Genomic DNA, 288,358 nt, shown 5'->3' on the forward strand with positions numbered 1-288,358 from the left:
ACAAAATAGCCCAACAACCCACTCTTATGAACTAGACCTGTGACTAGGCGCAGTGCTGTAGTTCATTGCCGTGCAATAGTTGGAGAAGAACTGCACGTACGGAATTGTGTAATCGAAGAATGCGGGGACAGAGGGCAAGAAACACACCGTGTTATTCACTGTGTGATTTAAAAATGTACTCATGGAACATGTGTAACCTTTGCAAGGATGCGAGTGCTAGCTTTCCGTTTTCCTACAGCGATATTATAAAGCCTCCCTTTGTGTTTCAGTCGGTGACGATCTTACAGAAGCTTCGACTGAAGCCGTGGTGGCCCCAGCCAACCCACATTTACTTTTCATATGTTGATCACAGCGTGTAAGGCTCGAGGCTTTCTTAGTGCTCATTGAATGTGATTTGCACACTGTCGCGTGTATGCTTCTGCATATTCTCGTAGCACCGGTTTCGTACATTCAAATGGAGATGAGATAATTTTGGAGGTAATGGAAGTGCCTTGGGTTGACCACAAAGTTGAGTTCGAGCCGCGGTTGTCGTGTTTCGATGACCGCCATACGCAACAAAAAGCTTTCTTTTTAATTTTACCTTGGGTACAAACTAATGAACTCCCTATATGTGGTCAAAACTAGTCCGATGTCCTCCACTATGATGTTTCTAAGAGGCACATTATTGCTTTGGGGCTTTAAGCCTTCTAAATCCATCGAATTCTACATGAAGAACTTCCTCTCAAGATACGCTCTGGTAAAAATGGGCAGCTGGGCTAGTCACGAATAAATGCGCTGCCTTCCGAGATTTAGATTGATGCATCAGATGATGGCGGCACACAAACTATCTTTATTTTACCTGTCCGTTATTTGCTCTTCGTGATTGCAGTGGCTAAAATATATGCGTGGCGTAGATACGGCGGTCATTGGAAGTGAAGAATAGCGCCGACTTGCGCGCCTGAACGTTTAGCTTATGTGCTAAATTACATCCTGTGTGAGAGTTATATGCGTTTCACTTGAAAAATGTTTCCCTGGAGGCGGCAGTAAATATAGACGAAACCTAGTTAGGAGCCGCGTCATATATGCAGTCAGAAACTGGAACTTGCCACCTGTGCAAACAAGTTGGGGAATACAATACGCAATATGAAAGGCTATTTGTATTTTTGCACGCGCTTATTGCGGGCGCCATGTGAGGTATTCTCAGTGTCTTGTTTGCGACGTGGTGCTTTCTTGATGCACCATTATATTCAGTTTTCCTGTCTAGTCGGAACGGCGGCATCATTTGACTGTGCAGGCGGAGCTAATATGCTATAAGCCAGCGTTCTCGGTGCAACTTGCACTGAGGCGTTGAGGTGACCGCCCGCGCAGTTCGATTTGCAATCATGGGACTCTCTCAAGTCGAGGCCGGCGACGCCTTTTTATACGTGTGCGTGCAGACGATAACGAACGTCTGAAGAAGAGTGCATGTGCGATAGAAAACATTTGTGTTGTTGTAGAGTTCTAACATCAAAGTCAGTGAGTTCTGCATTGCTAGAAGTTCAGTCGAGCGATGCGCGAAGTGGAATGAAGTACGTTCTGGTCGAATGCGGCAAGACCTCCCTTGTTGCGAAAGTGTCTCTCCCAACATTTGTCCTCCGCTGATGGCGTGCTATTTAGGCTTGAGTAAACAATGACTTAGCCCAGGATAGATATCCTCATTTTATCGTTGAAGATATTTTTGAAGATAGCAGAGCATTGACATGTGTCTGTCTTCAATGACTAGTCCAGGGTTACGTGCCTATTAGATATAACCAGTAAATGACCTCTCAAAGTGGCCATTAGTGACAGCGTAAATTCACTTAAGCACATGCTTTCGGAGCAAGGGAGGTTTAACCGTGTATATCAATGCAATGTAGAAGTGATGGGGATAACGCCTCCGTCATTTTCCTGCGGACATATGCACTGAAGCGAATGCTGTGATGTTAACCGCGCGCCGTGGAAAAAGCTAGATGGCTTCCCGGTGCAGCGGAGTTTGGTTTATGCACGAAGTTCCTTCTTGACTTTATCCGTGAAGGAAGCTGACCAAGAGTAGTGCCCCCCATTTTTTTTTTTTTTTTTTGTTTTGGACGGACGTGACAGCATGGTGACATTACTGAGGGGATCCGTTGAAAAGCCTTCGCAAGTTTGTTCGTGCCTGCATAGTCTAGTTGAGACGTTGGCCAACGTCGAAGTGTTAAATTCTGAGAATAATTTTCTGGATTTCGAAACAGTAGCCTTCTGTTGTCTCAGCGTGATCCGTTGAGCTTGCTTTAATTGAGGTGTCGTTGCTTTTGTGTTTCTTTTTTCTGTGTTCACCACGCATGTAGCTTTATGAATCTTCTCGGATGTGTTGTTCGTCATTTACTTGATTGGATCCCACCAGACTTAATGATCCCACCGCGCGGCTTTTCTTTGCGTACGTAAAAGTGAAGTGTTCTATGTTAAGCTCGGTGCATATGAAGTGTCACCAATGAACCACAAGTTACGTTTGTTTGTTTCGGCAAATGTTTTGAAGCAGGAAGAATAACGTGTACGCTTATTTCAAGAGAAAAAGAACAACCACCTTGGTTAAGTAGTGTCGAACAGCTGCGAAGGCGTCTTAAAGCCTTGGGAACTTCGGTTCGTCTGTCGGGGGCGCCAGAAGTGTGATATGATGAGTTGTGATATTGGCACATGCCTAGTTGGTCAGAGTCTGTTTAGCGCGGTATACTTACTGTGGACCCGGCTTGTGCCGAGACACCGGACCATGCCGCTCAAGTCTTTTTTTGTTACGAGCCACGCGTTGTCACGCGCGCACTTTTTGCAGGTGGTGAACGAATGTGGCTAGAGTTTACAGATTTGGAAGAATGTTTGGATAAAAACACACAAAATGTATTGAGGAGTTTGTAAAAGGATATTTTGTACATGGATGTCGTTGCCAAATAAAAATCTGTGAGTCTAGAAACGTCACTGATATGTGTAATCTTGTCTCAGTCCTGAGGGTTCTAGGTGTTGATGAATACTTGAAAACGTGTTCACAACCGCCTGAGCCAACAGGCTGAAAGGTGTAGCAGGAAGGATGTCCGTGGAAATCGCACGGGTGCTTCGCCATCCTTCATTTTTAACATGTGCCTTCATTATAATGGATAAACAGTGTATTTAAGGAGAAATCTGCGTTATGAGACTGCGCCTTCTATTCGTGAGTAGCACGAACTAGTTGCAGAATTACAAACACCATAACGTGAACCATAAAAATTATTTACTGGATAATATTTAACTGGCTACTTGAACGTTGTCATGTATCGCGCATTCTGACTTATTGTGACAAACTTAGAGGACCGAGTAGTGCAACTAAAGAAGAAACACCAGTGGCTTCGGTTGTACTCGCCTTTTAGAGAGAACCCGTGATTACCACCGCAGAGCATACTACTTCAGGTTATGCCAGGAACTCGGGAGCAGGCCTGCCCGAATAAAAAAGGTTTAAAACCAAGACTTTATATAGCTATAGTCGGTGGCAACCTTAGAATTAAAAGCAAGCTCCTCTCAGAAAAGCACAGGGTGACTGCCTTCGCCTCCAAACGATAGTCGAGCCTGTTCGTGTCCGCTTACACGTTAATCACTTTATTCTGCTAATGCAAGTACTAGGCTAACTAAAAAAAAAATAAAAGTTCGTTTCAAGCTAAGATATTGAATATGGCTTAAGAGTGATATCAAGAGCAGCCATAAATTTTGTCCTCGATGTTCCGGTTTCACCTTGTAGCTAGTGACACAAAGTCCGATCTGTAAGGGAAAAGCAGTTGTCGTAAACACGCGTTACCGCATAACGTCAGGTACATAAGCGTACCTAATTGGCTGGCGCATATTTTAGTACGTGTCATCAGCGTGGGCACGATGCATTGGATCGTGGTTGTTTTTGCGAAGCAACCATGGACAAACTAAATTCCCCAGATTTTCGGCTTTTCTGATTTTCTGCAGAAAATCTAGAGACTTTAGACTCTAAAAACAAAGAGAGTTCCACTAACTCCCTTTGAGGGAGTATGTGCTTGTCCCATATTTACCTCTCCTTTCCAGAGTAGATCGACCTCCTTTGAGAGAGAGCAGATTAGCTCCGCCCCCCCCCCCGACATAATTTATTGCTCCACCACAAGTGAGTGCTAGTACTCATCCGCAGAGTGCTAAAACCCTCACTCCACAAGAGTAATATACTCCCCCAAAGGGTTTGTACTCCATCAGACCGAGTGCTTCTACTCCTCCAAGCCGAGTAGTACTTCTACTTTTCCACACGTAGTGTTTCTATCCCCCCAAACAGAGTGATTCTACTCCTCCTAACAGAGAGATTGTAGACCTTCAGAACAGAGTGCTAGTACTCTTCCCGATAGTCTGAAAGAAATCACGATGTTTAGCCATGGTCACGTTAGAAGGGATTCTCAATAGTTACATTTCGGGAATATTTGATTCCTTCATGAGACGTTCCCGCACTTATGCTTTGTGAATTGGATTCAATCTGTAGTCGCCGAGTTAGTCAAATGAAACATTTTCTTTTCTCTTAAAAGGTTAAAATCTTTATTGATCAGTTGCAAGACAAACTGAATAATATTTCAAGTAATATACTCAGAGACACACAAAACCACATTACAATGATGTCCATGAACTTAACAACACACCTTGTAATAAAGGGAGGACACAGGACGAGCGCTGTCCTGTGTCCTCTCTTGTCCGTGTGTTGGGCACTGTGACTGTGTGACTGCACCGTGTGTTTTAAATATGAATGATCTGTACCAACTAGCTCGGAAAACAAACCCTTCTTACTATAACGCTGCTCAACACAGACTGTAAGATAATGAGAACCCTCCCTGTAAATCGCATGAAGCTATTATTGCCGAAAACAGTCAGTGTAAATCAAACACGTTCCGTGCCTGGTCGGAGTGTATTTTCATCTCTCAACTTAGCACGTCGTATCACACAATACACAACAGCCCGTGTATCTTATATGTGTCATACCACAAGAAGCCAACAAAGACTGACACCAAGGACAACATAAGGGGAATTGCTTGTGCTTAACAGATAAAATAAAGAAACGATAAATTAATCGAAATGAAAGTGGATGAAAAACAACTTGCCGCAGGTGGGGAACGATCCCACAGCCTTCGCATTACGCGTGCCATGCTTTACGAATTGAGCTACCGCGGCGCCGTATCCCCGTCCACTTTCATGGGTATTTATATGTTCCCTAGTAGAACTCTGGGAGTGTTGGCCAGCGCCGCCACACATAAACCTTGGCGACGGATGTGGAACATCCTTTCTGCCGCAGGCGTCACTAGAACGTGATCTTTTTGGGTGAAGGCAACCGGTCAATAAACCCACAATTGCTGTCCTTGGTGTCAGTGTTTGTTGGCTCCTTATGATATGACTAATAAAAATCGGGCCCCTCGGTTAACTCCCTTTCTTCTCGTTTAAAGGGGTTGAGACACCAAATTTTGAGGCTATAAAAATCGTGTTGTAGGCTGCTTCCGTATGCAAGGACACCCAGAACGAGGTATTGGACGCTGCAAACATTTCAAAATAATTTTAATTGAGCTCCAAAGAGTCATTAAAAACTCCTTCTCGTAGTCGAGACCCATCGCTAGCGCGGCAGTTACTACGTCACAGAGAAGGAACGAAAATATTGACGTCATAGCACACCAGCACAAAAACGTGACGTATGATGAGTAGCCATGAAATGCCGATTACGGAGCCTGCTGAGCCGAGCAACCGAGCATAGCCTCCACTACGACCGAGCTACAGGCATATAGAAATCCTTTCTTAATGCAAAGAAGGGGTAAGGCGTGCAGACACGGACACAAGAGGAGAGAAGTGGACAACACGAACGCCGCACGCCGGCCCGCGAACGGCAAACTGCGAGCGGCGAGTTGCCCTGCGGACGGGCCTTACACGTTTGAGTGTAACACTAGCCGGCCGACTCCGAAAGAGACCAGGATATGCGGCGTTCGTGTTGTCTGCTTCTCTCCTCGCATAGTCGCGTAGTTCGGCAGCTCGGAGCGGACTCTCCTTCGCTTGGCCTTTCCACGTTACCGGCCCGTCCACGTTACCGGCACGGAAACTCGCCGCACGCCGTTTGCAGTTCGCGGGCCCCCGTGTGACGGCGGTTTTGCTCGCGAACGGCGATATTTCCTTGCCGTAGAGAGGACGGGCCCGGGACCCATTTGTGCGGCAGCCGTACGGCGAAGTGGCCAATCAGCGACCGAGGAGTGGTCGCTCTGGCATCGACGGCAGCTTCACCGCCTCTGATCGTTCGGCGCCGCCGATATCGTCGCTAGGCCTTTTCCGGTTCACTTCAAAGCTAAAGCTTACGGCGCTTCGGAATGAATCACCGACTCTCACAAGCCGCAATATTTTCTTACCGTTGTTGTCGCTCTTCGCAATAACTATAATAATCACGACATGCACTTCGAATCGCCAGTGGTTGACCTCTGCTGGCAGAGCACGCGTATTCGCGAGCAGACGACGCAGCATAGTTTTACGTCACTATTTTTTGTGGCTCACGTGACCAAGCCATGTTGCGTTTCCTCCTCTGTGACGTCATAGCATCCCCCGGAGCCCAGAAACCGAAACCGAAATCGCTCGGTATAATAATGCTATTATTAAATTATTTATCGGATATATATGAATCCCGCTGTGTGTATCGTGCTCCCTGAAGCATGACGCAACGTTTGAATCAACAAACGCATGAACGAAAATTTTGATGTCTCCACCCCTTTAATACTTATTTGGGGTGTTACGGGGCTACAACTTCCCCGAAGAGCTTGTAGGTGTCTTGCAGATGTTCTATTCGGGAACAACTGCTGAACTACTACTAGACAAAACTTTGACACCTAGGTTTGGCGTGACAACGGGAGTGAGACAGGGCTGTCCTTTGTCACCTATACAGTTTGTGCTTGCGATTGAGACGTTGTTAAAGCGTTTTAGCGAGAGCCCGCTTGTAAGACGTCTTCCTATCCAAGGAACCGGGTGCATAAAGGTACCAACGTATCCGTACGACCTTACTTTGTTCTTACGGGATGGGCACAGTCTTGTAGAGTTATTTCGTATTGATAATCAGTATGCATCAATGTAAGAGGACAAAATTAGTATGACGAAATGCGAGGAAATAAATTCAGGATGTGCTGGTTGTTACAACGGAGACAGATATGCCGAAAGGCCGTTTATTCTATCTCACAGCAGTACAACACATGACAGGGCTCGGCTTCGTCGCAGAACTTTTAAAGGCAACAGCGCTAACAAAAGGATGAGCGCATATAGTCTGCGCACTGAACAGCAAAGCAACAGAAACTATATTAGCAAAGAACAGCAACAGAAAATTATAATAGGCACTTTTCATGCGATTACACAACATTGCCATAACAATGCCAAGATGCATTAAACAGACGGAGCATATGCAAATACTAGGCATAAAAATTTGTACACGGGGTGTTTCACCTCACACGGGGTGAGACATTGTCAACTCCATTAAAGAACAGACAGAAGCAGTGATTGCGTCGTCATACCGCTACCAGAAAGGGTTTTTTCTATTAAAAAGGTATTGTGCAGTAAATTGTTCTTTGCTGCAAGGGTAGCTCTCCCGCCGTCACCAGCAGTAGGCGTAGTAAACACACTTATTTTCTCATGGTTCTGGCTAAACAAGTCGCAATATGTAGCGCGGCAATTTTGTAATCTGCCCAAATATAGCGGAAGACAGAGCTTCCCGTGTATAGTTACATTTGGTAGGCTACTGGGCACTAATATTACATGTGGCCTACTTGATGATGGTGAGTACCCAGGTACTCATCCTTTATTTTCTCGGTCATTACGGTAGAACGCTTATGCCGCGAAGTAGAGGCAACTTGCTTCCGACACGGTAAAGCCAGCACCGCAGTATGCGACGGCTGCGCGCTTACAGAGACAGCTTGTAAAGATAATAAATACAAAGTTGCATGCGACACCAACTTCAAGGATTTATGAAATGTGTGAGACAGCTGTGCCTCCATGGACAGCTTCTACACAAACATGGACAGCCGTGCTTTCACCTGAATTGCCCTCTCAAGTAACGTATATCAGTGGGTCATTGTACCTACAAGAGACAGGCTTGAACGCTGGGATATGGTAGCGAATGATAAACGCATACGTTGCGTACAAACAGAGACCAACACGCATGTAGTAAAGTAGTGCGTTGTAGCACGCACCTTCTGGAAGCTGCGTGCAAGAATGTTTGGAATATCCATCGACCGGGCACCATGGCGGCGAGATCGGTTTGCGTGTCTCGTCTACTACAGCGCTAGGTATACGCCTTGTGGTACTTCCGCAGCACTGCAGAACGATCTTAGCAGTCAAATAGAGCACCGTACCCCACAGTGCGCAAACTACGGGTGATGGTATGGCCTCATCTTGAAGAGCAGCTGTTCAAACCGGGTGAAGTCGAGTTTCTTCACCGCTGGTCTACGCAGTAAGTAACCGTCTCTCGAGGCGAAGTCTTTCTACAGCCAGAATGATGCCCACATTCTCTTTGCCTGAGTAGAGGCTCTGTACTTGTGCGTGCCCCGAGTGTCATTCATGAATTCAATGCTGACAGTGATGCTTTTGAATTTACACTGTAGGAGTGTTCTTTTGACACTGCCACAGCCAGTGTCAAAAAGACGCCATTTACTATTTGTTTGCTCATCTGTTGTGTTTATATCTATTTTTTTATATCAACGAGACGATTCTTGCATGCGCGATACATTATATTGACCCTACGTTAATACCAGAGTTGTATGCGTGCCTACGGGTGAATAAATTTTCTTGTCGTCTATGCAAATTGTGTTCGAGTTGGAAATGCATAACGCCTTGTAATTGTTATGTTTGCGCCGGCTATAGAGCATCAGAAATTTTTTCACGTTAAAAATAAGCTGCCTAAGAACCTTGTGCGCAGCTACTCCTTCTAAGAAAGACCCTCAAAGAGCCTCCGCGGTTTACATAGAGGTCTAGACGGTGAATTAATCAGGTGTTCTGAAAGGCAGTTATTATGGTGCTCTGGGAGATACTCGTAAGAGAGAGAGATAGTGCCATAGTCAACCTCACTGCACATCATCCAAGTAGGTGTGACTATAAAATCCATAAGCAAGGAACACAAAGCGAGAGAAGGCAAGCTACGATATCGGGCAAGCCGGATCATCTCGTCTGCGTTGTCTGCAATGTTGACACACTTCATGGTGATCGCAACTTTTTCTAACTAAAGCACGTGTCGGAGCCTTAAACACGGAATGTTCGCCAATTGAGGAGCAACACTTGCGCTATAGGTGTAGCGCTAATACACGAATTTGCCGACGTTATTTGCAGAGAATGTGTTGCATATCCGACAATTGGAGCTCGTAGACCGCTATGCTAAAGAGAGAACTGCAGGTTGGGTCATTTATCCCCGTTAAGTTCCCATGCATGACACCTCGGCCCAGCTGCGCGTAATGCGGGTCCTCATGGTGATCTGACACGTACAAACGATATTCTTGTCAGGCGCAGATGGGACTTCTGTCATCGGTGCATGATAACATGCAGAGCTCCACCCTTCCTCGACACCGGCCGCCCTCTGCGGCACTTAGGGATCATAAATCTACGCTGAGGAACAGCGGGGGGAAGGTGTTATGCCTGCCAGGCCTGCCCTGTCGTAGATGACACATATGAATTGCTACGGAAACAAACTCAGAGAAAGAAAAAATAATAAAGCTAAACACGAAAGTGCGAAACCTAAGCATCAGAGAACTTGGTTTTCTGTATATTCTAGTAAAGGGGGGAGGGGGCAAGCAGAAGGAGGGGCAAGTTAGAAAAAAGACAACACAGATGAGGAGATTTACTCAGGGAAGGAACGCTGTCGTCCAGTCAGAGAACAAAGGCATAGTAACGCTTTCAAGGCTCGGACAGCGAGGTCCCTATTCCAGTATCATCTGAATAGAGAGTTACTCCCTGAGTTAGTTTGTTACTGAAATTAAAATCTGGATAGCCCCATGCATGAATGCATGAGGCTGCACTTTTTTACCATGCTAGCTTCGAAAAGGCTGTCATTGCACCTCGAAGCGAGTGCAGTGGTTCAGGAGGTACTTTTAATGCGCTTTTTCTTCCCTGTATATGCGGCCCTCTGCCTTGCGCTACTTGAAACGCTTTGGAAGGGTGCCGAGGTTTTCACTCACTCATTTAAGTGCATGCGCCAATATTGAGTCTGCGTCGGTTGTGCATTTCCTGGATTGAAATTAATTCTTAGTGCGCGCGCACTACTGGTTGAGAAGCCCTGAGCGCGCTCTTGGGCTAACAGAGCGGGGACAAAGACCATCCCTCCAAGTCCCGTATTGACGCGGCTGCCGCGGTATTTAGCTGTCGCCAGGGTTGCCAGGTTTGGCGACTTTGGTCAAGATTGGCTAGTTTTGGAGGCTCGTGCCGGAAAAATTTTCGGGTTGGCTACTTGTCTACTTTCTGGCTACCTTTAAAAGCAACGTTTTCCGACAAGAATTGCAGACAAATCAGACAAAATATTACCAATAAACAGTACAATTCACCGTGCTATGCCTCTTGTGACGAACACAATGTGTATACGACCATCTTCACCACGTGTATTTGGAAGGGAGGACGGAACCTCCACCTTGCAACCGACGTATTTCATTCAACAGGAACAACTTCTGGATCATTCCATGGGATGTCTCCTTTTACAGTCGATTGCTGAGAGAACTATGCAGTAGAAAGTAGAGGTTTATCACGGTATTATGATGAATTTCGATAAAAGCACGTGAGAACACGACAATATATGGCTATAAAAACTACTGCAAAACATTTTTCTTTATGAATTAGAAATCCTAACTAGCATATATTTCCTTGCAAAGTTGAGATTTAGCATATGGATACATTGATGAATGACTAAAGAGCGATAATTGTGCTCACGACATATTCGCTGGTACTAGAGTCCAATAACAACTACTTGCGCTTACTTAATAATACATACAGGGATAACAATTCCCGAATACGAATACGGGGTCACCAGTTCTAACTTGATCCGCAGACACGTTTTAACTACGTCGAAGTGCATAAGCGGAACAGCCCCGAAAGGAGCAGTTCAATATCACCGACAGCAATGTTTTCTTCTTAATTGATTGGCCATGGCAGCAGGCTGGCGACACTTTTGGCTACTTTTCGCGATTTCCTGGCTATTTGTCACTTTTCGTACCTTGCAATCCTGGCTTTCGCGGGTTTCTGCAGGTGCTGCTAGTTTATATTAGAGTGGAGCTCTTATGCGCCTGCTAATGCGCATAGCGCCGGCATCCTTCGACGTCGTCCCTCGGCGTAACCGAGCGAACGATCACAGCGAAGGATGAAAGAGCGAACGCAGAACGCGACGAGGGATGAAAGACGATGATAGCGAAGAGAACAAGTAAAAGAAAGCGGAAGAAAGCGGTAGAGGAGGCTATGATGAAAGCGTGACAAGAAAAGCGTAAAGTCGCACAAGACGGGCTTTGCAGCGACTACCTCTATGAGATGGCATAAAGATAGCAGGCCGTCGTCTGTTCGCCAATGCCATGAGGTGAGTGCGTCCACACAGACCATATATGGAAACAAAGCGCCGCATGAGCGGAGGTATGTCTGCGGTGGCTTCGGTGAATCCTTCCCACTCGCCACCCACGTGCTGCCTCTTGCAGTCTCCGTATTAGCGAGGCAGTCGCGCCACACTTCGCCCCGTTTGAAATTGGCCGCACGAGACAGATTGTCCATGTCAGCCAATAACTCGCGAAATGATAAAACGTATGGAGAGAACTGCGCTCAAATTTCGCATCAGGGACTGTCGTAATCGTAGGTGTATTCTTTTTCATTTTGCTGATTCTATAGAACTTTGGTATATGCGCTTCAATAAATTTTAGCTTTCCCCGCGTGATTACCCACTTACAATAGCGGTCGATTTATTTACCTCGACATGTACGGTCATCGTTCCTGCTTATTTCATTCAGATATAGTGGAAACGGCACAACGTGTCTATAAGGTAAGGTCAAAACTTTGCAAAACACACATATTGTTACGTATTTGTGCATATTAGCCGCGTGGTTTTGCTTGAGATAAATCGTCGTGAGCGGCTGGGCACGCTGAGTACACATGGGCGCATGACATCTACAGTGCGGGAGGTTGCTGATTTTGATAGCTGTTTCTCTATTTTCTTTAACTTTATCGTACTTACAATTTGCGCGTTCTATAAAGTAGGGTAAGAGGAAACTGCGTGATTACGCGCAAATTCATATCGCATGCAGGTTCCTCACGGAAGACGCGTATGGCAAGTGCGGACATCTTTGGCAACGGAGCGAGGTGGCTGCTGACGTTGGCATGCTGAAGGCTTGGTCACTTGCTTCCCGCTTGACATAAGCCGTATCGGTATTTGAAAAATGTGTGAGCGCAACAGAAATATGTATAGGTACGCCAATCTAGGCAGTCGCACGTCATTCAGCACATGCACCGGCGAGTCGCGAGCGCCTCGAAGCCTTCAGGAATTTTTACATGCCCATATTGGCACCGCCGCTGTGTGGCCGCTTCGCGCTTATTGAGTACGCACTGTACTAAGCGGGGCTTAATTCAAATTGCTTTGGCCAGAACTGAACTATAAATGCAGTTTTATGCGTGCTAATACATGCACGGGTTTACAATCGGAACGCTCGCGTCTCCTACTGGAAGCCGGCCTCCGCTACAGTGTGACAACCAGCTATGACCGCTGGATACATGACAACAGATTTCACAAAACAATGCTCCAATTCATACACAACACAGGCCTCACAGCACACATATAATACACATATACAGTCCAAGAATTATGCCTTAAGGGCAAGCCTTATCGCAATAAAAAAAAAAAAACTGCTTACTTTCTAATTTCATATATCCACCTTCGTACAGGACGCTCGTCGACTCCTCTAGGCCCAGTCCTGGCAGAACGGAATTAACATCGGCTTTAACATCGGCATGGCTTGCGATGGCTGAAGTTTGCGCATTTCAACTTCCAAAGCATGTTTCGAGTAGGTTTGAGGGCGAGTAAATATATATACACGCAAAAGTACTGTGTCCATCTCGTTGTCGGATTCGCTGAGTGGCCTATAGCAACGGGACACGTCGAACGATAGCCAGCAGGTTGATTTTGCTGACGTCGCCAGGCCGAAAGCCCTTCACACTACGACGACTACGGGTCGGCTGCAACGTCGCTGTCGGCCTAGTGTGGTGGAATGGTCTATTACCAGCCTGGTGTGCTGATGAGTCAGTCGATCGTTGTTGTAGGCGCCTTGTCGGTGTCGTGTCGACCTAGTGTTACCGCTTCCTTGTACTAGTACGCGAAGTCAGCCATGCGATGCCGCCCCGGTAAAAGACGGCCGGCGGTTCAAGAACGGTTCGTGAGCAACATGTTTAGCGAAATGTCGGCTCGAAGTAGCGTAGGAATTTTCCTACATTTTCTCTTTTCGTCAATCAAAGGCCGCTGCGATAAACGTGATTCCTCAAGTAGTTCGGACGACTCCATGCGTCTTCCCGTTTTAAGCCATTAAGTTGCAGCCGTACGCGGCGTACGTATTTTCTGTGTTTTTTTCTTCTTTTTCATCGCACCAACGTACAGATATGGGTGGAGTTTCAAGGCAGTATCCGGCAGGATACTTTGCAGCAGTACGCGAGTGTGCCGCATCCCGACTCATTTGAGCCATTGGCCTCCGAAATTGAACAGCCAGACCCTTCAAAAACCTCTTGTGCCTTTACCCCTAGGGTAGGAAGCATGCGCCGAAGCGCCATGAAAACGCGGATTGCAGTGGGCTCAGGTGGAAGAATCAAAAATTTGAATAAGAAAAGAAAAGCTTAAATTCAGGTGTTTCACGTGCCAAAACCCCGACCTCATCATGGATCACCGTAGTCGGGAACTCCGGATTAATTTGATCACCTGGGGTTCTTTTACGTGCCTTTAATGCACCGTACACGAGCGTTTTCACATTTCGCCCCCACTGAGATGCAACCGCCTCGGCCAGAGATTTCACGCGGCACCATCGGGCTTAGTTGCGCAACGCCAAAGCCACTAGGCCACCACGACGAGTACAATACAATATGGAGGGAGTACTTGCGAAGTTGCGAAGGTCACCCCGCAGTCTTTGGTCGACACAGCAGTGTAGTGTTGCTCTCTGAGAGGGCTGATACCCGCCGTGGTGGCTTAGTGGCTGTGGCATGGCGCTTTTAAGCATGAGGTGGCGCGATGTAATTCCGGTCGTGGAGGGCGTTTTTCGATGGGTGCGCCCATTTGCTGTGCTTTGGATGTACGTTAAAGATCCCCATGTGGTCCAAATCAATCCGGAATCTCCCAGTATACAGCACGCCTCATAATCAGATAGTTAACTAAACGAGAACATGGTAAAAGCAGTCCGCTCTTACTTTGTTCTCGCCTTACTCATCGTTTTTAATTTCCGTTTCCCGCCTTCCCCTTGTTTTCCCTCATAATGAGATAATGGTTTAGGCAAGTAAAACCACAACAAACAAGTAAGAAGAAGAAGAAGAAGAGAACGGTGCTGGTAATCCCATCCGCACTGAACGAACAAGCATGAAGAAACGATGCCCGATATCCTTCGCATTCATCATATCCCACATTCTACGGATCTTTCCATTGCACGTTATGCCATTCCAAGGGAAAATAAAAGAAAACTGATTCTCTGTCATTTCACTCAAGTTTAGGCGTTCCTTCACTCTACAAAGGAGATATTTTCAGAGATATCACAGAGAAAACTTGAGCAACAGTCATATTCTAGGCATTCGAATATCTGGCTCCGAAAGCGACACAGTGGAACGAAACTGAAGAACTGGGTCATAGAGACACAAATTCTACAAGAGCGGAGGCTCCTAGAGCCCAGCGGCCGAATTTCCGGACTGTTGCTCACCAAGCGACTGATGTGAACACCTGAACCACAGTTCGTGTTTCGTTTTTGGGCTCGCGCAATTGGAACGCAAGCTAGCACGTGTTAGGCCGCCTGCACTAATTGGCTTTGTTGCATTGTTTTTGCTTCTAGTGCTCAAGTGTATGCACTCTTGGCACGAAATCTTTCTTTTTCCTATTTAGTAAAATAAATACGGCTGCGAGCGATATTTACAAGTCTCCATCGAACGTGACACGCGTAATGTTATGAAGCAGACGCAAGACTCCTTTTGAAATGATGAAATGTTTATTTTAACGCTATGGTGTTAAGGGCTTCGTCTCGCAGGAAATCCGCTGTCGGCGTCGACGGAGTTGTCTCTGAATGAAAAATGCCCTATATAGATCAAAAGTGAGAAATGGGCGAGTTCATATGGAAGCCTGGCTAAATTCAGGGCGCGAAGTAGTGGGACACAAGCTAAGACACAATTTCTTGTGTCTTAGCTTGTGTCCCACTACTTCGCGAGAACACTACTTCCGACACTACTTCGGACAGGAGACCGCGCTACTTGCAACTGAATGTTTGTTCGAAAGGTTATAGACTTTATGCCTGCTCTCTTTATGACGTTTGATGACGTAGGTCATGTCCGGTTTATAAAGTTTGTAAAACCTTTCGAATACGCTTTCAGTTGCAAGTAGCGACGTGTCCTTTCCTTTCCCGTGCCTTAGCTTGTGTCCCAGCGGTTCGCGCTATGAATTTAGCCTAGATATATGTATGTGCCTCGACTTGCTATATGACATGCGGTATATGCGGGTTATATTGCCGCACCATTCTATCGCAAAAGTTGCTCATATCTTGTCTTACATTCTTGAGAAGGTTATTGCTCCGAATCGTGAGAATGACACCCCACAAACAAATGTCATGAAACAAAACACCGAGAGCGCATGCCTTTTGCGGTTAACCTTCTCAGACTTAAATATTAAAAGCGCGAAACAACAAGAGAAACCTGAAAATATTGTAATTTTTTTTTTACGCCCATGTGCACTACCTCCGTAATCGGCTCACACCATAGTATAAAGTTCGCCTTCGTGCATACCGTTCAGCGCCAGCGTCTCCCGGTAAACATTACAGTTACATAAGCTTCAGTTGCCGAGAACTGTGAGAAGCAGACAGGGATCTTTCAACACTGCCACTTTCTACTCTTAAAGGCGAAGTTTAAGCGTCTTCCAATGTTGCTCTAAAAGTGCTCGTTCTGGACTACTGTACGTTCATCCAATGTTGTGGCAACAGATAAGCAGCAGTACTTCCCTTACAAAGCTCCAGCGGACGGCATCAGCTAGAAAAAGTAAATTACAAGCATGTGTCATATTGGTATTCAGACCTTATAGGAAAACTGCGCGTAGTGGCTAAACGTGCAAAAGTGTTGAATAGGCAACATTACAAAGACAATTCTATTTTACTGTCATGGCGTGGAAAACATCCGACTACCCGCCGTGGTTGCTCAGTGGCTATGGTGTTGGGCTGCTGAGCACGAGGTCGCGGGATCGAATCCCGGCCACGGCGGCCGCATTTCGATGGGGGTGAAATGCGAAAACACCCGTGTGCTTAGATTTAGGTGCACGTTAAAGAACCCCAGGTGGTCAAAATTTCCGGAGTCCTCCACTACGGCGTGCCTCATAATCAGAAAGTGGTTTTGGCACGTAAAACCCCAAATATTATTAAAACATCCGACTAATCCGAAAAATACACTACATGCAATATGACAAAAACATCTGATTTCCAAGCAGTCCGCCATTCTCGGGCCTTATTTCCTACTCTTTAAGAGCACAAATACACGGGCTACTGCGCGTTTTCAACAAAATTTGGCATCAGCCGACGTGGTGGTACGCCACGTACATAGAGGTGGCCACAACGGAGTCTCTTAGCCAGACCATGCTGGACGCTCGCAGAATGCCTTCCATTCACACTTAACACAAATGCGTAGGCGCAAAGCCTATTTTCATTTGTTCAGATAACGAGATTTTCGAATTACAAGTTCCTCGTTTTGAGTTCCTCGGTGTTATCTTTTGCGCATTCTGCCGTTGCAAGCAACACACTCCTGTGTCAAAACTCTTGGCAGTCGCTCATCGCATTTTTACAAACCTGTGTAACCAAAGTAGGTAGTTGTTGTGGGGTGAGAAGCGGATAGGGCATAAGGTCTGACAAACTTGGCCCCGTAAGATTTAGTCATCTTGGAACTAAGCTACGTTAAATTGCGCCACAGCGGCCGACCTGTCTTTCGCTAACTGCTTCACAATACCATGTGCGGCCAGCTTGCCCAAAAAGTAACTCAAAATGTGCAGGAATAAGTCACACTAATGTTGGGTCCCATAGAAAGCGCTACAAACATGTCCCAGTAAGAATCAGTACGTGTCAACCTAACTCGAGCCACCACGACCGAGATGTTTTTCGCTAACTTCGTCACAACGCCCGGTGCCCTTACCCTAAGCATAAATTGATTGAAATGCAGCTCAGACTGTCAAACAAAATCTATCACGTTGCCGAGATCCAATAGCGCAAAAGTGCCGTGTAGAAGTGCAACAGGAATGTAAAAATGTGGCGAGAGCCCAAGAGACCAGAGCTACACAAAAAAAAATTATGCAGATCCCACGCACTGTGGGAATAGATGTAAGCGACGTTTTTTGTACTGCTTGCTTTAATTGACAGTAATTAGCGGTGATGTAGACGGCGAATGTTTAGTTTCTTCGATGTTACCTTGCTGTATGTCTGCATAGTACACAGAACACACAAGTACAGGTGTTTGCTTGAGGGGTTGCTGTGCGCTTTATTTATTAACATCTGAGATGGTTGAGCACTGTCATTGCCTCACACGGCACATCACATCGCAGCAGAAGTGTTGACAGAATTATGGGGTTGTAAGTGCCAAAGCCACAATCTGATTATGGGGCACGCCGTGGTGGCAGCCTCCGGATTATTTGAGGCCGGGGCGTTCTTTAACGTGTCGCTAACTGGAAGTGCATGAACATTTTTATTTCGCCCCTGTCGAAATGCGGCTGCCGTAGTCAGGATCAAATCTGTGACCTCGAGCAATGCCATAGACGCAAAGCTACGATGGTAGGCACAGAAGTGATGATTTGACGTGCGACCGCTTCCATAGTGTCGCCTAGACCCTGCGCTGCGCTTTAATTATTGCGGCTCTGCTTCTGGACGCCCTGCGTAAGTTGTCCGCTTCACATATTTGCATGACGTTTATTTTGCGGAAATTGCAGAAACGTACCCCACCGTACCTCGAACTTAAGTTTATCCAGTTCCACCGCAACCGCTGTCGTGTAGTAGTAGTGTCCCCTTGCCTTGACACGTCACCTTTTCCCTAAGCAACCTCCCCTCAACCCACCCGTAGGCGAACTGCTAGCGAAGAGTGGCAAGGCTGTTATTCACTCGTTTTGTCAACTGCGTCGGTTCTACTCATTCTCTGCCTCCTCTTCCCCCCTCCTCTCTACCATTATATCTAGATTCCCTTTTGGAGTTGCAAGTTGGAAATAAGTTTAGCACTGCAATTACTGCAACGCTGTTGCGAGGGTCACGAATAATTACAGCTGTCAGGAGGCTAATGCGGCGGCGGCCAGGGAGCTCCAGAGGATATTGTGCACGTTCGTCGCGGTGCAAAGGTCCAAACGAGTTTCTCGCGTTGCCTTTCGGCTCTACCGCGCTCCTCTCATGTATGTGCACATACTGAACCACGCAACGACGTGGCGTGCCAGACAGCAGCAGCAGCAGCAGTAGGAAAGTCGAAGGAAGCCGCAATAAGAGCTTCATTTAAAGGACAAAGGGGACGTCGAACAGGCGAACGCTCATTTGCGCAGCCGGCCTAGCTCGCTTCGGTTGGCGTGTCTGGTGCATGGCTCATGGTGCATGCATCTCGCGCCTCTGGCGTGTCATTGGCATGACGCTAGGTAGCAAAGTATCATTTCATTCATACGAGACTTTCTTTAGTTAGCATTATCCTGCGCTCCGATAGCATTAACCTGTACTCAATAGCATTAGCCTGCACTCCCAACACCGCGGTCGTCATCTTTCCTTCCGATATACATGCGCTATTTTGTAAGGTTGTGTGGTGCGGCGTCGTTACGCTGTTGAGACGCGCCTGTTGGGTTCTCGCCGGTCTGCTGAGAGGCCGAATACTTTGAGCAGAGCGACAGTGTCGACTGGGACCGTCTACCTTAAAAATGGCGGTCGCGACCTTGAATATGTTCGGAGCCTCCGGCTCGCCAGCCCGTCCTTGGGCACAAGAAAGCACGCATTTTTTTCCTACGGGAAAGCATTCTCTGCGGACCGTGGACGCTCGCCTGATCGCCTGCACATGTTTCTGGCGGCGAAAGGCGTCAGTGTTTCCCAGAAGTCGTCTCTAAATGGGGATCGTCACCGTCGGAAGGGTAGCTTGGTTGCCCGCAGACGCTTGCAGGACGAAAGGTTCCCTTTTTTACCTGAAAGCGCCCTTAAATGTGACCAGTCGACCTTGGAGCGCGGTTTGTTGGGCACAATGGCGGTTACCCGACGCCTTCGTTCGCTACAGCTTTGGCGTCTGTCTGTGCAGAGCTGCGTCAACGTGATGTGTGGTGGTTCGGTGCGTTACCTGACTGACATAACACAAACTCGACTTCTTCACGCGCCTGAATTCCTTCGCTATTCTCGGCGTGCGTTTGCCACGCCTACTATGTGCGCATATTCCGAAACCCCCGCAGCAGAAGCAACCAAAGCGATGCAACTAATACCCTATTTACACGGGCAGCTTAACCGCGGTTAAACTTAACCGTGGTTAACTCGCTCAACCGTGGTTAATGCGAACCACAGTCCGCCAGAGTTACACGGGCTATACCGATCACGGTTAATGGTCTGATGACGCGTCACGTGATATCTTGCGTACTTCCTTCGTTTTGAATAATTTTTCTTAGGCATTTGATTACAGTGGTATAAAGATGCTATTTTTCATCAAAAAAGCTGTCATATTTCAGAGTTTTAACGTGTAAGACTGCGTTTTGCACGTGTAGGTTATTCATTTTCGATACTCCTGCTCTCAGTTGTGAGCATGCCTGGTGGGCATACAACTGCATAAAAAGTCAGAATTAAGGGCCACAAATGGGTAAATATAAAATAAAATTAAGTCCACTGAACGAAAACATTAAAAAAATATTCCTAATGAACAAATGAGTGTTTCAACTAACAACCATTGGTTAGATAACTAAAGGAGTACAACTTTGCGCGAATGTACTTTGGAACCATACGCTTGCATTTACAAAATAGAAGAATAAGAAAGGAAGAAAAGGCATTGCTTTCAGGTGTTAATGTGTGTGCACTGTGATTCCACATAGCACAAATTCTCACAGAAAAGTACATGTTAAAAATACTAAAGTTATAACTTTAAGAGCAACGCCATCAAACTGGACAAGAAAGTGAGACGCACACAAACACACAGCGTTTGTGTGTGTCTCACTGGTCCAGTTTGATTGTGCTTTGCTTAAATTTTGAAATTTGTGCGTAGCCGTCATCTCTGTGCAGAGGCGTGCGTTTCGACTACTTGAGCGCAGAGCGGCCAGATTATCTTTCCAAATGCGTATCAGCGCCTCATTTGTCGCGTCAGGCCAAATGATACGCTTTTTGGAAGATATCTGGGAAGCGCTAGCGCTACACTCGGGAGAAGTACCGTCCGCCATTTTGCCCGTTTCCGAAACGTCGGTTACACTAAATCGAGGTTGCCAAGCTCGATTGGCGGTCAACCACGGTTAGCGGCCTAACCTCAATTTCGCCTGCCAAGTAACCGCGCTAACCGCGCTTAGCGATAACCGCGGTTACGTTTACCGCGGTTAAGGTCGACCGTGTAGCAGGAGTATAAATCTACCTGTTGTCTATCACGTGAGGGCCTATTTCCCGTCATCCCACTGGTCTAATATTTTTTGATGACTACGCTTCAAGATTGTCACGTGGCACTTTCTCCTAGTATTTTCCTTCCTCCATGGAGCGAAATACAGGCTATGGCGCCATCTCGATGCGACCACAGCAAACACGAGGCAACTATCTCATTAGGCCTGCTGCGCCTACAATTGAGAAGGTATCTCGAAGACAACACCCATTTGTCACCGGTACGCCGCTGTCGAAGCATCAGCACACAAATCTAAAGCAAATAGGAGCATTAGTGGGAAACTAATGAGGCGAGAAGGGCTGGATCACAGCTCGACAGATCCGCAGCGGGCGCCTCGAAGTGACGCCATGCTGCCCTACGTAAGGCACCTAGGGCAACATTATAGTTCCCCTCGCGTGAGTTAGCCTTGAACGCCAAATCCCCAAAAAGAGCGCGCGTACTTAAGATCTCCAGCACCATGTACGTACAGCGCATGCGCAATGTGGAGCACGCAATGCCGAAGCTAGCTATTTGCGCTTGCTGCTGTACGCTGTGCTAAAGCTGTTTATTTATTTGATGACCAAAAGCTGTCTGTTTATAGGGCGATGACTAACGCCGACGGTTTCCCGTCCGTTGTGTGATGCCTGCAAAGGCTATGGTGATGGAATGGCAGCAGTCCCGCCAACCTTGTGGGACACCTGATAGCTACGAGGGCTTTGTTACTCCTGTCCAGCACCAGTTGTTCGCGCGCTTTGTTGCGCCGACAAATGTCGCACCCACGTAAAGTTAGAACATCGTTCGAGAAGTTCACGCGATGATAGTGATATATAGGACGACGCGACGTAACCCATCAGGGAGCGTGGCGAAGCCTCGTCAGGGGAGAGGAAAGTTAAATTGGATAGAGAAAGAGAAAGGATGATGGACAACAAAATTTGTTGCTCGGCTAGTTGGTTCACGCTAATAAATTAATACTGGCAAGCACAGTTTCAAGACGGGACAATAGAAAGACACCGACGCACAGGACAAGCGCTACTCGTAACTAAAGAAAGAAAAACTGCGCTTACCAGTATTTATTAATTGGTAGTGCATGGGAGTTCCCTACAGTGATTAGCAGGAACAACTCTTGTGCTGCAGTGGTTCAGCCGCGATGGGAATGACGGGTAGTGCATGGATTTGCCTGATCATCGTTCTTGTGGACTCAGACATTCTTGCGACTTTGTTTATTACGCTTGATCTGTCGTCATTGCTTTATATTTCAGGGCACTCTCTACTTTTCAAAGTGCAGAATACTCTGTGAATACGCAGGATCGCTGCTAATTGCAGTGGTTCAGCCTGTCGAGGTGGCCAAATCGAAACGCTCCAAGCGCCTCGACGCTCTAGCTTTACCCGCGAGAAATTCATGGGTGTTCTAAGCCCTTTATGGATGCATCCATCCGTGGCGTAACGCTTTCAGTATCGGGTCGTGCGCTCGAATCCTGCCGTTAAACAGTTTTACTATTGTTTAAGAAATGCTCCATTGCACAGTACTTTGTTGAAAATTACGAGTTTACAAAGCTGCGATGCTCTTCGAAGCCAGAATAACGAAGTTTAGGCAAATTCATGCACTAACCATCATGCTGGCTGAACCACCTCGCTTGCAGCTGCCGTGCATGCGAGGGTCATATAGTCTCTCCGGTGATTATCGCATGAAATTCTATGGGGTAGTAGGCTCGACCATGTGCAGCCCTCAGCTTTACTGTCGCAGTCAATGCTACACCGCGATGGCGAAACTGACTAATACGTCAAACGAATGGCTTCCTGGGGCCTTTTCGTCCGTATTATGGTCGGTGGGGATCCACTTTCAGCGCCGGTGCAAAGGGCGCGTCCTTACGTGTGTGATGCAAGGTTCGTGCACTCAAAGGTTTTGACGGTTCTCTTAGGCGACGCCTCCGAGAACCTAATTGAGGACAAAGCCGTTGGTTTCGAAAACACACACAGACTTTTAATGGAACTAGAAAGAGGCTTAAAATAAATAGAAGGGAATAGAAAGCATAAAATAAACACTCAAATAGACATCACGGCAATATGAAACACACTTGGGGCTAGTATGACGTTAAATAGTGCGCGTGTCCGGGCTTGCCACGACGGCAGGTACACATAACAATCTCGACGTGGAGACGCGGCGACAAGTTGATGAAAGGAGTTGCGCCGGTCTCACCAAAGGTCGGGGTATAGGATGGTTGACCGGGCGACCGGAGCGCGCCAGCTCTGGCTTGAAGAGGTAAGGCAGGCGGCTTGGTGGAACGAGCAGACGGCGGCGGCGTTCTGGCCGGGCAGCTGGGCGTAAAGCTCGGGGCCCGTAGCCCGACTGCTCTCGTCCTGCCAACGGGCACAGAAGCTTGATCGCCGGCCTCGGGCAGCAGGCGGCACGCTCGGGTATACTGGCGACGCGCAGGAAAGGGTTGGCAGGAGGCCCGGGCGGGTGAAGTCCTGGTGGCTCGGGTCCGGAACCCGACGGGCCGTCTTCAACTCCCGGTCCGGTGGCCGACCTTCTCCTGGCGTCGCTTCCTGGAACTCTCCCGGCGTCTCCCCGCGTCTCCCTGTGAAGAATGAAGAACCCGGTGAAGAAATGTAGACTCAGCACCATGGTGTCCCTCGGAAAAGTACTGTCATTGTTGGGCTAAGTGGTGTCACGTCGTATTGAATAGTGGCGTCATGGAGACCGAGCACTGAACGTAATGTGCGTGAAACACTAGTACGATGAGAATTCCTCAAACAAAACTCAGTTGAGAGATCACATTATGGCCGGTTTGTCGTCTTGCGTCGTTGCGACCTCATAAGCAGGAAAATTACACTGGGAAATGTAACACAGCAGCGCTAAGCTCAGTGGCACACTCAGGGACAAGTAATGCTCTCGCTGCAGCACAGAAGTAATTTCGTGGCAGTACAAAACTCAGCGACACGCTCAGCGACAAGTGAGTGAGTGAGTGAGTGAGTGAGTGAGTGAGTGAGTGAGTGAGTGAGTGAGTGAGTGAGTGAGTGAGTGAGTGAGTGAGTGAGTGAGTGAGTGAGTGAGTGAGTGAGTGAGTGAGTGAGTGAGTGAGTGATATAGTGTCGAGCCGATTCGTTTGCCTTCATTCGTGTCGCACAGAGCCCAGTAATTCCCTTCGTCCGCGGCTTTTTACGTCATTTCTGACCCGTACCATCTTTTACAGGAAGTGAATGGGACATAGCCGTCCGCTACGCTTACTTTCATCTCCACAATAAAGTTTGGGCTCTCGAACGTCTTGGTCCGAATGAAGCCCTAGACTATGCATGGTAAAACACAGGCGGTTCACCATTTCACTGGCTCAGATTGGCGTGGCTTTTGGCATCACATGTGAGTAGGCGCTGTCTTTCGTTTGCAGCAGCTCTCGCGCTTTGACACATTGTCGTACACAAACACGTGAACGTACGCGTGAAGACGCCTAATTGTAATGGAGCCTAAACCGAAAAAAACGAACCCGGACAAAGCAAATCATTCTCTTTATCATACGCGCGCAGCTCACCGACAGACACTCATGTGATATAACTCGCTCACAGCGAAGTGGACATTGTACAGAGGGAACTCTGGACGTACGCTGACTTCGAATTCCGCTGGCATGCCGCAAATTATTATGGTCTTTCTTTCCTTATTTCTCTTTTCTTTTTAGTCTCTTGTTTTAGCATGCGTACTGCCCTCTGAACCCTCTGAAGCGCGTCAAAAGTGCATTAGAAGCGTGCTACATGAAAGGGCCATTTTTGGTGACGCAGAGACACTGTTCATAGTCGAAGCACAGGCAGAAGTTACTGCCGACTCCCGTGTAGATTTGCGTTAAAAAAATTCATTGCTCGCTTGCGTCTCGTCTCCCCTGCCAATACGAATCTGTACATAACTAACAAATAGCAAATGTTCGTTTTAATTCGCTACGGACGAGTTTGCATACTTTTATGATCGGCCTATCAAGCGTGGGGAACATTGCAGCGTACTTTCTCATGTTGAGATAATTTCCCTGATGCCCAAAAAGGCTGTCTTGATCGGCCTGGACTTCGACCTCCGCAGGGTGAGGAACATTCCCGCGGGCTTTCCCATGCCGAGATAATTGCCCTCGTCCCCGAAAAGACTCACCGATCTATGCCCTGAGCAGACACAAAGGGGACGGCCCAAAGGAGAAGACACGAAGGGAAAAAGTCGCTGACTTCACAACATGACAAAGGCATTGACACTTCCACAAGTTCCCCAAGTTTCCAAAGGATAGATTGACAACCGGAGGACTGGGAGGGGTTATTTAAAGCCCTCCTTGGCCTCGTGTTAGGCCGAACCGCTTGAGACTCGGCCAGAGTCACAGTCATGTACGGCTCGAGCAACAATTCTTCACTCGCTTCTGTTTTCCTTCCTCATGTACGTGGCGTGCTTGTCTCCTGTTCCAACCCGAACCAAGCTTACCTTGCAGAGGGTCCTCTTTCGTTTCCTCTGGAAAGGGACAATTGGTTGTGTAACTCGGCAGGTGCTTAAGTTGCCCAAGGATAAGGGAGGACTCGGAATTCCTACCTCGGCATCGTGGCTACTGCACTACACGTCAGGTGAACCCAGATCGCGCTTAACTCGGATATGCTCCTGACTCGAAGCTTTGCTTCCTTTTTTCATAGTTTCAGACTCCATTTGTTTTCGCAAAGCATATTTTGCCACTGTGTACTTCGCTCAGGTTCCCCGTCCACCATTTATGTGGCGGCTGCCAACTCTCTGGTATGCCTCCGGAAGGTTCACCCCGGTATCAATATAGTTTCAACTCCAATCCAAGAACTAGTCAATATCCTCACCCCAGGTCTACCCCCTCTTTGCCAAAAGTACAATCTGTCCATCCATAGGCCAAGCTGGGAGGTAATTACGGCTAGTTTTCTCGACGCTAGGCGACCTACCTTCATGTACCGCCTGGCGCGAGGGTGTCTGCGGTTGAGTTACAGGCCCTTCACAGCCATCCCAGCTCGTGGAGTGTGCCCTTTTTGTGGCGGACGTGAGGATTCGGTCCATATCTTTAGGCCCTGTTTGCTTCCTGCAGCTCTTCTCCAACGGATTGCTAGTCTTTTGAGTCTCCCAGGTGTCCCACATCAGACTGTTCGATTTTTGCACCCTTTGCATAAGCATGTGATCAACCAGTTTATGCTTCTTCTTGTCGAGTGTTCATACCAAATTTGGTTGGCACGCTGTGCTGCGGTCTTCGGGGGGTGGGCGCCGGGCCTTCACCAAGAGCTCGCGAAAGCACGGAAGGAGATCTAGTTTCATCTCACTCAGGAGCGGCATCACCTGGGCGACAAGAAATTTCTCAAAAATGTGGGCTCGTGATGCCCTCATTTTTGATGAGTCAGGTGGAAAGCTCTCCATTAAGTTATGGTGCATGCTCCTAAGGTAACTCGACTTGGCCATGTGTGCCAGTCGAGCCACATGGTTTTGTTTGGCTCAGTGGAACCCAGAGCCGGAACCAGTCGTGGCGCACCCCGTGTGGTCGCGCTTCCCGCGGATGGCTTTGGTGGCCTCCATCGTTGTATGCCTTGACCTCTTTTGTGCTAAGGCAATCCGAGGGTCCGTCAGGTTCGCGTCCTGTAAGATCGACATGGCTGTTTGTGTGCAGTACCTGTGTAGCGCTGCACCACAGCAGGCCCCTTGTCTGGGAAGGACCGTTGGTCCGAAGCAAAGTCCCCCGCCCAGTCAATCCGATTAGAGGGGGAGTGCCGGGGTCAATGTAGCGAATGATGTTGGGTTGATGAGTACATGTAAGCTCCAGGATGCGGCGCCACCGGGTCCCAAGTCCTCTTCCCACCCATTTGACAACGGCACCATTGAAGTGAGTACAATGTTTTGTACTTTTATCATCACGACTGTGCCCGCATTCGTCGTCATCTCCTCATCCTTGCGGTGAAGATCCACCTCGCCCGATCTGTTCGTATCAGTAGGTCGAGCCTTGCGACAAATCCAACGACGTCTTTTTCGCGCATCAGTTTCCTTTAAACAGGGTTCGACATTAGATGCATTTGCGTAAACTATTCGCGGAAATAAAGACACATCTTTCTTGTACACCCTTTCATCGAAACGAATAGAAAGTGTACTAAAATAACCACATACGCCAGCAGTGTAAATTCTATGTGCATCCTTACTCTGTCTCTGCTTTTATATTATTCTACTTGCCCATTCCTCTATGTAGGGCAGAGCATTGGATTTCTTATTATTTTAAAGATTCCTCACTTTCTGAATTCACTTCCTTTCTCTTTTTTTCGTTCACAATGTATCCTTACGACTTCGTGTATATTGCGTCCCCGAATTTGGTTTGTTAGATAACATTGCCTTCCCACGCGGGATTTTCGCCAGCCGTAGTGAAAGCTGCTACACTGGAAACCTCTTTAAAAGACTCTGCTGCCATAATCGGGCATACAAGCGCACCATTTCGCGTTTGCGATGCTGTAAAACAAAAAGACGTGATTCGTGGTCACGATTGCCTTCCGGCGTCCTCTGGTTAATCCCCTTAAATCTCGTTCAGTGGCTCGCACCCAGGACTCGATGGCGACGTGACGCGTCACTATACCGGTGCATTTCAGGTTACGGGCCGAGCGTATACCGAGAGCGCAGGCGGAACCAAACGGAGAGGCACTGCTTGAGAGCGAGGGTCATTTGCATCGTGCCTGTCGCGCAACCATGGCGACACCCAAGGGTAAATAAGTGCTCGACGCATAACGCCACGCGTCGTCGGCTCCCACCGGGGCAGGCCTTGGAGAAGGATGCCAGCCACAGCTTGCGTTGCCCGCTACACATGTTTGCGCGAGTTCGCCGCTGCCTTTAAAGCATATGCAGCGGCTTTGATCGCCGTATGCGTGTATATCGCCAGGAGGCTGAACACATGTTTGGCCTAAAGACCGCCTTAATCTTGGAATGTGTCGCTGGCTTGCGGCGTGTCGCCACTTCTGCAGGCACACGAAACAGCCGCAGGTGCAGGCGCCATTTTCTGGCATCGTTCTCCATTTGCGTCTTCGTTTCTAAACCTTTTGCGCATGAGATACTCGCTCTTGCGTCGCTCTAAATCACCAGCTGGCCTCGAGGGTGGATGGCGAAAGAGCGGAAAGAAGCGTAAACGCGTTTCAACGTGGGGGTCGCTTGGTGCGATGGGTTTGGGCGAGCAAACTCGACAGGGCACTTTTATAACGGCACCATTCCACGACCGACACATACGGAGGACACAGCCTAAAAAAAACTGAAAAAAAAGAAAACGTGCGACGTCATAAAGTCAGCATTCCTTTAATTCAGAAGCTAACTACTACTTTTGATTGATGGCGAGAGGGTTCAGCATAGAGGAGAGTGGGTACAGCAATGCTGCTCAAAAAATAACACGTCAGCATGTACTGTATGGTCTGCCGTATACTAGCTTCGAAAGTGAAGGAGAACATCGCACTGCGAAAATGCGTCTTCACTCACTTCAAAGGACGATAAGAATGCTTGTACATAATATTTTCTTGGTGTAAAAATGCCTTCTGATATTTACGCCAGACACCAAATTGACAGCTATCGAAATGATCGATATTGTGAAAAGTTCGCCACGTACGCAGCTGTTCGGAACGACGAGTCTTAATCGCACATGTATGATGCTGCATTTTTTCCGGAGGAAGTACTTTATGGGTATGTATTGAAGTTTATTTCACTGACTGAATAAACTTTATTGAAACCAGCAAGAGGTGGTGGCTGGGCCTAGGCCTCCAACGTGGGGACATCGAGGTGTTGCTCTTCGCCGCCTCGCAGGCTTGTTGGGTCGCCCAGAGTTGGTCGTCAAGGTTGGAGCTACGTAGAGCAGCGTGCCATCTCGACGAGAGGGTCGTGGGGTTAATGCCGGGGTCTTGTTGTGTGCAGTCCCAAAGCATGTGTGGAAGTGTGGCTGGATGTGTCTTGCAGATATGGCACGTGGGATTGGGGTAAATGTCTGTGTAGATCTTGTTGTAAAGTTGTAACGAGGGGTAAGTATTGGTTTGTAGCAGGCGGAGAGTTGTAGCCTGCACTCGCGATAGTTTGTTGTGTGGTCGGGGAAGGTTCTACGCTCTAAGTAGAAGGACTTCACAAGATCATTGTAGCGTGTCAGGCGATCCCCACCGGCGGGGGCAGCCTCCCCGTCTCCCGCGCAGTTAACTAGGCCTCGCGCTAGGGAAGGGGTAACCTCGTTGAGGTTGGGTAGGTGCGGGTGCCTACATGAGCTGGTAACCAGACGTGTGTAACCTGATGGTTACAAGATGCGCAAGGCTTGGTGTGAAATGCGGCCGTTTATATAGTTTATAACGGCGGAGCGGGAGTCAGAGACGATGGTATGGCATGCTGGGTCTAGTGTGGCTAGCGTAATGGCCACTTCTTCAGCTTCCTCAGCGTGTGGGGTTACTAGGTTGATAGCATGTTGGAGAGAGCCCTCACGCGTCGTGACAGCTGCAAAGCGGGTACCGTGGGGGTATTCGGAGTCGTCGACGAAACTTACACCGTCGTGGCGACAAAGGGATTTGGTGAGAGCCGTGGCACGCGCTGTGCAGCGTTCGCGGTTCTATTCGGGGCGCATATTTCTGGCGATAGGGTCGGCGAGAATCCGGGCTCGTATCGTGGAGGGTATCTGGTGTTTATGGCGGTGTTGATGGTTGTAGGTGATACCGAGCGAGGTGAGGATATGGCGGCCCGTCGCTGTGAGAGTGAGTCTCTTCACCTGAGAGTGGCGGTGGGCGTCAGCACTGGTGCATCCGGGGAGTCCGAGACCTTGTTTTTAGACACCGCGTAGGAGGATGTTGAGCTTGGTTTGTTCAGCCTTGTATCAGTGGCAAATTACGAATGACTGGATTAATCGGAGGAGATCCTCCTCTTTCATACCCCTACGGCGGTTGGAGACCTGCTTCAAAAGTCTCATGATGCTGGCTGTATTCATCTTGATTTTGGCGAGGGCCATGCCATTCGCTCCGTTCGCCTCTTTGAGCATGCCGAGCACACGGATATCGGGGACGAGGGCTATGGGGCTGCCATCCGTGAGATGAAGCGCAATGTCTTCGTAATGCCGTTTAGCGGTGGAGTATTTTGGACGGCGGCCACGGAGAGTAGGCCTGTAGAGAAGGAGTTCGGACTTCGCAGGGGAGCAGCGAAGCCCTGTGCCTTGGAGATAGGTCTCGACTGTTTCATAGGCGGATTGTAGTGTCGTTTCTATTTGGCCGTCACTGCCTTGGTGGGCTCAGATGGTTATATCGCCAGCGTAGATGGTGTAGGTGACACCGTCCACTTGCTGCAACTCCTAGGCAAGACCCATCATAACGAGATTAAAAAGCGTTGGAGAGATAACGGAGCCCTGGGAGGTTCCCGTGCTGCCCAGAGTCTGGGCGTTGGAGCAGAGATCCCCCACCGAAAGGGAGGCCGTGCGATTAGAGAGAAAGTCTCTGACGTAAGTATAAGTGCGCGCACAGAGATTAAGGCGTGAGATGCGGTTAAGAATGGTGAAATGGGCTATGCTGTCAAAGGCTTTTTCGAGGTTGAGGCCGAGTATAGCTTTAGTAGCATGTGTTCTACCTTCTAGTATATGGTGCTTAAGTTGTAGCATAACGTCTTGGGTCGACAGGTGGGCCCGGAAGCCAATGACCGAGTGAAGATACGCGGCAGTGTCTTCCAGATGGGTGTTAATTCGCGTGAGGAAGGCATACTCCATAACCTTTCCTACACATAGGTTAGTGATATGGGGCGAAGATGATCGAGGCTGGAAGGCTTGCCAGGTTTCGGAATAAGGATGACCTATGCTGTTTGACTGGCTGGCGGAATGGCACCATTCCACCAGCAGTCATTGATATAATCTGTGAGGTGGGTGACGGAGGCATCATCCAGGTTACGGAAGGCTTTATTAATGACCCCATCGGGGCGAGGGCCAGAGCGGCTATTTAATTTTTGTGAAAAAAATATTTTCGCCTCTCTTCTCTACTCCATGTAATTTGTTATTCTAGCATTCATCGTTACCAGTAAGCTAAATCATGCAATCTGAAACGACGATCCGAGTAGTGCGGATAGAAATGCTCGGATTTTGGTCCGATAGGAAAGCTTCCGTGGAACAAAACACGTAGAGCTTTCAGGGCGAAGCTGTATATCGCTAGCCAGTTCGTCCGTCCGTCCGTCTGTCGGTCGCCTGTACGCCGAAAGCACATCCGGCTCAACCCCATGCGCATGCGTGAAAAAAAAAGAGAGAAAGACAGGCGCGCGATTAGCCAGCACCACCTAGATAGCACAAGGTCTGCTTACTCCGATACGAGACGTCACGCTACCTAGCCCGAAATTTCATTGACAAGGATGGTGTGCTGAAAGCTGTGACGTCAAAATCAGTGTTGCTTACTCGGGAGCATTCCCATTAGATTCTATGGAAGTCAGGCTAGGTAACATGACGTCATGAATAGAAGTGAAAATGCCTTGTGCAATCTACGTGGTGCGGGATTAGCTGCACCAGTAGTGACGTCGTTGCTCTCTGTCGCAGCCGAGCGCGCACGCCGCATGCAGTTTCTCTCCAGCTTCGGAATGAGTAAGCGACGCGTCATACGTACTCCTTAGGAGCAGGCAGTTTTCGATCAGCAACGCCGCGAGCAGTACCGGGAACGAGCTCGTCTACGCAGTGCCGATGCTGCAGCCCTGACACAAGAACAGGCTCGTGCAGCCGAGTGAAAGCAGCAACTGCGTACCAAGGGTCCAGCAGCCTACCAAGTCGTCGTTTAATGAACCGTCAGGCTTAACCAAGTGATAAATAACGGGGCCGCACGCTTCAGCTTCGTTGGTAACTAGCTGTACGGAATGCTTGGGTGTGATTTTTCTTTCTACCAACTTAAAGGTAAACGCTGAGATGCACGGTGCGCTTTCGGAATGCAGATGGAAGATAATGATAATACACTAAAAGCGTCCGGTGCAGACCACTCTTAAATTGCAGAGCTAAGCAGAACTGAACAGAACATATACAGTTCTTCAGACTTTTTTGGGATAAAAGTGACTGATGCAAAGTGGTAGATAACAATCAAATAATAAATATTACTTTTGCAGGATTCCCTTCAAAATGTCATGCCTTGACAGCGCTGCAGTAATGGAAAGGCGCACCTTTAAAGTGAACAAAACTGCCCTTATGCGTTTATATACGGTCAATTGATTCGCCAGAATAATTTCTGACTACAAGTATTTCTCGTCCAGATTTGTGGGTTCACTCGTGCAAAATTTGCGTACGACGTACGGTAACATAATCACCACTTTAAGTTCATTTTGCCCGCTGTCCTTAACTACAACGCCGTTTATTCAATGAGCAGGGCGGTCTAATCCACTGTAGCCTAGGAACCATTATAGAAAAACGTGAAGACTCTGTATCTAGGATAGAAAACCTGATTCGTTTTCTGCCCCATAGAAGCATGCGCCGAACGCTGAGCTCACGCACAATCCCTTCAGCGCATCAAAGTTCCACCTAATTTCGATGATATATTTAGGCTTTCGTGGTCACAAAACGACGCAGAGCGCGCCCATTGTGGTGGCTTATTGCCCACAGAGCGTCGGCTTCAATGCTAGCCTTGCCTTTTTTTATATGAACACCGTACATGGAAAGCTGTAAGGCCATCGAAATAAGCGCCCTTGAGAGTTCTTTATGCTTTTCTGCAACGGTTGTGCTATGTAATCGCCTTTACAGAAACTTATTCAACACTAATAGGAATGACTGATAATAATAATAATAATATTTTGGGGTTTTACGTGCCAAAACCACTTTCTGATTATGAGGCACGCCGTAGTGGAGGACTCCGGAAATTTTGACTACCTGGGGTTCTTTAACGTGCACCTAAATCTAAGCACACGGGTGTTTTCGCATTTCGCCCCCATCGAAATGCGGCCGCCGTGGCCGGGATTCGATCCCGCGACCTCGTGCTCAGCAGCCGAACACCATAGCCACTGAGGAATGACTGACAGTCTTGCATGTTATTTCGGCGGCTGCTATAGGAGAACATCGACCACCTATATGATCCCACTGTTCTCATTTTTAAATACAAACCAATCGCTGTTCAGTGCATTCAGGCCACTAGGTGAACGTCCACTGAGTGAACAGATGGTACTGGAACACCGTCTCCATTGATCATCAGCCCGAAGGCAGTGATGGCGCTGCTGCCCCTTATGAAAACGACTGGCTTGTGCGAGCGCCTTTGACTGCGTAATGCTGTCCGAGCACGTACCTGCACACGTAACTGAATTCTTCTCTCTCTCTCTCCTCCTGCTTTTCATTCTCGTTTTCCCTTACCCATAGTCTAGGATAGCCAACCAGACAATCTTCAAGTTAAGATCCCTGATTTTTTTGTAATTACTTTTCTCTCTTAAGCCATTGCAGAGCATGCATTGTTAGAAGCATGCTGTTGCTGCCTAATAAAAGGTGGTGGGGCCGATTCAGGACCACAGAAGCTTCATTACATCCGGAGCGCAGTGCGAAATATTATGTTTTGTTTTTATAATTTGGCACTTTAAAATGATATGACGTGCTTACGCAATTACCCCATAATTTACCCCCCCCCTCAAATTAAATTAGGGGGTTTTACGTGCCAAAACCACTTTCTGATTATGAGGCACGCCGTAGTGGAGGACTACGGAAATTTAGACCACCTGGGGTTCTTTAACGTGCACCTAAATCTAAGTACACGGGTGTTTTCGCATTTCGCCCCCATCGAAATGCGGCCGCCGTGGCCGGGATTCGATCCCGCGACCTCCGTGCTGAGCAGCCCAACACCACAGCCACTGAGCAAACACGGCGGGTTCCCCCCTCACCCCCCCCCCCCCCCCCATCTTAACAGAGTACAATATAGTGCCACAAATAACCACCTCTCAATGCATGCTCGGCGTATTCTTGAATAGTAAGCGGGGATGGCTCTTCATAACTTTCTTTCGTTATTCATTGTTAGCAAACATTTCAGCAGCGCAATTTCAGGCATATGCGTATTAGACTTTGTGTTCCGCAGTTAGTTTAAAGAGTTTGAAGGACGCTTAACGATTTTTGTCGTCAGTTTTCTGCATCGTCGTTACCCGTAGGGCTAATTGAATGGGAAGACTAAATTGAGAGACAAACGGAAGCGAGCACGAAAGCCCAGGCGCCTTCCTGTTCGCTTCCTTCGAGGATTCAGATAAACACCGCCGATTTCACGAGCCGCCCAGTTACGCTTGCGCGTGAACAAAAGAAAAGATCGCACAAAAATGCGTTGTAATGAGCAAGACGTGTTAATCGTTGCACGTACCCGCGTTAACGCGAGTGGAGACTGGTTGCACACGCGCAGTGTTACAAGGCGATTACGCCACAGCGACACGGAGGGTGACCAGTCCAGCCGCGGCGAACCTGAACCTTGTCGCTCGACGCACGTGACCACGCCTCCTTGTCACCTGCGAGCAGACGATGCTTGTAAGTTTCGTGCGAAACGGTTCTCGCACGAAACCATGCTCCATACATAACGGGAGAGCGCGTGGAGCGTGTCCTGTGAGAACAGCCGGCTGCAAGCGCATCCTTGGCACAGCCTGCGCCGCCCGCAAGGTTGCTCTACCGCCAGACTTCAGGTTGTTCGCGCAACCACTCTTGATGGAAAGATGAAAACCATTAGCGCACTTGGGTAGATGAGCTCCCGACCACGCCCCCTTCCCCCTCCCCCACGCTTTCGCCTACCGCGCGTGGGGCTAATGAAGCGTTAGCGGACAGCGCTACGCTCACAGACGCTCGACGATTAGCTCGCTTGCTATTCGTGGAGGGCACCGCGACATTTAACGCGCGGCTGCGAGCTTCCACGCTCACCGCTCTCGAGCACGTTCACGGCGCCGCGTGTGCGCTTTGTTAGCTGCGGTTTACGCCGCGAGGTTCAGAAACGACGTTTTCGTTAAGCGCGTCACGCCGTGATTGTCCGAAGGCTACGGTTTTTAATAGTTACTAACTGTGCGGAAACAAAGTGTGCGCTGAATAGAAAGGTCGCATACGCTATGGATATTGCGTAGCAGGTGGTGGCCAGCATGTTTTACTGACTATGGAAATTGAACCAGGGGACAGGACGCGAGTCTACCGTGCGAACTAATGCGCGACCGCGTGGAGAATAGCAGCTCGTGCTTAGTTGAGGGGAACTGTGGTTACCGCAGATTCTATATGGTAGGCTTTCGTACTTATGGGTGCAGGCTGGCAGAGAAAACAAGCCAACAATCAACTTGACGGTCCCCAACAATTCTAACCCCCCCCCCCCCCCCCCATATAGAAGGAAAAGAAAGTATCTAGTGTACATAAGACATAAAAAGACAAGACTGAAATTATAGCCTGGATGCGTTTGTGGCCATAAAAAGTATGAAGGCCTTATGTGTGAAAAGTACATTAATATACGAACAGTTGTGGATACAGGAGTGCTGGAAAAGCGAGGCCACAATGTTGAAGGCTGAGTTACAGGTGGCGTGAGTCGTAGCTAGACCTAACTTCGTGATGCTCGCTTTATACAACGTGTGACACATTGTGTCGCACAGTGTGTTTATACCAGGCCGCCATTTTTGTACGTGCATACGCCTCCAGTACTCGGAAGCGGCGAGTGCACTGCGTGTCTGTACAGTGTTGCCTCCGTTACGCACACGCAGAACCTATCTATATACCTCGTGTCCCAGCTAAAGTTAGCCAAGCTGTTCAAAGCAAAAAGAAAGAAAGGATGCTAAAAACGCAGTGCAAGATACAGTTATAAGACCGAACGTGATCAGCCTTCATAGATCTCACCGCAGAACACCGTAGGTTATCATATTGTAGTTTGCACCATGTTTATTTTAAAGCAATCTTCTCCGTTGAACAGCTTGGCTAGCATTAGCTTGGACACCCTATATGCTATACTGCTCCCATTACCGCACAACTTCTGTATGAACATGAGTCAGCCTCATTCGCAGGAACAGCTACCCCCGATCTTAGATGCCTCAACAGGACGAAGGGCGGTTTCACCAGATGCATTTCTTCAACATTAGTTCCTCACTTTCATACTAGGTATACGCTTTATGGTATACTGTGCCTATGTATACTGAGAAGCCATAGGTCAGTGGTGCGGTGCAGGTATTTTAACCAACCAAAATAGGTCACGTAAAGCTCTCACAACAAAGGAGAACGCTTGTGCGGATTAATTACCGGACGCATTGCGTCAGTCGCCAGTAGCGATCAAGAGGTAATGAGACGATGTAGTCAATCAGTTATTCCTCATTGGGAGCCGAGGGGCGTTGCGTTTATTTTCCCAGCGTCTCCGCTGCTGCAAGGCAAGAACTTCTTTGGTTCTCACTCAGACCTACAATGCTGACTACGTCAAAGTTTGAACTTGATAGTTAGATCAGTGCTCTCTGTGTTCTAGGCTCAGATATCAAAGGCTACAGTAATGTTTCTTAAGCCGTTTAGCGCATGCATTAATGACAAACAGATCAAAACTGGATGCCTCCCCAGAGTCTTACTAACCTAAATTAGCTGTAATCGCACAGTTCGGAGTAAACAACATGAATATGAATGCCCGCCAGCACCACGCGTCACTGGCACAACCTGTAGGAGCAGCAAGGTATGAGCTTTCGTATATTGAGTCAGCGAAACCGTAAAAGTTGTAGTTAATTCTTTATTTCTACGCCTTATGCTGACCTTTGGAGCTTTAGTATAGCCGGCTCGTTAGTCGCTTAAGCTTTACATTCCGTAGCAGTTAAGAAGCAACGGAAATTTTCCAGCGAAAGCCTCACATTTCGATGTGCGAATGGCGCGGCAGCTACCGTGGACTATAGCAGACACTTCAATACAGCCGTTGTAGAAGAGACAAAATGGTGTTTAGAAGGATGAAACTGACACTCGGAAAGCAGCAAAGGGAGTGGCTCACAACGCGTACGTCCTAAACGACAGGTGATGTTGAGGTTCGTTGCTTTTATCTTGCTTTTGGCCCCGTGCTGCTATTTTTCGCGAGCAGGCGGCTAAGTACGCTACGAGAGCGGAATGTCATAACAGCGTGCGAATATTGTATTTTTTGGATGAAATCGAATGGAGAAAGGAAATCAGCATGTGATAGAATAAGATAAAGGGAATATTTTTTAGAGCATTTAGCGACTCGCTGTAGAACACGTTTCTTATTAGTTTTTGGATGTTATGTTCGTGGCGTTCCCGAAAGAACTCACTGAGCCATCCTGCTCATTAATGGTATGTATTCCCCACGTTCTAAAACAGCCTTCCCAGTGCTTAATTGCGCGCGTGGGCGTCCACGCACGCTCTAGACGCATTCCTTTCGTATTTCAGTCGCCTTTCCCTTTCCCCGATGCAGGGTAGCTGTTGGGACATGTTTGCACTCACTGGTGTTCTTTTGTTGTGCTTGTCTGGTTCTTTTTGTTTGTATCGTGAATTGGGGGGTGTGGGGGAATACTCCACATACTCTGCCGTAAGAACGGGACGGCGCTTCCCTCAACCGACGGCTTCCCCGTACCCCGATACTCTCCTCGAATTTACGACTTTGTTTGGTTGCCCTTGCCGTGGGGGGGGGGACGTCTCGGCGGGGGAGGCGGGGGGCGGTGCGAAGTTGGCAGAGCGGACGGAGGCAGAACGACCCGGAGGAGCCCGTGCGCAAGCACCTTGTAATGGCCGCTCTGACGAGATCCTAAGGCGTTAAAAGAACGTGCTCTCATTTGTATAACCATAACTCGAAGAATAAACGACAGCATACGCGTCAAACGGCAGTGGCTTCGTGAACGATCACCAACAACAAGTATTACAACAGTAGCCAATAAGGCTCGGCCTGGTTAACCTCTCTTTGCCTTTCTTTGATCCTCTCTCTCTCTCTCTCTCTCTCTCTCTCTCTCTCTCTCTCTCTCTCTCTCTCTCTCTCTTTCCTGCTGCTCTTAAAAGAGATGGCTCAACGGCGAAATTGCTTTCTTTATACGTAAGTCACGCAGCTGCACGTCTCCCGAATGCTTCTGTGGCAACGAAATATCGAGGACGCCCACCGCCATGGCTATGGAGTTCTGTCTGCGGAGCCCGAGATCACGCGTTAGATTGCCAGCTGTGGCATCCGAATTTATATGAGGGCGAAATGCGAAAAAAAAATAAAAATAAAGAACACGTTAACGAACCTCAGGGGGTTAACATCATTCCGGAGCCCTCCGCTTAACGGCAACTCTCATAGCCTAAGCGTTTATTTGGGATGTTAAGCACAATCAATCAATCAATCAATCGATCAATCAATCAATCAATCAATCAATCAAATTAAGATCGTTTATCAAGTTGTTCTCCGGTGACCAAAATACTGCGCAGAAATAACGACATTAGAGAGTAGAATGGGAATTCTGAATGAGCATCCCCCCCCCCCCCTTTGTTACACACAAGATACTTAGGCCGTGTTCAAGAAACCACCTTAGAAAAAAGGTATAGCTTCTTCCTAAAGTAAAACTTGAATGGCCAGATGGCTACAGAGATGGTTGTGATATAGGTATATATAGAGATTGCGATAGCAGGTATTGTATAACGAAGTATGTCGTCTTCTGTTGTGAGAAATGAGTTTGAAGTTTGCGCTGTGTTTGAACTTTCCGTTCCTGTTGACAAATGTACGCCGCCATTGAAGGTTTAAATACTGTATTATGTATCTCGCATTTGAGGAGCGGCCTGAACAGCCGTTAGATTTGAATATAACGCTCAGCCACGGCAGGTTTATATTTATTACTATAATATCATAGTTCTCTTTTTTTTCATTTGTGCTGCAGGAGGACATAACGAAGTGCCCCAGTATCGCTGTCAATTCCTATCTCAATCTCTATACCGCAACCCATTTATAATAAAGCCCAACAGATATGTTAAGTAAATGTAATATACAGTATATACGACCACTAACTGTCTTTACCATGCCGTCTGAGTCTCGTACCCGCTGAAGAAGAACAGCAGTTGAATAAAACAAGCATACGAAGATAAACCAACGGTTCTGCTCCATGACCATTGCCTAGGGCAAGGCAAACATTCAGGGGTGCCAATTTCTGTTATGCAACTGCAGCTACAATATGCATTTTACAGCAGAAGCAGACGGGCGGCTTTGTGAGGGGACGTGATTGTTACCAGAACTTAAGAGCGAAAAAAATACCGCAGTTATTCGCAAACGCTTTGGAAACTCCGCATTTCAGGCAGCGAATAGCTCCTTGTCGCATTGCAACTATTGTGCCCTGGCTTCTTCTCAAGTCTTTATTAGGGCGAAAGCGCTAGATGGCTCATTGATCGAAAAATCAGATGTCCGGCGTTATGGCATCAAAATTCAAGCGAGCCAGCTTGTAGACATGAGCGAACCGGCCATCTCTTCAAGTTGGATTCCAACTAACATCGGGAAAATTGAGGTTCCAACCCACTACGTTTAGTGTTAAATAAGGCACTCGAACCCACGGCCTTTGGTAAAAGTCCAACCCCCGGCCTTAGGTGTTAATTAGGGCGAAGTTAATTCAAGCGATCGAACCACACGACCTTTGGTGAAAGAAAACAAGTAATAGGAATTAACAACGCATTCAGATGAAAATTACAAGTAATTTAATTAATGTCTCGCGAGCGCGCAGGCTTTCCCCTCCATCCTCCTTAGCATATGCTAAAGCATGCATATTTTTTTTTCTGAAGAGCCAACATGAAAATGACGGCAGCCTTGACGAGATGTGGTTTGAGCTTCTTTAGGCTCGGCCACCCCACGAGCAGGGTCACTGTTACATATACCGTTAAAGTGGAGCTACGTTTCTTGAACGATTTTTCTTTTTCATCAGGAATCTTAGGCCTTTTCGAAAATGGTACTACAGGTGGTTACGAAAGGGGAGGGAGGGCGCACAAGAACGCCAACTTTGACGCCTCTGCTTAACAAGATGACTTATGGAGGGATCGACCTTGACCCTAATGTCAACTGTAATCTTAAGACCGCGTAGTTCAACATGCAATTTGCATGTTCCATGCACATTTCAGCCACGAGCCGTAAAAACAAAGAGTAGAGCAACTAACTGGACCAGAATATCGGAGGTGACACCCTGCCTTGACTGCCAAGCGCCCAGCTTCACCAATGACATCAGCCCAACAGACAATGACGCCCATAAAAGCGCAGTGGAAATAACTGTCTTTACTTGGAAGTTGGAAATCATAACTTGAATTAAATGAAGGAAGCAACCTTCCGCCGGTAACATCTGAATCGAAATCTTCAGGAGCATTGCGCGTGGTTCTGCTCCCACCGGCGGCCAGTTGTGTTTTCGTCCACTTTTGCTTTTCTTTTCCTTACTACGTCTGCATTTTAATTAAATGTAAAGGTAATTTGCTTTCTGCATTCCTGGCCTTCAATGTCTATCAGCTTCATTTGGTTGTAACTGAAAAGACAACGAGTCCATCTGTTACCATTATGCTTATTCCTCAACGCATTCCTATAGAAGTTGGCCATCACGATAGCACTCGCGAGTCCCGATGCAAGAACGAACCCCGTTGCACGTGGAGGTTTTAATTTCGGAAAGCTTTCGCGTTTGCCTACCACAACTACGTCTCTACAAAGGGTGAACGCGACAATTGTTTGCCTTATAGGAGCTCTACGGCACTGGGGGTTTTCAAAAGATGCGGAATAAGGGTCTGTACCAAATAACTTCGGGCTTGCCGAGACCAATTGTCAACGTCTGGAGTTAGCTCTCTCGGCAAAGTAAAGATATATATCACTATAAAAGCTCCCTATCTTAGCCAACAAGTTCCCCCGCGCTCTCTTCAGTCTTGTATCTCTACATCTATATTTCTGTCTCACGGTCCGAGAATTCGGCGCCGTGCGCCTTTCTTCGAGGATGCCCGGAAAAATCTGGCAGCAAAATCTGGAAGCTATAGCGCAACCGCCACTTTCTGAAAATCGCGCGGGCGCCAGGCCGCCGCGTGTCTGCACAATTATAGCGCAGGCACGGTCGCGCTCTCCGCGAAGTTCGCGGCAATTGTCTGCGGCCTCGAGCATGCTCTCGCATTAGCAGGGAATTAGAACTCCCCGACATTCGTAGCTGTTCTATACGCAGGCCCACTCGGTGCATAGCGCTTATACAACATCTCTATTCCACGGTCGCAGGATACCGCGCCGCGCTCCAGAACGACTCCGAAGTCCGCGGGGACGCTGTATCACCCCCTCCTCCCCCTCCGGCGGCTGCACACGCCTGTGTACGAACCGCACAGCTTCGCGCCGGCAAACAATTCGCGTTGCTCGTCGCCTCCTAAAGCCGCATCGGGCACAGTTGCAAGCCGCTCGAAAGTTTTAGCGGGATTGCGCGCCCTCGCGAATTCGGTTGTATACGAGTGCGCACGGGTAAGGCGATATGGCGTCGCGGAGTGAAACTGCCGCCCCGCCGAAGCCGCGCGGCCACTCTTCTCGCTGTTTCTGTTGGCAGGCTGTTGATAGCAACTTGTCGTTTGTGCCGCCGCCTGCCTCCTTTTTTTTTTTTTTCTCACCGTTACTCGGTTCGTTCGCTTGCTTGTTTGCTTAGCTTTGAAATCGTCGTACTCCTTGGTCACCAGGCGCTCCGCTCCTTCTCGGACGAGAAACGGCGTCTGGTTTCCAGGCGGTCGCATCCATCCGCTGACACAGTAGTCTCCAAGTGCTTCTCCTGTATGCGCGCACTTTAAATCTTGCCGTTCTCTTCCTTGCCCCTCCCGAAAATACAAGCGATTCTCGTGTTATTTCCTTGCTCCTCTCTTTCCAATACCGTCTACGTTGCTTTCGGGCATCTAGCAAGCTTTGAAAATGCGATCTCACTGTGCCCTACAATCTCGTACATTCCCCCTTTTCCCCGCACTTCCGTTTTTTTTTCTCTCTCTCTCGTACGAAGATCGAATCGTCGTCTCCTCTGGCGAGGATGAATCTGGACTGCTATATCCTGTTCTTTGCAGAGTGTGAAACGTACCGCGGGAACACGGGCGATGTCCTCGTTTCCCCACGCGGAGACCTTGTGCCGCTCGCAGCAATGGCACGCCAACTTAGAGCAGGTGCAGCGAGAAATGTTGGGCACTGGATAGCGCTCAGGGATTTCCTGCGAACGCCGCGGTTGCCCCTCTCGAGGTACGCGTTCGGTGTGCGATGACTTTTCTGTTTCAGCGAGTTTTGCTCATTGGCTAGTACAAAGTTTTCTACGTGCATGCGGAATATGTATGAGACAATAGCATCCTGCGCTTCTTTCATTCCACTTTTTTTTACAATCTCAGTTTCTTGCCAGAAATCCAAGGATTACGAAGTTTTATGCGAGCTATTTCATTGTTGTTCGCGTCGCCGACAGCGAGAGTGCGGTGTGATCGCAATGTGCCAAGCTCTGCGCCATCAGCACCTGCGCCCTTCTTTCGAGACTCATTGTTGTTTTAAGGCATGACTGAAGCAAGGAAATGATTTTGAGGAAGAAGGCGGTGTTCAATCACAAATTTCATAAATACAAATAGCACTTTCAGACGAAAAGCAAGGTTTTTTTAATGATAGTTAGTGCGTGTGCGCTTCTTAGTTCGTTAAGTTATAATTAGATCTCTCTCGTTTTTTTCGATAAGATTATTCGTGATAATTATTTTCTGTGATAGTGCCTTTTATAGGGGGTGTATCTATAGAGTGGACTTGTTTTTATGCGCGAAGTAGAAGAGACCGGATATCAAGATGTCAACGAATAGACGAAAGGGCCTTCTATATAATTGAATACAGAAGTAAATGGATTTCAAATCATGCAGGATATGGTAGACGCCGCTATGAAGTAGATGTGACGCTGCTTACCACTTACGACAGGTTGAACTTGTTGATGGTAAGGGGGGGGGGGCGCAATTAGTTCCGGCCATTAACGCCGCCTCATGCACTTGGTAAACTGTCCCAGAAGCACCTGAAAAACGTACGTTTCTGTTACCGCAGGTTGCGTGCCGCATCACAAATCTTTATGGCAGAATATTTTTGGTTCCTTGTGTTTACTGGTACGCATCGTGCACAGTAGCCAGACAAAGACGGCTATTGTTCCTTCATCGATAGCCCGGCATTAAATATTGCTATTTGGTTTTAAGAAGAGATATCAACCACGCCATACTAAATTCAGCGAACACACTTTATGCGGACAACCATCACACAGACACACACCTGAGAGTATCACAAAATTGGCTGGATGGCAGGCAGTGTGGCTATACAAGCCTACACCAGTCTATACAACAATATACAGTCTACATCGGTCTACTGCACTAGACCGCTGCGGTACACGAGGTCGCGGGTGCGAGTCGCGGCAGGGGCAGACGCATTCTCCTCTGCCCCGGAGTGCAAGAACATTAGCGTATACTGAGATTTCGAGCGCAGTATTCATTGAGGAATCTAGGGAGACGTCTTCTGACTGGCAGTTGATCATAAGTATGATGATGGGGATGGTGGAAACACCCATGTGGTCGAAAATATCTCGCACACCCACGCCACAACATCTTCATAACAAAATTCTTGCTCGTAGAGACGAGCTGACATAATTACTCTTTTTATTTTTGTCTGAAAGTTTGTATGCGTTTGCATGAGAAGATATATTTTCTTGCACTTTCATTTCGTTTACTGTATTATCTTCATATTTCAATTAAAAGGCACTGTTGTGTCCGCTATGATTTTACGCTTCAAAGCGGCGACTGTACAGTCACACACGCCTTAGTGCGCATCTATTTTTCCCACTGCGGCATAGTGAAATGAGATCGCCTAGGCTCGAAGTCGAACCAGCCCCACTTTGCTCAGCGGGTGAAAGGCATGGCTGATGACAAACCACGACGAGCGCAATAGATACCGTGGGGCTAGGTACTGAAATCAGTCGATTGATCGTCTGCTGTCACTCGGTCAGTCTGTATGTCTATGTAATATATATATATTCATTTATTAAATAAATTACTGAGACATACACCTCAAAGTCATACACACTTGAAGCGTAACGTGCATTTCGCTCCTAATAACACCCCTATAAGACGTTCTATTCGCTGATGAACAAAGCCTGCCTTCGAGAAATTTAAGCAGCCGCAGTGAAATATATAGAAAGATATTTGTATTTCCGTAGCCTACTCAAAATGGAGGCCTCGCAGGCAATTTGAATTCTTTACTCGCAGGCGCACGTTACACTCTCTAGCACGTCGAATAAAGACACGCTGTCACGACACTGCCTCACATTCGGTAGCCAATCTAATCTCGCAGATGGTATGTGTGAGGGGCACAGTGAGCACGGATGACGGCTTGCTTCCTGAAGCCAAGGTGAATCGAACACTCAGCTCGTGCGAGTGGAAAGTAACAGCACGGCTACTAACACAGCAATGTGTGGGTGTCCCATCACGAAACATTCGCTAAGCTCGTCAGCGTAGCAACTGCGGTTTTTCCTTCGCGCGCTGAGAGCGCAGGAACCGTCGCTGAATCCCCTACGAGCCGCAGCCGACGCAAGCTGCATTGAACGCACCTCATTTTGTATACTGGTAGAAGTAGTCTCTGATGGAAAGCTTTCGCTGCTTATCTTCAAGGTCGAAAGTAGGCAGCGCTAATTATCGCGACGTTTCCGCTGCATCGCACTACCTCGTGGCAAGATTTTCGTGATCATGTGCAAAGGGCGTAGGGTGACATTAAGCACAATTTCAAGCTGACTCTCCTACAGGGAAACCAGGTGGTTATATCGGTATGATTTACTGGTGGTCGAACATGCATGGTAATTACTTATGCTGGCCATTATTGAGGCGGCGTCAAAATGTCTTGCAGTCTTCGTAATAGCCTTGTGGAACCGCCTTTCTCGAGAAAACCACGTCACATTTGAGCGGCTGGCCTAACCTCTCAATTCAAAGTTTTCCTAACAGGTCCTGAAGAAAAAATTGCTAAGTACATCACAAAAGAATTTTCAATAGTAATGCACTGTGTCAAAGTTCCCAAGATATATCAACTCCCTAGCAACATGCAAACATGTATTTTCAGAGTGCGCAGAAAATGCTCCGGGATATCTAATTACTTCTAAGTTGTCGGTATTGATTTTTCGAAAAAGAATCTTAACTGAGGCTAGAAGAGTTCAGAGTTTCCAGGACAGGGTAATAAAGAGTGCCACGTACATTTTTCAGGCTACAGTAAACTCTCAGTTGTACGGACGTCGGTTTGTCGAATATTTTAGAATAACAAACTTCTTAAAAATCCCCGGTAGTTTTCTTATAGATTCTATGCAAAAATGTTTCACTTAAACGAATTTCGGAATAGTCAATATTTCGGTTTAACGAACTCGCTCAGAGGACCAAGGCTTATTTTTACGTTATTTTTATGATCGGCGATGTAACGTCGCTGGCACTACAGCGCCCCTGGGGCAAAGCGGCGGCGTGAAAAACGAACGGCAACGAAGCATGGCATCCGAGATTGCCCGCACAAAACGAGCAAGCATGTAATCTCGGAGGCCATGAACAAAGCAGCATCGCCGAGCCAGTTTCAAGCCCTATAACTCTAGCTGAGGTCGTAGGGTACATTGGAAAGTTGAGAGAGTTTGTGTCTCAACAGCAAGCTATGCCAGAAGAAGTGTACAAAAACATTGACTCTTTGGACAGTTTTGTTACTTCCTGTGCTTTAAAAGTACAAGAGCAGAAGAAGATTACAGATTGTTTTTCTAAGCGAGAAAGGCAGCATTATAACTCTTATGAACCTTGTACTTGTTGATATCTACAAATTCCATTTCACACATTTCTAACACTATGGATACCATGTCTTTTGCTCCATGAATTGCACTTCAAACTTTTGACTCTGTATGCCATTTGTTATGTTGGTCTAGTGAATATTCAGTTTAGTGAACTTTCAGTTAAGTGAACTATTTCCTTCGGTTCCTTGAAGTTCATTCAAGTGAGAGTTCAGTGTATAACCTAGCGATTCTCGTGTCGACTTCTCACGAGTAACAAATGTGATATAACGTTGCCTTCAGTGAACCAGTGTCACCTGGACTATAAGAGAACCACTTCTTCTGCCTTCCAGTTAAAAGATAGAGAAGGAAAAAACAACAACGAAGGTATCAAGCTGAAGCCAACCCCCTTGTACATCATTATATTCCAGGCAGGTCAAGAATTTAAAAAACTGAAATAAGAAAGCTAGGAAAGGGTATATAGAGTCTATAGACAGTTGTTGCAGTAACTCTGTTTCAGGAGTGCAATAACTCTCACGCTCTAACTTTTGCACGTTGAAACATATGAAGAATCCAGGACAGAGTAATAAAGAGTGCCACGTACAATTTTCAGGCTATAACCTACTGTAGCATATTAGCGATTCTCGTTTCGATTTCTCACGAGTAACAAATGTGATATAACGTTGCCTGCAGTAAACCAGTGTCACCTGGATTATAAGAGAACCACTTCTTCTGCCTTCCAGTTAAAAGATAGAGAAGGAAAAAACAACAACGAAGGTATCAAGCTGAAGCCGACCCCCTTGTACATCATTATATTCCAGGCAGGTCAAGAATTTAAAAAAACTGAAATAAGGAAGCTAGGAAAGGGTATATATAGTCTATAGACAGTTGTTGCGGTAACTCTGTTTCAGGAGTGCAATAATTCTCACGTTCTAACTTTTGCACGTTGAAAGATAAAATGAATCCACGACATTGTCGCTGTTTCCCAAATAAAGTTTTTTTTTTATTCAGGGCTTCTGAATAATGTGAGCATAGACGTTAAAATCTCTATAAACACAATAAACAACACACAGCGCAGGCAACATTGTGGGAAAAGACACAATTGAAAGCGGCACACGCAATGCTTTGCTAAATATCAATACAGGCACAAGATATACTCTCGCAAGATAGAATATATATGACGCGTGTTTGATTGCGCCCCGCACCGGCAAAGCTTTAAATATTTCTTTTTGTCATTACAAAGCGGCACATCTACCCAGTGGAAAGTGCCCCGTGAGCATAGTTTGTGTGAAAGAGGTTCTTTGAAGGGCGACACATAACCATGTGTCGCATATCGCGTTGTACAAGTTGGCCCGATTGTTGGTTTCGAACCCAGTTACTTCAGCAAAGCAGGGCCATGCTCTGTCCAGTAAATATAGCTGTCGATGGTGATGTACATGGGAACTTTACCAAACGGTTTTCTTTCTTTTTCACTGTTTTTTTAACATTGGTTAAATATTTACTATGAATATTTAGCAAACTATGTAGGTTGTAGCATAGAGATGTAGCACGTTTTGTAATGTTGCATTTCGCAATACTGAATTTGTGTTTGCCGTTTACATATATTATACCTATGCAAACTAAAAACATGAAGTGTGTAAGTGCATCTAGGAAATGAATGTTTTCGTTGAATAAGCTTCGGTTTCTTAGAAGGCAAAAGGGTTAGACAGACAGACGCACAGACAGGCAGACGGGCGGGCGGACGGACGGACGGACAGACAGACAGACAGACAGACACCGGAAAGGGTGCAAAGTATGTGATTGTGTGCGTGGTGGCGAGTGTGCATATTTGCGCTATTTTATTTATCTAAGATGTGTTACGGGAACTTAGCACAACAGCAAGTTCTTTGGTCGTGCCGGCCATGTAAGCTCCAACCAAATTTTATTTTTCAGCAAATTTCCTACTTATAATAAGGGTCTCCTGTGAGTAATTGGCCAAGATAAGTGTAAGGCCGCACATATTCTAGGGACTGAATTGTCCTTCTTTTGCTAGGCTATTGGACATTACATTCATCATCTTCTTATAACTATTCAACCCTACTCTTGCACTTTGTCGCATTAATAATTTCTTGCAGGTTATGTCCAGCGTTGCTGAACATGAAAATGCCATCTTCAAGGCACACGTTGCGGATTTATTGGCTGTTGATGCACATTCCTAATTCGTCCCACTCTATTAGCTTGAATACCTTTCCTATGTATGCAATAAACAGCATCGGAGAGAGTGTATTCCTTGCCCTTTTTTTATCACTATGTTTTTGCCTTTTCTTGTGGAGGATTACGGTTGGCGCAAACCTTTATAGCTGTTTGCTAAGCTTTTGACGTATGCTTCCTGTTTTTCTTGACTACGCAATGCCTCCACGACTGACGATATATCTACGGAATCAGGTGCCATTTCGTAATGTAGCAAAGTCATGTAGAGAGATTTCTCAATAACCTGGCTGATTACGTGTATAGAATACATTGTAAGATACCCCTTCCTGAAGCCAGCCTGGTTGATTTTAATGAAGGGGTCACCTGGTGCTGTTTGAAATTACCTTGGTGAAGATTTTGCGCAATACTGAGTGCAAGCAAATGGGCCTATAATTTAACTCTTGAACGTCTCACTTCCTGAAGGTTAGTACGATTGGCATTCTTACAGCTCCTTTGAAATTTTCAGGCATGGCGAATAAAATGTCACAAGCATTTCGAGTATCGTATTCGCTCCTGGTGGCCTGACGTTCAGATAGAAGATTTGGCCTTCTATACTCAAGGTCCTTATTTCTATTTCTCGTCAAGGCCATTACAAGTTACGGCTTGGAGTTGTACCTCAAAGTGGCAAATAAATAAATATATAAATAGCCGGGACCTCGTCAGGCTATATTAGGCCAGTTTCAACCAAATTAGGAAGGCCCGCTGAGCATACACAAGACACTTCTACCCCAGAGCAGGAATTGGCCTCCATGGTGTAGTATTTGGCGACTACCTTCGTTACGGTTCTTGCAATTGATTTTTGTAGTAGCGAAATAATTACTCATGTGGAAACCCAGGTGGTCGTAAACGGTTTATCTGGCAGTAAAGATTCTATTACACATGATGCGCGCACGATTTCTTTTAGCGAAGACGTAAGGCGCCACAAGGCGATACCACTGTCTGCGATTGTTAAATGGCCTAAATTGAACAAACGGTTTAATTTCTCGGATTCATGTTTGTCGCGAAACTACAGATGAATAATTGGATACGGATCCTACCAATTACGGGAATTTTATGTATTTGAACGGTAGTCTGTTTTTTCCTGCCCTAAATCTGTCTTAAATTATTGTCTCTCATTTAGGAAACCCACATCACTAATGGCTAACAATTACTCTACATATCTGATAATCCGTTGCTCCAGAACACTTAGTCTGTCTGCCAGCCAGTCAGTTTAGATTCGTACATTCAGAACCAAGCCGGCATCGAGTTAAGTGGTGTTTGTGCTTTTGCAGTTTCCGTAATAAGCATAAATACCGTTGTGTACAATAGCGACGTTGGCAAGATAGGGTGGTCTGCAATGCCACCACCCTATCTTTCTGGAGGCACTAGGTACACTTTCGTACCTAGTGCCTCGAGAACGTTGCTTGCAGCAGGTTAGGGCAATTACCACTGCGCGTCATTTGCATCATTGTTCTTGAGGATCTCAAGCTAGCAATCCTCACTCATAAGTTGCACGTCTATCGCAAGCTTCTCGCTCGTCTCCTGAATACATGCGCATGGCATTTCCTAAACACTTGTGGCTACAACGAAGAGAAAGCATGCGGTGTGAAGCAGAGTACACAGGCGGCAGTATACTGCCGACTTGTGCTTGTGCGCGATTGTGTCATGCTTCAGGTGAGCGCTACCTCTGTCTCACACTGCCCTTTTTGACGTTGAGCTGAACCTGCGGTTGCGTCGTATCAAATGTGGATTTAAATAGATTTTTTCGTTACGCTTATTATTTCACTTATTTTTGTTCTTAACGTTATGGCTACTGCAACAGCGTATATGCGATTATTATTTGCACGTTTCATGCATATTTAGTAAGAAGTCCCACTTCAGTTTTAATTCAGTATTAAGGTCTTCATTGTCGCACGCCCTTTGACATCCCCGATTATAGCGAGCTGCTGCGGTTTTGTCTAAGCAACACGTACTTTTCTTATGGTGGCAGCCTTTATCAGCAAACGCATGGCACGACTATGGGAGCGTCGATATTGGTTACCACGGCCAATCTCGTAATGGAAGCCTCGTAAGAAAAGGTACTGGCTGCATTCAACCCGACACCTAAAGTTATTTATCGCTACGTGGATGACTGCTTCTTTATTTTGAAGAACCAGCACATCCCATGCTTCCTGGACTGCCGGAACGCGCAAAATGCGCACATACAGTTCACCGTTGAGCACGAGAGGGACAACTTGCTGCGTTTCTTGGATAAACTGGTTCTCCGGGATGGAGGGCACTCTCGCCTTCTCGGTTTACACGATGCCTACGCACACGGGTCGTTACCTCAAGTTTAGTTCCTGTCATCCTGTCTGCCACAAGACGTCCGTAGAAACGTCCTTGATAACGCGCGCAGTGCGCTTCTGCGCCAGGGGTGAGGCACTGAAAAAGGAATTACGGACGTTCCACCGTGAGCTAACCCGCGACGGCTACCCTAGCCGTTTCATATGCAGGACCGAGAAGCGGATATTACAGCCAAGCCACAGAGAAATACAATTTGTGCACGTGTAGCCATCTCTTACGTCCAAGATATCAGCAAGGCACTGTAGCGCGTGTTTTCGACTTGCGCATTGCCCACATCCCGACCAGAAAGCTCCGGAACCAGCTAATGAATGTCAAAGGCAAGTTGCCGATCGAATCATTCCCAGGAGTCCTGTATAAGATGCCGTGCGCTGATTGCGATCAAGTATATAACGGCGAAACAGGGAAGTTTTCCTGACGGTTTAAGGACAACAAACGTGACGTAAGAATGACAGCAGAGACTATAGCTACCGTTTACGCAGGCTCGTTACGTCACGTGCTGGCTACATAAGTGACGACAATTTCCTGTCCATTTCAGTGTACAAGGAAACCGTACGCGGTTCCGAGACGTAACATAATTCGTCAGATTTGGTCAGTGGCCCTGATTCTCCTCATTCCATGCCTGACCAGACGAACTCTCATCGATCTCTTGGTTAAATATACAACCTACGGCCTCTTTCAGATACAGTTGTGCTATGTTAACATGTGTAACAGACCAAGTAAATAATGCTACTACTACTAGTACAACTACTAGTACTCATTCTACTACAATTACTACTGTTCTACAACCTCTACAACTACTGACTATTTCTACCACTGCTACTACTACGGCTATTAATGGAATTGAAATGTCCCGAGAGCATTTATTTTACGCCTGGATAAGCTATCGACGAATCGTAGTGTTGGTACTGTCGATAGTGCTAATAGCCCATAGTTCCATGTAAAAGACCCACGAAAAATCGCAAGAACTTAGCTATCCAACTATACTGGTAGCTTCTTAATTTAAGTTTAAAATAGTATAAATAAATAAATAAATAAGTATGGCAAATGGGCCAAGCCTTACGCCATCTTATTTTTTCTGATGTTTTGACAGTGATGAGATCTGTTTTGTTTCTTTTTCTCGATGGTAAGGCACTTTCGACGTGCCAGAGCAACATCTACGCAGGACGTGACCAAGCAGATTCACTGGGAGCCTGTAGGCGTACTCGCGGGCATCGGGTATTACAGCTACAAACTCGGACGCTGGCACGCTGCCACAGGCCACTTCCTCGTGATATACGACCGCGCTACCCAAAATACCCAGCCAGCCTCCAGGTTTTTACTTTTTTTTCCTAGGAGGCTCTATGCACCGAGGTGATGCTTTTAGTAATCCTATTTGCCTTTGTGAATTCGTCACGAAAGACTAGCTCCATCTCGGATTTCATACAACTTTCATATATAATATCACCGATGATAGGCGTAAGTATTCGCAGGCGACATGGAATGATCAGAAAAGTAGATCACCAACGACTAAGGTCATGTATAACGTGATGTTTCTTTTCATTACACAGAAGAAAAATAGATTTACCATCTGACTGGCAATCAACAACGGCTAAATAGATTCAAAAGCACAGCTGCACCTCTTACATTTACACTCTAAAAAGTAAGGGAGTGCCGGGCACTCTCTTTGAGGGAGTAGCTGCTTGTCCCATATTTCACTCTCTTTTCGAGAGTAGATCGACCCTCTTTGAGAGAGAGTAGGTCAACTCCTCCTGACAGAGTTTTGTTACTCCACCGCAAGGGATTGCTAGTACTCTTCCGCAGAGTGATAATACTCTTCCCACAGGGAGTGCTAGTACTCTTCCGCAGAGTGCTAATACTCTCCCCGCAGGGTTGATAGTACACCGCCAGACCGAGTACTTCTACTCCCCCAAACAGAGTGCTTGTACTCCTTCAGAACAGAGTGCTAGTACTCTTCCCAATACCCTCTTAGCCAAGCCCTGGTCACGCATGCAGGCAGGAAATCAGATCAAATTAGGGCCGCTGATATACTGTTCCGTAGGCGGCTCCTCAGAGAAACTGGCCCGATTCCAAGCGGCCTTCAGAATAGGCGTGAGCAAAGTTATGCAGGATTTTAAAGTCATTTTTTCCTGGCTATTTGCAGCCTACCGTGAGGCGTGACTGCTCTGAAGCGGCCTATGCGTATGCGTCACGAACGCCACTGAGGAGAAAAAAAAGCGAATTAACACTTAATCTGCAAATATCTTCGCAAATTTCTCAATCAGGAGTCACACAATCTAATTAGAATACAATTGTCAAGGGAATCACACACTTATCAAGAATCACAATGCTCTATACATCATGTGAATTCGAACCCGCGTACACTCGCATTTGTACAATTCAAAACACACATCATAACCATTACACCACAGCGCCGCTACGCCCAGTCGTGTTCCTTTAGAGGTTATATATATACCAAACGTATTTTATGAATCGGCTGCGGTGGGTGGGGTTTCTCTGCAGTGTGCTGTGCTGTTGTGTACTGGAATACGTGTGCGTTTGCATCATTTCCATTCCTTGCTACGACTAACGAAGGAAGACAACGTAGACGACAACGTGAGAACTATTCACGGCTTGTCGTCACCGCAGGAAAATAACAAATGTGCCGTTCAGCTCATGATCGAGTGCTTCTCCAGTCCATGTTCTCCAAAATACGCGGATACAAAGTATTGCGCCAACCATCCACGTATGTGAATTTAATTCGCGCGTATACTGGTGAGCAACTGCGACGCCAGTACCAGGCATTTCGACGTGCCTCACGCTGCCGTGTAGGCGTTCTTTTCAAGTGCATTAGTTTGGAGTTTGGTTCAGTCCGCTGTGAGCTGTTGTCCTGCATTAGCAGCGGATCGTTAGCGTTTTGAAGCGCATGCATTCCAGCATTTGGAGACTGCTTATGCCAATAGCCGCGTCAAATGCATTGGCACGCATGTTTAAATGACTAATGTGTCCACTTGTTACGCGTGCACTGCTCGTATCCTGTGGCAGTGCTCGTTCTAAAAGCTTCGAAGACCATCTACACTCATGCGTGTGTTCAATTTATATATGCACAGGATGGACTTGCCGGCTAGTTGGTTGAGCATTTTAGAAGAAACAGCGCAACACAAGGACGACGCAAAAACATGCCACACCACGAAGCGCTGGTGTGGTTGATGCTTTTTTTCGTCCTTGTGTTTGCGCTGTTTCTTCTTCCACGATACACGCACACCACAGGTACGCGAAAGTTTAGGAGCATAAGTGGTTAACTCTGTTTTCCCCGCTTTCTCTCAGTGTCAATGTCACAGTGCGTTGCCCGGAATTGTGCACGCTTACCCCCATATGCAGAAAGGCATCATAACTTGAAGCCCATGCTTGACTTGATCTAAACGACGCAAGTCGTGAACGCACCAAAAGAAAGGCAGTGAGCGTCTTCGGGAACGTTCGCACCAGGCGTCGTTTATATCAAGTCAAGCATGAGCTTTGTATTAAGATACATTTCTGAATACGGGGGCTAGACATCTGCTTCTTCCAGAAAATGTCGAAGAAACGCCCGCCAAAACCAGGCACATTCGTAAACTTAACTAGGCATTACGAAGCTCCATAGAAAAAAAGGAGTGGTATTAAAAGCTTTCAGTATTTTTCTTTACTCCAATATAGTTGCGCTCTCGTGGCTTCACTGTACAGAGATAGTGCAGCGTTAGCTAGAAAGCATGAATTTCCTAACTCCATGCCAAAATAAGCTTGTAAAATTATTTAGGTGCTAGAATCCAGAGTTTGTAGCGATCCTTGAAAATCCTTTATTTCTAAAATGCCATTTTTCAAGGCATTGAAAACCCTTGAATTTTTAGAAGTATTGGAAAGTCCTTAAACTTGTACACTTGGGTAGACTTAGCAGACATTGCCAAGCGCTTTTTTTGCCTTCTGTGACACTCTTTCGCATGTCACAGAAAATTGTCTCTGGAGGTAATAGAAGGAAAGCGACATCCTTAAAGTTGAAATTACAAAGGAGCTGCAGATACCAGTTTTAAGCACATGGAACCGGCGACAAATGTGCTTGGAGGAGCAGAAGCAGGAAGCTCAACAGTTGAGGCATTCGAAGAGAAGCCGTGAAGAGTAAATTGAGAGCGACAGACACAATAAAAAGAAATTAGAAATGACTATTGCTTATTTGATGGTGAAAAAAGCTGAGGCAACAGATGACATCACATACACTGTCAAACCAAACAGTATTCAAAAACTGCAAATGTTGCAGGTCCAAGTAGTTAATTGTGCTATTGCAGAAAAACTTTGAGCGCTTTCTTGAAATGCTTCCTTGTGTGCGTTTAGTGGTGGGCGGTGAAAGGCAAATTAGCAGTCTTTCAAATGTTTGAAATCACTGAAATGCGATTTGGTTTGTTTTCTTTTGTTTGCATTAAAGTTAACGGTGTTCTTGAACAAGTTATTGCCTGTCCAAACTACTACACACATTGCACGAGGTCCTTGAAGTTACTGTGTCGGGGCCTCGAAAGTCCTTGAAAACCATTGAATTTTTTTCTTCAATATTGCTACGAACCCAGTAGAACAACTGTCATGGAGTAAAAACCTTGGCTGAACAGGGGCTTATACGCAGAGCACAGGAAGACTAGAAATGCAGTAGTAGGCATGGAGGGCCCTGAAAAAAATGTGCCACATCCGCTCGTCTGCCTTATGTTTCTGCACCGACTGTCGCATTTTTAATAGAAGTGCACTTTCTGTTCTACTCCAATAAACGCAACATTACGAACTCCAGTGTGGGGCAGTCCTTCAGCCAGTGCATAACTTTTTCTGTACATCCGAGTCAGCTCTGTCATTTTTCCAGCATTGTAGTACAAGATTTGTTGAACTGGTTTAGCAGAATATGAGCAGTATACTCTTAAATTAGCTGTTTATTTGTATGCACAAGTTCAGGTCCTCAGTTTGGTTTCATGACAAATTGCCATACCTCAATAGATACAAGAAACAATTTTATTACAGTTTAATAAAATCCAAACAGTAATAATCACAACAATATAACGACATACATTTCTTTTGGTACGTATACAGCCCATGTCTTGGCAGTGTATAAATTCAACTATACACCGCAAGTACTGTGTCCTGACCACTATTATTCACATGTGTAAAACCATCACAGCAATTCAACAAGTATCACAGTAATTAGTGACATACACTTTGTAACTGCTTTACGTGAGCATAATGTATACAAATGGTCCCTGTGTACCTACACATGACTAGTGCCACCCGAGTACTATTACTCACAGGTGTAAAACCAACAAAGCAGTTCTTTAAAAAATATCACAGCGCTTAGTGACGTACATGCTGTAACTCCCTTGTAGAAACTTAATACAAACACGTGAGGACACAGAAAGCTAGCAGTGGGCATACATGGGAATACCACCGCCTCAATACTAATTCACAAGTATAAAACCAACCAAGCAGTTCTTTAAAGAATATCAAAATGCTTAGTGACATACATTTTCTAACTAGCTTATATAAGCTTTATACAAACATGAGAACATACACAAAGCTAGCGGTGCACCCGCATAGAAGTGCGGCCATCTGAACACGATTATTTGCAAGTGTAAGCTCAACAGAACAGTTCGTTATAGTGACGCACATTTTGCAACTGCCTTATACAAGCTTAGTGCAAGCACAAGAATGCAGAAAAATATAAATTAAAAACTTGCTCTATGCATACACAAACAGATCAGCACAAATGGTAAAAACCGCTTTGAACACAAATGTGACTGTGGCAAAGCGCAGTGCTGTGCCGGTTGAAATTGCCACCCACAAAAGTATTGAGCAATGCTTAAACCACAGGCAATAAAGTGCTGAAAGACTGCGTCTCTAACGTAACTATTTTAATTCAAATTTCTTGAATATAGGGCTCGCTTGCAGATAAGGCATCTGATCCAACTGACCTGATTTTACACCTGCTACATGCATACAATGCACTCAGATATAACTGGTAATAATAATTATAAAAGGCATTTAAAAACTTGATAGTATGATGAAGATGCATGACTAGAAAAGTTCTGTCCCCTTCGTACTTGTTAAAAAGGTGCAAGTACGACATGTTCTTTCTTTCCTCAATTTTTGCATTAATGGACAGCCGGGAACCTCGAACCGACACAAAATAAACATACTGCTATGTTAATAGTGTTATGAATAATTTTTTGTGAAAGCTTTTTTACAGACAAGTTGCAGTCTCGTTTCTGGAGGTTGAGCTGTATCTTGCAAAATAACTTGAAAAGTGGTCACATGGGATCATGACACTATATCATAATGTTAGTTTCAGTTGACTCTTGCCCTACAAGTCGCTGCTCACTGTGGCCAGTGATGCAACAGCAGTGGCTGTGTGATTTTCGTCACACTTCTGTCCTATGCCATTCTTACCAGAGTTGGCGGCACATAGATACCCAAATTTCGAGTGTTGCTTTCTCAGGCGGTTGCTTTTGATTTGCTCAATATCAGTTGGCACTTCAGCTCCCATCAAACTTCTTTTTTACCTCTTCAACAACAACATCAGCAACAATCTTATGACACCTGTGTTGTCCTTCTAGTTGCCTACAAAGACCAGTCAATCTAGCAACACTGACAGTCTCTACTATCTTGTAATGGGGGAGAGGTGTGTCCCACCATGTGTTCCACATTGTTGTCACTATGTGGGCTGGCTGGGGACGCAACAACTGTAATATGTTTGCATTTGCATATATTAAAGTGATGCTTGTACTGTGTTATAACACCTAACTTAGTCTTGTACTTGCTCCACAATAACACTGGCTCACAGTCGTGGTGAAAAGCTTTTGTATGTTGAGCAAATGAGTTGTATCCACTACAAGAAAAGTCAGTGATAGCACACATGTTGCTCTACCAGGCCTGGTGTAGTTCCTTCTGACACTGCTGCTGATGCTGACGCGCTGCTGCTTGCCTCGTACACTGTTGCAGCTGCAGTAGACATGGCAGTCTCTGTATCTATTGCTGCCGTGTCATCTGTCATGGTAACTTCCAAGTGGTATCGGGCTCACTTCTGCAACAGAGATGTTGTTTGCCCCTTGAGGGCTCTCATGATCAGGGCCAATAATTTCGTAGGCATTGTCTCCTGCATCGAAGAACCAATAAGAACAGCATGAATTAATAAACATAGCTCTAAAAAGTACGGACATCAAGACTTAACCACAAGCTTTGCACATAAGTGACCGGGCTTAATGAATAATACTTGCAGGAGGAGTTACACAATTGTTTGTGTATATTACAGGAAAGCCTCATCAGAAGATATTCAAGAGGCACGGGAAACATGTCTCTCGAAACCAAAAATTTTGAGACACTGAGGAGCCAGACTAGATCACTTTATTATGCATCATCACTAAAGTATGTTTTGATATATCTGAAGGAATAAATGCTCAGGGTGGCTTAAAGGGCCCCTAAACCACTTCTCGACATTTTTTTAACATTTCAAGTAAACACGCGTATCGAAATCAGAATGCCGTCACGATCGACGAAGCCAAATGCCAGAGTGCGTAGCACTGCCGGAGCACCACAATATGAAGAAAATGACCCCGTGCGCCTCTCTGGACCTATCCTGCACCCCCCAGTTTGTCCTGACGTCACCAGGCTGTCTCTGATGACGTCACCAGTTTCCGGTGCTGTCGATTGGTCGAACGAAAGTGTACGACTGCCGGCAAGGCCTGCAAGCAAATACACACACTCCTTCTTCCTCGTCGCGTTGCGCGCGATGCTATTGTGGGCAGCCAATGGGGGCAAAGAACAGAAACGCCAACAGAAGGGTCTCCCTATGAGGCTCTTCAACACGAGTCACCATACAGTTCCGTTGTATTAGCGCCACCCCTCGCAGGACGACGGGCCAGCGCGGCAGCAACAGAGCTCGTTGGTGTTGGCCTGTCCCGTAACATTTGGAGGTGTACTAGGCAAGGAAAAGACGATACTGTCCATATGGCGTGTACCAGATGAAAGAGTAAAATGAGTGGGGACTACTTTTCGATAATCAAACACACGTAGCTCCACTATTACTGCACCGTTTCGAAAAATTCTCGTGGCTACCTGTTCATTGCCTTATTGTGTAGAACTGCAACACCGCAACTAAATTTCAACCTCGGTGGTTTAGGGGCCCTTTAAAGAAGACATTCACAGCTTTTTAGTGACCGTAGATTGTGTTAGCTTCCTTCCCAACTTCTGGAATTTAAACGCTTCACTTTGCAAGCCTTGTTGCTCGCAGTACCTTTGAGGTGCTCTTAGACGCTCGTCAGCTTCAACTGCCGACACTTTCTGCCCTGCACTGTCCTCGTTGCCCTCCTTTTCTGGTTCATGCTAAAAGAGACATGCGCGATTGACTTGTGTAAGGATTGCGTGATCTTTACGCCCTTCGGAGCACACAAGGTGCACAAAGTGAATGTGTCTGGGTTGTGTCCCTTCGAAGTAGTGAATACTTAAAAAGTCATCCTTAGTAACAAAGGTGTCTCTTGTATACAGTATTGTTAACGTGGCAAACATCGGAAAACCAACCAAACCATTTTCAGATGTCTCTTACAACCAAGTGCATCTTGTAATGAGATTCTTCTGTACTGAATATTTTTCAACTATGGATCATCTGCATGTACATATAGTCACAAAGACATGTGTGGAATGGCGAATCGGGAAACAGTTCGTACTCTTACTTTTTGTCCCTAACATAAGCAGCTGATAACAATATGATAAAAAAGCAGGCAATGAGGGTAGAACGGAACATAATCCTTCAGCTCTAAACAGTTTTTTGGGCCCACATCATTCCCCCATATGACATAAGGAAACAACATGATTGCAGTAATGGCTGCATGTGATCTGAGTTGATTGAAACAAACTATACGTAAGGTTGTCCTGTATGTAATTTTATCAGAGTGCTTTTTAGATGTCCTGCTGGTGATCCTGGCTGCGCGATGCTTCTCATGCTTTTTGGCACGATTCCTTTTTTTCCACTCCACTTTTTTTTCAGATTATCTCCCCTTTCCCTTCCCCCTTGTGTAAAATAGCACACTTGAAGTATCAAATCTGTTGAACTAACGTGTGTATCAAACCTGTTAACATGTGTGCTTCTCTGTGGTCTGTGTTGTATTTTTGCGCTGCACAATTCAATTCAAGATGAAAGATGGAACGTCCCTGCCTTTAGTTTAATTGTGTGTGTGTGTGTGTGTGTGTATATATATGTCTCTCTCATGTTTTGAAATATATGTACATTCAGGAGTGCCTGCATGCCCTTCTCTCCTGCTCCAGTGACGAAAAGGAGAGCCTGTTTATGTACCATAGTAAAAAATTCAAAGGCTTTCACTGTGCCCATTACATCCCTTATCATATGGATCTGTCACAATACAGAGTAGCAGTGGTCCATAATACTAGCCCATCCCAACATAATTATAAATTAACACGTACCGACATGCTGCGAAACAGCTGTTGCAAAGCCGCTGGTGAAGGCAATTTCCGCAGCACTGCAGTGGTACAGCCGAGTTCCACCTGTATAGTGACAAATCCATATGCGTGTTAGCAACTCAGTAGTTGCTGATGGTTTCATAAGCTTTACACTACACAATAAAGTAATCTAGACAACTTTGTTGGAACAAATGCACATAATTAGGTCACCACTTAAACACTAACACGATTAATTGCCCCCAATCTCTCACTCACTAAGGGATAATACTACTGAAACATCGGTGGAGAGCTCAGATTAACACAGCCCATAAAGGACAAGCGTTCTTTGAGGAAAACAGCTATAACAGCGGTTAGTTTTCTTGATCATTTTATGTGGTAGCTTTGATTTAAATGTCATGCAGTACTATAAAATACGAAGTGCCGCATTTCTACCAGCAGAAGGCGTCGTCAGGCTCATGGTACAACAGATTTTTGCACCGTTTGTCAGTGAGCCGACACATACAAAGAAAACCGAATTCACACATACACATACAGTGTCAAGTACACTTCTCCTTCTGAAAACGCAGCCACCAGTTCCAATGTTGCTGAAAGGAAAGGTTATATAAAATGCGAGACTGCATGGAACTGCCACTTATGACTGTAAATGTATGGTCTGCTGATTGCAGAGGTAGTCACATGCTATTTCTAGTCTCTTTTAGAAGCATTACTAAATAAATTAAAATCTATTCATAAGTCACGAATGTCATGCATCCACAGTTTGGCTAAATAACCTGTGAGAAAAAGACATGTTTACCTGGAATAGCAACCTTTTTTCCTGCTGCAAAGCTTTCCTTCGAATTAATGAAATAACTTTACAGCGTCATAATGCGTTTCTCGCAACTACTTGCCGGCAGTGGCGAGTTAGCGTTTATATCCGACTCATTGGGCGACAATACTGCCAAACACAAATGCTTCACAAACACGAGAACACGTCCCTCGCAGAGAATAGCAACCATGTATGCCTCTGTGAGACATGATCGCACCTTTGTGGTCAAAATGTACATTAGAACGACATCACCATCTCATTAAAAAAAAAAGCCTCCGTACAAGGCAGCCGCCAACTGCATAATGTGAAATTGCAACTGATGTCGACTTACTGGTGGCCTGTGTTTGAGTCACTTTTGGCAGTTGACTGGGTGCTGAGAAATGCACATCCTGGGTTGTCCCTGCAAAACATACAGGGTTATGTCAAATGTTGAAAATATATATATGCCGGCATTTCATCAGTCGCAAAACAAACGAGTAAACTAATAAAGAACTGTAATGTAAACAGAGTACACATCATAAGATAGGCTGTCAAGTGTTAATGCATTACGCAAAAAACCTAATGCATAGGAAAGACTATATGTATACACACGAAGCTGACACAATTTAATTCGCTCTAGGTTTTTCCGTGCAGTATATTCAAATTATTATGTCTTCTGGTTAGAGCAAAATTAGTGTAAATTACGAACTAAATTATCTACCCTGGAAACTTTTCTTCAATATGCACCTGTGCGCGCTTCGAACGAGTAGCGTTGTAAAATTTACGTACATGGCATTTAACATAGTTGCTGAACACGGATTTCCTTTGCCCTGTGTCGTGTACAGTGAGTTACATATATCTGCCCCCCCCCTTTTTGTACTAGCCATACTGCGTGCCACTGCACCTATACGCACGTCAATAAACCTCACGACACAGAAATAAAAAAAAGCACCAATCACTCATGCCTGCATGTTGTAGTGGGCCTAACCTAACCAAGCATGGGCTGTTGCTTTTTATAGTAAACACAGGCATCGTGCTCATTGCAAGTATGTATAATGTCGCTAAGCAAATATGCAATTTCATTGTATCACAATTTTTTTATCACATGGATATATTTGTTGAGAGGCAAGACAAAAAGCAGTCACTTCTCAGAACTAATCAGCTTTCTTAAAACACATTTTTAACTTTTCAATGACACTTGCTGCTATGTGTTTGTCTCCAGAGAGCATACTTTATTTGACTTTCCAATCAGAGACATTACATAAATATACCATGTTAAGATGACTGCCTGGAGCACGTGAGAATTTTCATCTTTGTGTAACATACTGTATCTTGATTTTGTTGACATTTGGTCAAATGGTACACCCGATATGCCCACATACTAGTTTTCTTGTCCAAATAACATGCCAATGTATTTTGATTTTTTGGCATTGGCTCCTCTGCACTACGTGAAGTCGCGCTGCACTGGCTCTTTCACATCCTCGTGTCCTTGCAGCTGCCTTCTTGCGTTATATAAAGCGGGTGCCTGAAAAATATCGTATGCAAAAGTCAACACAAGGGCATGGTGCAAAACAACATCAAGACAGTCAAGGCCATGGCCATAAAAAGTCTTAGCTCTTAGTCTTCCTAGTGAAATGCATGCAAAACATCCAAATGACTGCAACAGTCAACTGCTAAACTAACTTCAATTTTTAGATTTAAGCAAAAAAACAAAAAACCACAGTTCATCCTTGTTTTTCATGAATATTAGAATACTCCTGCTAATGAATAGAATATTGGTCATTTTCAGACGTCATAGGTCTGTCATGAGTCTGGTGTATCGCAAACACCACTTGTGACACATCCTAAGCAAGTGCCCAGTGTGCCCCCCCTCCCCCGCACCATCCCTGGTTGTGCCACTGCTGAAGCCATAATTTGAGGATCATAGCTGCAAACATGATGCTCAGTAGGGATGAAAATATTGTCCTTCAGCTCAATGGATATATGGATGTGCCTATAAAAAAGGGCAACAAGGCTTGTTATGGCGAGCTTACCCACATTTCAATACTAAGAAGTTCACTGCGGCCTGCATCTAAGCTTACTAAAAGGCATGAACTTATTTTCATGCATGAGGTGCGCAGTGGAGTTCACTTTTGACAGATCCGACTACTGCTGCAGTTTGAAATCTAGCATTTTAGATTCTTGTAGGCATGTAAAAGTTGCAGTTAAACCGCAGTTATTAGTTTATTACACCAACCTATTGTTCTGTGTACGACAGACTGGTAACACGGAATTAAAGCAACATTTTATTTTGATATTTTATTTCTCTACTAAAAATATTCAAGCGATAAACACATCTTGATCTGCCATGCTATAGCAAAATGCACACATTACGCTTGTAACCCCCAGAGGAAGGCTGATTTAGCTGTTCATATGACATAACTCTGACACGCCAACTCATATTAGCAAATGCACAGGCATGTCCAAAACAATAAGCGTATGCAAAGCGCCCCTGCAATTGTAATTCCACACAGCAGCCGTTATATTCGATGCCGATGGGTAACTAGCTGCTTGACAATTCACCGAGTTCGTAGACATAAGCATCCTTTCAGTTTCGCACCGTGCACGAAAACCGCAACAGGAGACAAAACCAGACCTATAATCACACCATTTCAACATGAGCAAAAGCAGTTCAGTCTTAGGGATAAACACTGTGAGAGCGATTTAGTGCGCGACGGCGACGAGCGACGGCTTCGAGCGACAAAACGGGCCGTCGCTTGAACAGATGGCTCGGTTCTGGAAATCTAGAAATCGTAGCTCGTCGCCCAGAAGTGCTATGAGCGACTAGCCAATAGCGCGAAGCCGGAACTGGATGTACATACATCGCTCAAATACTACCGATTGTCGCGGGGAACGAGCAAATGATTCAATTTTTATACGTGCAAGGATAAGAACGTACTGCAAGACCTCCGGAAATATTTTATGCTACTTTTTATAGTAAAATACGTCAACGTAAATTACTAAAGCACGCGTCACGCGTGACTGCAGCCCTCATGGCGGTAACACCGGGGAGGCGTCGCTCAAAATCGTCGCTCGCACGGAGTACGACTTGTAGGCGACGAGCGAACGCGACAGCCATCTCCGTCGCGTCGCTTGTAGCTGCCGCGCGCAAGATCGCTTATATGGGGTTTATACTTTTTTCAGCATAAAACATGGATTCCTCATGCGTTTTCAGTAAGTTCAAGATAACGCGCCCAACTGACCTCTTGCAGCATGCAGCTGAATGCCTGCGGCAAAGTTTCTAACTAGCACTGGTGCTGCACGTAACTTCAGTGGTCGCAGATTCCCCCTGCGCGAGACACCGTCAAGCGCGCGGTTTATTTATAAAAAAAAAGCATGCTGCCAGCAAAATGACGCCTTCTGTTATGTGATTCCTTAGTTCAACAGCGTTCCGTACACAGTAGACTGCCAAACTGAATAAATTCAAACACACAAAACGCACGCTAATCACGCTCCGCATAGGCTCGGAATCACGGGCTGGTGAACCAACCATTTTAAGCGTCCTCTCGCCTGGCGTCTTATTGAACATACCATAGTTCTGGCAGCGTTTGCGATTTTTAAAGCTCTTACGGACAACGGCAAAGTGATAAAATCACATGCAGTTATCGCGACGACTGGCTTTTTAGATTGACATCGAGAGACAGCGCGTACGCCTAGTCCTTTGTCAATCGGGTCGGCTAAGCGCAGCGACGACTTCCTGGCGATAGCATGACATATACGGAGAATGTGCACCTAAGTTAGAATTCACTTACCGTGGAGGATTTGTTGTTATATCCAAGGCATGACGAACGACTGTCGTGTTTTCGTGGCGACGCGAGATGGCTAACACACGATCTCCCTCGGCTGGCCTTTGCTCGCTGGACGGGTCACCTTTCTCCGGTGCTGTGTTGTTCCGCGATCTTGAGCGCGCGCGCGCGCGGTGGAGCCACTCCGAGTGAAAAAGTAGAGCGCTCGCTACGCGTTTCTTTGAACTGCGGCGGCCTGTTCTCTTAGAAGCAAAACGATGTGTTCTTTGCTCAGCGTGCATGAATGATACATTGCCATGTTCGGGGCCAGCCACCTACAGTTGAAGCAGAAGATTACGCTACGTTTTGTTTTCTATTGCCGCAAGAGTCTCTCTTTTCTATTGTCGCAAGAGTCTTTTCACTCTCTAGCTCTGAAGGGGAGAATGAAAAGCACATTTCACTCTCTCCTTGGTGACAGAGTGAACAATGCATTTCACTCTCCTCGACATTTTGCGAGAGTAAAACGACGCTTTGAAGAGTGAACCGGCAGCTTCACTCCTGCGATACCCTTCCTAGTTTTTAGAGTGTATAGTCAGTGCGAAAACGTTCCGTGGAATAAAAAGTTATGTGATTAAGCCTAGTGCGAAGGTCTGTAAAATTCTTAACGATTGTATATGCATGTTTGCATGTGTACTTCACATCGACAGTCGGGCATCCTCACTATGCGCAAGTGGTTACCAATTCACATCACTTCGCGCCGAACAATTTTGACGGCTTAGTTTCAATTGCGCAGTTACTGGGCAGCGGCTGAAATATAATATGATTGCCATTATCAAAACATTCGCAGTGATCACACCTAGTTTTCATACACTAGTTGCTCACTAAAGCCATGACGAAAGGATTTGGTAGCTTTGGAATCGCAAAAGAAAGAAAAAGAAAAGCACGTCCGATATATATATAGGCTGCTGTCGAAGCACCTAGTCAAGGGCGCCTTGAAGAGCCGCAAGTTCAGCTGCTGTCAATGTCATAACATGTGGAAGTCGAACTGTTGGTACTCACCGATCTTGAGCTTTGTCAACGGCAGGGTAAATGAACCTGCGCGTTCGGCTCACCAACAAAATCATTGCGTGCCTACATAACCGTCGGGAACCGACGTAGCGCGGCAACTATGCTGACTTGCGCATTGCATCGCACATCGGCAGTTGAATTCGCCAGAATTCGTCAAGTACCGATTGCATTCTTTGATGCCCGACTTTGCCAGCCAGCCTACTCACCCACCGCGAAACATCTTTAACGTGCCGCCTGTGCTTGGGCGTAGCGTTCACGAGCGCTTATTCGTTCGCCCCCCTCGGAATGGACGGCAGCGCCGTAGGCCACTCTTAGCGATACGATTAAACTATAGACCACATTCTGCTTCACAGTCCATCCTTCGACTCTCAGCGATAGTCTCTGCGCACTAGTCTCAGACACTTAGATGATAGATCGTTCTCCGAAACAAATATCCTGGGACCTTGGCCGACTGAAGAACATTAGTATGCTCAAGGCCACAAGAGCGCTAACGCTCTTGTCGATGGCAATAGGGTTGTACGGGCGCTTGTTACTACATATACGTGACCGAACATTCATCAGCGGGTATGCACACAGGGAATTTACTTCTGCATCTTATCTTTCCTTTCCCATTTACCCTTCCCCAAGTGTAAGGTAGTTAACCGCGGGTGGAACTACGACTAACCTCCCCCCTTCCCCATCTATACGTGTTCTCTCTGTGTCTGCTTACCTTAAAGCCGACACGCCTTGAAGTGGTACAATGATACGGAGTTATCAGGTTTGCTCTGCACTGTTTATGAAGACGACAATGCTCAAATTCCGGCTACTGACATAATGCAAGTACAATGAAATGGATGTCGTTACACGTGATGCCAATTTTATTGCACAGGCCAAGCAGGTAAAAGGTGCACAACATGCTATCAACGAAAACCACAAAAAGTGTATATTAAGGAGAAAAGTCTCAACAACAACGACAAAAAATAATCGGGGCCTTTACGCAAGAAATGTGGGGAGCAAGGGTAGTTCTTCATCCATTATAAATATAGCGAAGCAATGGATGGAAGATGGAGGGCTGCTTCTTCCCTTTGTGTCCGTTCATTCCTTCTTCCTGTCCTCCATCCGCTGCTTCGCTGTATATATAATTTGTGTAAGAACCGGAGAAATAGGGCAATTTTCAAAGAGCCTAGAATCACAGCCAATGCAGTCTACGCTTATTACGGCCATGTCCGGTTCTTGCAGTCTTACATGGAACGCCATATTTCCATTGGACCCGCCGTGGTTGCTCAGTGGCTATGGTGTTGGGCTGCTGAGCACGAGGTCGCGGGATCGAATCCCGGCCATGGCGGCCGCATTTCGATGGGGGCGAAATGCGAAAACACCCGTGTGCTTAGATTTAGGTGCACGTTAAAGAACCCCAGGTGGTCAAAATTTCCTGAGTCCTTCACTACGGGTGCCTCATAATCAGAAAGTGGTTTTGGCACGTAAAACACCAAATATTATTATTATTATATTTCCATTGGATTGCGAAAAGTGACTTCGCGCACTTCCTCAACTCGAGTTGGCGCACACAAGCTGTAGAGAATTATTGCCTGAGGAATAAATAGTCCATCGGGTTGAAATAATCCAATCGTGTCACAGTGTGTCAGACGCGTCTGCATGTTTGGTACAAAACACCTTAATATCTACTTTATCGTCGCAAACTTGTCTTAAGTGACGACAATACATATGCTTCCGTCGAAACACTGTGCCCGCAAGCAAAGACAGGCACAGACGAATACAAGAGACTCGACAGAGAAAATGACTATTGCGTTAAATTCGCTTTGCCGACCTCGCTATCTAAGCACATGATTATTGTTTCCTAATTTCCTTAGGCATCGGCGAAGTTTTTAATCTTCAGCGGCAAAAATAAAGCACAATTTATTATTGTTATGATGTCTATGCATGGTATGCCTTTAACATCATGAAATATATACCATGTGTAACATAAACAAATTACCTAGACTTTAAATGAATAAATACATAATTTAAAATTTTAATAAATAATCACTTGAATAGCTAATTACGTAATTAATTATCTCTCCCACCATCGTTGCAAAATCTTCCGTATTTCTCGTCCTCACTTCAGTGCCCCTGATGCGCTTTCTAAAGACGAGTGGGGCGCGTGGCCCCCTTTACACGTTGTCGCATGTTAAATTTACAGGTGGCCGAGTTGGTGCGTGTTTCTGCTATAAACAAAGGAGCGTAGAAATACATGCACAAGTCGCAAGAAGTGCACCGGACGGGCGCTAACTCGCAACTTTGTCGGTTGTAATTTAGCAGATCTCTAATCTTCCGCTTCTCATTTGTCCACGTTCTTTTGCTAATGCGAGCTTACAATATGAGCACTTGTTGTTCCTCCCCTTCTGCCTTTTGTTGCCGCTTCCGCTGTGTAACGTAACAAACCAGGTCCAATGTGGTTAAGTTCTCAGCTTTTTCTTATGTATATCTAGCCGTCACATGTTGCGCATAGAACAGCGTACCAAACCTTGAGGTTGGCTAGCCTCTTCAGTAATCATTCAGCTTCCAGAAGAAAAAGTTAATAGACTGCGTCACAATATTTTCTCACAAGAACATGCTACGGTCGTCCATATCACTGCCGAAAGGTAGGCCTATCTGTGCTGCGACGTACGCGTGCATAACATTGGGGGTGAAAATAGCACAAACATTGCTAAGCTGCGCCGACTTTACGTTCATGATTGATTCATCAAGAAATCGAGTGACTGAGCGCGGTACAAATTCTGAAACTTACCATTCCTTGGGCCACTTCGTAACCTAATGTGAGAAGCATTTCATGCTTTGTTACTGCGTAGGAGTAAGCAAGCTTATTCTGAAAGCCCCCTTAACCCGCCATCACGAAAGAAACCACTTCGATAGGTAAGGAACATATCTTGTCCTGAACTAAGGAACATATTCCACGCGTATGCGTTCGAGTGTATTCGTCATGAGCCTTACGCGAACGACAATACTCAGCAGGATAAAATGTTGTTCGTCAAATAATGCTTTACATTAAGGAGTTATTATTAAGCTATTTCCTGATTTACGTTCATTGCTAGCGCACAGAAGGATGCTTTGCTCAAAGCAGCATTGCGAGCACGCATTACACGCATTAAAGTGGGGGCCGGCGGCTTCCGTAATAATAAGGCCCGAATTCTGAAATATTGCTTATGTCAGAAAGGAAACCTCCACTGCGTTTCGGCAGGCTTACGTCAAATTCTGAATGCTTTCTTATGGGGCGTCCCTAGTGGACTCTCCCTTTTCTGTTTATTGAAATGAACATGAAAGAAAGAGACGTAGTCTCCTAATAATGGTGACGGCTACTACTTTTCTCATAGCGGAAACAACAATATAAAACATATGTAGGAAAATGAAAAGAAATCACTTCATACGGTCAAAAATCCACAGCACAGTCCTATACGCCCATGAACATAACAATATAAAAGTCACATGCAAGTTGCGCCACAATGAGTTTGCAAAGTCACAAACACACACAAACGGCCATGATGTAGACTTCGATGAGAATATAAACAGATGAGGAATTACACACTGTTAAAATAATGCAAGCACAGAATACAAAAAAGCATAACACGTAATATACAAGCACTAATAATTATACATAATAGAAGAACGTTATAGTAACATCGTGTGATTATTCAATGCAACACCTACTACTTGTTAAGAATGTCTGTTTCTTCGTGAAAATGTTCAAGTGCGTTAAATGCTTTTCGCTGTGCTATTTTCGATGGCCATGGGCCCAGCAATTTTGCGAGTGAGAAACGCCGGTGAGGATCAATGTAGTGTAGCTCTTGTTCTAGCTGCCGTCTTTACATCTCGTATATAGGGCGTTCGAGGAATAGATGGCGAACATCCTCATCGCCGTGTCCACAGGAGTAAGCCGGGGAAGGATCCCGTTTGATGCGATATAGGAAATATTTGGTTTGTGCGCTCTCAAGGCGCAGTCAATGAATTAATGTCTCGCTACTTTTAGAAAGTTTTACATCCAGCTGGGATTTGAGTTGAGGGTCCACTTCGTAAAGGATTGCTGCCTTAGTATTTTCATTATACCATGTTGACATACACAAGTCTTTCTTTAATACTATCAATACCCGCCATGGTTGCTCAGTGGATATGGTGTTGGGCTGCTGAACACGAGGTCGCGGGATCGAATCCCGGCCATGGCGGCCGCATTTCGTTGGAGGCGAAATGCGAAAACACCTGTGTACTTAGATTTAGGTGTACGTGAAAGATCCCCAGGTGGTCGAAATTTCCGGAGTCCTCCACTACGGCGCGCCTCATAATCAGAAAGTGGTTTTGGCACGTAAAACCCCATGCTTTAATTTAATTTTCTGTTGTACTCTCAATATGCGTTTTGTGTCCATTGGTGATAAAGGTCTAATGTCCGCATCTTTTTGTTCCTCTTTTGCGAACGAGTCCGCTAGTTCGTTGCCTGCTAAACCAGCATGGTCCGGGACCCACTGTAATATCACTCCATGTTTCCTTTCATTACCCTGAGTTAAATTGTTTAGTACTGCGTATGTTATTCGTGCGTGTGGTTGGCTGTCATCAATATTTTCAAAACATGCTAAAGCCGACAAGAAGTCCGTGCAAATTACCCACTTTGTTGTTGTCTCATATGTTTTGATAAAATAGGTGACTTGGAGGATTGCCACTAATTCCGCTATTGTTGCTGACTACGTGTGTACTCATGCTCCCTTACCGTAAGGCTGCCTCCAAACTACATTCTCCCTCCTTTACTCGCTTTTTCACTGAACGGGGGCTTCTCGGCAGTGCTTGCCCACGTGATGCTCGCCTGCGCACGTGCAATTACTTCGCTCTGGCCGAGAAGAAAACAGTGGCTGCGAGTTTCGGCAGACGGTAATACCCTCCATACAAAGTGCAAAGTACAAGCAAACTGCTGTCTATGGCCTCTGCGATAGTAGTTAAACGCGCCTTGCCAACGAAATATTTCTAGGAGGTGTTGGCCTTGCTTGCCGCACACATCGCCCTATGTTGAGACCATGCTCAGTAAAGGCAGCCTATTTCGCTAAGCCGTAGAGCAACTAAATCAGGAGAACGGGTCTCAGGAACAGTGCCCGACTGTCAGCAGTACCTTGCTGTCGAATTATCACGGCAGAAATTCGAGCCAAACGCAGCTGCCAGTTCATAACGAAAGGGCGAAACAGTTCAGGACGACGACTCGATATATCCGCAGTGGTCGGCACCCTTTGATGGGTGCCGCCATGTTGCCCTACCTGTCGTGTTTGCTTAGTGGCTTTGCCCTTAGTCTGCGAAGCACGAGGTCGCGGGATAAAGTCCCAGTCGTGGCGGCGCCATTTCGATGGGGGAGAAATGCAAAAACGCCCGTGTACCGTGCATTGGTTGCGTCTGAAAGAGCCACAGGTGGTCGAAATTAATCCCTTGTCCCACACAACGGCATGCTTCACAACCATATCTTTGTTTTGGCACGTAAAATGCCGGAATTCAAATTCATGTTGCCCTTCGTAAGTTAACCTCGAACGCTGGCAGGGGTAATGTATGAAAAAAAAAACATAAAGAACTTGGTTTATCTCTATTTCAAAAGAATCCATCATAACACGAAAGTGAAACGTATATTCTGCGAGGCAGCGTCCGTTTTGGACACACACTCACAAATACAAAGCTACAAATGTGGAGCCCTTTATTAATACAAGTTTCGTTTGAAGGGCGTAGCAATGACAATTGGACATAGCAAGCGTAAGCGGCCTGTGCCGCTGCGCAGAGTTAACAACACCCCGAAGACTGCCAGGCGTCATAGGTATATCCGACGGGGCGGTGAGTGCGTGTAGCGAAACTGCGTCTGTTTGGTGGCTGCTCTTAGTGATGAGTCATCACCGGAGAGTTGATCCGACGCTCACTTCGGGGCTTCTGCGCAAGCGCCTTCGCTGGATTACGCCATCGGACCTCAAGTTCGCAGCCGCACAAATTCCTAGCTGGCCTCCAAAGTGGAGCCGGTAAGGCAAGACGTGAGAATAAAGAATTGTAGATTACTGACTTAAAAACGCAAAGAATGTTTGTCTATCTGTGTAAGGAATGCGACAAGGTAGCTTTTATGTTATGGTCATCAATTATTAGGTTTCAGGACAAGAAGGTGGAGTTTTCCTTTTGCTTGTTGATGATGATTTCGTGAAGTACGTACATGGGACAGATTGTTGCTGGAGATCGACCAAGAGCGCTTCCTGTTAGAAATATTTGTGATTTCAGACCGAGTGTTAACTGGGAATACCTCAGTAACCTGCGGTTCGCAGATTATATTGTCCTGTACAATAATGCTGGAAATGGTTTTCAACATGTGATTGAAGATGTTAACCGGCAACGTGTGACGGTAGGATTGAAGATCCCTACGCAGTACTGGCAAAATGTTCAATAAATTGGCAAAAGTCATAGTTTTAAAGCTATTATCATTCCTTTTAGCTTTCCCCCAGTTTGCAGTATGTCTCTGTCGGTATGCATGTCCTAGCCCAACCTCTGCCTCGCCAACTAGGGCCAACCTGAGTCGATGGACTTGGACCACTGGGTATGTTCGACTCGGTCTGTGGTGGTCTTCAATGAAGCACATTGATGCCAGCTTGGATAATTAGTATGTGCCGCTGTTAACGTGCCGGTCTTCAATGACGAGAAAGATGCCAACCCGCGTCAGACGGGTCGTTCAAGGACAGAAACCCGGCAATTTAGCAGGGTGCACCACAAGTTCACTGGGTATGTGTTTTGGTTCAATGAACCGAGTAAATTTTCTACTCCTTCCTACACACTTGAGCACCGAGTGCTCCATGCTGGCCTAACCAGCTCACTTGGTAGAAAACTTTTTTTCAGCTGTCGTCGTTTCTCCTCTTCCATCAGAGATGGGACGCCATAGACGTTGCACTTGGAGAATAGGCTTTATGTACACAATATTTACATCGACAGCTATTTACAGTGGGTCTGACGTATCAACTCGACGTAGCCGATAGTGCATAGCACCGTTCGTGCGTCAATACCCTTGGGTTACACTGGGACCGGCGCCTTAACTCGGCAGAGCCGAAAGTGCAGAGCACCTTTCCTGCGCCCGGAACCACCGTGAGAGGACGGGAGCCAGGTTTTTACCCTTCAGTTGCTCCTCCCGAATCCCCTCAAGGCAAATCACGACACCCGAATGACCTGATTGGGTCAACTGGGCTGCCATTCATTGGACACTCTCTCTCTCTCACCCTCTCCCTGCGTTCCTCGGAACATTCAGAGAGATAGAGGGAGAGAAACGAACCACCAAACAACAAATAAACAAATAACATCCCAACCGTTTTGTCCCCGCGACATGTATGGAAAAGTCTCCCGACACTATGAAGAACACTTACGGGGGACGACCATCTGCGTCGCCCCGTCCTCGCACCTTAATTAAAACCATCGCGCACTGCGTGCCGCAAAGGGCACGCCTGCCGAAGTGCACCCACCGATGCACCATGCCGTCCTGTGCATGGTTCGTCTCCTCCGGCGGGCCCATAAAGCTAAGTGCACAGATGGATTTGTCTCGGGTGCCGGCCTGCCTTTCAAGACACCGCGCATCGGGTCACCGATCCCTCTGGCTTTAAGTTGCCCCTTTGTACCCCAGGCATGCCCATTGACTCCATAATGACGCTTTGCCCGTGGTCCGTCCCAGGCAGGGCGCCTGGGACGGACCACGCCAAGAGAAGACTCCAAGAGAACGCATCACTTGACCCAAATTCTGGTCGAACGATAATGGACTCTTGAGTTAATACCTGCACCTTTACAATTTCATTGGAAAAAAAAATTAAAAGTCGGTGCTTTCTATAGGGGCTACGTAGTTACCTGTGTGGCGCTGAAACTTTGACGTCAACAAAAAGACTTGAAATGAACCTACTGAACGCACAAAGAGTGATGGAACGCATAAAGAGACCTGTAATGCTAAAAGTAAGAATACAGCTTAAGGATTAGGCGGCCGATAGCTGTACTTGGTATGTGTTTTGAAATTAAGGAGTGCATTTGGGCTGGTCATGTGGAACATATAACAGGGCAACTTTCAGAGTAACATAATGAGCGCCAGTTGAATCTAAATACAGTCGAGGATGACTTAGGATTACGTGTTGTCGTGAGTATACAGACCGGATGTTTAGACACTAAAAAAATGCTGTTTTATGCGCCTATAACGCGGACTAAAGCTGCCATTTAGAGCGTACATAGGCACCAAATGCTGTTCTTTAGCCCCTCTCTCCCGCACCCCTAGACGAGCGCTCTCATCTCTTATAATGGACAGTAATTCCACTTACAGTTACACTGATATGCCCGCATACGTATGGCGCCTCGCAATACGCTAACAAGGGCACTGCTATTTGGCCTTACCATTATTTAACATGCGCATATGAATGCGATCCCGACCGTATTCTCCGATCAGCGCCGCCCTGATGTATACTTAATGTGGCCAAATCCTAAGGGATCACTGTCTTAACTGTTAACGCTGCATTCAATGACTGTCGCCAAACTTATTTAGTGCGCAGGAGACATGCACAGAAAAGAAATACGACCAGCTCAGACGTTAACCTCAAACTATTTTTATTACTGAGAACATCTTACTTGCACACATAAATGCCATACATAAAACCCGTATTACGAATCCACAGAGGGCAGAGAAACAGAATGTGACGACCGAAGCGCACATCGAAGCGCAAGAAATGCAAGGTAATTGCCAGAATATGTGCCTCAGCCATCACGCGCATATGCAATACCTAAGTAACGCAGTTCTTTGCTTGACAAAGCAACGGGTGGCATATTTATTTTGCTTTCATTCAATTCAATCGTTTCAATTTATCTTATTTTATTTTACAGTCAATCCGTAAGTGCAGAAAAAGGCGAGAGAAAAGCTAAAGCTATAAGGCGGACAGAGGCTTTGCAAAAATGAGCAAATGGTATTCAGTAAAAGCATTATGTGGTTTCCTCATGTATGGAGAGTGGGTCTTGATTGATACGCTTGGAAAGAAAATTATTCTCGGCCACAAGATAAGTAAGGCGCGAACCAAAAAGAAGAAGAATAGCGATTCTGCTGAATTAATCATTCTTCTTTTTTTTTTTGCACAATAGACCTACCGATGCCTGTATTCCTGCACAAGAAAGCAAGCATGCCGTGCAGTTGCTTACCCATTGTTTGCGACCGTTGAGCAGGAACATTGTGCGATTGACCGTTAATAAACATATGCAGATTCAACGCACATGTTGAATTCTATAAAGACAAGTAATTATTAACGATGAAAGTTGATGTTATGCTCCGCAGGCTTCGTTTCGGTGCCGCCCATACACCTAGCTCACTTCACGGAAAAGTGGAAGAGAAACAGCAGCAGTGGTGGACTCAGCAAATCCACCAAAAGCTTCCCTCCCCCCTCTGCCATCGAGATGACGCGCCTGCGCACACATCTCACTTGCTGTGGAGTTGCCCAGCAGCAACAAATATCAGACGTCGTCGTGCCGCCCAGCCCCAAGGAAACAAAAAGAGGTTTAAGATGAAGTTCCAGCGGATACATTCGCATGTTCGTGTCTCTGGCAACGAGGGAGCAGACGAAAGAGCCGCTGAAGCACTTTCAAGACAGGCAGCGCTGAGAGCTCCGGTGAATCAGCAGCTTCTCAAAGAGAAAATTCGTTTCCACTTCCTTTGATTTTCGAATCCGCCGCTTTAGCCCGTTCGTGCGGCCAAGGGGCTATACAGAGTAACATATCAGCCTACATTCCTGCATGGGTGTTCAAAATCTGCAGCGCTGTTCCTCCATCTTGCACCGAGTGCAATGACGCGGGTGCTGTAGACCATTTCATCTGGTCCTACATGCGCTTCCGTCCTGAAATGAAGGTCAGCATGGTTAGAAGGCTCTCCTCATCAACGTGAAGAATAGTTATAGCATTCCTGAAAGCACCGCGCATGGTGCGCAAGGAAGGGTTGCGCCTTTTTTCCACATTTACGCGAGATAGGACTGATTGACAAAGGTGACATATTTGGCGAGGAAAGATGTGCTCCGGTGGAGCAATTACCAGACTGATCCTTAAAGTAATAAACAAAAGAAAGTTATTCCGTGAATCTTTTAAATTAGCTATTCGAATATTGCCATTTTCGTGCAAGTAACCGCCACCCCTTCAGGTTATCTATCTCAAAAGTCCAAAATGCGCTATCTGTCCTGTGCAATTATTGAAAAAAAATAGTTCTAACTCAAGAACAACAACAACAACAGAACGCGGTCTATAATATTGTTTCGACTGGACATTGCTCTTATATTTTTGTGTAGTGCACGAAAGTTCTACGGTCAGTGCTTTTAATATTGCTTTTGCTCGGGCCCCACTCCAATACCGCGTATTTAAATAGATGTAAAACGCGGAAATGCTTTTGGTGGGATTGGGCCAATTTCAGTGAAATTTGTTGGATTTGAGGGCGAACGTTAAATTCTATCGACACTTGGAAGCGAAATTTTCATTTAGGCCATGAATGTTTCTTACAAAAATTGCCGAAAGCTGATCGGTTTAGAAAAATAAAAACAAGCACGAAGTTCACACATTTATTTATTTATTTATTTATTTATTTATTTATTTATTTATTAACCAATTATTTATTGATACTTTATTGATATTTATTGATATTTATATGGGTAAGTTCGCACCAAGAACAGGTATCACAGTTCTGTAAACTGATTAATGTGGCGAACTGAGCGCCTTGGTGCACATTAGAAAAGGCGGCAGCGTAATAAAAGACGCGGACGGACACGAGACGACAATTGAAAGCGCTCGTACTTGTCGTCTCCTCTCTGTCCATGTCTTTTATTGCGCTGCCGCCTTTCCAATTCTGTAAACTGCATCCACTAGAACATTAAAAGCTCACAAGTTTCACATATCAATTTGTCTTACATTAATCGGTTACAACGTCTACAATGATTGTGCAAAAGTCCGACTCACATATAAGTGGTTCATTTTAGAGCCGTATATATATATATATATTAGATGCAGTTGACAGAACTGTGATACAATGTTTTCTTGCTGAGTCACAGAGTACTAAACTTTTTAGTTTCGTTTTATGGAAATTTGCAGTTTTCATGTATATATGTTTAACTATCAACAGCCGAAATCAGAATTCCGCTTACATCAAACTCTAGGTTTGAACGTTTTCTCCCTCAAACGGAACAAACTTCATCAAATTCCGTGCAGTGGTTGCTGATAAAAACGATTCCTACTTTCCCACGTATTTAGATAGGAGACGCCGAGCCATAGCTTCCTCTTAAACCATGCGCCGAGACACTGAGTCTACATAACAGATGTATGCTTTAGTTTATGCGGGTACGGGAAGGACGGGTATAGAAATACTACTGCTCAGTTGATTTGGTCTGGGTAAGCCCAAATAGAATATGTTGCTCTTCGAGAACCAGGAATCTTGCCGGATGGGTTTGGATTTATAGAGAAGAAGGCGCTTCATTTTGTTATCTTCCACAAAAAGGACTCACCCTTACAATTACTATTTATCTATTTTGCAGTCATGAGCTTTTATCTTAATGTAACAGTTTATTCATTCTTTTCCTAGCTTTTTGTGGAAGACGGGCTAATGTGAGGTTACAGAGAGCACACAGCAAATGCACTTCGCATTACGATATTAAACAGTAAGTAGTGACAGATCTTACAAACTTAAGTGACCTGAAATGAAGCCAAATATCCTAAAGCCGTGTCATCTACATCTAGTTATAGCACTGGGAAAACGGCCACAACAACTCTCGCAATATGTTTGCGCCTTTTAGCTCATGTAAAGTGTAGTTGTCTGTGATAGTTTTTACCGTAATGCAGGCCGACTGTGCTAATGAACTTAATAAAATATAAGAACATATTGAAAACAACGCTAGTTGTCGAAAAGAAAACTCTTGCATAAGTTAACGAGCCAGGTTTAGTTGAATATATTTTGAAACACTCCTTAGTACTAAGGAGCGTAGAACCTGGCCCGTTTAGAACGAACAATGACTAATTACATATGCAAGACAAGGAAAGTCCGCTTTGGGCATCCTAAGTGTTAGTCCAGGCGTACCCAAGACCAAATGCACAGAAGGCCGAGCTCACACATTGGCATTCTACCCAAGCATCGCGCAAAGGAAACGTCTGGCTTCGGCAACAGGGCGCCGCTACTCTATCGCGGGGTGCATTGTCAATACATCGCTATTTGTTTCGGCAGTGTGCGTGCTCGGAGTTTCTCACTTAAATATGCGAAGGAGACGGAGGCTAGAGAGCGGCGCCGGTTAGCGTGGTTTACATGTTTATCTCGAATCTTCGGCCACGGTCCGATGGTGCTCTGTCCTGGGCCGAGCGACTGCGCTGATGTTATGAGCCTCAAGGATAGAAACCGATTCGACGCCGCATGTGAGGCACAGGCACCGGGGCCACTGCGCCGCCAACACGTACACATACACACACACACACACACACACACACACACACACACACACACACACACACACACACACACACACACACACACACACACATACATACATACATACATACATACATACATACATACATACATACATACATACATACATACATACATACATACATACATACATACATACATACATACATACATACATAGTACTGACAGATTCAAACTAAGAAAAAACAAGAACGCAGTGGGGTCATTTAGAATTTAGAAAACCTACACCGGATGTGAAAGAAAGAGGCGAGGGAAGTTCCGGAAGTGGGAAAGAAGAGGCCTTTGGTCAGCGTAAAATATGCAGTCCGCTGAGCGGATCCTAATGGAGGGTAGTAAAAAGAAAAACGTAGCTCTTCTTTCAGTGTCAAGTTGTGGGGTACTTGATGTCCCCTAGACAGATTTACGACGGCGCGGCAGAGCGGCAGAATCCCTTCCGCTATCCATTCAGAGGCGAAGCCGGTCGCGTAGATGTACATGTTTCTTTTCTTCGTAATGGCGCGCATGAATCAGATGGCGCGCCGGCACTGTACGAGGAGCTTGGCTTTTTGGTGAAACCGCATGTTTGGCTTCTTTTTACGTGTTTTGTTTCTCATGTCTTCTTGATGTCAAGCGCGCCATCCCAAGGCTAGGTTTAGACACAAAATTGATTAGTTGTTTTTCTCAGGTCAGCCAGGAAGCTCGCCACATTCAGAAAGCGGCGGCCAAAGTGTACGTTCGTCACAAAGCTTGTCTGCACATACAGTGCTACGATGTGGCGCCATCGTAAATAAGCACGCATTTCTCCCTGGAAGCCTCGCTCTGGGGCACTCAGGCCAAAGTTTGTGACCATGCCTAGTGTGGAAAATAAGGTACTATGTTCTCGTGCTTACATTAAGCATGAAGAGATGAAAAAGACATTCATTCGCTTCCGGCGCCCTCTTTAAAGCTCTGGAGCGTTAGTAAGGGGTAACAAGAGGCTGGGTGAGGGGATGGGTGAAGGGATGGGGACAAGGTAATACCATCCATCAAAGAGCTCAAGTCACGTAATATAAATAATGTATTATAATATACAAGACAATAAAAATATACGCTGTATCCTAATTCTGAATATCGCCGGGAACTTCAAAATATGGTAGTGGCCCTACGTTATTGGAACGCCTGGTCCCAATTATTCACGGAAATCGAAATTGTGCGTTACTTTAATAAGCGGCACCCGCTGTTTCCGTTCACTACATGTCTAACCTAACCACGCGTAGAGTTCCGACGCTTCACGACACATTCGTCAAGGTTCATGTATTTCGTTCTTTGATTCCACAACTGCATATTCCTCTCTGGGCAACTTAGGCTGTCACCTTTGTGTGAGCAAGTCTTCGCTATATAAGACTGTATTGTCGCAATAAAAGGTTCGCACCATAGGAGAAGCAATATTTTCGTATAAATTGCTACCTGACTTTCACAGTCCTTGTTCGCTTCACTAGCTCTTCCGTCTTTTTCTTAAATGCGAAGCATTTCTTTTCTTTTGTGGGAGCCACGAAAAGAGCAACGGCACGCGTCAGGATGCGCCATTTCCTTCTCCGAAAGATGTGGGCCATCTATGAGACAGTGCAGCTCGCAAAGCCACGGGACATAGTGCGAATTAAGGCGGCCCAACTGGCCGGAACCGGACATAGTGCAAGCAAATACCGGACATAGTACAAATTACGGCGTCTCCCGGCCACAGGTGATGAAAGTGAGCGCAGACGCGAGCTCCAGCATCAACATTGCACAGTTCTCATGCTGTCGTCGTTATTCTGTTTCTTTCATTATATTTTTATTATCCCGTCATTGCCAATGTCATTGCCACCTTCCTGTTGTTTACACTCTGTTGCTGTCACTGCGTTGTCATATCGTCGTCATTACGGCCGCTGTCTTCGAACAGTCGCGCCCAAGCAGTCGTCATGAGTCCTCGTAGTCGAGGAATTGTCGATATCGCGTCGACATCACAACGTCGCCGTCCTGCCGTCGTGGTTGTTCCATTATCGTCATTTTGGTCCTTTTGTCGTAGAAATTTCACTGCTGTCAACCTGTTTTCGTCATACCCTAGTCGTCTTTGTGATCCATCTTTCCATCTTTGTGATCTGCTGTTCGTCATCCCGTCATCATCGTACTATTGTAATCATTTTAATGGCATCAGGTTGTCATCAAGCCGTCATCGTCACACCATCTTCGTCATACTACCGTCGTCATCTCATGGAATCCATGCAATCATCGTCACACCATCGTCGTCATACCATCGTCTTCATGTCATAGACTTCATGCAATCATTCTCATACGATCGTCGTGATACCATCATCGTCACACCATCGTCGTCATACGATCGTCGTCATCTCATGGACTTCATGCAATCATCGTCACACGATCGTCGTGATGCCATCATCGTCACATACCATCGTCGTCATCTCATGGACTTGATGCAATCATTGTCACACGATCGTCGTGATACCACCATCGTCACACCATCGTCGTCATCTCATGGACTTCATGCAATCATCGTCACACAATCGACGTCATACCATCGTTGCCACCATTTGCAGACATTTACATCGCCTATGCTTTCCAGAAATGCTTCGGATGACAGATAACCAAGGATAGTTTCTGCATTAATTTGGTGTCATGATTCACATTATCTCAGATTCTTTCTCTCCTGAACTGATTTGCTACAGGCATGCGTATGAGGCCGGCGCGATTTGCTGCTGGTTTTCTTTCCGGAAGTCGCCCTCGAGGGCTTCGAGTCGTCCCCGCGGCGCTTCCGAAGCGCCGGACGAAGAAAAGAGCAACGTAAAATAGGAGCAACAGAGAAGCGCCACAGCCGCGCATTACAACATAGCACATAGTGGCTCCCGACTGGCGCCCTCCTCCTCCGGTTCTGGCGGCACTTGACTCGCTCTCGTGGGAGAGGAGCACTCTGCCCTCCACCTCTACCTCGCCTCTCCCCTCTTAGGCATGCCGGTTGCTTCTCTGCCAAACTTCACGGAGATTGCAGCGAGAGAGCAGAAATAGAGAGAGACCGGGAAAAAGGAAAGGAGAGAGAGAGAGAAGGGTGTTTCCTGAGTCTCCTTCCCTCCCATCTTCAGAACCAGCAGAATCGTAAACTCCCTAGGCTAGGGACGAGAGCAGGTTGTAGCGCGTTCCTTTCCCCGTCCGGTACTACACCTCGTCCCTAGGGGAGCCCTTGCCCGTACGCCTCTCCCCCCGTCTCTTCTCTCTCCCCTCATGCCTCTCGTTCTTCTGAGCGGCGCTGCTTGATCCGGCCTTGCTTGTCAGTGGCGTGAGTGAAAAGGAAATCAGAGAGAAAACTGCACAAAGTGCTCTGCTTCGGCCAAAGAATAGGGTGGCAACAAGCAGTGCGGAGGTAGCAACACTGTGCGCAAAGATGGAAACGAAGCAAGAAGCAAAAAAGAGAGAAATGCCGTTGTCATTGTTGTTCTTCCTGAAGCGGAGGGCGCATACGCCAGAACCGCGATTGCGCAGGTGTAGTACTTGAACGAGCGACAGAGGTAAAGGTAGGCCGCGCGACTAGGAGTAGCAGAGGGTTGGAATTTGCAAAACTCTTCGGTTTGAAGCACTGTACGTTTCTTTATTCCGTAGTTCGTTTTTGTCTGTCTGTTCTGGAGAAGCAGCTTTCAAGTATTTGTTGTCCTCTTCTTGTCGTGCATTTCTTTTCCACGTCGCAGGTTTGTCCATAATGAGCGCAAAAGGATCACGACTGATTGCTGTAAGGTCTTGCTAATATTACATATAATTATTTGAGTGCATAAACATCTAAGATCCATAATATACGATAACATATAATTTATTATTATCATGATGCAGGAGTACAAATATATGTTTGCGAACGTCTTCAAGGGGACACTTCTCTTTACCAGAAATTTTAATAAAATAAAGGTACGGCACAAGCAAGACGTGAGAGAAACCTGACCAAGACCGGGAAGTGAGGAGGTCGTTCCTATAGCGATGAGAAATAAATCTTTCCTAGCACTACCACAAGAGAATACTTGCGAGGCATTTCCGTCAGACACGATGAGAGTGATAGGAGCGCGCGCAGGAGTGGTGATGATTAGAAGGAGAAGCAACGGCCGCCGCTTCGCCCCCATTCTTTTCCTCATTGCTTAGTGTCAAGCGTCGAATGATTATGCAGAAAGCAGAAAACTATAGATACCTCAGTCGGGTTAGAAGCAGAAAAGCGAGGTTCAGGGGTTATGCTGTTTCCCTTTCGTGCGAAGCTCGGGCGCAACGTCCCCTTTCGCCCACACCCCCCAACCTTTAAGAGATGTGCAAGTACAGCTGGCACGTCAGATTTCTTTTGTTCTTCATCCTGTCTAGCGCGCTTGTGATAACGATTGAACCCTGACTGCTCAGTGTTCAGCTACGTACAGACGTGCTGTTATTGTATTTCGCCTAGCCTTCCCCGTACTTTTTCTTTTTTCCTCGGTGTTTGTGCGTACTCGAGTACGTGCGTCTGCGTATGCTGTGTGTGCGAACATAACCGCTATCAGCGTTTTACTCAAGCGTTCTTTCTGCCCCGAACTTGCGCCCTCGTTCGATTTTCTTAGGAATTACAAGTCGTTCCCACGTCGCCTTATTCGTCTACTGTTAAAGGTGGCGTTCTCTCGCTTCTTGCACCATGCTCTAACCGTCAGAACGGCAAAGCCATTTCTTTTCATAGGTGCAAAAAAATTTATCCCTGCAAAGTCCGCCGAGTTAGTTGTCATATAGTTAAAAAAAAAACCTCATCGTGTCTGTTGAGAACACGCGGTCTGGATATGCTATTGAACAAAACGATGTATGCCCGTCCCAGTGCCGGACTTCATATATTCATGCGCCATGGAAAGCAGAGAAAAACAATTCAAGATGCAAGCGAAGCTGATAGAAGAAAGTGTAGAAAACATGTGAGCCTACGGTGGCAAACAGTTATATCAAAATGACGCAGAATGCGTTGACCACTTTTCATATTTGTGGTTACGTTTTTTTTTTCTCGCAAGACCTTAAAGGAGTTGTTGGCGCCTTTTGTGGCACTGGCTACTCGCCGACGCCCAGAAGGCAAAATAAATTGACAAAATATGGCTTGTGAGCACGCGATATTGGAAGTGTGGCGTTGAAATAAAATCACTTTCAAAAGTTCAATAAGAGGCTTATTATACCCAATTCAATGCATTTCATTCGCGTTATAATACATAACGATACCTGTAAATGGACCTGAACTACAAGCTACGAACGTGGCTTGAAAGGGGTCCAAGGTCCATCCTTTATAACTAACGGCCCAAATATGTTTTTCGTGCAAAGGAAACAAAGGAAGGTGTGGAAAAGGTTGTCAATCATATTTTTTTACTCTCATGCCTTGAGAGAAAGAGTGAAATCTTACCTATTATGAGAATGAAGTGAATTGATGATGTGGCCTCATCAGGAAGTGCTACATTAGAGCTTGTGTAGATGAGCAGCTCATTCAAAAGTCCAACATGAGAGCGAGAGGCGGGAGATGTGCAAAGGCGGCGGAGCGTCGCCTTTTATGTCTGGATGTGCTCATACAAAATTGTCGACAGATGGCTTGGAGTCCAATACAATCCCATGGCAGCAGTGGCACCGTGACAAGGCAATAATAGTGTGACAGAAGAGTGACAATGCAACTGCGGACCGTGACATGGCGTGGCAGGTTTCCGTGGTCCCCGCGTCAGCGTCTGTGAGTCCGCGCACGGCTCTGGCGAGGTAGCATCACTTGTAACGTTTAATCTTTGGGTAGGACCTGAGGTCGATCCGGCAGGCGAAGCGTTTAGTTTGCTCAGTGTCTTGTTGTCCTCGCCCCTCATATCAGAAATGATTCGAAGATCGCTGGTGTCCGAGGAGTGGACGAGTGGGAACTGAGCAGTGTATTCGCCCTATAGGCAGTGAGTACTCTGTGGCTGTGCGGTTATCCGCGTCACTGGTGGATGATCCGAAGTTGAAGACAAAGAGGTCGTGATAGCGTGCTTGCAGCTCGCCAATAATCTTTTTCGATGCGGAGCTGTCCACCGAATGTCGTGGTTTTCGTCCCAGTCCCATGAATCAAGATGTACGGCAGCCCGGTCGACTTGTACGATATCTTGAAAGGATCTTTTTCGGCGCGAAACAAAGATGGTTGAACTGGTGCATGAGATGTCCTCGGTTACTGACACGGCTACCTTTGTAGGCGTCGGAATACCGTTTTAGATTAGTCCACATAACTTACGTACATATACATTACATAGCTGCAAGCATTGAAACAATGCAGAGCTTCGCAGATAATTGGAAACTTGAAGTCATCAACAGTGACCGAAGAAGGGGATGTTTCAGTACGGAGACAACGTTTCCTCAATGGTACTTGTCGCAAGGAGAAGTGCACTTGCTGAAACATCGGCTCCAGCCTTTGACATCCTGTTTTTAACGACTTTATGTTGTAACTATAAGCATAATGACGTTGCTATTTCATAGCTAGATAAGTATTTTTCTCAGGGTGCGCAGTTTGCGGCTCGTGTTATTTTTTTTAATTCACCTGGGTTGCCACGCGCCATAACGTCGGTTTGAATTTATTGGTATGTGCATGGGAGCCAATTTTATGCAGATAGTGCAAAAATGACTTTTGATTGGTGTTGCCGTTCACCCACAGTTTACGGTCTTTGGTCGCTTCTCCAATAGACACCCATAAGTACTCTTTCGAGTGAAGTTTCCTATAATATGGCCGTTCAGATGCAAGGTTATGGACGTTCATTCTCGGGGCTATGTTCACGTGACATTTTAACCGAAGCTTTCTTGGCCAACTGTACCCTACTTGGTCGACAGTGAATGCTGCGGAGTGATTCTGCTCCAAGTTGCTTCAATAGCTGTCTTGCCGAATGCCTCACAGAAGATAGCAATCGCATGATGAATCGGCCTATGTGTAGCCCGATTATTACTATCCCCCAACCCTATTCATGCCCGTTTGCGGTTTGTTCTCTGCAGAATCTAAAAAAACACGAAAACAAATGTTACCGAAATAGTCCGAGTCGGACAAGTACGGTCCTTCAAGTACATAATTTCCTTCACAACCATTGCTAAAGCGAAGCTTTCCACGCCCTCTTTCATAGGTTTTGGCAAGCCTGAACATTCGACTTCTTGCAAAGTCAGGTGGGCCATCCGTGTAGACAGTATAATGATAAAGTGGGCTGGCCGCAGAGAAGGTGCGATGACAAGTCGGCCGATCCCGGAGCCTGTGTAGTCCGCGATCGCGCGTATCACCTGGGTTTCCTGGTAGGGGTTTCCGCTTCTTGCTGATTTGCTGGGCAGGCAGGTAATTGGTACGCTGCAAAAGCCCGCCGCAGAAGTTGAACAGGTTTAGCAAAATTTCATAACCAGTCCAATGCACGTACATTCCAAAATATCCGTTGGATCTGCATTAATTTTGTTAGCGAAGATTAATTATGTGCGTGAGGACAAACTTACTGAGTTTTGATAACGCAAGCATTGTTACTATCCTCAATATAATAAATGAAAATGCGTGAAATTATCGGCAGTAAGTCCGTGGGATGTGCTTTCTTTTTATCGGAGTTCAGGTGGATTAGGTATATCAGCAACGGAACGAGAAAACAAGAGCAACTGAAATATAGTGTTAAAGTTGAGGCGCAATTTTTGCCCCTTTCCTTGAAATGCGGATAGACGCTTTCACATCTCGAATAGTCTTGCCTCGTGATAAGTGAGCGAAGGCGTCATGGCGAACGCTTATCCTCTTACTTTATAGAAAGATTGTGTCTTGTAGTTCTCGCATGTCATGCATTTCCTGAAATATACATGCGTTTTATGTTCTCTACAAACCAATGAACGCGCTGCTATACCCTGAATGACTGCAGATACGATTGTTTGCATTATTCCGTGAAGTTTCAAAAACACAATTAGCGCGACACTGAAAAAAATTAATAAGTCAGAACTTCAAGCACTTGTCAAAGAAAGGGTAAGGCTGAAGTTTGACGCCACTTGTTATTCGCCAACAGGCGCAGATAAAAATATATTACGTCATGATTCTCCATACATTCTACATACATAACTAGGATTCCAACATGTCTGCTGAAGACTGTTTTAATACCGTGGAAGAAGAACCAATTAGTAAGCGTGTTAATGAATAAAGGAAATGTGAAACATTCAGTTTGTAGTCACGCCCTTTCAGTCCAAAAGACTCGGACTATCTAAAGCTAAACACTGCCGGTGATGGCTATGGTGCACGCTCATATATTTACATGCATATTGCGTGCATGCTCATATTTACAGTTTCTTTTTCCAGTGCAGCTTGCTTTACGTCAAACGTGGTCGAGGTACAACCTGGCATGCCCCATTCAGAGAGTCTTGAAGGCTGAGCCAACGAAAAATTCATGAAGTATCGCTAAGCGAAAATAGGCACACCGACTTCAGTTTCTAGTTGCTGGGTTACGTTTTTCAGAACTACTGGCCACGCGGGTGAACAGCAACACAGCATGTCTTTCTTTGCTTGATGATTGCGACTATTTGTGTACGATACAAGGCTCTTTTTCTTCGGTTCCCAACTCTCAAATCATGGGAAAAGTAAGGTAAACAATGTCACTTTTCTTAGCTACAGCAACCAATGTTTCGGGGTTTGTTCTGCGTTCGATTATCCTCCGCCACGGAGCTCCTCATGGGTTGATAAGTGATGGCCGCCGTCGTGGAAGAGTTACTACACCTTTGTGGAATTCAATATCGCCATTCCACGCCTTACGATCCGCAAACCAACGGTCTAACGGAGCACTCCAATCGTGCTCTCGTCAACATGCTTTCAATGTATATCTCAGCTGACTATAAGAACTGGGTTGACGCATTACTGTTTATCGCGTGTGCCTTTAACACGGTGAACATGAGGTCACAGGATACACACGTTTATTTCTCATCTACTCTCACCATCCTCAAAGTTTTCTCGACGCGACGCTTCTTTTTTTGCTTAATGCAGTTGCTTCTGTCGCGCAGGTATTGTGTCGTGCCGAAGAAGCACGTCGACTTGCCCGGCTCAGAACCCTATCGTCACGTGCTCATGCTCAGGCTCGCTACGACGCACAACATTTGCCCGTCGGATTCGCCGCCGTTGACTTCGCGTGGCCTTGGGCACCGGTTCGGAAAAGCGGACTCTGCCAAAACCTCCTATCCAAGTATTCGGGCCCATTCGTCATTCTCAAACGCTTGAGTTAAGTGACCTGTGCCATCGCTAAAGTGACGGCTGATAATCATCGTTCACGCAAGACGCAAGATTGCACATCGCACAATTGAAACGGGACTATCGACGCGCACTGTGACTAGCTTAATGAGCTTTGTCGGCCCCGGAGGAAAATGCAACGCCGCAGCGGAGCAGCGTAGAAGAGGAAGAGGTACCGGAGCAAGATTTTAGAGCGATGCTGTAAACCTCTACCGTCCAAGGAAATTTTCGTCTCGTTGGCGTGGTAAGCAGAAAACTACCCATACGGGGCCCGATCCCGGAGACAGTGCAATGCCGGGCCGACACACGGCGGAGATGAAGCAGGCGTTAAGGACTCCCCATACGTGGGCCGATCCCGAAGATGGTGCAATACCGGCCCGGCCCGAGGCGGAGGTGAAGCAGGCATTACGCACTCTAAATACGTGGGCCGATCCCGAAGATAGTGCAATGCCGGGAGGACCCGAGGCGGAGGTGCAGTTCGCCATTAAGGGGCCCACATACACAGCTTCGCTGGGGATCCTTCACAGAGTGGAAGGGCGCTGAGATTTTCTTGCAGTTTCATTCTTCTTCTTCTTCTTCTTCTTATTATTATTATTATTATTATTATTGTTGTTGTTGTTGTTGTTGTTGTTGTTGTTGTTGTTGTTGTTGTTGTTGTGCTGGTGGTGGTGGTGGTGGTGGTGGTGGTTGGAATTCGTTTGATTTTGGTCGTAGTTTTTAGTGTTGTGTCACCTAGGTATCCCAAGTGTCCTCTGTTGTAATATAAGTTTTCATCGCCTGACTCTGATAATGACTATAGGCGACGTTGATAGTGGCAGTCGCATCTCTGTGATAATATTGCTATAATTGTCGCGCAGTGACTGACCATGAAACTGCAACCATTCCGACATTTCTCATGTAATGAACGGCGCCGCTTTGAGATGAGACAGGCTGTGCAACAAAGATACATTTCATTTGTTTGCCCACAGGACCTTGCGCACTCTGTGCGTGACGCTCTTATTACAGGCGCTGTCCACAGGCCAGATGGCGCTGTATGCGACGTTCTCAATTATCATTCCCAAATCGCCGACACCGGCCTCCAGGTATGCGAAGTCAATCAGTTTGAGACTTCATTCGAAATGCCAACCGCCAACGCTTCATCGCTCGTCCGAGCTCATGTTCAGCAATGTTCGCACTTCTGTACTTCAGCGCAGGTGTGTCCAATCATACGCAGAGCACGCGCCCTTGGACATTTTCGCTTCTCGAGCACTCTTGCCAGCTGATGCGCGATCCGAAGTGTCGTGGCACGTGTTCGCAGCGTCAGTGCTATTTTGCTTCCACCCCACGCTACAGGCTGTGTTTTGTCGCTGCTGTGAACTGTGGAAAGTTTCAGCGCGAGGTGCCTCTAGTACCTGCCTGTCTCGTATTAAAGCCCCTATGTCCCGTGTTTTGCGCGTGCAAGGGCGTCTTTGAAAGGGCGAGGCGTTTATGTCACTAACGAAAAAAAAAAACGAAACTGGCTGATTAGAATGTCCCTAATTTCTTTACTGCAAAATCGGTGCTTCTGAAAAGCGGAAACCTAGCTTCATTGTAGATGAGCGCTATAGCTTTTATAGAATGAGCACTCAATCTTTACCTTCACCTACAATTCTCAAATCTATCATATGTCCTCACCAGAGCGTAGGCGCGTACATGCAGGCTTTGCATGCGCATATGCATATCGGTTCAGCACGTACGACGGGGTACAGCAGAATGTGAGCCGCTACGAATGGCGCGGGTCGCGTTCTTTTCTATCTCAACAGCTGGCGTCAGGGTTAGTTGCTATGCGCATCCTAAACAAATGTATGAGGGGCGCATCACAAATGTCGACCTGTGCGCGGCAAAAGAGAAACTCAGGATAAAAGCAATATAGAGCGCTGGTATCAAGTGGAAGATACATCTAGATGAGGACATCGGGTACATGCATCCGTTTCGGTAGCAGTTACGGAGCTTGCTTTGTCGACAAAAAAAGAAAAAGGGGTCGCGCTGAGACGAGTGATATCTGGTGGCTTATGGGGCATACCGAGGTGGTTTTATAGCTGCACTTTGCCGGATTGCGTTTTGCCGTGGACGGTTGTGGTTGAGTCACGTTAGGCGTCCCGATATTTTTTTTTTTCGTAAAGGTTGAAAGTTCTGTTAGGAAAACACAACAGGTTTGATTTCCCGTACTGACTGATGTGCTGCTTGTTTTATCACAGCAGCGGTGTATCTTTGGCGAGTATGACAGGGACTATTCTAGAAGTTCGGCTTCACGAAAAACAGCGTTTCCACATATAAGTATTCTTGCGTTGAAAAAGCTACAAGGGCACTCTGGCTAGAAAAGCTAACTCTGACCCATCACGTAATGGGATCGATCGAAGGAGAGAGGCTCCTTAACAGATCCACGGAGCGGTTTCCCTGGCAGTATGCCTATAGCTTGCTACTCCAGACGGACAGGATGAAAAAGGAAATGTGCGCAGTTCACAACGAGGATACACAAAGGGATCGTTTACTTTATTCGCTCGGCTGTCAACGACGATAGCGAGTGAAAATATTCGGGCGAAATAATGGACACTCGTAAACCCGAACCTCGGAGCAATAGATGATCAAATACACCTTTGCAGAAACTCACAACTTTATGGTAGCATGACTTGGAGGCGGTCTGACTTCTAGAGCGTATTCCTGCTATAGTCAGGCAGCTGCGGATTCTTAGTTTACCTGAAACTCGTTTCACTTTGAGGACATTCGAATAACTCATCGCTTGCGCTCTTTTACAAAACTGCAACTGTCCTCAACGCTTAGGCTGGCCAACACAATTAATGAACATCGTACTCTGCGACTTCCGAGAGGCGGAGTCCAATATGGCTACGTAGTCTCGCTAAACAAACATTTTCCTTGGCCTGGCATGTGCTGCGGCGTCGCTGCTCTTAAGCATTTCAATTGGAAAACTGGAAAGCGCGTCGTCTGTGACTGAATGCGACCGGCTCATATAAAATTACTGGTTGAGCTTGTAGTGCCGCGCGGAATGTTATATATTATCTATCATAACATTTATTTGCAGCGACTTGACCGCTTAAAAAAAAATATCCTGCTTTTCCGTGGGCGCCACGTGCAAGTGGTCCACCACTGCACACTTTGGGGCGTTTTCCGCGCGACTTGGTGCTTCTGAAAAAGAGAAAAAAGGGGCCATTGGCGATTGTCGGCAAACGTGCGCCCTCCGCATATCTTTTGCATATGATTTTAACTGCGACACGAGTTGTAAGAGTCTACCTGCACTCGGCATTTGCGGCCAGGGTAGCGGGCGGCGCATTCCACTAAGCAAACAGACCGAGTGTAACGGCGACCAGCAACAATAAAAAATAAAAATCGCGGGTACGAGGGGGCGAAAAGAAAAATGACAACTGAGGTTGACAGGCGTTAACCAAGATGCTCAAAAGCACGTTTTTTTTTTGTACGGGAAATTGCACGCTTCAAAACACGAACGAGCTCTGCGGAGCAAGTGGTGTTCCGATAAGTTTCACGTATGGTCGTTGGCATACGTACCCCTATAATTGCAAAGGAAACGGTTGGTGCACGTGTGCAGCGCTTCCCGCAAAGACACCAAACGCCGGCCCTGTAGCACTTGCGGTGGCGAACAATCGGCGCGACACGTCGCGAAGTCGCGAGGAGTAAACGGGAAGATTGGGACAAAAGAAGTACGGTATAGTCGATCGGTCCAATCTGGTATTTCGTAGGCGGCACGTTGTCGGCAGTACTTTGCTACTGCGTGACTCTCTCTGCGTTTTGTTTAGAACAGCAAAAGTCGCACAGTTGTTGTTGCTCGAGGAATATGGAATAATTAAATCCGGCCAAAGCAGTTTACTTGTTCAATAAACGCGAGCAGGAAAGATAACGCGGCCAGCTCTGGTGCTGCCGCGAGCCATGACGACTTCCACGCAAATGTTAGAACAACGTCTTTTTTTGACCGTTCGTTCGCATACTCCCTAGAAAGTTTACAATAACGCCCGCTTGATTTGTTTGTAATAGAGGACGTGTACTTTGCCTTTTGCATAACAGGAAGCACCGCGAAGGCTAGAGGGACTCCTCTAAAAGCTCGCATTCGCGACCGAGGAAGCAGTACGACAGGTATGAAAGAAAGCAATAGGCATGCGTCTTATAATTCCATGTAACATTAGCTCTCAGACCCCCACATCGCAAAATATAGCAGAATGAGAGGACTGTCTATTAAATGAAGGACGTCGCAGATTGGAACATTTGAACACAGAACGGCAGTTTTCTACTACCAGCCGCCAAAGCCCCCCGCGAGTCCTCGTGACCAAAAAATAGTCCATCGAATAGCGGAAGCTTAAACGTGCCCAAATTCGTGATTTGACCCAAACTTATGCCCAGAATTTGTCATAAAGACAGAGCCTACCAGGCAGGGAACACCGCCGGTCAGTGCACAGATAAACGCGCGCAGTGACATATCTACGACTGCACTACTTGCGTATAGCTGACGCAGCGCTACATGCTAACAACTAAGGTTAAAGAGCTGGGAAAGGGGGCAGAATAAAGAAAGAACGAAGACAGATAGAGAGAGAGACGGTGACAAAAAATGAAACTTCGCTTGCCAAGTCGAGAGTCGGCCAAGAGCACGTACGACGAGAGACGGCGTCTTTGCATTCATTCCGCTTCCTTTTCGCAATCGGCCCTTCCGGTAGCTACAGCATTAGCGTACCGCTTCGCTTGTTCCCCGCCGGGTGCGTGCGGCGGCGAAGGGGCGGCCCGAACCAATTAGCCGAAAAACTAACTTGCTTTCACGTCACGTCAGTGCTAAACAATACTAACTAACAAGCGCCCCTGTCGGAAAGCGTGCGTCTCGCGGAGCCCGCGTTGTGGGCTACGAGGGATGTCCTTGGTGCATGACGACGTGCGCGCGCGTACGCAGCGGCATTGGGATGCCTCCGCTAGCGATGCCACTAATTTTGCATAGATAGCTGCTTACTCGAAACAGTACGTTTGACTCGCACCTTGTGAGTGGTTAGGTGGCCGTCCAACTGGTTCCCAGTTGAGCTTAAGGATGGTAGCATTTGCGTGTGGGTTGAAAATGGTCCCAAGAATGAAAGCTTCTTTGTTGGGTCACGTGGCATGTTACGCGACAGTCGCTGCACGCTCCAGCTCGAGCGATACAAAGCCATGCACGTGCCTCATCAAGCCCCGAGACTGCCATCAGCACTGACTATGCTATGAACAACTAAATCGTAGCGGGGAAAAAAACAGGACATACATTTAAGACACAACTTCTGCAGCTTTTGACATTTTGGTTTTAGTGTCAAGAATGCTATATCTCGACGTTCCTTACACGTTGGCTTGTACCGTCAACCGCAAAAGCCGACCCCGGCCGCTGACGGCTCGGCGCGGCCTAGGCCAGCCATATGAGGCGAAACTGAACGCGAACTGAACGCGCGTTTTGAGCGACGATCTCCGATCGCGCCCCTGGCAGGTCGTCGGCATCTCGAGTGCTGAGTCTCCACCTTGATTTCATGCTATACATGAAGCTTTGCCTTCACCTCTTTGTCGGCTGCCTATTTTTTTCGGAAACTCTGTCGCTGCGCACTATTAGGCGAACCGGGATGCCTCGCAATATTCGCCTCAATATCAGGAACACCAGGGATGCGCTCACTGAATACTTTTACGGGTGTGGCTCTTGCTCCGTACGCACGAGCATCCAGGAAATTAACAAAAAGAAACCGCCTCCTTTCTTCCTCCTTCTAGATCCTCCGCCAAACGCAGGGGCATTATTAACTGAAAGGAATGTTTGAAATTTCTCCAAGTTCTTTTCTGTAGGCCCTCCGCCAGCGCATGTGCGCTATTCAACTAACTGAATTTGTCAACGCAAAGTGCGTCAGGAAATTATTAAAACACGACTTACACACGGACTGCAGACATGATAGCTTATGAATATCTTAATTTGCCTATAGGAGAAAACATAATTCTGTTACGCGGAAACTCAAACACAAAGTCTTCTAGCTGCAATTTCTTTTTGTGTGAGCACCGCACGCGCGGACGCGTAATATCCTGAGTAACTAAGCCCAACAGCTTCGCTGTAACATTGAGGAGCCATTCTACTCTGTGAAAGTGGACGACCAGCCAAGCTGCAGCACATCGCACAGGTTGACGATAGCTTTGTGATTACTGTGATATACACCGATTGGTTCAGTTGCAACGTTAGACAGATTTTTGGCCAATGTTAAGTCAATACACGGCAATCATTGAGTAGTTGAGTGACATGGATTGGTGCCAAACTCTTCTAGCATTATATGATTGAATCATTTCATGTCTGGTATCGGAATGTCCACATTGACGTCAGTCTCCAACGACGATCTGTCATCACGGCTAAACCATGCAAAGCGCGTGGTCATGAACTTCTCGATATCACACTTGGGTGTACGTAGGGATATATAAGATTACACAGTGGACATCGCAATTCTGTCTTTTGTTTGTACGGAACGTACATCCCTACAGTCGGTGGCATTGTCCTCTAGCGAGTCAAGATTGTATGGTTGTACGCACATTTTGTCCCTTACGTGCATGGAAACGCCCCCTGCTCGTGAAGGCATGTGCTGTTCACAAACGATTCCAGTATACACATCGACTTGAAACCATGCATATGGCTTTTTTGTATTATTATTATTATTATTATTATTATTATTATTATTATTATTATTATTATTATTATTATTATTATTATAAGAGGTAGAGATCTTTAGGCCTGCTTCACCTCCGCCATGGGTCGGCCCGGTATTGGCCTGTCTCTGGGAACGGCCCACGCTGACTTTTTTGTTGTTGTTGATGACGCACGGATACTTTAAAAAAAAAATACATGGAACCTTAGTCACATACAGCTTCGCTGTAAAATGCACGTAGATAATTACTTGGGACAACAGACAGTGAGACAGAAAACGGCAGTCTGGGCACTTCTGTACTGTGGACACTTTCACTTCTTTGCTTTTGACTTGTTTGCTTTTCAAAGGGCAGGAGACAGGCGCGTTCTTACGCTTCCATCATTAACATTTCGTTCTGTCCCTTCTATTTAGAGCTGCACGTTCTGGCTGGCAGGCACGCGTCCGTTGCTAGCTCAGCGTAGCCCTTGTGTCGACAGCTGCGAATATACACACTAATCTTAAACCGAAAGCCTTGTTTCTTTCCTTCCTTCCCTGCGCCTCGGAGCGCTGAGACCCGGGTTTAAGTATAGCTTGGCTAGTCTGCGTCACGCTGCAACGGCCTTCCCGTGGCGGCACTTGGCATGGCAATAAAGACTTCAAACGCTGTCTTATCTGGTGCCCCGCAGGCAAACGCGCAAGCAAAACGGTACTGGCTTGCGGGAGCAAAATTTTTTTTCCAGCGTACTCGGCGCGCCTGTGCGTCATGTGTGCGCGTTGCCGTCTACGAGTAGAAAACATGATGCACTGCGAGAAACGCACTCGCGCGTTTTTTTAAAATAGTACAGAAAGAACAACTTGGACCCTATTCGGTAAGTAATGTTGTGCAGTACTGAAGAAGCCACGCTTAGCCTGGGCGAATGCCTGATAAACGAGAAAAGAGGAAAGAAGAGAGAGACTGCTGGCAATGTCGCTTTAATGTCCGCGCGGCAGCTATAGATGTGACCTCATGGATTTTGCGGCGGTTTATACGGGCCCAGGTAGTTTTTTTTTTTCTTTTATCGGAAAATAAATAGCTCTGTCTGACTTCCTTTTGCAGTCACTTCTGTCTACAATGCACGGTGTTTATTGTGCCTGTTAAACCTCTTACCGTAAAATTAACGCAAATAGCGGTTTGAAAGAATACGATTATCAGTGGGAACCGTGCTATTGCTTCTTTAATGGGCGATAGCAACAATATGGACCAGCAATGTCGCAGCTGCCGTTGGCGTCGCCGTAATGTTCTGTATAAAGTCGAACTGCAATAAGATCATATCGCGCCCCGCAAGCCGTGTGCTGTGGGTGTGAGGGGAAGCGGGCGAGGGTGAGTCGAGACAGAGGGTGGCTTGATGCGTGCTTAATGTTGGAGGTCACGTGACAGAGCATACGCGATGCGAAGGTAGGGGCTTAAATGCCCGGTGTGATGATAAAGCGAGCGCTAAGAGGGAGAGGAATGCAGGAGCGCGCGCGCCCTAATTTGCTGGTAATCTTGGGCGGGGACAAAGACTGGGTGAGCCGACATGGCCGCCAGATACATGTGCGCTCTCTTTGCTAGAGCCTATAGTTACAGAGGTTGCCTGATCTCAAGCCTGCGAGATTCGCTGAAGGAAGAGGCATCAGAAGCGTGCGCTGCCCTCAGTTTGCGCTCTTCATGTGCGGGTTTCGACAGCGTGTGTTCGCGGTCATGGAGTGACGTCTGTTATGTTTGCCTGTGCGCGCGTGGCACCATGCTTCCAAAGTAAATTAATAAGCCAATGTTTACTTTAAGTATATACGGTTGATAACACTACGATCTTCGCGCACTTATGCAATAGTTTGCTACCGCTATCAATGCTTCGCCTTCAGGGCGTAACTGGGACTCTTTTTGTGATGCAGCGTATACAATATCGCTGTTTACACTTTGCACTCGAGGCAGAGGCACTCGAGGCATTTTCACGGCAAAATTATTTATTATATTATTGCCTTTTGCAAGGCGTTTCTGTGATACTTAATATAGCTGTTTTTAACCTCCTATCGACGATTATCGTCTTGCACGAAAAACTTGCCTAAGACATTGATGTCCGACTATACTCCATCGCACAAGTCGTTTGCAGCACTGTTGGAGGTACGAGGTGTGCACAGGTAACATTCTTGCGCAACGGAATTGAGTTCCTGGCGTAAATGTCTGATTAATGGCGGTATTACAGTTTTATTTCTGCTTGGTACGTCATACGTTAAAGCAATACGTGACATCTTAGGACATTTACAAATGCATTTCATATACGGCGAATTCAGGTACCGCTGAGCAAACGACGCGGCACGGATGAACACACCTCGAGGGACATTCGGCAATCCTATTGGCTAAGCAGTCCTGCAGTATCCACAGGGCTGGGAACGACTTGTGAGATGGAGTATAAGCCGTGTTAGAAACAGCGACAGTTCAGTCTTTGCTTAGGGTTGTCGAAGTTATCAAAACGGCGGTCATCTTTCGTCATAATAGCGACGACGGTAACAGCCTTGCGGATAAATTTTCATTAATTTTGAGGTAATAAGATTCTTTTGACGTCTGCTTCAAAGCACGCCAGTGGGCATTCTTAAGTTGCACAGCCACCGAAATCTGGCTGCGTCAGTCGGGCATCGAACCCAACAGCTCGTTTTTAGCTGGCAGGTCGTCGTAGCCACTAGACCACAGGGGAGGGCGAAAGGCCACTGTGCGGCGCCATGGTCGACTCGGAAGACCTTTTGCTTTCTGGCAGTTCATATCAAATAACATACTGAAAGCATTTATCTGCGCAATCGCCCATCTCTTATGATTCCAAGAAATTGGCATATTCTGTGCGCAAAAGCGCCTGGTCGACAAAAGTGCTCATCTGTGGCAGCACTTACAACAGGCGTACTGCTTGGAACTTGCATGCGTGTATCTCGCCAGGTGTTAACCACGGCGCGACGCGTTAAAAGCGAACGTGTATGTACATGTTTTCCTCTAGCCACCACTCGTGAAGAGACTGTCTTTTTCTTTAAAACTTCTTACGTACTCCAGCTTAATCTCCAGAGGCCTCATCTATCTGGACGGGGCGGTGTCAGTGCAGGCGACAAAATTTATAAATGGGCGAGACTGCTGCATTTGACGGACAAGCTTGCGACACAAAAGGGCTCTGGGCCTAAATAGATTTCTTGGACGGCTAACGATCGAATTTTGTCGCGAAGCGATGCATGCCGCAAGGCGTTCTATGTGCCAGAAATGACACGAGGCGCGATATTGATAGTTTGGAAGTACTTACCCTTTCAGGTGAACGCAGTAATTACGCGTTCCAGAAATTATATATATATATATATATATATATATATATATATATATATATATATATATATATATATATAAACAAACGAATGAAAGTCGATCGAATCAGTGTCATTTTCAGATGCAGGCGGCTCGTTTCCGGTCTTGTTAAACGCATCGATTGTTGCATGTGACAGGTGGTTTGGCAGTCTCAACACTTTCAGCAGTCGTTCGCCAGAGCCACTTACGGCGCTATAGAGTGTCAATATGAAGTGAGTTCGATCAATCATTTTATAACACGTTGGCCTTTCGAACCTCGGACGCGCTCACATATTTCGCGCGCTCTTGTCATCCGGGATACCGAACCGACGCCCCCGTCGGAGCAACACGCACTTAACGAGACGGCATATAGAATCCAGAAAGGGCGTCGGCGCATCGCAGAGACAATCCCTCTAATCCACATGGCAGCGCAGAGACGCCGGGATGTAGCGCTCCCCGCGTGACAACGACTACAACTGCAAGATTTCTTATTTAGCGACTGGCAACGACTATTGTGTGTAGCCCGAGGTGCCTTTATCGTTTCTCTTGCTATACAGCCCCGTATGCCGTGCCGTACAGCGGCGACGTGCGCTTATTGCTTCCATCCGCGCTCTGTACGCCTCTGTTCGCCACACGCGAAGGATGAGCGATGGCGGGCAACGGAGAACGTGTCGCAAGCAGCAAGGCGAGGGAAGGGGCGGTGGTAGAGGGGGTGAGGAGAACACACGCTTCCAGACTGAGGCGAACAGAGTGCGCAGGCATAATTTTTCCAGCGGCGGCGCCACTTCTCATTCGCGCTCAGACGTCGTCGACTAGCCATCGTCAGCGGTCGTCGACAACGCGGCCACGTAATACCTCGTCTCAGAATTAATACCGTGCAGCGTTCAGTGACCGTGCCGCAGCTCATGCCAACCGTAGGGACGATATCATACTGAGATGGTGCGACCCTCCGTACAATGCAGTGCACGTTGCTCTGTCTCATTTTGAAATTTAGCTCTTGCAACTTGTTAAGCGGAATCTTCACCCGAGATACCTTTGTTTGTTGAGTGTTGCGGTGTGTGTGTGTGTGGGGGGGGGGAGGGGGTTGTTTTACATGTTCCGTATCTTAGTCGTGCACTGTGCATATCGTTTCATTCTTAATCGTGCCCATCCGGAGTAGCGTGCTCTAGGCGTGACGACAGGCAAATCTCCCCAGGATCTCTCTCTCTCTCTCTCTTTCTTGATACTTTCTCGGCGTGCGCGAATATCCTGTCTTCAGCATCTCACGGGTGTATTTAAAGAAACAAGAAATTGGATTTTCCCGTTGGTCCGGTACCACTCGATGATCAGAACCGACTTGACAAACAACCGTGACCCTCAGTTGCCTATGGGTCTCGGGAGAACATTCAGCCACATAGGATTTCATTTGCGCGACCTAACTGTTTTCGGTAAACAAAGCCACACTCTCCAATGTGCCTCGACTAGACTGTACGATCGGCATTCCTGCAGAAGCAAACGTCTCGGGAGTCTGGCCTCAAAGCGCATCACTTCAGAAAGCCACTCGAGCTCTTCATCTGCAGTAGCTGAAGGCGAGAGACATGAGTGCTCAACTATAGATACGCTGCAGCTGGTTTAGCGCATGTGAACGTGTCATCAAGAGCCGTGTCCCCTCTGTCTTTCACTCCCCTTCCTCACGTGTAGGGTAGGAAACTGAACAGAGTCAAGGTAACCTCCCTGCCTTTCCTTCCTTCTCTCTCTGTCTTGTAGTACTCTGATTATCATACCTGAAACGCTGATATAATAACAGCAAACTGAAGGTATGGCCCATGGTAGCGCTTTTGACACGCTAAAGCGAAGTTGCAGTTGTGGATAGTGGAACAAAGCAGTTGGAATAATTGTTTACTACAATAATTACCTTTTAACTCGAGTAGCAGCTCATCGTTATGATTTTTTTTTCTTTTCAATTTTTTTTTTGTACGCGCATGTACGCTCCATAGCCCCAAATAATGTTCATCAAGTCGTATTACGTTTATTTTTTTTAGTGTGTAATGGCGGTGCGTTTTTTCAGGGTAAACACGGTAACTTCAATAAAGGTGCCTAATTTTCAACCATTTATGCAGCTAATGAAAGCTTTTTTGCCTTACATCAGACTAATTATTTTGTAGTTATGACTAATCAGACTTCCCGTCACTACCATAGCGTGTTTATCCCTCTCCCCTCCCCTAATCCCTACAGTGCTATGCAACTGTTACAAGATAGACTGTTGTTTTTGTCTAGAGTAACCGTAAAATAGAACGTGTCCCAGATCATATGGCTCGTTTAAATACAATGGATAAATTTTCCCATAACATCGACACTAATAGTTTCTGACCGTTCTCCGTGACCCTTATTTTTCACCTGTAGCGCTTCAGGTAACTGATGTGTTGCTTGTTTTATTAAATTTGAATTATGGGGTTTTACGTGCCAAAACCACTTTCTGATTATGAGGCACGCTTAGTGGAGGATTCCGGAAATTTTGGCCACCTGGGATTCTTTAACATGCACCTAAATCTAACTGCACGGGTGTTTTCGCATTTCGCCCCCATCGAAATGCCGCCGCCGTGGACGGGATTCGATCCCGGGACTTCGTGCTCAGCATCCTTGTTTCATTGAGCGATCTTCTTACTCTCCCAAGAATATTAACTGTATATAAACAACTGTTTCCATACACTCTTGTACTAGCCCGATATATGGCTTACACTAACAATGGTTGAAATTACGTCAACAACCGCGTGGGCTTTGGAGTCAAGTCTGAACGTAGCATCGATGTTACTAAAATTGAAATGAGGACTACGCAGTCAGACCCCGGTGTTACGTGGTACCGCAGTTACATTATTTGCGTTTTGTTGACTCCTGCATAGTTTATTCCGGTTGTATCGTACATCAGGCCTCACTATCGTTCTCTTTTGCCTTACATTACCACTGCTTAGGGCGTGATGTCATGAATAAGTAGGTAGACAGTGCCGGTTACGCACAAAAGTGAAATATACAGTTGAATAGAAAAGTGAAAGGTTCGATAAAATTTTCTCGCAGTTCTGCATGAAATACGGGAAAACTGGTGAAGGATTACGTCTCTCACAGAAAGCGCATTTTCTGTCGTCATCGCATCTGCGGCACTACAGTGAGAAAGTAGAAATGGATTTTTTACCCTTAGCAGTTTCGTTACGTGGAAAATTTTCTTGGCAGAAATCGGCTACAACGTTTGTTTCAGGAACCAGGAAAAACACATGCATGGAAAACATAGCAGACGGGAGACTACCACCTGTGGAGCAGCTTGTTTAACTCAAAATACACCGTGGACTAAATACGGCTACTTCGATACAATGTATAAACGGCTCGTCCTTTCAACTACCAGGTTCACCAATACAGTTACGTACTTAATTCGTACCGATGTACCAGATGGGCTAAACTTGTGTTTCTATGTGTGACTCCTCTTCAGTTTGAAAACCGTTTAGCGCGCTAGAAATAGTCTGCGACTGTCTCGCCTAAGAAGCTATGCCACGAGCAGGTGAATAGCCGGGTTTTAAGTAGAATGACATAGCAAAAAAAGAAAAATAAAGGAGAAGAAGAAACAAGTAAGCCAATTGAAAGTCCGTTACGAATTGGCAGAACGGCCTGAAGGAACTTTCAATCCGCCTATGTGTTACGGCTGTTCTGGCAATCTTGCGTGTTATCCGAAGCTAGATTTTCGGAAATCTTACTGACGGATTGCAGTCGTGAAGCTTTGGACAACCGCTCGTGTTCAACCTGACAGTACCTTCTTTCTTCCCTGTCCTTCCTTTCCTTTCATCCCTTAAACCTCTTCCCCGGTGTAGAGCAGCAAACAGGACGTGCATCTGGTTGACTTCCCTACATTTCCTTCCTTCTTTTCCTCCACCCCCTCCTCCTTCTAGTACCCTAAAAGGCCCCCTAACCAAGCCACATAGAAAACATTTGTTATACGCTGTAAATTGCTCCGTTCCTTTAGGGAGCATTATACGGCAAGAATTTTTCAAATTGGTTCGTTGATAGCCGAGATGGAAAGATTTCAGTGCATTGACCCCATGATTTTAGGAGGTGAGCTTCACCGCCAATACGGACACTTTCTCCACTTTCACCCATCTAGCCTCCGCAGACGAAATTCCTTCTCTGCATTCTCCCATTCTCGAACTCGAGGATCCCGTGGCATGCACGTCACGGACCCCGCCTTGATTTTTTTTCCTCCTTGGTTCTTTGCTGTGCGGCGCACTTCCGCTGACGGTGCCGCGTGCGAGCTGTTGGGTTTGTCTCGATTCGGGCAGCGGACGATTTTGCGCTGTGCACGAGGACACCTGACTAGCGGTATAAGTCAGTGCTACACGAATACTGAGGCAGACGCAAGTGGATCACAGAACATGCTCGCGAATTGGAACACTGTAGAAAATGACATAGTTTCCCTGTCTGCGCACGCGACAGCACAACGTGGAAACAGGCGAAAGCGAAGCACATCTGTCTTGGAACGGTACGACGTAGAACAAACACACGCAGACATTCGGTTTGTAGGTTTTATTATTTATCTAAACCTTAATTCGGTCCACGGAAGCAACAGACTAAACTACTTACTGATGTTTCCTTGAATAATTATCGAAGTCACGTGTCACTATGAGCGACGTCACGGCACTGCCATCTACGTATGCGCACTTGCGCGATATGCGTTGACTCTCCGGCTAGGAGCGCGGCGCCGGCGAGAAGGGCAAATGGTGTTTGGCTTGAAATTTAAGCTATTTCCGCGGCGCATAGGGATGTATTACTTAGCAGACACAATCGTTAACGCACACTGCACTGCGCTCGTCAGCTCAATATGGCCAGACCTGCTGAGGGCCCCTTTATGAGGAGCGTTCGTTTCTTTCTTTCTTTCTTTTTATTTGCGCATAATAATACGGCGCTGCCATATGACAGGGCTCGCGTCTACCGAAACATTGTACTAGGTATACAAATTGAACGGGTAGAGCTTTCGGCTTTCTTATTATTATTCAATCATCTTAAGGAGTGTACAGTGCATATAAATGGCATCGGCTGCTCATCTTCTGTCACATGACAGTTGTGCTCATAATAGTGACAAAAATTAACATAAACAACGACTAAAACACACGCAGGGACATCGCTTCTAAAGTTCGCGCGCACAAAATATAAATGATCTACCCCTAGCAGTTCTTATATCAGGGTCTCTGCTGTCTACCGTGAGCAAATAGGTCTTGTAGAGAGACATTCGCAGTCGCAGACTATGGAAACAAAACGTCCCTTCTTTTCTTTATTCTTTTTATCACATTCGAGTAGTCTTCTGCGCTATCGCTTTGCGTCTGCGCTTTCATTTAAGATCAAAGCGAAGCGCTTTGCATATGCAAACGCTTCGACTTGAGAACCACGTTCTGTTTGCCCTGATCTGTCACTACATTACGCTACTTGCAACTTTGTGTAATATTATTAGAACATGCCATTTTATTGTTAGCGCGGGTCTTCTTTCTTCTTTCTCCTTCATTGGTCGTGGTGGTTCGCATGCTTTCTTTCTTTCTCCGCCAATGTACACCTGCGTTTTTAGTTGCTATTTCGCGATGGCAAGCTTTTCGTAATCCTAACTTTGCATCTGATCGAGATCGATAAACAACAACAGTTGCTATTCGCTTTTTTTTTTTTTCGCGCTTGTAGAATAAGACGCTTCTTTTCCTCGATAAGCCAAACAGGCGGGAAATTGGTTTGTTCTCGATAGCTCTAAAGAAATAGGCGGCACTGAAGAAAGGTTGCATTGGATGCGCGAGAAACACCCAAGGGGAATGAAGCGCGTTGTCGTCGGAGAGCCGGACGCGGGCTTCCGCTTCGAACTGTGCACACTGCGCAATTTATCTTCTCGGCAAACGCTCGCACCTCTGGAGACACTGCACGGATTTCGCGGAAACAGATCGCAGTCAGCAGGAGGTCGGAAAGAGTAAAAGAAGAGGTGGGGGAAAAAGAGTTGGGAGGAAAGGGGAAAAAGAAAAGTTAGAGAAGAAGCGAGGCAATTAATAACCGGCTGCTCAACCACTTCGCGAAGCCCCATTCCCGACGTATGCGCCATCGCCGCTTCTCGCGCCGGGGGATCGCGTATCGCCGCTGCTGCAGCCGCCAAGGCTGCGCGTTGTTGGGGACAGCCATGACTGCACGGTCCGGGCCGCACGCGCGAGATGAAAACCTGAAGCTTGCTTTCTTGCTTGCGTGTTTTGCCAGCATGTATCAATTCGATCCCGGCACGACGACGCCTGTCGTTCTTTTTTTCTTTTCTTTTGCTGCTGATTCCTAACGAGAAAAAAGAACGCTTCACGTCGGGGGGGGGGGGGGGGGGAGGGAGTGCTCAACCGGTGCAGTGACGGAGCATAACGCAGCGTGGAGCGGTCGTGCCACGATTCACGGTAAAGCAGCCTGATCGTTTAGCCGAGTAACACGTGCCTGCTTTAATAAAGGTAACATTTATAAAGGAGAACATTGTCACAATGAGGAGGTAAGCAATACTTTCACCTAAATGATAACGTTCGAGCGTCTCCTATACTAATGTTCGAGCAGTTTAACTTGGTCGAAAGTTAACATCAACAGTAATAAATTTACGAGAGCGAACCATATATACAGGGTGTTTCCCGCAACTTAAGCTAAGCCATCATCATCATCACCATCATCATCGTCGTCGTCGTCGTCGTCGTCGTCGTCATCATCATCATCAGCCTGTTTTATCTCCACTGCAAGACTAAGGCTTCTCCTTGCGATCTTCATATTACCCCTGTCCTGCACGAACCGATTCCAACTAGCGCCTGCGAATTTCCTAAATTCATCGCTCCACCTAGTCTTCTGCCATCCTCGACTGCGTTTCCCTTCTTTTGGTACCGATTCTGTAACCCCCAATGGTCCAACGGTTGTCTAATCGACGCATTACATGACCTGTCCAGATCCATTATTTTTCTCTTGATGCCAATTCGAATATCGTGTATACCCGTTTGGTCTTTAAACCAAACCGCTCTTTTTCTGTCTCTTAGCGTTATGCCTAGCAATCTTCGTTCCATTGCTCTTTGCGCGGTCCTTAACTTGTTCCAAGCTTCATTGTCAGTCTCCAAGTCTCTGCCCCATATGTCAGCACTGGTAAAATTCACTGATTGTACACATTCCTTCTCAATTATAAGGGTAAACTTCCAGTCAGGAGCTGACAATGTGACAAGGAGCCAAACTTGAGAAAGTTTCAAATGCTGCGTAGCGGGACAGGACGAAGGTGATGTTGTTTGCCGTTGCTTGGGGACACTCAGATTATGTTTTGCATTCCGCCTAATTATATAATTGGCCTTTATTATTAAATCGACTTCTCAATTATATATAATTAGTCGAGAAATTTGGAGGTGCTTAAGCTGTGCCTTTAACATTGGATCGCGATGGCATTCAAAGATCCCTGACTGCTTCTCACGCTTCCTGGCAACCGCAGCTTACGTAAGCATAATGTTTACTGGGAAACGCTGGCAGTAAACGCTACGAAGGCAGGCTTTCTGGTAGAAACGCGGCCTCTTGCGTTGGCCGCGATGCGATGGAAGCGAGCGCCATCTGGAGGTGTCGCAAGGAACCGGGCTCGCCGCTCCACGGCCGGTCTATGAATGGTAGAAACGCTGGAAAAGGGGGTTTGTGTTTTAGTTTCTGCGTTACAGAATTATGTTCTCTCGTATATTCAAATTACAATCCGACGCGTTAAAGGTGTCAATGAGCAAACTAAAAGGCCAAATTCAAAACCTCTTCATACAGCTTTCTGTTGCTCCATCCGTGCTACATAAGAGGGTTTTCCGAGAGTGAAAGAGTCCCACGAATACATGCAAGTTGCTTCGAGCGGCCAGTCACGCAGCAATTTTGCGTTTATTCGCGGGCTTCTTTCACGCTCGGAAAAACACTTTTATGCAACACATATTGCGCAACACAAATCTGTATCGGGAGTTCTTCATGCTGCTTTACATTTTCTAATCAACGCTTTTCATCTAATTATAGTAGTTGAGAAGGTGATTACTAATTAGGACTAACTAGCTAATTAGACGGAATTCAGAAAATCACCTGAGTGTCTCCAACCGGCGGCAAACAACATCACCTTGGTTCTGTCCTCCTACGCAGCATTTGCATTTTCTTTAAGTTTGGCTCTAGTTAAGTGAAACACCGTGTAGGTATACTGCGGCGCCAGACGTCATCTGTTAACAAATAATACATCTTACACGGTACTTTGTTTCAGTGTTTCAGTGTTTCAGTGGCTGCCTAGCCCATTGCGGTATCTCCGGCAATGACCTCGCTGACGAAGCTGCTAGTAAAGCACACTAAGGAGCAACCCTTGTTTATATACCTTTGTCGCGGACTGACACAGCCCTAACACTTAATCAAGCTAGCGCACCGTATAACATTGGAGAACTGGCACACACCTGATTTCACTCAACATCGATTGCATTCCCTCGATCCATTTATGCCACTGCGGCTGTTACCAGGGCTTCCGCGTAATGAGGAAACAATGCTGTGCCGCTTACGCTTGGGCGCCGCATTCACGAATGCATATACGCTTTTGATTGGAATGGCTGACAGTGCCGAGTGCAATGCCTGCGGTGTCGAGGAAACTATAGAACATCTACTGCCCATCTTTTGAAAATGAAAGACAAGATCTCTGCACAGCTCTCAACAAGTTAAATAGAAAACCGTTCCCCTTGAAGAAGATCTTGGGACCATGGCCTCGCATATCGCAGCTACAAAAGGACCACAAAAGCGCTGCTGCGATATTTGAAAGCTACAGGATTGAGTCAGCGTCTGTGATCCGGACTGAGTGACTGAACGATATCCCGAGTGGACTTTCTCTTCTTCTTTTAATCTTTCCGTCCCCTTTTCCCTTACCTTAGTGTAGAATAGCCCACCGGGCTCAGTCCTGGTTAAACTCCCTACCTTTCATTCATCATTTGCTCTCTCTTTCTCTCTCTTTACACGGTACTTTAGTATTTACTGCCCCTGTGTATTTCACTGAAGTCGGCGCTCCCTCCAGACGTGGCAAAATATGACAATGATGATGATGATGAAAAACTTTTATTCAATAAATTGAGAGTTTGCAGGCCAAAAATGGGCCCTTTACACAGGTGGACTCCTTAGTCTGGTACCCCACTGGACGAAGCTGCTACCCGCGCCCGTCGGACAGCAGCCCTTTGAGACTCCAGCGCCGAGCAATTGAGTAGGGCTGCCTCCCATGCCCCTATAGTGGGGGAAGGGTTGGGGGAAGGGACGGATTCATCTCTGCCTGCGCGACTGTTACCGTTATTTACGGTAAATAACGCTGGCTGCCTTCAAAGTGTTAAAATGTTCACCTGTTTTCAAATTACCGTGTACAGATTCTAAACGAGTTAGCGGTGGAATCGTGTATTTCTTTTCGATTTATTTCCTTTTTCTGTTGGTGGCGTTGCACGCTCAACTGGTGTTAACTAGGTTGTATTGGTGTTTGCGTATCATAAGAAGCGGCAATTATTTATTGCGCCCACGCGCTCACGATCGCTGGAATTTAATAATGTGCTTTGAAGTCACCGTGCTCTCTGCGAAGCGCGCGTGCATGGTCATATCTAGAGGCGAACAGCATATAATGCCTAGAAATAGAGCAAGTAAACAGTTCAAGTCTCTTTTATGAATGGCTAATAAAGTGCGACGCTAACCCTGGTCTCAAGGGCACCGCTCAGAGTAAAGGCGTTGATCTATCTTCTTGGGTCCACTCTCGATCATCGCAGTCTTCGGGCAAATGATCGATAAATTCACAGTCCAGACCCGGTGGTCCTCACCTTCTATGTCCAGTCCACGCTTATTCGCCTAGCTTGACCTGTTATCTTTAACAAGTTTCAGCGAAACGACACCTGCCAAATCTGAAAGCTGAGCTTGAGTCGGGGGAGATATAAATCTGCTAGATTAGAACTTCAATTACGCCGTGTCGTGATGTATAAAGCGAGTTGTAAGCTTATGTGATAAGAGTAAGCCACTTATTGTGTCCATGGTGGAATTGTCCCGCTTGTATATCATTTGGCCGCCATAGTTACCGACAACACAATGTAGAAAGCCCGGTCAGACTCGTGTTCCATTCGACGGCTATTCTTTTTTTTCTTATGGGGGATTATAAAATCAGCATGACACGTTACGCTACTTCTAAATTCGCTCACCGTAAAGCAGGGCAAGAATCAAACGTTAGCGGCTCCGCTACCTCACGTGGCCAAGTGTTTGTATTTTGGTGTCGTGGTGTTATCTTGTTTTTTCCTTATACTTACTGACTTCCTTCATCGTTCAACATTTCCTTCGTGATGCGTGTACGTTTCCCAGACTGCTTTCATTTTAAGCTCTCCCTCAATGCCGTCGTTAATAGGGAGAGACATTTCCTGCGTAGTGGCACCTGTTCTTTTACCGTTTATCTACTAACTGTAGATGGAAGATGTCAGTGCACAAATGCGGTGCTGGCCACTCCTCGTCTCCTTAGCAGGTGGTACAGTCCACACATATAGTTTTGTAGAGTGACGAAAACAATTTTGTACAATAGCCAGCACAAGTACAACTAATCCACAAACAACTACATTACCACGTAATTCGAAGCAGTTAAGCGAAATTACAAGAAAACTCTCAAAGCATCCGTGCAAACGTGAATAATATCACGAAACATACGCAGCGACTGTGCAAATAAAAGCAGTCTTACCAACAACATGCTTTTTTACATGCAATTTTCTTCTCATTGCTATCAAAGAGCTCTTTTAATAATTTCTTTAAACTTACTGTCTTATATACGATCTACTACATTTAGTAACGACTCTAGAGGGCATCGTCTTGCTCCGCCAATGATTTCCTGTGCCTGAGACACACATTTACGTGCACCCGTTAATAGTGTCGCGCTGGAATGCAAAAAAAAAGGAAAACCTTGAAATGTCTCAAAAAAGTTTACAATAAGAATTCACAGCAAGCACTGCTCGTCGGCCCTATTTTAGCACGACAGCTGCACCTCCCTCCCGCTTCTTCAAATCGGACTGCACCATCGATCCCACAACCCTTCCCAGTTCCTCGTAACCGCGTTTATCCTGCGCCGCAGCGAACAGCCTTGCGCAACCATGGCGGCCGCGACGGCGGCGGCTGCTGACTATGGTGGGTCTGGCCGTCCCTCCGCTACCACCCACCGCACTCTCCCAAAGCCATCTCGGCTCGCTTGCACTCTTGACTTCTTTTCTTCTGCTTTTCGGAGACTCGGGGCAGGGTTCCCGTCAGTCACGAGGAGAACGCGCGCGCAGCTGACAGGCGAAGGACGGCCGGGCGAGGTGACGTGGACGCCTGCTGGCTTGCTACAACGGCCCGGCGACGCCAGCGCCTCTGGTGGTCGCCACATGGCCGCCATGGTGCTGAGCGAGCGTGTGGCGACTTCAGCAAGAGATGCCGATCAAGAAATAGAAATAATAAAAAATAAACTTGGCGTTTAGGCCGTCACACAGGAGCCTTGTTCAGGAACAAGGCTTAATTGTAAACAGCGACCTCCCTGTGTGGGCCGAAGCGCAAACGTTGAAACGTGAAGTTTTTAATACCTGTCTTTGTCTTGGTCGGCATCTCGAGCTTTTTTTCTAATGTTTTCTCCAGACAAGATCAGACATTGTGAGACTGTCCCTTTCTGCGTTGTTATACACGGGCTGCTGCGGACAGATGAAGTATAAGATACCGTTGCGTTGTAATTTCTATTTGTTGTAAAATATATTAAATTTGTAGAATAATTGAGCAGAGAATCATATTGATTGACGTGTAGTTCCATCCACATCTGACTAGGGTCTACGCCTCTTCAAGAATGCAGAATACACTTAACAGTCTTAAACGATTGGTGAAGCAGGGAGGGAGGAAAGTGGGAATGCCGGGAGGCTAACAGCAGGCGTGCCTGCTTGGCTACCCTACACCCGCGGACACCAAAAAAACTAACAGAAATGTAAAGATAAAAAAAATAATAAAAATGCACCCAGTGCTAAAACGAACACGCAAGTCGACGAACGTTCGCCAACATTCACAAGCGTTCGTACAGTCCTGTTGTTTTCAAGAAGCTCAAAAACAAATTTTCGTAGCCTTATGCATGCAAGGGTGCTTAGGCAGAGTTTCCAGGATCTTTTTCCCCCGAGGGCGGTCACTCATCCATGATAGAGCGTATAAGTGGGACTGAACGAGGACGTAGAAAGGAACAGATACACAGAGACACAGTTTCTTTCTATGTCCTAGTTCAGTCGCGCTAATACATTCGATCATGTAGTCTAACCAATCAGCCCGCCAACGTGTTTTAACCAAGGTCACTCATTCAGCCGGGTGGGCGTAGCTAGCAGGGCAGCTCGATGATCGTGGTGCTCAACTGTGTCGTCAAGCGTGCAAAACTTTCACGCCGCACTGTTTTACCTTTCTATTAGGCATGAATAGTCATTCGTAAATGCGATGTCAAGCCAAATGGTGTTGTTCAGCGACGAGAGAGCACGTGTGGCAGGTGAAGTCGCTAAGTATAGTTCGAGTGATCACAATGCAGCGGTAGTTGCTGAATCGCGGTCACTTAGATTGTCCAAGTGTGGTGTGGCGAGCAAGTGGTAGAAGTCGCCGTACAGCAGCCGTTCTCTAGATAGGCGTAGGTACCCGCTGATCTAGTTGATGAACCGAGGGTGCCGCGTCATGTGCACTGTCGTAGCCAACAATTGCGCACTTGCTCGGCAGCCATTGACATAGAGCGCTGTGTCCGTTCTCGAATACAGAACAGAATTTTTTGATAGGAAAGACAGAGAGGTCGACCTGAGCTAGTGCGCTCTACTCTGCGCACTGGGGAAGAGGGGAGTCAAAGTGCTGGGATGGGTTATGATGATAAGAGAAGTGGTGAGTGGTTATGTATATGAGACAGTTGCCTTGCTCGAGTCGCTCGTCAAGCTTGGTGTCCTGCAGAAGCTTCAACAACACTTTAGTTGCACGCAATGAAGTTTCAGTGTCAGGCCATGGGTCGAGGATAGCTTCCTCCGACAGTGGTTGACTGCCAACGGTGGTTAGGAAACTGTGCAACGTCATTTGCTCCAGCATATATGCTGGGCAATCGCACAGTATGTGTTCCAGTGTTTCAGGCATCTGACAGTGTTCACAATTAGGGCTGCTCGATTGGCCAATGAGGTGCGCGTAGCGACGGGTGAAAGCAACGCCCAACTGAATCCTGCGTAGCAGTGACGTTTTGCTCCGCGTAACCTTCGGGGGCAAACAGAATTTACCGTGTGGGTCGTTCATATGCAGGGGTCTGTGGATGTTGTCATCCTGGGCTCTGTATGCCTTTGTAAGGTCCTGCATGAGTACCTTAATCATAGAGTTGGTGTCACGTCGCGAGTAGGAAATCTGTACTTTATCAGAGGAAGATAAAGCCGATCTTGCCTCACTGTCAGCGAGTTCATTGCCAATCACACCACAATGACTAGGCACCCAGTGAAAAGTGACCACGTGGCCACTTAACTCGGCACTGTAATGAAGTTCGGCGATTTCCAGAGCGAGCAGGTAATATGGTCATTTCTTTAAAAATCATTTTAGTGCCTGGAGCGCGCATTTGGCGTCGCAGAAAAATGTCCATTTATGAGGTGTCTGGGTTCTCATGAAACGGACAGCCTACCGTATTCCCGCAAGTTCCACAGCCGTAGATGTCGATTTGTGGTCTAATTGAAATCACCGAGTAATTGCAAGTTGTGGGATGACAAATGCGGCCATTGTGGCAGATGGTGTGACCGAACCATCGGTATATACTTGTACAGTCCCACTATATAATGCAAATATATGGGACAGGGTGAGCTGTTTCAAGCCAGTGGAGGAAACGTGCGATTTCTTCATAATTACAGGTTCTGAAGCTTCACTAGTGGTCTTAACAATGTCCATGGAGGTGTCTCGGGGATGTTGGTGGCCTGCAACCTTGCTGGTATAATGCTTGCGTGACATGCAATTGCTTTAGAAAAAGCACAGTCAAAGTTGGTTCTTGGAAGTGTTGACAGAGGATGGTGTAAGTGTCTGGTCAGCAGGCGAAGATAGGTTCGCACAGGTTCACATGACCTGCATCTGTCGATTGGATTAGCCCGTGCTTCCATTATTGTGCCCTTAGTTGATGTGCAGCGTGTCAAGCCAAGGCATATCCGCATTGCTTGTGCCTGAAGACTCTCGAGCGTGCGCATACTAGATGATCCCATGTTAGCACAGGCATGCTGTAGCGTATGTAGCCCACAAGAAGTGCCTGGTACACTTGGCGCAAACTTCGCTCAGAAGGGCCCCATCTCAGTTCAGATATTACACGAAGAACGTGTAGCCTTAAGCGCAGTAATATGTTTGGTCCAAGAAAGACTGCGGTCTATTATCACGCCAAGAAATCTGTGGTGGGTGACTAAAGGAAGCGTCGTTCCGTCGACAACGATTGGATATTGTGACATTGATTTGCGCGTGAATGCCAACACTGCACACTTAGTTGCTGAGAGTTGGAGGCCTTTACGGCGCAAGTGCTTCGCCGTGATGGTAGCCGCACGTCAAAGCCTTGTACGCATTTGTAGACGTGTGTCCTCAGATGACCAGATAAGATATCATCCGCGCACATGATGAAATGCGTTGTTGCAGGTAGCTTGTCGGCAAGCTCCGTTCTCGAGAGTTTGGTGGTAAGCGTGGTCTGTTTCGTGCAGCAGCTTCTCATGTGAACTGTGATGCAGAGTCAAACTGCAGAATTTGTTGGGCTGCTCTCTAATCGCAGAAAACGGCCGTTCGATTGGAAAGCTGCTGGAGCAAGCAGTTAGCACTTTGAAGAAGCCGGAAATTCCACTGTTATCGACGTCGCAATGTGAGAAAGCTTTAACTGCATAGAGATCGTGCCCTATGGGGGAACCACTGCTCCCGCGGAGCTGTTGGAACCGTCCGTGTGAATGTGTACGCGATACAAATAGGATTTGTTAAGGAGAAGGAGAGACTGCTGCTTTAAGGCTAGAGCTAACAGGTCTGCCTTCTTCATGATTTGAGGAATTGCGAGGCACACATGAAGATGCCGGAACCACCAATTTGCAGATATTGGGGGCATCACAAGCTTGAAGCCAGCTGGTGTTGAGTCACATCGACTCAACACCACCATCTCTGTGCCAGCAAAAAAGCCACTCAGTAGTTGGATGGAGCCGTGAGAAAACTCGATCGTGCGCGCTGTGTGTCCGAAAAGCCATATCAAGACAAGACAGAAATTCAAAGCAAGATGGAAATTTGAAATGATGAGGCGTAGTCGTACAATGAGTGTCGCTTTAAGGCAACGTTTCGACACGGGGACTACATGATTCACGACGTGCGGTTCTTGACAGGCCCAATTTTCAAACAGAAAAACCTTTAAAATGCCCTCCTTTCTGAGCGGAATAGAGCCCACATGACAGGGAATGCTCAAGGACAGCCGCCCGAGGCCTTAGCAACAAGGGCCACAAATGCACTGAGTATGTGCCGCTCTTCAATGAACCTTTCGCCATCTTGGGTAACTTAGTATATGCCACTAGGTGTATGGCCAGCGAGGACTCAATTCTCAGCCGTAGCACGCACGGGCGTGCTACGCGTCTGTTCACGGAGGTCGCACGCGAATTTCTCGGTAGCGCCGCCAGGTGGTGCAGCGTGTCTAGAAAGAACCGTGGGAGAGCATCTTGGCTACCGCAAGACGAGTTTCTCAGCGTTCGCACGTACCGGCACGCGATACATTTCGAAGGACACGCAGAGGCTTGAGCCAACAGCCCAAGTGGAAACCGTACTGAAATTCATAGGTTAAATCACGCACTTTCCTGTAGCTATTTATTATAACGTGCGTCTCTAAAGGTTTTCCTGCCAACGTTTGTCGCTAGGTCTAATGATTAGAGCATCGGCTGCTATGTTGAGGGAACTGGGCTGGAAACAAATTGTCGAGCCAACTTGAGTCACGGGTATAAGACATTGGGTATGTGCCGCTCATCAATCAGCCATTTCACTACAACTGGGTAGGCTCCACTTCTTACGTGCCACTCAATGAACACCTCTGACGCCAACTTGGGCCGCTGGTATGTGTGTATGAATATGTGCCACTCTTCAATGCAGAAAACAACATACTTTAAAATTTCTCCGGTGCTTGACGGACTCGAACCTGCAATATCTATATTCAGAATCAATGAATAACTTTATCTGACAAGGTTAATACCCTGCAGGATCTGCGGCTGCGCTAGAATTCCCTCGAGGGGGGACGAATGAGAGGGGGGTAAAGTGCGTCAAGATGACTTGTAGTGTTGGCAGATGTCGCGGTATGTAATGAGCATATGACGCGAGGCGCCAGCCTCCGTCTGCCCTTCTGTTGTCTGTGTCCGGTTCGTGCAACCTCGGGCACAGGCATGGGCGCGCAGGAGCCCAAACAAGCGCGACTTCTGACTGAACTGGGGATTTGCGTGGGATTCAGAAAACCTGGGTGAATTATGCTTATGTTCACACACACACACACACACACACACACACACACACACACACACACACACACACACACACACACACACACACACACACACACACACACACACACACACACACACACACACACACACACACACACACACACACACACACACACACACACCACGCGTGGACTTTGCGGTGGTGACGCTAGGTGGTGCACCGTGTCAAGTGGAAAGCGCGAGAAAGGAGTCTGGATGCACAGACGCCTGATACATGGCGCGTTTCAGCGTTGGGAACACATTGCGCCGCTACGTGGGTTGAATGCATATCGCAGTAACGTCCAACATTAATCGGGACATCGGTTCTGCTGGAATCTTTTTTTGCCCTCCAAAATGGTTATTTTTGAAGGCTGTTTGCGTTGACATTGTAAAATAATTCTCAGAAGAGGCAGTTGTGAAAATTTATCTCGATGTGGGGGCTGGTGATCTGGACTCCTGAATTCATTCAAGCGTAACGTACTTAGGCTACCCCTCTATGGTGCTGTCTGGTTGTAGCTGATGGGTCGATGAGTATCTCGGTATATATATATATATATATATATATATATATATATATATATATATATATATATATATATATATATATATATATTCCGACAAGGAACTCTCTCTCTCTCTTCATATATATATATATATATATATATATATATATATATATATATATATATATATATATATATATAAAGAGAGAGAGAGAGAGAGTTCCTTCTCGGTGAATTCCTTCATATTCCTGCGAATACGAAGGAATGCCGATATCTACTTCACTACTCATTCCGTTTATGTTAGTTTTTACCTTCAGATACATGCGTGACTGGTATGTTAACCCCCTCTCTCCTCCCCTATTCCCCTTCGTTTTCAAGCTATATATTTGTACAGGCACAATAAAGCAATCGTGGCAATCAGCGCTCGTGCATGTTTCTTCTGTACGTGTTTTCTTTTGTTTCTTTTGGCCCTGTTGTCTGCCACGTGTGTGTAAAATACCCGTACCCGGGAATGGCGTTATATAATCATAACGTAGTGGCGGTTAAAGCAGTGCCCGTAAGCGCACCAATTATGCTCAAAGAAAGTAATAATTCATTACTTAAAACTTCAACACATATTGTCGGATTAAAGGTGTCTCTAGAACACACAGACCTGTTAATGGAATAATGCCTACTAGTTGACGGGTTCTTTGATTTACTCGTTTTTTAAGCCATTTGGTACGTGCAACTTGGCATGTGTGCATTCTTGGCCAATACTCCAGAGTGGCTATGAGCCAATGCGAGATGAGAGGAACGGAATCCATAAATTTAGCTAAATATGTGTCATACTTCTCAACGCACACATCTGACAATGTCACTATTCCCTCGACGAGCGTCATAAATCGACTCTGTCCTCGTGACATCGCTGAAGGAATATTTCACAATGGACGTCCGCTTGATGTGGCGTGTGCACCACACCAGACATTGTAAGCATGGTAGCGCCTAAACATAATCATGACGTGGAAATAAAGCTGTGGATTTTGTGGTGTATAAACATTGCATGACTTTAGAGACGCAGTAAAGGATGAAAGCAAACACATTTGTACGCGAGTTGAAATTCAGGTTGCCGACATGAACTGCTGAAGGTTTCGTATCGGTGTCGGCAAACTTGCGCGTGTGCTCATGCATTTGCTTCTTTGTTAAATAAATTTAAAGAAATATAATTGAAAGAATAGTACAATACTGAACTGTGTACCACTGTGAAGGCATGACGCTGTTTATGGACACAATAGAGAATAAAGCATTTTTCCGAAGCTTCGCTTCACATATATATTCAAACTTGTGTGTTGGATCGGGTTATCTTGGCTTTTTAATCAGATGCCACTTCTAACGTTCCCATCTTGCATGCTGAAGAAATCTTTAGGCTACCGACAGAATGGTGGCCCATTTTGCAGCTGATGTTGCGCCAGAGGCATGTCGGAAACGAAAGGAGACACAGAGGCCAGAACGACTGAAAACGAAGCCTTTTAGTCACGTTTATGCTTCTTTCGAAGTCCCACTCTCGAACCTAATGTTTTTTTCTGGCAGCTAGAAGAGTTGAATGTGTCACTGGATGGACAAAGCATGGCACTGAAAGTTCGAGTACGGTCGCGCCGCATTTCTTACAAGTTTTATAGTCAGACTTTGAATAACCTAGAGGTAGTGCCACGGTTACTTAATCTTGAGCCATCGCACGTGCTAGTTCTGTCCAATGAATTACAATGGTATTGATACACTTTATAACAGGGGGAAAATGACATCTTAAATTTAGAGAGGTCTGTTCCACAGACACGAAGACGGTAAATTTTAAGGGTCACGAACGAGGCGTCTCGGCGCTGATGAATTATTTTACATGTCTGCCGTGCAATATGAGCGACTACGTTCAACACAACCTTCATGTATATAGGATTTTCACGTTGAGCACAGTGACATCTCTTTATCGTAGTTTTTGTTTTATTGTATCGCGTTCATGTCAATGCGAGAGCAATTCTTCAGCTACACTACCCTACTTTGGTCTTTCCATGTGGTCCGGAAATGATGACTACGTAAAAAGAATGGACAAAATGCAACCCTTACGTGGCGTTGCGCGAGGACCTGCAGTATGGTACGCGAGTCTCTGTCCTTCGCGCATGCAGTAAGGCGAAAGTTAGTTAAGTGGGGTTTTGTGGCGCAAAAGCGGCTGAGGCTATGCTGCGCCAAACACGAGGTGTTTTAAAATCCAGCTTATGAAGGAAAAGGCTTTGTTAATCTATATTTTATGTAAAAGGCCAGTTTCATCATGAAATTTACGGACGTCACATAATAGTACTAGTGGATCATCACCTAAAGTTAGAGCAGGGTGTGTAGGTATGTGTAGTTCACATAATTTGTGCAAAAGTGCTCGTCTGTGTGTTTCAATATGCGTACATGTCAGTAATACGTGCATAACTGCTATAGTGGTTCTTGACATTTCTCGCGTGTTGGTGTGTCTAATTTTGTAAGTAAATAATTGTGTGTGAGGTGTGTGTGCCCAATGCGTAGTCGGCATAAAACTACTTTGATGAAGCGCTCCTGGTGATAACATGACTTCCACTCGCCAAATATGGGTTTAGTGAGATGTAGCTTGTTGTCGGCACAACGGTCCCATTCGTGTTGCCATTTTGCCGTCAAGGCTTTTTTAATCGCACGGATGCTATCTTTGTATGGAAGTGTTGTGTTTGTTATCTCTTTGTACACTGCCATCGATGCACATCTATCAGCTGCTTCGTTACGCGGTATCTCAACATGGCTTGGGACCCAGCGGAAACGAATTGACCTCCCGTATTTGTTCAGCGCCAACATGTTTAAAATGTCTCCTATCAGGGGTTCACACTCAGATTTCAGCTGTAGAGCCTTCAGTGTGCTTAAAGAGTCAGTGTACATGAGTGCATGTTTGTGTTTATCAGTGATAATATTTTTAACAACAACCCATATAGCGTAAACTTCGGCCGTGAACACAGAAGCGTGTTGTGGCAACCGAATACTTGTTTCCCAATTTTCCGTTACGCCCCCCCCACCCATGTGATCTTTTGTTTTAGAGCCATCAGTGTAATGTTATTACACTGTTATTTATATGTTATTATATGTTATATGTTATTAATAGCATATGTTATATGCTATTATATGTTATTTTGATATTTGGTCCTGAAGAGCATGAAGTTCTTGTATAATGTGTTCGCGTGGGGTGTCTCTTTTCCTTAAATATGTTAATGTCCGGTCGCACAACTGTGCGAAATTGCACCATGGGGCCAACCGTTGTGGTTTCCTGGCAACCTTAAGGACTTCGTGGGGAATATCATAATCCCGACAGTATCGATCATACCGCAGGACAAGTGGCCTAATCATCATTGGTTTATTTGTGCATTGTAAGCGTGAGTTGAATTGCGTGAGGATGTTGTAACATATGTGTTGCGGTGATGACCGAATTCTGAGTACGTAGGAAAAGGTGAGTAATGCTCTGCGCTGCTGTAAGGAGGCTTCATTACACTCGACGTATAAACTTTGAATAGGTGAAGTTCTGTAGGCACCACTTGCCAGCCGCAGTCCAAGGTTATGTACTAGATCAAGTCGTTGGATGTAAGACTGTCTGGCTGAGCCGTAAACCACGGAGCCGTAGTCTAAAATGCTACGCACAAGAGACCGGTAAACACGCAAATGGCACGTTCGGTCCGAGCCCCAGTGCTTATGAGACAAAATTTTAGGGATATTTAGAGCTTTATTTGCTTCAATCTTTAGTGCTTTATGTGAGTGAGTTAGGAAGTTAAGTTTGGTGTCAAAGGTTACTCCTAAAAACTTATGGTCTGGTTTTACCGGCAGTATGGTATCGTGCAATTTCAGGACTGGATCGCTGTGTAGCCCTCGTTTCTGAGAGAACAAAACAGTAACTGTTTTCTGTGTGGAGAAATGGAAACCACTTTTGTTAGCCCATTGTGTAAGTTTATTTATTGTAAGTTGAAGCTGCCTTTCACAGGTTAGCAAACTTGAGGCGCGGCAAGCCACTTGGAGATCGTCTACGTATAAAGAGTGCATGATAGATGACGGTATGATCTTGTTAACTGAGTTCATTTATACTATAAAGAGTGTCGTGCTGAGAACACAGCCTTGTGGAACACCATTTTCTTGTTTAAATGTATCATATTGTGCTGAGCCCCGACGTACCTGAAATGTTCTATTAGACGTAAAATCAGCCAGGCAGTTTAGCATTTTACCCCGGATGCCGAGGTCAGCCAGGTCTCTTAAAATTCCATATCTCAATGTTGTATCATAGGCTTTTTCTAAATCGAAGAAAAACTGCAAGACAGTGCTGTTTGTGTAAAAATGCATATTGAATTTCATGTTATAGACGGACAACATGGTCAGTAGTTGAACAACCCTTTTTATATCCCCACTGGTGGGGGTCAATAAGGTTTCTTGATTTTAAAATAAATGAGAGTCTTATATTGATAATGCATTCACATGATTTTGCCAAACAGCTTGGGAGGGCAATAGGTCTGTAGCCGCTTGCGGATGTTGGGGATTTACCGGCTTTTAGAAATGGTACTACTATTGCCTTTTTCCACCCTTTCGGCATTATGCCAGATTCGCAGATTAAGTTAAATTTAAGGAGAGCGTCCACAGATGCTTGGGATAGATGAGCCACCATGGCGTAGTGAATACGGTCGCCACCTGGCGCTGTGTTTTTCCCTGCAGAAAGAACTCTTGTTTATTTCTTGTTGTGTGAGGGGGGAATTGTACGGTGCATTTGATGCGCCAGTAGTGGGCAGCTTCTGTTTTTCAGCAGACTGTTTGTACTGTAAAAATTCCTGTGTATAATTCCCTGAAGTGGATACATCCCAGAAATGTTCTCCAAGTATATCTGCCTGTTCTTGTATTGTTGTTTGTGTGCCTGGACTTGTAAGTAACGGCATTGTGTAAGATGTGTAATCTCCCCGAAACTTTCCAACCTGTTCCCACATTCGTTTAGATGTGACTGAACTGTTTATCAAAGATGCGTATTTCTCCCACGATGATTTTGCTGCCTGCCTTCTGATAAATCATGCTTTGGCTTTGGCCTGCTTAAAGCGTAAGAGGTTGGTATAGGTGGGGTGTCTTCGTAACATGCCCCAGGCCCTATTTTGGAGCTTTCTTGCTTCTGTGCACTCAGGAGTCCACCAGGGGTAGTTTTTTTGCGCAGAAGGCTCGATGTTTGTGGTATTGTCTTTTCTGCCGCTGTGATTATAACTTCAGTGATTTTTTTATTAAGTTCATCAATACTGAGCTCTGGCGAAAAGACATTTTGCAGTTTCGCGTTCTCCATAAAAACCAGCCAGTCCACGAGCTGTAATTTCCATCGGCGTGGTCTAGTTACTGGGGTTTGTGATGATGATAGGAGTTTGATGAGTGCGGGTAAGTGATCGCTACCATACGACATGTCGAGAGCTTCCCATTAAAGATCAGTAAAAAGAGAAGGCGAACAAAAAGCTAAATCTAAATAACTAAAAGTGCGGGAAGTCGGTGAGAAATCAGTTGGCGCACTTGAGTTTAAAAGACGGATGTCATTTGACAGAATAAAATCTTCAACGAGTTGCCCTCGTTGGTCAGTTTTGGCACTGCCCCAAAGAGTACAATGAGCATTAAAATCTCCTACTAAAACAAATGGCTCCGGTAACTGATCTGTTAGATTTTCTAAGTCTTTAATAGTAAAATGTGTTTGGGGTGTAATATATAGTGAGCAAATGGTGATGGTTTTGTAGGATAGAATGGTGACAGCTACGGCCTCTAAACATGTATTTAATTGGACGCTTCGGGTAGGAGTGCCGCCCTGCACGACTATAGCCACTCCACCTGACAAACGGCTGGAACATTCGCGGTCCCTTCGGCCAACGGTGAAACCTTTGAGAATTTGGCTATTTTTTGGACCGAGATTTGTTTCCTGGAGACATACTGCAACTGGTGAAAAGCTGTTGATGATGTCTTTGATGTCACCTAGATTGTGTATGAGACCTCTACAATTCCAATGGATGATAAAAGCCATCTTGAAATTGAAAGGTAGAAAATGGCACCACGGAAAGACTAATAGGTGACATGTTAGGTGACATGGAATTAAAAAGGCTAACACAAATGAGCGATAACCTTTAGGTTATCACTTGCTTATTTTGAATGGTTATTGGGATTTGTCACTCTTACCGCGCTCGAGACAGCGCTTGTCCTTCGGTGTCAATGACACCGGGGTTCTTGTGTCAACCTCCATCGCTCTCTCTGAGGCGCTGTAGGACAGTGAATTTGGCGCCGAGACACGTGCCTCGGGCCTTGGAGTTCGCTTGATGTTAGGGCCCTCGGGTCTGGTGTCTGCAGGGGCTCTGAAGAGGATGGAGCAGCGCCGGCTGCTTCCACCACGGGGGTGGGAGGGGTCCCGGCGGGACCACTATGCGTGGTCTCGGAGGACTCCTGAGACCTCTGTGACGCAGCTCCCATCTGCGTCACATCGGCATAACTGCGTCGCGAAAGGTCCGACAGTCACTTTCTGGCTTCGAAGAACGAGATTTTTTCTTTAGCAGTTAGTGCAATTTCATCTTTTTCTTTTTTCCTGCAAGGGCGGGACCGCGAATAAGCTGGATGATCACCCTTGCAGTTAACACGATGTGGCGAAGAGGTGCAGTTGTCTGATTGGAGATCATTGGAGCTGCATGTCGTCCCTGCAAGTTTGCAGGGACGACATGGCCACAATTAGTACATGACCGGGGTTGTTGGGGAAGTATGGGAGAGGCCTTTGCCCTGCAGTGGGCGTAACCAAGATGATGATGATGATGATGATGATGATGATGATGGTGGAGCTGCAGTTAGCACACGTTGCTTGGCCTCGGCACACATGTGAAGCATGTCTGAACCTTTGGCATTTGAAACATCGTCTTGGGTTTGGGATATATGGTCTCACATTGACTTTGACATAACCGGCATCGAGAGAGGTAGGCATTACGCTTGTTCGAAGGTGAGTATAACATGTTTGGTGGGGATTTCTTGATCGCCTCTGCGGATTACTATTCTTTGTACTTTTGGTGATATTTTGTTCCTAGAAATCTTGTAGCAGTTCCTCGTCGCTTAAACCACTGAAGTCTTCTTCAGATATTGCTCCCCTGCTTGTATCAAGTGTTCTGTGAAATGAAACAGTCACTGTCGCCTCGCCAATACTGGTAAGTTCAGACAGCTTATCTGCTTGATATTTATTATTCAGTTCTAGGAGGAGGTCCCCGCTAGACATTCTGGAGGCTTTGTATGTCTGTCCGATTTTATCTTTCAGGCATTTGGCTACCAGGAACGGAGACAGCTCCCTAACAGGTGTGTTGCTTTCACTGTGGACTACATATTATTTGGGGAAAGATGGAGCGTTGCTACGAAAGGAGAATTGGAATGGTACTTCGATGCGGCATCTTTTCAGACGCCGATCATAGACTACAAAGGCTTGCGCTGCCATAGTAAAATGTGTTTGTTCGGCAACAGCGCCGACCACCCACCATGGAGCCAAACGAAGGGGACGTGGCAGAGCTTGCGTACAAGTCTGCACGACGCCAGTCGTACGCCATCACTATAACCAAATATGGTGTACCCAAGGTAGGATAGCCACACAAGGTTAACCGTTGCCGCCAAGGAGAAAGGAAGTAAACAGAAGAGAGAACAAGGTAGGAAAGGTCAGAAAGTGAGAGTTAAAGACGAAGATTCGAGGAGAAAGAGACAGGAAGAGGCGACTACCGATTTCCCCCGGGTGGGTCAGTCCGGGGGTGCCGTCTACGCGAGGCAGAGGCCAAAGAGGTGTGTTGCCTCCGTCGGGGGGCCTTAAAGGTCCAACACCCGGCATCGGCTCAACGCCCAGGATCCCCCTTTCCCCGGACACGGCTAAGCCGCGCACGGCTACACGCGGGAGGGTCCAACCCTCATGTGCTCGGGTACGTGGTGTCACAACACACCAAACGCCTGCTGACGCAGACGCCCCTGCGGGGGTAAGGCGAAAGAGCATCGTCACCGTCCTGCTATTACAATATCTACAGGAATGTCCGGCTCGTGCGTAGTTGTTTCGAAGATCGACAGAGACGCGCCATGCACGTGGCTGCAAAAGCGAATAGGCCAAACAGGCGCACTGTCCCGCTCTGTTCAAGCGGCTACATTGGAAGTTGAATTAGGTATGAGTGGTGGTACGAAAAGAGCGAAGCTCTCGCATAACTCTTTTTACAAAACATAAACGCCATAATGCAGAGACGCTCATTGAAGTACAGCTCGTCGTAATTCTAATCACGAGCCGTGTTTCACTTTTTCCGCTTCAGGTGTGCGAAAGCTCGGAGAATTGCCGAGAGGGATGATCTTGCGCCACTACACACATTTATGCTTTGTAGTTTTCCGAGGAACCTCGGATGCACGATTGAGACTGGTTTGGCGCTGTCCCTTTTCTTATGCTTTTTTGTGTCATTACTTAACGAAGGAATCCGCATTATGCAAAACCGTAAAGGCCAACTTCCTTTCGTTAATTTCGCTTTAATGTCCTATTTCCTCTTGGGCAACGTGCGAGTGAGTCATGCTTTTCTTGATAACGCCATCTATTCTAACGCTCTTTTGTTCCACAGCGAAGTGCCAGTGCATATGCGCGTGAAATGCGTTCAAACGAATGTTTCATTTCTCAACAGCCTAAACTGCCATGGAAACAGCTTTTTCCATGACCGTCCATCGTACGTCGTTGCAGGAAGGAAAGAAATTTGTTATTGGCACGTTTTTCGAACCCAACTTTGCGTTTGTACTCGCTCAATGGCCACAAATATGTCTAGTTTTTTTTTGTGTGTGTGTGGTTATATTAGTATTTCTTTATTGCGAAGGATTGTGCACTGTATTTTGTTTATTATCGTTTGTAAGACTCTACTGTTTTTTTCTTCTAAGTCTAGCTGATATGCATACGCCAAAAAGAGTCTTACATACCGGGTACGTCGCAAGGAGTTTAAAAAGGGGCATCTTAAAATGCTTATTTTTTTAAAAATAACAATAGGGCAGTAAGAATTTTTTTTCTTTTAGACCTATAACACACATGCCACGAACTCTTCTGCATACAAAAATGAATACAATTTAAATAAAAATATAACAACAAACTCACAGTGCACAAGTGTTCAAAGAAAAAATCTAACGCGAGATCTCATTAACTGAAGCACTGATCACTGCAAGCTAAAGACTATGTGGATGCAAATACAGTTGAATCAACAATTGTAGTCATGCTGCTGAATACATTCTGGAATACATTGAGTGTATTCCAATCGCTCTATTTATGGATGTGGAGACAGACGGAAAAATATGGATGAAATAATTTTGCTTAATTGAATAAAGATGAAGACTATGACAGGCATTGTATTACATATCTCTATTCGTGGTGATGGTTGCACACACTGTGATGATATTTCCAGCTCTACAAATGAATCTCATGCCCCGACTACGTGACTGCTTGCATCAGAACATACGATTGAGAAGCTTGAAGATAAGGGAGGAACTACTTTTAATATTGTAGCACGGCATTGCAACAGGACTACAGTTCTAGAAAATACGACTTGATAGTGCGATCTCGAGACTTTCCTCTGTACTGCTAACTAGGTTGCGTAAGTTATGTATGGTTTGTGTCACATGCGTCAACCTTAAAGGAGTGTCATTGTTCCCTGAAAGAATTGAGTCACGGTAGTTTTGATACAAAAGACTGAGCAGCGTAGGAAAGCCTAATATAATATATCTTTTTCGTCTTAGATAGTCTTGCCATTGCATGTACAGTACTTTCACCGCGGTGTTGTGGCAGCGGAAAATTTCAGATAGTGGAGTTTTTTTTCATCGCTTTCTAAGACCGAAAGAGAGCCCGCTGAAACATGGTCACATGCGTTCCATAGTCGCATTTATTTGATGCCGCGTTGAGCGCTAAGCTGCGCAACTAGCAGACTATGTTAGTATGGCACAGTTAGCGCACGCGTTTGCAGTCTTCAGATAACGAAAGTTTCAATATTTTTATCAGGTTCTGTGAGTGAACAATTTTGTAAACAGCAAGTAAAATAATTTAGCCACTAGCACGTTCAGTTTCTGAGTACATCCTATCACCGGCCGTGAGACACTCAATCAGAATGGTCGAGGTGTACCTATAGAACTCCCTTTCTTTCTAAATTTCATTTTAATAACCTTCTTCCATAAAAAGGGATCCGCGGGAAGAAATTGCGAGGTCGCTCTGACGGTGCAGCTACTTCGCGAATAAAGTAGTCAGATATGAGTTCGGGCGGGGATAACGTTCCGCGAAAAAATGTATTCTCTAACACAAAAAAGTAAGGTTATTCATAAACTGACGCTTTCTATGCCACAAATTTGAGCTCAGTAAGTTTGCTGTGAGAAAAGCAAAACTAAAAAAAACGCGAAAATCAAGTTGAACTACAGTCACAAGCGTTCTTTCATAAATTCCTGACAGTTATGACAACCGTACCTCTTCTTCAAACAGAGTGCCACCACGTTGCATGTACTCTAAACGTTGTCCAAGAAGAGACCGGGAAACTCAAATTGAAAGATGCTGTATTTAAGCACTTCCTTGTGTCACAGGCTTCTTTCTTTTTTCGTTAAACTGTGCACGCATATTTTATTCCCGGGTGTCTCATTCCTGACGTTGCAGTTGACTTTGTGCCATTCATCTCACAGAAAAATCTCATAAATCATGATTTCAGCTGTCATGTAGTTTCCTGGGTAATCAGCGGCTTAAGTTTTTTTTTTCATCAGGCTATGTGCCAGAAATTATCAGGAGAAACTAATCCGCTTCTCTGAGGGTATCTGACGAAAACATGTATGACCTGTCAACTTCCATCATGTCGGAACCGTGCGCACAAGCTTTACATATTGCGAAATTTTCAAATCGTGCATTTAACTGCCAGCGTGCAAAGAATAAGAGTGGTATTTTTACATAAGTAATCATGTGCACACACACGTGGGCCTCCAGGCACAACACAGACCCTGTCTTTGATCATCTTAACAATTTCCACATACCAAAATGGATTATTTATTTTTCAGCGAGACGAGAAAGCAAGAAGAAAAACTTGGCTTTCATTCTTTCTCAACGTATCTGGCAGCTTTCGTAAGCAATGAATAAAGTAACAGCAAATCGCAATATTTCGAGTCGTTTTTATTATTGTTCGATGTTTTCCGATGTTTTCAGTATTAAATGGTCATTTTATATATAAGTAGACACTAAAGAAGGGTAATAGGTCGAGGCTGAATCAATGATTACACTTCTGGGAACGAATTGAGCCTTTAGGGGCGAGCGCACAGGTTTCGTGAGCCAGAAAATGAACAATATTGGAGATCCGAGCGGCTGGCGCCACCTTCTTTGGACTATGGTACTTATCATGTGACGTCAACACTGGCTGATTCACATAGTGTCCCATAGAGAGAGATCACTCGGGTATTACAATTCGGTTCATTCAAATTGAGGAGGAGGAGCTCCACTTTCGGTGGCAGTTTCCTCAGATATATGCGCAAATAAAACAAAGGTAGACTTGTAGAACAATAATCAATCTAATTCCGCTTAATCTTTACCTTCAGTGTCCCCATCAAAGCAATGCTCAAAGTCATGAGACTTATTTTTTGCTTTGTCCTTGGTGTCCACAGAACTTGCACGTGAGATTAGTAAGCAACCTTTGTCTGAAAAGAACACTCCTTCAACGAAACCTGGCATTTTGCAAAGGCCGCTCTTACTGCACAGCTTTTCCTTTCTGCCGAGATAATTTACGTTACTTTGCATTTACTTGCCGTCAAATTGTCGGGCATGATTGTCAAATTGTTAGACACGGCTGACACGTACTTCGTTAGCTTTAATTTGCCTTGCACGCAATTTCAAGCAGGTGTCCTGGGTTCTGCGTAGTTCACGGCAATGTCGGATTTGTGACCACTAGTTTTCAGGCTGGCAATTCGTTGCGAAACGACACTTCTTTTTATTATTTCGAATGGAAAGTGTATTTTCAGAGGCTTGCGAAACCACCAACCAGTACGTCTTGACGTTACTGTTTTTCTTTTTCTCCTGCGAAAATTTTATTCCGCATTCAAGTCATATAAAATCTGTAAGAGGAAGCCCACCTATCAGCTTATAATAACACGGTGTCCTTCACTGGCTGTTTCCGCCTAACGTTATGGAAACTGCGAGCAAGAAAATATTCTTTTTTTCATGGAGCAATTTCGCCATCATCCAGTGCCTGCCACGGAAGCGAAAAAAAAAAAGTTAAGCACAGCACTAGGGATGACACTCTACGCGGTTTAAGCACCGCTGCAACCATTATTTTAATTTGCTCGCTTATGAAATCTAGCAGTTGGTTTTAACATTGAGATCAAGATAGTGTACAAGAAAAATGCGCCCATTGAACGCAATGGTCTAACAGTAATAGCGCGAAGCTTGCTCCCCTAATCGAGGTAGCAGCAGGAGCGGATGACTGGGGCACTGGAGTTACTACAGCTCTCTATTCTTTCATTTATCCCTTGACACATAGCCAGTGCGACCAAAGGTGTTGTCTACTCTACGAGGATGGAGCCGCCAGAACCCAGAAAGTGAGGAGAGCAGGAACAGAAAGAAAAGACGAACAGTATGCGTCACAACGAAAATACCCAACAGAAATTCTAGAGGCAAAAAGATAGTAGTAAAAACCCTCGCATAACTAGGCCACAGACGTGTACATATTGTTTTCACGACATACCGGGTAGCAAACCGGACTTGAGTCTAGTTAACCTCCCTGCCTTTCCTGTCTTCTATTTCTCTCTCTCTCTCTCTGTTGACGACATACCTTTGTAAACGTTGCATGCGTAATTCATCTTTCATAAACTACCTCGATGGCTACAGTGGTGTTTCTTGCTTGTGGTCGTTGTTAGCACTGAAGAATAATTGAGTCCCGGGGCTCCCACAAGGCGCTGTCAATGTCAAAAGTGGAATTTAAAGCTCACGTTCCGACTGTATCATCTTCCTTCAGTTCAGCGTCGCACATCTGCGCGTGAAGGCTCTCACAGCCGTGGTAGTCATAACATTCTTGGTCACGAGACCCTTCGGTATATTTCCATTTCGAATTGGTAATGAACCTTTCATTAATTTTAATGTGGCGTTGCTTCCATTTTTACAACGGCAATATCGAAAAACTTATGAAACGTCTTGGACGCCAGAATAGACGAGGCCAATTTAGCAATTTCGTCGCTATAAACCATTTTATTGAGGGTACTGCTATTTTGCGATCACAGCGCCGTCTATGGTCCGGCGCTATGCTGGTATGTGGGATCGTAATGGAAAGTGCACGGCGAACTTGCCGTTGATGACGAGGGGGCAAGTTTTCGCGTTTTCCTGAGAGGTCTCAACAACCTTTTTCCGATTGCTAAAGTTCTTACCGTGTCGTTACTAAGCTTTGAACTTGGATGTAGCCACAATATCGAACGGCGATGGGTCTAGACGCGCTGGCACAGCTCTGCCCGCGATCAAAATAGGAAGTCAGTCGAGTTTGAACCTTACCGATGCGTAACATAAGGTGGAACTTTTCATTATTGTGCATCAATCCTCGAATTCTATTAAGGAGATTGCTATTAAGGAGGTACCAGCAGTCAGAGATGTCTCTGTGTGCCATGCCGGTATGCCGAACCAGCGTACGTTCCAATCCAAGTAACTGCGAAGCTCCGAGCAAGCGCACTAAAAGTTTCCTGGTACGATTTTATACGCGTTCTTTACTTGGCACCTGGGCATTAAAGCTCTACAACATAAAGAACTTCAAAATAATTCGACCGGTAGGGCCGTTAACATGGATAAAACGACCTGACAATTTTTCTAACGCACCGCGTGCGTCTGGTTTACCGAAACATATCAGCTTCGATAAACCTGACGCACGCGGTGCGTTAAGAAAAATATGGGCACTCTTAGGTCTCGAGTGGTGTCTGTGCAAGGGGACCTCTGGGACTCGAGATTGCTTAAAGCGAGCGCCTACGGTTTGTAACACCAACTTTATTTTCTGAAGTAATACAGCGCGCGGTGGTGGTGCGTCGGCCAGACAGCTTCCCAGTGTGATTCGGAAGCACGGGAGAGCCCATCTGAATTAGGGGCGGGTTGTACGCGCTAGGCATGGATTTGGATACAGAACGAAAAAAAAAAACACACACACACACAGCTGCATTTTCTTCGTCGGTACGTTCTGTTTTCATAATACGTCCTCGATAAACGTCTACCAAGACGTTACTTGCCAGGCACGATATCCTTGGGAAACATTTGTACAGAATAAATTTAATGTGCGCGCACGAAGAAATAGTTCATTTCGTCCTTTCGCTATCGTTGAACGACTCGAATATGCACTTGTTTGTATCCCAGTTTGACCATGGGTGTCGAGATGGTCGCCGTGCGCGCTCTGAAAACGATATCTTCTGAACACACATGCGACGGATCCGATGACGTGTAGGCCTTTCTGTTTATGCTGGCAGTCCAAAGTGGACACTCGTCTGCAATCGCAGCAGTGGATTCCACGAAGTCACCGCGGCTTAAAATTCCTTTCACATTCGCTTCCGCAGTTAATTTTGCCACCGAATACAGCCCAGCGGCCGCCCGTTGACCTTGAGTTATCTGAAATCGCAACAATCACAAACGTTCCACTTTAGCATCACACTAATTCGCAATGACACCGCTACCGTTCGAAGCTACCGCTGCGACAAACGGCGATCCGCACGTATGTGGTGCGAAGAGAATAACGGCGCAGCGTGCTTGTTGGAGGCTGTAGAATTACATATAGACTAATATAAAACACATATAGACCAATTATAAAATCAAATATAGACCAATAAAACGGTATATATTTAGCGAGCTCTGGGTCGGTTTGGTGATATAATATTTAATTTAGTGGTTGGTGACTGTTCATAAATATGACATAACAATTGGCGACATTTTAACAACTTCGAAATTATAAAGCTTGATTCGAAAATTACATTCAGGACGCACTTTATTATTAAAAAGAAAACTACACGTACGTGGACCAAACTGACTGTACGGCGCGTGTGCTCCCTGACCATGATGAAGCAACGGCTATCTTCACATCGGTGGTGTTCACATGTGCTTGTGCTTCACAACATGGCGGTCCTCAACAGGCTGCACACTGCGCTCACAAAATGCATTGGCTTTTTCCTTTCTTTTGAGCGCAGCTCTTAGGGACCCGTTCCTGTGGCAAGCCTCGGCGTGCGTCATAAGCGAGTACAGCGAAGGATCAAAGAGGAAACGTGGAGCGTATCGGGGGATGAAGGAGACTGATAGCGAAGAAAGCGCGAGGAGGGAAGCGCAGGAGGAGGGTGCAGCGGAACCATGAGGCGGAAAGCGTAGGGCTGTACAAGACGGTCTCTGCGGCGATGATGGCTACGAGATGGCGCTAGAGTAGTGCAAACAAAGCGCTGCATTAGCGGAGGTCTGTCTGCGGCGGCTGATGTGAATCGTGCCCACGCGTCGCACACGCGCTGCCCCTCGCGATCTGTCGTTTAACGAGGCAGTCGTGCCGCACTTCGCTCCGTAATTGGCGCCAGCCAATGTATCGCGTAAGCGTAATGAAAACACTTATAGAGCTTCGCTCAAATTCGGCATTAAGGAGTATCGTAATCGTCGGTGTATTTTCCTTTTTTTTTTACGTACAAAACCGATTTCAACGAACCTTACCTCTGCACGTCCTGAAGTTTCACTAAATATGTTCTGGTAGTGAACATTTGCAAAGTAGCACTAAAAAATTTACCGAAACTAAGAGTAAAAAGTGCACGGGGATATTTAGAACGCAGTAGATGCACAATCAGACAGATAGACTGCAGAAATACGTACATGTCCGAGCGGCTACGCTCGTTCATGTTAATTTGGGCGCATCGCTTCCATTTCTCACAGCTTCGGGAGAAACCAGTACTGCACTAAACGTTTAGACGGATAAGCGGCAGAAGCGTAGCGTTTTCCTTACATAAATATCACGCAGTTGTCACAACCGTGTTAACAAGAAGAATTTGGTTCCCTTCTTTAAAAAACTCGAGAACTCCAATGGTTTTGCTCGGATAATGTGGATAATCGGAAATGCCTTATACGCATGCTAGGAATCGAAAATATGTTGCCCAAGTATTTTTAGTCCCTTATTTGTAACCTTACAATATCAACTCACAACAATGTAAACGCAAAAGTTATGCATGCTTCCTTCATTCTTATGTAGATATATTGCTGATTCAAGTTTATTTTGCTGATAAATCTAGTGTTTATTGCTCACCTGCTCGCACACTAGACAAATTTAAAACGCTTTCGTTGACGATTCACGCCACGTTAGCTTTCAGCGGCTTAGATGCAAAATTTAGCGAAAATTTGGCGACTTGTCTCAGTTTAGCGACCCAAGGAATAAAATATGGCAACACTGCCCGCAATACTTACTTTTGGTGCATTTCTTTTTTTTCTCATTAGCATATGCCATTTCTACCATGTAAATTCAGCGCGACAGAGGCCTCACATATGCGCAAAAAGTTGAATTACCTCAAAGTAGAGTAGCGCACCTGTGTAACTTAAATAATAATTGCTATTTGTGGTCCACCCAATGACCGTCCTTTCCTGTAATTGAGTTGAAGTTGCGTAATCGCGCCCTGCCAAAGGCTTCTCGCTATAACCTGTATAACACAAAGAAAGGTAGGTAGCATACGCGAACGAGGATTAGCTAAGTGTTCCAACAGCCGGCACTGCAGTAGTATATTTCCTTGTGCATTTATAAGGGAAATGCATGCATGCAATCATTTATCATCTAAACAATTACCTGCAAGCAATCACAGTGAGAAATTTACATTTGCTGCGAGCGGCACGCCGCTCGCGCGCTAGCAAGCATAATTAGGTTGTCAGTTGCGCCACTACGCGAAACAACAAAACAAGCACCGGCTTGTCGTACTATCGTCAGGCACGGATCCAAGCAACAGCAGCAGAATTCTTATTTCTTTGGAATTCGGAACGCGTAGCAACGCAGTGGAGGAAATCAATCCTCAGTTTTTGCAATAGCATGACTGTGGAGCTTCGAGGTGAAAGGGGGTGCGTGAATTCCGTCAGGCGGGGTGTCGATTTTACTTTTACGCGCTCCATCTGTCTTGCACTAGCGGGAGGGAAATGTATGGTAAAAATGAAATAATTTGCGGATCAGTGACACAATCAATTAGCCAAGCAGTTAGGGTGATGGCTCATTAGAGGGCGCCGATACGACGTCTAGTAGAGAGAGAAACAAATTAAATGTGTGTGTGAGAGAGAGAAATAGAAGAGAGGAAAGGCCGGGAGCTTCACCAGACGCACATCTGGTTTGCTAGTCGTGCAGTGGGGAAATTAGATGTGAAAGATGTGAAAGACAGCGTGAACGATCCAGCGGAAGTGTATTGACGCAAACACAATCTAAATAACAAGGACGAGAAAAGACACACATGTGCACACTTCGACAAGAAGCGCACAAAATGCTAGAATTAATCTTAACATATGATGATTATTAAACGAAAATAAACGTATAATTATCAAGAAGAAATAAACAGGGAAAGGCAAAAGGTATTGCGAGAAAATGGAGGCAACGTATTTATTTATTTATTTATTTATTTATTTATTTATTTTTACACCGTACTGCTAGCCACCAGATGAGGCTGTCAGAAGCAGTAGTTGACAAACAGAACGAAGCGTTCATGAATACAAGCAATCAAGATACAACAAAAGAGCGTGTTACACAAACCGAAAGAAAGTTAGGAAATGCCCTCACGAAAAACACCTGCTACAACGTTCTGCGAAAAAAGAAAAAAAGGAAGTAAAGCACACGCGCAGCATTTGAAGCATTGGCTATTGCAAAAATTATTGCAACTGAAGTGCTCGTAAAAATGTATCAGTAGTTGGGGATTCCTCAATGCTGGTTGATAGACGATTCCATTCACGGCTTGTCTTCGGAACGAAAGTATTTGCGAATGTTTCAGCACAGCTGGAATATTCCATCAGTTTCTTATTGTGAAGCGATCTGGTGGTTCACCTGGACACTGGCTCTACGTATGCGTGTTTGTGGATGCCATGCTTATGGTGGAACAGCAAGTGCACGTACATTATTCGGTCACGTTGGCGCCGCTATTTGCAGACAATCTACATCTCCTTTTTTTACCAGCGCCCTCGCAGAAGTACGCCAACTATATGAACGGTACACAGACCTAACTGCTTTCTTTTGGATAGATTCTAGATTGCTTATGTTTGCCTCGCGTGTAAGAATCCCAAACAATTGGGATCTATACATCCAACTATCGAACACTGCCAAGCTTCATCGTGGAGGCGTTGGTTGCGAACGTCGTTGCTTTTAATAGGAGCGTGTCTATGCGATGAGTGACTCGTGTTCTTGACATCGCGTTATGGTCGCTGAACGGAGAGGCATGAAAGCCGCAGTGCTGCGTTGTATACTACTACTACTACTACTACTACTACTACTACTATTAGTACTACTACTACTACTACTACTACTGCTACTACTACTACTACTACTACTACTACTACTACTACTACTACTACTACTACTACTACTACTACTACTACTACTATCTTACCTGCTATGGGTCTCGACGAAGTGTACCTGGTTTCTTTCCTTTTTTGCACTGCTTATGTTTTTCAAGACAAATTGTCTGCCGGTTTCTTTTTTATTTTTTCGCTTTAAGTGGCTTTCACTATGTATGCGTTAACATTTTCTGATTTTATAGTTGTAGCCACCATGGTATCAGCTGTGGTTGTGGTCTTGCAGCAGGCGTTTCAGGCAGTTCAGGCAATACCTGCGGTTGAAAATTGAATGAGTGCTCTGCGTAACTTCATCTTTGCGTAGGACTGCGAATGCAAGTGACAAAACTTCCTTTCAGACTAATGTGTTACTTTCCTATATCTAGGTAGCTGCTGCTACAGTATTGAAACTAGCGGCTACAGAGCTGTTCAGAGCTTTCAATCTCACAAATTGCGAAACTCCTTAACAAGGTGATTGTTTGACAACCCAGACACACTCATTTGCAAATGTGCAAAGGCGCGTCGACTCTTGCGTCATTTGGGGCCGGTAAAGAGAAGGAAAAGCTGCCTACAAACCACAGCAATCGCTAAATTGCCACATTCTATCGAGTAGTGAAAGAGGAAGAATAAATAAATAAAGTTGCAGAGTTACAACAGGGAAAACAGTGAACAATACTGTCGTTTCTATCGCCACCTTTTCTTTCTTTTTCGATCAAATTTGACATAATATCACTTTATTCAACGCACTAATGTGCTGGCGAAACGAGGGCAAGCGCAGCGCTATTGTTGCAAAGATGCAAATTTTTGGCGTCGCAATAATCGCCGTTGTGTGTTCGCCGTCATGACTGTGGCATTATCGATGACACCGTGACGCCGTTTTCGAACAGCTGACAGACTCACGCAGAACATTACCTCACACTGGCAATGGTATTTCCTATTCCTTATTTACTTTTTTTCTCTTATAGGAGATGTGCTCCGCCTGGTCCCATCTAAGCCAAGCTTGATTCGTCGTTCACTGATGTCACTGCATTCACTTCGTCCCCTGTAAGGGAGTCCGATATGGTTGCCATTTAGGAATTGATGTAATTCGAAAATTCTGCTCATCTGAAAGTAAGAGTCATTGTGTTCTCGAGTAGCCGTTCTCCTGGACACAAAAGAATGTCATGGCTAGAAAAAAAAAAAAACGCTGAAGCGAATCGTTAAATCAGACGTCGCAATAAGTACGCGTCGAGAGAACGTTGTACCACTGCTTTGTTGGCTAATGAGGAAGCATAAAATCATTTACTCTAGTTTCGTAGTTTGCCACTTGGGGTTAGGTGGCAATGAAATTACACATAAGCATGGAGGCCCGTTGCGTTTCATTCAGATACTTGCAGAAGAGATGCAGATGACGCGAACGAAATTGCGCCGGAACATAGAACATATCTTTCCGCTGCGGTACCACGTGGGGCTTGCCTGTTCAGCCATCTTTTGCCGCTTAAGCATCTGAATCTGTATTCTCTATTTTATCTAATACAAAAACAAATAAAAAAAGTGCAGCAATACTTTGCTGAGAGCCATATAATTAAGGGTTTTGCTTCTTTTGCTCTTCATCTAAAAACGCCACACACCCTTTATGGCGAATGGGTCAGGAGCAGGACGGAATCAGGAAAAGATATTTGATCTTGTGTCCTTGGCCCAAGAAACGTACGGGAAAAATTGTTCAAGGAAACGGAAACTAACCTGATGAAGCAAGAACTCAGCAAGAAAATGGCATTGAAACAAACCAAATTTTCATCGACGGCATAGCACGAATCTCTACGACAGTGCTCAAGGGAGGAGGCTCTCAGAGTAGGAATGCCAGGTATGATTCAGCCCATGTCGATGCAGCAGCGTTCTCGCATTCTAATCAGTTCTTTTTCACTTGCAAAGCAGGTGTGACTTTCGCTTTCTTTATTATCACTATGCACGTGGAGCACGCCGCAGGCTTTCCCAACGCGAGCTTGCAAGCCGTGCCAGGAACTACGGCGTTTATGTTTTGATTTGTTCTCTAACTTAACTCAGCGAGCCACTTGTCCGCATTGCCGACACTGCGGTCTCTTCCTGCTGCCTTCGCGTGAAGATGCATTGCATGGCAGCGGCCATGCGTTGCGTCTCCTCGCGCCTTCGGCGTAGTTTGTAGCGTGCTGCATACGGTCCGATCCCGTCCTTGCCTCGAGAAACTCGCACTGCTGACGCGTTCCAGCTGATCGACCTGGAGTGTGTTGCGCCATTTTTTCTCTATTGAAGCGTTTTCTATGCACCGGTACAGGTAGTGTAACAGGTAATAGGTAATAAATGTCCACCGCTGGACGGTTGCCTGCCTCCTCCAGCGATTTCCAATTACACCTGTCTTGCGTAGGCGTACCATATCGTACGCCTGCAAACTTTCCCAAGTTCGTCACACCATCTGTCGTTGTCTTTCGTCGTCGACTGCGCTTGTCTTCCTTTGCGACCCATTTTGTAACTCTAACAGAATGCCGGGTAGTTCCCCTACGCATTACATGGCTGGCTCGGCTCCAATTTTGGCTCCGCTCTTCATCTCAACTATAATACCTGCTACCCTCATTTGCTCTCTAATCCACACCACTGCATTCCTGTCTCTTAAGGTTCTCAGCAATTTTCGTGGAATCACTGGTTGCGCTGTCCTTAACTGCGTCTCAAGATCCTCTGTCAAGCTCCAAGTTTCTGCCCCATGTGTTGGTACCGATATAGTGCTATGTCTGTACGCTGATGCTCTTTAAGGATAGCGGTAAGCTAACCGAGATGACTTCGTATGTGTCTGCCGTATGCACACAAACAATTTGGTTTCTTCTAGAAGGAAAACGAAGTGCTTCTCTTGTGGAACTGATCTCGCCCGTCTCTGTGCTTTTCTGAGCTTCTCACTGCACTGCTGGGGTTTACCGCCCCCCTACATCGCGGTGATGGATATACAGCACTCCGAGGACCCTCACGGTTTCCGTTCACACGCGGACATCGGTTCGAGAAAGCGAGGAAATACATCGAGTGATAGCGAGGACACAGAGCTGTACTCCGCATCAGGTGACGAGTCATCGGAAGGCAGCTTTCGACTTGTCCAGTACCGCAAGGTCAAACGAATTATTCTCAACGCATCTTCGGCGTCCACTTTGAACACCGTGAAAACTGCGCCTCAACGATGGCCTCACTCCATCCTGTTTGTGCCACAGAACGCTACTGACAACCTACGTGCCCTCAACAGGCAAGCACTCTCCGTATATCTAGAAAACACCGTGCCGAACGAGATCAAGGATGTCAAGATAAACACTAGGCGAAACATCCTGGCAATTTTGGAATCGCTTACCATCAAACATAAAATCACTCACATCGTTCTATGCCTTGAAAAACATCCCTTAAAGATTTCATTTTGACACATTGACGCACTTATCGTTCCAAATGTTTTATTTATTTATTCTTATCACTGTCTTTCCTATGTTTTGCTATTCACATGCTTGCTGTTGCCTTTAGTTTTGTTTATGAATGCTTCTTTTTATGTATTCTCTTGTTTTTTACGTCTGTTGAAAATTTTTTATGTATATTTTCAGCACACTGATATTTTTACTTTATGTTCATTTGGGTCTGCCGATTACGTATATTTCTATTTCATTCGGTTCCTCCTTTACATAACTTAAAGGTTTTGTTTTACGCCGATTTTGTTTTTATTTTTTGATAGTAATAGTGTACATTGTAGTCCTAATCACGTTTAGTTTGTTGCACTTCACCTCTTTGTTTCTCTCAGTGTACATTTCGTAAATTTGATTTCTGTCCCGCTACGTACGCAATTTTTTTCTCTTATAATTAGCCACCGAGGGTCCCGGTTACAGTGTCGACTTTGGAACCCTCGTCTGTAGAAGGAAAATGAAACCGTTTCCTTTTTTGCAATGAATAAACTTGATTTGATTTGATTTGAAATCGATGTGATGAACCCGAGCGCGCTGAACATACAACATGTAACGCAGCTGGGTAACATCAAGGTCCGTTCCATCGTGCCAGCGAATGGTGCCACAATAACAGGAGTCATCTATGACATTGACAATGAAATACCTAAAGCAGACTTCCCAGTTCTCATAAAACCAGCAAGTGAACACAACGTCATTGTGCATGTTGGTCGCCTCGGTAACACAGGTTGTGTGAGGATAACGTTCAAAGGTGGCTGCCTTCCATTCTACGGGAAGGTTGGCCACATTCGCCACAAGATTCCAAGATCAATGCAGTGTTTCAACTGTCAGAAAATTTGCCATGTGAAGAGTGTTTGCAGAAATTCCACCGTGGGCCCTCGATGCGCCAAAACCCACTCAGAAGACAACCGCAGCGTAACCACGTTGAAGTGTCCTAACTGTCAGGGTGATCACTGCGCCTCTTCCAAAGAATGTCCCCAGATCATGAAAGAGGACACCATTCTTAAACAAATGGTGAGAGAAAACTCTACCCACAAAGAGGCCGCTGTGAAAGTGCGGCGAAGACGACGTCACCGTCGAAGAACTTCACGACTGAAAATATCAACTTTTCAAGACATGGGGAATTTCGACAAGTGCCATGTTACAACTGTAGAGGATGCTTTTTCTAGGCTTTCTGCGATACAGCTTGACAACAATAACCAACACAGGCAAAAATAATCTACGCACAGTACAAGGTGTTCAGGCTCAAGCGCTCCGGATCTCTCTAGGCCTGCCTCAGAGTGCTTCAACAGTGGCTACGATAGCAATCGCTATAGAGACCACCTTGTCAAGACCCACATTGAAATTGAAGTGTTCAGGACCTATATGAGGAATCTTGCCAGAACTCCTCGTTACCACTTAGCCTCTCTACCAGCGGACAGACAACGCACATCTTTCACCCAAACGATAACCGCACATGGTGAATCATTGCGAGCTTGTATCACTTCGGCTGCGAGACCTTCTATTCCTCCATGGGGCCTCGCTGAGCCAAAAATCAACCTCACAATACTTCGCATCACGAAAAAGGCTGATCTGTCATCACCAGCCCTTAAGCAGCTGACGTTACTACTTTTGTACGAGAACTACCAGGATTCTACGCATATCTACACTGATGGGTCTGTCCTGCTAAACAGCTCCACGGTGGCAATCGTGATACCAACGAAAGTTACAACAATGAAATTTAGGACGACTCATGCGACAACATCGACGGCAGCAGAGTTCGCAGCGCTCTTTACTGCCCTTCATTACATTGGTGATGAATTGCCACACATGTGGACGATATTCTGCGATTCAAAGGAGGTACTGCAGTCTCTACTGTCTCCTCTACGACGCGGACCGCACGAACAGCTAATATTACCCATCACAGAGACGTTACACCATATAAGTGATGCAGGCCATGAAATAACTTTCCAATGGCTTGCTCCACTTTCCTCAACTCCACTTTCCAGAACTGACGCGGCACGGAAGCTCAGCCGGCTTGCTCGGCAGTGCACCACGTCGCAATGGAATGCGCCACATTTAAGAAATTATCGACTGTACTCCCTTGATCCCGCATTAAGCCTTCAAGCGTCATCACAGATTCGCCGTAGAGACGCCACGTGTTTGCATCGACTGTGGTTGGGCGTTGCCTTTACCAAAATCTATGCGTTCCGCATATGGATGACCGACACCGCAACCTGTGACCACTGTGCCATGAAGAATCGATTGGCCATATTTTGTGCGTCTGCCCGCAGTACAGTCCACAGAGGGAATGCCTTCGCCACGAACTTGACCAGCTGGACGACCAACCGCTATCGGAAAAAAGAATGCTACCCTATGGAAAGGACCTAACGACACATAAGAAGGCCATGCAAGCGCTATTGCGCTTTTTGCGATCTACCGGCCTTTATGAACGCCTCTAACTGGAACTCCTTTTGTGTGTGGATCTCCATGTGCACGTGTGTTTTTTTTTTTTTTTAACGCTTTCCTCTTTGTCCTCTTTCTAACCCCTATCTACCATCGCCAATGTAGCGTAGCAAACCGGAGACTGATATTTGGTTGACCTCTTTGCCTTTCCTCTCTCTCTCTATGTTTTTCTTTTGCTAATTTTCGTCTCCTGATCAGGGTCCCTTGTGAGTAACTAGCCTAGATAAACGAGAAGAGAGGGGGTTAACCGAGGGTCCGGATTTTTTATTAGTTGTATCATAAGTAGCCAACAAACACTGACACCAAGGACAACATAGGGGGAAGTACTTGTGCTTAATAAATGAAATAAAGAAACGATAAGTTATAGGAAATTACAGTGCATGATAAGACAACTTGCCGCAGGTGGGAACCGAACCCACAACCTTCGCATTTTGCGAAGCCTAGATAAACGTACTCTTGTACAGATTCTAGAGCCTGACTGTCAATCAGAAATTCTCGTTCTCTTGCTCAGCTCTGGAATATTAGGATTGTCTTCTGCATAATAACCTTCAACGGTACTCTTACACTGTGTCGGATAACGTCATCAATAATTTTTTGAAAGCGATCTACAGCGCAACTGGAAAGGACAATGTCATCCGCTAACCGCAGTTTGCTGAAATATTTGCTGTTCATCCGTACTATTATACCTCCCCATATTAACAGATCCAATACTTATACAGTAAATAACTATCATTGGAGAGATTGTGTCCCATTATCTGACGTCTTTCTCGATAATTATTTTTCCAGTTTTACTTTGGAGAATTATGGTAGCGGTGGAGTCTTTATATGTATTTGCTATGGTATGTATGTATGCCAATACAACTCAGTATGAAATACCAACTAGGCCGCTCCAAAACTTCGCTTAATTTCAGGTTGGAATGCGAGATGTGAAAGGGTGCCCGACCGCCGGAAAAAGCCGGAAAAAAACAAACAGACATGGAGACAGACAGGTGTCCAACACCGCTCAAACTGCCCACACGCTCCTCTGCGTTCTTCCACAGCCAACATTTCGTAGTCGACACTGTAATAATAATAATAATAATAATATATGGGGTTTTACGTGCCAAAACCACTTTCTGATTATGAGGCACGCCGTAGTGGGGGACTCCGGAAATTTTGACCACCTGGGGTTCTTTAACGCGCACCTAAATCTAAGTACACGGGTGTTTTCGCATTTCACCCCCATCGAAATGCGGCCGCCGTGGCCGGGATTCGATCCCGCGACCTCGTGCTCAGCAGCCTAACACCATAGCCACTGAGCAACCACGGCGGGTGTAGTCGACACTGTATTCGCACTGTTAACTATTATTTTGAGTGCGATTCCCGATACAGCCGTGGTTAATACCCCGGTTACGCGGGTCACTTTCGATGACGATCAGTACTGATCGAAACATAATTTATCGATCGCAATTTGAATCATTTCAGCAGCTTGCGCAAAGGAGCCAATCGTGATTCAGAGACTCGATCCCGATTGAACTCAGTCGCGATTGAAAGTGGCTGGTGTCATCGGGGCATTAGACATCGAACAATGGTTTATTTTATTCTGTGAGCGCAGTAAGAATGTGATAGGTCAAAGCTTGGAAAGAAGAAAGCGACTGCGACCCATATGCAATGAAAGACGAGCACGCGCGCAGCACGCGGGCGCGCGCGCTCGAAGCGGAGGCGTCCTTTTACGCAATGTTTCAATTTCCGGAGAGCCCTTTTCAAGGTCGCCGATCGCTACATTCAAGGTCGCCCAATTGCTACAAGCGCGCCGAGGAGGGCACCGGGCGGCCTGCCGCACATCTCTACGCCGCGCTACGAGGCTTGGGAAAGGGTTCGGAGAAGCCGGAGGGAGGATCTGTGAGGAAGGGTGAAACAGAGAAAGAACATCCGAAAGGAAGAGGAGGCGAGACAACGTGAGATAGAACTGGAGGAGTATCGGCCGAGGGAGGATCGGCGGGAGGCATAAGCGAAGAAATGAAGGTAGGAGGCGCTGCAGCGCGATACAAATATGTCTGTTTTCACCATTCGGGGCGAGTCCAGCACGAGCCGGAGAGCTCGGGCTAGCGAGCGGCGGCGGAGGCACCATAGCAGGAGGGCGGGCACGCAAACGCGGAAGAAGGAACGAAAAACGGAAGTGCGATGCTTTTATTGGAGCCGCCAAGGACGATTCGCTGCCAAGCAAAATTCCCCGATTCCCCGAGTTCCCCAGCGCGAGCCATTCGCGCCCGAACGGGGTTCGGACCCGTGGTTCGACGGGGCGCTGAAGGTGGCCGTAGCAACAGTCCGAGTGACCTCGAGAGACGCCCTCTCGCGCTAACAGCGCTAAGGGAGCGCGCGGCAAGAGAGAGGGAGAGAGAGAATTGAGGGAGAGAGCGGACCGGAGGTTCTTGCGTTTTTCCTTTTTTTTTTTTTCACATTGCGCGCGAGCCCTGATTCCCCTCTTTCTCTCGACCACGTGGATAGGAAAAGCGAGAGCGGAGAGAGGAAAGCCCGTCGTGACGTAGCGGGCGCGCGCTGACGTAAGCAACGCCTGACTCCTGAACGTCACGCGCGAGGGCCGCCAGCCAGACGGCGCGGATGGCATCCCCCGCTCGCGCTTGGTTACAAGCCTGGCAGGGCCTGTCAGGCAGAAAGTAAAAGAAAGGCGCGCGCTGGAAATGAATGCTAGACCTGCTGTCTGCTGCAGAAGACGCATAGTTCCAGGGCGCAGACCAGAGAGGCGCACTTAGAACGAAACGGGGAAAGTAGAAGAAAGAATGGGCATGAGAAAAAGTGATGGAGTTGAGAGGCACGCTGCTGGCACTCGGATTTTGCTTTATTCTTGTACTTCAGCCCGCTTGCAGTAAAAAAAAACAAAAAAAAAATTGATGAAAGGTAAAAAGCAATGACAAAGAAAAGGGGAGAATTTGTGCCATATACTTTCGGGACGTCTATTTACATTCCTGAAATTTTCTCTTTAGCGAGACTATGTTATCATATCTTTGCGTGTAATTCCTTCGTGAGATGATGTTATGAGGTGCTGAGGCACCGATGAAGTACAGCTTGCGCAGTCGACGAAAAAAATGTGGCATTCTCGGCTATTTTCTGATTTGCACTTCCGCTAGCTTTGCGCTAACGTTACGCAAAGGATTTCTTCCCAGGCCTTCGGTAAATAAAGGTAGTCGATCCTCATTCGCTATTCGATTAGATGAGGACAGAGCCGAGGGCTTTCGCGATCGGAAGTTTCGCCAATTCGATGATGTAATCCAGCACGGGCGCTGAAATTCGAAACTTTATTGATAACTGAATTGAGTTCTGGGGTCCTTACGTGCGCAAAACCCCGATTTGTTTACGAGGCAGGCCGTAGTGGGAGACTCCGGATTCATTTTGACCACCAGGGGACTTTTAACGTGCCCCCAGTGTACGAGACATGGGCGCTTTTGCGTACCGCCCCCATCGAAATACGGCCGCCGCGGACGGGATTGGGACCCCGCAACCTCGTGCTTAGCGGCGCAACACCATAACCGCTAAGCCATCGCGGCGGGTAACATCATTGAGTGGTGGAGCACCGTTTCACTGACGTCAGCAAGGCGCGCTCTGAGTGGTGCGTTAAGCAAGCAGAAAGCGACATGTAAACGTTTAACTAGTTCGTCTTCGTATTTATTTTGCTTAAAACATGGTCCTCGAGTGCACTCAACTTGCGCGCGAAATAGTATTACACGCGTGTTCAAAGGTCGCCCCATTCTGTCTTTTACACTGGAAAATGTTAACTTCGAAACTAATAACGGTGCCGTATTTTGCGCGTCGCAAATTACCTTTAGCTTGCTCCTGCATTGCAAGGAGATTCCTGCGATACTATGAAAAAAATAAAAAAGCTTTTGCTTACTGCGAAAGAATGTGTCTTCTCAATATCACATTGTTTTCCGCTCAAGCTCGAGTGATCTCGACTGCTTGGTCCTTCGGGGACAAATCATATGTGTTTCAGACAAAGCGAAATAGGAGTAGGGATAGGCTGATCGTTTTCTTTCTTGTTCCAGCGCACCTCAAAATTTTGGGTCTGGCGAGTTGTCGATCTATTTGTAGTGTTTTTCATTTCCGTCGAATGCTCTTGTCCATTTGGCATGAATTTCTTTTTTTCGTTCTCTTCAGGAACGTCGTGAAAGAATCCCGCAATTTGTGTGTGCATGCGAGCGTGCCTGCCTGCGTGCCGGTGTACATGCGTGCGTGCGCGTGTGCGTGCGTGCGTGTGTGTGTGTGCGTATGTGTGCGTGTGCGTGTATAAGTGCGGGGGCCTGTTCGCGCGAGCTACCGCCTTTGATTTAAAGTAAGAATATATGTCAGGAACCTCAGAATATTCAACTGTTCAGGGCTCAGCGTGCCTATCCCACTGATGTGGAGCGCATAGCGTTTTGGAATGAGTTTGGCAGACAATTCACTATGTGATGAAGTACACGACTGCCTTGAAAACATCGGCTACGCTGTATGCGGCTACTTGCCGGGAAGAATTAAATTGTTCGTTATGCATTATTTACATTTTTCGGCATCTGGTCACGTCGTGCGAGGGAGCAGACAAAACGCCGCAAAAGTACCGCTTGTCGAAGCTCGGTGTTTCATGCGGTAGATGGAATTGACACTCTTGTTTAAACAATACAGGTTTAGAGGTGGTAGCGTACAGTAGAAAATGTAGCAATGTCTGCATATAACAAGAATAAAAGCATATATACTAACAAATGACAGCTGTGCACCCAAACAGTCTTTCCTGGAGTCGGTGGGTTAGAGAGAGAGAGAGAGACAGAGGATAGTGGAAAGGCTGGGAGGTTAACCAGAGAGGAAGATCTGGTTTTCTACCCTACGCTGGCGAGAGAGGGGAGGGGGAGGTAAAGTGATAACAATATCGAGATAATGAAAGAAAGGAGCATCAATATACAATCACAGTCGGTCATCGTCGCCGCATGCTGTCACCGCACGGCGCCAGTAGCCTTGCAGCACTATAAACATATGTTCAGGCTCTAGCCGCTTGTCCGATTCTGTTGCCTTTAAAAACTGCAACAGTGCCTTCGTCGCACTGTTGCACTGTGCCTTCGTCGCAACAGTGCCTTCGTCGTGATGGCGGCATTTTAAAATAAGTTCCTCTGTGAGAGGTCTTGGGTCATAGCGCGCTATCGCGATTGCGAGCGATCGTGTCTGTAAATTGTAGCGAGGGCAGTCACAAAGAAGGTGTCGAAAAGTCTCCTCGTTACCACAGTCATCACGCGAGGTGCCGTCGGCTCATCCGATTCGGAAAGCAAAAAACTTGGTGAAGGCCACCCCTAGCCATATTCGACAAAGCAGGGTAGCTTCGCGACGGCAGAGTCCAGCTGGAATGCAAAGGCGTAGAGAGCAGTCTAAGTTGTGCTGCCGGTTGTTTTGAAAACTTCCTGCGTTCCACAAGGAGAACGTGATATCACGGCTGAGCATTCGAAGTTTCCTAGAGGCAACTGTCCTTGATAATGGTATCGGTTCCTTTTCGTCGCCTTGAAGAGCCGACCGAGCAGGGTTATCGGCGTGTTCGTTCCTTATGACGCCGCAGTGACTTGGAAGCAACTAAAATGTCACGTGGTGTCCTTTCTCAGTCAAGGCATAGATTAGTTCTCTAATATCGAATACCAGCTGTTCGTGTGGTCCACGCCGCAGGGCTGATAGTAAAGACTGCAGTGCTACATTCGAGTCACTGAATATTGACCATATTCGAGGTTGTTCTTGGCTAACGAGGCGAAGTGCAGCGCGAAGAGCTGCAAGTTCCGCAGCCTTCGGTGTCGTTGGGTGACATTTCTTGAAACTGATGGTGGTGGCCTTCTCTGGAAAAACCACGGCTCCAGAGGAACACTGGAGAGGGGCCGACCCATTAGTATAAGTATGTAAATGGTTCGCGTACCTCTCGTGCAAAAGGAGCACAGTTACTTGTTTAAGAGCAGGTGATGACAGCTCAGACTTTTTCCTGATTCCTGGGGCGGTGAGGTGCACTGCAGGTCGAGCCAAACACCATGGAGGAATCGATAGCTTAGTTGCGGGGGTGAAGCGCGATGGAAGGCAGGTGTAAAAATTCGAAATCGTAGTACAAAATAAGGCCTGCGGCCTTTCTGATGATAGTGTTGCCAGATGGCGGGAACGGGCACGGGCAAAGTGCCTAATGAGCACTAGCAATACTTCCGCCGCAATGTGTGCTTGTATGGGTTGGTCCCGGGTGATCGGAATAGTCGCTACTGTCGATGTGCATTTTGGCAAACCAAGACAAACCCTGAGAGCACGAGCTTGAATAGCCTGTAGAGCACGAAGATTTGTCTGGCAAGTATTGGTCAGTACGGGCAAACTGTATCTCAAGAAGCCCAGAAAATGAACCCTGTACAATTCCAACATTGCATGCACTGGCATTCTCCAAGTCTTCCCTCCCGGAAACTTGAAAAGCTGGGCGATTGCTATCAGACGCTGTTTCAAGTAGGTCACGTGCGGGCTTCACGAGAGATCTCTGTCAACGATTATGCCAAGAAATCTGTGAGTCTTCTGATAAGAAATTGTGGCCATTTATTGAGATGGCGTAGGGTGTCATTGGTTTGCGAGTGAATGCCATCAGTGCACATTTGTCTGGCGAGATTTCAAGACCTTGGTTGCGGAGGTATATAGCTGTCAGAGTAGCAGCTTTATGAAGTCTTGCACGAGTCTGAGGACGTGTCACACCTGAAGTCCATATAGATATGTCGTCTGCGTACATTGATATCTTGATCACTGCTGGTAGATGATCGACGAGACCAATGAGTGTGAGGTTGAATAGGGTAGGGCTTAGTACACCGCCTTGAGGAACATCTCGGTAGGTGTAGTGTCGTGCGGTCTTATCATCGCCGGTACACACAAAGAACGATCTCATAAAAAGGTAATGAGAAATCCATTGGAAAACTCGACCACCTAGGCCAACCATCTCAAGAGCATCGAGGATAGCCTCGTGAGATACGTTTTCGTATGCCCCCTTGACATCCAAGTACAAAGCTGCTGATAATTATTTGCATGACTTTTGATGCTGGAAATACGGCGCGAGATCAACAGCACTGTCTACTGATGAGCGATCTCGACGAAAACTAGATGGGTTCGAGAAATCTTTTGCACTTAGGGCGGAGTTCTCTCTAGACTCCTGGAGGGATGTTTCCCTAGTAAGTTCTTTCGTAAGAGACACTTATACCCCAGACGCCTTGGCGACCATATCTTTCGGCATAGCCTGTCCCTGAACTTTTGACTTACGGTGCCGTAGAAAAAAAAAACTTAATGTTTTCCGACTTTCTTTCGACAGTATGACGAGACCATCAACACTGAGGCAGCCTTAAGAAAGCTTCAGTACTGCAGGGCGCAACGCGTTGTAGTGCTGCCAGACTGCAAGCCTGTTCTGCAATAACTGCATCAATAGGCTCACAAATTTTGTTACGCCTTCCCAAAGAATCGCGCAGCCACGGATATTCTACAAAGTTTCAATGGCTCCCCTCGACTTGAGGCGTGGCGGGAAATGAGGAGGCCGCGATAGACTTTCTTGCGATGCATATCTGACCTGAGAACATGCAGCAAAGAAGGCGCGCAGATTCACTCGATAAACCAAGCCATCGCCAGTCATTTTCACTCTTCACTTGAACCACTTTGTCGGTCCTGTGGGACAAAGGCGGCAAGCCGGCCAAGAGCCCACTTGCTGCATCGTTTCTGCTAGGGTTCAACTCGTGTACTGCTACCAGGATAAAAAAAAAGAAACTTGAACTTGCCGCGTCGTTCACTGTGTGTGTCCTGAAAAGCTCAAGATGGTGTTTGAATATTATTTGTGGGGAATATCCCAGACTCCTTACGCGGCGCATTTCTGTCTTCGAAGCGCTTCGGCGACGAGGCAACCCTTATGCCAATGTAGGCAGACGTCACGTTTCCGAGAGGAGCGTTCAGGTGGGAAATGCTCTGGCCCCCTAGTGAAGTTCTTGAGTGATGCTAGCTTAGGTCGTAGTTGGTAAAGTTTAAAAGGTTCATTTCTGGACGTTGGTGTTGTGTGGGTGAGAGGGCAGGTTGTTCCTGCATCGCTAACCAAGTCATCTTGCTTGCCCGTTTGAAGCCGCGTTTTAAATGAAGGAGAAACCTAATGAATTACTTAAGATGATGTGTTTCTTAAACTCGGCTGGGAAAAAGATAACGCTGAAGCAGATCAGTCGCTGGCATTTCAAACAAGGCTTGTCCCCCCGGCTGCTAACAGAGTTCTCATGCTGACTACTGCCACCGAAAGGGCTACAACGTCCGAAAGAGGGAATAGAAACTGAACTTGAAGATGGGAGGATGGGAAGAAAAGTAAGGAAGAAAGAAAGAACAAGATGGCACACCAAGAAAGACTAAAGTGAAACAACGACAAAGTATACGGTACGGCAATAGGAAGCGAACACTTCACCGAATACAAAGAATACAAAAAAAAGAAATTGAAATTAGCTTGGAACGTATCTTTTAGAAACACACTACACGCAATAAGCCCGTGTTGGCCTAATATGGTAAATCAGTTCGGCAGGGTTCCGCAACGTGGAGGAATGTTCAGGAAAGGAAAGTTGACAGCTACCTGTATGTAGCACGAAGCTTCAAAGGAAACCCACTCGAGTATCCCAGAAACAAAGCTCGGTAGTTTCAATGGCTCTCCCCGCATGTAGGCGTAGAGGGAAATGAGACCGATAGACTTACTCGCGATGCATTTGACCTTAGAACCGCAAAAAAGTGTCGCAGACTGCCTCTTCGGTATCTCCTAACCCACGCCTACGAATTTTTCTTCAACTACAAAGATTTGTTTCTGAGAAACCCGTAAGTGTTTACTTCGTAGCTTCGTGCTAAATTTGCATGGATGTAAATTTTCCTTCCAAAGGCTTAATATCAATGTGCTAAATATCAGGATTTGTGCGAAAGGTAAAATACTTGGTAAAAAAAAAACGAAGGAGTTGCCAAAACCGTAGCCGACTGAGGGCCAAGCTAGGGTGCACCTAACACCATTCTGCATTAAGACGACTGAACCGCGAGATGTGCTCCAATACTTTCTTCTTAAAATACTTTTTCTTAAAAATAATAACATTACTGCTTTTATTTATAATGTTTTCTGGTGTGATTTCTCCTTCATTCACAACGAACGTGTCTAACGCATAGGAGTCATTCTTGTGTCTAAACCGGCGCACACTGCACAAAGGACGTTATTGATAGCAAACTTAGCGGAGCACGACAGAATGACAGAATGACATAAGCGAAATGGGTAGAGTGAAGCATATGTATAGTGCGCAGTTATGTCAGGCTAATGAATTGCAGTGAAAAAAATTGAGAAGCGATGTCGTTTCCTGGGTTCAGCCATTCGGAGTACCGCAATCTAGAGGCGTGCCGCCAGGCAAGCGGCTAGGTGATTCACTAAAGGTTCACTAAAGGTCGCTCTCTCTCACTCTTTCTCGATATACTAAGCGGTGTACGTCACTAGTTTCATGAACATACTGCGAGGAAGTGAAATCGAAAGCAAAGATAAGAATACAATACAGGAAAACTCAAGTTCCTTTTTCATGTGAATAGTGTATACTTCTGTCAAATGCGCAAGAAGAAGGATTATTCCAGTGCACGATCATGAGGTACGCGTTCATTCGTATCGCTTTAAAAAAATAAAATCTATAAGATATATGGTATATTTAATCCGCCTCTTCCTGTTTCAGCTTCCATCACGAAGGCAAAGTAGGAGAGCGCCGCTGTCAGTTGTACCACCTGCTACCTTTCATTTTTCTCAGTATTCATACTCGCAGCACTGGCGTTCATCGTGCACGCCTCCCTTTCCCATTGCCAAATAAGGCTGGCGATGCACTACTCCTCTTCGCTCACAATTCAGCCTCTCACCCATGTCTCCTGCCCCTTTGCAGCGTGCTTGTTGTTCTTTATTTTCTGCTCAGGGTTTATTCCCTTGCTCAATTTACCTATCTAAACTTTTGTTTCCTTACCGCTCAGTGTCAGTCCTATAACATTCGAGGTAATACTTCATCCGCTAGGCTTCGTTATCCCTCTTGAGCCTCCCCCACTTTGTACTAGAACACGCAACTGCAACGGATGCTTCGCCCACGGCTATGTCAGTCGAACCGGCTGTCACTGCGGTGTAGTAGCTCGGGGTGCATGCGCAACTAAGCTTGTCCCGCGCAGATCAACATCAAATCCGTGGGCAGCCGAGGCAGCAGGCACCCTCAGTGCGTTCCACCTGCGACCCGCCTCCCCTCCGCCTTCACAAGCACACACACACACTCGTTCGTTCTCAGATTTCCTGCCCCTTAGGCTCCCGCCTTAATCTCCGCCAGCCAATTGTGGATCAGACAAGAGGCCGAAGTGGCTTCTGCAGCGAAGCTTCGGTGCAAGGGGGTGTTGTCCAGTTCCCGCGAACAGCAGGCATTTCCGATTCCTGGAGCCTGTAGCTAATTTGAGGTCCCCGCGTAGATATGCGCAGTGCGTGCGTGCGTGTGTGTGTGTGCGTGTGCACACGATTGCAGTTGTGTGAGGGCAGGAGGGGGGGGGGAGCAGAAGTGATGAGGGGAACGGTCGTTCTCGGTCGACCAAAAGAAGCAGCGTTTTTTTCCTCTTTCTCTCCCTCTTTCTTTCTTTTTTTTTTTTCCCTTACATGTCGGGAGCGGAAGCACGAGATCCGGCGACAGGCCCCGTGCTGCAGCGGTGGGCTACACTGTGCTCTGCAATCCTTACGCGGAGGCCAAAAAATGAGCACGCAGAAAAAAAAATAGAAAGAAAAAGAGAGAATGCACTGCTAGATCAATTGCATTACCATCGACGCTTGTGGGACCCGGCGTTGTCTCCGATTCGGTTTAGTGCTGCGAGGCGGCAGAGAGCGCGCTTCGCAACGCTGCGCGGGCGTGTGACGAATCGATTGCTCGGGAAAATCTGCATGCGCTTCGTAATTATCGTGCCACGAGAGGAGCAGCCGGGAACGGCCACTCGTCTCGTGATTCCTGTGCGGGCCAGCGGTACCACACAACGCTGCTCTGCGCTGGTGGTGGCAAGCCAGCTGCCGCAGTGCTTGAGGGGGGCAGTCAGGAACTAACTAAAGATCCGTTATTGTCTGCCATAGAAGTAATCACGTGCTTCAGGCGAACAGTCGTGAAGGCTGAAATGGGAGATAAACGCCCTTCAGCGCTCTGTAAGGAAGTAATGTTTCGGAATAGGAAAGGTGGGTGGGGGACAAGGCAGGGGGAGGAACGGGACAGGGCATTGGATGTATGTGTATAGGCGTCAACAAGGCTACCGAGAAGGCTTTCCTCACACCTTGAGATGCGCCGGCAGTATTAGACGAAGGAAGAGAAAGAAATGTGCTAGCTAAATTCTTGAACAAGCTGGAGCCGCCTCAAGTGCTCAGTTTGAAGGCGTAATGCGAGGCAACACCCAAATGTTCAGCCACTCGAGGAGACAGGTAATAGTCGCGTCTGTGAGAAGCAGCTAAAACACTCATCTTATTCAGACGGCGATCGCTCTGGTTCTCACTTCATGGTAGGAGACAGGACAGGACGGAGGCCTTGACACGAAGCGCCAAAGGCGGCGCGTACGTTCAGGACGATTTACCCGGTGTTCGAGACGCATTATAATTAACTTGGGGTCTTGGGGAACGAAACTAGTCGTTTGAACGACCGTATTATACCAGCAAAAAAAAAAAAAAAATAAGAGAAAGAAACACGTGGACAAAGGAAGAACAAATGGATAAAGGAGAACCGAAGCTACCGAGAATAACAGATTTCTTAGCGGAAAAGCGCGCGCTGTGATTATGCAGGCCAACAAAAGACCTTCCAGGTACACGTTTGCCAGAGGAGAGAACCGATAGAAGGGGACGCGCGAGGTGCAGTGGCGCGCCGACTGATTCTAGCTTATTTCCAACCGAGACTGCCGCGAATGATGCCGCTCAGGGTAGGTTTAGACGATATAGCGTGGCCCGGCCTGTGCCGCAGCTGTGTGCGCTCACACAGAGCTCGCTAAAACGATTTTGCGTTCGTTTAACGCCCTCACTTATTCGTGTCGAATAAATGCTAATCCGCTTTTTTTTTTCTGATGCATTAGCTGCTCAGTTTAACGAGTGTGACTAGAATATTGGCCACGTGCTAGCTTTAGTCGGGACTTGCTTGCACTTGCTTGATTGTTTGGCGCAGGCACAAGGTGGATTAAGTGTAACATAGCGTGATTTCAAGTTGGCTGGCGGGCAGGTGGCAGAGGCGATAGAGGTAACGGGAAGCAGTAGCGATATGCCAAAGACACACTGTTAGCTTGACCAAACTATAGAACTCGAAACATACGCTGCCGTAGGCGCTGTTCAGCATACTGTTCGAGCAATCGCAAATTTGTATTTCCGGAGGCTTTTTGAACGAAGCAAGGTAGTCCTCGGTCCGGTTGTCTTTGCGCAAACTTTTTCCGAAATACGGACAGAAACTGTTCCGTTTGTGCCACTTAATATTGAACTTTTGTCGCAGGTGATGTGAGGTATTTGTGCCTGGAAGAGCTTCTGAGTGACTTTATCAGCTTTCTTGGCTTCATGCGTTTCTTGGCTTCCTATGGCTTTCCATCTTGGCCATGTTTCCGTGCTCTTGGGTGTTCTGCTCAGTTGTTATGCATTTTGGTTTCTTATTCTACGTCTGATGTAGTCCGTCCTGTGTGCTTCCAACACGATAACCGTCATGGGTGCTGCAGTGCCTAAAATAAACGAATATATTTGCAATCATATGAAAGCCGGGCCTCGTACTTGTTTGCCATCCCAGCATTGTCAATAGTACGCAGCTCCTACAACGTACTGTGCTCACAAAACTGAAACCCGAACAGCTACAAACAGCAACGAACACCTTTTACGCATTATTACATAAATATGCGATGGTAATCACCATGCCACCGGTTTCTAAGAACCGAGTAGTCCCAAGTATGCGTTTTGGATTCGTAAATAAGCCGCTGTTACGAAGGAAGGCGTACCTGGAAACAGAAAGCGCATTGGAGTCGTTTCTAAATTGTTCCTGTTTCTAGTTTCGAGAAATGTACCGGTATGACGGTGTAAAGGTGTTCATGGGTGAGATTACACACAGCTGTATGCAGCTTTGTGAACCACTTGCCCTCTCGTAACGTCACAGACAGGCGCGACACTCGGCTGCATCTCGTGTAACGCGTTTATAATTCTGTCAGTAATTTGCCCCAACGATTACACTCATCCCGGAGCGCACTTTGCCCCGTTCGTTGCGCAAAAAAAAAAAAAAGAGAACACCTTCACAAACCTCGTTCAGATTCTCGTTAGGCGTTCTATTCGAGCTGACTAGCAGACAATCAAGAACCCACTGCCCCGCAGTGCAATTCTGTCGCAATCGCTCATTCCCGCGCACCCACTTCCTTTGGAGCCTAGCCACACGATAGACCCGTCCGACGAGACGCGAATGAAGAATTGACGCCGACGTGGGGGCGGCGATGGAAAGTGTTGCCCGCAGATGCCTCTTCTCCCCAAAGTATCCACGTGTCCGATCGGACGAAGACTGATGCGAGATGAAATAGCGAACCCTGCCCACCCATCCGATGCTAGGAGAGCTTCACCTCTAGCGTGGGACAGCATGGGGATGTAACGTCTTGGAAAGTAGTACTAGGCCGCGAGGCGTCCTACAACCTCCTTGTGTTCTTTGTCTTAATGCAGCCATATCAGGAAGGGGCACACGAGCACGTACGTGTATTCTCAGGCATATTATATACATATGCAGTGCACATTTACTGATCATCTGCCTAATTTACGTTCACTGCAGGACGAAGGTCTCACCATTGTCAATCACCCCGCATTGGGTCTGCTGACCCTTACATCGAAAGGTGTCACAATTTATGGAACTACTTGATTCTCAGGTGCCATTGATTACGTGTCCTTTCCCTTGGAACCCACCCTCTCGGTCGCTCAAATAACCCGACACCCTTCTGCTGTGGACGTTATTGGACCCCTACAACTCCAGTTTTAACTCATTTATCTCAACTAGAAGACCGACTTCACCCGTGTTCCCTTACAAATATACCGCTGTCTCGATGTCACTGAAAGGGTAGAGTGAACATTTAACTGTCATTTTATGAAGGTCTTTCCCCAACAAATCCCTTTGTCTCGCAGAGAACATAAAACATGCTGCTGATGATGATGAACTCACGTTTAGCTGGCCCGACGAATACGACTAAGAGCGGAGGGCTTCCCTGTCTACACGGAGCACCCTTATTCAATACGCATTTACATTTATTCAACACTGAGAGCTTAGTGTACCCACAGTCTACACCACTGTAAAGACCATGTTTGGCTGAAAAAGAAAACCTTCAAACGAAATTGGTGACGTCGTCGGCGCTTTCAGTGCAGCAAGCTGGACAGACCTACATGACTGTAAGAGAGAGAGAGAGAGAGAGTGAGAACAGTGCAAACGCGGGGTGGTGTGACTCTAGAGCTGGAAAGGGGGGAGGCTCTAATGAAAAGGAAAAAGAAAATGGCTCAAACGAGGAAAGCAAAGCCGTCCGTACTTCCTCTCGCCCGTGCACTGTTACGCAAGCGCATCGAGCGAGCAGCTCGGCGTAGGCAGGCACGCGTGCGGACTAGCGCGACTGCACACGCACGCTCGGGCGCCGGTGCCCCGTCCTATAGGACGGTGGAGGCCGTGCGCGCCGGCATCGCTCGGTACCGCTGCACTGCGAACCCGACCGGCGCGCTGGTGCTCTGCGACGGCGGCCGGCGGCGGCTTACGTGGGTGCGGGCTGATGCAACGCCTCCTCCGCTGTGCGCCCGCACATAGCAACGGCTGACGCGACGCGATAGGGGCGAAAGCGCGCCGCGGAAGCGCTACGCCGGCTGCACCACAGCCCTCCCCCCCCCCCCCTCCCCCATCGCTCGTCGGCCTCAGACATTTCGTTTTACTATCTTTCTTTTACCCCTCCTCCTCCTCCTCCGCCGCCGCCACCATCGCCACCACCGCCACCACCACCACCACGTCGGCATCGCGCGGGTCTAAACCCGGAGACGCGCCGCACAGACAACCAGACAACGCACGCACGGAACCTTCGATCGGCGCGGCCTGCTTAACCGTCATTCCCGGAGAGCGAAAAAAAGAAAGAAAGGCGTGAGCGTGCGGGGAAACACCCCTCCAGTGAGCGCCAGAAAATAAATAAATGAACAAACGAATGAACCGATCGCTTCCTCTCCGCTTCTGTTCTTCCGCGTTTTCAAGGCCAAGGAGAGAGTCTCTTCCCGAACGCGCAGCGGGCGCAGCGGCCGAGACACCGGGGGGCGCACCAGTTGACTGCGCCGGCGAGTTCCGCTAGCGAGTTCGAACGCTTTTGCGGGGATGAGTAGGCACCCCATTTTCGTTTTCAACCAGGCGATATCTGTGATCACGATTGTAGCATTAAAGCATATCTTGAATTGCTTCCTGCAGAAAGCAAAGAAAAAAAATGAAGAAGGCAGTGAACTAGGGAATGACATCGTAAATCTTGTAACCACCATTACAATAATGAGGTTATAAGTTCGGGACGCGAAGAGCCTGTACCGTATGCACGGTTTGTTCTTTCCCTGAATGTGATGCTTGATTTGCGATTTAGAGTTTCCAGCTAACTCCCGTTTTCAACAGTTGCAGTTGATGATGAAGAAAACGCTTAATTTAAGCAAGAGAAGAAAAAGTTCACAGTACTATTTCGGCGAAGTCTTATGGGTGAAAAGGAGAAAGGCGTTGCGGAATCAAGGGGGATTATATCGAAAGCACAATGTGGCAACAACGATTTGTCTACCTGATAACGGTGCCTTACGGCCGCTTTCCCTCGCGACGGAGTACGATCGAGATCGATCGTGATTGGAGCTGCCCCGCGTGAGCGGGGTATAAGAACGTACAAACTACAGGTCGGCATACCTATAAAGTCGATTTGCAGTCGGGTCATTGGTTTTCGCTTTTCGGCATCGCGTTTGCGTTGGTGGCGCTTGAACGCGAGCGCTGTGCACGACGATTTTACTCGTACGAAAGCTCTTTCTCTTAAATTGCGCACGTGGCCGGAACTCTCGCAGTGTTTCAGTGCCCTCTGTGACCCATTGCTGACAAACGTTTCAGCAGCAATCCAATATTTCTCCGCTTCATCATCATCGTCGTGAGCTTGGTTACGCCCACTGCAGGGCAAAGGCCTCTGCCATACTTCTCCAACTACCCCGGCCATGTACTAATTGTCGCCATGTCGTCCCTGCAAACTTCTTAGTGTCATCCGCCCACGTAACCTCCTGCCGCCCCCTGCTACGCTTCCCTTCTCTAGGGATCCAGTCCGTAACCCTTAATGACCATCGGTTACCTTCCCTCCTCATTACATGTCTTACGAAAAAACAAATCCGTGGCTCGCAAGTCACTCTCCCAACGACGCATCCTGCTTTTGAGCTCTACTTTTACGTGTTGAATAAATAAGAAATTATGGAAAAAGCACTTGGTGTTGTTTTTTCTCCTTGAGAAAGAAAGATATATCTTCATTGCTGATTAACATTGCTACACTGCTGATTAACACGCCTAAATCACTGAGGTCTTGAGCTTTCACTGCCTTCTGTTACAATGTGCGCGCAACGTCCTCCAAAGCATTGTGAAAATAGCGAAAAAATGTATTGAAGCGCTGCATGGATCGGCACCAGGGTGCGAATTAAACGGGAAAACTCTAGGCGCTCATAGCAATAGACTACGTTAGTATGTTCTTTTCTTTCCTTTCACACTTCCTCAGTTGTTCTTTATTTAGATGTTATTCGAAATTTATGCCGGGACGTTAGCACTCTCTTAGGAACCATGAGTGTGCTGCTTTGAGATACTTTCGGATGAAATCGTCCTGACGGTATGAAACACTGTTCACGTGAAATGGCCTATTATTCGCGCGAAAATAGCCCCCCCCCCCCTAATTTTCATGCGCCGTCCTCCAATGTGCACCTGTCCGTGGAATTCGTCTAACGGCGAAAGTTGCTTTCGTGCAGATCGTCTTGCAATGGAAACTACAATCAAGGCCGCTGTACGCCCCTTCCCAGCCTTCTCTCCTCCAATCCAATAAAATCAAATCGAGTCAAAAATCTACTTCAACCCAAAAGACATACGACTCCTTCCTCCATCACTGCCCTCTCCTCACTTCTTTCTTGACGCCACGACGAGCACTACTCTCCAGCATGTAGGCGCGTTTGTTCTGAGGCTGTTACGTCTCTGCACACCGGTGAGCATAGCGCACGACAGAATCGACGGAAGTCATTAACGCGTGCCTTTATACCAGCGCTCGCGTTTACGATCGCTCGTCCAAACTGCCAAAACCTTTCTCGGGCTGCAACAATGGAGTTCAGCGCGCTCTCACTGCACGGGGGAAGCTCGAGGGCAGCGTTTTCACGGCCGCTCGTGCACATCTAAATTCCCGCCAAATTGCTCGAGGCTGCCAGGCGACTTGTGCCGCGGAGTCGCCGCCGCCCTGACGCTTATTTCTCCACACTCCCGCGGTCGCCCCCATTGCGCAATCGCGAAGCACGTGCGTTGGCGCGCGTTACATCGGGCAGGTTATGTTGCACAGGTTAAAAAAGCGCTCGTCCCGGCGCTGCGAGCACGCATGCGGGCCGAGTTGCAAACGGTGTTTCTTCCTCCGTGCGTGTGTGCGTGCGACTCTCTCCGCGTGTGGCAACACCCGGCCAAGCGTTGCGCAGCTGTAGCCGCCCTGTGGCGCTGCGCGCATCCTTTCTTCCCTCCCCCTCTCCCACCCCCTTCTCTTTTAGAAAGCGGAACAGCGTGTCGCAACGACAGTGTAGCTGTTTCGGCTAATGCGTTTATTTCTTTATTTCTCAGCGCTCGCCGAAAGTTCGAAGCATCTCAGTCGGGTCTATTTATTATCGGACATCGATTCCGACAGCTCCCTTTGGCTGGCGTTTTGACTTCGCACGATTTTTTTTATTCACCGACATAGTACAATTTCTTGCGGTTTCCTCTTCCAGATGACTAAGCAGAAAGCAGACAACGTGGCGCAGTCTTTCGGTCGAGCAGGCAAAGGGTTTGCGAGTGTTTGTTGTATCTGTACGTTGTATCCGAAACTTTGATGCAAAGATACAAGAATGTTCTGAACGGGGGTTGCCCGTTTCGAGACAAATTTGAAACAGCAAACATAGGTTGCAAAAAAAAAAAGAAATAGTTGTGCGAAGTATGACGGTAAGTACATGGTGTGACGAAACGGCACGATAGAACGAACACGAGACACACACAGAGCGCTACACTTTCAACTGGTAGTTGAGAGATAGTTGTGATAGCTGAAGGTAGCTGGAGATAGATCCAAAGATTGTTGTGCCGTCTACTATTCGCAAAATTATTACACACAGCGCCCCCTACAAAACACGGGCAAATAATAGAGACGAAACACGAGCGCTCATGTTTCGTCTCTATTCTTCGTCCGTGTTTTTTTAGTGCGCGTTGTGCGCAATAATTATGCAGATGCACCTACTCGCCCGGTAGGTACATCCACTGTCTATCAGTCTCATCTATCAAGTCAGTCACTCATCAGCCATCTGTCAGTCATCTATCAGTCTACTATTCATCAAGGTTTTTGTGTGCATTGGAATACTACAGCCTTCGTATCGTTTGCGCTAGCGCACTTCACGATTGTACGGTGCCGACTAAAAATGTCGTTCGGAATTTGTACTCAGGTGCGAACGCAGCGTAAGCGTTCGGGAATGTAGTTACGACTGAAGGTCGGTTCTGAGAAATCCTACGACAGAGGTTACGCACAGCCCGTGCCACGTAAATTTCCCCGTTCGTTTTATGCAGCGCGCCACACGCCGTTGCAATGGGAATTAGTCGTTCTTTCTTTTCTTACCGTTCACCGCCGTGGTAATTAAGCCAACCGCGCGAGCTGCAGGTCAGCTTCATGCACAGTCAGATTCTGGATCACCCGTATACCGAGTGAAGCTGAACACGCGTCTACGTGGCGCGTACACACCGCTACAACGCATAATTTCTCGGCACGGGGCACGTGGATGTACTCTCTCCGGACCAACGCGTTGCCCTTGCCTTCGCCATCTTGCGTCTCATCAAGTCTGCCGCTGACATTGGTCTTTGAAAACAAAGGAAGAAGGCTTGCCTATAATCTCTCGGGATAATTCACTTTGATTTGCATTTCTTTCTTTCTGCTCTTCCTTTCCTACGCCTTCCACGCTTTCTTCAGGTAGAGAACGCGTACCCTTGGAGAGCGAGAACGGTGAAAAGGAGAGAGTGCAGTGCGGTGGCGACAGAGATCTCATCCGTCTTGGCACGGTGCGCACTTTGTTAGTCAAATGAGGCAGCCTCTGACTCCTCGGCGTGAGCCGAGAGAAGAGGAGCAGAGGGGCTTCCGATCCTCCGGTAACTTGCAGACGGCGTTGAGAAAGAGGGGGAAAAAAAAAGAGAACTTGAGAGAACGTTGTGGACAGAAAGAAGTAGGGGAGTTAGAAAGGGAAGGGAGCAACGTAGAAAATAAGGGCGAGGGGTCTAGACCGCGGCTCTGACTCAACTTTCGTCGAGGGGCATTGCGACAGCCGCTCGAAGACGGAAATATCGAGCAGTTTCTTTTTTTTGCGTAATCTGAGACAGTGTTGCACAAAAAAATTCCTCTCTTCCCGGGACCGGTAGCTCCCTCTACCGGCGGCTGTTTTGCCGCGATCGTGCTGTGGCTATTTTTGAGCGAACGCGCGGCAGGTTTCGTCAGGCTGGCCCGTTGGGCCGACATTTATGCTTCCTTTGTTTCGGCTACGCTCACTGCGAAGCGGCCATGGCGTGGCTTGCCCAAGCTGTACTTCGAAACTCGGCATTTATAAACAAAGCTTTTATTTACGTATCGTGCGGGAGTCGAGCGAGCTTTTACTGCCGAACACGAGGTCTCGCCACACGCCGCCCAAACACTCCCTTCCACATGACCAAAAATTTTAGTCGACATGTTCACCTTTACATCGACCACAGAGGTTACATTCGTATATAAAAAACGCAATTAAATGTCATTCGAATTAAATCCGAACTATAAGTCTAAGTTATTTAATTATTAATTGATTTTCTGAGTGATTCACAACTGAAACACTGCTTCAGCATGTAAAGAGCGCTACAGTTACTTTCACATCACATTACACTTCCCACGCCTTAAGGAGAACATTTAGGCATAAAATTAGGCGTATGTCAAGAAACTGAAAAGTTTAACTGTGTGGGATCAATAAATGATAGAAGGAAACCTGAGTTGCATGCAGTCTGTTCAGAACTAGCTGTGGTGTGGCGCTCGCAGATGCAATATCATACGCAGCGTTTATGGCTCTATAGTGCTAATGAAAGAATTAAAAAAAAATTGGCAGAGACAATTTCACGATTACTCACGATGAACAGTAACGCCTTTACCATTGAGTCAATATAGCCGCGAAAAGTGTTGCCACCGTCGAAAGAAGTCACGTACGTGTTGTGCACTGCTGTGGGAGTCGTATTTGCTCTTCCCGAAGAACGATTAGGGAAGCGCAGTTTAAGAGTTTGTAACTTTTAAACTGCCCTGGCGAAGTGAGTTACAGTCTCGAACTGGTTGGTATAAATAAACTTTAAGTTATAAGTGATGCGCCATCATAACTGGCCGATTGACCTTCTACTTTCTCCCCCTCCCTCATATATATATATATATATATATATATATATATATATATATATATATATATATATATATATATATATATATATATATATATATATATATATATATATATATATATATATATATATATATATACCGGGTAGAGAATTACAAAGCTCTAGTGTACGTGGAAAAAACTGTACTTGAATGTGTTAGTACGGGCATAAATAGGTGCTATCTTCAAGGCGTGCGAGCTACGGGTACAACATGCGTTAGTAAATGTGATATAGTTACACTCAGACAGATCACAGGTGGAGTTATTAATTGCACATAAACGTTTTAAGGTTTCAATGTGATAGCGTGAAAGTAATGGCTCAATGTTCAAAGATTGCTGAGCCTGTGTTCATGAGAAACTGCGGCTGTAATTTTGGCAAATGAAACGGATATATTCGTTGAACGTTACTGAGAGAGCTTATTTCACAGTGCTTGTAGGGGATCAAAACGACAGATGCATAATCTAGAACTGGGCGTATTAACGTTTTATATAAGAGCAGTTTAATATCGGAGGGGGTCTTAGCTAAAATGCGGCGCAAATCACCAAATTTTTAGGGGATTTGCCGTTTATATATTCAAATCTGCTTAGACCACGAAATAATTTCTGTTAGAATGGCACCTACATATTTATATTGAGACACTCTTAAGTTGGATGCCATCCAGGGCATAATCGAGCGAGAGGGGGCTCTGTCTATTGGCAAACGACATCACGACTGATTTGCTACATTGATGTTGATTTGCCACGCTTTGCACCAAGCGCAGAAAGACATAAGGGATTGGGCAAGACGGTGGTGGTCATCAATGGAGTCAATAGAATCGTGTAATACGCAGTCATCTGCATAAATCCTAAGGTTAGTTTAGGTGATACGAGGTAAATCATTGATGCATATTAGAAATAATAGGCTAAATAAAAGGGCTTAATACGGATCCCTGAGGCACACCCGACATAACTTTGACAGAAGTTGAGTCCACTGATTTAAAAGAAAGCAAGTTTGAGCGATAACGAAGAAAACTAGCTGTCCAAGAAACAAGACAGGGATTATATAGGGCATTCAATTTTACCAGTAGTTAGAATGAATCACAGAATCAAAAGCTTTGGAGAAGTCAACAAAGATGGCATTATCTTGATTACCATATATGTCTAGGTTAGAACAACATCGACTAATTGCGTTAGTGATATAATCACGACGGAAACCATTCTGCGAGATGTTAGAACATCATTAAAGTTAAGGAATTCGATTATATGTTTGTGAATAATGTGCTCTAACATCTTGCATGACTGGGGCGTGAGACATATCGGCCTGGAGTTAAAGAGAAGTTGTTGATCACCTGATTTATACAAAGGGAGGACTTCCGGTGCTTTCCATTTAGTTGGTACTTCACCAGAGCCTAAGGATTTCCGGAACATTACAGTAAGGTACTGAGCTGGCCGTGTATATATATATATATATATATATATATATATATATATATATATATATATATATATATATATATATATATATATATATATATATATATATATATGTATATATATATATATATATATATATATATATATATATATATATATATATATATATGTGTGTGTGTGTGTGTGTGTGTGTGTGTGTGTGTGTGTGTGTGTGTGTGTGTGCAAACACAAATAAAGTTGTCTAACAGCGGGATTTGAACCTAGGAACTCAAGCACAGATGCCGATACCCTACTATAAGGCGGGGATTACTTTTTTGTTGTACATGGTGTTTATTAGTATGAATGAAATAGGTGTACAGGAACTACCTCAGCATGCGGAATGGAAGACGCTTAAGCATTTCCCGCGTGCGTGAGGCGTTTCGTAACAGCCAGGGCGCTGTTCATTCTACCAAGAAGGGGTGGCCTTGCGTGTAGCGTGGCTCCGATAATTCGCTCCCACGGTACACTTTGAACCACACTCAAAGTCTTTGCTCTTGCCCACCCACTTCGTGGCTGATACCCACTATGGTGGATTGGCCAAGAAATTGGGGGAATGTTTCAAGGTATATTTACAAATATGCGTCCAGGACTTCTATAGAGTAAGCGCTGTGTAAAGTTTAAAATACAGGCTATAATATGCGCAGAGATAATGGTAGGGAGAATCATTAATCAATATTTGTAAGTTTGAACAATGTTCGGGGTGTGGTTGTTGTTGCTGCTAAACCTACTCGTGTCTCTTTCCCTCTCGGAGTCTTGACGTATAAAGGGGTGAATTATTCCCCGTAATAACCACAAGTACAGACTCAGGTCTACTATAGAGTAAGCACTACTGAGAGATGAAGTTACGCGTTAGCATAAAAGCAATAATTGTAGAAAGCATCCATATTCAACTATTGAAAAAATACACAAAATAAAGAAAAGATACCAATTGCACACGGCACTCGGTTGGACTCCATAAGACATTCCTCGACAGTGGAGCAAACATGCCTGTCAGTTAATCCCCAGAGTAGGGGCCCCAAACGTAAGAATCCCAGTGTGATGCTAAACCACGCCATAGCTCTCAATGCTTCCCCCTTCGGGCCAGATAGCCCCTTTTGTTCACTAATTCAATCATGGTCTTTTTGCCAGGCAGTGAAGACATATCAATCTTGTACCGCTTCAGTTTTGGCTTGATCTTCATGAGTGAGAAGGAAATAGGTGTGGTACCTGTGCTAAAACTTCAATCCAATTTGCACAGACTGCCAAGAAGTAACGAACGCTGTTGAGGGAAAATATCTGTAGGTCATGGTACGGTCTGCCGAAACGTGAAAAAAAAAAAGATGTACGTCAGTGCGCTATTTTTGGTAAAGAAAAAGAAAAAAGGTTAATGGTGATTTCATGTGGTGAAAAAATTGAGAAGATCATTAGTAGTGTTTCAAAGCTGGGCCGAGAGAAGCTCGCAGATGATTCCGTTCGCGCTGGTCCCGTTATCATCGTAGTTGCGTGGGCTTAAGAGTCGTTATTTCGAGACCTCCCGTGGGTCTGATATGGAGGTCTCCACATCTGCTGGCTCCACGCCATTTAGCATGCTTCGAAACAGCCGGCGCAATCAGGCTCCAAATAGTCGCGGGCCCCTCTAGTGCAGGAGAGCTAACAAATGTTCAATCGTTGAGGGTGCTTCACGCTGCTGGGAGCCCGGAAAGACTTCGATTCCCATTTCTATTAGTATCCCCTTATTTTTTTTTTTTTGGCGTTTACGTGACTGGGCGAATTAGTATGAACGTGAATTCATATTTAGTGGCGGAGGGACGCCATTAGCGGGTGTCGTTTGCACAGACAACAGTGCAACACAGAACGCGCTTAGCGCGACATCGTGACGCTTCAGTTTTCGCGCGCTTACGGCGACACTGTTTCCGTTTGTCGCTTGATTCGACACCCAGCGCATCTTTCGAAAAACGTTCCCGCTACCGTCGTGTATATGCGCTCAGAACTTTGCCGCTGCCAGACTGTCGCCAGGCAGCGAGTTTCTTTTTTTTTTTCATTCTGCACGCGAGCTAATGAGTTCATTCCTGGAACCAATGCGAAAGAAAAAAAAATAAAGAGAGAAAGAGAAATGGCACGAAATGCCGAGAATATTTCTCAATGCGCCACGGTTCGTTCAGCTGGTTTGCGCAGAACGACGGGGAGCACCATTAAGAAGTGTAGCTGGTGTTTCTTTCCACTGGAGCTTTTGTTCGAATTGGCGCGGTATCGCCACCAGCGCGGAGTCCGCGAGTCGCATGCGATGCGCATGCGCGCCACCTGATTGCGCAATGCTGGGCTGCAGCGCAAATCTGTAGACGCAGGAACAAGGAAGTTCTTTGTTTCCGCCGCGCTTTGTGTCCGCAAAGTAGACTGCGAGTGCAGCAAGGCGTTCGTTTTTCCGGGCGCTTGAGCGTTACTGACCGTTATTCTTTTCCTGTCTTTCTTTTATTTTCTGCGTGTGTTTTGCTGCTTGACGATATACCACAGAGAAAAACCAGGGAAATTAGTGCAATGAAACAGAGACGTAGCAGCGCAATTTCTAATGGTGCCCGTTAGCTTGATGAAAGGAAAGGGGATAAGATTGTTCTGCCTTTTATGAGATGGAAATGAGGCAAACACACGTTGTAGGGCAAGAACCGAAAGTTCGACAGTTTTTGTTTTGTTTTTCTTGTTACTGCTTGTATATGTAGGAAAGATCGCTCTGCCAATTAGCCGGTGAGGGTAAGCTATCATCAAGTGCAGTCGAAAGTGCGCTACGTTGAGGGTAGGGAAAGAAGACAAAATTTGGTGGCAGGAGCACCACACGGAGAAACAACAAACAGCTCAGGAAACCGTGGTATAACTGGCGAAAGAAAAAAAAATGGGTTGCAGAAAGACAAGAAGCCGGTTTTACCACGACGTCTAAGCACCGACTTGCCGAGAAACAAGCTTTTCTCGCTCAGGAAAGTTTATTCTCAGTGTTAAGGCAGTTCGCTGACGTGATCATGGTTAACCACGTCCGCTTTTTTTTTTTAAAGGTGTCTTGCGACTTCTTAAAAGCTGCACTGGTATGCACAGTGCCTGTGTTTTCATCCTTCTGCCTTGCTCGCGATGATGTTGTTTTGTTGTTACGGTAACAGTCGCCCCTTACCAGCGAGAGAACCTACTGGTGGGGACTAATGTGTAAATACTGGATGTGGGCGAATATCGAAATTTTCGAATATGAATCGAATAGGAATAGTAAATATCGAATATCGAATTGAATATCGAATTGCCAAACGCAGACGCACACATTTATAGCAGCCATATTCATTTCAGTGTAACAAGGTACCACACTTCGTTTGACTAGTGGAAAAAACACCGCGTACTATTATGGACAATTACCATCAGTTGTGAATACATCACTAATTGTCAGTAAGAGAACTCCACGATAGGCCTCTGCATGTCTTTAGAACCTTGTTGAATACAATCTTTTCAAGAAAAAGGAGATGCTGTAGCGCTAGCTTTCAAAGAATGCTAAAAAAAATCCAGTCGTTAAAAAAAGTTAGAATCAAGATATATAGAAAAGTATAAAAAAGAGAGAGAAGCTGCTGGTTAACTTTTTTCCCAAACACACATGTAAAATCACTCGTTCCAAGGAAAAAAAAAAACATCACTGGTTGTAACGGAGCACAAAACAACTGCTACATGACTAGATTTAAAAAAATAACATTGAGCTACAAACTACAAACCAGAAACCCAGGTTTTCACGCACGCTACCACCGCGAAAGCGAAAAGACCGTTTCTATTAGCCATTTTGTTTCTGCATTGCTTCGGAACCTTTTATCCTTGTTTCACTTCTGATGATGCGCGATACTTTGTTTAGCAGACAGAGAACATAAGCTAGACTTTAGTAATAGTTTGCTGCAAAATATTCGCTTAGTGTAGACATTCGCAAGACAAGCATAGTGCATTTTCGAATAATAATATACGAATACTTAGTGTGCAATATTCGGTTTGTATTAGTAACTTCAAATATTCGCCTATCTGCTAATGAATGAATGAATGAATGAATGAATGAATGAATGAATGAATGAATGAATGAAGCTTTATTGAAACAGTGACTGGTCACTCGGGTTGCAAAAAAAAAAAATAATAATTTCTTGCTTATTCAGTTCGCGATTGTAGTGCATGTCACAACTCTGTGTCCTTTAACACGGGTAAACATGAGCATTAGTTTACTAGCTGAACTACAACATACCTTTTGATATGATAGTGTTCTTATAAATACTGGTAACGGGAATAGAAACTTATGACTAAAATCTAGCCAATACGTCCACTCAGTTTCACAGAATGTGTAACAAAGGCGTCGTATGTAACCTGTGTATAGCAGAGGAACATTATATATACCCTTAATTAAAAGCAATGCCAGTAAAAACTGTTTTATCCATTTATGCAGTCAGCTATGCATCTTATAAGTTAGAAACAATTGTTTGGTGATCAGGTAGCGCGCCTGTCATCATTAAAACAGCAATAGTATCAAACTGAATCAACAAATGACCGGGAGCCCACCAGAATATTTACGGATGACTACGTATATTTTATTTAGGAAGAGAAGAACTATTGTACCTTTGTCTGCTAAACGTATACGTTTCAGTCTACTGGAATCATTCATTCAGTAGTTTGAACAGACTTCTCAGGGTCGCCCTCATATCAGCGTTGTTGCTTCATGCCAAGAGCAAATTATTAAAGGTTGATCTTGATATAATTGTTGCGAAGCAGAACTTGCGTTCCTTCTTGATGATTAGAAGTGCGCGAATATCAAATTTCTCGATTACGAATAGTAAGTATAGAATATCGAATATTCAAATGCAGACGCGTATATTTACAGCAGGGATATTTCTTTTGGTATACTAATGTAGCACACCTGTATTTACTAGCGAAAATAAAAGCCGCTAATCGGAACAATGGATGTACTAAACAAAAGATCCCTAATTGCCATAAAAATATTGCACCAGTAGCCTTCCAAAAGCTTTACAGCCTGGTTACAAACAAGCTTACAAAGAATTATTTACTGCTGCATGACTAACCTAAATGTTTGCATGACTAGCTTAAAAATTATAAATAAATGGGTACAGAAAAAAAAGTTCGTAAAAAAAAGAAAGCTGCTGAAATACTTGTGGGCCTCCGCGGTAAGTAAAGGGGCCCGTTTTAACGAAACCACCACAGGTTGTAGCGTAAAACAAAGTTGCGACAAGACTTGGGGAGAGAGAGATGCAAATGAGAGGAAGGCAGTGAGGTTAACCAGACTTAAAACCAAGACAAGACGGGACTGCCAAAAACGTTATACAAGCCATAATCACAGGTTGTCATGTAGAGCTCAACCGCGAAACTGAGATATTCTTGCATGACTCGTTTCTTTCAGCCTTAATTTAATTTGTAGCTATATTGTCGTTGTTTCACTTCCGATAATTTGCGATGCATTGCTTAGCAGACGGACAACAGTAACAAGCAGGGGCGTAGTATGCGAAGATACAATGGAATATACAAATGCGAAGATACAGCTTGATAAAAGGCAAGAAAGTGTCACTGGAAACAAAGTTCACTGCACGTATACACAAAACCCCGTAACAAGATATTTAAATATACGTATAAGTCTCCAATAAATCTACGTATGTAAGAAAAAGTCATTGTATGCAATGCGCCAAACAAACCGAATAAACATGTTGCCCAATCACAGATTCACAGAATCTTAGATCCCGCCCCCATTCCATCCACTCCCCCCGATGTATCGCGCGACGGGAGGCGGCGCGCTCAATTACTCCCCGCTTTTCTCTTTTTCGCACACAAGACTGAGCCACCATCCTCTAATAATAATTCCTTGCTATTATGGACAATTATCATCAGTTGTGAATACATCACTAATTGTCAGTAAGAGAACTCCACGATAGGCATCTACATATCTTTAGAACCTTGTTGAAAACAATCTTTTCAAGAAAAAAGAGTTGCCCAAGATTTTGAACTACCGCCAGAAGACGGAGAAGTTCAGCGCTGCCTTGACTCATCTGATCCGGTATCACATTAAGGGTGACGACTTCTTGTCTCCAATTGTGATCAGGGACGAACCATGGTGCCACTTCTACGAGCGTGAAACACCACAGCAAAGCTTACAGTGGAAACATTCAAATTCACCACCCCCAAGAAAGGAAAGGCCGTCATTTCCGCCGGAAAAGTGTTGTTGACTTTTTTTTTTCTATCGTCAGGGGCCATTACTGATAGAATTTGCTAAATCTTGAGAGACTATCAATTCGTTTCGTTATTGTAAAACGCCAAATCGGCTGCGTGAAACAATAAAGAACAAACTACGTGGATAATTGACGAATGGGGTCATCTTGTTCCACGACAATGCCGTCCCCACGTCGCTGATGTGGGGACGGCCTTGCGACTTCCACGTTTTGGAGCACTTGAAAAAACAGCTCAAGCGAATCAGATTCGTGTCGGGCGATGACGTGAAAGAGTGAGTTGCAGACTTTTTGAAGCAGCAACCCAAGGAATTTAATGAGACGGGAATCACGCGACTCGTTAGACAACGGGACAAATGTCTAAATGATCATGGAGACTACTTTTAAATAAGGTATCCAGTTTGTCATATATTCGCATTAGCTGACTTTCATTTGACTCGCCCTCGTTTATTTTGCAGAACTCCTGCTCTTTATACGTGTTCTCTGTTGCGGCTCTAATTTCGGTGCAATTACTCACGATACACGACCGGTGACAGCTGATCCTGCGTAATACATTGGAACAAATGAAAGCATCCTTGTGATTTTTCACTGGCCGTTGCATATGCACAAGAATCTAAACAAGGTTCTAGAATGACAAAGTTTCATTACAATATTTGTCCTCAGCTTGTTAATTTCATGGCCTTTAGATATTTCATATCAGCGGCATGCACTGCCTTGCTGGTTTCGAACTGATATAGTCTTAAAGTTCGTCTGATATTTTATTTACTTATTAAAGAGAAAAAAAAGCATGGAAGCGTTGATATCGAATAGTTATTCGATATCAACGATATTTAGATTCCTGGAAATTTGCGATTTTGATGAATTCTTACTAAAGAATTGACAACATAAATGAAAAATTTGAAACCAACAGTCATTAGAATTTAAGTTTTTTCTTTTAAATGCAACAAACCTCGTCAAATTTGGTGCATTGGTTGCGGAGAAAAACGAATTCTCCTTCGACATGTATTTAGATACAAGCACCCGAGCTAAAGCTTCCTCTTAAGGACGAGACCGAACTGCAATGTGAGCCCCCTCCGAATGAAATTTCTGGCTACGCGACTGGTAACAATTCTTTAACAGTCAGTTCTTGCGAAACATTAGTTTGGATTCGCTTCTTCGAAAATACCGAATAGTTATTTTTCAAAGACCAATACGAATACTTAGCGCGCAATAGCCGATTTGTATTAGAAACTGAGAATGCTCGCCCACCCCTAGTGCATGAAGTTATCTTTCGTCTCCTGCGGCTTTTTGCTGTCTCTTAGCCTACGTTCCTTGCTGTTTTCTCCTATGTTGGCCGACTATTTTTTTCTTGTTTCCTTTAATGCGGAACATTCTTTGCACCCTTCAGGCACTTTGTGACTATGTAGCATTTTACGCCGATCCAGTCAACCAAGTATTCTACTAGCCTGGGCGGCTGGGTATGTGCTCGCGATGGTCACGCGGTCCTGGTCGGTTCCTTAACTGGACTACGTACGTCAAAATACGCATGACGCGCATTCGTGACAAGGCATGAATAACATGTCATGACATTTGGGAAACAGGTATGCGCTCGTGACAGTGAAGCCGTCGTCGTCGTCGCTTCTTTAACTGGATATTCATCACCATTGAAGTCATCATATCAAAGTCAGATTCATGACATCACGTGCATGCATGACACGACATAACTGACTCGAGCGAAACGACATGCATGACATACTCTTGGTAGAAAATGCCGTCATGGTTGTTTCTTTAACTGGATATATATGTATCAGGATATGCATGACATGACATGTATGAACGACACGAAGGACATGGCGCGACATGACAACAGTAACATGCATTCAAGACATTCATGCATGACATGCACGACGTGACACAAATGGCATCTCGCAACGCATTCCGGAGGCCCAAGCGACGCTGGATAGCCCGCTTCCTGCAAAATGCTTCGCATAATGTCGATTACTAAAGTGTGTGGCATCTGAATAAATTTCTTTTGCCCTTCACCTACGAGTACGAATGGCAATGGTCCCAAGGCGTACAGCTAAGCTGGAACAGCCAGAAGATGACATCGTGTAGCTGTGGAAACGAGCACGTATAGGAAGAGCGCTTGCGGGATTCGCGACAGGGAGAGAATAAAGCGGTTGATTGAACCGAGTGCATGTATTGTATTGTGCAAGAAATAAAGAAGAAAACAATTCTAAAATATATTTCAGGTTTTCATAAAGAGCAGACACAGTGTTCCCAGGAATGCATTGAAAGCTTTTCTAAATATAATAGGAAGGGAAAAATCGTATCCAGGCCTGTGCGACAAACATGCCGAGCTGTAATTTCGTCACACAGCTGTCTCACCAGCCAAAGGGCTTCCGATAATCTACCTAGGGTAGTGTACGAAATTGCCACCTGTAAAATTTTTTGCTTTCTCATTCCGTGAAACATGTGTTCCGCAGCTTAAGCGAACACCAAAAGGAGCAGCGTAGTGGCGTGCTTCTTTGAGCGAAAATGCCGGTAAAAATTAGCGTGAAATATCATAAGAGAAAGATCGAAATTCTATTAGGACTACTGACGACATCTCTGGAGACGTTAAGCCACAGATTTCTCGAGGTACTTCGCACAATTTGCATGAACGCCGGATCCCGCCGAGGATGTTTAGTGGCTCTGGCACTGCGCTGCTAAGAGCAATGTCGTGGGATCGAATCCCAATCACCGCGGCCGCATTTCGATGGGGGCGAAATGCAAAAGAATCCGTGTATGCGTACATTGCGCGCGCCTTAAAAAGCACCCCGAGTGGTTAAAATTAACCAAGAGGCACCCGCTACGGCGTGCCTCATGGACAAACCACGATTTCGGCACGTAGGCACCCGGAACAAATTAATTTTTTATGGACCTTGGTAGACTTCCCACGTTATAAACCGGGGAAGGTAACGCTATCGAGGATGATATCAAATAGCGGAGAGAAAAAAGAATGCCGCCAATGCGGAGGAAGAATTTGAGGGCAAGGAAGCACGGCTGATGTCACGCGCTTCGGCAGGAGGAGGTGTTCCACAGGAGGAGGCGCTCCAGGCGCACGTGCACCGTCGCCGTTGGCGTTGCCGTGATGTCACGTCATCAAAGCGCATCTCCAGCTTGCGCTCGGATGGTTATCACGAAGGTCTCGAACAAACGCACATTGTGTTTCAATGCGAAAAGAGACGAACACGAGTGGACTGGCTGTCACGCTGCGCTCAATCGGCTCTGACGAAGTAGCAGCACGTGTGGCTTTCCTTCCTAGCGTGAGCGCTCTGCACACACTCGTACACATTAGCGTTTCTGCTGAGCAGCTTTGTGCAACCATGTTACACACGCACAGTCTCAGCGGAACGGACCGCAAACGCCAAGGCAAACATATCGAACCGTTTCGCTTGGTCGCTGACGAATGCTAATGGTTTTCCTTCAGTATCATCGTGTCCACTGTCGAGACGCGACGTCTGCGACGCCGTGGGCGGTGTTCCTTCACTTCGCCAGCTTTCTGAGACGCATTCAGCGCTACGCTGAGCACCTCGCTGCCAATTTGAATGTCTTTGTCAATTTATACAATGAGCACGTCTGAAATTAAAGCAAATCTGAAAGCCTAAAGGTCACGTACGAAGTGTTTCCTTTTTGCGCCGAATGCTTAAGAAAAGAAATTAAGGGCGCTATGACGTAAAACTGTTCCAAACTTTCCTATTCCAATTCTGCAATCAGCACTCCACGACTGGTCAAAAACTTTTTTTTTTTGGACCGCGCTCGCTGCACCTGTCTGTCACGCGACGTCACGAAAACCGTGATTGCTCCCCATCTGATATGACGTGTGCACACTGATTATGCATGATTTGACCGAACAAAGGAAAAATAGTTATTTCTGATTCGACCCCTTTTTGCCATTAGCCCTCGACTATTGGTCAAAAGTTTTCGGGCTGCACCCACTTCCCCTGCCTGTCCCGCGACGTCACAAAACCGCAAAAACTTACCGCGTCAAAGTGACGTGTACGCGTTAAACATGCATTTTTACGCCAAACAGAACTGAATTTTCTTCTGAATAGCGGCAGGCTGCCCCGTTGCGAAAGGAATAAAAGAAGGCTGCCTCCGATCGCTCAGGCACTGGCGACTCACACCTGCCGGAGATCATGGGTTTATTTCCGTATAATAAAGCTTTTTATGTGGCCGTCTAACGTTTGCGAGCACTTTCAGCGCGTTTACGACCTCGTTCTGCTAACTCTTATTTGCTAAGTATCCGCTTCAGCGTCATTCTTAAACTTCCGTTGCATGCCGCCGCGATTTTCGACAAGCCACCGCAAGCTAAGAGAGGGAAAGCGGACGAATCACAGACGCCGGCACCACCCTCTTGATCCGGTTATCGATTTTCAGTGCACTGGCTCGGCTCCATCGAATCCCACTCCACTTGAGCCTGCTCCTCGACTCTTGTCAGCCAATTAGATAAGACAAGCAGCTCAGTATAGGCAATGTTATTCGTTTTTCAAGCAAAAGAAAGTGGCCTCTATGAACGAGGAGAGCGTTTGATTGGTCTGTTCAGACAACCCTGCGGGTGACCGCCAGATGCTTGCGTCGGCAGTTACGCAAGTTTGACGTCAGGAGATTGGAATAAAACATATTGGAATAGTTTTATGTTATAGGGCCCAAACTGTCATGTTTATGCTCTTGCCACTTTTGCTGATATCGGACATGGCTACGCTCTCTCTCTCTCTCCTCGATAATATCTCTGATTAGGCAAATTATACTAATTACCGTCCTAATCACTAACTTTAGGGCAGATGTAATTGTCATGTTGAAGGCAAGGAGCAGTGAAGTTAGGGGCGCTATGACATGAAGCTATTCTAATCTTTTCCATTACAATTCTCCAAGCAACCCTCCACGACTGGCCAAATATTTCGGGCCATCCTCACTTTGCCTGTATGCGACGCGGCGTCACAAAAGCCACGAAACCGGGCCCATCTGATATGATATGTGCACAATAACTGTGCATGATTAGACCGAACAAAAGCGAAATAATTATTTCTGATTCGACGCCATTTTCACTATTAGCCCTCCTCTACTGGTCAAACATTTCTCAGGCTGCTCCCACTTCGCCCCTCTGTCACGCGACGTCAGAAAACAGCGAACGCTCACCGCGTCAAAATGACGTGACGCTTTAAAGACGTATTAGTGTGCCAAAAAAACATATTTCTTTCCTGAATAGCCGAAGACTGCCCCGTTCTAAAATAAAGGAATAGAAGATGACTGCCTGGCGATTGCTCTGGCACTGGTTACTATGAGCTTCCGGTGAGCACGGATTTTATTTGCCTATAGGAAATGTTTTAGCGGCACAGATAACGTTATCGAGCCCTTTCCACATGTATACAACATTGCTGTGCCAATTCGTCTTTGCTGAGTATTCGCTTTAGCAGCAATTTTAACCTTCCATTACACGTGGAACAATTTTCGACAAGCCACCGCAAGCTAAGTAAGGGGAAGCGGACCAATCGCAGACGCCAGGACCACTCTCCTCATCCGGTTATCTACTTTCACTGTGCTGCTCAGCCCCATGGAAACCCTCTCCACTTGAGCGTGCTTTTTGCCTCTTGTCAGCCAAATGGATAAGAAAAGCTACTCATTGTAGGCAATGCTATTCGCTTTGAAAGGGGAAAAATGCCCTCCTATAAATAGGGTAAATGAGGAGTGCGTCTGACTGGGCTTTTCACACAACGTTGCGGGTAATGGCCCGGTTCTCGCGTCGGTGGTTACGTAAATATTACGTAAGGAATTCGGAATGCAAGCAGGTTGGAATAGTTTTAGCTATAGGGCCCCAAGTCAACATAGCAGAAATTCCATATCTAGCGTCGCTTTCAAGATATGAGGCCTTAAAATGGTGTAAAAAAGTGCATTGCTGTTCCAGTTAGGACTGTCCCGAAGTGTTGGAGGCATGATTTTGCGAAACTGTTGACTCGGACGCCAATGTATCTCGCAGCACAAGCTAAGGTCGCGTATCTCGAAACTGGTGTTAGCTACACGATTTCTCGCACACATGAATTCACAACTCGTAGGCTTCAATTTCGCAAATCATGTGACCTAAAGAGAAAAATGACTAATTGGAGAGTTAGTTAGCAACTTCTATGCAACAAGATAAATTATTATTGAACATTTTTTTTTGCTGCTAATGTCCGGGTCGCTTACCTAAAAAAAAAAAAACGGCCAGGGCCATCCTAAACTTGATACTGTATTCAGCAGAAAAAGAAATATCTGGTATGAAACCTTGCTGCGAAATCTGCGTTCACTTCCTCGCCCATATTACCTAAGCCGAGTCATCAGACGAATAATTAAGGATTCATAAAATAAAAAAAAAGTAAGTGTGGAAGCCATCGTAGACAATTCTCAGTGCAAGTGCATTACGTGCAATGTACGGGCTAACTTTCGCAATCAGGAGCACATACGGAAGGAGTTCCTGCTCGGCACTGTGCCTTTTTTGCTCTTCCACCTCCACTTGGTTGAGGACGCGTCAGGTGCCCATTTCTTAGCGCTTATTAAAGAAAATGAAATAAAAAAGAACATGGACATGTTTCTCGCGTACATAAACCATGACGGAATGGTGAAGTAAATGGCATAACAAACGGTCTATAAAGCCATTCGCTTTAATACAGTAAAGGTGCGGTTGAAGGTACCTATTTGCTGCAGTAAATACAATAGTGTCGCATTTTTGTCATTGCGCAATTACTGCAGAGAGTAATGTGGAAAACTTGGGCGAGTTGGTGAGTGTAGAGCAGAGCGCCAGCACGCCGGTACCAGTAGTATAGCTGGCTACTGAAGCTGATTCGTTCGCGTGGCGCTTCTACCGGCGCGATAGCCTACGTGGAGGGCGAGCGCCTACCTCCTCTCCCGCCAACAGAACTCTGTCCTGCTACCGCAAGAGCTTGTGAGCGGGGCGAGAGAGGCAGAAAACTGTCCCCTGGCGCTACGGTCACCCGTCTTGCAATCTATCCATGCAGGATCGCCACCGGATACCAGGAAACCCTCGGCACGGTAGCCGAAGAAGGTGATTCGCTGTAGAAGATATGAACCTGGCACATTTACTTTAGAAACTGACGAACAACCAAGTGAGAAGGTGTGTGCGTCGTGAAGCCTCTCGACCGGGTTTACGCTCATATATACATATATATATATATATATATATATATATATATATATATATATATATATATATATATATATATATATATATATATATATATATATATATATATATATATAAGACCGCAATATACACTACTAGACAACTCACAATCAATGCATACATATTTTACCGTACAACATAAAAAAAAAGAAAACTTGCTGCTTCGGAACATCGCGTTGACTTCGGCTCGCGATGTGCTAGGTCGAAAGACGTGCGCCCAGAACCGGCAGGGCGGTGGTGACTTCCTATGCGCTGTGACCTTATTTTTCGTCGAGTGCGTCAAGGCTCGGCATCCTTACTCTGTTTATCTGCACCTATCCTGTACGCAGAAAACTGGGGGCGGGAGGAGGCGGGGAGAATGAGGTGAAAGGCACTAAAACATAGATGGATTCAGCTCTGCTGGCTCCGATGATTAGTGATATTAATGGTGTTATGATGCGTGGAACCATTGCCACCGGGCCGCTTTTCTCCTGAGGCCAGTAATTGATCGCTTACCCTGAGCCATGAGAGCCGCTACAGTATAGCAAACGGGTGATTAATGTCCGCGAAATTGGCAGGCGTCCTGCACCCCTCTCTGCGCAAACGTAAGGGCATTAAGTCTGCACCATCGCAGGCACTGGGGGACTCCTTCTAACCCGCGGAACGGCAGGGTGGCACCGTCGTTTGTTGCCGCGCCGCTTTTCTGGTAATCACAGGCGATGGCTGTAGTAAGCGGTATATGTAGTCCGAGTTACGCTGCAAAAGTCAGTAGTTATTGGTTCGATCTCAAGAGAAGAGCCACTGTGTATTGAAAGGGAAGAATTTGTGTTGAACAACAGGATCATTTTTAGCAACCCACGAAGTAGAGAAAATATACCATATTTTTTGACAATTAAAGAAGCTGAATGCAAAAAAAAAAAAAAATGCGTGAAGAACAACAAAAGCTGTTTTAATGGGGAACTGCAATTTCATTTGTTTCATTTTTCTTTGAAAGTCTGAATTTAACATATAATTTCGAAATATGACTAGGGCAGTAGAACAGCAGTGAAAAAACTAGCGCCGAGCACAATGAGTTCTGCCAAACGACAGTTCATGAATTCATATTGTAATGCGGAGAAATTACAGTAACAACAGAAGCTGACAGATGCAACACAAATGATAATGGAGTACTGGAACGCACAGCGGCAAATTCAAGGGTCTCGCTAAAGAATTTGCGGGTGTTCCCTTGTAAAATATGTAATTGTTGTGTACTTGAAAACCAAATACTTTGAGTTAGTGGCGATGCAATCAACATCACAGGCGATGGCTGTAGTAAGCGGTATATGTAGTCCGAGTTGAGCGGTAAGAGTCAGTGGTTAGTGGTTAGATTTCAAGAAACGAGCAACTGTCAATTGAAAGGGAAGAATTTGGACAGGGAACCTTGACCACGAGAAGGAAATTCACCGAAGAATAAAAATGTGTTGGATCGCACACGGCAGACATCGTAAGCTCCTGACTGGAAGTTTACCGTTATCTTTGAAAAAAGAAGGTATACAATCAGCGCATTCTACCGGTGCTGATGCATAGGGCAGAGACTTCGAGACTGTCAAAGTAGCATGTCAACAAGTTATGGACCGCGCAAAGTGCGGTGGAACGAAGAATGCTAGGCATAACTTTATGAGACAGAAAGAGAGCGGTTTGGATCAGAGAGCAAACGGATACAGACGATGTTCTAATTGACATTAAGAGAAAAAGATTTCGCTGGGTACGTCATGTAATGCGCAGATTAGATAACCGTTGGACCATTAGGGTGACAGGATGGGTACCAAGAGAAGGGAAGTGCAGTAGAGGGCGGCAAAATACTAGGTGGTGCGACGAAATAAGGAAATTTGTGGGTGCTAGTTGGAATCCGTTGGCGCAAAACTGAGGTAAGTGGAAATCGCAGGGAAGAGGCGTTCGTCCGGCAGTGGACATAAAATAGGATGATGATGATGATGATGATGGTTCAACCCCAAATATTTCTGCTGCACGGTCCTTAGTGCTGCTTTCAGAGGGACGGTCTGGAACCAACTACGCTCACACTTTAACGAACGTTTCCTTTTTTGTTGCTTGCAGCTGTAAGGCAGCGTTGTTTAGTACCGATCAGTATTGATTTCTATACTCCCCTAACCAGGCTATTTGTACTGAATCACAGAATACAAGTTTTGATGATGGTGCTGTTGAGCCCATTTTTTTCCGCATCACAATCACCCTCAACACTACCGTATTATCTCCTATCATTTATTTTGTGAGTTGGACAGTTCGAATCATCCTGTTCGCTGGGTCATAGGCCATCGGCCTACCACTATAAGAAATGTCCCTAACACCCATGCAGTCACCCATGCTGTGCTGCCTACTGGAGTTAGTTAGTTAATTGTGTGCTTCGGTGCTATGTGCATGATTCGCGAAATACTGCTTTAGAGCGCAGCTCTTAGGCGCCCGTTCCTGCGGCGAGCGTCGGCGACGGCGACGGTGGCGTAACCGAGTGAACTAGCGTAGCGAAGGATGAAAAAGCGAGCACAGAGCGCCTCGGGGGATGAAAGTCGCGAGGAGAAAAGTGGAGAGGGGGGTTCAGCGGAACTATGACGCGGAAGTGGAGGGTATGGCGAAAGCGTGATAAGAAAAGCGTAGTGCGGCGACGGTGGCTATAAGGTGGCGCCAGAGTAGCGCGTGAAGCATGTACTTGCCGCGGTAAAGCTAGGCAAATGATATTGGACAAGTTGGACAGTATCTATTCGCCAAGCTATATGAAGGATTGTGATAATTAATAATTGTGACATTCTTTTTTATTCATATTATCAGTTGCTTCCATTTAGATGTGTAAATCATGTAATATGTATCTATTTCTATTGTTCCTGGAAGCATCAATTTTGCTTTAACTTATTGCGGCACTGCTTTGTACAGTAACCTTGTTCTTTGTTTCGAATTCAATATTTTAAAGAGATTTCACAATCTGCGCTATTCTTCAGTCGCAGAACATCTCCAGCTTACACAAATTGTTGTATGTTGTCATAAAATTATAGATCATGTCTTCATTTCATTTGTTCGCTCTTATTTTTGTACTATTGCCTTTGCCCTAGCGTTTCTGTTAATATTTATTGAACACGCATCCATTTTATAGCATGCTGCAATGCGTACTTGATATGTATGGTATTAGGGGACAGTTTCATAACAATGGGACCACCGAATGTAATAATATCACTAATGCTGTAATCATGGGCTGTATAACGTAAAACTATTCCGGTATGTTTTTATTCCAATCTCCTGACGTCAGACTTGCGTAACCGTCGACGCAAGCATCGGGCGCTCACCCGCAAGGCTGTCTGAACAAACCAATCAAATGCTCCCCTCGTGCACAGGAGGTCACTTTCGTTTGTTTGAAAAACGAAGAAAATTTTCTGCACTGTGTGGCTTCTCTTATCTAATTGGCTCAAAACAGGCGAGGAGCATGCTCAAGTGGAGAGGGATTCGATGGGGCCGAGGCACTGCAGTGAATATCGATAACCGAATGAAGAAGGTGGTGCCGCGTCTGCGATTGGTCCGCTTCCTCTTACTTAGCTTGCGGTGGCTCGTCGACAATCGCGGCGGCATGCAACGGAAGCTTAAGAATGACACTAAAACGGATCCTCAGCAAAGAAGAGTTGGCAGAACGAGGTCGTAAACGTGCCAAAAGTTCTCGAAAACGTTAAACGGCCACGCAAGAAGTTTTATTACGCGCAAATAAACCCATGCTCTCCGGCAGGGGCGAGTAGGCAGTGCCGGAGCGATCAGCGGCAGCCATCTTTTATTCCTTTCGGAACGGGGCAGCCTGCGCCTATTCAGAAGAAAATTCAGCTTTGTTCGGCATATTAATGCATCTTTAACGCGCGCGCGTCACTTTGACGCGGTAAGTTTTTGCGGTCTTGTGACGTCGCGTGAGAGGCAGGGGAAGTGGGTGCAGCCCGAAAACTTTTTACCAATAGCCGAGGGCTAATGCTGCTTTTGCAGAAATAGCTGCTTTTATTTTGTTCGGTCAAATTATGCATAATCAGTGTGTACACGTCATATCAGATGGGGATCTATCGCGGTTTTTGTGACGTCGCGTGACAGACAGGTGAAGTGGGGGCGATCGACAAAAGTTTCTGACCAATCGCGGTGGGCTGATTGCAGAATTGGAATAGAAAAGTTTGGAATAGTTTTACGTTATACGCCTCAGGTACGTAAGAAAATGTGAATAAACTTGAACCCAAACTTTAACGATGGAGTATGTCTTATTAGAATGGTGAAGATATCAATCTGCCCAGCGGCCGATTTAAGAATCACTGTCCTCCTTGAAGCCCTTCGGTTCAGTGAGAGCAGGGAGAAAATAAACACGTCTGAAATATAGATTAGTAAGAGGCGATTGGAAGATTGGTGGAATAAAAGTAAAGAAACGACAAACAACAGTGGTGTAGAAATCAAAGTTAACAATAGGGGTTCAGAAACTTTGGTTATGGGAATTCTTCGTGGGTTTCTTCCTTTGCTTTTTTTCTTTTTTAACACAGGTAGGACATTAGGCAATAAAGTAACAAGAGCTTGGTGGTGCATTCCACTGCCCCGTTCCAATACATACATAATAATAATATTTGGGGTTTTACGTGCCAAAACCACTTTCTGATTATGAGGCACGCCGTAGTGGAGGACTCCGGAAATTTTGACCACCTGGGGTTCTTTAACGTGCACCTAAATCTAAGCACACGGGTGTTTTCGCATTTCGCCCCCATCGAAATGCGGCCGCCGTGGCCGGGATTCGATCCCGCGACCTCGTGCTCAGCAGCCCAACACCATAGCCACTGAGCAACCACGGCGGGTTCCAATACATCCATCCATCCATCCATCCATCCATCCATCCATCCATCCATCCATCCATCCATCCATCCATCCACTTGGTGGGGGCTGCTGCGAATGTCGCCCACGCGTTACATACGCGATGGCTCTCGCGTCTCCAGCTTAACACGGCAGTCCCGCCAAACTTCTCTCCATTTGACGTGCCGCACGAGACAGATTGCCCATGCCAGCCAATATACCGAGAAATAAAAACGCGTACAGAGTTGCGCGGAAATTTCGCACTAGGGAGTATCGTAATCGTAGGTATTTTTTTTTAACCTTACTCAGTCAACGATTATCTGTATTAGCGATAGCGCTCTGTTGACCATAATGTATGACCGCTGAAATTACTTCAAATAAATCATTAGTTCGGCTCGATCACACGCTCTAACTTAAAAAAAGGTATTACGATACTGTCGTCACCTGCTGGTCATTTCTGTAGAACATGTAAATGAATGAATCGGCCACTCAATTAATGAATTATAGAATAAATAAACCAATCAGGCTATCAATCGCATACTTCATTATGACTTAAATGCATTAACGCTTCAGAAGGAGTGAGTAGAGTTCTGACTACTTCAGAAGGAGTAGTCAGAAGGAGTGACGCTTAATAAAAATTGGAGCGCATTGTTTATTGTCTATGAGAGACATAGACACCTATCGCTTCAAGTTCGTAGGAGGCGTGGGAACAGCGCAAGAAACGAGTGCAGAGACAAAAAAGACTGCACCATAAGCACTGCATTCATTTTCTCCCCTCCCCTCTCCCTGCTGCTTTAAACTGATTTCTTCTTGGCAACCTTGGGCTGATCCCATAATTCCAAAATGGACCAACCAGGCCAACGTTGGGCCCCGTCCCATTTTCACCATCGGTTTTAAGTAAGTTATCATGAGTGTGAGTGTGAATCACATAAAGTAATTTTCCAGGAAAGTTTCAACAGAGATTTCTTGCTATGATTTTGAAAAACAAGAAATCGGCGTTTTTGAGTTGCTTTGTAGAGCACAGAGTAGACATAGCCTTGGAATGGTTCCCATACATTAAACGAGCTAGGCTGCAGAGCTGTGTTTGACAACCCAGTATTCAGGTTTCTGGAGCATGCTGTTGTCCGTTACAAGGGTGACCTGATGGATATACATTCCGGGCAGAAGGCTAACATTAACTTCTGAGTTGGGCTAAATGACACCCCTAGGGAGACATTGAAGATGATTAAGCAAGTATATTGTGACCAATCGATGTCAAGAAACCGCCATGTCCTTGAATGGCGCCAAATGTTTAGGGAGGGCAGATATTTGGTGCAAGACAATCCCGCAGAGTCGACCGCCCACGAAAGTAACATTCAGTTCCGCGTGTGGAACGCGTCATGAAATTATAGTATGAAAAAAAAAAAGGCCACGTTAATGTGGGCACGATATCGGAGGTGAAGTTGAACAGGGATGTGTTTCACCAGATCTCAATCAACGATTTAGCGAAACGGAAACTCAATGCTAAAAAATTGTCGTCCTTTAGGCCGTGACGGGCAAACGAAGAGAAACCAGACGAGTAATTCCCGCGGAAACATTGGAAAGGGCAAGAAATCAGCTCACGCTTCTGTTAACAATGTTGGAGCTGAATGTTGGTGCTACCGCTACGACAACAGGCGGCGAAGCACCGAACGGCGAGGTCCGGGTACGAGCAGCATCGAAAGCAAAGACAACGTTAACTGTATCTTTTTTTTTTTTTTGGTGGTGCAGACTCGGTGCACCACGAATACCTGCGTGTAAGAGAACTACACAAACAAACAAAAACTTCAACATAGATAGATGTGGTAAAACATTTGCGATGTTGACTACCGCTCGCAGTGTCAATCGAGGCCCTGGCGATCGCATTTCAATGTTTGGGTGAACATTATAAGACACCTGGTGCTCAACTTTCAATTCGGAGCCGCCCAATACGAAATAACTCATAATCGTATCCTGGTACTAGTATAAAAAAAAACTCCAGTATTAATTTTTTTTTTACCTTTACCGTAGCCCCCAAATTTACGCAGCCTGCCGCCACTTGATTTACTTGGTTTCCGTGAGTGAAATTGCCGCTGAAAGAAATAGTTATGGCGATTCAAACGTTTGTGACAAATGTGCTGGAGAGCATCGCGGATGAAGCTGCATTGGCTTGGTTCCATGGGCTCCGGAAATGGGGGTGGTTGTGCGTAGACAGCCGAGAGGACTATACTTTGGCAAGACGTATGCTCATTATATTGTAAATTGAGTAAATTATTTTTTGACGAGCTGTTTTCAGCAAATTTTCTACCAATGGTCGTATTATAGCGAGAAAGTACGCGATATTTGGAAAATTAAACCCGCATGTTACTGCAACCAAACTGTAGACGTCGCAGAAGAGATTTAAACGTAGCCTTCAGCCTAGTTTGCTATTGCTCAGGCGATCAGAAGGTAATCATGCAGAATAACATGAGTACCTGTTTCCTGGCGCGATGAACGCCAGTATGCTGGCATGAGGTTGTTAAAATAAATTGAAAATAGCGAATTACTTGGTTTGTGAGGTAATCACGCCCGTGTACGGCGCGTGTTACGTTATGTTGCAGGAAAAAAAGCCATTTTGAATATTTTCGAAACATCGCTTGCGTTATTACGACGACATTGTTGCACTAATCTTCTGGGAAGACGTTCATTGTAGTTCGTTTACCTGTTTAGTATTCGGCCATATTCATAGGAGTGGGCAGGGCAACCCGGACGAAGGACAAAAGGAAGTACGCGATCTGCGCTCGTATCATGTACTTCCTTTTGTCCTTCGTCCGGGTTGCACTGCCCAGCCCTAGGAATATGTTCAGCTACCAACTCGCTCAGCTTGCTGTGCTAATTGGTATTCGGCGACGTGCCAAGCGCACGCAAAAAGAAATGAAAGAAAATCGTTTTTTTTTTGACAACATTCTTTTACAATGCCGGTGAGCAGAAAGTTTTCTTTCTCTTTTTTCATCTACAACGAGGAGTGCGCTTCTAAATACAAACAATAAATGCGGAGTGCAAAAAAGAAAAGAAAAGAAATGCGCCGAATGGGACAGTCACGTGTATTCCGCTGAAGGAGACATCAAAGCGGCTCGACTCAGAATATGCGCTACGGTCCATCCACGCGTCGTTTTCTTTCTCTGCGTGCCGTCCTTCATTTTAATTTTTCCCCTCTCATCTGGGGGCGAGCATATTACCAAGGCGAACGGGCAACAATGTACCACCCCAGCAGCACTGACGGACGGTACGCATACAGGATACACGTTCATAAACCTGGCCTCACGCCACCAGCTCCCTCTCTCGTCCACAGCCTCACCCTCGCATCCTGTTTAGTTCCGGCAGACCAAGTTTTAGTAAGCGGCTGAGGGAGGTGCGCGCAGCCAACCTCGACATGGCTCGGGACAGGCGGCGGCGAATGAGAAGGATTGTTTTCTTTTTCTCACCGCTTTGGCTGCAGTTAGCCTAAACCCGGCCGGCTCGTATACGTGCTGTCACGCTGTCGCGTCACAACGGTCGTAGCCCCGAAGCGTAAACACTTTCAGCGTCTGACCCCCGAGAATGGAGTAGGAAAGACAGGGGGGAACGCATGCTTAGCAACGAAATGAAGAAGCGAGAGAGAGGGAAAGCAACCGAAACAATCAGCGCACGAAAATGAAAGAAGCTCACGTCCCCTCAATCTTGATCACGTATTTCTTTCATTTCTTTATCGTCTCGCTACGATTGACGGTTGAGTTGGGAGAGGGAGCGGGAGGAAAGGGTGTGCCACGGGATGGAAGAAGAGGAGGTGGTGTTCAGGTTGTCTCTCACAGGACTGGTTCGGGGTCTCGCCTTTTCTTTTTCTACTTTTCTTGCTCTTTTCTGCTCGAATGTCTACGCTGAACGGATGGGCGTTTGCAGGGTGAGGCAGGCACGACGTGACCGGGGCCGAATTTGCCACTTCGCTGTCGCGGAGCGGCGCAAAGCTGCGAGAGAAATCACACACAGCTGCGGCGGCGGAACTGGCTCCGAGTTCAGCGGAAGACGGGAAGAGGCGCAGATACCCATGGGGCCAGAGGCTCCCGCTCCAGCCTTCGCCCAGAAGATCTCGAGTCGTGCGGTCGTCGTAATCAGGCTGGGAAAGAACGCTGCAAGCGAACAAGAGCGCGAGCTCCGCACCTTCAGTTAATACTGTGTGTACACGAAGCATGTATATTTATGCAGTACGCGTGTACTGCGCAGCCGCGCGGTTGCCAGGATAACCAACTGTTCTAAGCCACAGACGGATCAGCGGGCACAGCGGGGTGCGGAGGACGTTTTGCTGCTCGGAGGACGCACTGCTGCGGTTCCTTCGCGGTTCGCCTTTTGGTTTTCGCACAGCGTTTGATTTATAGGACCCGGTTAGCGCGGCCCGGTGGTGCCATTGGCCTTTGCCGCAGATGGCACGGAAGGATAAACTGAATGGGACGAAGCTGGTAGGGACGGCAACGGAATACTAGTGTAAACGAAGGCTTGGGACGGAGAAGAACGGAGAGCAAGCGTATGTTCGCGCTCAGTACATAAGTATCGGGATGGCCGCCTATAGAGAACCATCGAGGTAATCAACTGCGGAGGCTGATCTTAAATACATTCTGCATCTTGAGCGCTCGTTGCGTCGTTATGTTAGACGTAGAGGCGTTCATATGCAATCGTTGGTTTCGCACAATATGGACAACGACGAAGAAAGAAAGAAAGAAAGAAAGAAAGAAAGAAAGAAAGAAAGAAAGAAAGAAAGAAAGAAAGAAAGAAAGAACCACTGGTGGTATCCGAATTAAGACGCTTCATAGTACAGCACGCGCGATTACAACTAAACATTCCCAAATAAAAATGGTCGCTGCATTTGATTGCCGAAGGATATGCACTTCATGCGGTGACGTTGAGCCCTACGGCAACGAGGTCTTAACATTTCTTAACGAGGTCTTTTTATTTTTGCGTATTGAGCTCATAATCGTATCGTAGCACATAATTTGAGTATCGCTGAAGCTTAATTCCCTACGTGGCAATACTAATTGCCGCTTCATATCATATATGCCAAAGTGCCCTCACATAATAAGACGTGTTGATGTAGCAGGCTATGCATACTTGCGTACATTAAGGCGCATTTGATGCCATTTATCCTAGGTGTCCATTATGAAGGAATTAATATATGCGAAGCATCGAATGCTACAGTTGGTTCTTGAAATTTACAATAGGCTGAGCAAATCGAATTATTGCGTCTTCCCGGTCATACGTGAAGCAAAATGCGAGGGAAAATATAGGAAGGGAAAAGGTGTATTTGTACGATCAATGAGAAAACCTGTAGGCTACATCAACATACGCCACTCAACAACCTGAGTGGGTGTATTTCATTGTTACTGGCAAGCAGACATACCTGCAGGTGAGTAAGTTCTCGCCTGCGCGTTAAATCAAGCAAGAATATTGTGTGTACTTCAGTAGGGGGCAAAGTAAAGGTGGATTCCCAATGAGAACATAGTGGAGCACCAACCAAATGTATTTGTAATATTGGTAATTTTGCGTTCAGGTGAGGTTATTTCGTTACATCTGAAGGAAGAGATCGTAAGGTTACAGAAGAAAAACAACAACTGAGAGGCCAAATGGCCTCTAGGTTAAAAGAAAAAAAACTGGTGAGGTGTCAGAGCAGCTATAAGTGCGAATCCAAAGAGACAGGGAATAATACTTTGGTGTGTCACTCCCTGCTTTTAGTAGCACCCCTCCAGAAGATATTTGGAAAGGTACTGAAAGGTGTCCCTGCCTTGTAATTTAATTCTCAAGCGAAAAAAAAAAAACTGAGAGTAATCACGATAAAATGTATTACGCTTTCAATGATCAATCCAAAGTGTCTTCACTGAGGACAATAGATATTTGCTGGAATTCAACGTGTCGATACCTGCGATGCCTGACGTCGAACTTTCTATAAACGGTAAAATTTCTTGTAAGACCTTGATGTTTAAACTTCTCCGGAACTTGACGAGGTACCAAATTCTTGTTTTAAGCGGTTTGGATAATGACGCTTGAGGAATTTTCATGTGCTATTCACGACGTTCTTTAGGGAAGGTATCGCACCGGACGATTGAAGAACTGCCAAAATCAAACCCGTCCAAAAATATGGTTATAAAAAGTCATAACAAATTACCGCCCCGTATTGTTAACTTCAATAACGTGCAAAATCCTGGATCATAGAGTACATACGGCAATATTTCATTGTATCGAAACACGGAGTATTACCAGACGCTCAACATGGTTTCCAATGAGATTATTCCACCGCCACGCAGTAAGTTAGCGCTGTACATGAGTTTGGGGAGGCTTTGAATAAAGGGAGACATATGGACATAACTTCCGTGGATTTTAAGAAAGCTTTCAGTAAACTATTGCACAAGGAATTTATTAATAAATTAAGATGGATAATTTCAAATGAAAAGTTGCTAAATCCGACCGAAGCTTATTTTTACAATAGATATAAATTTGTTTCATTAAAAGAGGATTCACCAACTCGTGCTATGGTCGATTCAAGCGTTCCCAAGGGGTACTGTTCTCGAAGTGCAATACGGCATTACTGCCCTTCGTATTCTCGGGTTAATGTATATCCTACTCGTTATAAACGGTATTGTTGTAAAAAGCTTCTGTTAAAATTGGGTTCTGTGCTGATGATTGCATGTTACATAAAGTTATTAGCTCTGCACAGGTACAAGTCAGGTTAAATGATGAATTATCAAATATCATTTCGTGATTTGAAAGCTCGCCAACTTGAGAAAATAGCTTTTATAAGAGTCAGCCAGGTATGAATAGTCAGTTTGAGGAAACAGTTTTAGAAGAGTCAGCCATTAAAAAAAATCCATCCTGTTTCATTATTCTTCTATTAAACAAGTTCTTTCTTAGGTAGAAGCATACAGAAATTTATGTTTGTGGATTGCGAACACAACTCCATTTGAATAGGCTTATAGACGGTGCTAAGGCTAATGTCTTAGGGAAATCGTTCTTTTCAAGGCAAACTTTCAAGCCTGCTACACCTCAAGTACGTAAACCTGCTTATAACATTATCATGCGCCCTATCCTTGAGTATGTTGTTAGAATTTGGGACCATTTCACGAAAGCCAACAATGAAAAATTAGAATGGATACGAAGAAGGTCCTTATTTAGAACAGATATTGCCACAGTTCTATTAGTACACTAATGAAAAAACAAAGTAGTTTGCCGTCAGTTAGCCAGAATTCACGTTCGCGGGCTTTAGTCCTTTCATGAAATAGTCGATGGTCTTACAACTTTGGGCTGTTTCATAATTTAATTTTCTCAATATTGTATGCTACAAGGAATCAACACTGTCAGATAACTATATCTATGACCCAAATAATCAATTGTTTGAAATACTTTTTCTGCCCTCCAGCTATGATATATTATTACTAACGTTATTGTGGGCCAAAAATCATTGTTATCGCGTGACGCGAATCTGGACTGACGCGTGTGCTGTCATCCTGCAAAGGGACTTGCGCTTGTGTGCGTTTTCTATGCCCTTTGCTTTCATTAGGTCTTGTACCACTCTGCTGTGTTCTCGCTACTGAGAAGGCAGTATATCAAATAAATAAATGAATGAATGAAGAGAGCGGCAGTTATTGTGGGATCTTGGGCTGGCTGGAAACTTGACAACACTGAATACATCCAGCGCTTTTTATGATAGAAGAGAAAGGAAACAGGAGGTGACAAACACTGGTCTTCAACTGAAATACCTGAAGACTGACGTTCCTTCTTCCTTGTGCCTGTCGTGTAGTTTCTTGGAAATGGGAAGATATATATATATATATATATATATATATATATATATATATATATATATATATATAAAATCCAATGAACACTGCGTTTACCTTATGTTTCTCATCACGAGCGCGTGAGAAATTACCCCCTACACAACTCCGCGACGAGCATGAGGCTTGCTGTGTGAGAAACAGTTAATTTCTAATGCAGGCTATACCCATAACATGGTGGAAAACCAACTTTAACCACCGGGCAATTTCTTTGCTTAGCAAATTGTCACAGCGAAAGCAGCGAAGTCTGAACGTCAACTGATATCTCGTCGTTTGCCAATGCTTCGTGAATTGGTGTAGAGCTGGAAGTAACATGCAGCACACACTACCGGAAGAAGAACAAGCAAGCAGCTTCAGAAGGACAAGGCGTGCCTCTACACTTCTGCGCGACACTGCGTAGGTGAATAGGAGTCGCGAAAATGAATTGCTAGCGCCATAGGTCAAGCAGCAATTCATTATTGACGAAACTTTATGACAGCTATGAAAAGTCTTTAACAAATGTTTTACTTCACTATACTGCAACAAAGACTGGGCGCTATTGTGCGACGCGTCAAATACACTTCTGAATATTGAATCGCTTAGCGCCTTAAGGCTTTCGAATGACAGCGGATATTTTAGCGGCTCCACGCGAAAGGATAAAAAAAATACATCCTCATCGTTTAAGCGTGTGCTTAAAAACAGAGACAAAGACACCGTCATCCAACTTTTCACTCAAGATACTCTGAAGAAGAACACAGTTTGAATTTAGAGCTTGTTTTTTTCTAAAATCGAGTTGTTGCCGCTTATAGAATTACAAGCGCAGGATCACACATCCTCTGAAGCTGGGAAGCGAGCGCCTGATCTTGAAAGGCCTGGTGCGACCCGGAATCCTTCGCTCGCACCATGAGGAGTTGGGTACAGCAGATGCAAGGCAGCAAAGTGTACCCCCCACCTTCCCCACTTGAGAAAGTAAAAAAAAGAAAGTAGGCGCATACATCTCACACCATCTTTTGTGTCATCGACCCCACCCTCCTCCCCTGTCACTTCGAAATTCTCAAAAAGTAGTTTTTGTTTACTTCCTTTCCTATTCAGTTTCCTTGGCTGCGTTCCACTGCCTTTTGCGTGTTGAACAGCTTACTTTTGGTTTCGCCCTTACGCAGAGGAACGAACTCGGGCGCCTTAAACGCAAAGAAGCGTTAGCCGAGGTTCCTGGCCTCCGAAGCAGGAGGGCGCTGGAAGTGGAGATCGGGTCATGAACCTGGGAAAAGCAAGACGCGTGCACGGAGTGCAAGACGCGCCTTAAGAGTCTATACTATATGCAACTATGAAACCGGTTATCGTTTTACACCAGTCGTGTGAGGGAAGGAAACAGCTGTGGCGAAGGGTATGGCGGGCGCCGCGGCGCATGTGTCTGCTACTCTTCATCGGAGCGGAGCGATGGGCGTATTCAGAGGGAGGCGAGAACAGAAAAAAAAAAGAAAGGATACGACAGGGCCCCGGGATTCACGAGAGAAACATTGTCTCTCTCGGAGTGCGCTGATCCATCATTGGTAAGAGGAGGTGCGCGCAGGGGCCCCAACTGTCCTCTCCCCAACGCCGAGCTAAACTCTGGGAGATGGAAAGCTCACAGTGGAGTGCGGAGCTCAACGCGAGCGCTTCTTCGACAAACAAACGCCACTCGGCGTCATGACGTTATGGAGTCGCTATGTCTGATATAGTATTTTAGCGCGAATACTGTTTTTTTTTTCACACGGACAGAGGAAAAGACACACACGAGCGCTAAGTTTCAAGGAAAGTTAGCCGTCACTCTGCCATAGTCCTCACCCTTTCTTTTCCTCTTTTATGTCATTATCTAACCTAACTACCATCTTCCTCGTTCACACTCTTCCTCACAATTTGGTCTTTCTGTTTTTTCCTCCGCACTGGCTCAACCGCGGCTGTCGGATTGGGTGCGTCGCTGAAGTTTCTTATTTCAGTGTCTGGCTAACAACCTCATCGCTTATGCTGTGTTACGAGAACTGGCAACACTTGTAGTTGTGTTGTTAAAGTTTCTTCCAGTTGATGAACTTTCTCGTTGTGAAAGCATGGAAGGATGAAAGGTTTCTGCGAGAGTGCGCTCTTCGAACGGGGGATTGGTGGCAGGGGACTCCAGTCGGGCCTTCTTTCTCTCTCTCTCTTTTACTTTCGTGTTGCGTACGGTGCCAGTCCCAGTGGTCTCTGATTCACGGTACGCCATCGTATCCCCAAAATGCTTTGGGGCAAACTGTAGCGACCCGTGCCCTACTGCCTCTTTGTCACCGAGCACTGTTTTTAAAGGGACTGACAACTGGCCAGAATGTGTTGTGAGACGTTGATGGAAACGAAATGACCAGGCATTACACAGATAGAATCCAGCGCGCAGTACGGGGTTTAAGTAGGAAATATAATTTTAAATTGACAAAGAAAGTCAGAAAGACCAGTAAGTGGCGAGGCCTGACGGTGAAATCTTGATACTTCGAAATGTCGTCAAGAGATTACGTAAGTCGACTGTCATTACGTGCAGTGTAATTATTGCTTGAAATTACAGTTAATGTATTATTAGACACTTGCGCTTTATTCTATGCGTATTACGAAGTAAAGAAAGTCCACGCTAACGAGCGGTGCTCGCGTCGTCCCGCATGCATGACGGCGCACATGCTGTTGTAAGCGCGCGAGCGTAGCTCCAGTTTGGCAAGTACCCAGAGTTGATCTCCCTGTGATGCAAGATGCCATCGACGAGTTGTGCCGTAAATGGGCACGTTTTTTACCTTCGTGTCGGTGCCTCTGTCACAGTGAACCGACGCCGTGCTCTCCGCCGACTGTGGGCAGGTTGTCGGCGTCGGTAAGTGTGACAGAGGCGCCGACACGAAGGAACAAACGCTGTCGCCGACAGTCGGCAGACCGAAATCGGTGTCGGGTCAGCCTAGTGTGAGGGAACGTTTACCAATCGGCATTCTCCAGGCGCACCGCTTGTGGCGGGGCGGTGGCTTATTGTGCAAGTCGGATTCGTCGCTTCCGCTGCCGCTTTCGTGCATCGAAGCATGACGTTCGGGTGCTCCTTCGTGAGGATCTCAATTCTGAGCACGCATGCGAGCTAAAATCCTTTGTTCCATCTCGCCGAGGCCTTCGAGAGACGACATCGGAAATCAGAAGCGCACGCTTCGCTACGGCAACACGAACTGCATATCACGGGTAAAAGTGTGGTTTCGTTTTCGATGTGTTGGTTTCGTTTCGGCTAGTCAAATATCAAAGCAGTTGAACAGGAAACCGCAAAAACACGTAGCTATTATCTCAGAAATACTTTAACACTTTGTAAAACAAGAATCGCAGGGACATCGACTCGATAAACAAAACAATACTTTCTCGCACCTACGGCCGCACTTGTCGCCTGCCTCCCACTAGTGCCGGCTTATAATCGCTATCGCGCTCACCTTCCACAGTTTTCAGCATGCTTCCAGTGAACGACTACATCCTCGCTGCAGATCAAACAATTCCGATAAAAAATGTTCCACGGTGTTTTCCGCGTTACTACTTCGTGATTAGACGCTCTGGCCGGTAAGCTTGCCATGACACTAAAAGAAGTGGGTACCATGAAAATTGGTTGTCAGTCCCTTTGATCAACTCCTGCAGGGAAAAGAACTAAACAAAATGAAACAAACGAAAGAGTCGGCATTAGTTCAGTGCCGCTGGCCTACAACCTGCAAGACGAGTTGCAAATAGGAAATAATTTGTCTGTTTAAGTGCAGTGCATCTGAATAGTACACGCTGTGGCAGATGTCCCCCAAGGAGATGTTATTTCTAAATTTATTTACCATTTAGAGTCGTCAATGAGATAATATATACCAGCTTCAGTTACAGACGATATGGCGTGATTTCGCAGCAAGGCATTTTTATCCATGGCGACACTTTACTCTTGTTGCTGTCAGCGCCGTTGTGTTAGTGAGCCCTCCTCAAAAGGGATTCATTAAAGCTAACAAGCGCGTTCTCAGGGCAGATTATCCCTGATGGCGATTTGGAATGTGCCACTATATATAAAGCTTTAATTTCTTGGATCTCTCGCCATTTTATTCCAACTTTTACACAAGGAGCTGAAGATATACCTCTGATAATTTGGCTGTGCTCTCGAAGTTTCGCATTTCTCCAGACTTGTGCAATGAGAAATGAGTGGAGGTTCAAGCAACCGGATTGGCTGTCGCGTTTGTTATCTCTAAAGCGTAGGGTTTAAAAAACGAGGCTTTGTGTTCCGGCTGAACCTTAGAATAGATCGGAATGGGACAAAATTTCGATTATAGACTTGCAAAGTCTATTGCGTATTTGGAACCAGCTACTCGCTTTCGGCAAGTGAGTATAGGCGCTTGCAAATGAGTAGTTGGTAATGTATGTCTTTATCCACGTCTTTTGCGGAATTATGAGCAAATGGCATTTCATTCATGAACCGAGACTCCTGTCGCCATTTTCGCTGACGATGTTGTCGAGCTTTTGTCAGCAGTCTTGAGCATAAAGACTCTATGACGATTCTCTTTATTGCGAGCAAATACGGTGGTCAGAAACACAATTTCATGCAGCGGCACTGCAAGGACTATCGATACCAAGGGCAAAACAGACCAACATTGACCAATGACTATTTTCTAGGTCAAGGTCCATATTCCCCGTTTGACTGTGTCATTTCCCGCAAGCCCCTTCTAAACCTTAGGGCGGGAAGATTTATGATAGGTGCTTAGCGGAACGGTGATCAGCTCGACCCTATGCACTCACGAGTTCCTGTCACTAGCGTCCCGTCTGCCCCGTCAGTTTGCGATTCACCGCACCAACAATGCAACAGGCCCGAGGAAGTCACACTTCGTGCCACCGCTTTCGGCCTCGGCCACGTCAACCGAGCTCAGCAAACGACTAAATCGGGGTGCGGCTTCACCGCCCGCCCGCTAAACGGCCCTCTGCCACATAAGCGGCCCATTGAGAGCCCCCACATCACCGAGCCAGAGCGGCACGGCATGCGCCGCTGGTAAAAGCTCGGCCGGAGGTGCGAGAGGCAGGAGAAATACGGCAGCGAAGGACGAGAAAAAAGAAAAAAACATAACGAGGCCTGATGGGGCGCCGCTTCGCCGGGTCCCATGTTACAAGCTTGGAACAAAGTATCACGGCCCTTCATGGCCACGGTTGCTGCCTCAGCAGTGCTCGAAGCCAGACGGGGTCCGCCGCCCCTCCTCTCCGGTGTGGGTTAATGATAGCGGCGCTCTCCTGCCAAACGGTTTGTTCGTGCTCCTCCTTGTTGGAGAAGCTGCGCGCTGTGCCGAGTGACGGCGCTGCTTGCTGACGGTCCTTCATCCCGCGGCGACCTGCACGGTTGTCTGTGCGCACAAGTCGGTGTCCTGAATTCGAGAGGCGCACGCAGACGGTTAACGTTAAGCTCATTGACGTTTATGATGAAAACAAGAGCGAAAGCACGTCAGGGAAACACAGAAACTCATCACTTTGGAGGTGATAATGAAGGCAAAAAGGGCGACGAGAAAAGAAACTTGGTGAATAAAGAAAACTGAAACCACGTTCGCTTGGAAGGGGAAAAAAAAAACAATTCAATGAGCTAGCGCTCAAGTTCGCGGTACTACTTTCTCACGGACTTTTCCCTTTGTTTTTGTCTCATGACACTGATTTCCACGGCGTGTTTCGTACAGGAATGGCAGGAAACTACGAAACGAGTAAATATATGTGCATGAGCCACATCGCATGACCTGGATTCCTCGCTTTTGAGGTTTGCAAGCTGCTTCCTTCACAAGCCTCACAGATCTGAAGCCTGTGCATGCGCATAATTTTTTTGTTGCTACTGCATGAAGGACAAGCTATTGCATCCATAATTTCTTCTCGACTGCTTTTGTAGAAACCTCCTGTCCAATGAACGGCCTTCCAAGACATCACTGAGTTCCGAAGACGGACAGGAGGACGTCAACCTGTTGCAAACGGCTTACGTGCGCAAAATGTCACCCTGTCCCCCTTCTTGACGCTGGGGACCAGTGACTATGTGCGTGGGCAAAACTTGCACAATTAATTTCCAGTTGTCTCCTAAATGTCCCAGCATTGTCCTTTTTAAGCCAAGGAAAGCTATATATACCTAACGTCCGTGAAATAAATGAGAACTTTACACGTTTCCAGCATAGACCCCCAAGCCCAAGCGGGCGTGCCGCAGACGGGACACGTTCGCGCACTGTTGGCTACCTTGGTTCGCGCACCATGCTCCTATTACCTGCAGGGTGACTGGCTGGTTGACTGGCTCGCTCGGCGCTAGACAGCTACGCTCGTTACCCTTCCTCGCCCTCCTCCCTTTCGGCGGCTCTGCGCTGCCTCACCCCTGGCGCGCCGTCACACCGTGCGCCATTCCTCGGCGCAGCCAGCGGCCCAGCAGTTCGTTCACCTCGTCTCGCCTGCGAAGGTCACCGTACAGCCTTCTCTCCTCACTCCTCGCAGTGCAGCCCGGCCGGCCGCTCCACTGCCGCACATCACTTACTTCTAGCCACAGCCTGCAACAGTCGCAGAAATAGCAACAGCAATTGCAGCGGCGGCGAGCTACTCCATGCACCACACACGAGGCGACACAGGGTTATGCAGATGTAGCATCCGGCTCCGCCTCTCCCTCGCTACGCGCCTTCCCACACCATCTCATCCCACCCTTTCACTCCTAGCGTTAGTTGCCACGTTTTTTTTTTTTTTTTTTTGAGGCGGGGGGGGGGGGGTGTTCATCTGGACCCAAGGCTACCTCTTAGGTCGAACGAATGTCGTTACACTGGTTGAGTGGTGTAGCTTATTGGTGCTGCCTCGAAGCAAAATTCTTCTTTCTCAGCCGGAGGATCTAGTAGAAACGCCGACGAATGCCTGACAACGTGATACGTCATCTATCGTGCATGCAGTCTTGATTTTTGACCTTGTTGAAGATGAGATCGTAAGAACCGAAAGAGGAGAGTGTTCGTTAATTATAAGCTGAGCTTGGGTGCACTTGTGTTACAGTGTGTTGAGCACTAGGCGTAACGATAACTTACTAACTTCAGGACGACAGGTAAAGCTAGGGAGGCGTTTCTAAGAGAGACAAATGGTTCTTTCTTCTGGGTCATGTGAACTGTGCGGCTGGAAGAACAGCATGTGCTGATGATGTCTGTGTCCTAGGGCGGTATTTAAAGGTACCATGATACTCTCTTCCACGACGCTCTAGTTTGTTCCCTTTGAGAGATTTGCGCCTCTATCGCTGTGCCAACTGCGCTCTGTGATGTAGGGCTGAGCTTGGGGAGGCACGTACATCGCCCGCCGCGCTCCGTTAGTCATGCACAACCACCTGCTGTTTCCTTTCCTTTGCTTTTTAGTAACTTGATTTTGAGGATGTGCGCTATCGCGCAGAAGGTACAAGAATTGGGCGCAGCGGCGGCTTTTACCTGCCGCGACGAAGCAGAACTCAGGTTTATACAATGGGATCAAACAAAGATTGGAATGCGTTTAGCCATAGCAGAGCGGTTCGAAAACTGTCTCGGATCTCTTTAGGTTCAGTTTGCTTTCGTGTGCTGAAATGCTCCAAGCAGCGAAATCAAAGCGTCTACCATGGGATCTAACTTGGTGTAACATTGCTAGGAGTTCCAGGAATATTTTGCACAATAGCCATTGCTTTCGGCTGAGTATTTATTTTATTTTTGTAAACCAGTTTTATGCGTGCACATCAAAACTTCATAAATTTTGAAACATAAGATATCATATAAGCGCTGTCAAGGTACGGCACGCTCTGAAGGTAAATTTTTGACAGCTTGGACAGGGACATTGAATTATGCGAAAGTTACTGAAAATTAATTTTGCAAATATGCGGCTCACTTCAATGGACATAATAGTGCCCCAAATCCGACTGAATAAGCCCTCCATTTCCTACAACGCCCATATCCAATAACATCATATGAAACATAGAAACACGAGTTTTTATATGGCACCCCATGTTTTCCTATCCGATTATTGTATGTGGATCTTTTGAGGCTTATGGGGGTTTGCAATAAGGAAAGTTACTTATTATATATGGCACATCGGCATTACATATTCCAGTCATAATGTAGCGCCTCCTGTCAGAATACGTCGGCGGGAATTTGTCTGTCGTTCATGAAGACAAAACAAACCAAGCGATGCCGCATCGGCTAGTCGAAGAGGCGGGAGTCCGTGACCGTGGAATATTTATTTATTTATTTATTTATTTTTAGGTACTGTCAACTGCCCACTGGATTACTTATCGGGAGGGCAGAAAAAAACACAGGTAATGAAACACTGATCTATGTAAACACGCAACCTGTTTTTCAAATACTTATCCAGCTACGTGGTTGTGCTCTTAAATCATACCGATAAATAAGTAGTTCCATTCGCCATAGGACGTGGTGGCAGAAGTCGGATCGGAAGAAGAAGACAACCGAGAAAAAGAGTTGCACAAGACAGGACACGCAACTAGAAGTGTTTCGAAGACCACGAAACGGCGGCAGCTAGAATTGATTCCGAAACCACGATGACGGAGGGCTGTCTAATGGCTCCCAATCCACTTGACGTACAATTCCAGGCAGCCCACGCATGGGAAGACTGGCTAGAAAATTACGAGTGGTGGGCCTGTGTAGTATAGCTCTCCAAGAAGCCTCCGAAAATTCAGGCCGCGGACTTCATGACGGGGATTGGGCTGGACGAGCAGAATGTGTTCCGGACACTCTCAGTGGGTGAAGGAAAGAACAAAGACCCAGTGGCAGTCAAACACACGTTTAAAACCTACTTAACCATGACAGTTAATTATGTGTACGAAAGATACAAGTTTAACAAAGTGATGCAAATGGAAGGGGAGGAGAAGGAGGAGGAAGTAAACTTTATTGCTCTAGAAAGAGTAATTCAGCGGTCGGACCGGATGTCTTCATCTTCTATTGGTTGATATCGATCTCCGGCCTGCATGGTTGGCGCCCCTATTCCAGGGCACCACTGAGCGTGGCTGCTTGTCAGGCATGATCGGAAAGTTTCAACGAATGTCTCGACTGCTCAGTGACCTATAGAGGGCAGTAAAACTTAGCCGGATGAGAGAGCAACCAATGCAGCAACTCAATGAGGCAAAGAAATTTGTTCCAAACTTTGCAAACAAAACAGCATCATTGAGGAAGGTAGTGGCCAAAGACGCAGGGAACCTGTAGACCTATGAACACACGTCAGCTTTAGAAAAAATTAAGCAAGCAATTCAGTGTGCACTTACGCTAAAGTACTGCGCTGTCAACGCTTCTATAACACTTTCTGCGGATGCGAATTTTCAGTTATTGGGAGCTTTGCTCTTGCAAGCAGTCGGGCAACAATGAAAGAAGCTCAGCAGAAATACCCTCAGATAGACAATGAAACTCTGGCCATCAGCTATGGGTGCCAGAAATTCCAACAATACAGATATATCCAGCCATTAACAATAGAAACGGATCCCAACCCAATAGAAAGCATCGCTCACAAGCCACTGAACACAGCCCCATCTCGCCTACAGAGTTTGTTGCTTGACGTGCAACAGTACGCACCCAAAATAACATGCAAGAAAGGCAGAGAACAAGTGACTGAAGATCTACTGAACAGAAACTGTTGGAACAATGAAGGTGCCAATATCTTCTCACAAGACGTTGAATTGCTAGCCGTTGTTCCCATGTCACCATAAACAATGGACAACATTAAATGAGACCTTCCAAAAGACGCTTGCCATCAGGAAGTAATTGAAGCCACAAAGAAGGGATGGCCAAGAACAACAAAGAAGCTCAGTGCAACCCTGAAGCTATCCTGGTCTTTCAGATATGAACTAGCAGTCTGCGAAAACATGCTGTTCAGACGCCATTGGCTGGTCATCCCGAAACCATGACAAAGAGGTTGCTGAAGCAGACACATGCAGGTCACTTGGCAGTAACCAGCTGCCTAAAGATAGCTAGAGAGACAGTCTATTGGCCTGGCCTAACCGTAGACATCAAGAATCACTGGGAAAGCTGCGCGCCTTGCCAGCTAACAGAACACACACTACCAAACAGCCAGTCCTTATGAAAAATTACCGGACCTCCTATGCAAAAAAAAAAAAGCCAACTTGGAACTCTTCCATTTCAAATTGGTCCTTTACATTGCTAATAGCGACAGCTAGTCGGCCTTCATCGACTTTAGAAAAATCATGCGGTAATCATACTGCACAAGAAGCAGTGAGCGTGACAAAAGAATGGTTCACAACTCATAAAGTCCCCGGATGGGTTGAGACAAAGACTGGAACATGCTACGCAGCTCGAGAATTCAAGAACTCCTCCAAAGACTGGGGATTCTTCCATGTCACGTCAAGTCCAAGGTATGCCCCCTCCAACGGTCTCGCAAAGTGAGCGGTCCAGCGGTCCAAACAGCAAAGGGCCGACTCTAAAGGTGCTCACTAGACGGAATCGACATACCAGTCGCCCTACTCAATCTGCGGAACATGGCTAGCAGCGAAGTGGGCTCTCCAGCACAAAAGTTTTTCTGTAGCATGGTTAGCGAACAGAAGCATGGTTAAGCGAACGTAATCGCCAGAAAATGTATGTTAACCAGCATAACAAAGAGCTCCTCCTGTGATTGCAAGTTATCATGTAAAGGTGCAAGAAGAAAACAGAAGTTGGATGCCAGGCGTAATTATACGAACAGAGGGACCGTGTTTTCTCATTGTCTAAACGCAAGCGAGACGGTGCCGCCGAATCACAGCGCACACCAGCCCAACAAAAGTTGAAGCTGCACCCCCCTCCCTTCGCTATTCAACATTTACCCGCTTAAGCAATGACCAACAAAAAAGAGCCGAGCGCAAGCACAGCAAGCGTCGCTCTGTGGCCCATAGTGGCGGAAGCACAAAGCACAAGCACTTAATCGGATTCCATTTCTAAAAGAAGGAGAATGTCGCGAAGACAAGGCAAGACAAGCGAAGCCGCATCGGCTAGCAGAAGGCATGATAGTACGTGGTCGTGAGCCACGCAGTTGCACTCCTAAAATGCATCAATAAATAACCAATTCTATTCGTCGTATCCTATTGTCAAGATTCTTTCACTCATGCTTCGGTACTGACCTTAGTGATTCATACGCTCAATACAGTGTAAAGTGTTGCGATGTGAAATATACCAATTGGTGGTGCCCCAAACGTGCGTCCATGACTTCATTTCGGCTTCTGCAATAGTTATTTGCGCTTTCGCTACACAAAGGCTCGGCCTTGGAAATTCGCTTCGAGAGAGCCGTTACTCGGCACTGCGATTTAGACGCCGCCTATAGAGCTGCTTTGTCACTGTAATTGATGTTAAAATCAACATTACTTTTTGTCGATAGCTTCAATTACACCCTGAAGCGGCAGAATAAATAGCTTTACTAAGGCTGGAAGACATTAAGCAGCCAGATGACAGTTTGGCCGAATGGGAGCTAAGGCTGTAAATGAATGGACTACAAATGCAAAACCAAAGCAAAAAAAAAATTAGATAAGATGTCGTGGCACAAAGCAAGAGCGAGGGTGTAGTAGCTTGGATCAGAACACTGTTACAGCTTAAGTATATTGGAGATAAATGACGCCTTAAATATGTTCTTTATTTCAACTTATGACTGCTGTTTGCTTTCAAGTTACACAGTGGCGCGTTCACAATATGACTACGAAGAACGAACAACTTGTCTCGCTGCCTAAAGAATTTATGTTAAGATTAACCAGCCGTAATTGTCGTTCATGTAATTTTAAATCTTACGACAGCGACACAAGTTTTAATAAATTCATCGGCACGGTACGTGTTGAAGACGGTCGCAAACGTCTAATGGGCGAAACAAAGGCAAATTACACTGGACAGGCGAGCGGAACGAAGACACATCTCTGGAAGGAATGTTTCAGAGAAGGCAGCGTGAGCTGCCCGCTACTCGGAAGCACAATTTGAAAGACATTGCATGCATAGCCGTTTCGTTCCTCAACTGCCAACGAACACTGAGAACGTTCTGCTTCCAGGGATAATGAAAGGACAAGACATTTGTGGAATATTGTTGGAAAAGTTTGGTAATGGCAGCATTGAGGAGGAAAAAGGCTAAGCCAAATGGAGGACGAATTGAAAATGCGTCAACCTGAATCGCAAACCATTTACGCCAAAGAGCAACTTCTGTGACGACAGCACACGTAAAACGCGGCGAACACTGCTGCAGGTACAGCCGCTCTAGAGTATGTCTTTGATCACAGGAGCTTGACTTCGGCGGAAATAACTTTGAAACAATGCCATGTATGGGTGAGATACACACATTTACAATCTTGTGAGCATAATTGATTGCTAAACTTGTAACCAGGGCCACCGGCAACGATACTCAAAGAGGCTGAGCCTTACATGTCATCTAGAAGATTACATGAAGCAAAGCGACAAATCATTTCCTAATTTTTTTGGTTGGTAACATAAGATAATTAAAGGACGTTGAACATGTTAAGAACAATCTCAAAAAATGATTAAAGTGCTCGGAATCAGTATTCGTCTGCATTAATTTCAGCGTTACGCTCAAGGCTGAAAAGCTGCGTCAGAAGCTCGGGGACTTAAAAGAGTTCCCATAGAGTACATGTGGCCAAAACATGTGGTGTATTACATCCGCATATTTGGCCAGTGGCGTTGAGTAGTATTGCATGCCCCTTCAGCAATATTTATTATGGTGCCCATAATCAAAACACCAATATTTTGTTTTCTCACCTGCCTCATTAACGAGTGAGACTTTGGAGAATGTTTTCGCTCGGCAGAACGCATTAGGAAGACTGCCGCATTTTCGCCATGTTGACATATATTTGTAACGAGAGGAGTGGTCTCTGGTAAAAATATCAAAAGCCATATCTGACTGGGTAGTTACTTTCCTTTCTTTGTAAAAGGATCGCTACTCAATAGCAGAATTTTAATATATTAGACTGGGACATTAAAACAGTAGAGGGCAATCTGTTCGTAATTCGGCCGCTTGTTTATCCTGAAACTATGTATTAATATGTATTGTCTTGATGCTTGAATTATTAGACTATTTAAGTGCGGTCTTGAAGGTTAGGTATCGCCGGAGGATTAGCAGTAGCATGTGTACCGAAATAACATATGCAAATGACAACACGTCTTTTGAGTTTCTCATTTTCAGACCAAAGTAAAGTGATCATCACGCTGTGTGAATGCCACCTTATCGTTGGCTACTTTTCAAGGAAGAGAGACGAAAATCGGTGCATGGCGTTCTTTCAGTGAATTCCGTGATCTACATACGTGCTTGATTCTTTCAGCAGCCAATTTCACGACGCTATTTTGGAGAATAAACGTTTAATATCTGCGTAAAACAAGATATATTAAATGTATAAACGTGCACTTGCTGAATTAAGCAGAAGTAATGATAAAAAAGAAAGAAGCACAAGAAGCGGCCGCTTGACCGTTGACACGCTGTCAAGCCTGCACTGACCACCAAGGTTGCAGAACCTGGTAAGATCAAGACTAGGGGCAAAACTATTTGTGGCATGTTCAGTGACAACTTTAGCGACAACACTTTGAGGCTTGGTCACTTCCGCCTGAATCACGAAAAGTCGGCACGTTCACAATAGACAGTTTTAGAATAGCGTTTCTCGCCTTGCGTACGTTAAACGTAATCACATTTGTGGGACGTTACGGTGCGCGTCCTTTCAAGACCTTTCGTTCACCGTACGCGAACGCAAACGTAAGGAAGATGTTATAATACTGGACGCTGTCTGGTGCCTCGTGACAAACGTATCCAAGCCAAGACAACCCATTACCAACCATCCTGTCGTTGCTATGCCGACGCGTCTCATTAGCCGCACGGGCGCTGGAATCGCCGAGCGATCTCAGAAATTGGACGCGCTATGCGCTCATATGTAACGTTTCACGTGAGTTTAGAGAAAGCGAGGGCTCATGTCTATAATTACTGGCGATCAACGCGAGTCAGAGCGCAGCCATCACAAGAATTCACGCTGACGCGGGAGCCATGGGTGGCGCCATGTTCGACAACGCTATTTCTTAGCGTACGTGAACATTCGAACGTTAAACTAACCAAATAACGTACGTTATCATAGCGCACGCAAACCACAGATACCCAATAACGTTCTGAGCATGTGCAATGAGTAGGATGTTATTTCTTTATGTACGTTATGCGCTTACGTTGGGTTGGAAACGCTATTCTAAAACTGTCTAATATCAGTAATAATAAGTCTAATAGTCTAATAAGTCTAATCAGTCTAATAAGCTTGAAGGTTGTCGGCGAAGTCTTTTATAAACGTCGCTTCATGCTTGGCTGATATCGAGAAGAAAATCCGCTTGTTGCTGGCGGAACTGCTTCCACGTTAGCAGAATATACAGACAATGCACAGTGTGGAACAATAACAGACATTCTCAAGCCACGCAAGGGAAGAAACATTTGTAGTCAGTGTGGCTGAGCTTACATGCTGTGATAGAGTTTCTTTAGCGAACTTGTACCCTAGCATCTGCGAAGCAGATGGACTGGGTAGATTGGACACGTCGACGATTCATGTCAACGGTGCTCTATAAAAGTGAGTGAAAGTTTCATGATAGTGCTACAGCATGAGAAAGATTGGCGTTAATTGGATATTCATTGATATAGGTTGATCTATCTTGACGCTTCGGAAGGCTTAGTTAGAGTTGTTATCGAGGGTCCTGCAGCAATGTCCAACGACAACAGCAATAGGCTGAGGACATTGACAATGCTTAAGCGCGGTCGCTTCAATAGAGTGATTCAATGTCGCTCATGCTTAAGAAAGATTAATTTGTACTCGGGGGGTCCTGAAAACCTGCACAAGGTATCGACATTACTTCAATTATTGGATATCAACATTATGCCAGAATGCACTCTGTCAATGCAAACAACGCGCAGCGCGTAGAGATGGCTACGTTTTAGTCATAGATTCTACCAAAAAGACACACACACACACACACACACACACACACACACACACACACACACACACACACACACACACACACACACACACACACACACACACACACACACACACACACACACACACACACACACACACACACACACACACACACACACACACACACACACACACACACACACACACACACACGCACACACACACACGTAGAAAAAGACAAAAGAAGCTTCGCAGTTTTCTTTCTGCAACACTAACTCTCATGTGTAAGAAATAGATTAGGTTATCAAAGCTAAGCAGAGCTCAGCAGAATGAACGAAAATAGGGTGTTTTATCGTAGAACACGTTTATGTGGGAAAATAAATTGTTTGAGTTAAAGTACACTGACGGAAATTGACGGTAACTTCACGTCAGGTATGCAGACTGAAGTTTGAAACCACTACCACTGTACTAAGCTGCTTCAGTGGCTCAGGCTTGACTGCGCGAGGAAGGCGCCACTGTGGTGGTTTTTGCAACAAATAAGTGGTGTGAAGGTGTGTACTACACGCGTACCTGTACCCAGAAAAAAATTATACTCGGTCCACCAGCTTCTGTGTATTTCTATGTTTCAGTGGAATAGCCGTTATCGTCAGCGGAGGTCGATAGCGGTTGTGGCTAACACTATCCCATAAGTCATCTGTGCTTATACAGATCAACGCTCTTGGAAACAGTTGAAACGCGCCGTGGAGACAGTGATTCAAATTACACACAACATGTACGTAGGGTTCGGTTGGAACCATGTCATGCTATCTCGTACTCCGTTTCCGACCCCAACGCCATCTTTTTACTTTGCAATAGTTCACCTTATGATAGCTTTCAGATGATAATTTCGAGATGTTTCCCGAAACTGCTAGTGCAAAAGCATAAATGCACGGACATATCTAAGGGATTTTTTTCTTTACTCTTTCAGTGCCTAGGAAAATTTTGGGTCTCTCACAATAAGGCTAGAGGAGCTGACCTTTTCTTTTGCAGTGAAGCTATGTATGGTTAGGGTCCTGTGCATGTTGTTCTCCGAGAACAAAAACTGCCATGATCAATGGCTCACACCCCCGTGAGCAATGGTTCATACCACCGTAAGCAAGCAAAAAATGCAATGATTCATAGAGAGGTGGTGGAAACTTCGAGAAACGGGGCTTCGCCACCATCACCTAGCAACGAGATCAAGAATCACTTCCAGTAGCCTCCACCTCAAGAGCCTAGTGGGCGTTCCCAATCCAGCAGATGCTCTCGCTCTAGAGGGAGCTCCCGGAGTCACTCTTGACCCAGAGGGCGCTTTTGTTCCAGAACCAGGACCAGATACCACTCTGGGGGTCACTCCGGATCACGGTGCCGAGGCGGTCAAGTCCAGTTCGAGTTGGCAGGATCCACGAGGTCCTGCTACAGGGATCGCCGACCCGAGCCCCACCACACCTAGGCCGACCGAGTTCGAGAAACGCCGGAAAAGGTAACGCGGGGCTCACCACCAGAGCATGATAGAGGTAACAACAGGCTAGCGCAACTTCAGCGCGAAAATGGGATGATGAACACAATAGCTCGACTCATGGCAGAAATTGCCGAGATTAAGAAGGACAGTCATATGTAACCCGTCATAGCTGACAAGCAGCCGGTCGCTCCCCAGCCAATGGAAGGCCTTATAGTTGAGCAGAGCGATACCGAGAGGCTCGATAAAAAGAGGGCAATCGCTAACTAGCAAGAGAGAGCGTCAGGTAGGGTCAAATCAGATATTCGCGAGATGCCCTCCGCTCTCAGTTACAGCATTAAGCAGATAAATAAAAACTACTCGCTCTTCCAAAGTAACATGGCTTCCTTGGAAGAGTGAACTAATAAGCGGATTAGAAATATTGAAACTTTCTTAGGAAACGTGGTGGCACCTGTGCTGGGAGCTAAAGCTCCTACACCCCCAGCAACAGCATCGACTAGTCACAGCGCGAGGGCGATTGGTCCTCCGAAGGTTAGCACAGCAAATCAACAGCAACACGATGGCCACACAAACTAACTCATTCAGGATGTGGCAATGGAATTAGAGGGATTTCAATCTCAAGAGGGCTGCCTTGCCACAATATATTCGCTCACACGCAGAGAAGCCACATGTTATACTTATACAAGAAACACCCACCTTAAACATGATGCTGTCTGGCTACAGGCCCATGACGAAGTACGAGAAAGGACGGGGAGGGGGATCGGCGTACTGATTGGCAACAAGCTGTCCCAGATCACTCATGACATCAAGATGACCGCAAGTAAAGCTGAACACATAATGTAGAAATTACCCCAGCCCTGTGAACTGCGAAGGTATATTCATCCTAAATGCCTACAGCAGCCGCGAAGAACTAAGACAACGGTTCAAAGCCCTAACCACCAAGGCCATGCAGGTGACTTCAACGCCCCATACCATACCGGGGGCTACCCATATAACACTCACAAGGGGATGACCTCTGGCGCGAGGCTATGAACCTAAATTTGATGCTAGTCACGGCGCCGGCATTCCCCACCAGATGCGGGACATCGTCGAGCCGTGACAGGACAGACTATCTTAACTTCGTCAGGAGCATCGCAGCGTTAAATTGTACGAACATCGGGTAGATTTTGGTAGCGACCAATATATTTTGGCCACGCATTCCAGGTCTCGCAGAAGAGACAGCGCATGTTCCATTACACAGACTGGGACAAGTTTCACAAGATTAGGGAAGAGCGATCAGAGAGTGAGCACAAGCACAGCTTCGAACAATGGGTGGCACAGGTTGGATACGACATCAGAGCTACCACCAAGGAGGTTTGTATCGACCTCCTGGTGGAAAAGATGGACAGTCGTCTGGCTCACCTGTGGGAAGCTAAGCAGTTCCTGCTCGCCAGGTGGAAGGTAGAACGTTTCAACCACGGGCTCAGAAAAAAGATATCCGAAATCACTAAAACTATAGAGGGACACTGCAGAGCCCTCTCTAAACCGCAATGAGATGAGATGTGCAACTCGATCGACGGACAAGTGCGCTATGGGGGAACCTGGAATCTCTTAAAACATCTATTCGACGAGACGAATACTAAATCCAGCCAAGGTGATACTAGGTCTAGACCTGGAGAAAGCCTTTGACAACGTTCATCACTCGTTCGCTTTAGACACGATCTCGAACCTTAACCTGGGGATGCACTTTCACTCCTACACGTGATCGTTCCGGTCAGGCAGAAAAGCCACTCTTAAAGTCGGGGACCTGACTTCCGACATGATCAAGCTGGGGTCTAGGGCGACGCCACAAGGGGCAGTCATATGGTCGCCATGTTTGGTCTATCCAGGAGACTCTGCGATATCGACGGTGTTAGTCACACACCATACACGCAGACGATGTCACCTTGTTGTGTACGGGAGGTAGCAACGGACAGGTAGAGACGGCCCTGCCAGAGGCGATTGACGATACTGAAAGGTACCTGAGCCCACTGGCCTTCAGTGCTTACAACGGAATTCGGAACTGCTAATATATCGTCCCAAGCGCAGAGCCCCCTAACCAAATGGTTGGAAGCCCCTCGCCGAATGCGACATCAAACTGCGAACAAACGATGGAGGCTATATAACAAGGGTGGATGCCATCTGGATTCTCGGCATGATGATTGAGTCGAGTGTCTCTAACAATCTGACAGTGCTGCGACTCATTAAGACGGACAATCTGGAACACAACGTGGGAAGACGTCGGGCGCGCGCGAAGGCCCTCCAGAAAAGGCTCGTGAACAGGGTTCGGAGAAAATTTTCGTAGACGCAACACGCTATGCTGACGGGCGGGCCTTCGCTGCAGTTAGCGTAGACCCTGAAAGTCAAGTGACGAATTCAATGTCGATTCTGACGACGCCCTCTGAGATTGCAGAGCAGGTTGCAATATCGATGGACGTATTGGACAAGAGGACAATGATCTACAGGGAATCAAGATCAGCCGTTCGGGCATTTGCCAAAGAAACCATATCCGAGCTGGCCTTGGGGATACATGGAAGCAAGGAGATAAAGCCACACACAGTCATCTGGTTTCCAGTCCACATCGGACAGATTGAGTGTGCCCCGCCTAACCTGAGTGAGTCGGCACACAATGCTGCGCTAGTCATATCATGAGAAGCCAACAAACACTGACACCAAGGACAGCATAGGGGAAATTAGTTGTGCTTAATAAATGGAATGAGGAAACGATAAATTAATGGAAATTAAAGTGGATGAAAAAAACAACTTGCCGTGGGTGGGAACCGAACCCACAACCTTCGCATTTCGCGTGCGATGCTCTACCAATTGAGCTACCGCGGCGCTGTTTCCCCATCCCCTTTCTTGGGTATTTATGTGTACTAGTAAACCCTGGGAGTGTTAGCCAGCGCCACCACTCACAGACCTTGGCGGCGGACGTGGAACGTCCTTGTTACCGCAGGCGTCACGAGAACGTGAACTTTTTGGGTGAAGGCAACTGGTCAATAAACCCACATATGCTACCTGAAGGCATCAATGTTGCCGGATTCGAGACCCTCGTTATGTAATAAACGAGAAGAAAGGGGGTTAACCGAGGGGTCCGATTTTTATTAGTCATATCATGAGAAGCCAACAAACGTGCGAAATGCGAAGGTTGTGGGTTCGGTTCCCACCTGCGGCAAGTTGTTTTTTCATCCACTTTAATTTCCATTAATTTATCGTTTCTTCATTCCATTTATTAAGCACAACTAATTTCCCTTGTGTTGTCCTTGGTGTCAGTGTTTGTTGGCTTCTCATGATATGACTAAGAAAAATCGGGCCCCTCGGTTAACCCCCCTTCTTCTAGTTTAATGCTGCGCTAGGGATCATGCACGGCGTAGCTACTGGGCAGCGTGATGTTGGGTGTACAGACAATCGAGACTCTCCTTTCTCGTACAACGAAATTAATAAGCACTTTTACTTGGCTAGGAGGATCTACCCCCTTCCACATTCTAAATTAAATAGACCTCAGTCTCTAACACTAAGGCTTCTACAGACCGGGGCGTACCCAGACCCCCTACTTCTTGACAGGATTTACCCCGAAATTCAGACAACAAATGCATGTGCACTATGCAGTAACTTAGCGAATTTAGACCACATGCTCTGGCGGTGTCCCGCGTTACGCGGCGATGAAAGCAACACTTCTTCATGCTTGGATGCAGTTATACGCAGCCCCAACCTCGAAGAACAGTTATGGGCTGTCCAACGGGCCCACGAAGCGACGGAGAGACTCTGCCTCGCTGCCCGCTGCTCGCTAACGCGTGCCCTAAGGGACCACAACAATGTTGATCCATCCATCCATCCATCATAGCCCCGTAAGGTTCAAGGATACTCACTTTGTGTGAATTAGCTACGATCACACTCACCCTGTTGTTGTTGTTGTTGTTGATGATTTCAATGTGGATGTGTTGGTACCGAAAATGGAGCGGCTTACGCGTTCCGTGTTGCAGACATATCCTTGCGATGCTACACTGATCCGGTCCAGCCGACCACCCCGCGGCGTACGTGCATAGATTTGACATTATCAAAGAATGTTATTGCTGGCACGAGTGAAATAATTGCCACCCATCAATACATCAACAAATAAATTGATCAATACATCAATAAATAAGTGTGCGTACCTTTCGTCACAACGACCACCCATCTAGATAATAATTGAATTCGTACCTTTGTTGAAAATTATGTGTCACCTCCATGTCGCTGGCTAAACAGCTTCGCCGGTCAACCACCTTCACAGAGTGGAATGGCTCATGATTTTTTTCGTCTATATATATGCAAATAGTCCACTGATAGAGGTAATGTGAATTGGTGTTGCACCAGCCTCCCTGATTTACGGTTCTCTGAGTAAATCTCTCTTTATGAAATAACTGCACCTACAGCGGCAGGTGTCAGCTGTGAGGCAGTTCGCTTTGTTGAATCGGAACCGTTGCTGATGATGTTATTCTGCAGACGTGGGACATATCCACCGTGCAGTAGATACCAAATATTAGGCGTTTTAAGCAAAATGAGTGGAAGTTCAGAGGGAAAAACGTTTTTCTTAGCAGAGACGTATATTACTGCTCGGCGCTCAAACCGGAATGGTCAATATGCCAGAGTGAATTGAAAAATCGACAAATAATTATCAATTTCTTTCAGGAAGGCCACCGATGGGAATGAAGTCTTATGTCGCGTCGCAAACAATCTGGTGGCTGTACTGCAACCCGGAAAGTCGTCTGAAGAGTGCACCTCTTCCTTCGACGCGAAACAACTCGTATATAATAACTATATCTGCTCAGAAACTGCAACCTCAGTTTCTGTTGGCAATATATGTCGTTGAGTGAGTCGCAGTCGCCTATTTAATGGATAACGTTTCCATTCGTACGTGATGACTAAAACGCCTTCGTAACAATGTTAAGCGATGCTGAAGCAATTGTGACCACTACCAATGTTATCAACTGCGAAATTTCATTTTTCTTGAAAATCAGTCCTCGACTTCCTTGTGTTATGCTTGACACGGCCGAGCTTTGCAGCCTCTCCGACCACCTCTGTTAGTAATGTTAGTACCTTGCTGTACTTAACTCGGAAATGTGGTCACACCTGCTCTTGGCGGTCGTAGGCAGTGCGAAGTCCTAAAAACTTGATGCATTGAACCAGTTGTGACGCAGTGTTCTCTTGGCAATTTCATTGCTTCATTCCGGAAAGCACGTACTGCAATGCGGCAGGCTACCAGAAATACAAGAGAGCGTGATGTACTTGTCCTCAGCACTCGCAAGAATATCAAGCCCGCAAAAATCTTTGTGCCTGGCTTTAGACATTCTACTACACTGTACAGCGAGATATCGCAGAAGAGCTCGAAGCTGTCGCTCACTTTATTGATATTCCAAATCGCATGCAAGAATATGGTCAAACTTGTGTTGTTGTCGATGGCAGAACCGAAACGCGCAGAAATTACGTCAAGTAGTTTGGCCTTGTTTCCTGTTCGCCGTCTGCGTGGCCGGCTGTTGCCAGGGCATGCCTGGTGTATTGTAGTCGTTGCTAAAGATTAGCGCTGACGCAAATTGTCCACGTCCTTTACCTACGGAGAAGTGCGAATTCACACACATCATCGAGGCACAAGGAGGTCTGCCATACGGTGAGATGTCGGCTGTAATTTGCCTGCAGCGCGATATTAGCACTGTGAGGGTCTCTGTTCTTCATCTCGTGGTGAGCAACAATATGTGATTTAATGTCTACTTGCTCTTTCCTTCCTTACACGCCGGACAAATGCGGCAGGCGTCTGCTGTTGGCAAGCGCCAAACCACGACGAAGAGTAAAGAAACGTGCGATTACCTAGGGCAGCACTTCGCGCACAGAGAAGCACCGGAAAGCTTCGCTTATTCGCTGATATTACTGTATGGTGGGATATATTTATTGCTAGCCGGAGGCAGGGCATTATTACTTACATGCCACGGGGCTTTCTTTTTTTTGTTTTTACCGAAGGCGGCTTGCCTTCGGTACGGTACACTGTTAATTTTGCCTACCTGCCACCACGACAGGGCTTTAAATGTCTAGTATGAAGTCGACGAAAGCTTCATTGCTGCGTGTTTACAGGTTGTAGAACGATTAAGAAACTATTAACAAGTAACAAATCAATTTGTTGCATATATCTTTTCATCCTATTTGACTTTATTCAGTTTTTCTGCTTCATGTGTTTATATTGCGCAGTTGTTTTTTTTTTGTATTGCACATACATTTTTTCCTATTTTTTCTTCACTTTACCTGGTTACTAAAGAATGTTGAATCATGCTTACAAGCTGTTTGCCAACCTTCTTCTATTAAGTTGTATATATTTCTCAAATGACGTTATGTAGTGAAAACGTGTACTGTGGCATTTGAAGCTTAGTGGGGTGACCGTTAACGTCACGTTTTGTCTCTAGCATAACGACGATCATGTATTTTCATATCGGAAATAAATAAGTAATTACATGCCTCCTTGTCGCGATTTAGAGCCAGTTGTTTCCGCCAGGCAAGCTGAATGTCCTGTTGCACCAATTTTGCGATAAAGCTGCAGTGCGCCTGCAAATGACATATATTAACTATCGACGAATATGGTATTAGAGATTACAAGCTATTTTGCTGGTACAGGAGAATCATGTGGTACGCTCGGGAGCGAGTTTCATCATTGGACCTTTTTCTATGCGCGCGTTATTTGAAATCTACACTACTGGACTGCTCGAACGCCCATTTGTCGGCGCTACTCAGACAAAATGCTCTCTCAGAATGCCCGTATAGAGAGTTAACTATAAAATTTTATTGTGGTCTTTTCTCATAAGCCTAGATTTCTGCTTCGTTTTAGCTAGCTCCGGATGTTTATTATGATAAATGACAAACTCAGATTTATTAAAAACGTGCTGAAAAATCTTCTCGCCTATTTCCCATTTCAATGTTTCTTTTTCTTTTTCCGAAACATGTGTGGCGACTCCATATATTTCCCCTACTTTTTGCGGCATAAGTATACCCGTGAACGGAAAGCCATACTTGATTCCTTGCGGTTCATTCCATGCGGTTCATTCCACGCGGTTCATCACTGGCTAACTATACATGCTACTGCGACGCTTGAACGCTTAGTCGTCTACGCTGCTCCGTCATTACTGCTGCTGTTTTCTTGTAGACAGCAAAATAGCCCCGATTACCCTGGCAAGCAGAGGCACAGGACCACCGTCGATTGCTCTACGTTTCTCCCTCGGGCGTTTTCTGTCTGGGCCACTCCCGGTTTCACTGCAGGTCTCAGTCTCGCCTTATTGCACATAATATATTCACTAATGGCTGCCCAACTTGATCGGAGGCAACCGCGGCCGGCTGGAAAGGGTCTACTACTGCCGCTTCGCGGAAAAAAATATAAGACGAACAAAAAATAACTATAGTTGCACAGACCTGCCGCCTACAGAAAAGAGGCGCGATTATAGAAGCTTGTATCCCTGGGGCTTTGTCACCTCAGAGAAATCACTCGAAACGCATGCCCCAGGAGCCCAGACATAACGTTATTTTTTTTTACTTTTTCATATGGTCCCATATACCCGTTCATTAAATTCATTCGACTGGTGTGATAACTTTCTATACTGTTTATATACTGATTTCTGCTTCCCACATGCCTAACAGAGTTGGCAGGCAGAGCATGTACGATACGTGAACTCGTTATGGAGTCTCGCTGTTCTGATCCAGTAGAAGCAAGCGAAACAGATATCTCCAACGCCATAGTTGAATGTATTCTTACATAATGCAATAAGCGGTAGTGTGCCTTTGAGATAAGGAAATCTGTTAGAAGCGTTAGGTGCCCGTTAGGTATTGAAACCCCGTAGCTTTGTTCTTGAGAATTGTATATATATATTTGTTAGTAGGTGCGTAAAACATACCTGAAACACGCACACATACACACATAATGGCACGTAATCATATCTTGCTGCAAGTACAGAAGGCCTAAACAGGGTGTGTGTACATGTTCTACATTGAAGCCTTACTTTTACGCACTGAGAATTATACAGAACTTCTTCAAGTCATTACTGACACGGAACATGGGGAAAGAAGCTCTTCAGTCAAAAGTGACATACTCGCCTTGCCTCTTCGAAGCGCTCTGACAGCCTGCAAAAGGGGCGTGACAAGGCATTTAACCTAGATTTTTGAAAAAAAGAAAGGACTTCATAACCGCGAAACTTCAGCATCATAATTGTAGCAGCGGCTGATAACGTTCGCAGTGAAGCTTATTAATTTGTAACAAGACCTCTCTAGCAGTGCCGTAATTGTTTTGGCCTTTATATACCTTGCAATTTATGTACCGCTTTATTGCGCTTTCTTTTCGGAAGAGTATAGACCAATGACATAGTGTGCAAGTGACGTATGCGGTATATGTTCATTTATCGTAGTAATCTGATCAGGAATGTCTCAATGACTTGCTGAAATGAGACTCCTCGTGCCTGTACGAATATTTTATATGAAAAACAATTTGGGTTGCAAGTCTTGCCTCTGTATCCTATATTTAATCAGCCTTCAATTAGGCGTTCTCAAGCTAAATCCAAAGCCTCTGAAAGCAAGTGTTGTACTATACCATACACGCATGTAGAACGCTCGTTACTAGGACCCTTTAAAATGCGATAGAGACGGCTGTACAATACGGCGCCGGAACAGGGCTCTTAGCTGCTGTAGTTTTTGCTCTGGCAAGTTACCGAAAAGGAAGAGAGGAATGAAACAAACAGACAAAATAATGGGTCTTAGAAATTAAAGTTAGAAAAGTACGCGCATGAATTACGTCTATGCATGTTGTTTGCGTATTCTTCTTTCACAATACTTTTTTACATTTATTTTTGTTTGTTCGCCCTTGACAAACTGTTTAAAAGGAAAGCCCATATAATAGAAAAAAAAATACATCGTACAAACTGTGTTGCTAATACCTTTAAAATTCACGCTAAGTATAGTAGGCGAATAATTATTGTCTGGCGAATATTAATGCGTCGTATGGTGTAGAGAAGTGATGAAGTGCTTATACAACGTGAGGCAGCGAGTGCTTCGAAAACGGCAATTTTTCATAACTCGCAGCCGGTCCTGTCATCACAGATCCCCCTCGATCAACGAAATTTATTAGGCGAGTGAGCGTCGGCTTTAAAATGTAGCAGCGCGCCGTAATTGTTTTTTAAATGGTAGCGCGGTTCCGAAAATCGAGGAAGTAAGAAAAACGACCCGTCGAGAATTTATGAGCGGTGCACTTCTGCGGCATTAGATGGATTTTTCTTGTATGCACAGCTCCGATATTGCCACTCACATAAACTGTACGCGTTAATTTCCGGGAGGAGTGCACGAACATTGCATAAAGTGGCGCTAGTGTGCCCGTATATGGAGAGAACGTTGCCTTCTTGACACGAACTTGTGAGTTCTTGAGCGACACATCAAGTAATAATAATTGTCTGTACAGGAGCTGCATGTACTGATTAAATGCCACTGGGCAAACACTGACTTGGGAAACAGTAAAGTTTAGCCCACGAACATTGCCTAAAGTGGCGTTAGTGTGCCCGTATGTGGAGTCAGCGTTGCCTTTTTGACAGGAGCTTACGGCATGTTTTGCGAAACACCAAGTAACATAATTGTCTGTGCAGGAACCACTTGTTCGCAGTAAAAGCTGTTGGGCAAATACCGACTTTGGAAACAGTAATGTTAAGTAGCGTTATCGCAATCCACATACGAGCCAGTGTCATCCTCAGTGCAAGAATGGAGCATGGTAGCCACCTGTCCCGATTTCAACGCTATTATGTCAGGCACCTTGAATATACTGCGCAACAACTTTATCTTACTGGTACATTTCGTTGCTTTAGGCGGTGTACTGATCTAAAATAGCGACGTAAGGGCGTTTCCCTTTTTTATGTGTGTGCCAAATTATTATCCTAAATTCGGGTGTTTCACGTGCTAAAGCTAGGAGCCGATTATGAAGCACGCCTTAGTGGGCAACTCCACATCAATTTTGAGCGTCTTTAAGAGGAAGCTTAGATCGGACCCACCTGTGAGGCCGCCTATTCATGTACACGTAAGACGCAGAAACGCTTTTACGAGATAACCACCCGGCCGATTTTAATGAACTTTTTTGCATTTGAAAGGGAAAGTTAAATGCTAGTGATAGTTTGAAGCGGAATTTTCACTTTGGGCCTGAATTTCTGAAATTGGACTTTTAAAAAATGCTAAGTTTGAAAAGAATAGAAGCACGATCGAATGTAACATATTCATAGATTTGCAATAAGGACAGCTATAGCAATTCTGTAAACGTGATTCGTTAGAGCATCCAAAGCGGACAAATTTGATTCATCAATTAATAGTTTACATGAATATGTTACATTATTCACAATGGTTTTGCAATACTCCTAGTCACATATTAGTGGTCAAATTGAGAGCCAAGTATAATAGAATGATTTTGTCCGTTTTAGATGCACTATGAGATGCAATTTACAGATTTGTGGTATAATTTTTTTTTTGTTGCTGAGTTGCAGAGTTGCAAACTTTATAGTTTTGCTCTTGTGTTAGTTAGCGATAATCAACAATCTTTATTAAAAGAATTGACGGCCTAATTCGAACATTTTCTACCAACAGTCATTACATCTTTCCTTTTTTTCTTTTAAATGCGACAAACCTTATCAAATTTGGTGCAGTGGTTGCCGAGAAGAACGATGACTCCTTACAAATGTATTTAGCTAGGAGCACCCTCTAGCTAAAGCTTCCTCTTAACGCGCACTTAAATCCAAGTACACAGCCGGTCTTGTTTTTTTTTCTTCATTCCTTCCTCGTAGAAATGCAGCAGCCGTGGCCGGGATCGTACCCACGGCCTTGAGCTCAGCAGTGCAACGGCATAGCCATGGGGCTACCACGACGAATTTTGCTCCAACACTGAAAATTATGCATGTTTGTTTGCGACCAATAGCGCATGTGGTGAGCACAGCCATCTACAATTTCAAAATTAAAAAACAATATTTTTGCCAATGTAGCGCCAATGCGAACTCCGGCGCGGCATGCGAGACAAAGTGCGTAGATTTAACGCTTGGCAACAAACCACACTTATCTCTCGTAAAGTCTTAAGTAATATCATTTTATTGAATAAAACCTTACACCACGCTTCCTGGACAAGGACCGTTAAGTCACCCGTTTCGTTGCTCTCATTATTGGAAGTAATAATTCGTTTTTTCCCGAGTCATCTACGCTGATTATTGGCAGTAATAATTTATTTTTTCCCGAGTCATCTACGCTAAAAGCTCTCCTAGCCAGTGTGGTCCTATATATAGTGCCGTTCAGCCACGGGGGAAAAAGTTTACTTAAGTGTCGGATGATAGATGAGCAGCGCACTTTGCCAGATAGATAAACGACCACTCGAAGGCACCGCGGAATTCTCGTAGGTGGGATTGGCTGCTTCGCCAGAGATGCCGCACCACCTGTGTCACTGCATGCAGATTGAGACGTCTACACAATGTCTCAAGGGGAGCATACCATGCGCAACAGGCAAGCGATGCAAAATAAGTTAAGTAAACAGTCAGAAATCTTCGATAACCCGATCAAGCGGGAATTCAAGTTACCGGGAAAGGTAAGCTATCTGGCGGTTCTTCCAGGCAGTTTGAGCATTAGGCAAAATGGCTGGGGGAACGCGAGACGCGGGGTTTCGATGAGGCGTCGTTAGTGATTGCGGAGCGGCTGGCTTGCGTCCCGAAGCGCCGTTGATTGATCACGAGCATTTGGAAGTCAGAATGCGCCCCAAAGCGTCTCTCACTCGAGTTTTAAATATTCGTGCAATTTGTCACATACCTCGAAGAACTTATCTTCCGAGTTACCGAGTAGGAAGTCGTTTAGACATTCCATTCCTGTCCTCCAACATAAAAAGTTTTATCTCGACTGAAACTGCACTACTGAAAGTGAGTAGAAGCATTGTGTGTTGCGGCAAACTTAAAGGGAAAGAAAGAAGAAGGAAAGACACTGTGGAAGTTATTACTAGTCAAGGGGAATGCGAACTAACCAAAGTTCTTCTAGTAGAGGCAAGCGGCAAACTTGTCGGGTAGGTGTTTTTTGTTCGCTCCCCGTCACGAGAGGGGAATCAGTCATACAGGAAAGCAGTATTTGCGGACCACAGCTTCACAGATTGACAGCATGCTCTACTTGCAATGGCAAGGTGTGTGGTTTTGAACATATGTGATGTAGATTACGATTATTTTTTTGCGTTTAGGGAGCAGTCAGTAAGTGTTTCCGCAGTGTTATATTGGAAATACAGTTTGTTTGAGCTTGGACGACCGAATATACATAGGAGAAGCTTCGGCGAGAGATTCGGCTCAACTTGAACTCCCTAATGCGATACGTGCAAAACATTGGTCCTGCCCTTCATACGGAACGCGATCGTCCCTATGACGATGTTTTTGTAGCCACCATCTTCGGCATCTCTGCAGTGGCGTTTAAATGTAACAAGCATTCAACACTTACAAGTATTCCGACACTCAGAAAAGCCGTAAAGCTTGCAAGTTGGCAAATATAACACAACTATACATATAAAAATTTGCTGGGTTAGAAAGGTCGTACATCATGATGAAAACATTTCAGCATTGTTTCAGGGCAGCGAAACTCGTTTTCGCATATACGAAATAGCGCCACCAAATGTTTTCAACAAAACAATTTCTGACCTGTAAATACCGTAAATACGACCAAACGGAAACTGACAGCAATGGTAAAACAGATGCTATGTCCAAAAAGAAAAAAAAAATACCACTGGTCGACGACACTCTCTCCAATCGCCTTCTTTTGGCTATTACGAGTGTCCAACGGTGGCTGGTCAATGAAGTCACTCCGGAGTATCGCTGTGCAAATTGGCGTCTGCTTGGTCCAGTTTCCGACCCCGATCATGGTGGATCGGTGGCGTCGCCTGTCTCAGGTCATCAAGGGCTCCATCCATCGGGTGCGTCAGTCACGCTCTCGATACCACCCGTTCCGGCTGTACTCCAAATTGAGCCGGATTCATCAGAAGCGGCCCGTAACACTTCCGTATTGCTAATTTGTACCCAGGCTTGAGACTACACTCTGAAAGAGCGATCTGTTTTATTTTGAGCCAGCGTCTATCTCACCTAGTGAACAAGCTAGCAGGCGTTCATTGGGTAAATAAATTTCAATTATAAATTATAGCAATTTCAATATGACTGATAACGCGGATACAGTAATTCCGTCGCAATCTGTCTAATTTCCCACATAACCTATCACCACGCGTTTTCGAACAACTCAGATGAGACACAGTGCATGTTCCTACAGCGAAGTTTGCTTGCGCAATCACTTGCGACAGTGCGCGTGACGATTATCACGTGATTAAGGAGGTTCACTTTATTTTAATAAACCTTCACATTGTCACTGATTAGTACTCACTATCGTAAGAGGACAGGAAAAAGAGTTTCGGGTTCTTCAAAATGCTTTTTATTGTGCTCAGCGCGGAATGTATCAAGCCGAGGCTGGGCTTTGTTCTTGCTTTGGTCGGAGTGCTTGTCCAGAATGCAGCGGCAGGACCGTGCTATACGCAAAATTAAACTGATCAGAGATTTTTTGACAACCTGCATGCGTTTCATGTCACTCCTCAGAACTTTGTTATCAGTCAGCTAACTTCTTTTCAAGAGCAGTCAGCGTTCAGAAAGCGGTCGTGCTAGAGTTGGTGATAAAGTCTGCCATATTGAGAAATTTTTGATCCATGTTTACATCTTTTCATCAGCAGATGAAATAAAGACAGTCTTGACCACCGAATGATACAAACATAAGATTACACTACCTAAATTATACAGTCTGAATAAAATTACGACGAATCCCCAACTCCCATTCGTAGTTTCGAGTTTCTTTTTATCTTCTGTACTGTTAGGGCCCTTTCTACGGTAGGATTAGGGCACTTTCTAAGACATCGTCTGCGTTATCATGTGCTGGCCCCAAGAGAACGAGGAACGAATACGGGGCATGATGCACTTCTTATGCAGGCTAATAAAAGCACGCGCTCTCTCGAAACGCCCTGCATTGTACAGGTTATAAAACGTAAGCTGTTCCAAACATTTACCATTTACCGAACGTTGATACTGTGGGTAAGTTAGGTGAATATACTTGCATCCTCAAATTACGTAGATAATGAAACTGCATTTCCTGTGCCTATATAGGCTGATCGGAATGATACGTTACAGGCGTCTACGCACATTGTCCACGAGAAACTAAAACAAAACAAAATAAAAAGTACTCATAAGTTCCACACAACTACAAGAACACTCCTTCACATCTTTAAACCAACTAAAGGCCGCCCCCTTAGGCAATAAAAAGTATTCAAGGCTTTCACGCGCCAAAACTCTTATCTGATTGTGAGGCACGCCTTATAACGGGCAACTCCGTATAATTCGACCAGCTGGGGTTATTGAACGTGCAACCGGTGCACCATACATGGTCATTTTTCCAAACGCACAAAAGAAAGCGTCTGCCGCTTTAAAACGTTCACAGGTGTCCTTGGCTGCACGCAATGTTCGGTCATTATAGCAGCAACGTTGGCCCAATCCGATCTTACATCAGGCCACGTTGGAGCAACATTAGCGCTGTGTTGGTACCGCTTCTAGCACTAGGTGAGACTCCTTTTAGTGCAGTACTAGTCAGCAGAAATTATATTGTAAGAAGAAACATCCTAACCTTAGGAATTCAAGGATGGTGAAAGCTAAGAATAGCCCAGCTCTCAATGTGCCCTGAGATATAAAGGAAGGAGGTGGACTATACGCCATATACACACCCTGAGTGCTGATCAGGCTTGTGAGGTTCAGATTGTTGCCCGATATACAGGTGCACTGGTGAAAAATACACATTCATGAGATAATCCGTGTATCCCTACACAAAAGGTGAGAGCAGACTGCACTTCGGGAAACATACGCACAGGATGACAAAATACATGTGAAATAATACTAGTACAAAGGTGCAAATAACTAAAGCGCGCTATGGCATACACAATGTTGCCCAGTGCGGCGACAGAATGTCGCAGGAGTTTCAGAAACAGGTTGTTTCTTTCTGTTGTACTTGTATACGCCGCGTTCTTGCAAGGAGAGGTAGGATGCCACACAAATGCGCTGGTAATGTAGTTTGTATGCAATCCACTTATGTTTCAAAGGGTTTGCGTGTGGCTTGCGCTCCCGACTGGATGCCACTGATCAACTCGTCTGTTGTTTTGCTATCAAGTTGTTGGTTTTCTTATGAAGATTGTGGAATACCCTCGGTGATCTCATCCTCGTCGAGAGCCGCTAGTTCTCAAAAGAGCAGATCACTGAGGCCGACGATGGCATTTTCAACACGCCACGACATTGAAGAAAAGCAGAAAGCAGGGAGAGCGGTGTTGAAACACTGGTTCCGCTGAAAGATGCTCTCATAAAATATAGAACACTGCTCTCGCAATAAAACACGAAACGTTTTTAATTTAGAGCCGAGCCTGTACAACCGAGGCTGTTAGACAGATATCTATGAGCTTTACATTTACTTTAGCTCATTCACATTGCATAAGCTCCATGTTGAGAAAAGCCCAAGGGTTGCTTACTTCTTTTAATCAAGTTTCAGTCTTAAAATTGTGTGTAGGCAATGGTCATTACGTTGTCCACTTTTTTTTTCAGTGAATTCACAGCCTTTATTTGTGGTGCACCAACGCGCACTTTCAGTCGTGGAGTCTTCCTCTTTGTCGATGAATTGCGGTCATTAGGATTTAACCAGACTATGTTTGAGGACCTACACTAGTCATTTTTAAAGTGTCGTCATGGTATACCTCTCTCGTATGTGAAGTATTGTGCGTGGTTTTCAGCGTAACCCCTGGTGAAACCTAGCGCGAAGGTCCACAAAAGTTATGTTCACACGGATGCTGGTTCCTGCATAGCGTGGATAAACTAATTAACAACCGACGCTGCAAACGTCATACGACTTCAAGTCTACTTGGCGTTTATAGTGTGTCTATAGATGTGTACACATGCCTCAAAAGTCCTTAACCTGGGCCGATTTCGGATAGAACGAATCAAAGCGGAGGCACCAAGAATTTCGCGGAAGTTATAGGCCATTGAAATGATATACTATGGAGTGTGCTATACCGCCTTTTTTAGACCTACATATAGTATGAGGAGGCAGTTATATCATTACGGTAGCTAAGAATGGGAAGGAGTGACGGGGTGGTAGATAGAGTAGCTGCCACGTATAGAACAGTTAATTCATTGACCTTGTCACATAACCTGAATAGATACTACCAACAATCCTTTACACACACTTCACAGTTGTGATAGCATGACTTTAGCCACAGTGTAACAACGACAAAAAAATAAGGCTTCTACAATCCACGGTAAGTAATGTAATGAAAGCTATTTTCACGAGAAGCTGATCACAAGCGAGTATCAAACGGGTATGGCGGGGCAGCTCTACTTACGAACGCTGCCCCGCCAGCCGAAACGTTGGACAGTAAAAAACGTGTTTCCATGTACGACTTTTTCTTTTTTTGACGCTATACCAACGTAGCCAGCGTGCTTTTTTTTGTCGCACCTCCCTCACAACGGTCATTCGCCATCTGAGACGGATTTCCGACCGTTGCTTTGCTTCCCTGTCAATACAGCGACCTCAAGCGATCTTTTCACGAGTGATTAAAGGTCACCAAGTGTTGACACCGTCGACTTCTACAGCTGCGGCGCATTAATTTTCCCTGGGGTGATTATAGTAGCCTCGACGGAACCTAGCAGTTCCCGAAGTTACAATGAAGGCCTGCAATTCGTTCCTCGCTTTGAAGTACCTGACGCTGTTAGTACTGCGCCAGACAGACCGAGGCTTTATACATATTCATAATGATAGTTTCACCCCACCTACCAGCTCAGCAGCTGCTTTCGTGGGTCCCGAGTGATCTCTCTCCTTTGCGGGAAGTAAAGCAAATCAAGATCGCTGTCAAATTCAAGGTGTCACACAAAATATCTATGGCTGTAGAACTTATAGCCCTCCGTGGAGCTTTTAACTTCGTCACCGATGAACCGGCACTGGAATGGGTCACGTTTTGTGATGATAACGCAGCTCTCCGCAGCCTCCAAGCTGCTTTACGTCACAGAGCATACAACTACATAGTATCCGAGAGTAAGGAGATATATTAAGTGTAAGTAGGGCACAACATCGCCTTTCAGTGGCTACAGGCTAATTGTAACATCGTCGGCAGTGACTTTGCTGACAAGGCTTCCCGGCTTGCGAGGACGGGAGCTGCCTGGGAACTTTGACCGCATTTTCTGGAGTTATTCGAGTGTCTCCAATTTCCAACTCGGTAAGCTCAATTCCTCAGTACTACTAGGATAGCTATCTAGCCTTTCCTGCCGTGGTAGGAAAAAGCGTACACAAACGCTTACTCCTACTACATTGGAATGACCAATTGCTCGAAGTGCGACTGTTGTTGATTGGAGGAAACTATAGAGCACCTATTGTGTATCTATACTTGCTGCGACTTTCAAGGGCTCTCCTCCAGTCAACATTCAGCTGGCTGGATTTGAGACCATTTTCCGAGTCAAAATGCTCGGACCGTGCGGCCACATGCATTGCAGGCAGAAAAACACATTCATACGCTAGTGCAGTTAATGAAGTGTACTGGCCTGTGAGAGCAGTTACGATACTCCAGTACATCTTCCCGCGAGCGCGCAGTGTACAGTCCCTCATTTCCACTTCTTACTCCCCCATTTTTTGCCCCTTGTGTAGGGTTAAGAAAGGGCATCTTGTCTGGTTGACCTCCTTGTGTTTCCTTTTATTGCTTTCTCTCTCTCTCTTTGTTGAGAGTAGGTGATACAATGCGGAAGATTGCAATTCTAAAGACTCTCCAAAGACGTGTCTATAAAAATGTCTACAGAGAGTCTGTAGGAAATAGTCAGCAAAAGTGTAAGGCCATGAGTCTGTAGACTTTCTGTCGACTTGTCTTTCTTTTTTATCTCCCTAGTCCTTCTAGAGTATCCAATTGGCACTACTTCTGGGATAACCTCCTTACCTTTCTAAGAATCATGTCTCTCAATATCTAAAGGCAGTCTGCAGACTATAGTCATGAAGTATACAACAGCATTAGCCTATAGAAATAGTCTAAAAGAATTTGTAGACCTTTATTTAAAGAAGTAGATAAAATATAAAGTTAGAAGCTCATTGATTTCCAGTAGACGGTTAATAGACATCTGTCCATAGACTTGATGCAGGGATGTGTATAGTAATGCTGTAGACAATAGACTACAAGAACGTAAAGCCATAAATTTATACACTATGTATAGGCACGTCCAGAAATATGTCTGCAGAAACGTTATGAAATATTAGCTGCAACTGTTTATAGGCTCCTTAAAATTTTTATAAGGGAACACAGAACAATCGCCGTCTCCAAACCAGCCCTCAACTGCGGTTTCAGCCAGAGTCTTAATCGCGAGCCTGGATTTGCGAACGACTTGCGAAGGTTCATGCTCAGTTATAGTACTAATTGAATCACTTCTTGTTCAACCTGCTTTCAGACACGTCATAAACAAAAGCGTATTTTATATTTGGGAAAATCTCCAAGAACTACATTTGTCACACTGGGTGGGAATACCTAACTGTAGCACTATTGACCTTTCTCAACTAAAACTATTTCGCTACGCCTAAAATAAATTGGAAACCCTGGAATACTTTAATACCACTTTTTGAAATCTCAACTGTATTTACTTCTGACGTAAGTACACTTCTCCATCGCCTAATTAGAGACATTAGAACAAAGTTGAGCAAATCGAGTACTTAGCACATCTGCCATCTGTCAGGAAATCGTGTACTTACACGCCACAGTAAATTTGGCCATGACATCCTCTAAACACACATATAAACTTGATTGAGGAGATAACATAAAGTATGGGGCATTACTATCACTATGCATAGTGCTCTATCGGATGCCGTGGCTTTCACAGAATCAATGTCAAGTAGGGAAGGCAAAGAATTGATAGGTACAACAAAAATATTGGCTATTAATAGTCTAAAGTGTATAAAAGCGTACCAACACACTAGAAATTATTCAAATCGTTCCTACATAAATAAAAGGATCATTGATTCATGATGAATATTCTAATATAAATTCCATTCGCGCTCATCTATAGCAGTTTTTCTTGCAACGTCAAAGAGCAGGATCGCTTATGTTGCGCCGCATTCAAGAATATATTCATATTTAAGGAAGCTCCAAGAAGCGCGAAAAGACGCAAAGTGAGGGCAAGGAAACTAAACCGGACAAGGCTTTCCGTGTTTTCTGATTGGCGACGTTTCGCGCTAGTTGGAACTTTGTTAATTATGAATGCATACCAATTAACTCGCTTAAGTTTCGGTACTTCTGAGAAGATGTTGTGTTATAATACGCAGAAATACGGAATCCTTTGTGTTGTGGCAGTAGAAAAGAGGACATTTAACGACGTTCAGTTCATCGGTAGCGATAACTTCAAGTGCGGACAAAACGGTGTCTGCGGTGGCGCAAGATATTACGATTTCAATAATATTTTCCAGAAATAATGAACAAACTTCAACTTTGTTGTGTTATTCGTGACTCTAGCAGTCAGACTGTGTCTATACGGTGCAAGAAATAAATGTGGTGCTTAAAAAGCGAGACGAAGGCGGCCTGGTAATGACGAAGAGTGAACCCGAACAATGAAAAGTCAGTAATTTCAGAAGGAAAATGCGCTTGGATTATTATTATTATTATTATTATTATTATTATTATTATTATTATTATTATTATTGTCCCCGCTTAGAGTGTAATACCATAGAATTGAAGACGAAAAGCCGCTTGAAGGACAAACGAAACAATTCATTTGGTGATTTTATAAATTATTATCAGGCTAGATCCCTAAGTAAAATATAACTCGCTCAAAGCGGATCAGTGCGTGCTATTCATGGAAAGCTGATTGCAAAGAATTTTTGAACAAATCGGCAGAATTTCTTGTAGCAGCTGGGCCACATGCTCTCGCGTGGAAATTTTGGTAGACACTATGAAGACGACGCTCCTGGGCTACATTTCAACACAAACACTTTATAAAACGTTCTTCTTTTTTCGAAAATACAAGTAATTTTTGAAGCAGCAGTATACGGAACACTTTGCAGCGAATTATCGTCCCGCAGCCCGGTAGTTAATGCACGAACTATTTATTTAATTTTCCGGCAGTTAATTGATCGAATAACATGTGTACAATAATGAGGGAATAAGAATGGTGTAGGCCGCATTCATCGGCAGTCTTGGGGCTGCAATTCCGACACCTTCTGTAAGGTGCCTGTTTCCAGCAGGCGCGCACTCACAACAGTTAGTTTTTGTCGGTCGTATTTGTTTTGAACGAAACCTGAGAAAGTGCGTGAAGAACACTAAACAAATATCGAAAAAGCGCGCTCCCTTGTCACGCATGGAGAATACAGAGCACTATTATCATAAACTCACATCTACCTCGGTCATAGGGTGCCTCAGCTATCATGCACCTAAATTTAAGAATATGCAAATTCCACACAGCTGGATAGAACCAAGGCAGTGTTGCTTGCCGTAACTTGGAGAATTATTGTTTCATTCCTCGTAATTCGATAATTAGCCTTAAATAATTACTCTACTTCTCAAATATTATAATTAGATGAAAATTGCACGCCCGAACCACTTTGCACGTATTCGCAGGCTTTTTTCATGCTCGGAGAAAACACTTTTATGTAGCACGTATTGAGCAACAGAAAGCTGTATCGGGAGCTTCCTTGTGGCTCTACAATTTTCTCATTGACACTCTGAGTCAAATTAAAATATTTGAAAAGTTGAATAATTATGAATTAATAATTATGTAATTTGGTGGAATGCAAACAAGTAATCTGAGCATCTCCATGCGACGGCAAACATTATCTTGGTTCTGTCCAACTACGTGGCATTTTCAGAAATTTATATCTTGGTACGCGATAGTTGGACACCCTGTATATTTGTTCATTGAGTGAAAATTTAAAGAGCTATACGAACCTTTTCCAGTATGTAGAGAAAATTTGCTTAAAGCTGAGCGTGAGTGGGAACACAACTTAACCGCCATGCGGGAAAAGGGGCCAATGCATCGAAATTTGTGCTAATTAGCATAAGCTGGCATTTAGCCCCCCTCTCCACCAGCTTTTTATAACTACCGTTAAATGATGACAGGGTGGCATGAGGATGGCGGTGGCAAAAATTTCACCTCGAACTTAAGAGCGAGGAACAAATGGTGGGAATAATGTTTGCGGCTGCCCGTTAAAGGGCTAAAATTTAATCACAGATATTTATTTTAAATAACGTTGCCTGGACATAATGATCGAATTTCACCTACATACTGCACCCAACCCCTCGAAGGCAGGCTCCAAATCGCAGGAAAGGAGATGCAGCCAGAAAAGATACATAATAATTGTCAAGTTTCTGGCTACATGTTGTGACAAGGGACTTTCAGGACGATACGAGACGATCGAGACTGATATTGGCGGCCGTGATAACCGCAAATTCGGCTGAGATGAAAGAGAAAGAAATACAAACCTTTTCTGTTATTTCCTTTCTTCGGCGAGACATGTATCCAGGTTATCCACTTTCACGACACGCACAAGCACGACACGCCACAATAAGCCCACCACACACAACTTCGGCGATCTAGCCTTTCAAATAGCACCCAGGGATAGCGCACTGCCCTAACACAACACATACGCATCTTCTTGCAATTATTCCTGGTGTATCTCTTGATATTAACTGCCACTGGACAGCTGTCGTAGTAATCCTGGTCACACGTGAGTTTACCGGTGGCGCCGATCACTGCGAGTGACGTACGAATCCACCGAGAAGATCCTGACGACGAGCAGCGTTCGGCTCCCCTCGTGGTCCGCGGAAGAGCATCTGGGGGAGGCGTTGCTGACGCGACTCGATGCCGCGTCGACTTGTCCATCCCCAGCCGGCTTCGAGGGGGCACGGCGGTAAGGGAGGAAAAGTCCCCAAGGCGGACGTGGACTCGATGCGCCAAGAAACTCCCCAGGTACTCGCTCGAGTATCCCTGGACACCGGCAGTTCGCTCCAGCGGGGCAGAACGACCGAGACGCTGGGGATACTAGGGGACGACCGCTTCGCATATGAACGACTCTGTGTTCCTCACGTGTTAGGAGAAATATTCCCCTACACCGAGAAGATAATTTTCTCGAACATGGTGCTGAAAAACGGAATGCTCGTTTAGCTCTAAAATTTCGAGCAGAGGCAACAAGATTATTCAGCTGCTTTTAAGTCGTACTTGGAAAACGTAACAAAAGTAAATACATTTCCGGAAAACGTTGAGGAACTAGAAGTAAGGCTAGCAGTTGCGGAGGCTTACGCTCATTTATTATCGAACAAATTGAAACGTTCTCGTAATTAGCACTTCTATACAGTGTTGCCGCGTAAGATGTGTAGCCTCCGTCATACTTCACCTAAACAAGCGTTTATTAAAGCATTTTCATTCCTTCTGTAGATGCTGCTACAGATTTCTGGTTAGGGTTTCTTAAAGCTTCTACCTTCATGCACCTTTCAAGCGAAGCTTTGCTCGCTGCTTAAAGCCTGCGTTTCTTAGAATTAAAATGTGTCTTGACGGAACGGGTTAAGTCTGAGGACGGTTCTCACTTTAGGCTCTCTCTGCACGAATGTAACGGTGGTATAATATTATTTATACGACTGTCTAAAGTTGCTAAAACAATTTGCTTACAGCTGAATTTCCGACCAATTTGTATCAAATGCTAAATATAAAATAAATAATGAATGCATAATTTTGATATTTCAATAACATTATTTTCACGTCATGATTACATCACTTTCGCCTTGTTTCGCTTGTATTAATACAAGTGTTCAACTGAATCTCCAGCATCATCAGTAAACGTCGTCACATATCATGACTAATAATATTGCACGCATATTGACACGTGTACTCGTTTATCTTTTCCCGGTGCCACCATTTACCGGATAACGAATGTTAAACGTCATAGCTCAGCGCAGGACGTGTCTGCATCTATCCTAAGCTTCTAGAATGTTATCGATGGCTTTATCCGTTGTCTGTTGACAAAAAACCTTATCTAGTCTAACTGTATGCGCGGCTAGAATTGTGTGGAGCTTTCTGTAAGACATGCATGCACCAATGATTACGCTACGAGCTTCGTCAAGTCATGTATAAAAGCAGACATGTTTGGCCCGCAGAACATTTTCTACGATTGCCATTGTGTTCGCCGCTATCTTTGTACATTTAATGTCACTTTCTTTCAGGCGCACCAGTTCGCCCAATAAAGAGGTAGCTTCTTCGCTCGCAGTTGTGCTAATGTGTTCGTGACCGTCACTACAATGGGACAGGCTGATGTTCAAACTCGCCTAAATTTACATCTGAAACAAAGCAACTGTCAGATATAGGGTTGCCTTCTTGTTATTCTTTGCAATTAGCTTTTTTTAATTACCCAATTAGTGAGCACAGCTTTTACAATCGTAGGTTAACAGCCATACTTTCCATCCCACAAGTGCGATCATTCGTAAAAGTTTGGTTTTCCTAAACACTACTGCCAAGTTAGTTATGGTGCACCTAACGGACGCCAGTAGGAGTTGACAATGCAGAAATCTGCAACAAATCCGCAAATCCGCCATTTCGACGCCTCGGCATACTTTCTGGACCTAAAATATGTTGGAAGGCAAGCCACACGCAGTTGCAGATGAGGCGGACAAATATATGTACCAATTTCTTTGCTGCACTGTCGACATAAAGTGACAAAATTTCATAAGGCAGGCCCCTCGAACGTTGTCCATACTGCATCGGCACCATAATGATTTCTGCTTAGGCAGTGCCTATTTTCAATGGCTCAGGTGCGCGAATCATAACATCTGCATGCTGAATACGTAGCAACCCTTAAGCTTGCACTGTATGAAAGAAAGGGGACGGCGAGAACCATAGTGTAGATTCCAACCCTTTGGCTGCATTCTCAATTTACCTCGGCTACGTTTCAGACTTCAGACACTTCAGAGGCAAAGCCATTGGCACTGGATCCTTGCAGCGAACTCTACGGTATCCACACGCCTATGTACACGGCCAGCTGGAATAGGTTGCGCCGCCGAACATGCGAAAGGTTCCAAGCATAAGCTTAAACAAGGCATAGCCGTCTTAGCCCTCCTCAGATTCTGGGACGACAGGGCCCCAGACCCACTCATTGATAGACGCAAATGTGCCCAGTCAGAAGCAATTTTCGCTTTGAGGATGTGGATAAAAATTGAAAAAGCTTCGATGAAGGGCATAGAGACTGATAGAGACTGCAAGCTACATCAACTAAAGTTGAACAAACTAGGGATAAATATTCCTGTAATTAACCATAGTGACCTGCGTTGGCGCTTTTGTCAAAAGCGGGCATTATTTTCTAATACATTTGTTAAATTGCAGCTTCCTTTTCTTCTTTAATGGTGACAAACAGGCCTTTGGCTCATTTCTCACTTTTATCTGCTCTTATTTCTACTTTATCTTGTGTATTACATGTGTTCTTTCCAATTCCTGGTACATGACTCTGCTCTGGCTATATCGGCAGTTATGCGCGTGATGTCAGGTTTTGCATGCCGAGTGCTCGTGGGAAGACTGCCAAGAATTTTTGAGAATTGCCTGCGGAAGATAGCACAGTTCTTGAGCTGATATTCATGAAAAGGCGTAATTTACTTGCGTGAGATGTCGAAATGCATATTTGAAAGATGGTAAAATATATAAGAAATCAGTTTTAGCTAATTACCTTACAGCACATACTGCAATTTATGAAGTGTAGCCAATGAGTTCTGAAGGTGTTCAGGCTGGAAGAAAATTCCGAGGTTTGCAAAAATTCCAAAACTGTGCGGCAAGATACATTGGCTTTCCAGTTATCATGGTGCTTGGCGCAATGCACCGCTTTAAAACAAAAATAAACTAGTGGAGCAACAGTGCACACTTACTGCAAGTTTGAGGGTGTATATATCAAAACTGGTACCATCCTAAAAATTTGTCCCAAGCAGGTATGCTCTCAGAGATGCCAGACAATTGGAAAACGGCACACATATATGGTACCTGTCCGCAAGTATGAACTTCGAGATTTAGTAGTGAATTACCGTCCCATATCACTCACCAGTATTGCTTGCAATATTTTTGAACACGTTATTTTTAGTAGTAGTATCATGAATCATTTAGACAATCTTTCATTGCTGTGTTCATAGCAGCGTGGTTTCCGCAGTGGCTAGTCCTCCGTGACACAGCCAAATGAATTTTTGCAGGGATTGCCGAGTGCTCGGGATGAACGTTTTTGAATTGGTTGCATAGTAGTCAAATTAAAAAAAAAGCGTTTAATGTTGTTGCGCATGCTTTACGTAATATTAGCGCATTCTCTAGCGGCGGTGGCACAGGCGAAGTAGCACATGTGCAGTGGGTCCGAAGCCCACGCCAGCTTTGTTTCCATAGATGGTATCAGTGGACGTGCTCGCCGAGTCCCTTGGTAATGACGTCATCGGCAACCGGCGGGTGGCGCACGCTACTATGACGCCATATCTTAGCCGATCGCCCCCGTGCAGCACGTCTCACGTGACACTCCGCATTCGCTCTCTCACCCTTTCACCGTACGCTCCCCCTTCGCTTTCCACCTCATGCTTCCGCTGTGCGCACCTCCTCCGCTCACTCCCTCGCGCTCTATTCGCTATCACTGTCTTTCATACCCTGCTGTGCACCGTGTTCGCTCTCTTTTTTCATCCTTCGGTGGGCTCGTTCGTTCTGCTGGTTTATTTATTTTTTATTTATTCATTTAAGATACTTTCAAGGTCCGAAGGCATTACAGACAGGAGTGGGCGAACATAACAAAACATTTGTGCAATATACAAAGACATATTCAACGTGGCGTTTCATGAATGCTTGTTTTGAAGGTGTCGGTATCCAGGATGGCTGCAACGGTGGCGGGAAGGTGGTGCCAATCTTTGCTCGTGTTAGGGATGAATGCATTACTACAAAGTTTAGTACGTGAAGACGGCACACCAAATTTTAAACTGTGATCAGAGCGAGATGGCTGTTCTTTCAACAAAGGGTTGTGGTGGTAGATTTTATGGAATAGCGAAAGGCGGAAGCATCTACGACGGAAAGAAAGTTCTGGCAAGTTAAGTGTTGTCTTCATTGAGGTAACGCTAGCATGTCGAGAGTAGTTTGATAAAATGAAACACGCTGCACGATTTTGAATGGCTTCTATGCTGTTTATGAGTGTAATGTTAGCCGGGTCCCATATGGCACATGCGTATTCTAGTTTGGAGCGAACTAATGTTTTGTAGAGTGTTAGTTTCAGTGACGATAGTGCGGATGAGAAGTTTCGGCGCAAATAGCCCAACATGCGATTGGCATTGCTACATATAATGTCGACATACATGTGCCAGGAAAGGTTGCTGGTGATGTTTAGTCAAAAGTATTTGTACGACGAGACAACTGAGAGAGGGCTATTATTTAGGAAATATGTATGCAGATTAGTAGTATTGGTATGCTGTGACACCCGCATGCATTTACATTTGCTTAAGTTAAGCTTCATATACCACTTGTTACACCATAACAGAACGTTATTAATGTCGTCTTGAAGTTTAAGAGAATCATTGAGGTCAGTAATTTTATGATATATAACGCAGTCGTCAGCAAAAAGACTACTAGTCGAAAATTTCACACAGCAAGCAAGATCATTAATATAGATTAGAAAAAGTAGAGGACCGAGAACCGACCCTTGCGGCACTCCTGACGTTACCGCGAGGGGCGCAGACGACGAATTGTTCGCGATTACGTATTGCGTTCTATTAGATTAGTAGGTTATGGGATACGGTATCGAAGGCTTTAGCAAAATCGATAAAGATGCAATCAGTGTCAAATCCTAAGTCGGTGTTAGAAAAGAGGTCGTTAGTAAAGCAAGCTAGTTGCGTTTCGCAGGAGAAGGATTTCCTAAAGCTATGCTGACTGTTGTTAAAGAAAAAGTTCGTCTCAAGAAAATCAACGTCTACGCCGAGGCCGACGCTCAAGGCAGAAACGGGCGCCTAAGAGTGGCGCTGTACAACTGACGGAGCATGATATAAACAGTCATGCCGTCGAATTGGTACGCGATTGCTTGAGTCTGAAACTACAAAGGGCCGTGGTAACTGGAGTTGCGTCAAAAAAATTCAGATAATGTCGGGTGTTCCCCGAGGTTTGGTCTTGGGTCCACTCTTTTTCTTACTATACGTGAATGACACATGTAACGGCATAACATCACACATGCACCTATTCCAGACGACTGCATTTTATATAGCTTTAATTATTCTGATTACGCTTCTCTGTTACACAACATGAATAACTTTTCTCATTGTCGTGATAGTTGCGGAACGATCATTAGCGTGACTGAAACAGTATATATACATGCTACAAGGAGGAAAAGGCCTCATGAATATACATATAGCATTAAGGAGCACATTCGGGGTCTGTGATGGATTGTAAATATCTCGGCATGTATTTCACTTAGCTTTCTTGGTGCCGTCCCATTGAATGCATTGTGAACAAGGCTTCTCGAACCCTGGTACTTAGGCAGAAATTCAAGAACATTTCCTGTGAATAAGTAAAAGTTGCTGTTTAAAACAAGTGTGATATCTGAACTTTAATATATCTGCTGTATTTGGGACACCCGCCGCGGTTGCTCAGTGGCTATGGTGTTGGGCTGCTGAGCACGAGGTCGCGGGATCGAATCCCGGCCACGGCGGCCGCATTTCGATGGGGGCGAAATGCGAAAACACCCGTGTGCTTAGATTTAGGTGCACGTTAAAGAACCCCAGGTGGTCAAAATTTCCGGAGTCCTCCTCTACGGCGTGCCTCATAATCAGAAAGTGGTTTTGGCACGTAAAACCCCAAATATTATTATTATTTGGGACGGCTGGCTGAAAACAGAAGTAAATAATTTAGAACGAGTTCGGGTCAGACGATAAGATTCACGTATATTTAAGTATTTTAGGCACTCAGAATATCTAGAACTAATGAAAGTATTGGCATAAAGACTTCCCTGACACAGACAAAAGCTTCGGCATAAATTATTCTGGCAGAAATTATTATTTGCGAGAAATAATTGCTTCGGTCCCATTTTCGCTTCATTATACCCAGATCAAACAAGCAAAAGCTCAAAGAGTGCAGATGTGCTTCAAATATTTTTCAGATATCGTTCTTTACGGAAACAATCCGTCATTGGTATTGTTTGTCGCAAGACGTTGTTCATATTGCCTCAACTGATATCTTCTGAAGCGAAGCATTCTTGGCTTCATTCTGGACACATTACTGCAGGCAGGTTGCTGTCTACCCTCGCTTTAGCACGAAGAAAATAGTGTGTTACCGACGGTGGAATCGAAGTTTTGCCGTCGAGCACAGCAGCCCAGCGCTGCAACCGTTAAGCCACAATCGCCCTTCGTTTTCTTTTTCATGGAATTTATTACAAATCTAAAACATATCTGCATAAGTTACACGCATAGCGGCCAAAACAGCCACAACATCGTCCACAAGCACGAAAGAAATACTTTACAGCAAAATTGCGACTTCCAACGGTTCTCTAAAAGGTAGGCAAAAGGATACACTTCATCAACCCATAGGCCACAACCGTACGCAAATTTCCCTCGTTCCAAAAATAACCAGTCCTTTGAAACGCTCGGCGTCTGTGCCTTGTGCCGCTTCCCTGCATTCCTTGTGGCAGCCCGTGCTCTGCAGCACCACGTTACAATTGGACAATCCCCGGAACCGGTTTCCTTTTGATAAGTACTTTCGTCGGAGCACGCTGCGTAGAAATTGTGCGACGTTGTACCGAATTCACGATCGCCCAAGTTAATCGTGCTCAACATTTATTCGCCGTAGTACGAATACCAAAGTCGATTTACACGTAGATCATATGACGTAGTCATGAGGTACGTACGACTGCATAGCATGTAGTCGCTCATGACGTCACAATCTATGTTCGTCTGGTTTACATTCGTCCACTACCTACGTAGAAGCTAAATAACGAGTGCGCTGTCGCAAGCCCGCGTCAAACGACCGGCATAGAAGTCATGCCGTTGCCTCCATAGAGTTGTCTTCACCATGGTCGTCGGCATATATACCGTTGTCGTCACAAACACGTATACCCTCGCGCCCGAGACGCACAACGACTCATTTTACACGAAGACGTTGGTACACCTGGTATCGCTTTGCGGTACGAGGTGCCAGGTACCAGATGCCAGGTACCTGCCAAATTGTTCGTATAACATCTCTTCCCACTGTGCGTGAGAATCTTCACAATGTTTTTGTCATCGTTCTAACTTTGCATAATTTTTCCCCCATAACAGTCTTGGTACTATAGCTGGACAAACTTTTTGTAGGCTTTTTTTGTGTATTCCTTCTTACATTCTTGTTGGCCGTTATTAGTTTGGCCAAAGTCTTTAATTATATGCAGTTTATGGTTTACTGGTTGGCAGATGAGTGTTCATCGATTGTATTGTTTTTTTTCCTCCTTAGTATGCAACTTCACCTCATTTTGTTGGTTATTATTGCTGACGATGTACCTCCTCTGTAATGCCACCTAGGCGCTGTGGGCATCCTGATCAAAAAAAAAAAAAAGATAAAAAAAGGGATCTCACCAGCTACGATTCGGAAATTGCCATATGAGCCTTAAAGTATTCAGCGAAAAAAATAAGAAACCCAATAATTGCAATATTCGTGCCATTATACACGCTACCAACGAATGAATGACGAGCACCACGTACACGTGACGCTGCAACGTCACAAGCGGGGCTCCGCGCCCGCCGCCACCGTTGTGAGACGCCTGGTTGCTGCCAGGAAGGTATGTTTACTTTAGAGAACTAGTTACCACGTCAGAAGAACTTCAGTTTGGCCTAGCTGGTGTTTACTGCATATCATATTGACCGCAATGACCGTAAATACAGCCCGTGTCGTTTATCTGTTATCGTCCGCTATGCCCGTCTTTATTTGCGGTGAATGTGATATGCAGTTACCAGGTATATAGCGTGGCGGCAAAATGTCAATTCGGCCAGAGAGCTTGAGCGCAAAGCTAAGACTTGCAATATTGTGAATTCTTCGGCCTATAGGGGAAAATACCAAATATTCCTTTGCATTGATTACGTGTGATACCACTGGTACCGTTAACGGTATTTTATTAGTGGCCGCCAAAGTTCACGAGCTACAGAGTCGTTTAACCCCTCAGCGAATGTACTTTTTTTTCAGCAAAAAAATAAAATAAAGAAATAAATAAACGAGGCTTTCCTTATGCCAAAAATATCTTAACAAGCTTGAATGCCACAGAGAAACGCCTAGTTGTGATCTTACAGGCAGAAATTGTCGTTTATCTCAGGTGATACCCTGCGCAGTTACGGGCCCCATTCCCAGTTGTATTTGTAACCGTGTAAAGACGTTTGAATAAGAGAAAGCTTGTAAAAAAGCATCACAACCACTTAAAAAACCTGCAACTTTGGTACAATAAATCAGGTGTATTTGTCGCAGCATAAACAAGTTTTTAAATGCTTGACCATGTCATCCTTGATTGACCGAATTATAGCTTCAATATCTCAGGCGGAAGCCTTAGTGCGCTTCTTTCTACATGTAATTTTCCTTTGCGTGAACTTCAGGGGATTGACGCGAGCCGACAAAAATACCTTCTTCCGTTTCCCCTGAGCGTTCTTTGTTGTTGCTCGCGCCTTCAACTCTTAGGAGATGGCTGCCCCCCCTAGCCCCTTCCTCCCCCCCCCTATGTTTGTCGCAAAAGCAGCTGGTATGTTCATTACTTGTTATATTTTTCATTATAATGGCGCTAATTAACCATATTCCCTGTCAGAATGGTACATTTTATCACCAGATTTGCTTTCTCTCAACGAAACGAATTTCTGCTCTCGTCCACACAACCATTCACTGCTGCATGCTGTTTTACATACAAGCCCACACTTAATAACTTTGCAGAACCACCAGGATGGCTTCCACGGCCAAAAACACCACAGTAGACTGAAAATGAGCTAAGAAACCCTCCGGCCATATTTCTCGTATCCAGCTTTTCTGGACATGAGGGTTTAGTTCGCGTGAGTGCCACCACGTGGCGTACCAACCTTAAACTTTTCAAACTTCCCGCGGTGACGCGTGATGACGTCAACCAAACAAAATAAAAAAAAAATAAAAGCTATCCCTGCGCATTGAACTTCGCCACAATGCTTGTCCCGCCGGTGTTATCAGTGTTCTTGATCAAGCGTATTCGCTCGTCGCCTAGAAATTACTCGTCATCCTAAGAGCGTTCAGTCGCGACGAGCAATGGTTGATTCTGGGCTTTTGATGCATTCCTTCTTTTTTTCTTTTTTTTTCTTTTCCTTTTCTTTTTTTCATTCTACGGAGTAAAGAAGCTAGCCTAATCGTCAGAAGTACTTCGGGGCAGCCTTTCTTCAGTCGGCATACATTGTTAACGTCCGAACATCGCACAGCGCCTACTAGAGACGCCGTCGTGGACGGATTTTGATTTTCCACTATCGAATTCGTTAAGGTGCACAAAATTATTTCACTAGCGACATTGCAATGCGCACACATGGGCCACCGCCGCAGCTGCAAATCTAGATGTGCTTAAGCATTGAGACATATGCATGGATAAGTTGGTTTTTCACCTTAACACAAAAGTCACGATACAAGAGTTGAGCAAATTGTCCCTGTGTCGTCGCAGGCTGTGAGACCGGGCTAGTTGGTATTCCATGCTAAAGTGACTAGCGCAAGAGTGGACACGGGACACTAGAGGCGACAAGGATAAGCGCGCAAACATCCAACTGGGCGCTTGTCCTTGTAGCGTCTTTAGTGTTCCCTGTCCACTCTTGCACTAGTCACTTCAGTTTGTGTCGTTGTCAGTTAGCACGCTATAGCCGAAGCTGTTCGCAATATTACGTCTCCATTTACTGGCCACCAGGCCAGGTACACCATTGGGTACGACATATACAGTACTTGCAGTTAGTTTCCAAAGTAGTCTCCTATGGCGGTTGTCCACGTGCGTGAAGCAAGAACGATATTTAAAATTATTGTGCTGTAATATATGCGGGATTTGTGTGTTCTCCCCATTCTCTACCATGTTGCCGTTCCGCCTTTATTATATAGCCGCAATGTAGACTAGCACCTATCGAACGCCATAAAGGCTATCCACATACTCAAAGACCTCGCGCACAACTCCTGACGCTTAATTGTACTCAAGAGTTGTGCGACTGCCCAGGACATCCTTAACGAATGTTACATAACATATTATGAGGTTTTACTTGCCAAAACCACGATTTCATTAGGCGGCAAACCGTAGTGGAGGATTCGAGAATAATTTAGACCACTTGGGATTTTTTAACGTGTGCCTAGCCCTAAGTACGCGGGTTTTCGCATTTCACACCCATTGAAATACCGCTGCCGTGGTTGGGATTCGATCTCGAGACCTCGTGATTAGCAGCCGAACCCAATAAAAGCTAAGCAACTACGGAGGGGAAGGAATGTTGGCAGTAGGTGAAAGGTGACAGCCGGAAGGTGAGACAATTTGTTCCAATCCTCATTACGCGAAAATCGGTACCTTCTGTTTTGTCGAAGAATGACACCGTAGAATGCACTGTATTCAATGAGTGAAAAAATTATGCGAATCCTATGTATGTGCGAATCGATGTAAGCAAAGCTTTCTGCGTTTGATGTCATTGTCATGCGTAATCTCCACAGAGTACGCAGGCACTCTCTAATGAAATGCTGTCAATGTTTGCCTGGTTACGCCTGCCATTGTGATGCAAATAAACGGGCGCCTTCAACTCTTTTTCTCAGAAAGAAACGCTGAATGAAATGCTGACGTGATCCTAAAGAAGATCAACAAGCGCCGAAGTACTCGATCTTACGACGCCCATATTCGTAAGCTTATATTCGTGATTTTTTTTTTTTGGGGGGGGGGGGTTGTGCTCTTGTACCCTAGAAATGTCCCTCGGACGTCTCTGACGTGCTCGTTTTTATTCTCAAGTACGCAATGAAAACTCTCATCACTGCAAGTTCATGATGTATTGGTGGCAGGCCACCATGGCGTGTCGCGCAAGTATGACCACGCTGATTCGTTTGGGTTGACATATACTATTTTGTGCGTCATACTTCGCCACATTCATTTTTCAAACTATGCCAGAGCTCGAAAAGGGCGGCCAACTCACTACGTCCCTTTCCTCTGTTTACTTCCGCAAAATGTGTGTTTATCGCTGTGGTTACCAAATACGCCCAGCGGTATGCTACGACACAAGCCTTTCTGGCGGCTGAGCAACTGAAGTCGCAGGCTTTATTCAACATGGCGTCGACGTTCTATATGGCTATGCTCAATTACTTTTCGCGGACTTCGCTCACCGCCTTCTCTCCAGTGTCATCTCTTACGCTACTAGCTCCTGCTAGACACAACACAAACACGCAACGACCTTAATGAAGTATCAATTACACGCTAATTGACACACTGTCGACGTATATTTCCGCTGAGCACCAGGATGGGAGCGTTGTCCTGTCTATGGTGACATTATCCGTCTACAGCCTCGCTCAACAACACCGCTCGTTACTCATCACGTTTTTTTTTGTCGGCAAGAGTATAGTGTATTTCCTCCGAATGTGCTTTCGGCTTTAGACGTGACCTTGCACGCCCGCTTATTCTGTTACGTTGACGGCGACCGTTGTCGTCAGGATGCCGCCTCATTCTGAGCTTCGCAGTCACCAGAGACCACAGAAAGCTGTCTTCACAAACAAACCACCGAGATTCGAGCCCATCTCCCAAATGCTCCATCTTGCATTTGGGAAATGGGCACGCTAACCATTACGCTACCACCTGCCTCCACCAATTTCTTTTTATCTATCTGCCTGGAGCAATTGCCGGACTTGTTCGCCAGGCTAAACCCGCCTGCTGCTACAATTCACCACCACCACCACCACCATCCCACTTCACGTTTTTGCCGCAGACGCAGGCAGAATGGATGCAGAAACGAAAAAAAAGTAAAGATTGCTTGAGCGGCCAGCTGACACATGACCTTAACTTTGGCAGGTTATTCTCAGTGGAGCGCATGTAGGCTTGCGGCTGTGTGCAGATTGTGGGTCGCTTAGCTTTATTGTAAATTTGCTTTCACCGACTCTTTTCAGCTAGAACTCAGATGCCGGACAAAAATGATACCTACCGTTGAATATTTTTTTCTTGGTTTCAACCAAAAACGCTGATTTACACAAATAGTGATCTTTTTAAGAAATGGCATAAGGATACTACATTTCGGGTCATGTCGTTGTGTCAGTACGGGCCGGCACCACGTATCGACGAAAGGGCATCACAATGCCGATGCACGCGGCAGGTTACTGAATGAAGAAATCAGGAAGCGACTTTTTCAGTTCTCGCAACACATTGTAACAGACACGAAAGGCACGGACAAGAAGAGAAGAAAGAGAGGACGAAGAAAACGAGGAGTTAGAGAGGCCGGGCTGCGCTACGATCACGCTACCATCATCGTCCAATTCTCCTGTAAATAAAACCATTTCTTCGCAACTCCTCGTAACAGTTGTGGTGAAAGGTGCTGCGTCATCGACACCCGAAGACGGAGGCTGAACCACAAGTTCTTCGACGGAGCCGTCGCCTTGCTGGACTCCCACCGAATCTACCGGAGTTGAATATGTCCCACGACGCAGACGAACAGCGGCCCATTCCGACTGCTGCCCCAAGTTCTGCTCTGCAACTGAGAGATGCGCGTCCCTTCGCCGGAAGATCGGACGAAGACGTCGAGGAATGGCTCATCCATTATCACCGGGTGAGTGCCGCCAACAGTTGGAACAGCGCTTCTCAGCTTTCGAACGTCGTGTTCTTTCTAACCGACACTTCATTGGTGTGGTTCGACAACCACGAGGAAACATTGACAACATGGGGAAGATCTGTTTCGGAAATCAAAGAGCGATTCGGTGACTCCGCGACGAAAAAGAAAAGGGCAGAACAGACGCTACTGCAACGTGCGCAAGTACCAGGCGAAACCTGCACGACCTACATTGAGGCAGTAATAAAGCTGTGTAGGATGGTGGACTCTGGAATGTCCGAGGAAGACAAAGTCGGGCACATCCTAAAAGGAATTGCCGAGGATGTTTACAATTTCCTCATTGCAAAAGACAGCCTGGCTTCCGTCGCTTACATCATTCGGCACTGTCGTACTTTCGAGCAACTAAAGACGAGGCGCATAACGCCGAAGTTTGGCAGGCTAGCCAATGTAACGACAGTTGCAAGCGTGGACAGCAACCAGCCCCTTGATCTTGAATGAACGATCCGACAAATAGTTCGGGAAGAACTCAGCCTGCACGCGCAAGTGACATATCCAGGCACTCATAGCTTCCGCCTACCACCAGATTTTGAGCCAAACGTGGCATCCTTCTCCCCGTATCCTGCGGCAAGGGGCACTGAGGATTATGAACTCGCGCCTCGACAGCAGTCACGTCTCTACGACAGAGGCCCTACTTATGGCGCTCGGCCACAACAAGAGCAGCCGCGTTTTTACCCCCGAGGCCCTGCGACTTCTGTCAGGCCACGACAAGAACAGCACCGACCCTACTACCACGACGCGACTTATGAAAGATATAACGGATTTCAGCAAGCAGCAGAGACACGTTATCCACATGACCACGAACTTTCTCGCCGCCCGCAGCCGTCTACCATTCGTTTCGAGGTAGACGCTGTGAACCGCGACCCTCCCGTGTGCTACAACTGTCGTTCCACAGGCCATATAGTTCGGTATTGTCGCCAAGCCCGTCAATCACGTAGGACACCATCGATGTTCTCGCCACCCAGAACCCGTACTTCATATGACCTGCGGACGACCGATTTGCTTCCAAGGGATCACTTCTCACACGAGACCAGACGCAGCGATTCGCCAGCATCTGAGCAGAGTTTCACGCCTCCAAATAGCCGTCCCCGTCGCTCTGCGTCCCCTCGGCGCCGTTCTTCCTGACCGCCGCCGGGAAACTAGCATCCGCGGCCAGTGGATGTGTGGTCGCCGGACGGTCTTTGCAAGAAATACCTCTGCCTGTTGTGATGTTCAAAAACACAGTGAATGTCTCGATTGACGGAATACCGACCATGGCGTTAGTTGATACTGGGGCGACTGTGTCTGTGATGAGCCTCGCTTTGAAAAACCGGCAAGGCCACAAAGATATGTTTTCTTGGAACGACGGTATTACCTTTCGTGGAGTAGGCGGCGAGTGGTTTCATCCCCTTGGTGTTTGTGCTGTGAGTGTTTTGTTGGCTGGGAAAGTGTTTGTGTCGGAATTCCTTGTTCTTTCTCGTTGTTCGCACGACGTTATTCTTGGTATCGATTTTCTTGAACAGTGCGGCGCTTCCGTGGACTGTGGTTGTGGCGAAATCTCATTGAACAAGTTATTTATATCAGTGCATTCTGAACAAAGCTTGGGTAGTGAAGACAAGGACACAGACACAGTCAGTGTTCTTGATGAAGTGATTGTACCATCGTGGTGCCTGACGCCCGTTCGTGTTTCTACAACTACTGTTGATACTGATTGTGTTGACCTTGTAGTTAGGCCTCTCCGCATAAACGGTGCTAAAAAATATACTTGTGCCCTGCTCTGTCGTGTGAATGACGAAAGGAGTCGCCACATTGTGGGCGCTGAACTCTTCCGCCACGCCGGTTGTCCTTCCTCGCGGTATGAAAATCGCTCTTTTCGATGAAGCTGCATGTACTTCAATAGCGGCACTAACTACGGACGTTTCTACAGCTTACTTTCCTTGCGATAATCGCCATTCTGAAGAGCTAATGCTTGGCATGATCAGCAAGGCTCTCGGTACATCGGAACGGCAAGCACTGGTACAAGTCCTTGCCAGGCATGAGGCCGAATTTGATTTCACGCATGGAGATGCACCCCTTCATTTACCGTCATACCGCGTCCTGCGCTCGTCACAGAATAGATACTGGCTCAGCACACCCCATCCGCCAGAAGCCCTACCGAGTGCCATCGTCCGAGCGCAAAGTTATTGCCGAGCAAGTCAAGGAGATGATGAACAAAAGTGTCGTTCAAGAGTAATCTAGTCCATGGGCAGCCCCAGTAATCCTGGTCCGAAAAACAGATGGCTCCTGGAGATTCTGCGTGGATTACAGACATCTAAACGCAGTGACGAAGAAGGATGTATATCCACTACCGCGAATCGATGACGTCAGTGATTGCTTACACGCTGCTTCTTACTTCTCAACACTTGATTTGCGATTGGGGTACTGGCAAATACCTATGGACCCTGCCGACAAGGAAAAGATCGCTTTCGTGACTCCAGATGGCTGGCCTATTCGAATTTAATGTTATGCCTTTTGGCCTTTGCAATGCTCCTGCCACCTTTGAAAGATTCATGGACACAGTACTACGCGGTCTAAAGTGGGAGATATGCATGTGTTACCTCGATGATGTTGTAATCTTTGGCCGCACGTTTGAAGAACATGACGAACGCCTCAGCCTCGTTCTCGACTGCATTGAGAAAGCTGGACTGGTCCTAAACTCAAAAAAGTGTCGGTTCGACGAACGTCAAACACTGGTCCTGGGACACTTAGTCGACAAGGATGGCGTCAGACCCGATCCTCGTAAGATTGAAGCAGTGAGCTCCTTCAAGCCACCGCAGTCAACACGAGAACTCCGCTCATTCATTGGCCTATGTTCGTATTTTCGTCGTTTTCTTCCCCGGTTTGCCGACATCGTTTACCCGTTGACAAGTATTTTGCGACAAAATGCATCCTTCAATTGGACGCCAGAGTGTGACGCATCATTCTCTCAACTGAAGTTTATACTAACGTCAGCACTCCTCTTGCGTCACTTCGATCCATCTTGCCCGACTGAAGTTCACACTGATGCGAGGGGAATCGGGATAGGAGCGGTGCTTGTACAAAGTCACAGTGGTGCAGAACAGGTTGTCGCATATGCCAGCCGTTGTCTGAGCAAATCTGAACGCAATTATACGGTCACGGAACAGGAATGCCTGGCAGCCGTTTTCGCCGTACAAAAGTATCGATGTTATCTTTACGGTAGACCATTCAAGATTATCAACGACCATCATTCTTTATGCTGGCTGGTCGGTTTGCGTGATCCCTCTGGTCGCCTCGCACGTTAGGCGCTGCGCCTCCAGGAATACGACTTTGTGGGTACAAGAGTGGCCGTCGTCACGCTGACGCAGACTGCTTCTCTCGGATTCCTCTTGCGACTACCGACTGCGATGCTGAGAATTTTGACGACTGTCTCGCTGCTGTTACTCCTACGTTCCCTGACGCGGCAGACTTTCAGCGAGAACAACGGGATGATGTTACCCTTGATCCGCTTTTTGTCGCCGCCCGTACTTCTAAAGGCAGCGGTCGCTTTACTGTCCGTGATAAATTGCTGTACAAAACTAATTACTCCGGGCATGGAGCGCGTTTTCTGCTTCTTGTCCCCGAGAGTCTCCGCTCCGAGGTTCTACGCGCCATGCATGACGATGTGACATCCGGCCATTTCGGCTTCGTACGAACGCTGCACCGCACGCAGGAGCGCTTTTACTGGCCCAAGATGTACGAAGCAACCAAGCGCTATGTCGCTATGTCGCTAGTTGTGAAACGTGCCAACGTCACAAGCGACCGACCACCGCAGCCCCGGGTCCCCTTCGGCCATTGACACCGCCCAGTACGCCGTTCGAGCAAGTAGGCATTGACCTTCGGGGTCCATTCCCGCCATCTAACAACAGGAACCGCTGGATAATTGTCTGCGTAGACCATCTTACACGGTATGCAGAAACTGCAGTCATACCGTCTTCCACCGCTGCTTGCGTGGCGGCCTTCCTTCTCCGTTCCGTGGTCCTTCGTCATGGCCCACCACGTGTCATCATCAGCGACCGTGGTCACCGTGGTCGCCAGTTCACGGCTGATGCCATTGAAGAGTTACTTCGTTTGTGCACATCACAGTTCCGTCATTCCATGCCATATCATCCACAGACCAATGGCCTCGTTGAAAGGACAAACAGAACGCTGACTAACATGCTTGCTATGTACGTCTCCTCCAATCATAAGAACTGGGACGACGTGCTGCCCTTCATCACTTATGCATACAACACTGCGAAGCACGAAACCACGAATTATAGCCCATTTTACCTCCTGTATGCAAGGTTACTGCGAAGCCCTCTGGACACTTTCCTACCCTTCGTTCTGCACAGTGATGATTCTGTATCGAAGACTTTGTGTCTCGCTGAAGAAGCGCGTCGAATAGCTCGTCTTCGTACTCTGGCCTCGCAAAGTCATTCGACGACCGACGATACGACGACCGTCACGTACAAGTATCGCTGCAAAAAGGTGACTTATTCCTCCTTTGGACACCGCAACGCAAGCGTGGATTGTACCAAAAGTTCTTGTCACAACATTCAGGCCCATTTGTAGTTGTGGACCGCCTGAGCGAACTCACTTACGTCATAGCTCGCCTCCTGTGCAATGGTCGGCGATCAAGCAGAACTCAGCTGACTCATATTGCTCGCCTGAAGCCTTTCTAACCTGCTTGTACATCCTGACTCGCCCCACGGGCTTCGTCTGCTTGCGGGGAAATTTAACAGATACGAAAGGCACGGACAGGAAGAGAAGAAAGAGAGGACGAAGAAAACGAGGTGTTAGAGAGGCCGGGCTGCACTACGATCACGCTACCATCATCGTCCAATTCTCCTGTAAATAAAACCATTTCTTCGCAACTCCTCGTAACAATATTGTACACAGCACACTAGGCAGCCACCACCATGACATCTTATTTTTGACAACTGCGACACCAAATGGCGGACTGATATACTTCCTAAAGGGGTTTAACTTTATTTTTTCATCGCAGAACCGCAAGCACAGGTTGCGTCGCGCGTATACCGCAGCCACGTACTGTGGCCGCACTCCTTTTCCTCTAACAATGTGGCCCCCGGCGGGTTCACGCGCTCCCGTAGGTGGCGGATTGGACTGTCACTCCAGAAGTTTAAATACACAACCTCTTTGCATAGAAACGACGGCATGATTGTTAACATATTGTTGGCTTGGATATGTTTGGCACGAGGCCCAAGACCCTGTCTTCTAACACGTTCTTATGTTTGCGTTCGCGTCTCTGTCTTGAAGGGACTCACACCGTGACATGCTACAATGGTGCTTGCGTTGGGCGTATGTAAGGCGAAAAACGCGGTTCTAAAATGTCTGTTCACTAACTTGTGCAGTAAACCCATGTTTATAGTATTCGCGCAGTATAGTAGTAGTATAGTGAGAGTCACGAGTATGGCATCCGTAACCGCAAGTGCCACGTTATGGTCGTAACTTGTCGGGACAGCGTAGATGAAATCCACAGACCCTGCCACTAAGGAATACGTGGCTAGGCATGGCTGATGAATAAGTAATTGCGAAGGTTGGTTTTCAGTAAAGGTTTGTTACCAAGAACGGTGGGAGCTTATACTGCCGCAAAGGACGGATGCTGGGCGGTGACTCCAATCATTTACTCGGCACATCACACATCTACACTGGAATTCAACTGGTTTCGCCAACTCTTGCTTATATTCTCTCGCCTCTAAGCTGCAACTTCGCCTGCCACCCAGGCCCCAGCTTTTCCTCTTTGTCCCCCGCTTCTTTCCCAGTCTGCTGAGACGTGCTTCCAATGAGTCTTGCTCCTCCTTTTTCTCAATAAATAAAGGCATTCATCCATGCATGCCTAGGTTACTGCAGAAAATAGCGTGTCTTTTTCTCCATAACCACCCCGTCTCTCACCTGGACTCTCCCATCGCAAAACAAAGTTGCTGTGTTCCAAATGGCTGGGCGTCACATATACAATTTTCTAGGAAAGGCCAGTAGCACGGCGGGCAATTTTGGGTGGGTGACGAGACATTATATAGAACACCTTCTCTGCCATATCCACACTCAGTGCTCTGCTTCGTGAGCTACTATTAGCCGCGACGACGATGTACGAAATGAAAGAAACCTAGCTGGGCTGGTCGCGCGCAGCTCTTTTTGGATTCGTGATGCGTCGGTTTAAAATAATATTTCTTATCTAAGCCTAAATGACAGCGATATAGGCGAGGTGAGTTACGGTAGCTAGTTGGCTTGGACTAACGACGCTCTTCACGCAGCACTTTCGTCTTATGCGTGTTTGCGAACGGGAATGAAAGACAGGAGGGTAACACGCCTTCCTGAAATGAAACATTCGGAATGACCCTTTCTTTGGCGGTTGGACATATGTCGAGGGTGCCCAATACGAACAATCTGCAAGTCTGTATCACCTTGCAAAGGGGAACTCAGATGAAACGCTGTCAAACAGATAGGCTTTTAATTATCGTAAGTAGATCTTTATTGGAATTCATTAACCATGAAGTGAAAGCCGACTAATAAGCATTTAAATTTTCTTTGTTAATAAAACATCTTGTTAGTAAAAGGTTGCTGTGCTTTACAGCCCCCTAAATTAAAACGTAAGTTATGGAAAATAAATTGGTGTGGTTAATGTGTAAACGCATACGCAAGAAAAGGCCTAGTCCATTTCCCAGTATTCTCTCACCTCTATACTCTCACGTTATAGTGATGTGAAGAACAAAACACTTCCAAAAGAGTCAGTCACGAATGTTACTCATTATAAGATGAGCTTGCGCTGGAAAAGAAAATAACACTCAAAGACACCGATGGCTGCGCGCAAAGTGCTTCCTCTGATTCCGATCTACGGATCAAGGCGTCGGTTTGTCAGATTGGAATGCTCGTACATCGCAGCGCAATCTCGGGTCGGCAAATGTGATGGAGAATGTACGCCAGTATTCGCTTCACGCGCGCAATCTGATAAGATAGCGCTCTTTCGCTATTGAATCCGTGCCAACATACTGGATATTAGAAACACATGCAGGCGCATCTTGAGCTAACTGATAACTTTGGAACTGTGGTTAGACGCTAAACCCCCCCCCCCCCCCCCCTTAAAAGAAGGAACACAGTTGCTTTCAATATTAGCTGAAACATAGTGCTGGTGGTATAAAAAGGGCCCACAACACTGCACAGCGGCGCCGATTGACATACAGGAAATTCAAGAGCGAACCACTTTACAATTACTGGTATTTATCAAACCAGCATATCGTGATTTAATGTAGCCCTGTATTCCAGGGGCCAGTTCCAACACGGGTACTGTGTCGGAGCTCATATTTCATGTCAGCATTATTTGTCACAAAATCAAAGCATTTTTTCTTTAGATCTTAACATTAGACAGCCAAAATACATGCAGCGAAACCATCACCTTAATATTTCAGTACTTTTCGTTCTAACGTACATATCCGTGCTGATCCATATGTTACAAAGTGCTGAAAATGTACCCAATGCTTTCCTCCAGGAAGCTGTTTTTATTCCTTATGATGCCAGGAAACCGAGTCTGATGCCACCAACGCTCAGAAACCTAGTCGGGAGCGCGCACAATGTTCTCGCACACCTTGTGGGATGTACCGTAGCGCTGAGGTGCTTCTTGTATAATGTATGAGAATCGGTTGTAAAGACAGACGTGCAAGATTGGGTCATGTGCTTAAGCTCATGAAGTTGATTTGTGCCAAGATAACCTGTCCAAACTTTCACACTTACTTTATAAGAAGTCTACAGCACCATCAATATGCCGGCTGCTTTTAACTGCACAAAACAAAACCATTCGAACGATGCAAACAATGTTAACATCATTTTATCATTCAAGTGTTCAGATTGGTAACCTCTAGATGCGGAGTAAGTTGAGAAGTTGTTTGCGTAATTAACAAAGCTACGTAATTGAATTTTCAGTAAGGGTTTTTACGTGGTTAAAGAAAATGAGCAGTTTGGAGCCCGTCCTCGAGATTAAGCAGCCAAACGAACAAATTTCGACTAAATATGCTTCTGTAAGAGCAATGCGAACAAAAATTTTCCAAGTAAACACTCTTGGAAGACGTAACTGACGCAGAAAAAGAACATCTGTGAAGTCAAAGAAAGAACAGCACTTCACGACGGGACACACACAGGGGGAACCACACACAAACTGCGCTAACATTAAGTGCTGTTCTTAATGTGATAATGAAGCAACTAGCCCGTCAGTCTTTCCTTCCAAACCTGTAAAGTCAACCTGACCACATCTAGCCTTTTGTGGTGCTGTCATCAATAGTATGGCCCAGTGAACATGTTCCCCATGGTCACATAGTCGCGTTCCATTTTTATTCACGCTGCTTTCTCGAAGGCAAGCATTTTAAAGTTTTAGTGTCAATACGGCAGTGAACGTGTGCCGCCGAAAGCTTGCTTGGTAACAGAAGCGATGCATGACGGAATGATGGTGCAGATTTAGCGTGTCGTCGGCATCAAGACAGTGCACTGGAGCCGAGCGAAGGAAGACAACGAAAGGGAACAGCTTGGTAGCTGCTCAGGAAGCCGTGCCGATGGTGGCGGTGCCATCATGACAAAATCTGAGGCGGCGATATTGACGGCTGAGGCGATTTTTTTCTTTTATTCTTTTATTACTTTTTTTACAACGAAGTCGTTAAGAGTATGCTTTAACTCGGGCCCAATTCCGACGTGGCCTATTCACGTAAATGTAAAACGCCGAAACGATTTTCTGAGATAACCCCTGGGCCGATTTTAATAAATATTGCTGGATTCGGGAGAGAAAGATAAATTCTAGTGCCTATTAGAAGCGCAAATTTCTATTTAGGGCTTGAATTCTGGTAAAAGATTTTCAAAAATTCAAAAGTGCGAAAAATACAGAAGCACGAAGTTTACAAATTAATAACTCCGCATCAAGAACTGATATCGCGGTTATGTAAACAGAATCCTTTAGACAATTCAAAGCGGACAAATCCAATATGCCGATTTATATCTTACGTGAAGTCGTTACGTTGTGAACAAGGGTTGTGGAAAAGCTGCATTTCCACATTACTAAATTTTTTTAGATTCATGCGTATTATATCAATTTTGTCCGCTTTAGATGTGCTGTTAGATGCAATGTACAGAATTGTGATATCAGTTTTGATTGCCGAAAGACAGAGTTGTAAAGTTGGTTTCGTTTTCTGAAAATTTGTGATTTTTGCCAATTTTGAATAAACAAATTAAACCAACAGTCACTAGATTTTAAGTATTTCTTTCAAGTGCAACAAACCTTGTAAAATTTGATGCAGTGGTTGTGGAGAAAAACGAGTTCTCCTTTTACATGTATTTATATAGGACCACCAGAGCTAAAGGTTCCTCTTAAGGGCTACTTTCCCCACTATCGCGTCCGCGTATAGAGCAAAATCCCGAAGATAGCATAATACCGGCCTGACCCGCAGCAGAGGTGCAGCAAACGTTCAGCTCTCCCCATACGTGGGCTGATCCCGAATGTAACGCCATGCCAGGCCGACCAGCGGCGGAGGTGAAGCAGGCATTAAGCACTCCCCATACGTGGGCCGATCCCGAAGACAGTGCAACGCGGTGCCGACAGACGGCGGAGGTGCAGTTCGCCATTAAGGGGCCCACATACACAGCTTTGCGGGTCGTATTTCTTCAGAGTGGGAGGGCACTGAGATTTTTTACTTATCAAACATCAGGTCATCGACGGCGAAACTAGGGACACCAAAGCCGTCCTCGGGCTCCACCTAGAAAGCGCCTTCGACAAAGTTACGCACTCTGCCATCCTCGCGCAGGTATCGCATCTAAACCTAGGCGAGAGGTCGTACGAATATTTCAAAGGCATCCTCACCGGCAGATGGCGGAGCTCAGACTCGGCGACCTGAAGACGGACGAGAAGACATTAGGGAGCCAGGTCACTTCCCAAGGCTCCGTCATCTCACCCATGCTATTTATTCTTGCTATGATTCAAGTTGCCAAAAGACTACGCCAGCTTGAAGGACTGAAGCACACGATATACGCGGACGACATTACGCTGTGGGTGCACGGGGGCAGTGATGCCCGCACAAAATCCACGCCACAGACGGCAGTCGACACGATCGAAGAAAGCTTGGAAGGTACGGGACTGCGTTGCTCCCCAAGTAAGTTGGAGCTCCTGCTTTACCAACCGATCAAAACGCACAGAATCAAGAAGCAAAGGAAACACGAAAAGATCAAGATCCGCACCAGGGATGGTAACACAATACCGACGGTCAGCAAGATTTGAGTCCTGGGCATGACGATCGAAGCGCTCGGCAGGAACGGAGACACCATCACCCTCAGCATGGGTGAGGCGTCCAATGCCAGCAGACTGCTCAAGCGCGTTACCACCAAGAAGGGAGTCATGAAGGAGGAAAACTTCATCAGGCTTATACACTCCTTCGTACTCTGCCAGTGTACGTGGCAGCCTTCCACAAGTGGGTGAAAAGCGAAAAGAACAAGCTAGACATCCTAATCCGGAGGGCTTACAAGACACCCCTCGGTCTACTTGAAACTACCAACATGAAACGTCTCCTCCAGCTGGGCATACACAACACGCTCGACGAGGTCATCGAAGCGCAAAGAGCCGCTCAGTTGGAAAGATTGTCATCAACAAAGGCCGGCAGAAAGATCCTGTGCAGTCTAGGCATCGGTTATCATGAACAGCAGGGACAAAAATGCCCCGTCCCCGACCACGTACGATGAAACGCGCGGGTTGACCCCTTGCCGAAGAGCATGCATCCGGAATTCAACGAAGGCAGAAGACGCGCTACAGCCAAGGCACTAACGGACCTGCACGCGGAAGACACCGGTGCCAGATACGTGGATGCAGCCGAATATGCCGGCCGCAACTGCTTCGCGATCGCGGTGGTCGACTCCGTGCGGGCGACTGCCAGCACATCGAGCAAGCAAGTGGATTAAGCAGAAGAAATAGCCATCGCCCTGGCCATCGTAACCCGAGAATGCCACATGATCCTCAGCGACTCCAGACAGGCGGTGAGGAACTACGCCAAAGGAAGAATTGCCCCAACGTCGGCACGCGTCCTGCTCCGACAGGCATACCGCGACAAGAGGACTCGAATCAAGTGGTTCCCGGAGCACGCAGGACAAGCGTCGGAGAAGCATGCCAATCGCAACGAAACGGCACACGCCCGAGCGCGAGGATTAACCGACCCCGCCCAAGGCAATGGCTGCCCGCTGTGTTTCAGCGCCAAAGACCGGATGACCACCTATAACGAACTGACCAAGGCTTTCGGCTGCCCCGTAGACTTCTCCCGCCGCCCTGCAAAGGGCTCAGCAGGTCGCAGGCCGTGCTGTTCAGGTAACTACAAACGAGAACACTTCCAAGCCCGGCGCTATTGCATAGGATGTAACCAGAATCGCACCACCATGACAAGTGCAGAGCGTGCTGCAGGGAGAAGGCCACATTCGAGCACATGCTATGGGATTGCTCCAAACATCCAAGCCAAGCTAACTCAGGACCTATACCGCCGCAGCTTGAGGAAGCAACGTGGAGCGAAGACCAAGAAATACAACTACAGGCCGTCGAGCAGGTCATCGAGGCGATGGCTAGGCAGGAGCCTGGTGAGCCGGCAACGGCGAGCGGGGATCCTCGCAGAGCACCCGCTGTAAGAGTTGGCAGTCGTAGCCGTAGGGAGGACCTTGTGGCGACAGGACTAGGCGAGCAGGATTTATTTACATATTAACATTTTAAGGAAGATACATTGGCAGTTTAGCGCGACTCCCATATGGAGCCCGCGAGACTATCATACAGCAAACAGCTTACGAGCACACAGCTCACTAGTACATTTCTAGGATGACAACGAGCACTCAGCTCCCGACGACGAGCACGCTCTAGCAGCCGGTAAACGCTGCTTATAAGCTCTCCGCTCGACGTCATAGTTCGATGTCCCCGTGGACCAGCCCTTCTGGCGGAGGGCTCACAAACACGTGCCGCACACACGCACAGGGGAAAAGGGTCCGGAGCCGACGTCAGAGGGCTTCGTAGAACTCTGCTTTGTCTCGGGTGGCGCAGCCGAGTACCACATTCCTGAGTTGACCGCGCGCCACGTGGCTGCCGGTCATCCGCAGTTCTCTGAAGTGCGCCCTGTCTGGTGGGATTGGAACAGGTGCTGCGGGCTGAAAGCTGGCACGTTGCCACCCCGTACGGCCATTCCTAACACCACCACGATGACGACGTAGGTCACGTCCGAAGCGCGCCTTCGCGCTTTACTGCAGGCTCAATAAACGTTTTCCCAATCTAATCCAATTACTTATCCGCGCTTGTCCTGCATGCGTGTGCAATAGAAACAAGAAGCAGGTATGCATAGAAAATCTGAGGTGGCGGCGGCGGGTCGTAGCGCAGAAGTTAGCATGCCCAGCCCCTCCAGGTACTTACATCTGCATTGACATGGGTTCGTGGTAGTGATAGCGACCACAGCTCTACTTTTTCTGCGCGCGATAGCCATTGTGGCAGCACGCGCAGAACTGGCAGAACTTTCGAAGTTAATCAACAAGCGTAAGACAGCTGACATAAGGAAATATGATATGGATAGAATTGAACATGCTCTCAGGAACGGAAGAAGCCTAAAAACAGTAAAGAAACTAGGAATTGGCAAGAATCAGATGTATGCGTTAAGAGACAAAGCCGGCAATATCATTACTAATATGGATGAGATAGTTCAAGTGGCTGAGGAGTTCTATAGAGATTTATACAGTACCAGTGGCATCCACGACGATAATGGAAGAGAAAATAGTCTAGACGAATTCGAAATCCCAAAGGTAATGCCGGAAGAAGTAAAGAAAGCCTTGGGAGATATGCAAAGGGGGAAGGCAGCTGGGGAGGACCAGGTAACAGCAGATTTGTTAAAGGATGGTGGACAGATTGTTCTAGAGAAACTGGCCACCCTGTATACGCAATGCCTCATGACCTCGAGCGTACCGGAATCTTGGAAGAACGCTAACATAATCCTAATCCATAAGAAAGCGGACGCCAAAGACTTGAAAAATTATAGACCGATCAGCTTACTGTCCGTTGCGTACAAACTATTTACTAAGGTAATTGCATATAGAATCAGGAGCACCTTAGACTTCTGTCAAGAAATCACCAGGCAGGATTCCGTAAAGGCCACTCAACAATAGATCACATTCACACTATCAATCAGGTGATAGAGAAATGTGCGGAATATAACCAACCCTTATATATAGCTTTCATTGATTACGAGAAAGCGTTTGATTCTGTCGAAACCTCAGCAGTCATGGAGGCATTACGGAATCAGGGTGTAGACGAGCCGTATGTAAAAATACTGAAAGATATCTATAGCGGCTCCACAGCCACCATAGTCCTCCATAAAGCAAGCAACAAAATCCAAATAAAGAAAGGCGTCAGGCAGGGAGATACGATATCTCCAATGCTATTCACAGCGTGTTTACAGGAGGTATTCAGAGACCTGGATTGGGAAGAATTGGGGATAAAGGTTAATGGAGAATACCTTAGTAACTTGCGATTCGCTGATGATATTGCCTTGCATAGTAACTCAGGGGACCAATTGCAATGCATGCTCACTGACCTGGAGAGGCAAAGCAGAAGAGTGGGTCTAAAAATTAATTTGCAGAAAACTAAAGTAATGCTTAACAGTCTCGGAAGAGAACAGCAATTTACAATAGGCCGCGAGGCACTGGAAGTCGTAAGGGAATACATCTACTTAGGGCAGGTAGTGACGGTGGATCCGGATCATGAGACGGAAATAATCAGAAGAATAAGAATGGGCTGGGGTGCATTTGGCAGGCATTCTCAGATCATGAACAGCAGGTTGCCATTATCCCTCAAGAGAAAAGTGTATAATAGCTGTGTCTTACCAGTACTCACCTACGGGGCAGAAACCTGGAGGCTTACGAAAGGGTTCTACTCAAATTGAGGACGACGCAACGAGCTATTGAAAGAAGAATGATAGGTGTAACGTTAAGGGATAAGAAAAGAGCAGATTGGGTGAGGGAACAAACGCGAGTTAATGACATCTTAGTTGAAATCAAGAAAAAGAAATGGGCATGGGCAGGACATGTATTGAGGAGGGAAGATAACCGATGGTCATTAAGGGTTACGGACTGGATACCAAGGGAAGGGAAGCGTAGCAGGGGGCGGCAGAAAGTTAGGTGGGCGGATGAGATTAAGAAGTTTGCAGGCACGGCATGGCCAGAATTAGTACATGACCGGAGTTGTTGGAGAAGTATGGGTGAGACCTTTGCCCTGCAGTGGGCGCAGCCAGGCTGATGATGATTATGATGAGCCATTGTGAAACTAAGGATGTAGTTAGCATGCCCAGCCGTAACTGCTGCAAATTGCAGCAGTTACGAGTGGTGGAACCCCGCTGGGGCTGATAGTGAAGAAAGCTTCCTTTCTCTGCGCACTCTCGCGATGGTGAAGCTAAAATGAGGAGGAGGCCTGACGGACGCAACGTTGATGGCCACCATAACAGAATGGATGGACCACCTGCGGATAGGACGAAGCACACCAAGTTTTTAGCACTTGGCCTGGAGTCAAGCGCTACAATGGCTAGTATGGCCTCACGGAGATGATAGACCGAACTGCTTCGCACTGCTAACACTGGACTGATACTAAGAAAATACTCCGTTCGCAGACACCACGCTACACTGAAATTAGCAAAACAAAATCAGTTTATAAACTGTCAGTGTCAATTATCTGGTGTCCTTATTGTGCGTGTGAATGGCATAAAGGTCCTCGCAATTAAATGGTAGTATCTTTGTTTTTGATGCAGTTGCACACAAACAAACTTCGTTGAAGTGATCGGACAGCAATCTACCAGCAGGGAAGACCAACCCGCAAATTAAAAATAATTGCTGGTTTCAGATCTTCCTATGTACTTTGCGCTCAGCTACTATCTCTAATATTTTTTTTTCTTTTTGTGCTCTGATGAAGAGGAAAACTCCACATTTCTACAATATCAACAACAGTACACAAAATAGACTGGCTTTGAAGCTGTGACCACGCACCGCACTTTTCTACATTCAGCACATGTAGTATTGGGGCAACGCGTTTGAGCAAAATGATTAGGTTTTCGGTGAAAGCGCTGTGACAGGCGGGAAGAAATCGTTGTCATGCCCGGTCTAAATAATACCATCTGAAATCTTATTTACCTAACATATTTTTTGAGAAATCACTATAACCCTTTATACGTTTGCTTCGTATGAGTTATGTACTAGCTTGCCTCGTCAATCTCAAAAATGTATTGTCTTTGTGGGAAAGGCTTTCGTTAAAAACGGCCCAACATAACAGTAAAACATCCAGCATGGTTTCTATCCAGATGATTGACGAAATTCTGCACTGAGAACGTGTCGACTAGCGTGCGATTGAAAGTTGAATTATGATCGTTGTAAGCTTATGTTGCGTCTAGCACGAGCGAGTAGTGTTAGCGATGTCATTGGTGTGAAAATGGTCAGCTCGGTCTGCGATTTGTTTTTGTGGATCTCCACATTGAACGTCGCAGTCGTCACGATGAGAGCACACCCATGACATCATTAGCTCAGTGGGCTGGGAAGGCTCGAGTGGTAGCTCACCTTGAGGGATATAGGTAACAAGTATTGACGTACGTACTTTGCGATGATGAAAAATATGCAGAAACACCACTGGTGTTGTCTAACTATTCGTAAACAGGCCCCCAAATTTCAATTGGCCCACCCCAAACAATAAGTAGGCCCACCCCCAAATTTCAAGTTGGCACACCCTCAAATTTAAATTGGCCCACCCTCAAGTTTAAAGTCGGCCACGCCCTATTTTCTTTTTGCCCAGCCTTAAACCTCAAGTTGGCTTAAACCCGAATTTCAATTGGGCCACCCCTAATTTTCAAGTTGGTCCACAGACGAATTTCCATAAATCGTCCTCCAAATTTCGAGCCGACGCATCCCAAAATTTAGGTTGGCCCACCCCCATATCGCCCCCAAATTCAGATTGGCCGACCCCGAGATTGCTCCCACATTTAGGTAGGATCACCCCCAAATATAGATTGGCCCGCCTCCACAACACTACCAAATTTAGATTGGCCCACTCCAATACCACCCGAAAATCTAGGTTGGCCCATCCCCATATCAGCCCCAAACTAACGCTGGCGCAACCCTCGATCACCTCAAATTTAGGATGGCCCACTGCAAATCGCTCACCAACTAAGGTTAGTCCACCCATATTTTACCCTCCAATTCAGCTTGGCCCAGCCGCGCATCACCCCCATGGTTAGGTTAGCCCGACCCCATGTCAGCCCCAAATTTAGGTTGGCCCACCCCCATATCATCCCCAAATCCAGGTTCGCCCACCCCCATATCAGCCCCAAACTTAGCCTAGCCCAGCCCTCTATCACCTCAAATTTAGGATGGCCCACCGCAAATCACTCCCACATTTAGGTTAGCCCACCCCCGTATCACCCCCGATTGAGCTTCACCCAGCCCCATATCAGCCCCATGGTTAGGGTGGCCCACCCCCCATATTTCTCCCAAATTTAGGTTCTCCCACCCCCGTATCCTCCCCAGATCCAGGATGGCCCACCCCCCATATTCCCCCAAACTTAGGCTTACCCACCCCTATATCACCTCAAATTTAGGTTGAGCCACCCCCATATCAGCCTCACATTCAGCTTGGCTCACTACCATTTCACCCCAAATTTAGGTTGGGCCACTCCCATATCACTACCACATTCAACTTGACCAATCCCTGTATCACGGCCAAATTTGTGCTGACGCCACTTCCAATTTCAAGTTGGCCACCACACCCCCTTTTATAAAGACCTATGTATTCATATGGGAAATGCGTCAAGTTTTTTGGCGTTACAGACACGATTTCGCACGATTTTGCTACCAGATCACTGGGGCACTCACCAAAGAATGCTTCGCATTAAAAGCAACTGCACCGAACGAGTGACGCCATAAGTTGATCCTAAATACTGACGGCTAGCCAAGCTAGCTTCTCTGTAGAGCGACCGGGGCAGACACAGCACGGGACATTTATTCAAATTGTTTTTTTACGGCCAAACCTACGGATTCATACCACTTGGCTGTAGGGGACACATTACCAGTAGCTATTAATCCACACGCTGCACATCTCCTATTTGGTGCATTTCTTAATTGGATGAATCTTTAGAAATAATTAACGTTCGGGCAGCGACTCAGCTTAGCAGACACTTTGTTCCGCACGAATGTTGCGTAGGAATGGCACTGGCCACCGGGTGGCATTGTGGCCCAGGTTGACCTCATTCGCTCGGAGTATTAAAGACATGGGAAAGTCGAAGAAAACGCACCTTCCAGAAGGACGCAATAAGAATGGCCATTTTGTTCTCCCAGGTGCCACGATACAGAGCACGAAAGTTTTTTTTTTTTTTTTTGCGTAGCACAAAGCTTTGCGCAAGCTTCTAGTTATGATGTCCAATGAATAAAACCTTCATAAATGCGATGACCTAACAAATGAACACGACATTGCTGTGTTTTAGGAAGGAAAAATAGAAAACATAATATTTCAAGAGAACGACTGGAAAACCAGAACCGAAAGCAAATCATGAGTTTTGTGTTTCTTCCATCTGGTGGGAGACTATAAAACTAAGTCCTATGCGGCTGTAAAAAAAAACTGCGCCGCTGAAAAACCAGAACCGAAAGCAAATGTTGGGTTTTGTGTTTCTGCCATCTAGTGAGAGACTACAAAACTAGGTCCTATGCGGAAAAAAAAGAAGACCGAAGCGAGAATCGAACCGCGGCCACCGCGAAGCGTGACTAAAGGTGCGCGCAATTCTACCGCTCGGCCACGGCTTCCAAGGGTTCGCGCAGGCGTACGAACGTCTTTTTATAGACACCACGTAAATTTTCACGACAGTGTTACAAAAAACGCTTTTGGGAACAGTGTTACGCCGTGTGTGGAGAGTCGAGCTAGGCATCAGTCGAAAGCTGAGTCTCCGGACTACATACGCTGCACTGCGTATTGCGGTAGAAGCCGTAGTGTAATCACAGCCGCGGTTCTTGCCTCGAAAATGGAGTACAAATTTTCGTCGTTTCCATAGGCTTCCATTGCTAAATCTTTAACCGCTGTGGGAACAAAATTCTTACGTGCCATAGAGTGATCACTGCACTTGGCTCGTGTGGATTTTCTTCCAGAACACGTCTGTCACCTGCGTTTTTTGATAATCGACCTGCAGCTTTTGTTATTCGCGAAAAACCCGCTCGTTCCATTGAAAACGCGCTGGCTTCGTGCCGGGGCCGCTTGGGGCGCTAGTTGGTACGTGTCCAGAAAAGCTGGATATGTGCGCTGCTTTCATGTCTACGAATTTTGAAAAGAACCTGCTTGTTTATAAACTGTCGGTGCATTGTCTGACGAGCTGCCAACACACATATTTTGAGAGAAAGAAAGGCACTCAAAATACATGTCAGGTACTCCAGCCGCTATGGACGTCATACTCTGGAGTTTGGAAGACGCGTAGCGCCACCTGCCGGTGCGAAGAGGCAGCAATTGAGTAGTGCGAAGCCCGACTCCCTTGCTAAGTTGCCTATGCAGCTAGCGACGGCGAAACAACAATTTAACTAGATTTTGGTCCATATTGCGAGTGTTTTGCGCATATAACACCCAGACAGAGAGCTATGAATTTCTACGCTAGTCGGACGCGCCGCCGAGCTGCCATAAAGCGCTTGCTGGCTCACTTTTCAGGCTGATGGCGGAAAGGACGGCAACCGCGATAGCTCCGCGCGCTACGAAGAAACGCCACAATCGACGCTACTGTTATGTTGTAAATTGCCATGAACGTGAAGGACGGAATAACAACGTTCAGTTTTACCGATTTCCATCGCGATCGTATGAAGGGGAAAGGCGAGAGCGCTGGATGCGGGCCGTTCAACCTGTTGCGTAATCGGATTACTTGCATTCCCCACAACACATCGGCTAGCATGAGAAAGTGCGACAATTTTTTTCTTCTTTAATTGTGTTGCGTAGCCCTGACGGATGACCGTGGTAACCAAGCGAAAACTCAAGAATTTGCAGCCGCCACTTCGTTGGTAACAGAAAAAACAACGTTGCGAACCATCCTGCTTATGTGCCATCGATATCTGCACCTTTTAACAGACGTCCGCCTCCGCTTGACTCGACAAGTGGAACGGAGAGATTTGGCAAGCCAGCTTAACCAAACATTTTGGTTCGTTTATGAATTCAAAATCCTGTTCTAGAGCATCGTTCTATCGGGAGCTCCTTTCTACTTTCGGTATTTTGTATGTCCTGCGCCGATACAAGCACGCGCTTCGCAATGTGCTGAGCCTGCTCGACTGCGTTTTTCAAATGGGAGCAATGAAGTTGCTGTAGGAGCACTGGACGATTAATTGCGAAGTAACGCACGTGTGTAAAGAAAAAAAAATGTCGCGTGTATTTACATTTATTTGTGCGCGCTTGTTGCTCGAAGCGTCTGCGAAAAGTTCAAATTAAGGTATGAGCGATGCTGTAGCTCCTGCGAGAAAGAAAGATGCAGCGCGTAGGCACTGTAGGAAGCTTCCTTCATTATGATCTCACGCTGTTTGCTGCCTTGGAAAATGTTTTCTGTTTGCTGCCCTACAAAAAGTTATGAAAGGATACTCTCTCTAAATAATTGCGAGACAAAACATTACGATAAGATACATAAAAATATTCGAGATACTTAAGTCTTGTGTTCAGGACATATTCAATATAAACCAATTTGAAATGCTTAGATTTTTATGCTGATATGCATACAGACAAACCTGATGCTCTCTGTACTTGCGAGTTGCAGCACGCCGAAATAACACTTGAGACTTTACTTTATATTGTACACGTACTTCGCTCTGCTGAGCTTCCTTTCCGAAGCGTGGATGGGCGGAAGAAGCTTTCCAGGTCCTTGATTTTTAGGAAACCGTGCCTCAACACAAACGAAAGAGAGGGGTCCATTGTGGCCTATGCACCTTCGCTTGCGGACAGCTCTCTTTGCACTACTCAGTTCGCGCCAAGGCGGCGATGGGGGCGCTGGTGACGGCTTTTTCCGCAGCGCCGCCTGGGCAGAGTCTGAGGTCTATAAATTATCACTGCAGATCACGCAGATCCCAAATAAATATGCGTTCATTTTCTTTCTGTTGATTCTCCGTTGTTAGATTACAGAACTTGTTCTTTGTGTGTCCTATATGAACACCACGTGGTAAGGCGTTAATACACGATGAAACTCTGGTGTCTCGGTCTCGTGGGATTCAGCTCAGTGCTAACTGCTGGTAACCGTATTTTTCTACACTCGAAGCTGCACTGGCGGGAGCCATTCTTTAGAACCCACGGTTAGTGCCCCCGTTCTTTCAGGTGTCGTAGTTTTGTTATACAGGACCCCCTGCTCGCCCCCAGCTGTCACCTAATCGCGTGACTCTGAATATGCACGCTCAAGAAACACCAAGAAAGTACCCTGCGCCGAGAAAAAAAAGAGTCAAGCGTACATTTCCAAATTTGTTACGCAGCGGGACGTCTTTAAAACGGAAACACAAGGGCGAAACGCAGTGACGGACAGACGTCATTCCGGTGCTGTCAGGCCCTCCGCGGTAACAGATTATTTTAAACAACAGTTGCCTCGCGCGTCGTTCAAACGGTATTTTCGGCAGCTTGCCTCCTGGCGATTTGCGGTTCGCAGACCCTATCATGCTTCTGTCTCCGCGACGTCCGGGCAGAAGGCTGGCGTCGGTGACCAGACGGCGGGCATTGTTGTCTCGTCGGCACCCGGTCTCCATCTGGCCGCGAAAGAGCCACCTTTCTGCCGGCGTTCGGCTTGTCTACTCTTCGACATATGCAAACGACCTCGTGCGATTGTGTTCTGCTTTCGTGTGATCCCTTACTGACTACAGCAACGCTAGATAATGGAGGAGAGTGGACTTAAAAAAGAAATATGAATAAAAAAATGAAAGAGCCGTGTACAGACGTGTCAACAAGAAATCGTTTTTTTTTTCCTTGAGTGGTTTTGCAAAAGTGCGTGAAAAATAGAAAGGGAATATGCCGACTCTCCAGACAGGCGGCACGTGCTGCAGATGTCAAGATGCAAATGAGTAAGACCCCAGCGGTTCCTACATATTGTGTGCACTGTATGAAGCCAGTTTGCTTTTGGCAAGGCATACACCTTTTCGCAAGAAACACAATTTTAGAGTCGACGTTTTTTTTTTTGCCGCTTATTTTACGGAGACAGAAAGTCACCTGGAGCACTCAGTCATTCTCTGCTGTGCTAGTTCCGCTAAGCTCCACAGGCTACTCTGCAATATACCTGTATGTTTCTCCAAAGGTGATCAGTCTCGCAAGAGGCCGCTGCAAGCATGCTTACGAATTCTTGAACTTTTACTTTATTATTTATTTCAAATACTGCAGACCTTGTTGGCCCTGGCAGGAGGGGCATAGCCAATCATTTTGCAAAACAACAAATAGCAAGCACATTCAAACAATATTATCAGATAAATAAAAAGAAACAATCAACAGCAATCAAATATTTACAAGCATCGAAAATCCAATTTGAAGTTCTCATTAAACAAGGAGGTAACGTTCCAATTGTGTTGCAGTATTACTAGTCTGAAAAAGATGACAAGGTAAGGCATTGCAATCAGATAGAGTTCTAGGGAAAAAGCTAACTTTAAATGTGTTAGTGCGAGCGAAAATTGGTGCCACTTAACGTTCCTGTGCGTGTCTGGTCCTCCTCGTACAATGAGCTTTGAGACAATTAGGCAATTTCGTTTTTATTTTTTCTTGCACGCAATTGTTAAGAAAGATGAGGCGAGTAACTTTCTGTCGCGATTCTAAAGTGTGTATGTTGTGCGCTTTCATTAGCATGGATGGTGAATCATGTCTTTTATATTTGCCAAAAATAAACCGTATAGCTTTTCTTTGTACACGCTCGAGTTATACGTTTTTTTATTATTACGCGGATCCGATCCTATACTATCGCCGCGTATTCAAGTTTAGCTCTTACGCAGTTGTTATATGCAAGCTGTTTAGTACTGGCAGGATCAGTCCTAAGTTTTCGCCTGAAGAACCGCAGTTTTTGAAGCGCAGCAGCAGTAGTCTCGGATATGTGTTTCGACTAGGTTAGTTAATTTGTTAGCGTATCCCGAAGGTATCTATAGGACTCCACCTGCAAAATATTACTGTTGTGAAGGTGGTATGTAAAAATACACGGGTTAGTCTTCCTTGTTAATATTAAGAGTACCATTTTTTCAAGGTTCAACTGCATACCCCAATTCGTACACCAGTGGGAAATATCTTGTAATGTGTCCTGCAATATTTCTTCGTCTTTTGTGCACGTAATTTCTTTAAACACAACACAATCATCGGCAAATAGCCGGGCAGATACTTCCCTTGGAATAATACCAGATAAAAATTAAAAAAGAAAGGAGCGGGACCGAGATTCTTCCTTGGGGCACACCTGAAGTAACATCTAACAACCGAAAATAACCATTACTAATGGTGACGCACCGTTTCCTGTCGCTGAGTTAGGCTTTCATCCAGTGAAAAATAGTAGGAGGAAGGTCAATACATTCCAATTTAAACAGCAATTTTGCATGCTAAACCCGGTCAAACGCTCTGGAGAAGTCTAGGAACAACACATCTAATTGGTCACTCCCGCCCAAGACACATCCCAGTTCATGTACAGTCAATATCTGTTGCATGACAGTAGATAATCCTTTTCGAAAACCGCGCTTGGATTCTGATAATACCTGGTTGTCTTCTAAAAGTTGCTGAACTTACGATACTATAACAACTTCCAGCATTTTACAGCATGTGCTTGTGATGGAGATTGGCCGATAGTTCGACGCATTAAAAGGCTCGCCTTTTCTATCAACTGGGACAACACGTGCTTTGCGCCAATCTGCTGGTGTTTCGCCTGAAGCAAGTGATAGCTGGAAAAGGTCAGTCAGAAATGCAGATATCAGTTCGGCGTAACGCTTTAGGAAAGCATTAGGTATAGCATCAGGCCCTGGTGATTTGCTGTCATCAAGTTTAAGAAACATGGCTAAGACTCCTTCACGAGTTATCGTACATTCGTAATTCACGTACATTAATGGGTACCTTCGTAAGTGCTCCGTCTATCTTTTTCTGCGGTATTACAATATACCGAGGTTTGTATGAGAACAACGGTAACCCACACAACCCAAGAGTAATGGATGTGAGAATGAATAAACAAATCCGGCAACGCTTAAATTAGTTACTGTCTCTGCACCAGCTTTGTCCTACTTCATTTTTAGGCATCATCATGCGCCTTCTGGTGCAGCAAAGTTACAAAAAAAATCTCCAAGTAACTCCTGAATGCAACTTGCATAGACTGCAGAAGCATGACACTTGTAACTGCGTGGTATTTGATTTCTTTCAAAGCCGCGAAAGCATAACACCGTTGTCCTGCTATAAGGTACAACAGGTGTTCTTTAGCCGACTGTGAGCAGCCTTGAGTGGAAAAGTGAACAGGAATGCGCTTCTTTTTGTTTTAATTAGGTACAAAGGGCGAAAATGACGTGGTCGGAATAATATGCATAAAATATTTACATATTATTTCTTGGACATAAGTCTGGTATATAGAGAATTACTTAGTTGTCACCCCAATAAAGTAATCTCACGTACATCAAGGTCCGTCTCTCGAGAGTGAGACACATCATTATTTTGACAGTCGGCATCCCGTGACCAGAGCGCACTGATCGTGATTTTACCGGAGCTGCAGGACACATCTTCTAAAGCAGCGTTCACGCATGAAAAGCATTAATGGGAAAATGCATGAAAAAAAAAGAGTGAGTAAGAAGAATGAAAAATAATGTCACTGTTTGCAGCACATCGGTGTGGGCATACCACGTTTCTGATTGTAAGAAATATCATAAGAAGCGTCAAGCAGATTTCGGCCGGATCATGTGGATTATCTGAAGAGGGAGACGTTACTGCAATAAGATGGCGAGTTGCGCTAGTTGGTTGACATTGACAGTAGAGTTACGAGTGAAGCGCACAGAAGACGCGGACACAGAAAGGAAGTAGAGATGACGGCGCTTGACTTGCAACCGGTTTTTATTCGACAGAAATATTTATAAGGATGATACAGTCTGAGATACAGTATTTTTCGTGCATGTGCAGGAAAGAAAGATGTAAGATTTATGATAGGCCCGCCAAGACTGAAACACTTCAAAAGTCCATTGTTGTCTGTCTAGACACGCATATTCCCTACGAGGCACACAGTGCTTGCATGAGAAATCGGACTAAATAATTCTAATAAAAAATCAATAAATGTGTAACCTGATAAATCATGGCGCATCTTGCAATTTGTAAACTGTAGCCGGCGTGTTCGCTGGAACGAATTCGCAGTATGACACAAGTTTCGGGATAGTCATTCCCATTGTGTGCGATGATATTGTCACGTGGTAATGACGGTTCAGGACACAGCAGCAAAACTGTGAATGGCGAAACTAACTTGGTTGCGTGAAGCTGTGCCCAGAAAGAACAGGTTACAGTCAATGCTCAACGAAAACGGCAAACAGTCGGCGATGGTCGAAAATCTGATCAGCGGGTCAAGCGCGTCGGCTTTTATACACAGCCGTAAAATGTTCCAGAGTAATCACTGGGACCCGCGTGTTTTCCACAAAGTTCTAGACAATTCGCGTCGCGCATACATGCAATCAAGTTATACAAGGTTCGATGACAGACATCGGACGGAACCATCGATAACATTCCAGAAACTTCCGATACATGCAGGCGCGTATCTTATCGCACTGCACTGTGCGATAAGATTTGCTAGGCGGTGAAACGTGGTCGTCCGATAAAGCTAAACAAGGACACGTGGCAATATGAACTGGCGTTCCAGATAATCTTGTGCTGCAGTGTATAAAGCAGCTTATGTAAGCAAAGAACATATGAAGCAACAGTGCAGTCTTGCGTCGAATCTGATACTGCCGCAGGCGCCACGTACACGTGATGCCTGCGGCACAAAGGATGCTACATCCGCCGCCAAGATTTGTGAGTGGCGGGGTTCATTCTCAGGGTTAGTTCTAGCAGGTTCTAGTAGTAACACATAAACACCCCAGAAACGAAGGGGCAAAGGACACTACGGTAGCTCAATTGGTACAGCATCGCACCCGTAATGCGAAGACGTGGGACCGCTACCCACCTGCGGCAAGTTGTTTCTTGGTCCGCTTTCAATTCCAGTAATTGATAATTTCTTTAATTAAATTAGTAATTTCCCCTGCTTTGCCCTTGGTGCCTTTGTTTGTTGGCTTCTTATGCTACAAGCTTATTGTGAACCATTAGGCGCAGCTAAAATAAAATCTTACTCTCAGAACTTGCCCTTTCTTATCAGTGATAATCCTAAAAAAAATCAATATTCATAATTTTTTTGCCATAGTAATTCTACTAGACACATTGCAATACACCATGCAAAACAAACTACGGTTTCTGATGAAGATTGTCCAGTTGATTTCAAGGCATACATCTCATCTGTTTCTACACAGGGAGATTCTTGCAGTGGACCGTTTGTTGCAGAGAAAAACTTCTTTATGCCACCAATCATCGTCACTGCCGAAGGAATCTCTAACGTGATATCAGTCCTAATGTCACTACTTCATCTAGTATTGATAACACAAGCTCAAATTAAAAAAAATACTATAAATCTTTCCAGTCGCATTCCATGTATTATTTTTAACCAATCGTTATCCCCTGGTGAACTACCTAAGGGCTGGAAGATTGCTATAGGGCTGTTACCGTTTTCAAATCTGGTAACAGCTACCCTCCTAGTAATAATCGACTTATTTCACTAACACACATAGGATGCAAATTACTTTAGCATGTTATAGCTTCGCATATCTGCAGTCACTTTGAATCCACTAACATTTTCTTCTCTAATCAGCATGGTTTCAGGAAAGGCTATTTTTGTGACGCGCACTTAGTTGAACTTACGACTGACATTCTATTTAACATGAACGCTAATGATGAAACTGACTGCCTCTTTCTTGGTTTCTCTAAAGCTTTCGATATTGTACCGCATTGCCGTTTGATTTCCAAGGTGTCCGCCCTTTGTTTATATTCATTAGTACTCTCTTGGCTTGGAAACTTCCTGTCTTTGCTTAAGCAATTTGCAGTAATGAATAAATGTTTCGTGAAACTTTTGAGGCGTGACGTCCGGTGTCGTCCAAGGTAGAGCAATCGGTGCACTAGACTTTTGAATATCCATTATTGATTAGCCCTCTAACATGTCACCCCAAATTAGGTTGTTCGTTAATAAGTGCATCATCTACCGCCCTACTAAATGTTTCGATGAGCATTCTACTCTCCAAAATGACTTTGACCTAACCTATAGTTGGTGCAAAACTAGGAAGATGTCCCTTAACGACTCTAAGTGCTAGCTAATTTCGTTTAGCCGCAAACGCACTGATTCAGCGTTTCAGTATTCGATTAGTACTAGCATAAATTTTAATCCATCGTACAAATATCTTGGTGTCCACCTCACACGTGATCTTTACTGAGCTACGCATGTAGCGGCCATCTCTTCTAAAGCGCCTAAGTTCCTCGGTTATCGGCGTATAAATTGCGTAACCCACCTTCTAAAGCACTGAAATTAGCAGATCGAACTCATCTTCTTCCGCAACTAGAAATCACTTCATCCACATGATCACGACACCAGCAGTACCTTGTCAGCTTCTTGGAAGCAGTTATGAATAGAGCAGCCAGATCCATCTCGCGTAACGACGACCATCTTTCTAGCATTACCCGAATAAAAACCTCCCGCAGAAACTCCTCTGGACGTTGTCTAAGTATGCATAAACGTTGTGCCACTGGCTCATCACCACGCAGCCTGGTGTCATGTTAATACTGGTCACGCGACCAGTATAAACGACAGTGCTGCGGCAATACGAAGTGCTGCGGACGGCGGCGCAAGGTGAATCGATGACGCAAGAAACTACTGCAGGAGCCAGTTGCGCTGATGACCTTCCGGCCAATATAAGCTGTTATTGCTCTTTAGCACATTATCCGTCCAATAGAACCATTATCGATCGTGATCAATAGGTCTCGGGTGGCCATTGACTATCGCGCGGCCACATGGGCCCAGTCTTGAAAGTGATGTGCGAAGGGGACAGAGTGCGCTGAGTGCTGATAGCTTCGCAGGCGCTGTGTTCTTGCCGCTTAGTTCGCGTGGACGCGAGTCACAGAACGAAGCTGAATGCGCTCGCTGTTGCCGGCTCTATCTTGAAAACGGTCGTCTTACGTCACGGATGGACGGACAGGTTTACTCATTCGGTAGGCAGAGAAATGCTTAGATGTTAAAAAAAAAAGACGTTTAACTTCAGTAATTCGACCCTCGCCACTTAATAACTCCTCCATGTCTAAATAACAGGTACGATCGCATCAATATATCTCATCGCCTGCCGATTTATGAAACCGTGAACACGTCACGACCTCTTCAGCACGCTCAGCTTCGTGCGCATGCATATTCAAACGTACGCGTTTAACTCATCAACGCTTCCCGCCACAGTGGCTTAGCTGATATGGTGTTGCGCTGCTAAGCACAAGGTCGCAGGATCAAATGGATCAAGTCCCAGCAGTGGCTTCCGAATTTCGAGGGGTCGAAATGCAAGAACGCCGGCGTACCATGCATTGGGACACGTTAAATATCCCCTGGTGGTAATAATTAACACGGAGTCCCCCAGTACGACGTGCCTCATAATAAAATCGTGAATTAAACTTGCCTCGCGCTATTGCGCAATGTAAAAATCTTACGGACCACATCGAATACATGTTCAAAGAGTGAAACATTTCGTGATAACCTGAATGCGCTGCTTGATAAAACTGTATAATGGTGTTCTGCAGTACTTTTTGTTTTGTTACCTTTTTATGAAACACTATATTTTTACCTTATGTAGAAAGTGTTGCCCTCCTTACTCAATACCGCTTAGTGGAGATATAAGGTATTATGAAAAAATAAAATACCAGGAAAACTGCGACCATGAGCGGAGGCATATCAGCCAGAAAGGACGCAATAGTAAAAGATGGGTGGCCAGCCGCCTTAAGGTTACCGCTGCATCTAGCTCTGACGCCATGAATCTTGACCCCATCAGCTCAAGCTTACGAATTCTTTAGGTAAAGTTGAGACTACATAAAACTAAAAATGCAGCAGATCGAACAAGTTGAAATCTATATACAGCGACGCGTTGGTGAGTGCACAAAGAGCCGAAACACGATTGTACTCACACGCATGCACGCACGCACGCGCGCACGCGCACGCGCACGCACGCACACACACACACACACACACACACACACACACACACACACACACACACACACGCACGCACGCACGCACGCACGCACGCACGCACGCACGCATACACACACACGCGCAAACACACAAGCACGTACAGGCGCACACAAATTATACCGATCCGCTTGTTAAGCGGAGTTGTTTACTAGCGAGTACGACGAACGCTTTGAACGCATCATGGTTTCAGAGGCAGCATGCGCAAACGCACGTTCCGCAATTCGAATCCATTCTATCCGCTAGAAGCGCTTACTTCTTTTTTACCGTCCAGCCGCGGATGCGCGAAACTGAGTTTTCCGGTTCCTCTTTATTTCTTTCGCCCAGACGGCCGGCGCCGCCGCTGCCACGGATGCGCGGAGGCGAGTGCCATCTGGTGGTCCTCCAAACAATCCAGCGGCGCGTGCGTCGCGCATGATTCACTGTGATTGGTTGGCCTATTCGGCAAGCTAACTTCCAGGCCGCAGAGCCCACGGTCACGAAACCCGGCGACGTCTGCAAATAAATGAAGTCAGAGACGGAGCTTAGCAAGTCTCAAGAACATTTTATCAGTTACAATGGCACTAATGAAAAAGAAAACAACGAAGAATTCGTAATTGCGAAACGCCACACTTACGCATCGCTGCTGCGGTTTCTGTGCGAAATTTGTGAAAAGGAACTGCGACCTACGTTTTCACCTTCTAATAATCATCCTATTTCCGCAAAATTAGCAAGAAGCTAGTTTAGAATGGATGCTTCAAGTTTAAACAATTTTGTTTTTTTTTTCTTTAGAGACACTTGATTATTCGTAAGGAGTCAATTTGTAATTGTGTACGCTATTTATGCTAAATAGACTTTCAAACTTTCAAACGCAATTGGTAATGATGCTTGTGATGCACATCTAATAAATCCTATGGTACACAATACAATAGATGCATGCTTTGGAAACGTTACGACTGCACCGACGGGAACGTCAGAACGATCTGAAGCTGTCAACAAAAGTATACGATACCGTTGTTGCCTGTGAAATATTCATTACTTACTTCAGTAAGCTATTAGTGGCTCATGGTTATTGTTTTTTTTATAGTGCCAAACACTTTGTGCACTGCTGTGGGAAAAGGGGCAGGATAACTAAGGCTTTTATTGACGGTGCCATCAAGTTCAAATTTTCACTTTGTTCGTTTCATGGCATCCATAGTCGCCTACGCTTAATTCCCAGTTTCCGCGCGAATGGATGTGTGCGCGTTTATTTTGTTTTCACCCCACCTTTGATCCCTTGTGATATGTTAAAGCTGCAGCAGCATGCAAAGTCTTTCGTTGGAATAACCTCACCAGTTAAACAAAATTAAACCTCACAAACGCACACCTGTTGTTGCGTACAGGTTTAAGTATAAAGTTTCCTTGTGATACATTCCTGGAATGCGAAAAGTTGTGTGCACTATGGAGTGGGTGTGCAATGCCAATTACATAGAACGGCAGTGAGTGTCCAAGAGTGCTTTGCCGTAGGCTAGTGGCGTGGCCTAACGGGGTGCCAAATTTCGGAGCAGTTTACTGGGAGGACGGATAGTAAAAAATACCCCTTAAATTTTTTTTTGTTCCGTACGGTGCTTCAACTCCTGTGCATGTTATCGCCAACTCTAGAGTACTAGCTGCACGCAGAGCAAATAGTGGTACAGAAAAGAACCCATGCCTTTTGCGCGTGCATGCGGAGAGCAAACTGTGCCGCGCTGCACGTGTAACGAACGGCACTATTCGCAAGCGCGCAGATAACAAGCGGTGCCTGAAAAGCCGGCTTATAGTATGCATGCCACCCACGCACACGGCGTCCGTGCATGCACAGCATCTGTTGTGGCACAGCCTTCGGTTTCGACATTGTCGTTTCCCGTCGTTGCCGATGCTTTGCTACTTTTTCCTCCGCAACATGGGGGTCGTAATTATTTTTATTTCATATTCTCATATCTATGGTGCAGCGCAGTGCTCTTTACACAGAGAACAAGATGATTTAGTGATGTGTTTTCCACCGCTTAAAATATCCTCGGTTGCGACCAGAAATGCGTGCACAATATCCTCCTCAGATCCGTAAAGTGATCAGGGATGTAGTTGCTTTCGAGTCGGTTCTTGTTAGCGAAAGGTGTGTCACGAACGAGTTAAATCTATTCTCTGCATAATGACCGCGGTTAGATGCTGAAACCAGCATTTCCGTGTAGGTGGCTAAAGCAAAGCAGCCGTCTCCCCAGGGTTCGTCTCGTAAAATCCGGTTTCTTTCTTGTATATACACCGAGATGACGGTGCAACGTCGCGTCTTACGCTGACATGTTTATGCTACACTTCGGATTTGTGTGTCAACATGCGCTATTAGGAATGAGCCTCACAAGTGTTTTTCGTGGTATGTAACTATTCAGCGGTCTAAAATAAACTAGTAATAGTAGACTAATAATAAGCCAGTTTTACGCAAAAGAATATCGCGTTGCCGCTTTCGTGGGCCGATCCCGGAGATTGTGCAGTCTTAAAATATGTGTTACTGGAGCCACTGGTAACGTCTACCTGAGAACACTGGTTCCACATGGTGACGATGGCGGGCCTACAACGCTGTGACGATAGTCGGATAACGCAAGGGATGGGACGACATTGAAGAACACTGTCATCGAACGACCACGACTTCATCACGACGGCGGTGCGGCAACGAACGCATGACGGCTGTATGACGATGATCACGGAACGACGTCGGCATGGCATGAGTCTGATGACGAAGCTGGAATGAGGACGATGCAAGGACCACGACGGCATCACGACACGAGCGCACACCAAACGGCCCAAGCTATTAGACAGCTTGGGCCACTGAATCGACGTAAGAGTCATCACGACGACGGCTCGAAATGTCTGAAGTAGGCAAAGAGCTTTAGTCGCATTAAAACAGAAGTGAAGAAAAGCATTATGCAACTGCGTTGAAGCGTCGGTATCTCGTACCAAACTTTATCAATGTTTCTGGAGCTAGCGCGTTTCTGCGCTGCAATCAACGAAGAAAACGTTTTGGAGATCCAACTCACATTTTCAAATTCATATGATACGATGCTTTCGTCAAGTGGTAATTCTGAAATTCTCTAAATGTGTTCACCTGTTTATATGCTCGTGTGACCGCCTGGCAAATCAGGAAACGCAGAACTCACCTCACGCAAGACGCAAAGCGCAAAACAACGCGCACCTGACGGGACCTTCCGTAGGGTCGCGATCGTGGATTGAACTTCCTTCAGCATGGGCCCACTGTTCATCCTGCCATCGTCTGGATCAGCCCAGTTTACTATTGTCTGCCTCCAGGAATGGCATGCGTAACTCAGCAAGGAGAAGATGGAGCACATGTGCCAAACCCTTGTAAGGAAGGCATAGAGATATTCTCTTTAATACGTGCGATAGGTGCTTGAAAACGTATGTTTGTTGTACTGAAGATATTTATTTCGCTGCGTAAGTACGTAGAGAACTCGGCTACCATGTCGGCTACCAGAACGTCTGAAGTAGTAGTAGTAGTAGTAGTAGTAGTGCAGGTGCGGCTACATAGAAGCCGGTTCGTTTTATCACTGTTCTGTGTATGAGATGTTCGGCTAGACAGCAACAAGAAAAACAAGAACAGCAGCAGCAGTCACAAATAGTAAATTGTGGGAGAGTTTACTACGTATAGAACAGAGTGTGTTAGCCGGTCCAGTATTAGCAGGGTATACGCAACGAAGTTTGCGTAATACCCTGCTACCATACGTTGTTAGGGACATCATGTGACGCTTCATCTAACTCCAATGCTTTCTGGGCACGTTTTCATGTGGTATGAGTGTGCTTGTCTAAAAAACCGTTTAACAGTGCAATGTGTCCATGAATACGCTGCTGCCGAAAATGTACACCAGCAAAGAAGTAGAGTTCACTTGGCTGCTGCAATAACAGCTATTTGTCTTGTTGAGCTCGGCGCCAGGAGGTGACACCACTAACCCGGCGGCTCACGTTTACGCCGCCGGAAACCCGTTAAACAGCAAACGGTAATAAGTTTACGGACAAATTAAAGGTCTATAATATTGGTAGCATGGCAGCAAGAACTTGGCGATGGCATCAGCAGTTCGAAATCGTACTTGTCTCGCATTGGCTGAGGTCAAACGTCTCCCGCGTTCCATAATTCATTCTTACACGAGCAGTGATGTATTTTACAGCTCTGGACAAGCCCCGCAAAAGATTATCTCCCATTCAGTCACGTTGCAGAAATTTGTGCGCAAGCCTTCTTGTTCCTGTATATTTCCAGGGGTCGAAAAGAAAGAAAACAAACTAAGGAAATCGAGATTAGGGTAAACTGAACCCTGTACGTATTCAACCTGGTTCCATTTCAGTTCAATGTTCTTATTATTCCTGCACCCGACCACTTTAGTGAGTGCACCAGCATGTTTGACGAAATGTTCAACGTGTCAAGTTTCGTCAGAGCAGCTTCTCCTTTCTCGTAATGCCTGCTGCCAGTAATTTGACTTGCGGGCGTGTTTTGAGCTGGCAGTGAGTCGATATTTAATTACTCCGCATTTAGTAAGACTCGCTAGAAAATGCGCGACGCATCATCCCACCACGTTGACTCTCGTTCACAGTCTTCAGCGCCACGGAAAACAAATTATCCAGCTGTGATACAATTATCCATTCTGTCCTAATTTATGGCTGAAGGATATTTATAACAGCTAAAAGAGTATCCAGACATTGCAATTTAAAACCAGTAGAATAATTTAAGGATAGTGGGCAAGAACAATTACTGTATAACATATATTCGCGTGGCCTAATGCTTTAAGCACACAACCAAGGTTTTCATGTCAGAAATGTAGCGGAACAACTATACAATAACTCTAACGACAATTCACTGTAGAACGCCCCCATTTTCAATTTATTCAGTTCATTTGGAGCAAGACATACAAAAAGCTAACAAAATGAAAGTATGTACTCTGTATCAGTTCCACCCACGTCCTCGCTACGCTGCATTTCCATGTATATAGTCACTATGCAGATGTGCCTGAAAAGAAAACAAAATAAATAGAACGTTTCCTCCGCAGCTGCACGTGAAGTGGCTTTCCGCGTACTTTTTTTCCTCGGAAATAACATATGGGATCGTGTAGATGCTCTATTTCGTTGAATCATGTGCGGCAAGTGCTGCCTCTCTCTCTCTCTCGAAGGAATTGAATACTGTAACGTAGAGTACTGCAAGCAGAAACAACGCGCACACGCTGGACGTACACATAAACAACGCTCTTGCCTTATTGGTGGTCATCAATACTTTGGTCAATGTACAAAATCCGAGAGGCAGGCACCAGCCGCCTCCTATTCTATGAGTTCTATGCTTCCATTTGCGCCAAATAGGAATGTCATCTTCTCAGAGAAGGAACTCCGTTCAGGAACATTTTCGGTGTGCCACTACACGATGCTTTTCGGTGATGGCAGTACGGTTTGCCACTGCACAGCTTCAATGCTTATGGCACTAACGTCGACACCCATCCTGAGATGGCCTCTGCCGGAATGTTTGCGAACCTGCATTTCAGACGACTGTGTCCTACGAAACGCCATCAGACATGTCACGTTAACTACGATCTCCACTTGGCAGATTTGACGTTATCACGCCAAGTAAGGCTGGTGCTACTCGTATGCTACGATCACTCGCTCTTTCTCTCCAGACAGATGTTCGCGTACGAATTCTAAAAGCAAAAGTAGGAAATATAAACAGGCGAAAACTCGGATTTGCGAACGTTATGTTAAGGTGTAACTTTTAAGGGGGTGACTGTGACTGGTTGGGGGCAGGTCGACAGATCTACTAGATCCCGCATTTCGAACCCCTGCGTTTCTTTTTCCGTTGCGTATTCATTTGTAGCGATGACAGTCTTCGCTTCAGGATTCCCGCACTCTAGGAGTCATAGCAGACAATTTCAGTAGCGTCGATCCGTACTTCGCATTCACGGGTGGTCAGGAAAACGACAGCTTTGCATTGCAGCGGAAAGAAAAGTATAACAAGCCCGTCTTTATGTCCTACAACGGTCAGTATATACATCGTGTCGCAGACGGTCATTCAACCCTCTCTGAGCCGCTTCTTGCAAGAGATTGGGTTAGATGTTATGAAGCCTGTATTTCATCTGACTAGACCACCAAAGGGAAACGCTTCGAGCTGATGACTCCACTCCGACGGTCTGCTTTATGGCTGAAAACTGACGAAATCGACAAAAAAGAAAGCAAATAATAGTGGCCGTCCTCTTTAAAATGGAGGCAGTACAGATTACACCTACTTATATTTTTTTTTGTGTCCTAACTTATTATCGGCGGCGTCCACTGAAGGAGCCCTATCAGGCTGTAGCCCACACACACGGCTCGCCGGTTTCTTTTTTCTTCAGTCTCCGCAGACATCGGTATACGTGATCACGAGATCGACATAAAAGTGCAGCTCTGCCAAGGAAAGCGGGTGTAAAGAGAATAATCGCGGTAATTTAGTGAATGACGACGCAGCAAGATCTGCGATTCTTTTCCTTCAAGCGCTCAAACTTTCTGGGAAATAACCGTTGATGTGGCGTTTTCTCGGACGATTCGTACAGCGGCGATCCCGAGCACTACATCTTATTCTATTCCAGGCATAATCGCGCGTCTGGCATTCGAGAAGTGTCGTGGTGTCTAATCCGGCTCCTCGTACTTCTTTCTGTCCCTGCATCTGTCCCCTTTTTTGTTTGTTTCTGCGGGTTCCCATCTCGCGTCCAAGTTGAGGAAATGGAATCCCGCCAGGCAGAGAGACTATATCTGCGCGTCGGCGTCGGCGACTGCAATCTTAGCCTAAGCCAGAGAGACGCAACAAATGGCTCTTTTTGTCGAACTGGTTTGGAACTGTGCTTGGGTGACTATACAGCGACCCGAGCAGTGGCGCCAGTGCCAGTTAGAGAAAGAGAGATAGAGAGAGAGGGCGCTCGGAGAGAGAAAGAAGGAGCATCTGCTGCAGCAAAAAAGTGTGCAGTGAGGCTGAAGGCGGAGTGGGGCCTATACGGAGGCCGTTTATGGAGAACGATGACAAAAAGTAGCGCGATTTTTTCGGCGATGGTTGCATCGCATTTCTGTGGCTGCTCAAATCACATATACTCTGGGGAGCGCTTTATATCGACGCCAGGCGTTCTTTTCATCGCAGCCTTATTGACAGTTTATATGAAAGGCGGCGTGGCTGCATTTCGAGCGCGTCGAGGAAGGCGTCGGTCCCTCGGCAAGCTCTCGCTTTTCTTCGCTAGACGCAGCGAGTTGTTGCTTACGCACACTGCACGGATTTCCCGCAGGCCAGAGCAGAGGATGTAGGGGGGGGGGGAGGGGGTTGTGCTGGCGCTACGGCAGTGGGCAGGTTGCTAAGTGGGAGGACTTCGAAGGGGGTGTATCTGGCGGTCGCGGAAAGGGCTGCGCGCGCATCTCGGCTGGTATCTTCTGGCGCGCTCCTGGCCCTGCGTGCGCGCTAGGACCGGGGAAAAGAAACAAAAAAAAAATGATGGCCGCTTATGCAAAACACACGCGGCACGTATCTCGGTCTCTCGCTTAGGTATGCGTAGCGGCACCCCTCGTGTTCCTTGATAAACGAGGGTTTGCGGCCTGTACGGCGGGGCGGCCTACGCGAGTAGCGCACGGAAGGAGCAGACGGCCACGCAGATGCGGAGACCCGTCGCGCACGATGTGCTCGCTTCGCGCTGGTGTGTCTGCTCCCTCGCCACCCAGGCGTTGCTCGCACCTTCGCTTGAGGCGTCGCGCGAGCCGATCGCGCATCGGGTGGAAATACACCTGAGCACAGCAGAGGCTACGCAACGAGGACAGCTTGGTGGCCTAGCTGGTGCACATTCGGTGGCATTGCTGCGTGCGCAAAATAGAAAGAAAGAAAGAAAGAAAGAGGAAAGAACAAAGAGAAAAAACACACAGGACCACACAAGGATACGTTCAAAGGACATGAGCGATTGGACTGCGATTGTGCTGTCAATGTATCCTTGGTTGGTCGGCTGCTTTCTTTTCTTTTATTTTTCGCAGACATGTATGATAACGAAGCAATACTCACGAAGTGCCTGTACCATGGAAGAACTGAGCTCTGAACTTCTCTGTCTGTCGGCAATGTGCGTTATTGGGCCACTTCATAAATATGCGGAATGTAAGAGCGAGCGCGAATTAACGGAGGCGAGAAAAGATTCCCGAGAAGATGCTTTTCTGCATATTAAATGACACGTCTTTCAGCAATGATTAGCCATAAGTGAACGCCTGTGAATAAGAAGAAATTCTTCTTATTTCTCAAAAATATTCTAAAATAAATATTATTATTATTAAGAAGAGGAAGCGCGTGGGACAAACTCGTGTACAACTATTGACATGGGAAAGACAGTGGTGGAGTTGCAGGGTGGTACAAAGGTTGCAGATCCAGTAGACAATATGCCACTTCTCCGTCTCTGTCCTGCGGGCGTGATCCTGTCCAAATGGTCTGTAACAATATTCATTGCAAAAGGAGGCCACATATATATGGAGAAAATAACGATAATTTGCGTATATGGCATTTATTTTTTTTTATTCGCGCATGGGGGCGCTCTTTATCCTTACACGTAGTATGTGTCAGAAATGAAAACACACAAGCCTACGTAAAGGCAGAACTCAAATCGCCATCGAATCACCAACAGAAAAATAGGAGCAGCACTTAACTGCAAATTTAAACTGGTAACACACCGATAAGCTGAAATGATAAATTTGTTAGGATGTTAGGACGTTAGAATAGTGTCAGGAAATTAACAAACCACCAAGCCCAAACTCGTGTGCATTCTGCGAGTCCAAAAAGAAATTGCGACAAGAAATGAAATGAGGAACAGTGTTGAAGCAGCATTATCATATCAGGAAAATAAATTACCAATAAACGCAGCATAATCAGCGGACATAAAATCGAGTACATTTTGTTTAAATGCGAAACGGCTACACTCGTGAGCGTGGTGTCACTTTGCGTCGGAGAAATTAACTGTACCAACTCGTACGCAGCAGAATAAAAAGACAATCACGTGCAATCGTGGTAGCTCACATTCATAAAAATTCATTATGAGAGCAAAACCACTTTAGAATGCCGACCTCATAAGCCATCGTTGGTTTCAGCCAACGCGGCTGAAAGCAACGATGACACTCGCAAAGTCTTTAAGGAAGTGTCACAGAGCTGCATAGGCGGCTGTATCTTGAATTCATGTTCATTGGGCTACAAGTGATCCTGCGCTGTGATAGCTTGCGTGATAGTGACCGGCTGTGATCGCGCATCTGTGCTGTTCTTGTGAGTACTTATGGCGTACGAGATAGTTGTGTCCACTGGCTTGGGCCACAGGCTCGTTGTCGCGATTCCATCGTGGTTATCCCGTCGTCATCATCCTAGATTCCTTATCCAACGCTCGTCATGCCATACAAGTCCCGCTATTGTCGTCATACGGTCGTCGTTATCAGGGGCGTAGCCAGGGAGGGGGGGGGCTTTAGGGTCTTCAGACCTCCCCCTACCCCCGAATTTTTTTTTGTGCTGTCATGCACCACCGAAAAAATAACCCCGGCGCCAGAAATCATTCTGGGTTTTGTCTAGAATGTCTTTTTGATGCTCGAAAAGATGTTTCGGCGCTAACTTTGCGAACCGGGGCTGGATTTCGGGGCAACGCCCATGCACGTGCGGTCCCATAACGCAAGCAGCTCTATCCTAGAACAGTTTCAGGGGAGTTTTGATGGCGAACGGGCTCGTCCCGGCACCTTGCGGAGGCCGCGGAATCTACGGAGCGCATGGATTTAAATTCCGAGACCGTTATGGGCATAAAGTTCTCACGAACTCTTGATGCAAAAGGTGCATTGACATTTCCAAAGTCGTGCTTTAGAATTTCAATACCGGTACCTTGTGGGTTCAATGTTCTCATAATCATTTGATGCCAAAGGTGTATTGACTTTTCTAAAGTCGTACGTCGGACCATACAACGAGACAAGCCAAATAAACAGACTATCAGACAAGTTGGCAAAGCACGCAACGAGGTCCGATCAGACGAAGCGTCGCGGTGGTTCATTTGTGCCGTCATGTCACAGAAATGAATATCAACATCTTTTTTTTCACCTGCGCCAAAGCATCCACGGCAAGACACTAAAGCCAGCAAAGGTAACTGCGCTTTTCATTTATTTTTTCTACTTTGACTTTTATTCGCGAGCACATATTCAGCCTCTTCAATTTTCTTGTTCTCGCTACCCGCGGGCTGCCAGAGCCAGCCAGAGCGCATGCGTTTTTCGCGTGTTACCCCGACCCCCGCGCGGCGCACTTCGTTGAGCGTTCGTTTTTCTCTGGCCACCTGAATTTTGGCCTGGCAGAGTTTTGGACGCTTACTGCCTAACAGATGAGACAAATAAACAATGGTCGTTCGCCACCATCACTGTGGAGACAAGACGGGTTGGAACGCGTTCGCGTGACGGCGTCACCTTCACTTCGATGTTATTGCAACCTCTGCGGAAAGCCTTTTGTCTCGCCGGTGTAGGATACTCAGCAAAATGACTTCTTCTTGGGCAAGTTGGTGCTTAGATTTGTTATATTTGTTCTTAGATTTGTTCTGTCACACCTTGGCTCCCTGCGCATGAGCGGAAGTGGTCTTTTCTTCTATGCGTTTGTTCAAGCTGTCATTAAACAGCTGGTAGTTTGGCGCTTCACTGTCTTCCTTTCTTCTGTCCCTTTTCAAGAAATGTATTTAAATGTATTGATTCTTGGCAAAAGTAGGGACCAAACTGCAAGGGAGTTGTTGGAAGCGTTTTATATTAAAATGAAAGGGTCTGATTGTGTCAGCGATACATCTATCGTATTATATTCCGCAGAAATGTGCTTTATCCAAAGTATGTTGTCATGACCATGTTGTTCTGTCCCACCTTGGCTCCCTGCGCATGAGCGGAAGTTGTCTTTCCTTCTATACGTTTGTTCAGGCTGCCATTAAACAGCTGGTAGTTTGGCGCTTCACTGTCTTCCTTTCTTCTGTCCCTTTTCAAGAAATGTATTTTGCGCCACAAGGTATACCTAGCAGATGCCCAGCAGTGTGCGTATGGGTATCTGTGGACCAAGCGGTCTCACGTTTTCTTCAATATTTCTTCAGTAGCCACATTAGGTGCGCACAGCAGGCATTCGATTGTGCCCAACAAGCTTTCCATTGCATATTTTTTTTTTCATATCGGTGACCCGCCCAACAATAGAAATAAAGGACATTGTTGCGGCGCAGCAAATTGTGGCATGGCGAAAGTTCTATTTTTTTAGTTCTATTGCGGAAAATAATGGGCCACGGGACTCTTCATCCGCTGGATACTATTATATTATTCCAATAGCAATCATACGGACAGTCTAGGCGCGTTCCTGTCGTCGCTGTCATGTTGCGTATAAACTACAAGGGCGATAACATATAGTCGATGCGCTAGTGAAAGCGTAGGGGGGTAGGGGGATGGGTGAGCCGATGATGGTGGCTCAGTCTTGTGTCCACAAAGGAGAAAATTTGGAAGACGTTTAAGCTTCGCCTTTAAGCACAATGCGTTGGCAGGCTAGTTGGTGCGAATTGATAATTACTTTCTTTAGCGCAAAACAACGGACACACGAAACATGACAGGATAAATTGCTTTCTGTTGTGACTATAATTTTGGTGCGATTACTCGCAATCCACGACCGGCCACAGCGCCTAGTCCTGTCGTCTTTCTTGTGTCGTTGTTTGGCGTTAAACAAAGTAATTATGGATTCGCCTTTAAGAGTGCAACGCGATAGCATTCAAAGATCTCCGACTGCTTCTCACGCTTCCCGGCAACTGGAGCGTATGTAACCGTAATGTTTACCAGGAAACGCTGGCTGCGAACGCTATGCTCGCAGGCGGGCTTTATGCTAGAAATGCGGCCTCTTACGTGGGCCGCGATGTGGCAGAGACGAGCGCCAGCTGGAGGTATCGCAAGGAACCAGGCGCGCCGCTTCATGGCCCCCAAGACATCCGCGCGCCGGCGTGCACAAACGGTGGTCGCCGCGCTCGGTCTGTGAATTGTAGAAACGTAGAAAAGGGGTTTCCTTGCGTTTTCGCGGAACAGAATTATGTTTTCTCGTGCAGCCAAATTACAGTCGGTGAGCTATCATCTCTGTAGGTTGTGTCTATGTCGTAGTAGACGATTTTTGCAGGTATTTTAACTTGAGAAATTTAATTATTTCAGTGAATTCCTTGCATCACAAGGATGGCCTTGGTGGTTCGAAAATATTTCTGTGGAAACGACTCCGGACGCCGACGCAGGATTTTCTGCAATACGGGCTTCTTAAAGATGCACTGCGCACGATGCATCGGGGAGAGTGGAGGGAGGGGGTGGCTAGGCATAATGATTCTTTTATCTGTGAATCAGTGATTCCGTAACATGTTTACTTGCAATGTTTGACGCATTATATACAGTGGCGTTTGCTTAGATACATAGGTTTATTGCAGACTTATACGTATATTTAAGTATCTTGTTGTGAGGTTTTGCGTATACAAGAACTTAACTTTTGTTTCCAGTGAGACTTTTTGCGCATTTGCTTATCCCATTGTATCTTCGCATTTCTAATGCATATTTGCAGATTCTTTCTTTGTATATGTGCTCTCTGTTGTGACTATTGTTTTGATCAAATTACTCGCAATACACGACCGGTTACAGCTGCTCATGCGCAATACATTGGAGCAAAGGAAAGCGTCATTGAAATTTTTCGTCGACCATTGCATATATACAAAAATAAGAGGGAAGTCAAAAAGCAAAAGGACTTTTGTAATTCCTCGCACAAGGGTTTAGTAACAATGCTAGTATCCTGCGCTCTGCAACACTTCAATGGAATGTGCTACTCTTATACCCGCGTTAGTCATTAGAGTGTCGCAAACCGTTAAACATGGCAGCTCCATTGTCGATCTGCACCACGGAGGAAATGAGGGCAGTGATTCGTTTTTTGTTTGCAGAAGTTGTTAAAACTGAGGCAATTGTTCGTCGAATGCAAGCGCAGTATGATGACAGTTCTTTATCGCGAAGCAAGACCTACGAACGGATAGAGCGTTTCAAACAGGGAAGAATTTCTTTATGTGACGAGGGAAGATCGGGCAGGCCATCGACATCAAAGATTGAGGACAATTTGAAAGTCGTTGAGGGTTTGGGGATGGAAAACAGACGTATCACAGTGAACGAAATCGCCAATACTTAACATATCAGTCATGGTTGAGCGCATTCCATCTTACACGACAGGCTAAATTTTGTGAAAGTGCGTGCAAGGTGGGACCGGATATAATTGTCACTGCAGCATAAGGCACAAAGGTTGGACAACTCTCGCAAACACTTTGCTCGTTATCGTCGCGAGGGAGATGCAATTGTTAATGTAGATGAAACTTGGATACATCATAACGAACCGGAAAGTAGGGCTGCGAGCATGGTTTGGAAACACTCATCATCACCAGAAGTTAAGAAATTTAAATATCGACCATCAGCTGGTGCGTTTATGCTAGCACTATTCTGGGGCATGGAAGGTGTGGTAGCCGTTCATTTCACCCAAGAGGCGAAACTGGGAACAATGAGAACTATTGTGATGTGTTGCGAACTAAGCTGAAATGCCCAATGAGATCCAAACGTCGTGGGAAACTTTGAAAAGGTATCATCCTGCAGCAAGATAACGCTCGGCCACATTCTGCCAAATGGACGGCCGAAACAATAAAGGATGAAGTTGGGATTCACATTGCTCTAACACCCGCCATACAGTCCAGACCGGCCTGCAAGTGATTTTCATGTTTAGACCACTGAAAGAAGCGCCCAGGGAAAGAGGATTTGCAGCCGATGAATAAGTCATTGATGCGGTGCGAAATAGGTTACAGGAGCAACCCAAAAACTTTTTTTCCGAAGGAATAAAAAAAAATAATTGTGAAATGTTGGGCAAAGAGCGTTGAAGTGCAGGTAGGTTATGTAGAAAAATAATGTATGTTTCAGTTTTCCATTATTAATGTACCTTTTCTCAAAAGTCCCTTTACTTTTTTACTTCCCGTCGTATAAACAAGGCTCTTGAATTACAAACTTTCAATAAATATGTGTCCTCAATTTGTTCATTTCATGACCTTCAAGTTTTTGATATCAGCTTCATGCACTGCTTTGCTGATTTCAAACTGATATAGTTCTAAAGGTCGTGTGATATTTTCTTTACTTATCAAATAGACAAAAAAGGTGGAAGCATTGACATCAGTTATTTCTGGCACAATCTTTTGGGACGTACGAATATATTCTTTTATAAAAAAATACATATTTTACACGGCTTGACAGTGCGTAGCGTTCAAGAATTCGTTTGCGGCACCTTTGGCAATAACAATGCAGTTACTATTCACGTATTTGATCCCTGGACAATTTCTATAAGGAGCAGTCGGAACTGGAACGTGAGCCCCCCCCCCCTCCCCTCCCCTCTTCGAATGAAATTTCTGGCTACGCCACTGGTCATCAACACATTGTCGCCATGCTCATCATCGGCACTCAGTCGTTGTATACAATCTTCATTATTTAAGGAATGTCATTCCAATTGTCGTCATGCCATCGTCGTCATACCACCTTAGTCGTTACGTCGACGTGATTGTTTCTTTCTTCGTCATTCCACTCTAATTGTCTTATCAATGCTGTGATCATTCATTCGGGATTTTGCCTGTATTGCCATGCCATCGTCGTCACTGTTTCAAAGTCATAGAATCATTGGGATATCTCGGTGGTCGTTCCATAGTTGCATTTTAGCTTCGTCAACCGATCCTCGTTATGGCATCATCATCACGCCACCGTCGTCATTGACTCGTTGTCGTCGCAATCCACCTTTCTCGTTTCACAGATGCCGTTCCTTCTTCGTCCTTGCATTGTCTCAAAGCGACAACTAGATATTCGAAATAAAGATGTCTGCAGCAGTACTCTGTGTAGTTTGACAGCTTGACTGCTAATCGCATTAACGCCGACAGTCATCGTGAGATGGGTCGTTGAGGATGTTCTTTTTTTTTCATTGTATGTCAGCGGGCTCGGCTGAAGGGGAAGGTTTGGCTCGGGAGCTCATGTTTAAATATATAGAAAATAAGAAATTCACTTTTCTCGGCAATCGCTGCCGCTGTTTTGAAGACGTGTGGTTTCTTTAAGGGAAGACGAAATCTAGTGACTGTATGAAGGAGTTTTAATTTAGGATACCAATGCTTAAAATTTCATGGGTATAGAAATTATACGTACACTTCAAGCGCATTCCTGCGGTCGGCCTCGTCGTAGCTGTGAGGTTTCGTGTCAAATCCAAGTGTGATAAAATCGTCGCCGCCCGCCATATGCTGTATGTACGAGTGAAAGCGTGTGAGCGTGAGGCCGGCGGACGCGGCTCAATCTCGCACACGGAAGCTAGAAAAGCGGGGAGGACGCGTGCCGCTTGCGCTCGCACGCAAGGCTGTGGGGATACAGGAGGGAAGGGGGCGCGTTCTACCGTGGGCGGCCCGGTCGGGCGCGCGCGCCCCACCGGGTGACTCTATACTGAAAACCATCTGCGACGGGACAGAGTTCGCCATGCGTTGTGTTTTCGCGGAGTAGTTCGCGTTGGGATGCGAGAGCCAGCGCTGAGGTCAATTCCCTCGCTGCTACTGTCGTGCTTCCTCACTGCAGCGTTTTGAAAGTGCCCAGAGACAAGTGATGTGCAGAGTACTGGACCAGTTGGACAATCGTCCACTATCAGAACAGAAAGCTTTAGGTCAGTGCTCTGAAAGAGCGTCCACGTTGAAGGCCTTACTCGCGTTATTAAGGTTCCTGCGGTCTACGGGGCTTATCGATAGACTTTAAGAACCCGTGTGCTTAGATTTAGGTGCACGTTAAAGAACCCCGGGTGGTCAAAATTTCCGCAGTCCTCCACTACGGCGTGCCTCATAATCAGAAAGTGGTTTTGGTACGTAAAACCCCAAATATTATTATTATTAGACTTTAAGAACGCCGCCCCCTGCCGCTCTATAGCGTACGCGCTTTGTTAGTGCTCGCCTCGTTTTCTTTCTATCTCACCCTTCCACACTCTTTCTCTTTTTATCCCCCTTAACCCTCCCCCCGTGCAGGGTAGCCAACCGGAACTACCTCTGGTCAACCTCCCTGCCTTTCTCTGTATACTCTCTCTCTCTCTTGACAGCGAATTTCCGCGGTCATCGAGTGAGATATGTTGATGTTTGCCTGTACGTGCATGACACCATGCTTACTAACTTAGTTAGTAATCCTATGTTTTGCAAGTTTATATGGCTTATAAACTACTACCCTTACGTCGTAAGCTGTCCAGTAATTTTTATGGGAATCGATGCTTCGCCTTTCAGGCGAAACTGCGACTTTTTTGGTATAAATAAAATGTCAAGTAGCTCCTGTATCATGTTTAAAGTACGAAGAGTTGCAAAAGCTTCTAACTCAATAAGAAAAAAACGATGTCGCCATTCTCTGAACTGCACCTAAAATTTTGTTCCCGAGAGTAAACAAAATTTAACGGGCGCTTTCACTTGCGACGAGCTTCATTCAAATTGGTCCAGTGGTTGCATAATAATTAATGCTTGCGCTTTACATGTATTTGAATATAAAAAATGGACTTGTCCATGAGCTAAAAGCTTTGTCTGACGAACGGAGGTTTATGGCAGGTTTCACGGTGCACTTACATTGCTCTCACAAGGAGCAAGTGGCCTTAGAACAACCGGCGAGGTGCATAAGAAAACTTCCTTGCTCATCAGTTTTACAACTGATTCGCTGCCTTCAGGAGCAAAGCTGAGTTGGCCAGACCACACGTGGACGCAATCTCAAGGTAAATACGAGCTGGCGGCTTTAGGGTAGGAGTAGATCTGGTTTTCATTGTGTACGTGCGAAAGTGATGTGAAAACACATCCAAGTACCACCATCGCGTTGGAGTGGTGTTTCTAATACTAGCACGAAAGGCTTTTCCAAACACGTATGAGGCAAGGGATACAAAAACAAGACGATTCGATCTGCACGAAGGCCTCCTGCTGACTGACACAGCAGGGGTTTGTTCAATGCTGCAGGAACGGGATCACGAGGAAAAGTAGAGGCAACGGAAGCTAACAAGGGCAGGTGCTTGGTGTTTACCACTACCAGCGTTTTACGTTGATGCGATAGCCTACAGAGGGGCAATTTTCGAACAAATAATGATCACAGCGACTATTCTTAACGGAAATATTTAGCATATAGACGCTGACATAAAATACGACACGCATAACAAATCACATGAACGTTACTTCGGTTAATTCTTGCGTTGCTTTGAATTTCATCATTACTTATTATCGTTAATTACAGGGAAGTGTAGCCAGTGCCGGTAAAATGTTTGACGATAATACTCTTTCTACCTGCGCGTTATACTCAATTTGTAACGCACTATTATTATTTTTCATATATTGAAATTGATATCATTGGTGACGTTAAAATATATTGCAACCCTGCATCTCTTCTTACACCAAGAAATACAGCTGCATATCAGCTTACATACATACAGCCATTTTCCCTCTTACCGTTAACTCATTGGTACATAAGAAGCCGATCAATGAGTTAGCGATAAGAGGGAAGATAGAGGAATTCCAGATCAAGCTACAGAACAGGTATTCGGCTTTAACTGAGGAAGAGGACCTTAGTGTTGAAGCAATGAACGACAATCTTGTCGGCATCATTAAGCAGTGTGCAAGAGAAGTCGGTGGTAACTCCGTTAGACAGGATACCAGTAAGCTATCGCAGGAGACGAAAGATCTGATCAAGAAACGCCAATGTGTGAAAGCCTCTAAACCTACAGCTAGAATAGAACTGGCAGAACTTTCGAAGTTAATCAACAAGCGTAAGACAGCTGACATAAGGAAGTATAATATGGATAGAATTGAACATGCTCTCAGGAACGGACGAAGCCTAAAAGCAGTGAAGGAGAAACTAGGAATAGGCAAGAATCAGATGTATGCGTTAAGAGGCAAAGCCGGCAAAATCATTACTCATATGGATAAGATAGTTCAAGTGGCTGAGGAGTTCTATAGAGATTTATACAGACCAGTGGCACTGACGACGATAAGGGAAGAGAGAATAGTCTACAGGAATTCGAAATCCGAAAGGTAACGCCGGAAGAAGTAAAGAAAGCCTTGGTAGCTATGCAAAGGGGGAAGGCAGCTGGGGAGGATCAGGTAACAGCAGATTTGTTGAAGGATGGTGGGCAGATTATTCTAGAGAAACTGGCCACCCTGTATACGCAATGCCTCATGACCTCGAACGTACCGGAATCTTGGAAGGACGCTAACATAATTCTAATCCATAAGAAAGGGAACGCCAAAGACTTGAAAAATTATAGACCGATCAGCTTACTGTCAGTTGCCTACAAAGTATTTACTGAGGTAATCGCAAATAGAATCAGGAACACCTTAGACTTCTGTCAACCAAAGGACCAGGCAGGATTCCGTAAAGGCTACTCAACAATAGACCATATTCACACTATCAATCAAGCGATAGAGAAATGTGCAGAAGATAACCAACCCTTATATATAGCTTTCTTTGATTACGAGAAAGCATTTGATTCAGTCGAAACCTCATAAGTCATGGAGGGATTAAGGAATCAAGGTGTAGACGAGCCGTATGTAAAAATACTGAAAAATATCTACAGTGGCTCCACAGTCAACGTAAAGAAAGCAACAAAATCCCAATAAAGAAAGGCGTCAGGCAGGGAGATACGATCTCTCCAATGCTATTCACAGCGTGTTTACAGGAGGTATTCAGGGACCTGGATTGGGAAGAATCGGGGATAAAAGTTAATGGAGAATACCTTAGTAACTTGCGATTCGCTGATTGTATTGCCTTGCTTAGTAACTCAGGGGACCAATTGCAATGCATGCTCACTGATCTGGAGAGGCAAAGCGGAAGAGTGGGTCTAAAAATTAATCTGCAGAAAACTAAAGTAATGTTTAATAGTCTCAGAAGAGAACAGCAGTTTACAATGGGTTGCGAGGCACTGGAAGTGGTAAGGGAATACATCTACTTAGGGCAGGTAGGGACGGCGGATGCGGATCATGAGACGGAAATAATCAGAAGAGTAAGAATGGGCTGGGGTGCGTTTGGCAGGTATTCTCAGATCATGAACAGCAGGTTGCCATTATCCCTCAAGAGAAAAGTGTATAAAAGCTGTGTCTTACCAGTACTCACCTACGGGGCAGAAACCTGGAGGCATACGAAAAGGGTTCTACTTAAATTGAGGACGACGCATTGAGCTACAGAAAAAAGAATGATGGGTGTAACGTTAAGGGATAAGAAAAGAGCAGATTGGGTGGGGGAACAAACGCGAGTTAATGACATCTTAGTTGAAACCAAGAAAAAGAAATGGAGCATGGGGAGGACATGTAATGAGGAGGCAAGACAACCGATGGTCATTAAGGGTTACGGACTGGATTCCAAGGGAAGGAAAGCGTAGCAGGGGGCGGCAGAAAATTAGTTGGGCGGATGAGATTAAGAAGTTTGCAGGGCCGAAATGGCCAGCATTAGTACATGACCGGGGTTGTTGGAGAAGTATGGGAGAGGCCTTTTCCCTGCAGTGGGCGTAACCAGGTTGATGATGATGATGATGAGCCATTTTGGGCACGTCTGCGATTTCAACCGTTACACTAAAAACTGGCAAAGGCAACATTGCGCGTTTTGCGTTGCCCCGCAGACGATTTTAATCTCACTTACATAAAATGAGGTACACCTTGAGCGCGGAGACTACATGGTTTCTGTGCTCGCCGACACTATCAAATAAATGTCGTTGCTATCCAACAAAAAGTAAAAGAAAATATGCAGTCTTCACAAAAATATTTAGTGCTGACCTCATTAACTTATTCAGTGCAAGAACCCAAGGGTCTTCCACCGGGCACATCGCAGGTGTTACACCCGTGTGATAATATCATAGAATATCATGCCGACATCATACCATTTGCCGACTTGACATGTGTTGCTACTTTTCCGCTGACGCATTCTTGACACAGAACTGAACAGGACACCAGCACTGCCATGCCAGCAGAAATTCCGAGCTATATAGGCTGGTCTGGATGGGTTTGCAGTGGCGGTAGTGAAAGCAATGCAGGGACGATGGTGGACGAAGGTTTCTTTTTCTCGTCCCAATGGAACGCGAAGTTGAGGAAATGAAGATACCCTGACGATGAGACGATGAAGACCGTGGTCATCACTGTACTCGTCAGCGTAATTGAAGGTACAAGCGGACGGGACAAACAAAGCACACCCATTTTGAAATGACATCAATAGTATGTGGGAATTGTACCAGGTCGGAACAGCGCCTTACGAACGAAGAAGAAAACCGCCGACCACAGAAGATTTAATGATGTTAACATGTCGGCTACCACGTCGGAGTTTTGTCCACAATGAGACTGAAATACTACCAGGCAGTCACTTAATTACCTCGTGTTATGTGACCGAGAAACATAGCGTATACCTAGGTGTGTTCGCCACGTGATACGACATACTTAAGCGTCTGTTCGCTTGCTTTTTAGCCGGATTGTCAACGAGGCTCCCACGGGTGATGTGGGGCGTTCAAATAAAAGATCTTCTATTGTTGTTCTGTCTCTCCTGTTTTCGGTTTCTCTCTCCCTCTATCCGTTTGTCTCTAACGCTCTCTCTTCTATTCGGTGCTTCTCTTCTCCGTTCATCAAACCTAATATCGCACATTTAACTGCTTTCGAAGCGAAATCGTGGCCGAAGCTCAGCCCGACCGGTATAAGGAGATTTTCACTCAGATTAGAGAAGGTTAAAATCAGAGAGAGACAGAAGGAGTGGAAGGATGGCAGCGATATCTAATTGTATACTCTACTCAGGGGAAGTACGTCAACAGATTAAGATAAATTGAGGAAACTGCCTCCCAAGCCCAGAATGTGCTTCGTGCATTCCTTAAGCAACTGCACTTTCGATGTGCCCAACCCAATGAATCGACCCCCTCATGAGAGGAAAGCTGCCTGCTGCAGAAGACTGCACCAGCGGGGCAAATAAAACAATGTCCCTGAACATTTCGGAGGCTGGGTTCTTGAGTACAGGGGCTTACATTGATTTATTTTTGTTATTTATTTATTTATTTACTTACTTATTGAACTCGAGGGAGAGACGATTTAAACATTCAGGGCAACACGTGCAACCGAACGAAGCGATTACTGAAGAAAGATACAATGATAGAGTCGCAAGAAAGCTTCATTGTGTGACTAAGGTTCACGCAAAACATTTTCAGTATTGGATCACAAGTGTAGCCCAAGCAAGACGATAATCCAGAAGAGAATATGAGCACACAGTACTCCAAGAACGTACCGACATGCCTACATTGCGACACTAGTCGATTTCAACTTGGTTGCCGTAGAGAAAAAAATAAGAAAATTTGTATGCTTTCTGAGAGGGAAACGTGGTGCTAACGCCTTCTACAGGGGTGTCATAAAAATATATGTTTGAATCAGAATCGACCAATGTTGTATCCTGAAGTGAGAGTCAGGCAAAAGTTTCTTGACGACACGGTTCCCCCGGATGGATATCCAAAAACAAGAAAGGGGCTGACAGATGGAATAGCACAGTGTGGTATAAAGTTTGTAAACAGGAATGAAGTGCCTCAGACAGGCTGGCCTGTCTGACAGGCCAGCCTGTCTGAGGCACTTCATCCCTGTTTACAAACTTTATACCCGGATGGATATGTATCACTGATAACCACGATAAAAATGGAGAAGAGCAAACAGGACAGTTTGTTAGTGAGAAATTGGGAGAATAATGAATGCAACGTGGAGGAGTAAACTTATTTTGTAAAAATCAGCTGACGGTGGAGTCGGCCGAGGTGGAAGGCGTCTCTAGTTCAGGATTCCGTGGGCCTGAGCCGAAAGCTTGGCCTTCCTCACCAGACATTGTTGGTCTTCGGGTCTCGGGCTTGTCAGCTGGGCCTCCCACTCGACGGCTGCTCGACGGTTGGTCCGGTCATGTGTGGTATCCATGGGTTGTGCTCACACTGCCATACCTTGTGGTAGAGGCCATTGGAACCAGAGCAGAAGGTGCAGTTACACGTGTAGCTCGCAGGAAACATGGCGGAAAGCCGGGTGCCTTGCCGGAATGTGCAGTCTGGAATTTGCGGAGGATCATCGCCTCTTCTCTAGTTAGCTTCGGATGCGGGGATAGGTAGGGCCTCATACACAGTCTGTAGTGGCTCAGGATCTCACACCATGTTTTCGGGACGCCATCGTGTAGGTCTACCGGGGCTCGTGAACCCGGTCTGATAGCCCGGAGAATGCGACCTTGGGCAACGGCGTGAGCCGTTAGATTACCCGCCAGGGACTCGTGTTCCCGGGCCCGGAAACTGTATATTAGATGAAAATTGTCCATTCTCTCGAGGATGCTCAGGGCTTGTTTAGAAATGCGGACCTTCTGGTGATTTCTGCACGCTCTTTGCGAGTCTGTGATGACTGTGATGTGATCTTCCTCTCGCTTGGCCGTTGTGGCCGCCAGAGCTATCGCCGTTTCTTCTGCGGAATCGATGTCTGGAGTGTTCACCGAGGCCGCTGCTACCACT

At 45.9% G+C, this 288,358-nt stretch overlaps 1 protein-coding gene and 1 long non-coding RNA gene across 3 annotated transcripts; both read right to left on the reverse strand.

Moving 5' to 3' along the window:
- Positions 1-22,727: 22,727 nt before the first annotated feature.
- LOC142583199 (uncharacterized) lies at positions 22,728-224,565 on the reverse strand. Of its 2 annotated transcripts, XR_012828568.1 has the most exons (4): positions 224,198-224,565; positions 132,266-132,484; positions 42,529-42,631; positions 22,728-23,348 (listed from the first exon to the last, which is right to left on the reverse strand). It is a non-coding gene; the product is annotated as an uncharacterized LOC142583199 (long non-coding RNA). The 2 variants fall into 2 exon arrangements; XR_012828569.1 differs by lacking the exon at positions 42,529-42,631 and having other exon boundaries at positions 22,728-23,334; positions 224,198-224,562.
- On the reverse strand, positions 56,435-64,138 carry LOC142583197 (uncharacterized). Its single transcript, XM_075693553.1, has 5 exons — positions 63,959-64,138; positions 61,550-61,692; positions 60,520-60,588; positions 59,387-59,467; positions 56,435-57,065 (listed from the first exon to the last, which is right to left on the reverse strand). Exons 2-5 carry the CDS (start codon positions 61,596-61,598, stop codon positions 56,953-56,955), a joined length of 312 nt encoding a protein of 103 aa, XP_075549668.1. The 5' UTR covers positions 61,599-61,692; positions 63,959-64,138; the 3' UTR covers positions 56,435-56,952.
- Positions 224,566-288,358: the final 63,793 nt, after the last annotated feature.

The sequence above is a fragment of the Dermacentor variabilis genome, chromosome 5, assembly GCF_050947875.1.
Source record: "Dermacentor variabilis isolate Ectoservices chromosome 5, ASM5094787v1, whole genome shotgun sequence".
NCBI lineage: Eukaryota > Metazoa > Arthropoda > Arachnida > Ixodida > Ixodidae > Dermacentor > Dermacentor variabilis.

Coding starts and splice junctions, on each gene's coding strand:
- LOC142583197 (XM_075693553.1), bottom strand. CDS start 61,598: ATGCCAAAAAATCAAAATACATTGGCATGTTATTTGGACAAGAAAACT. Junction 60,589..61,549: donor TTATTTGGACAAGAAAACTA/GTATGTGGGCAT, acceptor TATGTTTTGCAG/GGACAACCCAGGATGTGCAT. Junction 57,066..59,386: donor AGCTGTTTCGCAGCATGTCG/GTACGTGTTAAT, acceptor TCTTCGATGCAG/GAGACAATGCCTACGAAATT.